The 286,295-nt window shown below is 46.2% G+C and overlaps 1 protein-coding gene across 2 annotated transcripts; it reads left to right on the forward strand.

Moving 5' to 3' along the window:
• Window positions 1-66,544: 66,544 nt before the first annotated feature.
• COL5A1 (collagen type V alpha 1 chain) lies at window positions 66,545-238,091 on the forward strand. 2 transcript variants are annotated; one of them, XM_026062162.1, is made up of 66 exons: window positions 66,545-66,644; window positions 105,377-105,544; window positions 111,912-112,125; window positions 112,753-112,915; window positions 142,079-142,210; window positions 144,409-144,555; window positions 144,694-144,945; window positions 150,027-150,179; window positions 150,496-150,552; window positions 154,701-154,742; window positions 155,037-155,099; window positions 163,827-163,901; window positions 165,429-165,521; window positions 168,352-168,408; window positions 168,836-168,889; window positions 169,788-169,841; window positions 170,706-170,759; window positions 173,484-173,537; window positions 174,531-174,584; window positions 176,397-176,441; window positions 179,328-179,381; window positions 180,793-180,837; window positions 181,525-181,578; window positions 182,209-182,253; window positions 183,557-183,610; window positions 185,951-185,995; window positions 188,351-188,404; window positions 192,115-192,159; window positions 193,367-193,420; window positions 195,661-195,768; window positions 196,373-196,426; window positions 197,917-197,970; window positions 204,044-204,088; window positions 204,546-204,599; window positions 205,599-205,643; window positions 206,737-206,790; window positions 207,381-207,434; window positions 211,230-211,283; window positions 212,907-213,014; window positions 213,300-213,389; window positions 213,491-213,544; window positions 214,208-214,315; window positions 216,164-216,271; window positions 216,886-216,939; window positions 217,837-217,890; window positions 218,064-218,171; window positions 218,256-218,309; window positions 218,396-218,503; window positions 219,529-219,582; window positions 220,018-220,125; window positions 221,202-221,255; window positions 221,633-221,686; window positions 222,156-222,209; window positions 222,628-222,681; window positions 223,234-223,341; window positions 223,802-223,855; window positions 223,987-224,040; window positions 224,772-224,879; window positions 225,368-225,421; window positions 226,174-226,209; window positions 227,000-227,053; window positions 227,425-227,683; window positions 228,043-228,155; window positions 230,324-230,392; window positions 234,381-234,614; window positions 237,857-238,091. In XM_026062162.1, exons 1-66 carry the CDS (start codon window positions 66,545-66,547, stop codon window positions 238,001-238,003), a joined length of 5,517 nt encoding a protein of 1,838 aa, XP_025917947.1. In that variant the 3' UTR covers window positions 238,004-238,091. The 2 variants fall into 2 exon arrangements, with proteins under 2 accessions (XP_025917947.1, XP_025917948.1); XM_026062163.1 differs by lacking the exon at window positions 230,324-230,392 and adding an exon at window positions 230,448-230,516 and having other exon boundaries at window positions 237,857-238,086.
• The last annotated feature ends 48,204 nt before the right edge of the window (window positions 238,092-286,295 follow it).

Here is a 286,295-nt window from a genome sequence, read left to right on the forward strand (position 1 = left end):
CTAGGGCTGTTAAAAGTGATTAGATTCTTCTTCCTCTTCACCAGAAATAGCTATTTAGGGTTTCTCTTTGTTCTAGATTTCTTCTTGTGACTGATCATTAGCCTAAAAGCAGAGCTGGGAGATGAGAGTGGTTATATATTTTTCTGCTTCTGATGGCTAAACTGTACTGTGGACTGGACCAGCCCTTCAGATGATGACCTGCTTCACCACCAGCTTCTGCCTGGGATTTATTTGGCTGTAGCTAGGGATCTGTCTCTTTGATCCATCTCTGCTATCAAACAGCCTTCAGATGAAGCCACCAAACTCATCTCCAGGAAAGGAAGCCTAAATCTTGGAGTTCAACAGCGGCAGAGGGCTGATCTGAAAACTGCATTTCCTAACCAGCTTGAAAAGGAAAGCGGCTTGTCTTATAGCACTACTCTGTGCTTGAGGAATGATTACAGCACCTTAAATGTGCACCTCTTTCATCATAGACCAGCCTGCTGACAGGGCGCCAAATATAACAACCCCCGTCAAAAGCATCGTCCCTATGGGGTATCTTATTGTCATTGTCTCCTTTCCTGAACAAGAGGAGCTGGAACAAAAATAGTCTGGAGCAACATGCACATCCTCATACAGAAGTAACCCCCTAAAAGCAAGCTGAGAAGCCACTGAGGAGTGAACCTAACAGCTACAGACACAAACAGCAGCGGAGAGGATAACTGGCTGGTGAACGCTGGGAAACAAAGCTTTAAAATCCTTCTGAGCCCACTCATCACTGCGGCTTCAGCGATCATCTCCACAATAAAGTCCCTTATCACTCTATTGGAATTTGACATTAATGACCTGCCTGTTATTTCAGAAGGAGATGGACTGTAACTGGTGGGTAATTGGTAGGAAAAATTGCTGGATATAGCAAAGATCCGATACCATCATAGTAGTTACACTGTGAGAGAGGGAGATTAGGGAGCTCTGTTTACCACAAGGGGCTTATTCTTGCTGAATAAATGTGTTCACTGCCCAGAGCCTTGCTTGTATACCTCAATTCCATCTTCACCGGCATCTTAACATCAAAACTAACCCAGGTTTTTCCCAGCGACTCTGGAATGAAAAACAGCAGAGCTGTTGCACAGTAGAAACTGTTGTCAGTGCAGAAATGACTGCAATGGGAATTTGGAGTGAACTTTTTAGTCATTCATTTAGTTCTGAGTTGTCTCCAGAAAGATTGTGACTACAGTAATTTCTTAATCAGCCAGATTACTCAGATTCTGTGAATACCTCTGGTCTGCAACATTTTTCATGAGCAACTTTCCAGACTGGAGCTGTTCTAGGACTTGTTTCTATTTCTCTGCAGGATAGACAGTTAGCTTATTAATATTATTCCTTGCCACCTGCAGGCCAAGTTCCAGTGTGCTGTATATAAATTATAGAGCACATTTTTGCTGTGAAGCCTACAGTCTAAATCAAATGGTACAGCTGACCTCTCTAGAGGATGTCAGTGGAATAGCTAGAACGATAAAAATCTTGTCTCTGTTGCAATGAATGATAGCACTTCTGCGATCTGATGGGCCTATGACTTTCTTGAAGATTTCCTGATCCTACTTTCCAGCAAAACAGAGCCAGTACTGGAGTAAGAATGCCACTCTTTTGTGAGTACTGCTTTTTAAATCGGCTCCCTTAAGTATTCACAAAAGCAAAGCTGAAAGGCATGGGTGCAAGAAGACTGAATTTGCTACAAAAATACTAGCACGTATTCATATAAAACATCTGCACTATTTGCTCAGCTCTGACAGTAACTTCCCATCATGTCCTGTACCTTTCTGGGAAGAAAGAAGTGATGATGGTGATGGAAAATTGCTTCACTTGAGCCAAAGGGCATTTTCCAATTGCTTTCACTGGAGCCAGGGCTGTTTTTAACCCTATGTATTCCCCATGTTTCTGTACCACCCCATGGGCTCCCCACCACAGATGTGTAACCAATGTTTGGAGGAAACAAAATGTGCCTTTTCCATGAGGATACTTGCTGGCAATGCCTGCTGTTGGCAGGGGCTAGTGCCTCAAAGGGAGACCAGCTTTGCCTGCAGAGAGCCTGACAAAATTCATGGTCCAGGCTCTGCTCCTGAGCATGCTCGGGGTTAATACCCCACCAGACACACTGAGTACCGGCAGCCTGCCTGCTTGTGGCTGCTGTTTCAGAGCTAAAATGAGTGCAGAAGCTGGTGACACACCTGACTCCCTTCAGAGATCAGCAGAAGGAGGAGATTTGAATGGTCAAAGTCCATTTTTCCAGCTGGTAGGACAGATGTGGCAATCTGGATGCGAGTGCAGAAGGGTCACCCTATGTCTTCTATGCATGACAGGGAAATGAATTGGCACTGGCATTGCCTGCCCTCAGCACCACTGCAGGGCTGTAGCTGATTTGGGGGAGAAGTACGTTGCAAAGCTGTCCGGAGATAAAGAATAGTCAGCAAAGATTTGAGCTGATCTTTAGGATGGTTTTGTTTGAAACCAGGGTTGGAGCAAAGATGAGAGGTCAGATCCCCCCCCAAAGAAGGAGCTGAGCTTGGAAGGATGAATGGAAATTTTGAGCTTCTCCTTGGTACTGCCTGAGACAAGGGGTTGTAACAGCCCTTAGAGCTGCAATGTGCTGCCCCGGTGCTGAGCCATCCTGCTCCAATTGCTTTAACAGCATTTGGGAGTTAATTCTCATGTCTCCAGCACTGGTAGGAGCAGAAGGTACAGGTAACCAGCTCTTGTGGTGCCTCTGCTAGAGGTGACTAAACTGGAAACCGGGAGGCTGGATTTCTTCCCTGCAGCCACATAAAAAGCTATTAACTGCCACGCCAGGAACCGAGCCTGCAAATCCTGACTCCTAACTTACTACGCTCTATTTTATGGGAGACTCTTTGCGCAAAAAAGCATCAGCAGAATTAAATAAATGCAATTGTAGTGGCTACGTTCCCGCCTGCTCCTTGTACTCTTCCACTTGACTCACCAATGAGAAAGCCAAGATATTTTTTTAGAGGCTGTTTTAGAAACACTTTAATCGATCTAATTCATAGCCAGGGCCTCTCTAGCCCTGCTCGCTGGACTCTCCCCCAGGAACATGTTTAATCAGTGGTTGCACAGAGATGGCTGGGAAGGTGTCCAGTGTCCTCAAGCCTGTTCCTGTCCAGCTGTGGCACTGCCTGGGAATGGGTGTACCCTGCTGGCATTTGAGGCCGCACACAACAACGAAAGCTTTGGCTGCAGCCTGAAACAAGCTTCAGGTTCTTCTTGCCTTGTTGAAAGGCATGTTGTTTGCCAAATAGGAGATGAACACCCTGAAAGAGCCCAGTGAGTTCATAAAATAAATCCCTGAAGAATCACAATACAATATCTCTGCAAGAAAGGTTTTCTTCTCTTGTGGTTTTTCTTTTCTTCTCCTTTCTCTCTCCAGCCCCCACCCGCTTTGGACTAATTGTTACCAGACCAGGAACCTGCAAATAGATTTGTTTGGAGTCTTGGTGGCATCTCGTGGTAGTTGGAAACCTTCTCGATATGAAGAGCCTATGAAGAGTGGAGTGCATTTGGAGGGGGAGGTGAGCTCCAGTGCCAGAGTTGGACCTAATCAGTGTATGTTGCAGGCAAAGCGGGAAGTGGAAAGCTGCCTAAAACATCTCTGGCCCTTTCCCTGCACATCCGTGGCAGAGCCGCTTTCCCTTCAGCTTGCGGAGGCTGAGCGGCCAATGCTGCAAGGGTGAACCTGCAGCCTCTCTTGGTTTGTGCTTTGCATACTTGTGAGGCAGTTTCCAAAATAAGTTCAAACACTGTCAATCTTGTCTCAAACAGCCACCGGCGGTGCTGTGTCAGTCTGCCAAGTGGCTTGTGGTTTCGTGCGTGCTGAAGGATGGATTTAGCTGTTCTGCTCCCCCTTCCGCCTGCCTTGCTTTGTGCCCAGCATCCGTGGTGACGTGCCAGGGCATGAGGTGGCACCAAAATGGAGTATTTTGAGGGGAATCCTTCTGATTTGAGACGGAAATAGGGTGCTGGAGCTGGTGAGGAGACACCAGGAGACATCCTCATCTTGCCACCCCTGGGGGCACCTTCTGCTGACATGCAGCTGGGGCTGTGCATCGGGCTGGGACTGTGTTTGTGGCCTTGCCCCAGGGAGCAAATCCTTGGCTTGCAGAGAAACCCTTTCAGGAGGTGGTGTCTCATGGCCCCCAGGGCTGCCTGAGCACTTTTTGAGGGCAGGAAGGACCTTTCTGCTCAACCTGCAGGGAGAGCATGGGAAACTGAGGATTTAACATCTTTCTCAGGTGGAAATTTCAGCCAATGGTCAAAAAACGATGGATCCCCCCACCCTCCCCAAAAGCATGCGTCTTGCCACAGAAGTTTGCTTTGCAGTGATTTGTAGCGGACTTGCTGACTGGAGGTCTGTGAGTAAGGATGGGAAGCATCTTCATGCTGGATTCCTCAGAAGGAGGATAAGAGGCATAGCGAGAGCAGGGCTGACCTCACTGGAGCATTTCTGGTCCCCTCTGGCCTGGCTTGTCTATTAATTTGCTTTATCCAGTGCTGCTCTAATAAATCTCTGCTGTATGTGCTCTGTGTACTGCGGCTGTCATTGCCTCTACCCAAAGAACCACTTGAACCCCATCCCAAGGGATCTTCCCTAGGCAGAGGTGGGGATGATGCCTGCCCAGGAAATATGTAGGCCATATGAGTTTGTGACCCGTCCTGGTTGTGAACAACACACTAATCAAGATTTGGCTAATGTGTCCATCAGGAGATACATGTACATACATTCTTGTTTGGAATCATTCTCTTCACCTTTTTTATCCCTGAAAACACCCAAGATGCTAACACTCTGAGGAGGATGACGCAGCAAAAATAGACATCTTAGCAAGAAAGAAAGAAAATGAGATTTGCATATGTTTTTCTGGGAAAAACATCAAGTTTTGCTTGTTAGAAAATGAATGTGTTGAAAACCAGCTTGTAAGACTAGAATCTCGACTCAAGGAATGATTTGTCATGTCACCTACGCTTATTGTTAATGAGGTCTCCTCAATTCTCTGTCCAAAAGGAAAGATCGCTGTTAATATTTTATTGACAGATTCATATTTATGGAAGAGCAAATCCCGGTCATGGAAGATATTGGAAAAGCTTTCCTTGAATTCAGTAGTGGGTCAGGAATGCTCAAATACTGAATACTTGTTGCAAAGTGCATTCCCAAAGAGATTAGGAATGCAGTGATAAATGAATTTCAGAAAGCTTAGGGGTTCAGCTTGTCTAAGGGAAAAAATGCTGCTGTATCTCTGAACACAGCAAACCTGATTTTCCGCTTACTTGCCTGATTATAAATCAGGAGTAAATGTACTTATGTTGACATGTCAAGTTTTCCCTTGGATGCCGTTCTATAGGCACACACTTCTTCAACCAGAGGTGATTAGATTTGATGAGGAAACCACAGGGTGAGGTGCTTTGGCTGGTATCAGCGGGAGATCCTATTCGATTAGCTCGGCGTTGCCTTTTGGCTGTAGGCTCTATGACTAATTCTGCTGAGGCAAAAGAGAGATGCCAGCAGGGACTACGACCCAGTAGAGATCCAGCCTGTGGGAACCCTCTGCCTGCAAAGCTCCTCGAGTCTGTAAAAAGGGGTTGGAAATCTCTTAAGAGGTTCTTGATTAATGTAAATTCTGCTTTTTGCAGCAAAGTAAAGCTTTGGTTTATATTTGGGTCCCCTTGAGGCTTATGCAGTCTGAGGTTTCCTTGCTAAGAAGCATGCACAGCTCTTCTTTTTGCTTTCTCTTAGGCAGGACAAAGCATTCTTGTGCCTGTGTTTCAGAAGAGGCCTGAAGACTGCAAGCCAGAGCCACCAAAACGCAAAATAAGGCATAAGAAGAACAAGGCAAGCAACCTCGGTAAGCTTCTGCAAACTGCAAAAAGGGTGCCAATTTAAGATTGGGGCAAAAGTTGAAATGGGATTTAATTTTGTATGAATTGATTCATCTGTCTCTAATTAGTAATAGTTTCCTAATGCATGATGTTAGAACACATAGAGGTTTTTTAGATGAATAGCTCTAAGTTAAAATATAGCCATTCTCAAATAGTCTCAGATAGTTCTTGTAACGCCCCAATGGAGATTTGTGCTCTCAAAGATAAGAAATAGATGATGTCCCACAGTTACAGATATTGAAGACTAGAATCTGTTAGATTATACATACTGTTCGTTCCACAGTAAGCTAGTAAAAAAACAGGGAGTTTTGCATAGTCCCCATTTTAATATCAGTATTTCCTTTTATTGAGGAAGGACCCTATAAGCTCCCTGAACACCACAGTGCATGATGCTGTATGGAGGGATAACTCACAAAAATCAGGCCTTACACCAAAGTGATATCTCTACTAGTTCTGGAAGTCCCAAATCCAGCTGGCAAAAGAATGGTCATGTTTAATGACACTTTAAAACAATAAGTGAATTAACTAGTTAAATTAAATATCCACATTGCCCAGCTTTTCATTGGAACAAGATGGAATTGCTGATTTTTTTTTTTTCTGTTTTCAGAATGAAAATTGTACCTGCCTCACCTTATTTTCTCCTTCTGTCTTTCCCCCATTTCCTCCTTTGCCTTAGACCCAAAGATGTAGGGAGACTGGGAGAAAAGAGACTGTTGGTTAGCTCCCCGGATGGCAAGGGTAGATGAGAGGGGATGAGGGTGGATGAGATTATTTATTTATTTTTATTTGTATTTATTTTTTAACCTAAAAAGCATAAGCAAATGTAGCAGTCATGGGAGGTTACCTATCTGTTCTATTCCTGGATAATGAAGCTGTCCACAGTCCTCCTGTGGGACTGGTCCACAGTCTAATCTATCTCACCTAATAATACACAGTCTTTCCCTCTTCAGTATCATTCCATTGCTCCTAGTCATACCTCCTTGTGCCATCCAACATATTTCATCTCAACCCTCGGTGTTCACACCCTTGAAATATTTCCAGGCTGCTATCGTGTCCTCTTTTCTAACTCACCTCTCTGAGCCAAGCTATACATCCAGGCTCTAATTCTTTCCCATAAATCAATTCCTGTGGGCCCCTGACCATTTTTGTGTTTTTTTTGTTTTGTTTTTTGGTGTTTTTTTTGGTATTTGCATGAACTGTGCAACTCATTGTGGGTTCAGTTCTCCCCTCTGAACATTAATAAAAGTCCAGAGTCTTACACCAGGGCGAGAAGAGAGTCAGGTTTCTGGGTTCATTTTATAACTTCTCGAAAGGCAAAGCTGAGGGATGCTTTACATGGTCTTTGCTGAGCAGTAAAGAACCAGGGCAGGACACATTGAGCAGATGATGATTCTGGACTGCAGATGAGGACTAAATTACTGTGTTCAAATCACATCTTTGATACACTTCCAGCTTTCATCAGATGGTTCCACTCAGTGTTTGGCACAGCTGATGTGAAGGAAAGGCCAGGAAAGCAATCAAACAGTGTAAGCAGTGAGGCAGCGTAGCGCAAGGAGAAGGGTCCTGGTCTCCTGAGCCTGTGCATGATGCCTAGCACAGCTCCCTCTCCATCCCCAGATCCAGGGCATAGTGACCTGGGGGACTTCCCTGACTGCTCCGAATTTTCCAACATCAGCGGAGCTTCATTCTTTGCCCCTACGTGCTATACCCGTACAGCATTTGCATGGTTGTTAGTGTGTTTAAAAAAAACCCTGGCACTGCTCATACTACGCAGCCTCTGCTCCCTGCTGCCACATCACTTCATGTTGCAAACAGCTTGCTTAGGCGATACAACAGTAAGTTAAAATAGCTGGGAGTATTGATGGCATGTGAGCAATTCCCTGGAGTTAAAAGGCTCTGTTCCTTGGGTTTTAGCTTTGGATGACCTTCGTTCTTAATGCACTCTTCACTTAATTCACCCCTGCCAGTGCAAATGCTCTTATTTATGGGGTTGGTAATCGTCTTCTATCAACACGCTCTGAAAATCTGCTCCTTCTGCAAAACTTCCCTTTGAGTAAATCCGTCCCCATGATTGTTCTCAGTAGAAGTCTAGTCCAAGGCCTGCTCAGGGCCTATGAGAAGACTTTCTAAAGGACTCCCGCTGAGTTAAATTGGCTCAGACCCCAAGCAAACGCACATCCACACCCACAAAGCTCAGTTACAAACGGCCCAATGCAAGCTCACAAGAAGGAAACCACACTTTTTCCAAAGCCCTTAGGAGGGTCCATGGTTATGTTGCCATCCCTTTACTGCACACAAACCATGGAGTTTTTCCCCTAAGGAGGTATATCAGGGCAGCACCATAAAGCACATGCAGGAAGGGCTGTGATAATTTAAAATCCTTCCAGGACACTGAGTTTGGTGTCTTTTTTCTTCCTTAGCTTGAAAGCCAGAAGAACATCTTGAAAAGTCTGTACAGGAGAATCAATCACATCACCAAGGAACCTTCTGGGTCCCATGAAAAAGTCCATGTTTTTGGCCTGGGTAGTTTATTCTTCCAGCTTTTGGGAGGCAGCACAGATGCATTTTCCATTTGAAACATCCCAAGGTTCTTGAGACTCATGCTGAGCCCTCAGAAGTAAACAAGCTGTTTTCCCCAGCAGCAAGCCCAGCTGCAATTAAGAGATGCTATTTTTTTCAAGACTAGCTAGCCTGGCACTTGGTTCAAGCAATAGGAAAGCTGCCATTTTAGGCCACAAGGCCAGCACAGGCACAGACTGCATGCCAGAGCAGTACCAGTAAGGGTATAAGTGAACATCTTTAGCTCGGAGTTTTCTGCTCCATATCTCTCAGCTGTTTTACAGGTCAGCTAGAGCTCTTTATCAGTGTCATTTACTCAGCTGTTAACTGGTTTTTTTTTTTCTTCCTCGAGCTCTGTAATGGGGAAATAGAAACCTGCAATGAACTTGCCTCAAATTGAAACAGATATTTAACTAGAATAAACCAGTGGCCGGACTGAATAAACACTGCAGGCACTTTAGAAAGAATGTTAAGTTGATATAAGATCTGTTGGGTGAACTTAAGAAATGGGAGATCTTATGCTGAAGTCATAAATTGTTTGGGTTAAAAAGAGGATACTGCTGAGCTCTGCACCTTGGTGCCAGTCTGGGAGAGACCAATGCAGGATGTGTTTGCTGTCCTTGAGACCACAGAGCTCTTGGCATGGGCAGTTAGGTTTCTTTCCCATGACAGCTTTTCAGAAATGTGGACTCCTATATTGCTCTGTTCTGTAACTACTGAGGCTCCTGTAAGTCTGAGGCAAAGGGTCCTGTCCACTGGCTGCTTGAACACAGGTATGTCATGGGGAGCTAAGTCTGAACTGCTAGACCCCAACATGGGGGTGTCCTGAAGGACAGAAATGCGCAAGAAGCACCTTTGGCGAAGTCCAGGCTCTCTGCGCCAGTAATATTTACTCCAGCTGGGACACCCCCAAATGCTGTCCAGGGCCAAAACTGTGCAGAAAGGCAGTAGATTTTCTAGCTGCTGCACTGTTCGCTGATGCAGCTCTCCCTGTGTTCAGAAACCACTGTGCCCTTGCGTGACCTGACAAGCTCTTGCCTGTCTTGGTCCTCCTTTTCCTCTAAAATGCGAGGATGGGTGAAAGGGTGGATCTGTGCTCAATGGGTCTTGGCTTCTTATCATTTCCAAGCAACCCTATTACAACAAGCAAGTCACAGCCTGTTTCCCAGAGGCTTGCAGATGCCTGTTTTATGCTCTGTTACATGTGGCCCTCACGGCCACGGGAAGCATGAACTGCCTACAGGTTCAGCTCCATACGGAGCACTCAACCCACAACTCTTATGAGAGCAGACTCGAAATGCCAATAGCCCCTGATGAAGTTCGTCCCTGGGCTGAGTAGGACAAAACCTTGCGTACTATTGAAATCCCATTTAATTTCTTCATGATGCAGCCCCTTGCACAGAGGCCAATTTCATTCAAGGTGAGTAGACTTGGAAGAGTCCAGTCTGCTGTAACGCATGTTGCTACTGTCACTTTGCACAACAGCAGCCGGTCACAAAAAACATGTAGGTTGGGAAGAAGCTTTTGGTTTTGTTTTTGAAAAAACCCTGCACTTAATAAAAGAAGATTTTCAAAATCTAGAAGTCACAGAGCACCATGACACTAATTTGCCCACGATGGATTGATTGGACTGGCAGAAGCTACGGCCTTTGGCTATACCGGACGTGACAGCCATATGCCTTGGGAAGGTATGGAGGTGACTACAGTTTTTGTATTCATCTGCAAAGCCCGTGTCTTCAGAAAGTAGATCACGTTTCCTTTCCATGTCCTGCCCTGGATGGCTCCGGAGGGACAGAGCCAGCTAATGCTGCCAGATCACACACAGCTCCTGCTTTTTTGCTGTTTTTCTGCTGCAGTGACACCAGCATTGGTTGTCTGGGGAGTGGGCTGCTCTCAGCAAAATGAATTTCACTTCCCTCCGTGTTTTCTGGATAGTGGACTCAGCAGTGATCCAAGGGGTGAGAGTTCACTCTGGTAAGTCAGCCTTTGCTAAAGATTGGCAGATGTTTAATATTTCTAGTCCTCGCTCTAAGGAGAGGGAGAGAGAAGCTGCAAAGAATATAGTAATATTTTTTTTTCAATACATTCCATATGTTTCCTCCATAAGTAAAGATTGAACAGTGGTGCTGGTCAGAATAGAAATAAGCCTACAGGCTGTTCTGCTTTCTGGAGGAAGAATGAGCCTTAGCACGATTTGCTCTTTAGAGGGGAAAGTCTTCTGACCTGCCTTGAGAATATATTTTCATAGAGGCAAGTGGACTTCTTGTCATTCACATCACCACTGCTCTCAGTGGTACTATTGCCTTTAAAATTCCACCCTTGCTAGAAGGGCTTGTTGGCCACGGCTCCACCTGCCTTGTGGGATACACTGATTTTTGACTCATCAGCTTGGAGGCTCCCGTAATTCTCCTGCTGTTGCACGGGGTGACGTGCTCACACCTGGCTCACACTCAGATCAAAAAAAAAACAAAAAAAAAACCCTTTGGTTCTCCGTGTTGACAGCTGACGGCTCCTGTCCTTTCGGTCAGGGCAAACTGCTTTTGCTGCCTGTGGTTCTGTCCACATGCCCGACTTATTCACAAGTCCATGACATTGGTCCTGCTGCCGCTTGAGTGCTGTCTCCTGAGATACGGGATCTGGCACAGGGAGACACTGGAAAGCACAGTCTGTACGTTGCAGAGCGTGTCTGTCTTGACAGCGCAGCAAGCAACCTTCCTTCTCCCCTGGCTCGTTCCTGCCGCTCAGGCCCACCTCGGTGAGCACCCCAGGGACATACCTGACTTGATTCGGGTCCCCTTTAAGATCCTCCTTTGCTAGAGTATCTGCAAGGAGTGAGGCAGAAATCTCAAATCTCTGCCATCAGCACTCTTGTCCTCAGACTCTTCCCCTGGAGTGTCCTTGCCTACCTAGGGTATCAGACGCCTCCCTGGGGCACCTGCAGAGATGCAGATCTTCCTCCTCCTTGCGGGCCTCCTAGAAAACGTGTAGACAAATCAGAGGCCTGCCCAAACCACCGTGGCCCTCAGCAAGCAGGGACGAGGCATGGCAGCTTCTGTGGCCAGCTGCAGACCAGAATGTGATACGCCCTGTGCGTCCTTTGAGCCCCCCAGCCCAGTGCCCCAAATCCATTTGCAGCCGAGCGTGCAAATGCAAACGCAAACTGCCCACTGGTGCCTCAGCACCCACTGTCAGCTGCCTCGAGCCCTCGGTTATCGCCTCCTCCAGCAATGCACAGGCGGGTTGCAAATTACTTCCCCCCCCTGCACTGTCCCGGTCTTCTCACTCCAGCAGCGGCGTTTTGGATTGTACAGTTGCCGCTCTGGCTGCCGAGCTGCGGACGTTGCAAAAGTCGTCACTGAACATGGCAGACCTGGAGAGAGGAGGAAAACCCAGCTACCGCACGGAGAAGGAATGTGCTCTCTCCTGAAGGGTGCGCTCGGTATAATTATGCCTGACAAACATGTACAGAAGTCCTTAGTAATCGCTATGGTAATCATTTCACATGTGTGGGATTTTTTTAGGCTAAAGCATAATTACAGCTAATTGCTGTTTGATTTTATTCCTGTTTATACAGCCATTAAAGGAATTGTTGAAATGTCTTTGCTATAAAGACTTTCTTCCTTTTTTCTTTTTCTCTTAAATCATTCTAGAAAAGAAAAAAAAGAAAAAGAAAAAAAAAGAGATCATGTTGCAACACTCAGAGCTCGTGAATGGCCGTTAGCTCTCCAATGATCTTACGACAAAGAGCCAGGTTAAGCCTGCAGAAGTCTGCTGTTTTCCCAGTGTTGGGAACTCACAGTGCTTGAATTTGCAGAAATAGCTAGAATTTGAAAAGATCTTGGCTGTTTGTTAATGAAACCCTTCTGGGCAAGAGGCTGAGTCTGAATTCATGTGGGCAGATGGGAGGATCTGAACCATTTGTTGCAAGCACGAGGAAAGGTGCTCTAAAACTATCTCTTTCTGTATTAGAGAAAAGTTATGTTTCTGCTCTTTGCTCCCTGTGAGTAACTGGGCCAGGTGAATGGTATACAACAAATAGCTGTGTCCTGTGTGTGTATTTTCAGAAGGGGCCAGTGTTTTGGAGCGCTTTATTGGCTTAACATTTTGGGAGTTACCATGTTCTAATGGCCTGCAGTGAGGCCAGATAATTTCTTTATCACTTCATCAAAAAAAAAAAAATCTGTCTTTGAGCTGTCCTCCAGGATGGCTTTGCAGCTTTTATTTTTATAATGGAAAATTGGCTTCAAGTTAAGGTGCTGAGCCAGTTTGGAGAAAAATAACGGAAAGGGTCAGTTTTCCCATCCTGGGAGAATCTTGCATTCCAGTGCCCATTCAGAATGAAAAACGGGAACTGTGAAGCTGTGAAGGATGTTGAAAGGCAAAAATATTTTTGATTATGCCCATTGAAATACCTTAGGTTCACTCAGCATTTGTTTAAAAAAAAAAAAAAAAAAAAACCTTTGCTTACTGTGTTCTGTTATTTTTAGCATTTGTTACTAGGTCTAGAAGGTGCTTTTTTTTTTTCCCCCCCAGAAGCTTCTCTCTTACGGACGTCCCCTCACAAACCACAGGTGTGGGATTGGCTGTAGGGGAATTAACCCCCCTGAGATGCATCCTATGGACTTGGCAGGCTGCTACTGAGACTCCCATCTGGGTTGCCCCACCTGGGAGCTGCACGGACTGGTTTTCAGCTGCCCCACCACAGAAATATGGCTGAGGACCTTCTCTTCCACTGTTTGGGGGCTGAGGTCCTCTTTTCTGGCCAGTGCTCAGCTGGCAGCCAGCAACCTCCCTATTTATCCTCCTTGGGGAAACGTCTTTCCTTGCCATCTCCATGTGGATCCGCATGTGGCCATGAGGGACTGCAAAAGACCTGAGGCAGGATGCTGACCATGGGCTGGGGGGCTTAGTAGAAGCCCCCGGATACAAGGTGGGTGATGCTCGGTAGAAAGCCTGGCTAAAGATGGGCTGAAAAGGGACTTTTACGATGCCTTTAAGCACAGGCTGGAAGCTGTGCCATGGGAGTGTCTTCCCCACCCCTCAAACCTCATGGAAATGTGACGTTCCCCTGGAAGGAAGAGAGGCCGTGGCTCACGAAGGCTGTAATGGTCTCATTCCTGAGCATTGTATCCTTCAGAAGGGACCATGACCACATGAAAACATTGTCTTGAATGTGGTTAGCCACAAGCAATCGCTCCAGTCCCTCATCAGCCGCATGCAGGATTCAGAGTAGAGAGTAATCACAGAAAATGCGAGCATTACATTGCTAAGGGACTGGATGGAAAGAGAGAGCTGGTGCCATCACAGCTCTTTACCTTGGAAAATGAGGAACTTGTTTGTTCTATATTTTTGCTTTTTTTGCCCTTTCTGTTTGGCTTCCGACTCTGCTCTGAGAAGCCAAATTAGCTCATGGTCTGAGGCTCCAGAGCTGAACATAAGCAGAAGCGAGCTGACATTGGCTAGAAATAGCGGCAGAAATAGAGCTGTTTACCATCCTGTTTTACTTCGACACTTCTAGGGAGCAGGAAACAACTTCAGGGCATGGGCACTCACACAAACAGACACCACAAACATGTCTGTAAGCCCGATTGTTTCCCATACAACAGATGCTTTATGGTTTCTCCTTATACCCACTCCAAAGTTTCAGGAGCGGGGTGTCCCCCAGAGGTAAGCTGTGACACGTTTTAGTGCAGACTTTAGTGCTCAGAAAACTTTAAAACTCGTCTGATTCTTTGCCCAGACACCGTCAAATCTTCTCCGCTTCCCAGTCCCCCTCCATTTCAGCTGCTGAGCTGGATGCAGAATGACAGTTCCATTTTTTTCGGCAACTTTCGGTGTTCCAAATTTTAGTTTTTGGTCCACAGTGAATAGAACACAAATCCTTGTTGATATATTTTGTGAAAACAGAATGATGGGCATGACTGGGTTTAGACGCCTGAGTACATGTAGTGCAGGAGCCAGGGAATCAGCCCAAGGATACACTGACTGAGGTTCCTTCTCGGCATGCTTTGGGTAGAGTAAGAACTTGGATCCATTTCCAAGCCACTGTCCTGTCTGGGACATTTGGCTACTGCCATATTTTTTGGCTTTTAGGTTTTATTCTTTGTGAAGATGTTCTGCACACAGCACAAGTTTTGGTGCTTCTCAGGCGTTGTTTGTAACACGGATGTGTCTTGATATCACATCTTGAATCACAAGAAGTCAACTTCTGCACTACAGACAAGGAGGCAACTGGTTATAAAACTCAGGTAGTTCTTCTCTCTGTGAAATCTGAAATAACTAATAGAATAGGGGAACTTGAACCCCTGGCACTTCAGCTGTGCCTGAGCTCTGGCTATGCAAGATGCTGCGGGCTAGGAAGTCACCTGCTTCAGCTAGGTTGTCCCACTACATCTAGTGGATGTTAATAAACTGATTTCCATGAAGCTACGTTGATTTTCCTGAACAGAAGATCTGAGCCCAAATCTCAGTTTCTGTCAGTCTCTCTTGCTGATTCACAGTTCATTAAGGAAATACAAAAATGGAGATTGAAAACCACAGCATCACAGCTGATTGCTTATTTCTAATTAAGGACCCTTTGAACTGGTGACTATATCTGAAAGCTTCTGCACCCCTCAGCACAGGAGCCTGCATGGATATGTGATGTATTTTTAACCAGGCTCTTCTGAGGAAGATAATAATATATTGGTGGCCCCTCCCTGCAATTTTGTAAAGTCTCTGTGTTTGGAAGATGATTTCAGCTGTGGTGCTTACACGCTAAGTAGAAGGCAGAGAAAGAATGAGCTGTTGATTAAAATAAGTCTAGACACCCTTTGGTATTTTTAGGTCCTGATTTTGAGGACCTAGGTATGGAGGGATTTACATCTTTTCCAAAATCTGATCTGCTGTTTCTGATGGTTGAAGCACAGTTCCCACAGCCAGCTCTCCATTTTATCAGCAGTCTCAGGATGTTTGGTGTTTCCCTGGTGGCCCCAGCCCTGGACGTATCTGGCTATGGAGGAATATCAGCTTTCTTTGCTGTAAAAATAGGAAGTTCTAATCCTTTATGAGACTCCTAAAGAGTGGGGTGAGGAGGATAGTGAAACAAGACTGATAGCTCCAAATATCCCATTTGATATCTCATGACTTTTGAAGACTTGAGGTTGTTATGGCTATGAAGGCTACTACTCTTGCTTTGTGTAGTTTAAAATACCCAGTCCTGAGTTCAGAACTGCCAACAGCCTGCAGAGTTTTCTTACCCAGTATTCACCAAACCCTTTGAAAGGAAATGCTGTCACGCGGGAATGATCGCCTCAGGGGACAAGATGTGGCAACTGAGTCTTTCCACTGCAAGATCAGCTTGTTCCAATTCAAGCCATGCTGGCAGAAGCCTAAGGTTACAGCAATGCTGCTGCCGGGCCACAAGCTGCTGCCGGCAGGACATGTTTTCTAACAGTGCAAACAGACTCAAACTAAAAGCAATTTACTTTGCCTGTAGAAATGCATCAGGAGCCCAATCAGCCATGCTCGAGGTAGCTGTTAAAAAATCCGCAATACACAAAACCCACCCTGATTAGTGGAGACATTGGATACACATATACTCCACTGCAATTATCGCTGGCACTCAGCTTGATTTGAAAAATCAATAATAGTCCTATTATTTAAACCTGTTGAACAGATCAAAAGTCTGCAGTTTCCACCCACTGGCGCTTGTCTGACAATCGGCTAACGTGTTTTCAGCATTCACAACACAAATGCGTGTTTGGTTACAAAGACTCTCGGCAGAAGGAACTTGCTGTCAGATGCAACTTGATTGAAGGAGTCTACAATTATTGGCCTTTCAAATGCAGACACAAGCAATACCCAGGGTTACTTTTGCAGGTAAAGATGAGCTGGAACTACTCAAATTCCAGGAAGAACAAACAGTGATATTTTGCAGAGATACAGAGAAAACAGGTTCTGGACTATATGGGCTCAAAATTCTGCCAATATCTGTTTCTCCTGCAAAAGAGCCTGATTCTGCAAGGCACTGAGCTGCTGGGGGAAGGACGTGCTCAGTGCTTCACAAAGCAGGTTTCCAAATGACCACTAAGGGCTCTCTGATCCAAGTGAACCAAGGGAAAAAGAAAGGAAAGAAAGCTAAGGAAAAGGAAGGAAGCCACTAACTGAGACATAATTAAGTTTGAATTAATTTCTAAAAGGTCGCAAAGGAGAAAATCAGAGGCGTTTTTTTGTCCTGGTGGAAGAGCTGATTTGCAATTGCTCCCATGGCCAGTAGCATTAAAAGGATGACAGGATAAGAAAAACAAGGACTTCCATGCCTTTTAAAATCCTCTGTTCTGTTATGCTTAAGGGCTCTTTCTTTTTACAAAAGGCTTCATCCTATGAATGTGTAACCAGGAGCAAGAAGAAGATGGTTTTGCACATCTGGAATAATGCTTCATGACAGCTTGTGGAGGTGGTGGGACTTGAAAAAGTTAATGAGAAACACAAGCTTGCAAAAAGTGGGTGGGAAAAAAGGGCTAGAGATACAGCAAAGTGGTTTGCATCCAGAGCGGAACATCTAATGACTCAGTGTGCACTGATCTCTGAGCTAGAGATGTTGTTGACTACTTAATGATTACTCCATCCATGGGCTCATTATGATGGGTTTTAATGTACTGAAGACATGAGTCACTATTCCAACTCCTACAGGGCAGAGGAACCCAAGGGAAAACAATAAATGGGTCCTTATTACGCCCTATGGGTATGACTAACCACAGGAACTCTCTCCAACTGTGTCATCGCAAGGGAATCGTTGAAAACCAGTATGGGAATCCTCCCATTGCTGCACCAGGATGGTGGCTGGGCAACCCAAACCGCAAAGCAAAGTTCATTTTTGGATTTGTGTGCACGGGAGGAGTCTCGCTTTCGAGGGCCGATGTCCCTGCTCCCCATTGCCCCATCAGCATCCCAGCCGCCTTCTAGCTCAGGACCTTCCTGTTTCCTTGGATGAAAGCTCATTTCACAGGCAGATGGGGCTTCCCACAGCTATTGTCCTGTGGCTGTCTGCATATTTCAGGCCTTCACTATCCCTGCTCCCAGCAAACATCTGATCAGAAGCTCTGAATTTCATCTCAAAACATACGAATTAAACTTTTGACTAAATGAAAAGACCTCCCCCCAGCCTTTACTGAAATACTCTTTAAAAACTAATCCTTATATATTTTAAACTCAGAAACATCTGGGTTTCCAAGCCTCAGGAAATTACAACTCCCATTCTGGAAATAAAATACATGTTTGTCCATATATCACATTAATTAAAACCCATAATATGGAAAGAGGCCGGTAAAATGTTTTCCTGATGGCTGGCAGATTTGCATAGCAATTTTTCATATTATCCATTTCAAATATTATTATTATTACTTAAAGGGTCATATTTTCCTTTATATCAGCTGAGTATAGAAAGAAAATGTGTTCTTTGCTGATTAAGAGAGGAAAAGGCCTGTTCTCACAGTGTTTTGTTAATTATTTATATGCATTGTCTTGTATTAGGGGATCCCAAAGCCTTTTAGACATATTCACTTATTGATTTTAGCATGTGATTTTAGCAAGGAAGAACTAAGAAGACAGCAGATCTTTTTTCCAGTCTGCTACTGGAAGGGCTGTGGTTGTATCCCCCACTTCTAGCTCAAAGACAATTTCCCATCTGCCTCCGTTAAGCAGTGAATGGGAAAAGCCCTCAAGAGCTGGAGTCTTCTCAGAGCTAAAATTCATGTGACTTTGTAAGAAAGTCCTGAGCCGTGTTTCTGCAGCTCCTGGCCCTCGAGCAGAGCGGTAGGAAATGCCACATCAGAAACATTCCAGCTACTGGGGAAAACGATTTGGTTGACTGGGAAAACTGCAGACTTTGGTTATTCTTCGTGGGTTCTGCATTTTTTCCTGGTGAGGTACCGTGCACGGAAACCATCGTATACTATGTGGTCAGCATTTTTACCATAAATGGAGCAGTTGCACATTGTTAAATCATTATTAGTTTAGCTACCACTGGGAGGGTTATCTTAGCCCCCTCCAATAGGACTAGAACAAACATCCATTGATTGCACAAGCTCTTAACTAGTAGTGCATTAGTAGGAATGTACGACATCCCTGTAATATGCACCGTCTAACATCTGTCCTTCCAGACACCAGTCCTTTCCCCCCCACAGCTAGAGAAAAAGAGTCAGAGCAGGCATGCCTCATCAGAAGAAATCATCTGCAAAGAGATGGGTTGAACTTGTGGATTCTGATTGGAGTCCAAATTTTCTCAGACTTCAATATACTACTTCATTCACTTGTTGTGTCAGCCCATCCTAAGTTGAAGAACTAACTGCCAAAGAAAATCTGGACCCAAATTTTGTATTCCAAACTCTGAAGCTGGCAAAGTTTGTATCAAGAAATTTGACAAAATTAGGAAAGTTTTGCATGGTCTATTTTTTCTGCTTGGATACTGTTCTTGCCATTCAGTGATGCCAACAGCAATACCAATCCTGTGAAAGATTTTTAAGGTATTTTGCTGTGCCTGTGCCACAGGAAAAAGGTGTTACTTTGTCAACAACAGACTTTGTGTAGAGTCTGTAGAAATAGCACGTAGCAAGCTCCTCATCCTCATCCAAGGGGCATCCACTGAAACAAAGTTTGGATCGCAAGTAGCTCTAAGTCACAGCCTTAACCTGGATGACCATCCTGCTGTTCGGGGAGTAGTATTTCAGCCTCCAAAGCCCCGCTGAGCGGAGACTGCCAAGAAACGTGGCAGTCTGCAATGGTAATCTCTCTGCCATAAATATCGGCTGTATCGACAGATGGTAGCAGTGTGTTCAGTCACTATTAATTGCCACTGGATGGGAATGTTTCCTGTAACCCAGTACTGGTTCACTGAACCCCCAGACCTCCTTAGCTTACGCAACGTTTTCAGTACATCCAGTCCCTCGACAGTCCAAGGAGGTTTCATTCTCGGCAGTTAACAGCTACACTATTGTTAGTCCAGAAACTGTATACTCCGTATGTGAAATGCCTGAGATGTTATGACAGTTACCTTGTCTCGCAAAGCAGGGGATGTTGGGAGAGATAAAACATCCCATTCCCTCTCCTCCCTTGTTAAAATAAATGTCATATACTATGATCAGCCTCTGTGTACATGCACGCAGCCAGCAGGATAAAATCAAACATCAAAAGGGGAAAAAAAAAACACCAACAGGATATTGACATCAATAGGAGTTCTGGGAATAGAGATGAAATATAAAATGGAGTTGCAGTCTGGCTGATAGAAGTTAAAGAAGTTGTTAACCCTTGAACAGTTCTGCTGCTGGTCTCAAAGTGAGCAGAGCTGTTACGGCTCAGGACTGCTTGTTCTTTCAGGCTACCAGGACTGTGCTTTTCACAGGGATCTGGAGGGAATCTGGCACCCAAAATTCCATAGAAAATTAGGCACAAAAGTTTCTGATGGAAAATTCCTAGCAGTTTTAATGTCGCTACCTCTGACCTTTGTGCAACCTCCTACGGACACCCTTACTGGACCCCAGCAGTCCAGGCTGGGCACTGGGTCTGGATCAATCCTCCCTAGCAGAAGCAAGACTCAGGCTGGGAAATCAACCCCCGAATCCAAGCCTGGGGAGTTAAAAATCAAGCTCCATTCACAGTGGCTCAGATCTACATCTGGATCTACCCATCTACAGCCCTAGCCGAGGGCCGTGCCGTAACCAGACATGGCCCCAAACGACTGACTAACTGAAACCTGAAATGCGTGACGAGTATGTTCCTATTTGTCTTTAGAAAACTCAATTTATTTTCTTAGCACCTTTTTATTTGTTTACCTTAAGAAATGATCAGGCATGGAGTTGATGTGAGGGACTGGCTTTTTGTGTACATTTTTATCTGACAGAACAGAGGGATTTATTTCTGCCATGAAAAAACAGCAAAACAACTTGTAAGATCACACTGTAATTCCATCTATTTGAAGTTGCTCCTAGCTCTGAAGCAGATGCAGATAACTTAAGATGTTGTAAGTTCAGAAGGGATTTTTATCTCGCTGCTTGGAAAAGCAACGCCTTGGCTTTAGCGGTGGAATCTCAACATGAGGCTGCTGTTGAAAGAACAGGAGGGGAGAGCAGTGGCCCCAGGTCCAAGTTTGCCCCAGGATTTGGGATGAAAGTCTGACCGTCTGGTGGGGTGGCCAGAGCAGCCAGGACTGTGATCCAGCCCACATGCTTCTGTGCCATGGGGGAATTAGGGATACGCTGATGAGACTGGTTGTTTCATTGGATCTGGAGGTTACTGTGGCTTCAGGGGACCACGAGACAAAGTGTGAAGTGAAGACGTGGTGGAAGAAAGCAGAATAACGCCGTGCTGAAGTTGCCTGGACCATAGCAGGGTGAGCGGTGACACAGACAGACACGTCCTCACCAGGACTCCGCTTTGACTCTCAATCGCCCTGTCTGCTCGTTTGATGCCAGCTGTTAAACAGCACCACTTGTCTGGCCTCAGCTGACCCTGCTCGTACCTGGAAGCAATGAGACAGAAAGGCCACAAAGGCGATGGGAATCGTTATTTAACATCCTCCGACTGCAACCCCATCCTTGGTCCTCAAGGTGCACAGGCCCATTGGGCACATCCCGCAGCTGTGCCCGTGTAATTCCTGGGAGCAGGAATGTGTCCGGGCTGCCCTGGCATGTGGGGAGCCTCGGTGCGGCAGCACGGTGGGAGTGTTCTGCTCCCTGCTCTGCCTGCGCCCGAGACCGCGACTGGCTGGAGCCAAATCTCTGGTGCCCCTCCGCTGCCGGCGCAGGTGCCTTCAGGGTTTGCTTTGTCTTAGCTTTAGGTTTTTAGCTTTCATTTCTTCTCCTGTTTTATAGAAACAGCCTTAATTATTCCCTGCTGGAGCAGGATTAGGGCAAAAGCGATGAGCTGCAGGTTTTCCCTGCACATGAGCTCAGGCAGCAAGCAGTTCCCCTCTGTGCAGCACTGACGACCTGGGCCTTAGCAGATGCTACAGCTGATTTTGCGTTTGAACTTTGCTAGAGACAGACCTTTCCAGTCGAAACAGTGCTGATCCCCAAATGCATGTGCCCCCCCCCCCCCCAGGAAGGCCAGCACTGGCTCGGGCATCCGGCACGTTCCCAGCCTGTGGCTGCTTTTGGACCCAGGATCCTGGCCATGGGGTATATCACGAAGCCGATGACACAGGACATATGGAGCTGTGTGTTTCAACATACATTTTCAAAAAGCTATTTAATACATTCCATCACACCAAGTAATACGTTGGAAATGGTCCAGGCTTGGGGATGTTTCTATAAACACATCATCTCTTTCTATTCCTTTACCTCTTTCTCTGGGAGTTGAAGGATATGGTGTTTCCCTCTCTTGTTGAGGTGCCCTAGGATGTTGCTTAAGAGCTCACCAGTCCATTAAAGCACAACCTTTCACTCTTATTCAACTTTCAAGTCGATATGAGCCACGTCAGAAAACCCTGCAGTCTCTCGCGCTCCGTATAGTCTTTGCCTTGAGGAGATTATTTCCTAGAACACAGCCATCTATTTCCCCAGCTATGAAAACATTCCCCGTACATCCTGTGCATGGAGATGATTATATGCAGCACACACCCCCATTAGATTGTTTTTTCTAGCTTTTTGTTTGTTTGAATTGTTACTAGAGGTAGGTGACATTTTCTCAGCTCTTTCGATTGGAAAACGCGGGTTCAGAGACTTCAGAGTGCTTTGAAAACGTGTGTTGAATCCACCTTCTTTGTCAGTTAGGGAAATATAAACATTAAAGGTTATTTTGAAACGGACAGTTGTTAAAAATAAGTTTTAGATGTATGTTTCTATAGAACCAGCAGGCATATACATACGTACGTTGAAAATATCAAAACTGCTAGGTTAGGAATTTTATTTAAAAAGAAAAGTCTTTTAGAAGCTTGGAATGAACCCTGAATGTTTTGTTCAAACCCAGGCAAATATATTCCAGTTGGGGAGGAGGAGGTATTCAAAACAAAATTTGCTTATTTTCCCACAATTTCTAAATTGCCAAAAAACCAAAATCACCATTGGTTGTTACAGCCTAATATTCAAATTCTTGTTTTGAGCCTGAAACTAAAACAGTTGCTTCTTTTGCACAGAAGGAAAACTCTGAGTTTAAATTTTATAGCGAGAGACGTTACAAAAAGCCTTCCTTTACCACGACGGATAGGACTCAGCCACCTCTGCACACGGTACCCAGCGGCTCTGGGATACCCAGCAAGCCCTGAGGGCTACTGAAAGTAGTGATTCAGCAGTAAAACTGATTGACTGGAAATTTTCTAACATACTGGGAGCACGGACGAGAGCTCCCAGTATGGATCTGTACTGGGTCTAACCCCCCTCAGGGCCTGGGCCGTGGGGTCCCTCTGCTTCGCTGTCTCCTCTTGGAGATATTCAGCTTGGGGCAAAAAGAGATGAATCAGGTAAAGCAGGGACACTGGGCCTTTTTGGTCCCCAGCACGGAGCTGCCGATGATCTGAGCTGAGTCGCCCATTTACTCTTGTGCTCTCTCGCAAAAACGCTGTGAAAGGTCTGGTCCTCGCTGCGGGGCAGATCAAGAGCAAATGTCAGAACTGTGCCTTTTTTTTTGGTCGCAGGCATTTCTTGTTTTCCTGCCAGCCCAGTTCAGCAGTTTTCTTCATGGCAAAGAAATCTTTCTCACAGCCTTTAACTTATATTTTATGTCAAGTTTTTCAGAGTTTGTCCTTAATAATTTGGGCTTTATTTTCCTACCAGTTTCTGGCTTTGATCCAGCTCATCATATCTGGAAAGAGCCTTTACTCAGCAAGTCTCCACTTTTTCTTTTTTGTCGAGATTCTCAGTCTCCAGGATTATTATTTTCAAAGCAAACCATAATATAAAGGTTAATGGGAAGCTATAGTGCAGTGCCCCCCTGGAATGAATATGAAATTATCCAGCGCAAGCAATTCATTCTGATGTTACACCTTTATTTTTCTGCTTATGCAATAGGCTTTGATCTCATCTGCAATCCTGACAACTTTTATCTTCTAGCAATCACACAAAGACTCTCTCATGAGTTACTGAAAAGTGAGTATAAAGGGGGAGGGTGACTCCATTGACCCTAATTAACAATTTCTAATTAACACACAGTGTCTAGAATTAATTTTTCTGTGGTATTCAGCTGGCTCTGCTGCTCCAGCAAAACATGAAGCAGCCCTGAGGCCCAGGCTCTACTGAGGGAGGGATAACGGAGGGCATGGCAAGGAGCGATTCTGGCTTCAGGGACGAGGAGGTGCAGCAATTAATTCCCGAAGTTTAGATCATGGCCTGGCTCTGCCCGGACCTTTGCTTGTGTCCAGACCAGCTTTCGAAAATCTGTGCTGCAAACGAGGGAGGCTGCGTGTCCCATATTCCTGTTCCCTGCTCCTGCTGTAGCTATCTCAAGAGGGCTTGGTGTCCTATTTCTCCTCTCCAGCTAAACATCACTAGCCACTGGAGGGACTGCAGTAATTTTCTAGGTAGTACAATAAGCAGAGGACTGCACAAATCCTGTTCATTTCCCATTAGGATCTGTTTAATTAAAGTCAGAAGGAATGGACAATATGCTAGGGCCATGTTTCTATTTTTTCTAAAATTTCATTAACTTCTTTAATTACATCCAGAGCAGAGACGGGCAGGTCCTGTTGTGTTTTGTTCTCCTGTTACAAGCATAAAACATTGCTTTTAATGGCTCTCCACCTTTTCCCCCAGAAATAAAGACCGAATGTGTGTAATTAAAACAAAAGTCACATGTTTTCATTCAGAGACACATCCCAACAAATGCAATTTGCATTCTGAGCAGCCTGGAGTTAAATGTAGGGACTGGATCAATCTAACTCCAATTTTGTTGTAAGTGCTAATTGGAATCTGAGGCATCTTTGACTGAAGTAACAAGGAAAACACAGCATGCACCATTTCTTCCAATTTCCAGAAAGCAATAGGCCTGAGAACTGGACTCCCAGTTTAATTTATGTTGTGAGAATCCCATACCGCATAATGCCTCTGTTTCTAGATATTATTAACAGAGCTGGAGTGTCCTTCCATGTGTTCTGGTGGAAAGTAACTATAAATCAAGCATGCTTCTGGGATGATTGCAAAACCTCCACGCAACTTGACTCACAGTCTAAAAATGTGCTTGTGGCATGGTTGTGGTTGCATCACGTAGGTGCTGCAGAGCAAACACAAATCCAGGGACCTCCTCTCCCCATCGGCTCTTTCCTCCCTGTAGCACATTGCCTTATCTCCCCTCCCCTCTCCCAGGGGATGCGGGATACTGAAAGAGCATCCCCAGGAGCAAGCAACGCTCCTCCCTGCGTCTACTTCAACTGTTGCTTTTCTTAAAAGTAAAAAATTAACTGAAACTGGAATCAAAGGGGTTCGTTTCAGCTCTTGAGCTCTGTTGAGCTGAGGAGAATAAAATAGCAAGGAAGGGAGAGGAGAAACACATCTGGAGGCTGGTGCATGGCAGTTTGGCCTCCGTTTCCAGGGCACCGTGTTCAGAGAGGAAATTGCCCTGTGGATAGCTGATACGAGTGTTTGCTCAGAGGGGAGCAGTGGGCTTGGGCAGCGAAGGGGAATTCCTAAATGCCAAGTCAAACACAAGAAAAAGAAATGCAGATTCTGGAGGAAAATTTATGCACTGAAGAGAATCATTAAGCGACCAACTGCAGGCAGGAGGTGTGGGAGCCTCCTCGACAGCGGCTGTGTTAGGAGCAAAGAGCTGCTCTGGGGTGTGATGGAAACCCAGCAGGGTGGGACTGTGGTACAGCTTCTGCTCTGCCGTTCCTGCACTGTGATGTATCAAAAGACCAGGACAAGTCCTCCAGTATGGGGTGATTTCTCTCCACATGTCGAGCTTGCTCGCTGTGGAACCAGCAGTGAGGAAAAAAGAAAGGAAAAAGGAGGAAAAAACCCCCAACGACATAACAACACTATTTTCTGTGACCCTGCTCTGGCCTACTCGTACAAAAGATCCTGGCATCCATACTGATCAGGCCTTTGATTGAACGACGTTTTAATTTGGGATATATTAAACCAGCATGTTTTCCATGAGCCATCTCAGCACAGAAAGGGAAGAGGAGGCTCACAAGAACCTCTCCAGCTTCAGAGTCACAAGATGTGCCCCAGATGCCATCACGACTTCTCTGATAGGCAGGCCTGGTGATTTAAAAAGGGGGGTGGGGGGACACTCAGCTAATTGAAACCATTGTGTTATGATAACCAAATGTCCTATATCTTTTGCATCGCCCATAGATGGCAATGCATATTGGGAAAAAAAATAATAATGCTACATCCGTTTTCAGGGAGAGATGAAAGGATCTCTTGGAAAGAGGAGCCCAGTTGTCCCTTGAATGCATCTGGGCTGCAGACAGTCTCGCAGAAAAGACTATATCTCATTCATTCATGAGGCAAAGGAATGTTGTCTGCATGCTTTGAAAAGTGCATGGACTGGTTCAGGGAGGAAAAAGGCTATGTGTAAAGAGAGCGGTAGTACCTTAATATGTTTTTTATGGCTAGCCATTCCCAGCTCATCGAACTGTATTTTGCCTTCCTTCTGCAATGGGGTCCTCTGACCACACTGTGCATTTCAGCAAGACTCTTCTTGGCAAGGTGCTTGGCGTGGCTCCTCAGCCAGTTCGGCTCCTCGTTGTTCACCCTTCGCTCCTGGGGACCAGGACCGCAGCCAGGCAAAGCACCTCACTGCCTTTCTCTGAAGGGTGCATGGATCCAAGAACCGCGAGCCTCAGCAGCACCGAGGTGTGTGCATGGCACTCCTCCCATCCATACATACATCTGGAATTGTGGTATCCATAACGCTGTGGTCTGTAGCTAAGGGTACCTGGTGACTGGCAAAAAGGAGATGCAACATAGCAAACACCAAAGAGATTTGGTGAGGTCTTGAGAGACAAAGGCTTCCCAAAATTCCTGCGGAATCCCAGCTGAACAGAGTTCTCCAGATGAACTGTTGCCTTTGGAGAATTAATCCCTGGAAGCCAATAGACTTCAAACTGCTCCCTGAAAGCATCTTGGCAGAGATTTACTTCTTCATCCAGACCATGGTCTCTGAGATAGCATTGCCCCCACTCTCCTTCAGCTTGAATTTGGCCCAACTTGGTGGATGCAGTGAAGCTTTCGCTACAGCTAAGGGTATCCTGTCTGGGTGAATCAGGATCATTAAAACCCTGCAAAAACACATGTTCCTTTTGGGATTGCCCTGACATGTTCCTTGGCAGAACATCTGCTTGCACATTCCCAGCTGCTGCCTGCTCCCACTGCGGCTCAGGTGGAACCGGCAGTGGCTCACAGTCACCTTTTATGCTCCCTGTGCACTTGCCTGACCTTAACGGCTGGGCATATCCAGTGCAGTAACCACTTATGCAATGGCTTTTGTCTCTTAGCCAGGGAGATACCTCATTTATTTAGAGGTTATAGCTGCTTCTGCAGTAAGTGAAGTCAGTGGCCAAAATCAGACAGCCTCAAGGAATTCACTGGGAATTTACCTGTCCGTGCCGGTAAAGTGGAAGCACCTGATACCTGCTCAAGAAAAGGCGAACAGCCCGTAGCATAACTGGAAACAAAGCTCAGATGACCCGAGTCCATTTTTCTGCAGTAACTATGGGATAAGCCCTTTTCCTCATCATTGGACAAAATAGAAGTAACATTTACCTAATTAGCATAAATTAGAAGCAGAATTGGGAGAGATTTGATACTCTGGTGCAATTCAGCACCACTCTGGATGCCACCAAGGTTGTTTTAGTCCCTTGCTCATGAAGATATTTCTGAGGAAAAAAGGGTGGGTTTTGCTGATTTTGGAAGGCAACTGATTGCACCAGATGGTCAATATGTTTTTTACATTCTCCTGGGAGGATGCCCTGTGAATCACCTAACAGGGCTTTATTGCTTTCTTCTGCATCCTCTGGCAAATTTCTGAGTGCAAAAGCTGTGTTTTGTTTGCATTTATAATGAGGAATTTGGAAACATCTGCCAATAGCTCATCTTACCAACCAGACAGAAAGCCCACTTTCAATTACAGGCATTTTAAATTTCAATTAAAATTCCATACCATATTCTCCTCATACTTCCACAAGAAGTAATGTGGGGTATGGCCTCTAGAAATCCAGAATAACTGAAAGCAGAACTTGCTCCTATGTTTTGCCGAGCAGTATTCTGAATACAAAACATAACAATGAAAAAAACCCTCCACTTTATTAAATGCACAACACTTGAGTGGATAGTTTTGCTAAACATTTATGAGATATTGGAAAATTCAGCTCCAGCCCTCATGTTTCATCAGCTGCAGCTAAATACTTCAGTGCAGATGGACGGAGCCCAGATGGCAACCTAGTCTGTGGAATTTGTCTCTGCTCTGTACCATATGCTGCTAAGAAGTAAAAAGGACGCGGAGTTTGCTTTGAAGCTCGCGACTGTGGTACCCTTTGGGCTGACGGATGCCACATGGAAACTCAGACCTTCTTATATACGTGTGATTGACCTGCAAACTCAGTTCTGGTAATGTGGCGTGGAAATGGTGCTGGCAGTCCCATCTGTGCGTGTTCAGAGATGCATCCTGCTAGGGAGGAAAGGGCATCCCAAAGAGCCAGGGACATTTGTCCTCGCGCTGGGACGGAATCACTGCATCTCACTTGGCGGTGCCATTGACAGGACAGGAATAAGACAAATGGGAGCATCTTCAGGGCAACACATACAGTTATGTATGGATTTAGCAGAGTAACGATGGTTTGGTAACGTGGGCTCAGCACTATCCACATCCTAAGAGCAGGAAGCTTTCCTTCTGGAGTGTGTAAGAGTGGAGCAAGCATCTTCAGCAACAACCTTGATCCGTCTGCGTCTGAAATTGGTCTCCTCTCTGAAGTGCTGCTGCTCTGCATGCAAAAATAAGCCTTCTTTATGCCTTCCACAGCCTCATGGCACAGCCTGTTGGAGGCACCAGGCTTTGGATGAGTGTCACTCCCCAGTTGTGCACGAGTTTTATCAACACCTGGTTAGCCGAGCAGCAGAGTCAGTGTGAGGGGAGGATGGATAAGGCTCCTAGACATATGAGTGAGTGCTAAGACTCAGTTTTCACCCCTCAGTCTGCCGCATCTGGCTTGGCACACAGTGACACTGAAGACATGACCACCTTGGTTCAGCAAAGAGGGGCATTTTTAATGAGCCTCACCATGAGTCCCCAAATCAGAGAGAGGGTTTGGGGCTAACAAGGTGCAAGTGGATGCTTGAAAGAGGCACAAATGGCTGTTGGAGAAACCATAAATGGGGGAATAACCAAATTTAATCAAGCTGTGTTTGCTTAGCAAGGTGTGCTGGTGACTAACACCTCACTTTCATTTACCTTTGCCCCAGGCAAGGGGTGCTGCTCCTGGCACACTCCAAGAGACCTTCTCCACCGGAGTTACCTTCACTGCACTGCTGCACACGCAAAGGGCAGTGCACTGCAGCTGGGTGACCTCCATCCCCCACTGCACAGCAGTTCCCCACTCCCTTCACTGGGCAGGGACCAGACAAGACCTTCAGAGAGTCCTGTGCAATGATTATATTTCAGAGACGTATGTTTTTAAATGTAGCAGATGTTAAAGAAAGACTGTTTGCCAATTCTCTTTGGTTTAACTGCTGCTCTGGGAACTTTCCCCTTATTTATTACCTCTGAAAGCAGGAGCATGATATCAGCCTTCATGGAGATGCAGTTTATTGACCCCCCTTTTCCATCCTCCCCTCATTTTGCATGGCTTCCTCCCCTTCCCGGCCCCATGGCATCATGATGGGGGCTTGGAGCTGGGCCAGGAGTCCTCCCCGCTGCTCTCCCCTGCCTGCTCCCCACTCCCTCCATCTCACGTCTCCGCACCATGCTGGCACGGCTCTGGGTGCAAGCAGACTTCTCCTTCTACAGCCCTGTTGCACCCGCTCTGCTGGTGAGCAGGCTGCATGGAGGAAACCCCGAAACGATGGCTGTGCTGAGGAACCGGGTACCCCAGGGCCGTACAAAAGAGCAGGCAGGATCCTTGGGTTGGACACGCTTTGGATCACGTGCCCTTTGCACAGGCCCTTGAAGGAGTGAAGAGGGGCACTCTCACTGCACTGACAGCTCTGTGGACCTTTTCCTTAACGTTTGTTTTTCCTAGATGTACATATGTTTATCTACAGCCATTTTTACAATCAGAGATGTTAATTTGGCATGATCCATGGAAAGTTTTAGACATCTGATCAGAATCACTACAAGCATCTGGGAGCTGCTTGCCAGCTGAAGGCAAAAGAAAAGGCTGATATTAAAAAGAAGCCTTTCCTTGATAAACATAAGTACTGAAAATATAAACACTTTAAAATGCTATTAACTTTATTTAGAAAATTTTGGTGAATCAATAAATTATGGAGGGGAAAGAGTGAGGCAGAGGCAATGAAATACAAATTTAGTGTTTTCTTCTTGGAGTGCCCTAAGAGAGTTGGGCTTTCCAAAGCTGCCTCTCAATCTGCATGTCTGATTTCATACATGCAATTTATTTTGTTTACTTTGGGCCTGACCCAAAGTCCTTTAAACTCATTGCAGTTGACTGGAGTTGTTCTTCCCCCCACAGCCAGCATTCGTTTCTGCAGACAGCTTCTGTTCAGTGCTGTCCACGCGAGCAGCAGCTTGTGCAGCCTCTTCTTCAGAAGAGGACTCTAAGAAGGACTCAGGCATACAGCATTATTCTACAAAACGCAGGTTGGTACCCGCTATTGGTTGGTACGCTATTGTTCAGCAATTCCTTGCCATGCTAGAAGAGAGTCCAGAACAGAGCAGATCAAAGCCTCTGAGCTGACCCTTCCTTCACACCTTCTTTAGGTTTATCCTGGATCATGCACCTAAAAAGTGGGGCCAGAAGTGGAGTCTCACATCTAATCCCACTCCACCCTCGCTCACACCAAGTTTAGAAGCAGTGGAGGCAGAAATCCTGCATCCAGTCACTACTTGCAGTTAAAACTGATATCCAGCCTCCTCAGCCTGTCCCCAAAACGATGTCACTGTGGGGGGATCCTGATTGCTTTCCCTGGAGCTTGTCACGAGGGAACGAATGTGCGGTTTTGGCTTCACTGCCTATGCGATGTGGCAGACCTCCTGCAGCAGTTTGCCTTCCAAACTTATGGGCTTGATGCCCAGATGGCAGAACTACATTCAAAAAAAAAGGAAAACAAAAAGGGTCAAGGACAGAACTTATTTGTTCTTGCAAACAGCTATGGAGAACATTTTTCTCAGCCACAAACTAAAAATAGTTTTCCCCCTCTACCCTGCCGTCTCCCCCTTCCTTTTTTCTGTGGGCACTGCTCATTTTTCTTCAGGCCTGGAAGAAGCCAACCTGGGATGGGGAAAGTGGAAGCGTGGTGGTATGAGGCTCTCCAGCCAAAATGCCTTTCGTCTTGCCACCCAGCTGCGCATGCCCAGCGCTGGCTGTTGCAACAGGTGGGAGTATGCTTGATCGCAGCACTAACAGGAGGAACGAGGAGAGAGTTTGCTTCTCCTTCGGGTAATTTGCACCATGCACAGGGCCCTTTACCTTCCAGATGCTCCCAAGAAAGTCGGTGGGTCTGACTTCAAAGTGGACCTGTGGCTGGAGAAACGAGGAATACGAGACTCTGGGGACTCCATCCACCCTGTCTTTCCCCCACAAGTCACAGAGCATCTGTGTTGAAGCAGTGGGTGTTGGAAACTGCTTGCTGCTGACACAGTTCGTGCATTGCCTGGGAACAGCTATCTGCCTCCCGTCGATAGAGCATGGGTTTTGTCCCTTTTCTTACCTTTATATGTATGAGATTCCTGTTGGGCTTAATATCTTGGACCTTACCACTTCTGTGAACCCTCTTTAGAAAGAGCAGGAAGGATGGAAGGACTGTGGCAAATCCTGATGCGACGTAAGAACTGCAGACTGGCAAGAAGGCCTTCTTACAGGTCTCCGGTCCGCTGGCAGAGGATTTGTGGGAAAACAGCATATTTTTGTGAAATTTCTGGCTTTAGCCTTTGACAGAACCAAGACAAAAGGCCGACAGGTAGCCCTAGCAACTCACAGCACTTCTTGTGGGTGTGGGAGCAGACTGGAGACAAGGCACAGGTTTGAGCCACCACTGACCTTCAAAGCGGGTCCTGCCTATGGTGAGGCTTTGAAAACCTTAAGGGTCCTTGCAAAATCATAACCCTCCTCATCCCCGCGAGTGATGCAGTTAGTGCTGCTACTGTGCCTTCCTGCAGGTGCTATCAGATGGAAGCTGAGAGGCTGAAGGTAAAAGCCCACCCCTGGGTTTCCAGTGCTCTCCAGTACCTGGGCACCTTGGGTTCTCTCCAGGCTTTGCCATTCTCAGGGTGAACATAAGAGAATTTCAGGCTACTTTCCCATATGGGGAAACAAGGTGCAGATGTGCTCTCTGGCCCCTGTAAGCATGGAGAGAATAAGATAGGACTGTTCATGGTCTCTCCAGCTTTGGGGAAGCTAGAGAGAATCTACAGTGCTTCATAGCAGGCGGAAACATGAGCATTGCCAGGGCTGAGCCAGACCATGTCCTGAGTCATGGTGCCACCACATTTCCCTTCACTCTATCTGTCTCTGGTTTGGACCCATCACTATAATTAGGTTATCCTGATTTAAGTCTGCGTATGCTTTGTTCTCGTTCCTCCTTCCTCTTGCAAGAGGCACATGGGTAGCCAGGCAAGGGTGTTGCAGCTATTTTTTGGGCTGACACTATTATTCATGATGTCGGGATTTGAAGCTCTGCCCACAGAGGGCAGCTGGGCCAGCAGCAGTGGCTGCTGGAGAAATACAGGAGTCAGAGCAATGGCGAGCTGTTTGGGTGGTCTCCATCACTACAGGACATTTTGTTATGTTCTTCATTTCCCAATGGGCAGAAATGGGGAGGTCCAGGCCAGACATAGCTTTAGCTAAGCGCACGTTGCATTTGGACAGATGCTGAATCCAGCTTATTTAGACACCAGACCCTGCAGATGAAAAGAGAGTTTGGTGACTCTGTAGGCTCCTTTTTTTTTTCTTTCCTAAGGCACTCAGGGTTTGGCAGGTCTGGAAGTGCAGGTGCAAAGCTTAGAGGAAGGCTTACCTGCAAAATACCATGATCTTTGCAGATGGGATTTGAGTGTCCTACACGTAGGCAGGAGGAGGACTTTCCTGATCACAGCAGCTGAACGTGCAAAAAGCACAGCACTCTCCAAATCCCTGCTGAATGCTCTGAGGACTGCCAGGGCCTGTCGCATTCCTGCGCTGTCTGCTGCGATCCCGAGCAGCTGGCAGAGCGAAGCTGCTGAACCCCCACCCACACTGGGTTTGCACGGGAGCTGCACGCTCACATCCACCCAGCGTGCAGACCTTCCCTCTGGGACATGTGTCAAGAAGCCGCCTTCGTTTTCCTTACACAATTTTCCTGCTTCCAGGGCTGAATTAATACTGAATGAGACCCTGTTCCACATCAGTCTGTAATTGAACCTCCTCCTTTATTGCAGAACTACTTGCCTGTTGCTTCTTTTACTCTACCTCTATCTCCGATCCCTTCTTTACACCTCTTCCTCCCTCTCTTTGCACCTCCTTGTGCCATTGCCCCTTGGATCAAGCCTCATATTCTGGCTGGTGCTTGAACTTTTCACTTGCCTGCCACTCTGCAACATCTGGATTTAGATGCAAGTCACCGGTTGCAGGCAGCTTGGAGCCAACATGTGCCTTCCCTCCACTACCAATGAGAGACATGAACACAGGGGTCTGGCCAGTTTCTCCAACAACTTCCACTGTTCTTTGAACTGAGGATGGAGCAAATGATTTTCATGAAAAAGGAAGCAATCTGAAATCCCGTAAATGAATAAAAAGGCTATCCAACCTAACAGGACAACCTGGAGGAAGTCATTTGGGGATGGTCAGAAATATCCATTTTCTCTTTTTCCTGTCAAGTTTTTTTCCTTTCTGCACATCTCATGCTCTCCCTAGCTACCGAAGCTTGAAAAATGTCAAGACAGGGTCTTGTGGCCCAAACAGAAGTAGACAAAAGTGAAACACCTCTCAAGAAAATTCATTTGCAAGAGTATGCTTCTATATACCCACATTTATGAGATCTGTGGGAGGACTAGGATTTGTCTTCTCTGCTCTAGCTGCAGCAATACATGTTCCTGGCTCCACTGAGGCACCACTCAAAGACCCGTGCCAAAGAGTGCGCCAGAAACTTGGCCTTCTCATGAACTTTGGGCCTATTTTCTAGTCAGCGCCCAGCTCTTTGCAGGCAGGGCTGTTTGGCCAGTGGATGCTGGCCCTTTTGCATGGAAAATGAGATCTGTCGGACTCCATGGCTGGGTGCCTTGCCAGCTGTGTCCCTAACAGCACTTCACATGCTCCTTGTACGCCTCCTTTGCTTGTTCAACATGTTGCCTTTGCTTATATTCACTTTGCACATGGGACTGCAGCAAGGGGACTCATTCGAGTTGTCCTCAGGGGCCTCAGGCCAGCTGGCCAGCCCCCAGCGTTCCCCACTGCAACAACCAGCAGGCTCCTCTGCAAAAGAGAACTTAATGTACAACCTTTTTTTTTTTTTCCTTCCTGTTCCCAGAACTGCTCTACATTTGCTTTACATCGTGCCCCATTTCCCCAATTTTCAGTGCACAGTACACAGTGAACCCCACCCTTCCCTCGCAGCAGCTCATGCTCACTTCGCTGGCTAATGTCCAGTTTGCCACGAAGCTAAAACCAGCTTGAATCTGTATTATCTATGCCAGGCTAAGGCAGTTTTTGCTGATATTAATAACCAGGAGACAAGTCACAGCATTAAGGATTTGCATTAAGCTCCCCACTGCAGACTGTAATTGAATTTGGTAGCTGCCTTTGATTTGTTCCTGGGTTGTCAGTTTTTGCAGGGGCTCCCAAACCTCATCTGGCAAATCCCACCACCAAGTTCCTTCCTGGTACCCATCCAGTAAGGGACAAGGTTGGGTACTTCTAGACCACTTTTTTTCCTAGAAAAAGACCCTGTTTCTTCTGCAGTTGCGAAATTGAAGAGAGACCTCTGTGGTTAAGCAGTTCTTCCAGTTACCCTATTAATGAGCCTTTTAATTAGTAGGGTTTTTTGCTAAGTAATTGCTACAGCATTAGCTCCACTTGGGTGATGCAAATTAACTGGAAGCAGGGCGTTCCAAGGTAGCGGAGGTGTCGAGCGCCGCTTCCCACTATGAATATTTTCCAGCAGGCTGTGTTGGGAGGAGAAGCGATGGCCCCGGACAGGCAGGTACCTGCAGGGGCTCCGCGTGGGCTCGCTCTGCTGAGCACCTTGGCCAAGCAGCCTGGCGGCCTCCGAAGTGAACACCTTGCTGGCACCGCTCCGGTGTTTGGCCTTGCAAATGGCCACTGTTCAAATCACATTATTGACCTGGAAGGATGTTACACATGATTGGGATCACTTGAGTTGCAACAAAAGATGCATCTGGCCTACATGAGCAGCTCCTGAATATAGACCTTAGAGACGTCACTGGTCTGCATCACACACTTGTAAGGGGAAATATGGGCCAGAAAGTGAGCAGACATGCCCAAGATAGCATGTTAAATCACAGTTGGCATGGGGATCCCATCTCATTCGCCATTTGCCGGCATAACCTGCCTCTTTACAGGTCTGCTGCCACGCAGCTTGCACAGGGCGCTGCCTCTCGCCCTGGCGCCAGGTGACTTCTGCTCACAGCAGTGCTACGAGCAGCACCGCTGCAGGGCTTGGTAGGTCCAAACCACGATTTCTCCCCAGCTTGATGGTTGTCCTGCCTAACAGCAGCATGCTGCTTCCAGGAAATGACTGAGCAAAACTCAGCCAAAGCTGCTTTTTGCCATTGAAAGTAGGGCTTAGGCCAGAAGGGGCTGCTAATAAGCTACTAATTAAATAATAAGCTACTAATTAAAAGTCTCATTAATAGGGTGACTGGAAGAACCACTTAACCAAAGAGATCTCTGCCGGGATCTGGGAGAGGGGGGGATCCCAAGGGAGAGCTGACCTTGCCGGGGAGGAGCACCCTGACAGGCCCCAGCAGGGCACAACGGCCATTCCCAATTTGCAAGGGAAAGCAGAAAGAAGGATCCGGACGCATTTGCACATGACCCCACCAGGGAGCTGGGGCTGGCAGAGTTGCTTCAGATAAAAATCTATCCTTGTAGCTGGGAAATTTCCAGATTAACTGAATTCTGCTGATGCACAATAAATGGAGACCTTTGTGCCAGCGCTCTTCAAAGCTCTCAGATTTAAGGGCACATTTCCCTCCAGCACTGTGGACCAGTGTTTCCTTTGTCAATATGTCGGGTTCCCTGCAAGATCCACGTCTCGCCCCTCTTCTGAGAGGTGACATCTGTGCTGCCGACACCTCAGCTGCCTTTGCTGCCTTTCTGCCTCCCCATCGTCAGAGCTCACAAGTGATACTTTGTACCAGAAGTGAAAAAAAAAAAAAAGTAGTGTGCTGTAACACACTAAAGAAAAAAAGCCTCATCTCACCCCCTGTGTTTTTTCTGGAAATGTCACTGCCCTTAATGCATCAAATAATTAGAATCACTTCTCCCCTTTTGTTTGCCTTGGCCCTTGCAGCTCACATCGGAGAGGCCAACATAAACCTTTGCACGCCGCAGGAATTTTAGGCACAGCCTATTCTGCAACGCTGGGATCCGAAGGGAGAAATGATTCCGGAGAGCCATCGCCCTGGCTGGGCTTCACGTGTCTGAGCAGCGAAGGATGCGCTGGTGCAGCAGGGGAGCTCAGCGCCGGCCGAGGCGAATGTCCTGTGCTACAAGGTGACTTCGTTGCAAGTTGAGTATTTAGTCTCATTTTAGTCTCAAAGTCATAGGCATTAGGGCCTATATGCATTTAAGGTGGGAGACTGTGGCTGGTGTGCACCGGAGAACAGCCAGGTCTGGGAAACCCAGGCTCAAATACCACGCTGGCTCGGAAGCACGGTGAAATAGCGGTGTGATTTCCCCAGCAGCTAGCCTGCAGCAAACGGCGGGTCATGCTCTCCCTCACCCTGCACAAAAGCTGCTGCTTCGTTTATTCTGGCTACCTTCTCCCCTGTGCATGGGCATAACGTGGTCTGGAGCGTGCAGGGAACCTGGCAAGCCCCAGGGACCGCACTCGAGGCAGGCGCTGCCTCTGGGCGGCACGTGGGGGTGCCAGGCCTGGCACTGAATGCCAGCGATGAAAAAGCCCATTTTGGTACTGAAATTCCAGATTTATGTCATCCCTGAATGTAAGTCTGTAGAATATTAAATATATGTATTGAGGATTAGCTGTGCTGTAGGTACAGACCCCTTTCAGATCTGCTACATTTCATCAAGTATGTTTTCAATAATTGGCTAGTATTTTTAAGAAATGAATAAAACCTATGCTACTAAATCTAGTCCTATTATAATAAGACATTTATTGCATGTTCAAAAGCATATGTCTTTAATATCAGAAGCAAAGCAAAGTAATATATAAGGGATCTCTTCTTAAACTTAAATACATGTAGTCATAATCACAATTATTAGCTATCATCAGAGGTACATTAATGAAATAATGAAACCTTATTGTTAGTAACATTGCAATCGGATATGCTTAAGAAATAAAAACAAATAAAGAAGTTTCCTTCTTAACAATTTGAGATTTCAGAAGGTAGAAAAAGGATCAAACATACTGAGGTGTCTCTGCATCTTTAAAGAGATTTATAGATAAAGTAAATGGATAGAAATTCTTAGAGAGCTGCGCAGACAACTTTGGAAGCCAGTTTTGCTACTGATTACTGATTATATTCTCTTGAAAAACTAAAATTGGAAAACTACCTGTCACTGCTGCTGTTGTCATTGCAGAGGTATTTATGAGCGTGCACACTGAGGTGTTTTTGCAGGATTGCATTCACGTGCTGATTCATTCGTGTAGAGGTGCAAACACTGCTTTTCTCCAGTGGGGAAATAGTAGTGCAGGTTCTTGGTGTGAAGAACCACATGGATTTCCAGAGATTTTCGTTTGCAAACAGAATCAGTTAAAGCCAGTTCTGCTCTCAGAGATCTGAGCAGAACTCTTAAATATTACTCAGGGAGCTATTTTCATATAAGAAGGAAGAAATTGGCCCTAGCTGTGTGTATATCCCTAATGATCTTCAAAGCACTTTGTCAGTATTAGCTCTTCCTCCTCATCACGCCACCCTGGAATATACACCAAAAATAAAAGCTGAAAATAGGCCATTTCTTACAGTGAGCGTAATTAAACCTTGGAACAGATTCCTGAGGGATATCGTACATTCACAATCGCTCGGAGAATTTAAATGTGGGTTTGCGAGGTGGCGGCGCTCAGAGCAGGTTGCGCGCCGCAGACGAGTCTCGCAGGACCCCAGCTGGGTGCGCACCCGGGTGGCCGCGGGGACCGCGCAGCTCGAGCAGCGGCTGGTCGCTGCAGCGATCTAGGGACCTTTCCCGCCTCGATCGAGCTCCGGCGACACCAGCCCTTAGCCTTTCCGAGCTGGATGCACTGCTAGCGTAAGCCACAGATTTCAGTATCGCTGTCACCAGCCGAGACTCTGTCCACATCGATTTTGCTTTCTTATTTTGTTTCGAAGCTGGTGCTTGAGCATTTTGGCTCAGAGACAGATTTTTCCTTCCAAGATTTCGGTGTTGGAGGATTCTTTCCCTAATCCCCAATAGTTTAAGATTATCTCTAGCCAACGATTAATCAAAATCAGAATCTAGCACCACTTACTTGTACTGCTTTACTTGAGCACATACAAAATCTGTTTTTTCCTCTGAAGAAACACAGTTGCTTCTTTTCTAATTTGCCTCAGTTTGATTTAGTGCTTGTCCCTCAGACACAGAATAGCCACATTTCTCATCTGGCTTCAGCTTTTAGCAGTCTTCTGCTGGTACTCGATATCATACCAGCGTGACACAGGGGTCAAGGGACAGTTTAAAAATACGAGTAAAACAAGCAAACACTGATTCAGGAAAGGCTTAAAATAAGCTAGAAAACAATAAAGAAACTCTGCTATTCTCTCTTTCCACAGGGTGCTCCTTCAAGTGCAGACGAATGAATTGCCTTATAAAAACCTGGCATATTGATAGGCAATTAGCCCTGGCAGTGACATGGGTTGTAGAGCAGAGGATGGATTTTTACAGCACCGTCCATATGCCGTGCGCGCCAAAGCCTTCGCGGGGGAATGAATTAGCTGCCAGTGACTTTCTAGGGCTGGGAGATGTAATGGCCCCTTCTGCTCCCGCGGCGAGCGGTGCAAAGGAGCGTGCTGCAGCCTCGGCTGGCATACGGCACACGTGGCCTCCTCGAGGCCCCGGGGCACCAGCTACAGGAACCCGCTTATGGGGGAGTCTGGATCCTAGACTGACCCGAGACTAAACTCCAGCTGGGCTACTCGCATGTGCTCTGCCTGGGGTAGGTCATTTTCCTGTTTCCCTTCCCATATTTTGTAGGGAAATGAGTTCTTCACACCAGCATGCGTTCGCAGCCGGCACCTAGGGACTCGGATTAGTATTCGGGGCACCTGTCACTGACCTTCTCTGCGCTTTAGTGGAGGCTCATTGCTTTTCATATCTGTTCCCGTTCTGGCCCCATGTCTTGGCTGCGTAGGAAGCATGTCTGCTGGGGGCAAGGATTGCTTCTTACTGTTTGCACTGCGGGCTTGACACAGGGGTAGTTCCCCGGTTAACGATTTGTTTGCTTGGATGCATGAAATGCAAAGAGGTGAACACCGCGCCTTTGACAAACGCTGCAAACACGAACAGAAGAGCTGAAGGAAACGAGCAGCCTTCCTTCCCAGCCGGCATCCAACCGGCACCTTGTGGCACCGAGCTCTGCAGAAACAGCAAGGCGATCCCCACTTCTGAGTCTTGGCAATCTCAAACCTCAGGCAGGAATTCCCACTGCGGGGGATCTGGAAAGAGCTGCAGCTGGATCCAACCGTTTCATCGCCACCGCAGATCCCGTGACAGGTAATGTTTTCCCTATCGCACAGCCCTCTGACGGAGCTTACGTTAGCTCAAGCTGCTTTTATATTTTAGCATCTAGGCCAAAATGAAATGACACTTCCAGCAACAACACAAATAAAAGTACTTGAGGAGAACTCGTGCTGTTTTGTCATATCTAATTTCAGGCATCTCTTTTCCTCAAGCTGGTCGTGAACAAGTGAAGGATAATGTAACACACAACTTGTTCTGAAAACGATTCTCCCATGCTGAGTCCTGATCTACCGCTGCCTGAAGCACTTTGCTCAATAGATTAGCGCATGATGCCAACTCGGGCTGGCAGACGACGTCAGGAGTTGCAGCCACAAACCTAGATGCGATTTGCATTTGTCCCGCTCACTCCACGAGCTGTCACGAGGGGTGGAGCCGCTGTCGAGCTGGCATTTGATATCTGCTGAGGAATCCCGTGTTATCGCCGCTGTCATCTTCCAAGTTGCGTGTTATGCAGCGAAGGAAACCGGCCAGGTTGCTGTGCAAGCCAGTAGGTATTCTTGGAGACAAAACCCTGAGCCTGGTCCCAAAGCCGTTGTTTGAGCTTCACTTGGTTTTTTATTTCCTTGAGAATTGGACACCTCTCCCTCTGTCAGCTTACAAAACCGCAGCCTGGACAGGGCCAGCTGCATCCTCTGTTTCAAGCCGAGGACCTGATCCAAAGCGCCGTGAAGCCAGAGGACTGGCTCCCATTGTAGCCAGCAATTTCTGGATCAAGCCCGGAGGAAAAGGGGTTTTCAGTTGATTCTGCTTGGAGAAAAAGCCAGTTGCAGACGCGTGGCCTTTGTTTCCGAGCCGGAGCCCCTCCACGCTCGGCAGCACCTGACTTTGGTCTTTTTGCGTCTGCTCGGAGGGACCCGGATCTTGCGTTGCGCGAGCCAGTGGGCAGCCCACTGGCTAGTCCTTATCACAGCCTGAATTTAAAGGCGCGAGAATCCCATAAGGTGCATTTGGCCTTCTAGCAGGTAAATTCTACCTAGATTTTACAAGAAATGCTCCTGCTGAAAGATATGGTCCCATAATAACCACGAAGGAGCAAATCTGAGGAAGCCAGGGTCTATTTCTGTATGAGACAGGGCTCAATTTATAAATACCCTGCCTGCTGTAATAGTGCTGCCTCCTCTATTTACCAGCTAGCAATTATCATCACTTGAGCTCCTTCTTATTTAGCTGCTCTCAAAGTGGAATGAGCAGGAATGGGGTTTGCTTGTTGAAGTATAAAATGAAAATCTCATCGTTGCTGAGGAAAGGCCAGCCAAACCGCAGCTCCGGCTGCAGCCTCTGCTTCCAAGCTGTGATGTGAAATGGGCAAGGGGTTTGGAGAGGTGGGTGTTTATAGGGACAGTGGTTATTTTTTGGTAACACGGAAGACACAAAAATCCTGCTTGCAAACCTCAGTCTCCTAAAGCTGGGTGGCAATTTTGAGCAGAAGAAGTCTGTAAAATTCTCCTGTTACCATGCTTCATTGTGCGGATTTGGGTGTTTAAATGGTGTGATTTTTTTCATGAGCGGGGAACACACACAAGATCGCTCAGCGTCTGTATCTGCTGCGTGCGCAGAAGCAGATAGCTCTTCTCCCCATGCAGTATGTGCCCTGCAATCCTTTAAAGTTCTCCAGCTGTATCTCCTGTTTTGTTGGACTAACCAAGCCAAACTGCTTTAGCAAGTGAAATTCTTCATCTGCAGGTGATTCATCTGTTCATCTTCTTTATTAAGGGAAATTGGAGGATTCCTTGCGGACCCACAGTGCTGCACATGCACAGCCAGAGAGCTGCTGGACCAAATTTGGTGTGAATTAGACAAGCGAGAGAAGGAGTGGTAGAAAGGAAGCATTCACCCATTTATAGCCAACCAGCCCAGGCACAGAGCAATTAAGCAGCTTGACAAGGGTCATGAAAAGAATGTGCTGCAGAGCTGAGAATGAAATCCAGATCTAAGTTTTTAACCACAAGGCTGCTCTCTTACTTATGTGTGCTGCTACGACACAAATAATAATCACTCGAGCTTGGTGCGTAGCGGGATCTCCAGCATCTCCTGCTTCCCACTGAAACTGTAAAGTGAATGAGCGATCGTCATGCTCCAGCCCTGAGACCTTGATAGGCAGGAGAGGACTCATGCACACCCTTGCAACAGCGACCTGCAGGACTGCAGCTTTCACACTGTTGTCCCTCTTCCAGGGCAACTTCTGGGCTTTCTAGGCTGCAGGGCTGAGCTCCAGCTGGAAACAGAGCCAAATGTCTGTCAGATGGGTGCTCTTTGGGGAGATGGAGGGACTGAAGGGCATGTGAAGGCCAACCATCCCAGCACTTGTGGTTGCTGAAGACTGGGATGTCCAGATCCAGATGCCAGTACGCCTCTGAACCCTTCTCTGAGGACATGCTCCACCTTCACATCTCACCTACGTCAGAATTACCTCATGTTCATAACTCCAGGAATTTCCAGCTGGCACAGCCAAGCCTTTGGCTGCTAAATTAAAGTTTCTACCTCTCCCTTGAGAGTTATTTTCTCTCTGTTCTTTTTCTTAATAAATTAATAATACAATATTGTGCTGGAAAGACACAGTGAATTCAGCTCCAAACATCACAGAGTGAAACAAGTATAAACATCAGCCTGTGAAAAGAAGCATATCTATCCACAGGGCTTGGGTACCTGAAAGCAAATTCTTTGTCTAGCATTTGCCAGAATAATGGGAAGGTGTAATGGATGCTTTTGTAGGAAACAAGCACCTTTCCTCCTACCCAGACCAGTGAATAGCTGATGATGCAACTTCGTGTACTGAGCCCTGCTCCGTGATGGGATCAGACCTCTGACACCCTCTCTCTGGGCATGCTCATGGATGTTCCCTTCATCTCTTACAGGCGGAATTTATTCAGTGCAGACCCGCAAAATATTTAAAGCCTGAGGTATCCAGGGCAGCAAGGCTCTTGGGTTCCTCTCCACTCTTAGAGTGATGGTCACTTTGTGACCAAAACCTGCACTGTCCCTCTAAAGTCGAATGTTATGACTCCAAAAGTAAATCCAGTCCACCCTCTCCATGACGGGTGAAACTGTTAAGAATAAAGGTTAGGCTTGGTGTCTGTGTGGCCACCTATTTTCCTAAGGGTGCAATTTCACAAAAAAACTTTCCGGAAACCAAGCTCTCAGCTCTTCCTCTGTACGGAACAGAACATGAACAGTTGCTTCTTACACATGATTTTTTTTGGCTACCAGTGAGCAAATTTTAGTGTTGTTCCTGCAAGATACCTTTAGGTTTTGCCCATTGGAGGGCATAAACAATTGTATTTGTTTACTGCTAGACCGACATATAGTCTCTCTCATCTCATTTATTGCCCCGGAGGGAGCAGCAGGTAGTTGCAATGTGATTGTGGTGGTAGGAAACTTCAGACGGAGCTACTGACCAGAGGGTCATGGCTTTGATCAGCCGATGATTACAGCACCTGACTAATACAAATAGGTTGAAGATTAAGAGACTGAATGAGCACATGGAGCCTGGCCGTAAACTGGAGCCAGCCCAGAAGTGTGATTTGTGCAGCTGGTTCGCGTGCCTGTTTTCCATGCTGTCACATGCAGCGTGTGGGGCATGAGGGTCGTGCTTCCCACATCGAGGGAAGGGGACCGCCTGCCCCAGACAAACTAAACACTGAAGTGCGCACTTTTAGGTAAAAGATTGTATTTCAGGTGGGGAGAAGGCAAAGGGAAGGGAGAGAGAGTGGAGTCTTTGTGCCAAGGCTCATGTTTTCCTTACTTTTATGGCACTCTGTGACAAGGCGTTGCTGCTGGTTTCCTAACATTGACCCAGAAAAATCAGCCTGGAATCAAGGCATGTGCAAGGAAAAAATTTGGCCTAGTCCAGCTAAGGAAAGCTAACTTTCCCCTGTTGAGATCACTGCTGCCAGCCCAGGCTTTGGGCCGTCTCGTTCCAGGAGGACACCTGTCCGGGAGAAAACAGCAATAATAACCCCACACCCTCAAAGAGCAGCTTTGTGCGAAGAGGTGATCGTGTAATGAAGTGAGGTGGGGTCAGGACGGTTAATAAATCCCTGCGTTCATTGGGTCGATGAGCAAAACTTGCTGACTACTCGGTAAATGGGGATGGCCCACAAAAACTGCAGATCTGTGCAGATGTTATCGCATTACATACGGGCAAATGTCCACTAGGGCAGGACATGAATAAATTGTCCCAATCTAACCATATCTCTGGTTTCTGTTCTCAGCTGAGCTCTGATGCCAAGGGACATCATATAGTTGTAAATACAAATGGAAAACCGCAAAGTCTACAATCTGTTGGTTCATTACAGCGTATATATGGTTTTATTCGTTAACCTGGGACTCATTTTGTAATCATCACACAAATCTCCAACTCAGTGTTGATTTATAAGAATGCTTTTCCCCCAGCATTTAGGTGCTTTACGAGAACTACAAGACAACTGCATAAAAGGATTTTTTTGGTTTGTGACTTGCAGCCATCTTTGGGCTGCAATGTATCAGGAGCTTAATGACACAGAGCGAAATGGCTGAACGCTGAAAAATTGCACCTGGGAAGCAAAGTGTACAAAGCAAAAGAACAGACACTTCTTGAGCCTGCAGAGTTGCGACTCAGTAGCAGCCATGGATTTGATGTCCTGATATGTCACGGCATGGTGAATTATACATATGATGTTGGAAAGGAAAAATTATCACCAATATATTGGAAGCAAAAACCAATTCTGCATTCGTTCACGCTGCAGAGGGAATTTACGTCTGCAGAAGGCGTATCCCTCATGCAGAAGTTAGCCGTGACAACAGCAGTGAACACCTCTGCTCTCTCTCCCAGTGCAGCATCTCCCTTGTGGGACCAGTCCCTTCCACATCGCACCCAGGGAACCGCAGCTGCACCGGGGCAATCAGAGCAAAGCCCACCGCACACTGTCCCACCCCAGCAGCAGAGATGAGAGCCTCACACAGAGCCACTGGGCAAATCCTGCTGCAGCCTTGCAGCCAGCAAGGGTTTTAACTCTGTTGAGAAAGAAGGGTTGTAGGGCAGGAAGGAAAGGTTTAGAGGAAATAGCTTGGAATAGCTGAGCTTAGGAGAAAAAGCTGGTTTAGATTGCACATTATTAACAGCTGAGCTGCCAGCTGAGCCAGATTCAGGTTGATTGAGCAAGGCAGGGCTGGGCTTTATTAGGAGCCCATGGGCAGCATTGCTCCCTTTTCACTTCTTGATGTAATGCTGGGACAGTCTGTTAGGACCAAGCTGGAGAACAGAGGCACCAGGTGTTGACTTTCTTTGGGACCTGCTCCTGCAAGGCTGCAGAACTGAAGACCATCAGTCTTTTTCCATGTCTGCTGACCCTGGGAAGCACCTTCAAGAGGCTGTTCCTCTGCAAGTACTGAAGGTGGGAAATGCTCTTCTGGGAAACTTCCCCCAAAAGGTTTTCCTCTGCTTAGTTGGGCCTGGGAAAGCCCTGGGGACTAGCTCCTGGTGGAAAGGCAGCTGCAAGCTACTGGCAGGTCTGGCTTGGAAGGTCTCCACACCCAGAAATGAAGGGAAAAAGAAATATTTTCTTTCTTTTAGAGACTTCATGTATTCTTCATGTGCTCATCTAAGGGCCTGTATGTTTTTGATGTGGGCTAGGTAGAATGTTATGGGTAATGACAGGCTAAAATTCCAAAATAGTGCTAAAGAAACAGCTGGTTGGCTATTATAGCTTGAATCAGGCCCAGTCTGCTGCTGGGTGATCTGGAAATTACAGATGCACCCCTGCATATATCTATATGGAGAATGAGAGAGGGAAGTTAGTGGAAAAAACCTGTTTGCTCTGTGTGTATTCCTCATATGCCACAGAGGCAGTGGTTTCAGTATGCAGTTGGAGCATATTTGTATTACGGTGGTACCTAAGCAATAGGCTGGTATGTTATTACACACAGGATGTGAAAGTATAAAACTAGAAGACTCCAATGACCTTGTAACTCAAAAGGGGCAGAGGATGCTCTGCAGGCCACACTAGCTTTCAGAGAGGTGCATTTCTTAATCTTTCTCGGAGCACGGGCTGTTTTAGCTGGAAGACTTAAAATTCTGCTCAAGTGGGATTCAGTTACAGGGCAAGAAATATTCCTGTGAATGAAAACCAGTCTTATAAATAAATGAATGAACTTTCCACTGATTGGGCTTTTCTCTATCCTTAATGCTGATAGGAAAGAAAGCAAAATATCTTGGTTTGTGGTATTTATTGCTCACAGCTTTTTTGATTTACTTGAACCTGAAATTCAAAGCTACATTAAAGTCAAAGGGTGTGAATCTGGTTAAATTGAAACCAAATGACAGCTGGCTGGAATCCCTGGGAAGGGAAACCACTGAGCTATGCATGGTTCCCTCTGAAGCCAATAGGCAAATGATTATACCTTTGTCAATGGGAAAACTCCCATTGACTGCTAGTGGCAAAATCAGATTTCTAGTTTGCATATAATGTGCAGTGCTTGTGCATGGGCAGGGCCCAAAAAGGATCAAAATTTAAAGCCCAGCCTTCATTTAGCTTCAGGAAAGCCTGTGCAAGCTCCTCATGTCAAGACTGAATTTTTAAGGAGCAGTGGGGTGATATTCATAAGGAGAGGAGGCAATTTTCCAGCCTAGACAATTAAAAAATCATTTGTGACATAACCACAGAACTGCATTCCAGGGACTAGAGGCACCATGCCTTCTTCCTCATTAATTAGAGATAATCTAGAATTACTGTGTCTAATTATTTGCAGAGAAGGATTTAGTAGCTCTAATATGATGCACTGATTGAAGCTGAAAAATTCCTCAAGTCCCAGTAGAATGCATTCCCTTGCAGTGTCACTCAAAACAAATATCTTTATGAACAATTAAGGAGTGTAATTCTGAATTAGTTAGGAGGGCTGGGGTGTCCAAAACCTTGAGATGTTGTGGGGCAGCTATGCTGGTGCTGAGGGCCACTTGAAGGACAGGTTTGCTTTCTTCTTGAATCTCTTGTGTTTCCAGTTATTAATGAATCAGTTCCAGCTATTAGCAATAATTGCTGGCTTCCCCTTGGAGCTGAGCTGAGTTTTGCAGCCTGGAAAGCTGACAGCTGAGTTGCAGGTTTCTCTCTAAAGGCTTGCCAGATATTATGTGCAGGTGAGAAGCCCTCATTAGTTTGTGCCATGTTTGCTTATCAATGCACATCCAGATGCACCAATGCAGTGCTCACATTATGGGCACACAAGTACAAAAATCCTGGGTGTAATCTTCTATGCCTTCTTGCAGCTGTGTTTTAGTGTTGTGCCCAACATATAGGACAAGTTTTTCCTCCTCAGCCAGATGCCAGCAGAAACTAATCTCTCCTACCTGGCTGGTCTCACCTGGCACCCCTTAGCAGACAGCAAGTCAAAGCAGGTTTGGGGGAAGGATGTGGAGAAAGATGGGGTGGAGGGTTTTTGACCTCTCTAGGGTTGTCCAAGTCCCTGAGGTAGTGTGGGGAGGTCACTGGGCACCTGCTGGAGAACCAGAGCTGGGGTTGGCATTGCTGTGTGCCAAGGGTGTCAATCAAAAGAACAGAAGAAGTAGGATGGCATTACTTGTCTTTGACATCATTTGACAAGCAGGCCACTGAGAAAGGTGCTAAAAGCCTGGGGAATTTAATTGAAGTAGGGGAAGAAAATGTGAAGCTGGTGGGAAGTATGCAGTCAAAAGCACTTTATTCAGCCCTCCTAAATAGCTCAGTGAGCTCCTTGATATCAACTACAGCTGTTGCCTGTCAGGAGGCCTCATGGGTGGTGGTGTGGCAGCTGCACCTGGGTGGCAGCCTTTTCCTGCACTCATAGAAGTTGCCTCCACTGAGGTGCTAAAAGGGCCCCTTTCCTTGCTAAAGTGACTGCAGAGCAAGCTTGTCCTGCTGGGGTTTGGCCCCTCCATTAAACTTTCTGAAACTGGACAGTTGCTTGGCTTTTCTGCATGCGGAGTCTGGCTTAGTGCCCAGGCAAGGGTGGCCTGTTGGTGTCCACATAGTGCTGCATGGGGGCAATTTTATCGAAGCTGGGGTAGGGAGGCTTTGAGCATTGGCCTCTGCTGGGTGCTGCTGCAGGAAAGCAGGCTCCTGGGTGAGCTGGTGGGGAGAGCAAGGTGTTTTTCCTTGGCTGGCATCAAGGAGAAGGAGGAAGGGCTGCTCTTGATCCAAAGTCCTCTTCAGGATTCAGTGCTGGTCTTTGCCTCTGAGCTTCTTTGCCCCCAATTCTTTGTAAAATGGGAACACAGATTTTTACTTTCCTCATTGGGCTATCACATTTTTCAGACAAGGACTTTGCTTTCAGGCTGGAACTCATGAAGCCTATCTGAAGTTACAACACACAGCTTGTGTCAGGCACAGCTCCCCTTCCCCAGCCAGGCTTGTCTGCTCTTGTGATGTATTCCCTTCCTTATTAATTTTATAGATTGCCTACAGCCTCGTGGCTCTTGAAGTCAGACTTTCCTATTGAACAGCCTCACAGTCAATCATCATTAGCAGTTACCAATTTTGCATTGCTTCTTACTCTGATTTCATGCTGAAATAATTCTTTAATCTCTTCCAGAATTATGTGAGCTTTCTGTAAGTCACTTGGCATCTCCATGCTATAATTTAAGAAAAAGGAGGAAAAAAGACACAAAAGTTAGTTTTGGAGACTAAGCTGCTCCTTTCAATGCAGCCAGCAGGCTCTTAAATGTACATTTACTGCACAAAAGAAATCAGACCAATGCATTTGTTAAGGAGCCAAGACATTGGGATATTGATTGTGCTGCAAGTTTTGCAGAATTTAATAGAATAAAAATGGCTTAAAGTTCCTGAAATAATTTCCTGCATAGGATGGAAAGCATGTGCCATCACGCAGCTGTAAGGCAGGAGGCACATGTACCTCATGATTTAAAAAAGGGAATAAAATATAAGCATGGCTTTGAACAACCATTTCTAGTTCCCGTCACAGCTTGCATAAGTGTCACCTTGTAGTGTCTAGCCAAAAGAGGCAACAGTGTCTGTAGCTGAGAGCAAAAACTGATGGTGCGGCTCTTGAGCTCATGTCAGTGGCTTGTGTCCCACTATTTTTGACTTCTATAGAGTTGCACCAGTTTGGACTGCTGCGAATATGGACCTGGCCCTTGGGGGACTCAGCACCAGTGCTTTCCATCATGTGTGGGCTTGGGGGGTTCTCTTGCACCCCAGCAGGAGAAACAAGTGAAAACAGCAACAGAAGTTGTTCTTTAGACCCTGCCAGCTAAATGGAAGAACGAATTAATCTGTCCTGCTTTGCTTGTTTAATGTTCCTCTTCTGGAGGGAACTGAGACACTTACACTTTCCAACATGTTGGGATGGTCTTTTGGCCCCAAAATGCTCCAGAATAATGAAAAAGTCTATTTACAGTAGCAAAAGCTCAGTCTGCTCTCTCCTGGGATCAATTTACTACACTGGGATTTCTGAGAAGACTGTTTTCTGTCTCAAAAATAAGAGTGGCTTGGCAGCTCCTTACTAATGCCACTTATTAAGCTTTCTGAAATGTACTGTGTGATTTATTTCTTCAAGGTTTTGGGGACCTTCCCTGAGGGAGGAGGGGGAAAGCCTCTACATTCTCCTGCGATGGCAAGAGCAGTGGTATTGCTCTTGGATTGCTCGGGTTCATTCAGCGAGGGAGCCTGCCCTGCTTCAGGCAGTCCTGCAGACCCTTAGCTGTCAGAGGCAGCACTTGCAGGAGAGATGGGCTGCAGCATGTTGGCCAAATCCTCCTTGCTCGAGGGTCACCTTTATTCCCAGCTTAGTGTTTGAGGTCTTGATCTGCAGCTGCACCTGAGCAGCGTGGTGGCAGGCCAGGGAAATGCAGCCAGACCTGGCCTGGGCCCAGCGTGGCTGCAGCAATCGCTTGCTTTGCTTGGCTCGATGGCTGCAGCGCTTCTGGGGCCAGGTCTGGCCCAGGAGCTGCTGCTTCACTTGGCTTGAATTCTTGCCTCAGCTTAGGGTTCTGGGGGAAGTCTCTTGGTTTTCAGAGCATGAATGCGGCATGGGGGCTGGCTGCTCCTGCAAAATATTGCTTGTGGTCCTGCACATGCAGGTGTGCAGAAATGCTCAGCTGCCACTGCCATGAGAGCTGGTTTAGGAGCTGCAGGACCCAGCAACATGAGCTTGTGCTGTGGGGGAGTGCTGGGAAGGTCCTAGGAAGTGGTGGAGCCATGCTGTGTCCCTGCACCGGTCACCCAGCAGCTTCCCCAGGAGTGCTTGCTGTGAGCGAGTTTCTCAATATGCTGGAGTAACACCCTGCAGGTTCTGGGTTTCTCAGTGGTGGAGTGATCTCAGCATGTGCTAGGAAACAGTTTTCTCAGGAGGCTTAATTAAGTCTTGTGAAGGAGTGGGCTTTCAGTAAGTGTGGGGAAGGGTAGCTTTGCTCTGATCTGCAAGCTGAGTCTGCTGCAGGATTGATGCATGGCCCCGGTGGGTTGCTTATGCTCCTCTGCCTCAGCTTCCCTCCTGGAGTGAGACTAACTACTCTCCCTTGCCTTGGGCATAAATAGCGAGGAGGCCTTTGGATACTGTATAATACCAGACATGTACTGGAGATAACAAGGTTTGCATAATCCTGTATAGTGCTTTGAATAAGTGCAGAGGACAGCACAGCGAGCAAGAGGCCCATCCTATCACCTGGCCCTGGCTGAATCTTTCCCTTTTGGAAGCGGTTGTGCTTATTACAGAGATTTTGTTTTCCTGTTACTTTGCTTTGGAGGAGTACTCGAGGTTCTGGCACTTGATACATACACATGTCCAGAGTAGCACTCAACTGTGACTTTTGCTGCACTGATCTGTAGGATATATTTATTTCTTCTGAAAATTAGTGTCTGGAGCAGTGCAGTAAAGGCAGGCTGTGGTCTGGTGGTGGCAAGGGAGTGGTATCCCATCACACTGCCACACGGCCTTGGAGGGCTGCAGGGGTGTCCTGTGACTCTGGGCATCACAAATAAGAGCTCTCATGCCTATTCCCAGATACGGAATATTGCAGTTCATTTGCCCATGTGAAAAATAAGCAAAACCAGCCACTAAACAGGAGTACAAAAGCAGTTTTTATTCTTGCTTTTCCTGCATTCCTCTAAGCTGAATGGAGACTCTGGCCTTTCCCATCCCTGCTTCTTCCCTCCCTGCTCACGGGTGCCTTCACACATGCAATTTTGCTAGCTGATTTACATTCTTTGAGCTGAAATTTGACTCTGTGCTCCTGCTGCAGCTTCAATTCACAAAATTCCAGTCTAATGTCATTGGAGGACTTGAAGGCAGTTAAGAAAATAAAAGCAAAGGGGGGGGGGAGGGAATGACAAAGCCATCTGTGTTGTAGTAGAAGTGCCTGGGAGTTTGTTATTCCAGGTCACAACTGTGATTTCACTTCTGTATCATGATGCCAATTGCAGTACACTGGTCCCTGGGTTACTGTGTTCTTCCTTGGAGCCTATAGTTTCTACAGCAGGACAGCTGATTTTCCATTACTGAAAGCTTCTGGACCCCAGAGGGTCCCTGAACTTAATTATTCCTAAGGTTGACCAGCTCATAAATTTCATGTTTCATTAAACTGGTTGCTCTCCTTAAACAACAACATCCCAGCTGTTCCTCATGTCCCTCTCAGGTCTAACAAGGGGGGAAAATAAGATTTGTCCAACAGTCTCATGGATTGTAGCTTTTCCATATGATATCTTCTCATGCTTTAAAGGTCTGGTAGGCTCGTTATGATGTCTTCAAGCTGCAAGATCTGTTTGGCAAGAAGAAATCCCTTCTCTTGCGTCAAAAGCAAGCCATGGTATGTATGAGAAATGCAAATAGCTTGGCTAATTTTGGAAGCCTGCAGCTAAGATTATGGCCTGTATCCCACAGAGTGGGATTCAGCCTTGGACATGGTTCTTCATTCAGTGTGTACTGTCAGCTATAACCATACTGTTTTCAGACCTCTGGACATAATAAGTGATTAGCACTGTAAAGCCAAAAGTAATTTAGCTTTTAGGAGGAGGAGGCTTATATACTGTGCTGTTCTTTCTCCTGCAAGACATTTATTTTCAGTTAGCCTTACTAAATATCCTGAAAATTCTCATGTGTTTAACTCTTCCTTGCATGTAAAAAAAAAACCCTTGTATTTGCTCACACCTGCATGCACATTCATGCACACTGTTCACTTGAATGGATGTAATTTGAACTTGCAAATTTGCAAAACTTAGGTATTTTTCTCCAAAGTATAATCATCTGGTACTGTCTACTTCCCACCTTTTGCAAGTGTAGCAGTAGTCTTGTCTTTAACCCCTGAATACCACAATTCTTCTTACTAGTTCCAGTGTATGCTGGTAAATGCACTGGACTGGAAAGAAAAGATTGTAATGTGAGCAGGCAAAAGCCTGACAGAGTGGTAAAAGATCTCATTTATTCCCAGCCCTGTGGCAATGATAGCTGGCACAACTCTTTGTATCACTGGTACCAGACATGTTCCTAAACTGGTGACTGATTGCTGCTCTTCTAAAGTACAAGTTGGAAACAGTTGCTCAGCGGTTTCCTCTTCTAATGCTCCCAAAAAAGCTTTTGCAGTCACCATGGTGGTTGGACCTGGGAAAGAAGGGAGAAAACAGTGATACCTTTTGCTATCTGGAAGAAACAAATGGTGAGTGCCCTAGAGGGATATTCAGTATCTAGAATGAGCTATTTGAAAGCCTCTGAGTAGCATGTTTTGACAAGGATGTTCATAGAATTATCAAAAGCCATAGAAAATGGGAGTTTGTACCCTCTCCATTTTTTAACAAAGCCCATAGATTACCTCCTCTTCATATTACTGTGCATTAAAAGAAATCAGAGCGAGAGTTGCAGATTTTCCTTATCCCCAGGGCTATTGATGCCAGCGCAGCATCCAGGAAACAAGGGAGCCCCTGTTTAAACTAATAATGTTAACTCCATATCATAGCCAGTAAGGGGGATGAATAACCCTGTAGAGTTGATTGCTATTTGATTTAAAGACAGTGATGAAAATGTGCTGTTTTATCATGTGACCTTTACTGTGCATGAAAGAAATGATAGGGATGTTCCTGCTGAGGCCTGGGGTGGTGTTGGCAGCTGAAGCGTTGCAGTGGGAGGGGAGGTCCTTGCTGTGAGGAGACCACAAGGTGAGCACCCTGATGGCTCGAGCGTGCTTCTTTCCAAATGCTGTGGCCAGAGCAAGAGCTCATAAGAAAAAGATGCCTTTGAACAGGAAAGATTGATGCATGTGGGAGTCTGTGCTTCCAACTTGACTGCCTGCAAGGTGATAAATCAATGAGCAAAAGGGATAGGGCTCTTCTGGGTTGCAGCTGTGCTGCATGGATGTAGCTGGCTCCTGGAGGCAATGTTTGTAGGGTGCCCGAGTTACTTGGTGAGTTGCTCTGTGCCTCAGCCAGAGCTTCTCTTAAATGTCAGTGCTGTCATTGCATACTGCTTTTTCAGAGTGGTTGGAGTAAGTGCTGCAGACAGTCTCCTGTGTCCCTGGGTTTTTGTGCAAATGGCCCAAACTTCACCCGAAGTCTTCATTATAGTTGTGGTGCTACTGCTGTTGGGGAAGATGCTGCCTCCACTCTGTTGCATGGCAAAGTTCAGATTTGTGCAGGGATCGCTGTTATCTCTTGTTTTACGAGAAGATCTGCATGGGAATTTACTGTTGCACTGAATTCACCTTTTTACAAGCAAATGTTGATCTCAATCCTGCTATTAAATGATGATACCAGTGCTGCCATGTGCTTAACATCCTTAGTGAACTGAGATGCTCAGTGTCCCTGAAGGTCAGGTTGTGTATTGTAAGATATGATTCCTTCTGTGCTGTAGTGTTCCTGGGACTTCAGTAGAAAAGCCAGAGCAGGATGATAAGAAAGATATATGCATACAGCTTATTGGACTTAGCATATCAGATGCTGCAACATAACACAGAGAAAAAGCTGTGCTTAGCAGTAAATGAAATGGCCACCAGCCAGATTTTTTTGCTCATGTCACAAGGGGTTGGTGTTGCATATGAAAGGATGAACCACAGGAAGCAAATATAACAGCGAATCCCCTTTAGGGTCTGGGGTTTGCTCTTGGATGTTCAGATGGTGCTGCTGGGAGCCTGGCATTTCTACCTTTAAGTGACTGAGAATTTGAACTGTAGCAAGAATGTAAAGCAGCAAGCTGTTCTTGTCTGCCTTTATTTACACCAAGGGGATTTGTGTGGGGAGAATCATTTTACAGTGGCTTCCAGGCTGATATTTTCATGAACGCTTCCAGCTTGTCTGAGGACATTGCTCAATGGTCCATGCTTAAACCATAAGCCTGAGAAATACAGATATTCAGAGATATTTACAGTAATTCATGTGGGGATGCAAAAGTGCAGGCACTGAAGAGGCCAGCATAGTTTTATTAGGAAATGATTCAGCTAGCACATCTGGGATGTTCCTAGCATCAGGACGCAGTTCAGCTGCTATACAGAATGCCAAAAACCCATCCAAGCTTTATATGATGTGACTGAACCATTTTCAGTACCTTACGACATGCACCCCTGACCTACATGCTCCTGTGTCCTGGAATTAATACACAGAAGACAACCAGAGCTCTTCAGATCTGGAAAGAGCCACTTCTGACTTTCTCCCATGTCCTGCCTTGGAGTAAATCAGGTAAAAAGTCACAAAAGTGAAAGATTTACAGGATAATCAGAGCAGATCAGGAAAGGTTTTGATAAGTTTGCTTGCTTTGCAGTTGGCAAGCTCTAATTCTCTAGGACCAAAACTTGTGGAAATTTATCGTTTATCTTCCACAGCTGGGAAGGAGGAGGACAGGTTTAAATCTGTTCCAAATCAGGTAGACAGGACTATGTTGCAAAACAAATATCCAAAATTCAATGTTTCTCAAAAGAATAGCAGTTTTGCAGCCAGCTCAGGGATTGCTGTTGGGCTTGTTTACAGTGACTGATTCACTAGTCAGTGAAGGGGCTGGGAAAGTAACTCTGTTTTCTTCTTTCCCCAGGCCAGTGACTCAAAAGGCTTTCTCCTTTGACTGCTATAGCAAATGACCAGCTCAGGTGGGAGATATGCATGTCTTGCTGCTGGAAGTCTTGAGCCTAGTCCCTGCTAATGTCTCAGCATCTGTTTAAGAAGGCTAGACTGCTTCCTGCTTATGCTAAGACAAATTAGCGCGGTGATGGGGAAGAACTGGTGGGCTGATGCGCTTGCCTCCACTGCAAAGGCTATTTTATGAAGAGCATGCAACTTCTGTGGGGCAGGTGCTGTTCCCACAGGCTCCTCCATTTCCTTCACTTGTCTTCTGCAAACCTGATTTCCTCTGCTCAGGCACATCTGCTTTCCACATTTGCTGCCTCCTTCTCTAGTGAGGGTCTGACTGGGTTGCTGAGTGAGAGATCCCAACTCTGCCATCCACTGGGGTCTGTTCAGGAGAGATTCTCCAGCATTCCCTGTAGGAAAGGGGACCTCCACTGCCTGCTGCTGAACACCTGAAATGTGCAGGAAAGGCTGGTGAAGCCAGCATGCAAGGATGCAATTCTAGCTTTCCAGGAATGACTGTCCTTACCCAAACTTGCAGGCTCCAGCACCTGGGTGCTTTCATATGAAAAACCCTACTGAAGCCAAGGAAGTTCACAGGATTGAGTGGAGGCCAGGCACAGGGTTTTTAAAAGGATGCCCGATTTTTAAATTATTTTTTGAAAGTTTTACTGTGTTGGACTAACTCTTTGCTTTGTAATCAGGTTTTTTCAATTTGATGCTTCCCTGAAGTGTCAGGTTGTACTGACACTGGAGAAAGGAGAGGGAAAGTAGCTTGCAAATTCACTCAGGAACTCTTCTGTGAACCTTGCAATTTCTGGCTGCATGTATCAAAAAAAAAAAAAATCAGCTTAGAAAAACAGCAAGTTTTTTGGGTGCTTAGCTAAGCAGCAAACATCCTGCAAGTAATTTGTTGCTAATTAGAGGCAGGCAAAGCTGTTGCAAAGAAAAGTGAAGTTACTTGGAAATTGGAATGACCCTGCATTTGAATACAACTTTAAAAATGATGTCAGGCCATTTTTTAAAAATTGAGCACCTCTTTCCTAATTACAATCTGCTGTTTATGTGCAAAATTAAGATTATTTGGAGTAAAAGCTGCTTTACTTCCCTGATGCAGCATGGGCATGATGAATGCAAGTATGGGCATAGCTACAAGAGGTTCTCTTAGTTATTGGTATTGGAGTCATTGCTGGGGAAAATGTTTGAGACCTTGCAGCCCCGGGCTCCCATCTTCTGCCATACCTGCTGTTAAAAGCACTGGTAGTTGGCACAACTTGCAGTAGCATGTGTCCATTTATTCCAGGGAACTGGACTTTTTCAAGGCTGCCCCAGAATTGACAGATACAAAGGGTCTTGAAGGCAGGTTAGCATTCATATTTGTGGGCTTTCCAACATTGTAGGGTGATTAAGCTATTATGTTTCCTCCCAATATCTTTGAATGCCAAAAGAAATAACCTCCTTTTGCTGAGTCTGTTCCCTTTTGAGGGATGGTGCAAAAAACAAAAAGGATGAACACTTCCATGACATAATTTCAGTGATGTGACTTGCCAGTCCAAACTTGGCTGGCATGTTGATGCAGTAAGCTGTATCCACTGGGTAAGCAAATGGTGTCACCCTCTTCCCAAATCCAAACAACCTTGTCAATGTGTAGGCAGCAGCCGCTGCTCCTCATGGAACAAACATGTCACATTCCAGCATGAAATATGACACAAGGTCCTTTGATTCCTCCTAATTGCATTTCAGTGTTTGTGGCACAATTGTACAGTTTCTGCAGAAGTTCAGCAGTTCTGGTTGCTGGCTTCCTCTCCTTGCTGACCTACAAATACCAGTTTTCAGGGAAAGATTTATGACTGGTGTGAAATTACCGTCTTGTAAAAGCACAAATCACAGCTATAAATAGGGGGCTGGAATATGTGCACAGAAATCCCAAGGGAGAAGTGACTCTCCTGCTTTGTCTGTGTGAGATGGTCCTGCTAACCCATGTTAAGGAGCAGGAGCCCAGTACTTCGACTCATGTAAACTGGCGTAGGGCCAGCCAGCCTTTCCCTAATCCATATCCTCACAAGGATGGAAATAACATCTGGTCAGACTGACAGTAGTCAGGCTTCATAGTAACTGAGAGCTCTGCAGAGTGAACCTTCTCAAGCCTTGTATCCATTTATCATCTTTTCCAGAACATTAGTAGACAGAGTTTGTTTTCAGTGAGTTATTTAGCAGAAAGAGGGATTAGACCTTGGGCTAGCATTGATTAACCCCTGCATGTTGAGTTGTTTAACAGCCTAATGGATTAGTCATGTTTTCTGGTGACCTTTGTGAATTTAATCCTCCATTTGGAGACTCTTCTATCATCTTCTCTAAATATGTAGATTCCTAAAAGTGGAATCTATGGCAAAATATAGCTAAAGAAGAGAATGGCCTGTTTAGCAAAGCACAGGTCTGGGGACAGTCTGAGGATATTTAATCTTAGGTTTGACATTGTGTGAAGTCAGTCATTCCCCCAACTGGAGGCCCACTTATGCATCTGGATGCTTAGCATTGCCCATAGAACTGGTTAGTAAGTATTTGTGAAGGCCTACATAAGAGCTCTGAGTGAGAAAACTGCTGTCCAAATGGAAAGGCATTTCTGGAAAAAAAAGAATTTTCCTTGAGACTTAGCAAATGTAGTAGAGTGCAAGTTCAATTGGCAGTAAAATTTAATGTCACCTTGGAATTCAAATCATGGTAATTTTGGTGATCAAGTAATTGGTTTAAAGGAAGGTAAGGGTGGCAGAGATGCTGCAAGCATAAATGAGTGAAACTTGCCTTCAGTGGAGCTGGATCAAACTAAATCAGCTGAGCATCTGATGTAGATAAAGTATTTATATGCTTCTGCTGCTGAAGCCAGGGATCTGAGGGGGAGACAAATTGCTCACTGGGGCCAAATATGACACAAAAGCATCTCCCACTGAGAAGGCTCTGGTAGCAGTTTAAGGTCTCTTCTTGTTGCTGGGAAAGGCATAAATGGATCTCAAATAAGGCTTGGACCCAATAGAAAGTGCCTGGGATGCAGCTGTCCCCTCGGCTCTTCCCTGGTCTCAGCAGTGCTGTGAGGAGGTTGTTATACTTGACTCTTCAAGCATAACACCTTTCCACTGCAGCCAGGAGTTTTCTTGGCTCATTTTGCTGTAGTAAAAGCCAGGTCGAGAAGTTTGATTTGCTTAAAAAAAGGTACTCTAGTTCAAACAAGACTTAATTCGGTGAAGCCCTATGGCCTCCGAAATGTGATCACCTCTGGCCTCGTGATTTATGAACACAAAGCCATGGGGAAAGTCTTGCCTGAGGAAAACAAGCTTGTATGGTAGGTAAATAAAAGGCATGGGGCAGGAAAGGGTTAAAGGTGCTCATCAACCTGGAAGCCCCACAGCTGGGAGGTGTAATGAGCTATGGAGTGCTCTGCCCTCCTGGAGAGGCTTTGCTCCTCTGGAGTGGGGAGCTGCTGAGATGGTCTGGAGTAGGCGCCCTTGCTCTAGCAGAGGGTTTGGACTGAGATCTCTTGCAGCCCAGTGCTTTTGATTTCTATCTGCACAAAGCTGAACAGAATTGAAAATAGGAGAATGTATATCAACACTGAGGCTGCTTATGGTGGTCTGAAGTGCAAGGGACTGTACCAGGTGAACAGCAGTGTTGGGTCTTGCGGAAGGGGCAGGACTGAGCCCTGTCTTCCAGACTTCACTCCCAGGCCTTGTCTCTGAAATGTACTGCCAGATTCCTGTCATGATTGCCAGCAGTTTAAAAAAGTTCTTGCTGGGGCCGCATAGATCTCCATGCCAACTTAATTTCCCTCAAATGTTAATTGCGCAGTTATCTATCTTAATGTTTAACAGTTGACTATGTGTTAGATGTCTGGGGATAATTTTGTATACAGGTCTGTAGAACCTCTAAAGAGCTCAGTGCAGCTTCCCAGGGCTATGAGAGGTGGTAAGAGGCTGTGACTGCACTTTGGAGTTTAGGCTTTCAGGCTGTTGTAGCTGAGAGCTGTCTGCTGAAAGGCTGGAGCATTAACCTGGTGTGGTGACCAGCACTAGTGTATGATGGGATGGTCAGAAATGGTGTGCAAGTGTTTAATCTGGACATATGAGCACCATGCCTGTGGCTGTTAGGAATCTGGCATGTTGTTCTGGCTGAGAACTGCACCTGAGGACATGCTGGCTGATTTACCCGAGAGTTCCCCAAACTGGAAAACTCATCACTGGGGGGGAAAGGGAGCAAGTTACCATGGGGATTTGTGGCAAGGTGTTGATGCATCTGAGAAGGTGACTTACTGGAAACACTGAACAGACAGAAGTTAAAATTAGTCATGTCAGAGACCACTAGGTAGTTGGATTGGATTCTTTGAATGATTCATGCACAAAAATGACTACTTTGCCTGACATTTTGTTTCCCCTCTCTATTTAGAAAGTAGCTTAGGCATACCAAGGCTATGTGGCCTGTTGTCTGAATTGCTTTTCTGATGGATGGGTGCTCATAGCATCCTTGTATTATCATAATTTCTAAACCACTACTTCAACAAAGGAAAAGACAACAAAATTGCAGGTTTTATCACTCCAGAAGCATGCAGTGGAATTAACCTGTAATCTTGCAAAAGCAAAGGGGAATCTACAGAATGTGTCATTTTCAGTGTAGCTGTTAATGCAACAGAATTATAAATGGAAATAGCAGCTTGGAAGTTGTGTTACGTGGTGAATTGACAGAAATATTAGAGAAGGGAAAGCATGGATGCAAATTGCTTGGAAAAATGAAATCTGTAGGTTTGAAGCTGATCTATTCCTTTTCTGAAGAAGGTTTAGAGGATGAAAGGCAAATGTCAGCTGGTGCAACTGAGGAGTACCTGGCTGCTTTAATCAGTTACTAGACTTGGGTAGAACAAATGATTATGCTAATTTTGGATGTGCTTGGACAGATGCAGAACATGCACCTGGTGACTTTTTGCCAGTTTGTGGTGTGTGTGGGGAAACCTAGCAAATGATGTTCCTTGTCCTAAAGAGGATATGTGCTCAATGAGCAAAGCAGGTGAAGGCCTGCCAGGATGCCTAGCGCATCCCAGCTGAGACGAGAAGGGTCTAGCCAGCTTGCTGGTGGGAGCAGAGCCAGGAACATCAGGCTTGTCTGTCAGTGCTGTGACCATGCTTTATTGTGAAATTCACCCACATTTTTTCAAGATTACTGAACTGCAGAAACCATCAGTGGAAAAGATCTTTCTGGTCATCTAATACACTCATGTCAGGGCAGGATTGTTCCCAGTGGTCTATAGCTTTGTCCAGACTAATTTGAGATGACTCAAGCAATGGGATTTTTCATCATTTCCTTTGGGAAGTCTAATCTTCCATAGCTGACTAGATTGTAATATAAGGATTTTCCTGATGCTTTAGTCTGAATTTTATGCTGCTGAATTTTCAGTCAGTAATCTTGTTCATGCTCAGACTTGATACTCTACCTGTTTGGTGTTGTACCCTTCACATAGATATCACACACTTGGACCTGACTCGGTCACTTGCTGAGTGCCAGTGGCACGGGCTGCAAGATGTCTTCCCTGCCTGCTTTTGAGAATACAGAGCTATGAAACTGCTGTAATACCAAAAAAAATGCACAAACTCTTCAGAAATTTTTCATAGGAAATCTCTCCAGGGCAGAGGTTAGATTGCACTCCTTTTAAAGCTATGCTTGTGAAAGTTATTCCGCATCCTGTAGATGAATATTTACAGTTTCTGACAGCGTATTCAGTCTGATAACCCAAGATTTCTAGCAATCTGTTCCATGTTTGAGTTTTTTCTGGGTAGGATTATTGCATGTCATCTTTGGAAAAAGCTCTGCCTGGAATCTAATTGTAGCTAATTGTAGAAGGGAAAATGAAATGCTGGCTTTTCCATGATATGACACTGAAGCTTGCTTATCTTTAGAAGCCACTGAAACTGGTCTTTACTAATATCAAATAACTGTGAAGACAATATTTGGCAAAAAAGGCATAGTGAAGACATGAAAGAGGCAGGTAATGAGGGAAGACTGGGCAGAACCACAGCTGACATCTGTCCTGATCATTATTTGAGAAAATCTAAGGCAGCAGGGAGAGAAGAGCCTCAGTTCTCAAAACTGGGCTCCACCAGCAGAAATGCTCATCCACCTTGGAAATAACCATGTGAAAGAAGCTAACAATCACTGAAAAATATGTATTGCAGTCCTGGTAGGTGGTGTTTTAAGTAAACTTGTGATCACTGTTAACATGCACAGTGTAAGCTGTCATCTGTTTGAGTGCTGCCTGTTTGCCTTCATCCCTGGGGAAAATATTAAGTCTTTCTTGTGGCAAGGCTTGAGGATAATAAACACCACTGTCTTCTAGATGAAAATATTCTTACTGGAGGGGCACCCAACCCCTTAACATAAATGTTGCTGGGGGATTTTGGATCTGCACATAAATCTTGCGGTTTGGGCTCACCTTTAATCTTCAGACATGATTATGATGGATAAACTTGAGAACTCTGCAGTCTGTATTCAACAAAACCTTCACTGGGGTCAGTGACAGTTTAGTTCAAGTAACTTGGGAACATCTTCATTTTTGACTCTTGTGAAGATCATAGGGTAAGCCACTTCTTTATGATGTTAATGTGCAGCTTTGTGGTTTAGCGTGACACTTTCTGTAGTGCCAAGAGTTATCTTCCTGAAGTCTAGAGAGATTGCATAGGGTTTAGCCTGGGCCATCTGACCACAGATCACAGGGCATGAAAGGAAATGCAGGGATAGGAGAGGGAATGGCAGCTCTCCTATGGGTCTTCCAGGCTGGTGTTGGGAGTGAAGAGGAATCAGCCTTTTTTGCCTTTTCATTCAAGAAGGTGAACTGAGTTCATGCTTCTCAATAGGTGCCTTGATGCAATTTTTGCTTTTCTCCTGCGTTTGATACATCAGCACAGTCTGAACACATACAAGAGTTGGAGTCATTAGCATTAAACTGAAGAGAAGGCAGTAACACTGGAAAAAGAGGAGGAGTGGAAAGTCTGTTCTCGTTGTAAAGATATTTCCTCTATTAAACAAACCTCTTTCTCTATGAGAAACATTTAAACCTACGGAAAAACAAGCCCCACCTTGTGCTGGCTGCACTATGCTCTCTTTCCCTCTGGTGGGGTTTGTCCTGGTGCCACCCCATGGCAAAAATCAGCCTTAAATTTCCACCAGAGCAGACAAAATCTGGAAGAATTGGCTGTCCAGCTCCTAGACTCTCACAGCACTAACTGTTTTGTAAGGAAATTGGCCTGCAAAGTCAAAACAAGTGTTTAACTACAGAAGTGGGGTGTTATTTTTATTGTTGTTACTTGTTACCCTAGGAGGAGTTTTGTTTCCCACATTTGGGAGCTATATCCATCATGTCACCAGCCAGCTTAAGGTTTAACTAAAACATAGTATTGGCTCTTACGTTTTCTCATGTCATGTCCTTTGTAGTACTGCAATAAGTGTTATTAATGTTATCCCTTATGGTGTTGTATAAAAGCTGGATTGATCTTTGAGAGAATGTTTTCAGAGAGGTTTCAGGTGCTGGGGGATTTGCTGCTACCCTGCAGCTTTTAACCAGGCTGGGAATGGATATGAGCAGTCCTGAGTCAGTACAGCAAGTGCTTTGCCCAGGTTAAAGGACCACACAGAACAGTGCAGCTGAGGTTGGAGACATGGGGTCTGGCTGCCAGGATACCAGATGTGCCAGACCCTTTTGCTCTGCTTTGCCATGCTTGCTCCTCTTGAGTAATAACTATTGCAGTGAGTCATCCTGCTGAAATGAATGGAGGGCTGGCTTTTTTAGGGTGTAAGCATGTGGATCTGGTATAATAATGATAGTCATGATGTCTGTGCTCTGTGGCTGGAAAGTGGGCTATAACAGCTACTTATTGCAAAATTATAAAAAAAAAAATCCATGTGACTTAATATCCATAAATGTCATCAGAGCATAAGGCTTTTCTGAATGATGCCTCCTTTGTGGATAAATGATAGTTTTTGTTTCCAAGCCTCTTAATCCAAAATCAGTAGCGCTGAATTCTCATTTTTTTAAGTCATAAGTTGAATTTATGAGAACAATCATTGCCATGGCAACAAGTGTGAGGTCTGAAGTCAGGATTATGACTTCAGCATAAGACAACTCGTAAAGGCTGAGCTAGGGGTGGGGATGCAACTGTTTGCAAAGAAAGTAAAGGCAGGCAGAAGATTGAAAGGGTCAAACTGTTTTTAGACATTGCTCTTTATAAGGAACATTTTAAGCCATTCCTGACTAGCATAGTTCTGATTACTTATGCAATAGCGCAGGCAGTTTTAAGAAGTCTCATTTTCAATCTGTTCTCATCAGCTGTTTGTAGGGCATAACTGGTCATCAGTAACACCTAGTGTTGTTCCTACTTTGATTATCCCAATAGTTATTTTTGAACCACAGAATAATGCCTTATAGTTTTTGGCTGAATGCTCATGTTGGACTAATTTCATTGTATAAATGTCTGTCAAATTTTCTACCTAGGTATCCTGAGTTTTTCTGAGAGCTTACAATGTGTCCTCTATCTTGTAAACAACAGCTAGCTGAACTCAAGATGCTTTTAGTCATGAAAATACTTTTATAAATAACTGCTGCTCCTTAAAGAGATTTGGCCATCTGCCATGGCTGTAGTCTAGTCTTGGATATTCAGTTGTCACCCCAACTGGCTGCTGGAGGGATTTGGAGCTGGCATGAACCAATCCAGCTAGTGTAAATCTACTTGCAGCTTGCACCATCAGATGATCTGGCCTGCTCTGCTTTGGAAGTTGGCTCTTCAAACTTGGCAGCAGACTGCTGGAATTTTCCAGTTTGCCATTGTAAGCTTATTTCTGTATTTCTGTTGAGGAGGGGCAAACAGGTCTGTGCAAGCTTCTAAATCACCTGGAAAGCAACTAGAAGCTGAACTATTACTGTTGTGCAAAAAGCTTTTTTTCAGCCAGGTTCTCAACTGCTATAAAGCAAAGTTGCTTTGCATCAGATGAAAGTCCAAGTTTGGCTCTTTCTGGCTTGCTTCCTGAGTCAGGCAGTGGGAACCCTTGGAATATGGGTGGTGTGTTAGAATGTTTTACTGCTCTGACCTGCTTTTATTTCCTTGTCTGCAGTGCTTTCACTGCTTTAGCTATTTCCCTCCTTCCTATTGCTGTGTGCTCTTGAAAAGACAGAATTTCAACACTTGAGTTGCAGACAGTGTTCAGGTGTTAGTGGGATTTTCATCTGCAGCTGGAGAAGACAGGGTCTCATTTCACAACAATGAGCTGTTTGTGTGATCAGAAATGCCAGCAACATCTGGGATGGGAAGACTAACCAGACCCCGGCATTTGCTTAACTATGAGACTGAAATCGGACACCACCTCTGTCACTGTTCAGGCTGGTCATGCCTTTCAAAGGTGGTTAGGCCTGTGAGCAAGAGATTAGGCATCCATAGAAATATCATGGATCAAGTTATTGCTTTGTTTCATTATCATAGTAAAAAGGGTTATTGGGAAGGAGGGCTTTTGCAATTGGTTTGCTGGTTCTTTTAACTGTCCTAGTTACATATTGGTATGCCTGGGATACTCTAATTTTCCAGATGAGAAAACATCTGCCTGTCTGTTTGAGCTGTGGGATGGCTGCTCTGTCCCATATCAGAGGTGGCTGTGAACCTATGAGTAATGGGGTATTTTGGAGCAGGGAGTGTTATAGAGATGGAGAGCATTTCCACTGCTGGGTTGCATCTGCTGGGTGCTCTGCAGCGAGGTTTACAGAGGTGCCCAGGTGTTACTTAGGCTGAAAGAACTTGCCTCCAGGCTCCTCCTAGATAAAGAGTATCACTTGATTTGTCTCGCCAGCCTCTAGTCATCTGGTTAGTCATGAAAGGTGTATCAGGGAAGGGGTGATTTGCCTGGGAGTGTCACTGCTGTTGTACCTGTCCAGCACATGGTTCCAGCAGATGCAAGCACTTGGAGTATCTTGTTCTCCCCAGCTCATGACTCAAGGGATTGCAGCCAATATATCTTTTGCCTGTCTTTCTGCATGAAAGACTTAAGTCTCTTGTGTGTCTCATGTTCTAGCCTCCCCAGTTTTATGGGGAGGCTGCTAGCAGGGGAAGGCATCTCAACAGGTTTGCAGGTAAACAGGGAGATATTTGCTATAGCTCTTCTCCACTGAACTGTTAGCCTCTTTATTAGGCTACAAGCTGAACTGATTGGGAACACCTATTCCCCCTTGATCCCTTCTGGAGATATGGTGGGATTCAGGCTCCTGTGCTCATGGGTTTTGACATGCTATTAATATCAATTACCTATACAAGAAACTCTCATTCCAGCGGGTCAAAGAGCTTTATGCTGAGCAAATAGCTGAAGCTTCACATAGCCTCTGTTGTACTGAATATTATTCCTTCAGATAATCCAAAGCAGAAAGGCTGAGTGATGGGTTCATCAATGCATGGTAAGAACTGGGCAGTCCTGCCTCCCAGGCAAATGCCCTAATCCCTAACTCATACACTGCCCTCTGCCTGGTATATTATAAGCAGGAATGGCCAGTGATTGCTGCCCAGGTACCTGCAGCGATGAATGACCAGATATATATATCAGCAAGGTTTCAGTCCAGCAAGGGTACAAGAGCTGAGCTGACAGCAGTGGCTATTTTGCTTGCAGATAACGAAGGCCATGAGGGTGCTGCTCTGTGAGGAAGTGGGAGGGCTGGGATGCTTTGACATGGTGCAGAATGGAGCCCACTGGGTTAGGTTCAGTCCGTAGGTGAAATTACTGCTCCTTGATAATTAGTGACTCCAGATGCTAAATTCAAGAAACTTCTCACCTGTTGCATGCCAGCAATGAGTGACCCCAGATCTTTAATGGTGCTGAAAATATTGATAGTAGCAAATCTTCAAAGTCTTCTAGTTAAATATAGGGAGGGAGAGGGCTGCATTAGGCTGTTGCTCCCTGTCAAGTACCCTGCTCTGATTTGGGGTTTGTCAAGGGGTTTGTAGTGTTGCCTGCCACCTAGTACTGCAGTGCTGAGGGTCCCTCCTCTCCCTTGGGGCCTGCGAGGGGGCAATGCTGGAGGAAAGGATGTGTGGGGAAGTTGAAACTGGCTGTTGCAGTTTCCTTGGTGCTGCACTAATATCAGTGCAAAACAACATGCTATGCAATACCAGAATTGGTAAAATCATTTGGAACTGATGTTTGCTACCATGGTGTGCTGTATTGGCTGTCACCAGTGTGAAGACGAGCAGTGTTGGGTAGCTTAGCGAAAGGAAGAGCGATGGGAGCAGAGGAATGCCTTGGCTAGACAAAGCTTGCAAACTGATGCGCGCAGCCCGAAGGCAGCAGTTTTAATAGTTGACTGTCCTCCTTGGCCGCTCGCCAGGGAAGCGTTTCACCACCACAACTGTTGAGCTAACCTAGCAGGGGATAACTCCTTCCCTTTCCACGCTTTCCGAGCTGCACTTTTACCCTTTGCGTTTGCAACCTCCTTTTGCCAAGTCCTAGCTGGCATCTGCTGCCCTGTCCCCTTCCGAAAGCACCCTGACCCCGGTCTGTCTCCGAAGCCAGAAGGAAGGGGGGCAAAGACCTCCAGGTTTGGGGGTTGTTTATGGGGGGGAGCTAGCGGCGAGCGGGCACGAAGGGGAGCGGGGAGCGGCCGCCCGGCAGCGGCGGTTCAAACTTGCCGGGGGGGCCGGGCCGGGGGCCGGGCTGCGCCGCGCAGGGGGCCGCGCCGCCCGGCCCTGATTTGCTGCGCGGCTCCGAGATTGACAAACTCTTGCCTTGGCTTTAAAAGAAAAAAGGAGAGGGGGAGAGAGAGAGAAAGAAAGTTTTTGCTCCCGCAGCAAGCAGGGGAAGGGCCGAGCGCGGCGGAGCCCCCCGGCAGCCCCATGGCTTTATAAAGCGGCTGCTCTCTGGGGGGGGGGGGCGGGGGGGGGTCTGAGCGGCTTTTCTTCGCTTTTTTTTCCCCTCCTTTTCCCTTTCCTTTTCTCAGTTTTTTTTTTTTTGGTGCTTGCCGAGTTGTCCCGAGCTGGTGCCCCTTTTTTTGTGGACCATGGATACGCACACACGGTGGAAAAGGCGAAGCTGGATACGGAGCTGGCCGGTGCCCGCAGCGCTGCTCCTGCTGGGCGCCGCGTCCCTGGGCGGTGCAGGTAAGCGGCCGCGCAGCCGGCTCGGAACCGCGAGCGACCTCCGCGCACGGAGGAAGCGCGGGGGGAGCTGGAGCCTTTTCGGAAACTCGGCGCAAACAACGAGAAGGAGCTGGCTTTTGTGCTTTGCAAAACATTTGCCTTTCCTTAATGCATTCCGAAAAAGAAGAAGAAAAAACTTTAGTTGCCTGAGTCTCTGAATGCCATTTGTCAGGGGGCCCGTAAAAGGGGAAAAACTTAAAACAATGCTTTTTCCCCTCTTGTCTTAAACAGATCTGCCTGTTGCTGTGCTCGTTTTTCTGGAGCAGAAGTCAGTATATGCATCTAGAGCTTCTAGTTCTTTATATGTGCATATATATGTGTGTATATTTAACTGGAAAACTCTCTTCTTGCATGGTTCCTCCTCCTCCTTGAGGAGAGGAAACTTTTGTCGAGAAGGAACCCGCTCTCTTCTCTCCACTTCAAAGCAGCAGAACTGGGTGCACAAAAGCTTTGCAGACTCTTCTGCTCCGGACCCCAAGGCACATGCTCTGTTCCCTCTGTGCTTCTCTAACCAAGTTTGCAGAGTTTCTCCCTCAAATTACTACTGCTGAGAGTGGCAAGAGGAAGAGCTGTGAAATAATAGATGCAAAACGGTCCTAGATATGCAAAGCAGTAACAAAACCCTGAAATGTCATTTTAAAAATTGTGCAGAAGAAGGACTAAGCACTTTATTTTGCTAGCTGGATGCTTCTGTTATCCTGTGTTTTGGGGAGCTCTGCTTTCCAAATGTCTGTGCTCCCCGTGGTGAATTGTGAAATACCAGAACAGGACAGATGGATACTTGTGCATCTGCTGCAAAAGTTCTGTTTTCAGGGTCTTTTCTGAGGTTGTAGGAGACACTTGGAGGCATCGGTGCTCTGAGATCTTTTTGAATAGTCTTATGAGAGAAAGAATAAGTGGTTCGTTGGCAGAGCTGATTTTGAAATCTGCAAAGTTAGTGGCTTGGGTTTTGCAGGATACTTGAAACTAAGCTAAAAGAACCCTGAATAGCTGATCTGCCTGAGATTCAGTTTTCATGCTCAAGTTCGTGCAGATTTTGGATATTTTCCTGTGTCCTGGAAGCTCAGCCAGTGGTGTCTTCTGGCTTGTTTGTGTGTTACTGGGACAAATGCATGTGGGATTTGTTATATAGTTGTGTGATTGTCAATTATTGTCATTTCTAGGCTCTTAAAATGACTTTAAGGAAGAAGATAAAAGGCAGTAGTATGAGGAATGCTTTCAGCAACAGTTTGCTTGCAAGCTCTGAGCAAGATGGAAAAATAAGTTGTTCTCCAATGAATAAAATGCTTCTAGTACATCATTGCCAGGAAAAAACTAATGGCAGTCAGTTATCATAGAGATTGTATTGTGTTGCAAAAGTATTGGATTATTATTTAGAGCAGTTTTCTCTGACTAAACAATACTGGAGCAATATTAACAACTTAATTTCCCTTTTTATGCAGCCAGTAGCATCAGGTCACTGTTACTTTGTATTAGCTGGAAGCTGAATTACTGGTCTCCACTGTTTCAAAGGAAAGAATACAGATTTTCTTTTTGTTTTCCACCCTCTGTGGTTGTGCTAATAATATTTCAATGGTTTCAGAGCATCCTTAAGCATGCTGCCTGTCAGGGTATATTCTTTGAACAGCTTTAGCATAAGACCTAGCTCTTTTTAAACTTATGGGTAACTTTTCTGTGACTTCTGGATCCTGCTGTGGCTGCAGCGCTGGGAAGCGGCTGTCTGTCTAGCCGGACCCAGTGATATGGTAGGAGGCTGGAGAGCTTCTGCAGGGCCAACTTGCTGCTCTGAGTAGTGACTCTTGCAGTGAAAGGCTTTGAATTATCCTAATGAGCCTCCTAATAGGCTATCAAATAATTTAGATGAGGGAGGAGTCAGATTTGGACAGCTGATGGCATTGACTGATACCCTCTATAGCTCTTTTTAATCCTTCCAAGCTCTTTTTTCCTCAGCTCAGATTGTTTCTGTTTCAGTTTCATTTTATCCAGTCTCTGTATGGAGAAAGGTGAAACGCTTAATCTTCAAAAGTACATCAGTTGGGTTGCTCTGAAAAGAGGGGGAAGAAACCTAGCACAAAGGTTTCCAGAATATCAAAGAGAAATCACCATGTCAGAAGTGACATGAACTGAAATGCTGCTGAACGCTGCCCTTCTAACCCACACTTTTCCCATTTTTTAACAGATGTCCCACTAAAATCTAACCCACAAAGCTGGAGTATCTTTTTTAACAAATCCCTATAAAACTGAATTGTGTTTCTGGGTGAAAATTTTCAGAAGCAGCAGTTTCCTTTAGTGGCAAAGAAAAGTGTAATAAGAATACATGGCATGTCCTTTAAAAGAAATAAAAATACTGGAAGTTATGAAGTATCTTGTTGCCATCTGTTGCTTCTCTCCTTGGCTGTTCCCCATTTAGAATGAGCTTAAAAATTCTTAGTATTCAGCCAGTTAGAACAGTTTTGTTTAATATTTTGCCAGTTGAAAATGTTGATATTGTTTTACAAGAAGAAATATGACTTTATAAGTTTGGAATTGGTGATGGATCTGATTTCCAGTGTGAAACCTGGATTATGCTGTCAGTGTATTGCCTGTTTGGAACAGAACTTTGTAACTTAAACCCAGCTGTTATACATGCCTCATCCAGAGGATGGACTAGAGGCATTCAGCTTAAGTAATATATTATTCTTTGTAAACTAGGGGCATGATGACAAATCTTTTCAAACCATTCCCTTCTAGAGGCAGCTCTCTGAAGGCTGCTCGCTAGTCTCTTCCCTGCAGTCGTGCAGAATTGCTGGGTGCAGGAGTTGCTGTTTCTGGATCATGTTCACAGAGTTGGTTCGGCCAAGTCTTGGGCAGTCTCCCACCAGTGTTAACAGGAACTTTGCCTCTAGTCCAGAGCATTGCTTCACTGCCTAGTTTGGGGACTGGAGACCTGTTGAATAATTACTGATTTTTGTGCAAAGAGGCAGAACAGTATGGCAGAAGCCTCTATCTGCTGGCATTGAATTCTCCCCACTGAGATCTCATGATCTTTTTCCTAGTCTGAAGATTACCTCTTGGATGGGTATCACTATCTTAGATATCCAATACTGGGTCTTCCCAGATAAAACCCCTGTTTAAAACCAAGGGTAATCCAGTAAACAAAACTGCATTGGCCTGCCCTAGAACAAGTAGGAAAGGACTGTAGAGGGGATGTGGATCCTTGTTTTAAGTGGGTACTACCCCCTGCCCATTGCATTTTGTAGTTTAAGGAGATGGACTTTCCTTTACAGGTTTGTTCTTTTTAATGTTGAGCAAATCTCAGTCACTGTTTTGTGACCACTTGAAGTCATGTAGTGTTGCAGGGGATGTGCTAACATCTGTCAGTGAGAAGTCTTTGGGTGACTGGCTCCTGTTTTCCGAGCTCTCCTTCCCCTGTGCTGTGGGAAGTGATCCGGATGTGGAGCTGCAGGTCTGGGAGGGGGAGTGCACATGGGAAAGCCAGGCCTTGCGCAGAACCCAGCTTACAGCATGGGTCTGTGCTACACTGGCTTGGGTGGTTAATCCCCTCTTTATCTGTCATAGAAAAGTTTGGAAGAACTACAGGATACTTTTAAGTTTTAGGTATCTATTATGAGTTATTCCCCATTCTGTCTTCTGCCTGATCATCTCACCTACGCTGCCCTTACTAATGGGGCATAGTCTGAAGGTTGTTTCCAAGATAGCTTGTGTTTTGGGTGTCATTCCTCTGCACCGATGGTATTTGCCAGCATCTGTGCTATGTGAGATACTCAGGATAATGCTTTTAATTTTGAAGTAGTTTTTCTTTTCTCAGGAGTGATGACAGGAAATTCTTGGCCACTATCCCGGGGCCAAGGCCCAGACCCCTAAGGCCTGTAGGTGCCTGACATTCATCACTCAGCAGCATGAGCCTGGCTGGTTTCCTCTAGCACTGAAGATGTAGCTCTGTCCTGATGCTGCCTGTCCCCCTCTGCTTTGGAGCAGAGTACCTGCCTCGAAGCTTCCCCATCTGTCCTGAAGCCTGGCTTCAGTTTGTAGTTTTAAAGAGTATGCTTTTGCACAACTGCTTTGAATTACAGATAGTGTTTAAAAGGAGACACAGCGTGGCAACAGATGTGAAGAGGCAGACGGTGCTGCTGTGGCATGTGTCACTAATGCAGAGGCATTTGTGTGAAGTACCATTTATAGATGTATTTTAGGTAATCTGGGTTTTGTGTCTGGACTTCAGAAATAAATCTGTGGGAGAACTCAAGGAAACGGCTTTTCAGTCTGAGTTTTTTCTGCAGAGGGAGAGCAAATTGGCTATTTATTTTTTTTAACAATTACTTTTTCTACCTTTTTTGTCTTGTGCCCTGATTCTTCCACCTGTTTCCTGCCCCATCCTTCTCCTGATGCTCTTATTTTAATCTGTCTGAACTCCAAATATATTTCTTGGAGCAGAGGTTGAATGTTAGAGAATGGAATATCTGTGTTCATAGGGCCTGATCCAGGTTTCTTTCATGTTGATGGAAAGTTGCCCCCTGGCTTCAGTGGAAATTGGTTCTGGTTATAAAAGATAAGGAATCAGCAAGTGTCTGTAAAGGAGCTGAGTCTGTTTTTAAGACTGAGCTCTGTCCACAACAGAAATAATGCATGCTTAGCAAGGTCCCTAGTTCTAGGTAATTCCTGTGCTCTTGGCTGGAGCTCTCCCTTGCCTGCTGGAGAGCAAGCCAGTAGTGTAGTATGAAAATGCTTTAAGGACACTATGCTCTTGTTTTCCCATTAAATTAAAGATATTATTTTGCGAAAAGCTGTGATATTGTGCTTATTGGCTGGAAGGGGATTGTTTGGTTTGGGTAATGACTGCTAGCAAAGTGCTTGTGGTCTGTGAGCAGGCATGGTGCTGGGGATGCATTGCAGTGCAGGATGCTGTGTGGTCCTTCCCAGAGCAGGTGGAAGATGGCAAACTGCTTTGTGTAAATAAAATCTCAAATCTAGGAAAAACTCACTGAGCAATAGTGCAGTAAACATTTCCATGCAGGCAGGTTGAGGATTAGATGCTTTCTGGCCCAGCAGACCTGCAATCTTGTTATGCAGAGAATTTTTGGAGTGGTGAGAAGAGGGAACAGGCCAGCTGGCTAATGGAGAGGTGATGAACATGGGGTAGGTGAGTGTTCAAATTAGGCATCACTACAGTGATTCATGGTTTTGCTGTTTATATGATGGTGTGATCTCCAGATGTATCCACAGGCAAAGGTGAGGATGAGGGGGGAGTGGAGACCTGAGCCCAGGGTTATGGGATTTCAGTGAGTGGGTTGCAGGTGGAGAGGTACTGTGATGGGACTCCTGCCTGATTGTGCTCAGATGGAGTGTATGTTGCAGCAGGTGATGCTCGGGCTTAAAGACCTTCCCAACAGTTGTGAATTAAGAGCCTCTTGGTTTATTGGACTGCTGGTTGCTACTTGCATTAAAGAGATAAGGGCCTGTCTGCATATAAAGCAATTTGGGGTATAGGCCCCAAGGTCTGGGATCATCTGGCAAGAACAATTGCATTTGGAGTTCGTGCTTTGCCTTGGTGTGAATTAATTTTGAAGCACAGCAGTCCCTGAGATGGGGGAAACCCCTGCTGTGTTACAAGTATGAATTTGGCACTTTCCTGCATATGTACATGCCTGTTCATGTATGCTTTAGCTTAGTTATTTGGTAAGAATCTTCCCAAAGCAGCTATCTTTCTATAAAATGAATTCTTTTATGGAGAAAGACTTAAAACATCACTTGGGTTTTGCTGAAACATGATTGTAACTTTTGAATACCTAGACTTTGGTAAAGGACAATTGCTGTTTTAAAGAAGCATTATGTTTAATCTCTGCTAGTTTCCCTGCCCTATATGTGTATGTGTCTGCCAGCTTTTAGCTTCTTTGTAGTGCTGGAGTGCAACCCTCTGTCCTGGATTTATTTCAAGTCTTGTTTGATCTAAGTGGTAGAATGTGGTACTGAAGTATGCAGATTGAGCTTTATTGATTACACTTGTACTCTCTGCATAAGCACACAGGGCCTTTCGTTAAGCTCTTAAAGCCCCAGTTTAGCCTTCATGAATTTGAGATAAAAAATTTGGAAGTGAGGAGGCTGCTTGGAAATCCTGGATGGGGTTATAAGGTGAATTGCCTCCTCACCATGTGCTTGACAGCTGCCCTGGCAGATCTGTGTTAGGGGTTAGGGTGTTAGGGACCATGACTCATGGCATGTGTCATGCTGGGTTGCTGGCTGTCATGGTTCCCTTGTGGAGTTTTCCTCTTGGCTCCTTGTGATCAGTGGCATGGTGGGGGGAGTCCCCAGGGAGGTCCCATGTGGTAAAGGGCACCACTTCTCACCAGTGTTTCTTTCCAAACTTTGGGTTTGCTGAGATGTGCAGAGGCTTTTCTGTACTCAGTAATGTCCCTCTTGACCAGGGCTGTTCAGTGTCCTTTTTAGCTCTTTTTCATTATTTCAATTTCTCTCTGGTTATGACCCCCTTTGGAGTGCGGCTATGTACAGAGCTGTCAGGAATACCAGTTTGAAGATATTGGTAGATTTTTATTCTTTGCTAATAGGGTGATGTTGTTTTGGGGAGGTTTTAAGAGATTTTTGAAAGACCTTTATATCCTAAATGGGGTTGCTTGCTTCATGAGACCTGCACACACCCAAGGTCAGTGGTGTGCTGGCTGTAGGAAAGCTATAGGCAGATGGATCCTGTGTCCAGGATGAAGTAGACCTGGAGAGAAAGATGCGAGTGGTAGAGGTTTTGGCAAGGTCCAGAGGCAGAAGTTCTTTCCAAGTGGCTTCTGGGTGTAGGGTGTGCAGGACCAGTCTGAAATACTTTTTGCTGTTTTGCTGTTGAGCTGAAGCCTTCTGCACTAGCTGGAGTGTCCTTAAGTCCAGAGGCTTCTTTCAGAGGCAGGTTGTATTGCTAGAGGCCAGCAGTGTCTCCCTGTGGCTGGGCATCAGCAAAGCCCATGGGAATGCTCTTAGCTAGCAGCTTTGCTGGTGGACTGTGGCGTGCATCTTCAACCAAAGTGAGCAGAAGGCAATTGTCAGGCTCTCAAGGCTTTCTTCTGCCTGCTGAATTCCCTCAGTTACCTGCTTTTTGCCTTCAGTGGTTGATTGGTGCAGTGCTAGCCCTTCTGTCTGCCCTCCTGGCTTGCTCGAGAGAGGTTCCTGGGACTGTGTTCTCCAGTTGCAGCCTTGCTTTGCTCTATATCAGAGCTTTTATTCTTACTAACTATAGTGGAGCACGTGATATATGCTGAGTCTGCAAGCTGGCAGCTTTTTTCTTTAAAAAAGAAAAAACCCCTCTGTAAATGGAAACTTTTGTGTGAAACAAAAAAAACCCAATATGTGAAGTGACCAAAACCAAAAAAGGCAAAAGGTATGCGAGAATGGAAAAAATGTTAAAATACAACATTATATGGAAAAAATCACTTAGATTGGTAACCATGGTACAATTAGCCACTGGGTTGCTGTCTAAGTTTTAGAGCCCTTGAAATGAAGCTGAGCACTGAGTGAACTGTCCAAGTGATGCTGTGGTTTCTCTGGAAGTCTGGAACATCTTCAGAACTAAAATAAATGAAGGAGCTACACAAAAGGCATTTTTGAGGTTGGTTGTTCTGAGTCTGGACTTCTTACTCTCCAGAAGCCAAAAGGCGGCTTAGCGTCATCTGGAAGCTTTCACAATGTTGAAAGATGTCTTTTCTTTTTTTTGAAACTAGGAAAATGATATTAACATATATACAATGCTGGAGTTTTCCTTTTAGATTGTGTAATGAGCTGGAAAGAAAAAGGGTAGTTTTGGGATTGAATGCCTGGAATGAGCTGCACCACCATGTTCGTTCTCTAGCACTGCTACGGACTTGGAGGCCTTGGGCAAATCACTGCACTTCTCTGCCCTCAGACTTGCTCCTCTCTGGCTATACGGAACCCCGTGCTTGCCCCTGAGGCATGGCTGCAACATGTGTAATGCTGATGTGCTGACAAGGTGTATTTGTTTTGAAGCAATGAAGTATTTTAAGAGCCTCTTCTCAACCCTATGCCTCAGGCTGTTAGTGGTTGTGTTTTAAGAGACTTCTACTATAAAAATGCTTTTCTTCCATGGGATGGTGTTTTCCTTTCTAACTCCACTAGTGCCTTAAATGTTGCAAACCCAAAAGGTTATTTGGATTTTGTATGTAGCTTTGGACGAACTTGTGTTCCAGTTTAGACGATGGAGCATAACACAGACCACTATGCTGTATTATAAAGTAGTCTCAACACCATAACTTTTGAATCTATAAATTAAATTTGAAGCAAGTAGCCATATGTGCTTCAGTTTATTGGAAAGAAAATTTTTTGGAAGCTGGAGTGTGTGAATGGAAGTGGGTACTGGATACTGAAGCTGAATATCCCTTACTGGGTTTTGCATGTTAGGGCTGTGCTGTAATCCAGGAAAAGAAGGTCAAGTAAGATGATGACAGCATGACTTTCAGCTGGCTTTGGGCTGATGATATCCAGCTATTTTACCAGTATACAAAAGTGCATTTTATATTTGAATGCTTTGCCCTTATACAGGCTTTTTGGGCTAAGTGCATTCATCCCTGTGGATTTGGCATGACTTTTTGAGATGCCCCCCATGCCTGATGCTGTATTGCTAGTAGTGTTCAGCCCTGTTGCACTAGGTTCTCTGGAGAAAGAGGTTTGAAGGCCAAATCTTAGTCCAGCTGTGGTCAGTGATAACTTTCCATTGGTCTGAACAGTCTGTATTTTATCCAAAGGAGCTAGGCACCCTGTCTTCCCATGTGGGATGGGTGCATTTGTGTGTGTGGATCTTCTGCTGTCCTTAGAGGATGCTGCAGCTTACTGGAAATTTGAACTATCTGCCAAGCTAAATGCATCTAAATCTTGCTGTTGGCTTGGGATGACCCTGAATGCTGTCCCTGCCTGGATCAAGCTGTGCATCTGCAGCCAGGGAGATGCTAATTCTTTTGGAGTAAATAAAGTAATAATTTGTTTTTTCCTGGCTCAGCTTTTAAGCAAGCTGTTTAAAGCCCTTTTCTTTCCTCACTTTTCTGCACTTCACTGCTAGAACTTGCAAAGGATGGGGAGGAGGCTGCAACTCCGCTGGAAATGCTGCAAGAAGTTAATGGGGGAAGCTTGGAGAAGAGGTCACCAAGGGGTCTTTTGGAGCTTCTGCTTGAAGGGACTGTCAGGCAGTTTTAGTGGCCAGATTTAGTCTCATTTACATGTCAGCTGGGGTTTCTATTTTTTGTGTGGACATACAGGAAAGAGCTGTGCTTTAGCTGAGCTGCACATGTATTATCATGGAGAGCCTTACTGGTTTCTTTGCCCTTTCTGTTCCTCCCACTCAGCCCTCCACCCCTTTTTGCTGTTTCCAAGACTATTTAAGTAAGAATTCATTGCAGCTGAATTCCTGGAGGTCACACTGCCAGTTTCCTGGGATCTAGTGGGGAGTTTTACACAGTGATTTTGGCAATAGGGTGCAAGTTCGTTCAGCTGCACCCCTCATAGGAAGTGGGAAGTGATGAATTTGGGTGGTTTTGATAGGGCTTGTCCTAGATGTACCCAGTGCTGGAATAGGAAGACAGTCTGAGTGCTGTTGTCTGTTCTAGGTTAGAGATTTGGTCCGAGGACTGTATTTCACCAGCAGAATAATGAATGCATTGTTTGTATGCCCTTATTTCCAGCTTGCACTGTTAAAAGTGAATAGAAAGGTCAAGGAGATGAGTCACTGAATACAAGTGTCATTCTTTGGAGAAAAAATGGAAAAAAGGAGCTTCCAAGCCAGGTGCTTCAGCTGGTGCCAAACAGCTCTGTGTCACTGTGCTTTAAGGGACTTAAAAGAGTAAATCTGAGCTGAGGTCTGCTGAAGTGTTCGAGCACCTAAAAGTTAACAAGGGTCCGGGGCTGGGATTTGGCAGTTGTCGTTGCCAGGGCTCCTAAGCTAGGTGCTGAGGTAGGTTGTGCACTGCTGATCCAGGTAGTGTGCTGCGGTACTGGGTCTCTGCTGGACTACTGCTGTTGTTGCTTTGCGTGACAAACATCCTGAGCTTAAAGGGTTAGTAAGCTCTTGACTTCCTTGCAAGCTTGCTGATGTGCAGGAAAAGAGGTTTCCTCTAAATTAAAGTGAAGGCTCCTAATGCTCAGCCAGGCTGCTTTCCTCCAACACTTGGGTGTTATGTGCCCTGCTATAGGGTAAGCAAGGCTAGTAGTGTCACGAAGATGCTGTACTGGAATAGCAGCATTGTCTGAAATGCTGGCAAGAAAATTTGCCTACCTTAAGCAACAGACCCCAGCAGGGTCCCAGCACCATCCTGGGGCAGCTCTTGGGTGTGAGGGAGGTGTGCCAGAGCAGAGTGGTGGGCAGGTGCTGATGTGCCTGTTGGCAGGGTGCCTGGAGGTATGCAGGGCTCCTTTGCGTGGCCCAGCCTATAGCTTGCTTCCACCCCCGCCCTGGCCCTAGTAAATGCCAGTTATAAATTAAGCTTTTTTAATTTCCTGCCCCAAAGCTTCATTCTACAAGCCCTAGGCAGCTGGTTAACTGCATTGGCAGAGCACTGAAAATAGAAATATGGCTTGTGGGTAGCATGTGTTGAAGGGGGAGCAGTAAGCTGTGGATGGGTTAATGCCAAGTGGGATGGGATGGGGAGTTGGCCAGGATTTTCCTTTCATTGATGCTGCTGGGGCAGTTTCAATAAAACAGTAGTGGTGGCCAGGAGGCCAGAAAATAGAAGCCAGTTCAGAAGTCATTAGTGCTCTTAATTGGCTAGAGTTTCTTTAAATTGTGGGCAGCTCCTGTACCTGTGGGTTTCCTTTTTATGTGGTGGAAACACCCTCCTTTGGGATCATCAGCATTTTGATTGATTGCTTTGCCTTCCCTGGAAAGGAAGCACGTGCAGCCTTCTGCCTCAGTGCATCTGAGTTGATGGGATGCTACGGCAGAGACCCCTGCATGTTATCTAGTACCACTCTGCGTCTTGGTGGCATATGAATTCTGAGAGTAAATAGAACTGTGTACACTTTTGACTTCTAGCCAGTGGATTTTTTGTTCCAAAATACTTTTCCAGTGTAAAACAGATTTTTCCAAAAAACTTGATTTATTCCTCCTATCAAAACCCCACTTTAACAGAAAGTTTTACTTTTTTTTTTGCCCACTTAATGCAGGGTCACTTTCAAAAACATGTCAAATGAATTTGCCAGGACAGCTTTTGTCCAAGGTGGCTGAAAATTCAGCACAAATTCCATCTGACATGAAGTGATGGAACTCCGGACCCTTTGATGCAATGCTGACCTAAAGGCATAGTAAGGCAGGTGTCGGGGGCTTGTAACTCGTGTACGGGGACTGTGCCAGGTTTGCAGGGCTCCCTCCTGAGGGTGAGGCAGTGGTGGAGCTGTGATGGGCTCATGGTCCTGTGCTCCTCAGTCTGCTGTGTGGGAGGGGAACACGCTATGGGCAGGACCTGGCTCCGATGTGCCCATCGGTGTTTCCCTGAAAGATGAGGCTGTCGGTCACCCTGTGTGTGCCCCAGTCCTGGAGCATGGGCTGCTCAGTGTCTGCCTTGGAAAGCTGTCAGCTCCTGGAAGGATAAGGACTGATGGCCTGGAGCAGTGGGTTTGCAGATGCTTTTCCTAATGAGGCCCATGTTATTTTGCTCTTGCTCCCTTTGGGTTTTCTGCTTTCTGTAAAAGGGCAGGTTGCTAAGAATCCCCTCATTGTCTGTGCGATCCAAAAGCAATGTGAAGGGTGGGAGGCGGAAGCGGCTTTGATCCTTGTCACAGGCCAGTGTTCATATAGGAAAACTGCTAGGAATGTTCTCTCGCGAGGGCTTGCAGGGACTGGGAGAGGCATATTATCACGTTGTGTACGTTTTGGGAGAAAGTCTCTCTCTGCCTCTCACATGTTTAAATTAAAACAAGCTCTTTCTGCAACTGTTGGCTGCTTTTCCTCCTGACCTCAGGAGCTGGCACTGGGAGGAGCAGGCAGACCCCAGCGCTTCAAACTGGCTCAGTTTTTTAAACTTCAGTTCTGATTCCCTGCAGGATGCAAAACAAACAGTAAGGGCTGTATCTGCTCTGGAAACATCAATTTTCCTGGTGCTCTGTAATTAAAGAGCTATATCAGGAAGCAGCAAAGTCTTTACATGCTGGAGGCTGTTGTCTTACAAGACCATAGGAAGAAAGAAGCAGACTTCACCCCTCTGCCAGCTTTTGTCCCACCCTCTCTCCTGCTCTTTTCTTTCTGAGAGTCGGATTGGAGGGTGAAGACTTCTGCAGTGTAAGAGGCTCACTATGATCTTTGAGACTTTGGGGCTGCTGCTTGCTGTCTTGTCTTTTCCAACCACAGGTGCTTTCCCACAGCAGGGTCTGATTCTGCAAGGTGCTGGCTGGGCACTTGTGTCCCTGGTTGCATGTCCCTGCTGGTGTCACCCACTCCTGGATGCGTTTTTGAATGACTGCAGTGGCTCCCTGTTTTGGGGGATTCACAGTCCTTGTAGAGGCACAGGTCTTCCCTGCATGTGGGCCAGGGCTTTGGGCCGATCCTAGGGCACATGGGGCTTGGTTTTGGCTCATGGCTGGCTGGAGATGGGATTTTGGTTCTCGGCTGCAGGTCGTGTGCTCGTGGCTCTGCGCGGCTGCAGGACTCTGTCCACATTGAGCCCTGGGGGATCAGCAACTGCGGCATTGACTCCTGTCAGCTTTGGGGTTTTGGGCAGTGAAATAGGCTTTGCATGGTGGGGCCTAAATCACAAGACTGCTCTTCATCTCTTCTCTACCACTGCTCTTGACTTGCTGCCTTCCACTGCCCATAGACTTGCATTTTCAGGCAGTTTATGGAGCATTTTTAATATTGGTTGTGATTCAGCCTAGGAAAATTCGATGTGATTTCTGCTGGCAGTGTGGAGTAGGCTTTGACTAAAACTAGAGAGGACTAAGATCTTATGAAATATGAACCAGAACGAGAACTGGAACAAAAGCTTATTTTGGGCCTGGAAATGTCTGCAAAGACCTTTGGGTTCCTTGTTCGAAGGCACTTAAATTCCACTTAACTTTAGAGGTGTTCTGAAATGTTTAGCTTGTGCTAGAAGTTAAAGGTGTTCTGCAGGCTTAGAGTAACTGACGCCTTGCTAAAGTGTGTGTTGGTGGGGGTATTTTCATGAATGTTTTAATGAATGACATCTCTTGCATCCCCAAAAATACTTGTAAGAACTTCTGGAGGGGTTTTCAATGGGAGTCTTTGAAAAAATTGGAAAACCTGCCTGGAAAAGGATAATAGCTTGACTGGATATAGCTTATCAAATATTATATATCCAGCAGAAAATTGGATTTTTGCACCTGTATTTTAATATACTCTTGCAAAGTGGAGTTTTTCCTGGAAAACTTGGATGCTTTTTTGCTTGACAGAAATGCATATAAAACCAAAAAACTGAAAAAATGCTTCAGTTTTCAGCCAGCATTTTTGAGCAAAATTGAGAAAATCTTGTTAATGACCAGCTCTTACAATCAGAGGTTTCTGTGGTCCTGCAAATAGCTCATCTTGGGTGCCAGTGCAGTGCTGGCCCTGCTGGGGCATGGGGATAAGGTTTTATGGATGAAGCTGAAGCATCTCCTGCTCCTTGGGGTGATGAAATCTGGTTTTGCTCTAGTTTTGGTGGCCTCTAAGGTATGTGGGTGGGATTTGGGGCTGAATACACCTGCCCTTGTTGCTGTGAGTTGGGGTCAACGTAATCATTTTTGAGTGGTGAAATGTGCAGCCCCAGGGTATTTCATAGGAAGTCTTTTAGTTAATGGTAGGACTGAAAATATATGTGGGAGATGAGGGAGAAGCTTTTATAAAATTATAGACCTGGAGAATATCCTCACACTAACAAAATATACCAGCATCCTGAAGTGGGTCTGTTCTGTGATTTACTTAAGCCTCTTCATCCTGTTCTAAAGGGGTCTTTCTCACCCTTAAAGACTTCCACTTAAGTAGTGTGAAACAGGAATTGCTTCATTGTCCTTTGGGACAAAACACTTCAGCTGTACATTGCTAATTTGGGATATGAAGGGTCAGAAAATCTGGCTTGTGCTGATGACTTCTCAGGAAAAGATTACTGGCTTCCTCTGTGGACCATGTCTGTATGTCTCTCCCCCCATGCTTCGGTGCTGGGGAAAAAGTGGAAAGTAGTTTGTTTTCCTTCATTGGGGGACCACCAGGCTTCTGTTCTTGCAGGAGGGCTCCCTGGTTTGTACTTGCAAGCTTCCCCTGCTCCCATGCTGCAGATCTAGGCTGAAGCTTGCAGGTAGATCACCAAGTGAGCTCTAGTGCATAGCTCCTTCAGGGTCATTTGAAAATGCTAGCTTTCCCTGCTCTGCAAAATGAGTCCCTGTGCTGAGGACCCAAAGCTGCAGATGTGCCACAAGTAGTGTACTTGAGGAACAGCCCTGATTTGGCTCTTTCTGTTTTGCTGAGCAATGACTGACAGTAGAGGGGGTGTTAATGCAGCCAGGTATGTCATGTCTGTATAATGTCAGTTGACAGAGGATTAAATCAGGCATGTGGAAAATTCTTCTAGGAAGCAAAGCACAGGGAGAAATAATCACTGGGGAACTTGGACAAAGTAGCCCACTGCAGACGAGCCCCAGTCATCATCTGTGCTGCTGGAAATCTGCCAAATGATGGATCAGCAGTTTCAGAGGGAGCAGCACTGTGCTGGCATGTCTACAAGAGCATCCTGCAATGCTGAGAAGCAAAGCAGCTCTGTTTTACTTGAAAATGTCTTATGTATTAAGTTTCTCAGAGTGGGTGAAGGAAGGGAACTGATATAATCCTGTTGGCTGCTGTTTAAGGTAATACATCAGTTCCTCTCTCCTCAACTCCAAGGAGGCAGTTGCCACTAGAAGGAGGAATGCACCACTAAGGTTTGGGAGGGCTGGGTGTGAGAAGCAAAAGCCCTTTTCTGTTGTACTGAGGGTTGCAGTATGGTTTTTTTATGTTTGCAGAAACAACCACAGTTAGGTTTTTAAGTCAAATGGCAAGAGTGCATGGCAGGAATGAGGAGGACTGACAGTGCATGCTGCAGTTGCATACAGCTTTGGGTTTATGGCTGCTTTGAATTGATAGTGGTGAATTTGACCCATAATATCCTGTGTTTAATACAGGATTATTACCTTGGGCATGTATGTAGCTATAGGCTTGCAACTGGAACTTCTCTGTGAATGCAGATCTCCTGGAAGCTTTTGCCTGCAATGGACAGGAGTCAGGAGGGCTCTGGCAAGGGGCAAAGGAGTCCCAGACTCTCTGGGTTTGAGCCCTGTATGCAGCTGACAGTATGTTTTCTAGGATGCCTGTCTTAATGTTAGTGAATGGCTCCTCCCTTCTTTTTGCTCTGGAAAAGATATCTTAGCATGTTTATAAAGGAATTAGTTGAAGGGAAGAGGAACATACTGCAAGTGACCTCTTTGCACTTTTATAAGGATAAAATTTGTTTTTCGGTAGCTATGGAGAGTGTGTCACTTTGAGTAATAAATGATGGCATGTAAAATGTACCCAGATTGCCTTTAAGCTATTGTATATACTCCAGTGCAAGGTATTATAACTATAGTAATATAGCTTATTTTAGTGATGGAGAGAATATCAAGTGCACACTATGTATAATTCGGTTTTCTCAAAGTATGCTGATAACTCTTCTTGGCATTTGCCTTGTCTACAGCTTTCCAAATTTCTTTTTACTTCATTTGGCTGCTTTTGCTATTCAACAGTCCTTGGCGCTGGGCTGCCATATTTATCTGGATGGATTGATGCCTTGATGTGTCGTTTATTTTTGCACTCTCTGTATATATGTGAAATATGAAACATTGTACACATACATGAATGGATGCACAAATGATTGGAAGTGTCAGCATGCACTTTTCCAGATGGTGGAAGCATGTTCATTCATTTCAAATGTCAAACTCTGAAATTAATTACTACCAGACTTGAACTGAAGTGACTGGGGGTGCTTCTTGTCCGTGTTCCAGCAGTGCAGGGGCTGGAGTAGCCCTGTGTGGAGCTGACACCACTAATATTGCTCTGACATTGCTAATATTGCACTCCATAAGCTGTAGATATACCCTTATCTTTGTTCTTCTGCTTCTCATCTGGAAGATGGTGGTTTTCTTGATTTGCACTGAAATCTTGGCAAGTTCCCGGACTTGAGGGATAGGAATTCTGGAAATACCCACTGGATGTAGGCAAAATTCCAAAAATGGATGCTGGGTTTGGGTGCCCAGGTTAGGTGCAATGAAGGTCTGAATTTCAGCCTAGCAGCTCTGAATGGGGAGGGTTTGAGCTCTCTGCACTGCTGGAAACCAGGCCTGACAAGTCTCAAGTCCCATGGGAATCCAAGCAGTAATCCCAGCAACTGAGGATGCAGTTTTTGGTTGCTATTGTGCATTTCTTTCCCTTGCTCTGTTTGCCTTGTGCTTGTCCTGATTCTGGGAATTGCAGAGAGCTCCAGGGAATTGCTTGATATTTGATGCAGGTGCTGGGTCAGAAGCAGAGCTGACAGGCTTCATGCAGGTCCTTAGGAATGATACTGTGCATGTATTTTCAGTGTTTGGTTTTCACCCTGCCTTTTGACTTCATATAGAAGGAAAGCCTGTTCTTGTAAGGGCTGCTCTTGATAATTTGTTCTAATAATCCTGTGTGCCTCTCAGACCCTTGTTCCTCCTTTCAGATGATGCCCTGCAGCAAGATCTGTAAGTGGATCACAGGAGTTTGCCATTTACTGCAGGGAAATAGCTGTTATCAGAGAATTTCTAACTATGGCTAATTCAGGATTCACCCATTTTTAACCTTGTGGTTTCCAGACCTCTCAGACCTGTTATCTGGACCTGATACTCTGACTTCCTTAGCAGCCAGTTTTTCCAGTCGCTCCCAATGCTATCTGTGCAATGCCTCCCGTGTACCATACCCAGGAAAATAAACAGCCCATCTCCTCCTGCCCTCTGTTGTCACTTCCTTTTGTGTTAAGTACAGTAATGCCTCTGAGCTACCCTATGGTTTATGTTCCCTCTTACAGAGGACCTCTTTTTCTTGCATTCTGGGTGTTGTGGCTCTGCGAATGTGCCACATACTCTGTATGAAAATAGCACCTGCCTTTCTGTAGCTGTCATTTATTTTTGCTCCTTTAATTAGATTTGATCATGCTTGGTATTTTTTCCTTGACTATTCTTTTTACTCCAGCAAGTATATCTTTGAAAAGTTTTTTCTGTTCCCTTTCTACCTCTGTATACACAGCCATGCTGGCTCACACAACTGCATTCTCTCTTTGGATTGAGTTGGGAGGAACTTTAATCACAAGACTGCAAGTTTTCCCAAGTAATTCCTGCTTGTGGGATCCTTCTGGGATGGGACTGTGCTCCCCTCACCTCTGTCTGCTTTTGCCTCAAGCTGGCAGCTATTTGCATGACTCCCTCAAATACTTGCCTCCATGGATATTTTAATACCTCTGTCACTGAATTTGAAATATTCCTATTCAGTGGCATCTTCATTTATCCTGCCTGGCTGCTTTTCAAGGCTCATGTCCAAACAGAGAAGGACCTGATAACTTTTTCTCATGTGCTGATCATCTGCTGAGGCTGTAGCTTTTCCATGTGTGGGAGAGATCTTTCCCTGCAATAAATAAATTGGGCATTTCTGTTTATGTATCAACACTGCTGAAACCCACCACACGAGGATCTGCCCTGTGGCATCCTCAGCTATAGAGATATATATATAAAAAATATATATATACACACTTATATAAAGCTGTTTTCCCACCTCATCAATATCTCATTAATCAAAATCTCTTTTGCTAATGATCAAAGGTCTGGCCTTCACACAGGCACAGCCTTATCTGTGAAAACATTTCCAGCTTGGTTTTCAGTGACCACCCTGGAAGTTGAGCCTGGAGCAGCATTCCTGAAGCACCTGCCTGCCTTTATTGTCCCTGGCTCCTCATCATACTGCTGCTTGTCCTGTCAGACAATATTTACATGGACTCTCTGCAGACCTGGCTTCATTTCTTGCCAAAGCTACTGCCTCTTGCTCCCTTTGGCTTTAAACCTTGAGTAGGCTGTGCTGTGGTTTTGGGTTGTTATCCATGACTGCTGCCACAAAGTGTGGATGCGATTTGGGCTGGTAATATTTCCAAATGCACCTTTGGGAGTCAGCTGGTGTCTTTCATAGCATCCTGGTGCATCCCCTTTGTGAAAGGGCTTTTGGCCAGATGGTCCTTGTATTTGAGTGCAAAGGTATGTATGCTTGGAGAGGCTGGGTGGAGGGATAGGAAAGTCGTATGCTGTTTAATCAAAGTGCTTTATAAGATCAGAATAATCCTCTGGGTGGGACCTGATGTGCAGTTTCTCCAGCAGAAAGAGCCAGCAGTGAGTAGGGAGCTTGCCACAGATGGCTTTCTGCCCTGAGCAGTGATGGGTTAGGGGCTCTTCCCCTATCCTGACTGGAAAGGTGGAAGGGGGAATGAGGGAGGAGATGGCAGTGGATCCATGGGTAGAGAGGTGGCTCAGTTTTGCTCTTAGCTCCTCTGGGATGTGACAAATTCACCGTGGGGAAATAAGAGATGGAGTTGGGAAGAAATGGGAGCAATTGCTATAGAGAAGTGTTCTCCAGTGTATTCTGCTCTGAAAAGCAGAGTGTTTCTTGCCAGATCTTGATTTATGAATTTGCAAGAAGCAAACAACAAATTTCCACACCCAGATCTGCATGTGTGAGACCTGCTGGTGCTGCTTGGGACTGCTCAGCTGGGCTTATTGGGCTGCATGTATTAAGGTGTCCAGCAGCTGCTTTGTGCAGACTGTGTGTACTAGCAGATTCCTGCCTGATGAGATTGTCTGTTTGAAACAGCCTGGGGTTGTCTTAACTGTCAAAGGGCAATAGGGCATGTTAGTCATACTCATCATAGGATGACTGAAATAGGGTCTTGCTGAATGCCTTGAGTTGAAGCAGCTTTTGTGGGGTGGGGGAGGTCATGATGTATTTGGGAGTAGATAGCAGTGGCAGAAAAAATTTCCAGCTTAAGGTTTATAAAGCGCATGCTTAATTAACATCTAATGTCTAACACAGGTAATTAAGGGGAAATGTTGGTTGGTCAAGTCAATATGTTTGAATGTTTAGAGCTGTGGATGAGATGTCTCCATCTGTTGCTGATGGCTCCTGTGACCTTGCTCAGGGTTGCTTGTATTACTGTCCTGGTTATGGAAAGGGAAGAAAATAAGTCTGTTTAAATCAAATAATAGGGACAATGTCAAGGTGAATGTATTACGCTACAGAAAACATAAAATGTAGCTGATATATCAGGGTATTGATCTCAGAGCTACTTTTTACTCATCTGTGTTTTTACCTCCTGCATTTTGCACCCTTTGGAAAGGTTGCAAGATGTGGACTATGCTTAAAGTAACCCTTTAGTTATCCTGGATTGATAATTTGAAGCCTGCTAGGATAGGTTTTCAGGGGCTGCATAGCTTAGTCCAAGAAGCTGGCTGTATATTCACAGCTGGAGCCTGGGGCTGTGACTTTGCTGTAGGTGCTTAAGGTTGCTGTATTGGAGCTTGTTTGGGCATTTCTTTATATGCTATGACTGCACTTCTCAACATCATGCAAATGAATGCTTGTTTTGCTGTGTTCTCTTATACAAATTCACTTTTTGATTACCCATCTCTTAGGGACAGATTCTGCCAGCCTTATTGCCTTAAGTAAATTGCCACTGAACATATCAGGATTGTTTGGAAGCAATGTAATGCTCTACTCAGTGGGAATAAGGGCCTGGAAGAACTGTGGGGAACATATGGCTGTATTAGGCTTCTCCATAAAACTTTAGCTCTGCTAAGGTACTTTATTTACTGAACTGGAGTTTAGTTGTTTCCCTTTAGAGAACTCATTTGTCATCTGATGCAAAATTTGTTCTTCAGTGGTAGCAAAGATCAAAACAAAGCTCAGCTTTTAGTGGCCAATGTATCAAGGTGTTCAGAGTTTCCGCACTTCACCTGGCTTTAAATGCAGTGTCTCTAACTGTCTGCAGTTTTGTCCTGGAAACGTGGAATAATTCTGGAAGTATTTGCTCCTTGATAAAATTCTGAATTCTTGTCCAAATTTGGCAGTTTTAGGCTGGGGAACATCAGAATGGTCCTGCAGTGAAACTAATCCTTTAGCTGTCTGATCTATTTTGTTTTCAGTCTCAAACATGAGGGAAAGTGAGTCTGGGATTAAAATTGCATTTTACTGCTGTTGACAATGAGCCTCAGTTTCTTGGATTTTTTTCTAAAGCAGCACCAAGATATCCTTTTATATTTACTATTATATCAGACCCTTGTTGGTACCTCTGAAATAGCTCAAATCTGGATTAATCATCTATACCCAGAGTCCTTATGCATCTTTCTTCTTTGTTACTTGTTTATACCGCTAATTCCTCCAAATTTATAATTTATGGAATGCATAAACCAAATATGACCTGAAGACCAAGTTCACAGGCAATTTGGGTGGGGGAAACCTGCTTTAATGGGGACACTAGCTTCTTATACTGCCCTCTGTCTGCCCATTGACCATGATTTAAAAGGCAGAGAAAACAAAATTGCTGTTGAATGTGCAAGGGGTGGTCCAAGTTGCTCTGCAGAAGTGTGAAAGAAAGATGTTAATCCCACTGGATTCCTTTGCCAAGCCTGTGCTCGTGCCACCCTTTATGTTGCCCTGTTTGGTGCTTTATTTCTCCTGGGAATGAAAATCTGCCCAGCTGCCTGTTAGGACCAGGCATTGGCAGTTTAAAGGGCTCAGCATCCTGCTGCTGCCAGGACCTGGCTGTCTTTGCCTGTGGTGGTGCTTGCTCTGTTGCAATGCTAAACACCTTGTCCATGTGCCAAGTTTTTTTCAATGTCATCAAACTTGCTAGCAGTGAAGATGCCAGAAGTATCATTTCCTGAAAGTGCTTGGAGAATATATGTATAAGGATAGGAAAAGCATCATGAGAGCAGTCTGCAAATATTACAGGCCTGACCGATCAAAGCTGTGATTGAGCTCTTTAAACCCCCAAGTATGATTAAAGGGTCATGCCATGAACCAGTTCCAGGCAACCAAAAATACACTGGAGACTGGTGTTTACCCCTCCCAGATGCTGAAGCAAAGCACTTCTTGCTGAAAGCTTGAGAAAAGATGTCCTGCAGATACAGCTATTCACATACAAAGCCCTCTTCTTACCTATTGAAAGCCTTTATACAGCACCAGTCACCATGCTAGCTAAATATTGCATAGCAATCTTCAGCTGCTTTTTGTTCATTGGAAAGAAATGAGTAGAGGAAAGTATCTTTTCAGCTGCAAAACTTAATCTGGATTCTTTGTATACTAATGTGAATAAAACTTTATTTACTTCAACTCCTGGAACATAGTCTTTTGACTCTGCTGTTGGTGTGATGGCTAAGTTGTGCTGGCTGCAGGCTTTGACTTTTGGTACCCACTGTGATCAGCGATTCACCTGGAAACTCTCTAGTGAAAGCTCATGCCTATCTTCAGTGATAACCACATATTCTCCTCTTTTGAGCAAATCACTTTAGAGTCTGAGCTTTCAGATGGTTTAATTCATACAAAAGTGTTTGACTCAAAGGTTTTTATTGGTGCCTTGGGACCGGTTCATGGGAAGGTTACTCAGTATTTATTATCTTTTGTTTTAGCAGGAGAGAGCACTAACTGCATTCTTGCTTTGGGGTTAAATGGGCACACAGTGAGCTGAGTTCTTGCAGATGAGAACAGGCTTACCTCTCCACCAGGCTTCCCAAGAAGATCTCATGCAGATTTGCATTTTGCTTCACAAACCATCATGAGCCACGAAGTCTCTGTACTGCCTCTGTGCTGCAAAGGTAGCAGCTTCCAAAAAAAGCGTTTGGCTTTTTGAGGCCTCTCCTCTCTTCACATTTATCCTGGGGGTGGAAAGATCAAGAGGAGGGGTGAGAAATTTCCTTTCTTACTGTTCCAACTTAGCTTCATTTCTGTTCTTTCTCCATAGCCCTCTGGATTGCCTCGCTGTCAGTAGCTTGAATCCCAGCTCTAAAGGCCTCAGGAGCCCAATAAAACTGAGAAGAGAGGAGGAAAAAGATATTCACAAGTGATTATGTAATTCAGCTGTCCATTGCCAGTTTATCAGCCAGTGGCATGATGTGGCAGTGCAGGGGAGTGAGGGAAGAAATCAAATCTTTGAGCTACAAGTGCAAAGAGGGTCCTGCATGCTGCAGGAGCAGCATGTTAATTGTCCCTCCCTGCATGCTGTAAGACCATGATGAGAATACTGTCTTCTCACCTCCTTTCTTGCTTAAAGATTTAGCAAAGTTGGAAAGGCTTTAGGAAAGCACAGCTGGGATGGTAGCAGGGCTTGGAGGCTGGACTGATTGAAGCAAGTCAATAGGAGAAGGTCATTTCCAGAGGCCCAGGGCCATGAAAATTTAGGTGCTTTACCTGGCTATTTGCTCAGGTCAGTGAGTTTGGGGAGAGCTGTATGCCCAAGTGAGTCACACCATAGTGAAAATGGCCTGTGTGGTGAAGTCCTGAGACCTGGGTCAGGGACCTTTCCAGCTACTGAGCTGCAAAGCCCAGCTAAATAAATGCCTGGGAGGATGCTTGACCCAGCTGAGCCCCTGCCCTTGCCACATGTGCTCTGCTGTCACTGATCCCTCTGCCTTGCTTTCCATTGAACATGATCCATGGAGGCAAGGGAGCTCAAGGTGGCATTGCTCTTGCTGCTGTTTCTTTCTGGAAGCAGAAAGAGGTAATCTGAATAACAGCAGAGACTGCATGGAGCCCCAGCATGATCTCCCTCACTGTGATCTGAAGCATGGGCAGAAGTGACTTGAATCTTGGTTGTTTTGTATTGTAGTGCTAGCAATGCTTTTTCCTTATCTTCTGCTTCGTCAGTATACTTGAAACCTTGCCTTAAACTTTTTTTAATAAAAATGTTTTAATAAAATGGGTTATAAGTACATTAACATGCATTTGTCTGCTTTCTCAGCTAAGCAGATCACTTATACTCACAAATATAATATGGCTAAGTTATGGTGGGACTTCAGAATTGAGGTCTATTTTGCTGGGTAGTCTGCATGCATTCAGCAAAACACCAGACCCCACCCCCCCCCAAAAAAAAAAGCTTAGTATGGCAGAGGTGACTTGTTCAGCATTGAAGCATGGTATTGGTGTTAGAACTGAGAAGGAATGATGTTTGTAGGCATTTTTGCCAGGAGACCTTTTATCCTTTGCCAGTCATTCTTCCATTTTTGCAGCACGCAATGAGCCAGATGCAAAAGCCATTGCCTCTCTATCCTGTTGTGTCTGCGGGAAGATAATCCTTTTCTGATAATCCCCTCCTGGTTTTGCCAAGCACATAGGGAGGGCAGACAGCTCTAGTGCTACCAATGACTAAAGTAGCACTCACTTCTGTCAATGCTGCTGGAAAATTTGCAGTGAGTTTTATAACTGTCATTGGCCTCTAATTAGATGGTTGATGCCAAAATAGTAATAATAAAAGGCTCTTTATTTAAAACAAACCCATGTGAATAATTATGTAAATATTTGTCTGGGCCAGTGTTAGTCTGAGTCCTGGGAAAGCTTTTGGATGGGTATCTAGGATATTTCTTGTTAGCTTTTATAGCAGTGTATTTCAATTTAGATGCTATCTTTAGGTTTGAATTCACCTTCATGTATAGTAGAGCTGCAGCAGCATTTCAACTATTAAGTGCAGTAGGTATTTCTAAGAATAGTGCAAGAGTTGTGTTTTAACCCATTTTATAGAAAATATCTAATGGGGGGAAGGAATGAACAGTGGCCCAAGTTTTTTAGATCAGTTTTCTTCTGCTGTGTCTTGGTCACTGCTGACAAGTGCTGTGATGGTAGCTGTGGGTTTTGTGCAGATAAAGCCATGATCTCAGGAATTTTGCTATTGTGAGCAAGAATCTGCCATCTCTTTAAAACTGGCTCCTGAAGCTGAAGTGAGATTTCTGGTCCTGGCTCTTACTTGGCGCTGTCTCCCATCACAGGTAGGACAGTGTGGGGAGGTAGGGGGGAGCTGGTGCTGGGTAATTAGCCTGTGTTTGGGTCATGATAGTTATTTGTAATGGATACACAGCCTCTCTGCTCTAAGTACAAGGGTGGGTTAATCGGTTGGTTTTCTCCCCTAACGACCAAGGGTCAGAGATCGCAAAGGTCAGTCAAGGCTGAATGGGAGTTTCTTGATGTTACCCTAATGCTGCTTGATGTGCTCTGTTAATGATGATAACCCCCCTTCCACCGTTTGCTGGACTGTGGGTCCCAGCCAAGGCTTCTTGCTGTTGGGGAAGAGCCAGTGCTGCTGGTCCTGACTGCAGAGTTTGTGAGTGGGTGTGGAGGAATCCTGCTACTTTCAAAGTATTTTTACTGCAAAACCTGCCCGTGCGCCATTTCTTGATTTGGGCAGTAGGGGAATACACCATGTACTCATGGCTTGTTTATAATGGGGCTGGAAATTGGAAAGGAAGGGGAGCTGGACTGTTGTATTTGGATGAGCCTCTCTTTTTGTGCATGTTTGGACATCAGCAGCTTATGTATTATTCTAACTAGTATATAAAAAAACTGAATTGGCCTAAAGTAAAATAATGTTCACTTGCTATTGGTGGCAACAAAGAAATACATTTAAGCACTTTATCAGGACTAAGATCTGCTGAACAAATATGGATTAGAACCGAGAAAATCATTAAGGAGGAGTAATTGATTTGGTGCACTTTTCTCTTCTTGCTTGAAAACTTCCCCTGAGGGCATCAGTTTTTTAGTTTTAGTGGAGTTTATTGTGTATTGATGAAACTCCTGGCTGCGGCTGGCTAGGTGTGGGTCATTAATTCAGGCCTGCATCTTACTTGCCCTATTCCTTCTCCCCCAAAGCAGCATTTGTGAAGACACGGATTATATAAACTCCCAAAGGAGCTAGTGCCCTGAGAAAATTTTGGAAAAGAAGCCTTAGAAACCTTTTCATGAAGTCAAGCAGATATCAGTTTGAAATTTGCCTTCTGGCTACATTTTTGAAGGAAAATCAAATACAGATATAAAGTAAATGTTGAGAGCTATTGATTTAAACATCTGGAAGGAAGGAGTAGTTTTACACTTCTCTGTTTCAAAATATTTAAATATTCTGTAGTGTTGGAAGTAATTGTGTTGTGTTTTCTAAATATTCAATGAAATGTTTCAAAATTGCTGTGGTTACTTATGCCTGGTCCCGTTAACTTTATGGACAACTAAAAACCCATGGTGCATGAAAATGAGTTTTTTAGCTCCTAAATGACTTTGTCCTGGCAGTGGTTCAGCTGGGCTACCTGTGTGGTGTAGGATAGGGCCCTACAGTCAGCTCCTTGGTGGTTTTGTGGTGTTCCCTTTAAGTGGCTAACAGTGGTGAGCTGAGGATGTAATGCTGATTGCCAGCCCAACTGGAGCTGCAATGTTTACTGTGGTGGAAATGATTCTAATTACATGGGTGCTTGTGTTAATGTGTTTAATTAAGCTCATAGTTGGGCAATCCATTTGCAATACCATAGAAGAAATTAAAGGTCTGGGCATGGTTAGAGGAAGGCTGTAAAGAGGATATTATTCCAGAATGGCTTATGTTTCCCCCAAAGCTTTTCTGTTTTGGCAGCTTTTCCTAGACTGAATTGGTTTAGCTAATAGAAGATGCTGTCTGGCCTATGTAGTTTGTCCCTTATGTCCTTGCAATGTGGCAACTCCAGCTGCGGTTACTTGAAAACCTGCTTCTGTGTTAGCTCTTCAGCGTCTCCCTTCTTCCCTGAGTGTTGGTGGGAAGGTGCTGGGAGGGAACATAATTGTCCTGCGCTTGCCAGGCTGAGGGTGATCCCCATTTCCCTCAGCACTGACTTCTGTTTAAAACCTGGCCTGATCAGCTCACTCCAAGAATACCTCTCCTGTCATTTGTCTAACCCTAAATGCAAATGCTGCCTAAGTGCCAGGTTGTCTGAAAATGCATGGCACTCCTTAGAGCAGAGACAAAGTATTGAACCTTCCTTTCCCCCTTCAAATGCTCCTGTATGGCAGGTTTGCTCTGGAGAGTTGCAGGAGTTTGTTGACCACAGCTAGCTTAGATGCAGGTCAATGAACCTGGGAAAGGTGGTGGATATTCTGCAAGCTTCAAGCCAGAAAATAATGATCGCTTATAAAAGCAGTAAATAATGTTTTGCTTAAAGCTGTCATTTGCCTGAAGTGAAATCTGTAGCTTGGTTGGGTTGCCTTGACCTGACAAGGGTCCCAAGGGTGGCTCGGATTCCTGAACAATGTTGACATACCATCATGGAGGCAGTGGCTCAGAAGTGCCTGCTCCAGTCCCCAAAGCAGTCTGCCCTGCACACAGGGGCTTACACTTGAGCTAAATGCTTTCCTGCATCGGGGTGGCTTGGTGTGGGAGAGATGCTGCCTGTGAACAGCAAGACCCAGCCCAGGGTGCTTGTCTGGTGGGGGGAAATGTGTTCCCACGGTCATGGATGTGCAGAGGTACTGGTTCCTCCTCGCCTTCTGCAGAAAACATGAAGTGCTGTAGGCAGAGAGGGGGCAACTCTCACATCAGATTTTTTTCAACCTGGAAAATGTCAAATGCTATACCTATGGAGCTCTGCTTTCCAAGAGGATGTTGCAAGGTTTTGCTTAGGAAGAACAACAGAACTTGAATGTGATTTTTATCTCTTGTCTGGTACTTCTGTGTGTGCTCCCTCAGGGCTGAGGTGATCCAGAGACCTTGCAAAAATTAAAAAAGTGGGTGTGTTTTCTTGTCCTTTTTCCTTTTGACTGAAGGAACCAGAGATTTCGTGGGGGGAACAGGAGGGTGCCTGTTATTTGCATCTAACTTGCATCCCTTTGACTGGCTTTCAGAAACTGCTCCTGAAGTTGAGCTCTTCAAAACCTTAGTTAATCGCCCCAGAAAGAGACATGCACTGTCACTGTTTTCTTTTGCGGATCTGCTGAGTGCATGAGCTTGTAGTTTTAATGCTGGAAGTTTTAGACCCCATTCACCCTTATGTTTTTTTTAAAGGGCAAGATTCTTGCTAGCAATCAAGCTTCTGTTGGAAAACTTCCTAAAATGTCAGAGTGACCCAGAAATACTTGATCCAAGTGATGAGGGAATTTGAAAGGCTCCCCCCTCAGCCCTGCTCAGTTGGGTAGCAGGGTGAGTTAGCCAGGGTGGCTCCTGGCCGGAGCAGTGTTGGGACGGGCTGTGGGCTGAATGGTATGCGAGGCATCTCCTCTGCTGCTGCGGCATGCGAGCAGAAGCAATGATGGGGATGGCGAAGCTGGTGATTCACCTATATCTTTTGACCCTGCTGTCAGGCCGAGCCTGTAAAAACTCCTTGGACACTGAACAGTTGCACTGAGCACTGATGTGGCCTGGGGAGGGGCAGAGGATTTGGCAGGGCTTGCTGCTGTGCTCTGCCTTAAAAGGCTTTGTGCTTTTCCTATGGGTTGATCCAATGGTTTGCTACAGTTGGTGGGTTTGGAAGGAAGCTGGTCATGGCCCCCTCTTCGGAAGAAATGGCAAAACCCAGTGCAAATGCCATTGATTTGTGCAGGGCTGGGATGAGGCTGCTAATGAGCAGGGGCAGGGATGCTGTGTGCTGTTGGCTTTGCACCCTCTGACATAGCTGTGTGACTGCAGAGCCCTTCCATGGGGACCACCAGTCTCTTGCAGCCTGTTGCTGGGCCAGACAGCCCTTTCCCTGTTGTGTGCTGGATTTGTGTTAATCACCTTTTCCTGAGATTTGTGGGAATGGGGATCCACAGCTCGTTGCAGGGGTCAGAAGTCGCTCCTGGGATCTCCCTTCCTCTGCGTGCTCTTGGCACACACAGAAGCAGGCTGTCCCTAGCTTCCCAGTGACCGATGCGTCACTGCCCGCTTTCTCGCTTCGCTCCCGGCTGGGAACGGAGGCGTTCAAGCTGAGCAGCATGGCGCGGCTCCCACGCTGGCACGCGGCAGGAATCTCCCTGGCCAGAGCCATGCTGATGCCAGAAGAAAGCTCGGCCTTGTCTCTGACCCTCTTAGCACCCCTCTTCCTTCATCGGGCTGTTCCCATGCTTGTGGAGGCAATCTTATAGTGCCTTCCTCCTACTGTGGGAGAATCTGAAATCCTCAGTTCTTTCAAATAAATAGCATATTTGCTCCTAACTTGAACGGGGCTGGGATTTCTCCTGATGTCTTAAATGTTTGCCAGTTTTCTGCATGTTGTGTCTTTAAGTCAGGTTCTGGATGGCATTTGCAGCTAAGACTTTTTGCGTGGTTTAATTGCATTCAGTGGAGGGAAGGCCTGCTCTTTGCTTGATGTTGGCTGCTAACACCACTGCTTTGTTAGGAACCCAAATGATTGATTATTTTCAAAAAATGATTTATACTCAAAGAAACAAAGATTATTTGATCCTTGGAATTTAATTTATTCTTGCAGAGCTGCTTCAGTATATCAGTCCTGGGTTGCTTGCTTTCCCTTTTGGGATTATGCATACAGTCTTTTGAATCTGACTTTGTATAATGGTTTCCTTTGTTCACAGTGGGGACTATTTGGGTCTTAAAAAAAAAAAAAAAGGGGGGGGGATGACATGAGTCATTGGTGAAATATTCAGCTATCTGGACCAATGTGAATTGACACAGCTCTGCAGTTAATGGGACTGAGCTGATGTGCACCAGATGAGTATCTGACCCTTTTGTAGTTGGCCTCTTTTGCTGTATTATGCCCCTTCCTAGGGAACAAACTTTTATAGCTTCAATCCTCCAGTTCACATTCCTTGATTCTTCTTAAAGTGCCTTTCCTCTTTGTCCAAATATATCGCTTTCTTTTATTGGGCTGCTGGGATGCTGAAGAATTCAAGTGGCTGTAATAAGTCTATCCAAAGGATGGTTGAATGATGGCAGCTGGGGCTTTCCATTATTATTTTTTGTCTGTGCTTTGACTTGGCCTCTGCCATCTTGTTTGTTTAGTCAGTAATCCAAGGACTGCAGCAAGGAGTGCAACAGTAGGTGAAAAGTGTTCAGATAAGCAGGAACTGCTGAAATCCCATGAGTGTGAACCAGAGCCTACAGGCTCCATAGAAGTATGTAGCTATCTGAGGCAGCATCCAGTTCTGATCTGCATTTGACTTTGGATCTCTGTGCAGGAGCATTTACCTCTTGATGTTCAAATAATTCCTGCGATGGTCTAAGACAAGCAAACCTAAGAGTAGCTTGCCAGAGAGTGAGGGAAACCCCAGCTCCAGGACAAATGGGCACACTCTGAAGTGCTCCTCCTTGCTGCAGGCTTGAGTTTGGTCCCCTTGCTCTGAATATTGGTAAGGGCGGCCACCTGGCTAAGTCTAGGGAAGAATTTGGTGTTCATTCAGTGCTAAGGGAGTAAATAATGATGGAAAAGTATTTTCTTTTTAAAAAAGAAAAATCAGAAGCTGGTAAAGATGGGAAGGGAAAGGTCTGTTCCTTTGCCACTGTTTGGAGCTGTTTGTTTTCCCTAGTTGGTCTCCATGCAGGGCAGAAAGCATCCAGCGCATTGCCCTGACAGTAGCGTTGTCAGCACTGAGGAATTTCGGCATGAACCCCCACACGCAGCAGGGCAGTTGTCCTGAGCCGGCAGGGAGGATGGAGCGCGGGCGGAGGGGCAGGGAGCATTGCTGCCTGCAGCCGAGCAGGGCTCAGCACCCTTTTAGAGGGATCCAGCCCTTGGCTGGGTTTCCCTGATTGGGATTAGTGTTGTGCTTCTGCTGAGTCACAGCTGCCTGTTCCTGCCTCCTAATTGCTGTGATGCTGCTGTGCAAACACATCCTCGGCTGACCTTTCCCAGCTCAGAGGCTTTTTGTGCTTCTGCTGGAGATCACCTTTTCCTTTAGAAGTAGACAATTACATCTCCTCCATTGCTTCCTGGGAATGTTTTCCCTCTGTGCTTAGGCAGCCTTGCAGAATCCTCCTCTCCTGTTTGGGAGACAATGCAGCGAGACAGGATGGTGCTCTGCTTACTGCTGTTTGTGCAGGATATATTGTATTTTGGTCAATTAATAAGCTTAATAACTTTGCAGGTCCGCAGGTGAAAGATGCAAGTGCCTTACGTAATGCTGCAGGCTGGTGATTTCCTGGCTCAAGGATGACAAAAATGAGAAATGGGAATGCTAAGGACTAGTGGCATAAATGGGTCCTGCTTTATTAAAGCTGTGGAGCTGCTGCTTATGTCCACCAAGTTATCTGGCACTAATTGGCTTGTCCAAGGTCAAGCAGGTGAGCCAGCTGCCTGGCTGGGTACAGGAGCTGTATCTGCTCCTGTTCAGGGCTCTGTTCTAGTCTTGGTGATGGTGACAGAAACCTGCAGCAGCTCTTATGCTCAGAGGTTTGAATTTACCTTGATGTAGCTGAGACTGGGAGATAACCCTTCATTTTCAGATTTAATCTTAATTTTTTTCCTGCATGTCCCTACATGAGGTGGCACATACAGAAAGATAAGTTCCCTGTCCTTCAGCTGTTAAATATGATCTCAGTTATTCACTGTTTTGCAGCAGGTTGGACTAGATGGTCACAGTGATCCACCCCTTTTGGCCCTGAAATATGAGCCTCTCTTTCTAGTTAAGATGGGGTGGAGAGTTGATGAGGCAGGCAGATCAAGGACATCTTTTCTCAGGTGAATGAGTACAAGTGTTTCCATGCACAGCAATGTGCCATATTAGCAAAGGCTTGGAGCAGAAGGTCAGGACTCCTGGGTCCAGTTGCTTGATTGCTGACTCTGAGGAGTCAGGACAGTAGGGTAGGTGAAACAGAGTAGCTTCAAACTAGACAGTTTGGATACAGTTAATCTACATGCAGAAGAAAAGCTAATTTAAGCCAGTTCATTAATCCAGGGCATTTGTGGGCAGGTTAACTGCAGTATATCTGTTTTATGAGAGATACTATATATTTTTCTATAAAATGATTCTTTTCTCCTTTCTGTGGGACTCAAGGTACTTTTTAAGGAGATACTACTTTTGAAATAATCCTTATTCACCTTGTTTACTGTTACTACTTGCTATGGACTAAGATGGAAAGTTTGTTTTATGTTGGCTGGTTCGTTAGTGATGCGACACGTGGATGAAAATACCCAGACTCTGGGTTATGTATTTAAATGATGGGAAAGTTTGCAGAGTGGACCTGGAATGAGTGGGGAACGCTAGTGCTTACTCATTTTTCACCTTATGACCTCAAATCTTTGGCAATAACTGCATGTAAGCTATAGCATGACTAAGTGCTGTGTCATGAAGTCCTGGAGGTCTTTGGATGCCCTTCAGCTGTTATGAAACCAAGTAGAGAAGAATGGTTCTCTGCTATTACATGATGGTGACCTCTAGACCCCCAAATGTTTCCGTTATTAACTACACAAATAGGTCTGGTGCAGAGTAAGTGCATGTTTCAAGATGTTGATAGAGAATATTTTACTGTGAAGGGTATTGTCAGGCAAAGAGCTGGAGGAAGGGGATTTTCTTGACTTTAAATACTAGGAATTAGAATTAGTTACAGAAGTACATTGGATGGCATTGGTTTTCAGGGAGAGGGAAAGGCTTTCTATGACCCCTTAAGGCCAGTTTTGGATATCGCTGTAATGTTGCTGGCTGAGACTGGTAGTACAGCTGTTTTCTTGTCTCATGGATAGCAGTGTATGTTGCACTGGATAGTGCTGGTGGTGCGTGTGCAGTTTTGGTGTGTTAAACCACTCTGCTAAAACCTCAGCTCCTGGTCCACTGAGATCCTAGAGTCTGCTTGACCCTTTTAATGGGGTGAGCAAAAGGCAGTAGGAAGAGCAAGTCTGTTTTCAGCAGTATACCATCTCTTGCTACAAAATTCACTGCGGCTCCACTAGAAAATATGTAGAGGTCTGTAAATGGGAAAAGGTTGATCTTGGTGAAAACTAGTTTGGAGTATTCAAACTGCTCCAGTTACAGCTCTCACTGCAATGAGGACACTGGCCTGTTAGGGAAAGTAGACTTTCCTTGTTGACTGGTAGGTGCATGCTCTTTCCAGGCCAGCAGAGGAAGGAATTAGCTGGGCATGGTGTGGGAGCTTGTCTGCTGCTCTCATTACTGCAAATGTTCTCAAAGAGTTGGCTTTGATCTCCAGGGATGTCAAGCCAGAGCCTTTCACTAGCAATCAAATGAATGCAACAGTGAGTCATTAAGAATTGGGGTAGGTTTTCCAGATGTGCTCTCTGTACTAGAAACAGCATTTCTCCTTGTACCAAACACATGCTGTGTTACTCAGCCTTGGGATACCTGGCATCTCAGGCAGCAGATTGCTTTGAGTCTGGATTGTCCTTGAATCCTAGTCTACCCTTGTGCTAAATATGCACTGTTTTGAGATGCAAAGCAGCACTGCCAATTTACTGGATTTGCATGAGGAGTCCCAGGATAGCTGGTTGTATTTTTTTGCTGCTTTTTTCTGAAAGTCTCTGCTCCTGGAGTCATCTAATTGCTTAGTTTAAAAAAAAAAAAAAAAAAAAAAAAAAAAAACTTCCTGAATGACACCTTGGAAAGCTTGAACATCGCACTCTGAAAAACTGGAAGGTGCAACTTTAATAACATTTAATAAAACCTTATGTATATGATTAGAATAAGAAATACACTTGAACTTTGTAATTTATAAGAATCTTCTTTTGAAAGCCTGGTTTTGTCCTCTGGACAGTGTGTGTTGGGGCTGCTCAGCATGTCCTGATGGGCAGGGCTGGGCCAGGGGAGGGCAAATGCCACCAAATGTCATCACGTGCAGAAGGAGGAAGGTCACTGAAAATGTCTGTCACTAGTACCATGAGGCTGCAATAATTTCAGCCTTCAGTTCAGTGGTAAGCTTAAATATTACAGATTTCCTTGGGGGTAGGGATTTAATTAAATGCCCAGAAAAATGATGGGGGAGAGAATTGTTCAGAGGCTTGTTACTTGCGGCTTAGTAATTTTTCAGACACTGGAAATGCAGATACCTGCCAGTAATGTATAGGCAACTTATGTAGCCTAATGCTTGGCAAAAAAGCTTTGGGGTTTGTTCAAGAGTTTTGCTCCAGGTGTTAAAATTGATGATTGCAGGCACATATGTGGCTCGGATTAATGACCTCTGGCTGGTGCTGTGTATGCTGGGTTTCTCTGTGGCTTCAGAGCTTTGAATCCACCTGGCACTGCGGTTTGGTAGCACTGGTTTCAGTAGGCTCCTGTATTTCTGGTGGTGGAGGAAGGCAATCGCACACCCCAGGTTCCTGATCTGTCCTGCTCCGAAGATGGAGTTACCTCGGGAGCCACCAAGAGCAGCTGGCGGCATGGGGAGGAGGAAAGGGAGCTGCTGGTGCCGGGGGTCCCCAGGAGGATGTGGTCCTCGGGGTGGGGGGAAGCCAAAGGGCAGGATAAAGCGCCTTGGCCTGGCAAGGTACAGGTAGGAGGGTCCGGGTTTGGTCTCGGGGTGGCCGGTGTCCGAGCGGCCCTGCTGGTGAGGGCGGCCATGGCCCAGGCTGGGCCCCGTGGCCGCTGGCAGACGGATGGGCCCGGCCTAGGGACAGGCTCTCCATGAAGTTCGGTCAACGAGACGAAATCGCATCGGACAACTTCAGTCTGCTTGTTAGCCTTTCGAACCGAATCCCCCTTGGGAGGAGTTTCCCCCAGGGAAACTTCCTTCCTCCTCGTTTTCCATGTGCCCTGCTCGGGCCTGGCTGTTGCAGCACGCGAGCGGGAAGCCTCTAGGAAAGGCTTTTTCTCCCCCAGATTTCCAGCAAAGGTATGTATTCCCTTCGGAGTTTCTCAAGGGATTTCTTGTGGCCGGCTGGGTCAGGCGAGGCGGTTGTGCCAGGCCGGAGGGTACCGAGGGGCAGGCGAGGCCGAAGGGCCCTGTCCTGCCTGGAGCCTGTGTCCAGGCCAGCTGGGGGCTGTTTCAGCACATGCTGCTTCATTTGCTTTAATGTCAATGTGTAAGAAAGTGAGGGGGGGGGGGGAAGGTGGTTATTGCCCAGTCTGCAGCCTGGAGTGTGGAGCTATAAAGTTAATACCCCAGGTTTTAGCAGGTAATTAATTAGGAACCTGATTAACACAGGAAGATTGGCCTTGTGGTTAAAGCCCTGGTCAGATGCTGAGGAACTGGGGATTTAATTCCTGCTTTTGCCACTGTGGGGTTCACCAGCAAGTCATTCATCTCCTTTGCCCTGTTAAAACGGGGGAATAATGCTCCCTCTGTCTCGTTCGAGGGCTTAATGCACCTTTTGGGTGCAGGAGCTTTTGGGATGGCATCTGGCACAAAACAGCCCTCGTTCCAGTCGTCTGCTGGATGTAGGGTAAGGTCTGGTGCACTGGGACTTGCTATTTTGTATGAGACTCTTTAACTCTGCATCCTGCTTCCGCAGCTGCCTGGCTCGCGTGCCGGCAGCAGGGACCGTTGCATCCTCGGACTCCAGCCTAGAGCTGCAAGTGCCTCTTCTCCTTTCTGCCCTCTGCTGCAGCTGCTCCTTTGCTGAGGAGGTGAAGCAGAGAGGTCTGCAGCACCAGTTAACACGAACCGAGGTTTTCATCCTCTTTTTTGTGATTTTTTTTTTTTTTAACCCCAAACCTGTGTCAGGTTGCCATTTGCAGTGGAGTTGCTCTTGGCTGTTTGTGCTTGGCCATCTCTTCCGCATGCTGGATGTATTGCTACCTTCCTCTGGTGCATCAGGGCAAAAGCAGAGCTGTTGGTCTCTTTGGGCAGCTGTGTGCATCTTGATCGAAAGAATGACCCGGTGTGTAATGTTGCATAGTAATGTTATTCATGAAGTAGTAAGCCAAAAAAAAAAAAAGCTTTTATAAAGCAACAGCTAATTTAGTTCTAGGATGAAGGCCAAGCCCAGTGCATGTTTGTAAGAAATACCCTGTAGGGCCCATTTTCTAGTCAGTCTGGTCTGTCCTTCTCTGTCCGATTCCATCATAGCCCCTAACGGGGGAGGCTGCTGAGTTTGGATTTGGCTGAAAAATCAAGGGAAAAGAAACTAGTTAGCTGAGCATAAATAAGAGCTCATCCTGTATGAAGCTCATCTTTCCGGAAAGTGCTAGCTGAAGACTTTCATGCTGCTTAAGTCTTACTCAGACCAGTGCTTTTAGTGATTAAGTGCAATACGAGTGATCTGTAGGGCATAAGCTGCCTCTTTACCTCTCCTTTGATTTCCAGGAGTGAGCAGAGGTGAGACAAGCTTGCACACATCTGACTAGCAGTGATTTCCTCTCCTACCATCTACCTGTGTAGTTTGCAGTCTGCTTTGCACTTAGTGCTGTGTCCAGAGTGGTGTTCCACTGTAATATTTTTGTGATGATTTGATCAATTCTGCCCTTGCTGTTAGCGCGGTATAGAGGGCCTTCCTGCAAAATAGAGAGGAATTGCATGTTGTGTTTGGAGCCTCGCAGCACCACGGGGAGGAAGGCAGGTATTTGAGTCATCCTTTACAAATGAGAAAAGTGACGTACAGGGCATTGAAATGAGGCTGCTACCTGCTCACAGGTTTGTCAGTTCTGGAGGAGGTCCAGCTCTGTCAAAAGCCCATCACCTTGCTCCAATTGCTTCAGGGACTTTTGGCAAGCAACTGTCTTATGACTTGAATGTGGTGTAATTCTATTAAACATATAGAGCTGACAAAATCTGCTTATTCTGTTATGTTGAATTTCCTTCCTCTCAATATGTTGTACAACTTGTTAGCTGTCAGATCATTACAATAAGTATTTAACTTGTTCAATGCTGTACATTTCTCTCCTGCAAGATGACTGGCTCTGGTGTGGGCTGGTGCTCCCTTGCTAAAGGAGATGTTTGCATGGTTCTTGTGACAATAGCAGATAGGCTTTCAGATGATTGATTCTCCTGCAGACGTTTCAATCCTGTTCTCTGCAAATCTCTCAGCCTGTTGTGGCGGACTCTCCCCAGGAATGGCTTATGTTCAGTCTTGCAAGTGAGTCTCCAAATTCCCCCTGCAGTCTTTGCTTCAGAAGCAGCAGGCTGATGTCAGGAGTCTGGAATTCAGATCCCCTCCCCCTTCCTCTTTGCCTTTTTCCCTCTCTTTCTTAAATAAATTTTGGAGGCAGCTACGAACAGACTGATATGAATCTCTTGGAGCCCAGGGAGGTGCCTGGAGAGAAGAGATGGTGTTTTATTATAATTTTTATTTGCTTAAAGTCAGCCTGGGCTATATGCATGCAGATATTTTTGCATAAAATAAAACAGTTAAAGGCAGTAGGAAGATCTAAGCTGTAAGGGTAGCTTTGACTAATGTGTGTCATCCATAGGCTGTGTCTAACAAGAATGAGAGAGATGGGGAAACATTACAGCTGCATGCTTCTTGGGCCAAGCTTTCTCAGCTGGTTTATTATCTGCAGTGTTGACTTGGATTTGCCATGTGTTTGTAATCTCTCTTCAAAGGCCCAAATTCTCTAGATTGGAAACTTCTCATACCATTTAACAATATACATGATTTTTCCATGCAAATATTAGGCAGATCTTGGTAACCACAGCCTGCTATATTTAAAAGATCTGTTCATGATGTTTCTTTTTGCTGCTGGGGTGTTTGTGTTCAAGTGCTAATGTGCATGATGTAGCCTTTCCCCATTGATGCTACCCCTTTGTGTTTGGCATGTGCCCTTGGGGACCCTCTCTTGCAAATCCTCTCCCTTTCTTTCCTTTCTGGTGTTTCTTCTAATATGCTTGATCCCAACATGAGGTTGCTTCTTATTTAATTTTTTTTCCTCCCTTGCAAATTTTCTTCCTATATTATCTTCCTGCCTTTTGGAGATCCGTCCTTTTTTGCCATGAAGGAGATACCATGCACCTTTGTGTATGTAGATGGGCTGTTTGTGGTTTTCTATGAGTTGGTAACAGGATTGCACCCTTGGCAAGAAGCTTGAGAATACTGAGAAGCTGAAGGCCTGCCGGCCTGGGGAATTTGTTTCGGATATCATTACAAATGGACTACCTAATATGTGGCTGTCCTTGAGAGTCTGAGTAATATCACTCTTCAGGGAAAATAATGGATTATGTGGCAAAAGAATACAGCTGTGACACATTGTCCAGGCAAGGCTGAGTGAAGCTGTTGTGCAGACATTTGCTTTGGGCACTGCCAGGGTTTTGCTGAGTTGGATGGTTCATCTCTTTGACAGTACTTTGCTCCAAGTATTAGGACAAAACTCAGAATAATTTATTTTAAGTGTTTAAAGTCTGATCTGGTTACTTCTCTTCTGGAGGCACCATCTCTCCTGACATGAGCAAAGCCAGATTAGGAAGCTAATGAGATGCAGCATGTACATTGTATAATTGGTTTTCTAGAGACTTAAACATCTGGAGGTGAACCAGCCCTAAATTAGCTAGTGCAGAGAGCACTGGGCATGAGATAAGTGTTCTTCTATTAGCCAGTTTACAAGGCTCTTGCTCCCCCAAACGTTAATCAATGTATAAGCCTAATGGGATGTGGCTGAGAAGGGCTGCTGAGGAATGGAGCCTTTTCCTTTGCATCATTAGTCAAAATGCTTCTGCAGCTCACTTTGAGGCATCCTCTGCTGAAGGCCTGCAGGCGCCAAACTCCTGCAGTCTGCCCTGAGTTCCTGGCTGAAGTGGCAGGCTGCATTAGGCCACAGGACCAGAAACAAGGTTCTTCCCAAGCCAGGGTGTTACTGGACTTTTCCCCTGTTCCGTGATGCTTGTGTCACGCTGGTAACCCCGGCTGAAAGCTGGCTGGCATGAGTGGTTGGGCAGAAATCCTGGCATGTTGTAAGGGGAATACCTGGTGAAGAGGGCGAGTTGCTCCATGGGACAAATCTAGGCTTGTGAGTTGTGGGAGGCGCTCGGTTGCTGCAGGCCTTGACGAGGGCAGTGGAGTTGTGCTGTGTCCCTGCAGGGATTCGGTGCTGTGCAGCAAACCCTCATGTCCCCCTCCAAGGGGAGGGGGAGAGTGGCCATGGTGTGCCCAGCGGAAGCTCCTGTCTGCTCTGACTTCCAACAGCTATGGGCAGGCACCTGTTTTTGTGGAAGTCTCCTGTTTCCAGCTGGGAATGGCTCTCTGAGCCAGCCTGTGGGTGGTGGGAACAGCCCCCTTTGAACTCATAGCATTGCCCTCTCTGCCATAACTTGTTTCTACCCTGGGGCATGGCTGTGGGCTTATCTGTTTGTCCCAGCTGGTGTGACTTTATGGGCAGTTCTTCTTCTATGGTGTGAGCATGTAATCCTGTAGGGAAACTTATCCAAGTATTTGCCTCAAAACAATTTTTAGGGTCAACCAACTTAAGAAAAAAGAATCGAAATATTTGCATCAGTATAAGGACAATGTCTTGATTTAAAGCCTTTCTCTGAGATCATGAATTTCCTGCCTAATGCTTAATCTTTAGGATGTACTTGAATGATGGAGACTGGGTGAAGACATCCAGAAAATATAACTACTATTACTAATAAGGTAGTATATTCTTCCTTCTCTCCTAGTGCAGACAGCTGATAAACTGTTCCTCTCTGTATTGAATTAGTGTCTTTGACCAGCAGTACAGTGTTCTAGCTTTGAAGCTGGTATTAACATTGTATTTGCAGATGTATTGAAAACACATTTCATCTGTTATTTTTAAAATTGTGATGAATGATTTGTGTGATATGGGCTAGTGATTTGGTTCTTAGCAAATGCCAATACTGTTGACTGCTAATTCTTGTTTTCTCCTTTTCTCTTTACAGCTGAGCCTGCAGATCTCTTGAAGGTATTAGATTTTCATAATTTACCTGATGGTATAACAAAAACAACAGGGTTTTGCACAAGCAGAAGATCTTCAAAAGAAGCAGATGTTGCTTATCGAGTAACAAAAGATGCTCAGCTTAGTGCACCAACAAAGCAGCTGTATCCTGGTGAGTCTACACCATTTTATTTGGTTAGCATATGGAAATACCTGGTCCTTTTCTTGGGTTTTCCAGTCACATATAGGGCACTGTGTACTTCATTTTCTGAGTGTGTGCACGTGCTCCCTTGGCAAAGGAGCAATTCTACTGTTTGGGGGGGGATGTAGACTTTCAAGCATCAAACAGCATTGCAATAGCTGCTCTTTCATTATTACATTTGAACATGGTGGCAGGCTTCACTGAGGAAGATGTAGCTTATGCCTACATCTGTTCCCTCCTATATTAGAAAGTTTTTACTGTCCCGTTATCACATGGTGAAATCCAGCTGGGAAGAGAGACTTGGACGATGCAAAGAAATGTGGACTGTTTTGCTCTGCATTTGTAGAGTGCCAAGCACAGTAGGGTTTTATTCTGTGGTTGTGGTGTCTCATAATACAAATAAACACCATATAAAAATAATAGACTGCCCCACAAGAGCAGATGTCCCAAGAAAAGATGTTGTTTGAAGAAATGCGTATCATTCAAATCAGAGGTTTACTGGAGAATGCCACTAGGATGCAGGAAGTTTACAAAGCCCTTAAAGAGCACGCGGGCCACTGACCGTTTTATTTGCCACTGAGGATATATTGGGGATTTTTAATGGCTCAAGCCAAGGAACAACCACTGCTGTAGAGCAAAATGTGCTTGTTTAAAAAAAAAAAGACAAGGAACATGGGCCAAATTATTCACTGTCTGAAGGCTTCACAATCTTGAACAAATAGTCACCATTGAAAAAATTCCTTCCAGAGATAGTACGGGAGTGCTGCTGTATCCCTGTTTTACACAGGGAAGTTTAGGTATACTGGGAGTAGGTATTGTAGGATTTTCTAGGTTTGTAGAAAGTCCTGTGTCTGGACTCAAAGTTTGCGAGTGTTAGGGATGAATCTGACCTGCTTGTATGAGAGGGTTCCTTGTGTGTCTTTCAGGGCCAGGTGTGTGATGTATGGCAATGTGCTCCTCCTTGCACTGAAAAACATGCCTTTGCTGAACTTTTAACAGCAGGCAGAAGGGCACTGTATAATTCAGTTGCAAAGCAGCAGGTGACTTAAAGCAGGCGGCGTGCACACACTCCTCTGGTGTTTGTAAGAAATTTAATGATACAAAATCCATTAGCTAAATCAGAGGTAATGTGGCATGCTGCTACAAATACTTTCAATTAACATGCTGTATCTATCAGACCCAGTCTGGCAGCAGCCTACATGAGGACTGAGGCTGTACTGTGGATGCACTTCCATCCTCTAGTCCTGTATTTCCTTCACTGAAGACTGTCATTAAGGTTATTTTGACTTATCTTGTTGTGACAGTAAGCAGGTGAATTATATTTAATCCCTGGTGAACATGAGCATAACCTATATCTATCCTTCCTGCATGTCTTGCATAATTGAGAGCTGGACAGTAAGAGGAGAGTGGCTGTGGCAGAGACAGGGGTGTAGCATGCCTTGGCTGGAAGTCCTCCATGGTACAGTCAACCCCTAGGCAAAACAGAACAGCTAAGCTGAAGCTCTGTTTCAAAGTCTGTTGAAGTGCAGAATGGACCCTTTATCCATGTCTTTATTAGGATTCCTGTCCGGGGCAGGATAGTCCTTTCTGATGATGACTATCACATTGCCCAGCTGCACCCGTTCCACCAGTTCATGCCCTCACCTCCCTTTGTACTGCACCAGCGGATATAGGGAATACTCAGTTTCGGCCCAGAAGTGCTTGAAGAAACATCTCCAGTTTGGAATACAGAATCAGACCAGATTTGGGGGAGAGATTTCCAGTAGTCATGTTAACTGCCATGAAATCTTGCCTAGTGGCTTTTGTGGACACCAGGAAACAACAACCAAGACCATAAGATATAGAAGTAATGGAGGGAGTCTTCTGGCCATTTAGTGTGAATGGCTAATGTAGTGAAGAGGCTGATGCTATTTCTGGTAGAGGTTAATGTGACACAGCATGCAGAACTCGATCTTGGTCCCAAGAGAGTTCAGTATTGCAGTAGATCTCTTGGTTTTGTCCCACCTTACTATTTATAGATCTTCAAGTTTTTGTTTTGCATTGACATTTTTCATGGGTGAGAAGATCTTGATGGTGTTTCCTTGGTGTCATCAGGCAACTTCTAAATCATTCTGTAGTCTGGATAACCATGTAGTGGTTGAAACATGTCTGTCCCTGTGCTGAGACTTCCAAACTCATTGATCCTAGTCTGCTGCTTGCTAAGGAAATAAGAAGCAAAGAACAGAGTGAAGAACCCCCTGTGCTTTCCATCAGATCCATAGGTGTTCTCAGTATATCTCCATAACTAGATGTGGCTTCAGCTCATACCACCAAATGAATGAGTGGAGATAAAGATAAAGTAATTGTAGTGCACTGTACCAGGGGAAATGTGGTTTTAGTGATTTCACATTAACGGATGGGTGGGCTGTAACATAACTTTCTCTGCTACAGAGCATCCTAGGCAAATGTACACTGTACGCAATGTTTTGTGCTAATTAGAAGTTGGTGTTTTCCTAAGATGGTAATTTTATGGGCTTTACATTCTGCTTCTGTAGCCACAGCCAGCAAAGCACGATAGAGATATGTATATATATACACATATAAAAGCCTGTTTGTTTTTCAAGCCCACAAAAGTGAGAAAATCTGCTGAGATGCTCTGTCCTTGCTGCCTAAATAAGTTTTGCTTCCCAGCAAAACTGCTCTTCCAGCAGAGGCAAGAAAGGCAAAGTTTTCAGTGGCAGCCAGCAAAATGTCATTTGCATTCTTTTAGCAGACTTCATATTCTCTGTGCTGCTTGTGGGTGTCTGCATGTATATTTAAGAGCTAAAAAATCTTTATTATAGCTTAAACAGTCATCTCTGAGGAAAATGAGCCATTCCAAAACTGAAAGTTTTTTCAGATGAAACAAAGGCCAGAACTTTGAGACCTTTGAACAGCTGTCCTCCTTTGAAAAGTATCTATGGAGGTGACACTGTCTTGCACAATAGATCTGCTTTGTATTTGTATCAGGACCTGGATCAGCTCACTACAGTATCAGAGAATTCACTCTGATTTTTTGCTTTTAAGCTGCTACAGCTTTCCTAGATCAGCAGCAGGCCCCATTTGGTTACACCTGCAAGATCAGTGTTAGGAGTGTCCTTATTCTGAAAACTGAGATTGCCCTGGAGCCTTTGGTTTCTGGTCACAGTGCTTAAGAAAGAAGAAACTTGGCCTGACTCCACTGGTTTGAGCTGAGCTGTTACTGTGAACTGATGGTGAAATTGATGCACATGGAGGGGGACTCCTTTCTCCATCATCCACCCCCTCATTCCTGATGGCAGTGCAGTGAAAGCATGGAAGATGAAGGAAGGCAGCGGTCCAGAGTCTGGACAGACATTCCCAGGGTCACTGTCCCCTTCCAGCAGTCAAGCTACCAGAGTGGTATATGGATTTTTCTTCTTCCCAGACAGCTAAGTGTCAGAGCATGCCAAAGATGTAACATGCTCATGTGAAGGTAATGGCTTCAGCATCGAAAGCTGAGTGTGGCAGAGGGATCTGTATCATGTCTGTGCCCACCCCAACCCTCCTTGGCAATGGTTCATGGAGCAGTCTCCTGTGGCTACAGCTCTGCAGATTTGGGATCTTAACCCTTTGCCTTGCAGGATGTTGCATATAGCAATCCTGAAAGGACTTAGCAATGGGCTAAAGTTATGCTGAGCCAAATTCAGCATTGGTGCAGTTCCCCTCAGTGAAGAGGTGGCTGTGCAACATCTTCCAGTGTGAGCTGATTTGAAGAAGTGGAATTGAATATAAGAGCGTAATCCCAAACCTGTTGTCAGTGGGGGTGTCTCTGTCTTTAAGGGGATTTGGGCTGGTTTCTATGTGCTTCATATATTTATTGTGATGTATTTATCATTATTGCTATCTATGTGGATGGGTTTTCATACATCATTCAATAGCCTGGGTCATTTCTAACTATGACAGTAAAGGCATTGTTATTTTGCCAGGATAGCAGAGCAATAACAGTAATGTCAGCTATAATTCATCCATTATGGTTATTTGGGTTGAGAAACTCGCATCACCATGGAGACATTTTAATAATAATGAAAAAAAAATTAAAAGCAGCTTTTTAATGAGTTGGCAGCTTGTCCAAGTTGAAAGGTACTGTATTGTGGAGTCATAATGAAATTTTGGACATGAACTATTTTACATAAAAGGCCCAAAACTGTAGCCTGTAATTGGAACCAGGAAGGCGTATGGTCTTGATTCAGAGCTACAGGAGAATTGGTTTACAGCAGGAGGGAGATAAAGCTCAGTTCATCTTACGGGGAGGCACAATAATCACGTCTTCCTTTGCCAAATATCTGGGTCTGTGTCCTAGGGGAATCGGCCTATAATCATGGCATTGAATTATTGGCTGCAAGTCCTTCATTCAGAATAATGCTAAATGCTTTTATCCTAGTGTTGTTTAAGTAAGGGATATTGAGTTGGGGTAAATGTGATGTCTTTGTAGGTGTCCTCAGCATGTCCTGCAGTGCCTGAGTGTTTTTCCCTATGTGGGACAGTGTTATTGATATCTGTTTGTAAATGTGCCCTTTCTGACATGGCTTTCAGTTAAAGCTAGCAGCTAAACATGTTCAAAATAAGCACAGTGGTTAATAAAAGCCGCAGCAAACTCCCAGACAGGAATGGAGAGGGTGATTTTGTGGCCTCTTGCTTTGGAACTTCCTAGCTTTGCTGTGGTCGGAAGAATTCCCCACTCATGTTCCCTGTCCCCTCCCCGGGTCAAAATCGCTTATGCAGCCCCAGGATACCATCTAAGAAAAGCCTAAAGGGGAGCAGGAAATCTATTTGAAGCTTCTGGGCACAGAGCTTGACATTTTTGTGGTTTATATGGCTATGAATTTGCAGTTTAAAAATGATCCATTGTGTTGTTCCCTTCCCTACGTGCAGCCAGCTGCCACACACGTAGAGAGTCACACCACACGCACATCGTGCTGCCCAGGACAGGACTGCCCCACTTTACTGTGCTGTGCCTTGGTTTAAGATTTCCCAACTAGATACCCAGTGGTACAATACAACTTTTGTTTTGAAAGCCTGAACCTTAAAGGAAAGATACCCTGCAAGTCTCGCTGCTGAAATGCAGCATGTGAAGAGGTTATGCTGTGTAGGTCCCATCTCCGATAATATTTTGATCAAACAAGCTCCTTTACTAACACTTCTGGTGTTTTTAAGACCACCTGTTTGGGATATGCATGCAGACACTTAAGTTTGGGCTCATCTTTCCAGTCTGTTTTGCTTCTATTAGAATGGTAGAGAAAATACAAACTGAGGAACTCTATCCCATGCAGAGTACATGTGACTTGGTAATGTCCATGTTGACTTGAAACTTCAAATGGGTTGATCTAGACTTGCAGGGAATAGACCCTTCCCCTGTGAAGAGCATTGGCTCTGTACTGACTGTGTACACTCTCTACTGCTTTAATACTTCAGACCTTCCAAAAATACTCATGGAAATCACCTGAGATCAGTTAGGGTTGCTTTCTTTGAAGGAGTAGACAACCCTCAATGTCTCCTAATAGGCTAGGAGAGTTTGCTAGCTGCTTTTAAATATGCAGACAAACTAATGTCGCCTACTGATTGCCACATTTATTTCTGCTTTCAATTTTTTGTTTGAACCAACCCAGTGAGACAGCCACGGAATGCTCTGTTCTGGTCTAAAACGGACAAAACCTGACGCAACTCCCCTGTTCCCTTAAACCCCTTCGATATTGTGCATGTCTAACTGGCATAGGATGCTTAATTCCCTCTGTCCCTCTGACATCTTAAGTCAATTTGGAGACCTCGTGATGCATGAAATAGTTTTTGCTGTCTCCTAAAAACAAGTTCCAGGATGCACCAAGGAAGGGTGTTTGCAAATAAAACAGATGAACCACTTTTTAGGACCTCTTTTTCACTGGAGCTCTTTCATCCCAGAACAGTTAGACCTCCTGCTGTCCTGTAGCTCAAATGTGAGGGACTGTCGGCTCTGTAACAGATTGCAATATGGGCTGCAAAAAAGACTTTGATCATTAAGATGCTGTTAGAGCAGGTAGCCCTCGGGACACACTGCCTTTCATTGACTTTGCCAGTGCAATATGTTTTGGGTTGCATCATGTCACAGGCCTGTATCACAGTAGGACTTGAGGGGGAGGGTGTCAGATCTTCAGATGGCAACCAAAATGCTGCCCAATTCAAATTTAGGGTTGCTGATGTGCACATATCTGTAGGTGTAAATAGTTGCTAGTGGTCTCCCCATAGGAAATTTGACAACAGGACTGTTCAGTAGACAAGCATTTTCAAAAAGAACCTGACTAACCTCTTTGCTTTTCCACTCCAGCTTCCCCATTCCCAGAGGACTTCTCCATTCTAACCACTGTAAAAGCGAAGAAAGGAGGTCAGTCCTTCTTGATCTCAATTTACAATGAGCAAGGGATCCAGCAAATTGGTGTGGAGATGGGTAGATCTCCTGTATTCCTGTATGAAGACCATACAGGAAAGCCAGGCCCAGAAGACTATCCTCTCTTTAGAGGCATTAACCTAGCAGATGGCAAGTAAGTGAAACTTTGTGCACAAAGGAAAAAACAGTACGTTGTTTATATCAATACCAGCATATGTTGAACATTGTGTGTAAAATAGTTATATATTAATGTATATACACACCATTTACTACTGCCAAGTCTCCCATTCTTGAACTTTATACTTTGCCAGATAATACTGCAGATATAAAAAAAGTGAATTTCATACTAGTCAGTGCAGGTTATTTGAAACTTATGGGGGATAGGAACACTGACTTTTGTTACAAAGGGGCTAAATAAATTAGTTTTCCAGGCCATGTCCATATTAAATACTTTGCAGGACATAAGGAAGGTGAAAGAGAAGGATAGTTAGGGAGTAACCTTGAGAGTTTTTTCATGTACCTCTTATTGAAACCAGAGCATACTCCCTACCTGTTTTGGAGGGATAGGAGGTGAATGGCATCATCTGTCAATACAGCTATAGTAATTCCTATTTCAAATAACACATTTAGGGTCTGCCCAAGGATGATTTTCATCCTTTTGCAGATGATGGCTGGTGTGAAGTTTTACAGGAACATCATTTCATGAGTCATTGTTATAAAACTGGCTTGTTCTTGAATGCCCAAAGCTGTTTAAATCATCTGTGGGACTGTGTTCTTTTAGGTGGCACAGAGTAGCCATCAGTGTGCAGAAGAAAAATGTCACTTTAATTTTGGACTGTAAAAAGAAGATAACCAAGTTCTTGGACCGAAGTGACCACCCCATCATTGATGTCAATGGCATCATTGTATTTGGAACAAGGATACTGGATGAGGAAGTCTTTGAGGTAAGCCATGACAATAAGCAGCTAGAGATGTTCCACAGAGGAGACGAGCTGGCTGCTGGTTGATGAGTTGTTAGCTTGTTTTTGAGATTCTTCCTGGATTTTTGTGCAGTAGAACTCTAAAATACAATTAAAATTTTTGTCAGTTTGTGTTTTGACTAGGTAAATGCTTTCTGTAATAGTGATCAAAACAGTGGGCCAGATCATCTGCTGGAATGAGCTCTCCTGATTCTCTTTGGTTTTATGCCTTTGGTGTTCTAGATGAGCTGCTGTGCCAGAATTTTGTACATCTGTAGTTTTCAGACTATTGGCTTGTTTAGTGTGGGAAGGGCTCCACCCTTGGATGTGGCAGGATTTCATTCATCTCTGCATTGTGATTTAGATTGTATTTCAGGGGCAGTAAGCAGAGGCTGAGGGAAAGCAGCTCCCTTGCAAATCGCAGTTCACTGAGGGCTCTATGAATTTGCTCTTTCCCCATGTGTTGGAGTTGATTATTGGTTTCTTGCACTGTAGTGTAAGAGTAGTCTACTTAACAGCTTGTATGGCAGCCTTGTCACCTCCCACACAGTTGCTGCTTTTTAAAAGCAACCCAAAATCTTGATGGGTGGAATGTTCCTGTGAGCTCCTCTTCTAAGCAGAGATATGCAGGATTATTTATAGAGGAGGAAGGAACATAGTAGAAGTTCTTCCTGTAGTATAGCGGCTAGTTTGATGTATAAATTTGACTAGCAGTCTCAATTTCAGTGATCTGCTGCACTTCTGAGGCTTTTGTGTGTGCAAGAATATTGACCCTGATCTTGCCTGAAAGCTAGAATCACTTCACTGAAATCAGAGCCAGTACAAAGGAGTGTAAGCTAAGACCTGTTGACTTCTGTATCTCCTTATGTATTGTTTGCTTGGACAGTAGAGCTGTGTATCTTGTGGGCCTGGCTGACAAATGCAGCAAAGGAATGGGGAACATCTTATAACAGTGGGGGATAATTAGAGCTGTGGTGAAGCCAGCTCTCATCTGCATTGTGCTATCTGTCACTTGGAAAGAAAGTTCCAGTCTGTTTAACATTACCAACATCTGGGAGCTGGCCTGCTGTAAACTGAGCAAGAATGCATTCACTGGATGTTGCTGCCAAAATCCCAGTCAGGGAGTTAGAACTGGATCTCTAAACTGCATTAAATTAATAGACAATTCCTGGGAAGTTTAACAATTAAAATGGAAAGTTAAAGCTGGGTTTAATGGGCAATGGAGTGTCTTTCACATGTATTGGATATTCTGCCAAAAATTTCTGCAATTCTGGATGTGATATTTTAAGTAGAGCTGTTATGTAAAGCGGTCAGCTTTTCTGGGAGGCCACTGGACCTAGAGATCTAGTAGATCCTCTAAAAAGTTGGTGTTGCATCCAAATTGGATAAGGAGGCTGCAATATGGAGACTATTTCATTTTGTTGTGATTTGGAAAGGGAAGGCACAACCCTCTCCAGCTCCTGCATTGTCCCCTGAGAGTGCTCGCAGGCTCAGCTCCATATTGCTTTTCTGTTTTTAGTGAGCCTGTAATGATATCTGCCTTGCTGGAGGGCGCAGGGTGCACAGGGCTATGCAAGTATTCTGATGTAGGTGCAGTAGCTGTAGTTTCCATAACTGCCCCTAAAGCTTGAGATGTTCCCACGCTGGCTTTTAGTGCTCATCTGGATTGAGGACTGCTGGGCCCTCTGCCAGACAGGGCAACACATGCGTTCAGGGATGGCAGTGTGCTCCCAACTCCACTGTTAACCCTTCCTAGGCGGTTGGACACTAGCTCCCATGCTGAAAATGGTCTTATCCCTGATGAGTACAAGCTGACAGGACTTGTGAAATGCAGCTCTTGGGAGATGGTGTAAAACAGCTGCTGTTTCTCTTCGCTGGAGACCTGTGCCCTGTTGTCAGCTCCAAGCACAAGACAGCTACCAGTTTGTTGCAGGTACTTCCAGAGAAACTTGGCATAGTGGACAATTTGTGTGTTTCTCTTGCGTTGTATAATATTAGTACATATGTTAAAGAAACAGCCTCTCCAGTTCTGATCTTTGTCCTTTCCTCTTTTGTCTTCTCTATCAGACAAAAGGTTCTCAGCATACTCGCATGCACAAGCTTTAAACTGAGTGTAATTAATAGGCTTCCTGAAGGTAGCTATAACCTAATCTCTTCCTTCATATCTCAGCAACCTAATTTCATTTGGGTCCTTCTTTCTTTTCTCTGCAATCTGCAAGTCTAAGCAGAAACTATGAAAAAAATCTGAGCCCAGAAAAACAGGAAATGGATGTAAATAGTCTGTGAAGTTATGTATTCCTAGAAAGCTGTTAATTTCTGGACTCTGAATTCCAACCACAATGAGATGAAGCTGCTACTGTCCTGTAGGTAACTGTCCTGAACACCTCAGTCTGCTAAGATGATATTCCCCAGGGTTTCCTGTAGCTGTGGAGTTGCCTGGATRTTATGTTTGTTCCTTTTGCTGGAAACTAAAATAACCAAGTTAACCYGGAGTGGGGTGGAAGGCTTAGGAGGGCTTAGTCTTTTTTTCAACATGGATCAGCAAGAGCACTAAGTTGCAGGGATTCATATTCTGCTTMTCTGAACCAYTGTCAGGGCTGAAACCAAATAAAACCTGAAACTTTTTTGTTTTGAAAGTTCTAATTATTTAAACTCTAGGTCTAGCTGGGGTCACAAGCAAAGCAAAGCTCTGCTGCRTTCAYCAGTCGAGCGCACAGATGGCRACTTCCTTGCTTGTGCTCTGCAGAAAGTCTGGCAGGAAAGGTTAGAGAAGTTTCAAAATATTTCTCTAGCACAACATTCTTCCAGTGGAAAAACAACTTCCTCTCATTAAAATTCAATTAGTTCGGAGGCTGTGTGGATCTCTCTGTATGGCTCTGGGAATGCCGAGCAGGTTTGAAAAGGGGCCAAGCCGAGAGCCTAGGTTATACAAGTTAAGTTTTGTGCTGAGCTGTTGYTCAAAACAGAARTTTACAAATGCGAAAAAGTGTCAGGACAGAYTCTCGCGCTGSGTTTGGGAAGTGGCGGCTGGCTTCAYGCTGTGAATGAGAGGAYGATGTTGTGAGACAGAAAAGAGCCATTCGCACAGAGCGAAAGAGGAAAGAAAATAGCCCATGGTGCAAGATAAACACTTTCTCTCTGTGTCCAGGCTGTAGTGAGCAGTGTTCCTGTGGTTTTAGCAACACTGGAAGGAAGTCAGAAGACATGTGAATGTATCTTGTTATTTTAGACAGATTAACTGTTTCTTTTGCTGTGTTTTATAATGTATCTTAAAAGGTAGTGGCCCTTCTGCTGAAAGTTTTACCTATCAACCATGGTTGTGGGTTGCTTCTATACTTTGTAGGCTTTCAAGTGAGGTTGCTCTTGGAAGATGCTCTTGCACAACTCATCGTTGGGTTCAGTGGATGACAGCAATCTCCCCAGAGCTTGCTCCTTCCCCTCAGGCTGAGGAACTGGGCTGGAATACTGCCCCTGCTGACCAAAGMTTGGCAAAGCTTTGATATGTTTAACCAAACAGTGTGCAGCTTCATCCATCTGACCCATGTGTTGCATGTTCCAGGATCATGCGGATGGCACTCCCAGGGGGTTTGCTTTTCTGATTGGCCATTTACCATAGTGGTGGTCCTTTGGAAAAGCAGTTCAGCCCACTCTGGACTGAAGTCATTCTGGTTTAGCACATGTGGGGTGAAATGAAGTCCAAATCATGACTCAGTAGTAAGGTTGGATGCTGGGTTTCAAACCCAGAAGTGGTGGTGAAAAATCCCCAAACCTGCAGCTGGAGAATCCTTATAAATTGAAAATGCTGTATAACATCTGTGGCAGGTAAATGTCRCTGTGGCCTGGATTAGGTGAAAACCCCCTTTGCAGAGGTGTTTTTGAATGTACAATCCCATAGAAGTTTGGTTCCTGCAATAGCATGTGGTCCAGCCCTCTGTTTTGTTACTCTGTAGGACTCCACRGTGGTGGGCTGATAAATGAAATTTGCCCAGACCTTGCCAAAGTCCCAGATGTTCAATGTCTTTCATATTTCTTCAGGAAATCCTATATTTCCTGCTTTTCTCCTGATCTGTCAGGAAGAGACTGCTGCGTGAGGCTGCAGCACCTATAAAAGCGCTATACAGCACCTGACTGGCAGACAGAACCAGAATGGGCCTTGTTAAAATTGTTTTGTGGACCTTGGTGAAATTATTGAGGAGACCCTGGTAAAAACTGAGTGTGCTTGCTTTTAACTATTTTTGGTTCATCTGTTTAAAATTTTGCATGACTGTCCCACAAGGTAAGTGGTGTTTTGACCRTGTAGAAATATGTTGTTTTGGAGTAGTCTGGTATTTGCCCTGAGATAAATGAAGTTGCTTTTCCCAAGAGTGGGAAAGCCGGTGCATGTATATATTGCTGTTTAAGGTGGTTGCTTTTTCTGGTTGGCTTCCCCRGAAATGGAAGGAGCCTATTTTGTCCAGCTGAATACCTTGACTGCATCTCATTGGACTTAGCTGGTACTGTAACACCAAATGGTTTCTTCAGATTCTGCCAAATAAGGTGCAAAGTAGGAGGGTCTCAGGCCCTTGCATATGCTGTTCTGCTAAAGCAGTAAAACTGAAGGAATGACAAAAGTATTTGTGCATGCCAGACCTCTCTCCTGGGAAGAGACAGGGTGCACTGCTGCATTTTGGATGATGCTGAAAGCAGGATGCTTTTTATTCCTTTCCCACTTTGCGTTTTGGGAGACCACTAGTGAAATCAAGACATCAGAAGTGGAGGGAAGGCAAATTGTGCTGGGTAAGCCAGAAAGTCTGGGCAAGATGCCAGAGGTGCTTTTAGGGCTGTTGAAAGTTTCAAGGTGTGACAAGACAAAGCAGAATAGAAGCTTCAGTGCCCTTAGCTGTAACATAGGTGCTGTTCGGGTGCTGTGTTGCTCTTGGATTGAAATGCCAACTCCCTTTTAATCTTGTGTCTTGTTTACACTTAAACAATTATCGCTGAGGTTGATAATCCTGGATTTCATTTCACTATTGTCATGGTTTTCTCCCTTCCTTCCCATGCTCTTGGTTTTAGCGGTTCCAGTTCTGGGGAGTGCTCTTATTTTTAATGTTTCTGCATGTAATTTTTCCTAGATGCTTCTGAGGTTATGAGATTGGATCAATAGCTTTTGCTTTACCAAAATGTGTACAAATGAAACCAGGGTTCCTGTATGTGGAAGCTTTTTGTAGCATTTTTCATTGTTTGAGGATGGGAGAGATTTAGGGCCCCCCCTTTGTAGGCAGAACTGCTGTTAATGTGTTATGTAGTCCCTATCTAATCTTGCAGGGGGGATAGCCACAGAGGAGTAGTATGCTGGACTGTTGAGAAGGCCGTGTTGATGTTTGCAAAATCTGCAGGCTTTCTCAGTTCATAGGGCAAATGTACCATGGGAGCCTCAGCTATGAGTCTCCCTGATTCACATCTAGATCCAGGCTTTCCGTGGTGGTGGTGGGGTCTTTGGTGTCCCTTTTTGCAGGAGCCTCTTGTGCAAATATTAAAAAAAAAAGCGGTGGCAAGGTGTAGAGCATGCTGGAACACTTATTTGTTTACAGGAGAAGTAACAAGTTCCCCACTCCTCAAACCATATGCATTTTAAGGGCTCAGCTGAGCTCAGTAAGGCTACTCATGAGTGTAAGGCTGAACCTGTCATGTTTGGCAAGACCTGGGCCTAGTCCAGAGCAGGAGAAAGGAAGTGGGCTGAGGTCTTGTACTAAGTTTTTGTCAACCTTCAAAAAGCATTTTTACTTATTAATCAGAGTTGTACTAACCTGAATTTCTCTGTCAAGATGCGCCACAGACACGTGCTCCAGTATATTTTTTCACTACCTCGGCAGACTGCTGAAAGAAGCTTATTTACAGTCCTGGCTGCTTGCTTTCCTGGCCCTGCCAAATCTGATTTCACCTCTTCTGCTGTAGAGCCTTTCAGGGAGCGCAAAGAGTCGATGTTTTACACCACTAGTATACACCATGGTGTGAGATGATGGAAAATAAAACATTGTGAGCCGGCATCAGGGCTCTTTATTGAAGACGTCTGTAGCCTTCCCCAGTCTCCTAATAATTCTCCATTTAGTTGCTGGTTTTCTCGTCATTTCTTCTGCTTTTGTTTTTTCAAAGGGATCCTCTCTAGTGAAATGGTGCACTTGAGATGCATGGATTAAATCACAGAATTGGGCCCTTTCGGAATAGCAATGCTGCCTAGAAAACGTCTACAATTGTTGAAAATTATGCCTCTTGGATGGGTTTGCAATTAATGATTTTTTTGTGCCAAAGTCCAAGCAATGCAGTCAGTCTAATCAAAACCCAAATGTGATATTTGGCTTCAGTTGGTGAGGTCTTGCATACAGGATCATCTTACACAGGTGCCTAGGGACGTCATCTGGTTTTATCAGTGTCTCTGTGAATGCATGACTGTACGGAGGGGGAGGGACAGAACTATATCCAGCCAGTGTGCTGCCAAACAGCTCGCGAAAGTTGTAGTCTGTGCTCCAGGTAACTTGATTTGAATCCTAAGGTGATAGCTTTTCATATGACCTAGAGAAGGAGCCCATATCAGTCAGGTTGCAGTAAGAGAAAGTAAAGATTTAGATAGAAACATGACATTAATTGCTTGCATATGCTTCTCATTTCCAGCTCTTGTTTTCTGTTTAGATTTACTTGGTAATTGACAGTTTAGACAGCTGGACTTCAGGCAGGATTTGTGACTGGGTCAAGGTCATCTGTAATGTGGCATTATTACTATTGATTACAAAATACAAATATTGAATGCTTTAATCTTTATTTTTCAGTAATAAATTCCATTTCGTAAACTGTAGAATGAACTCTGTGCTGGGCATGTGTAGATAATTACTGCAGTATACTGGTATTGAATGCCTTCTGGCCTATGGTCACATATAAAGCAGAGATGTGCTTTATTGTTCAAACAGACCATAAAAATGCTTTTATTGAGATTTAACAGTTATGTAGTGCTTCTAATATGGCCAAGTTGTGCTTTAGGCCTAAGAAGCTGTATGGTTTTATTACTGTTTCTTGCAGTTTGTTTTGAGTCAAGCCCTAGTCTTACAGTAAGATCCACGTGGGCCTCGATAGGATGAGTTTCATCTCGGAATTGGTGCCTTTGATCGTTAGCTTTGAGGCAAGGAATGTCTCTTACTGCTGGGGACTGCTTCTCACTTCTGGTGGTATGTTGTGCTGAACAGGCTCTGCCTTCTGGGAGTCCACATTTCTTTTTCAAGACATAAGCTGGACATCTACATTAGTTGCTGTGAATACCCTCCTCTATCTTTGCCATCAGTATGATGGTGTGCACTGTTATTTAAAAATAACTAAGGTAGAGCAGCCTGCTAAAGCTGTACTGATTTCAGATAAAGAGCTGAGGGGATGCTGTATGTATCCAACCCGCTTTATAGTTCCTTTATTCAGTAGAGGAAATAAATGGAAGAATCCCTCATAGAAGGAGATGGGAGGAAAAGCAGAATCAAACTGATATTTGGGGCTCAGGAAGCTGGTCAGTACATAAGTGTGCTTGGCTGCCTCTCCTGGTCTCAATACCTGTGAACGCTGCCAGTGTGTACAGTCAGTCTGGGAAGGGTTTTAGTCCTTTAGGTGTCATCTTGTGTAAGAAGCTTCTAATTGATGCTTTGCTGTGAAGTTGTATTTGTCTGTACAGGACCTTGCTTGAAGTACCTGTGGACATGCATGCAGCTTAGCTTATTGGTTTTTAATATATAATTGTGTCTTGGACTGGATATCTTGAATGCTGGAGGCATCAAACAGCACTGAGGTACTTGGTGGTGAGATGCAATTTGCAAGCGTGTGCTGCTTGCTGGTCGAGTGCAGAAACAAGATGGTAGTTGCCTGTAAATGGAAAAAGTCCAAACTGGAGCAGTTTCTTGTTGAAGGGTCTGTCCTGATGACTTTGTTAGCAAAGCATAGTGAATGCTGAGAACACAGGGCAATTAGCACAGTCATTAAAATCCAGTGGTAATGTCCTGTGTGAGCTGTTGGTGTAGCTGCCACAGACTGGGGCCAGTCCATGGGACTGCGGACTTTGCCTGCTCCTGGATAGCAGACACCTTAGCTATCTGCCTTGAATTCAGGAGCTGCCAAAGTGGCAAATATCTCAGCTGTTTACTATTAGAGTTCAGATAGGAGATTCAACCTGATGGTTGCCTTACTAGTAATGCCTGTAGATCAGTTTTGACCTTTTGCTATTTTGGATGGTGCCTGTGGGGAGCGGAGATGATCGTCAGCTGGAAGGATGCCAAGGAATATGGAGCAGGGAAGGTGTGGGACTCCCACCACCACCACCCTCGGGATGTCGCATGGCAGCCTCCTTGCCAGGGCAAAAGCCATCCTGGAGAGGGGCAGGCAGGCCCTGCTGCCCAGCTTTGCCTGGCCTGGGGATTCCTCCTGCTGAGGGGGGCTTCCAGGATAACCAGGACAAGCTGCTAATGAGGAAAACTGAGCAGCCTCTGGAAGGCAAACCTCATCCTTCAAAACGACTGCTGGCCACCAAAGGGAATATGAGGTTTGGGGAGCAAATTCTGCATGTTTGCTCCTGACATCTACCTGGCAGAGAGCTTTGTATTTAAATGTTGGCAGACAGCAACATAGGCAGGCTCGTTATATTTGATGGATGCTGTTAGGTGCAGTGTCATTACTCTTCGAGCTTATGGCTTCATTTGTAGGTTTGCTTTTCCCTGTTAGATAATGGGAGGGAGGAAGAGTGGGCTAGGGAGAAGCCTTGGTTTGTTCCATGGAAACTGTGAGGTGAAGACGCTGATTGCTAAGCCCAGACAGAGTGATGTAATGCTGGAAACCTGCTCCTCTCCCATGACATCATGCCAAGGTTTACAGTGGTGTTTTGGACATGAATGTCCACTGGGAGGGGGCATTGGGAACAGAAGAGGCACTGCAAAGGGACCTGGAGTGTGGTAGAAAAATACTGAAGAGGAGAGCAAATGTGGGCATGTTTGGGAAATTTTGAAAAGGTGATTTTCCTCAGTTTGAACAAGGGGTGGAAAAAGCCAAATACTCATGCTATTGGGGAGAAGTTTCCAGCTGGATTTCATTGGCAGCATCACTGTGCAATATGTAAAAGCAATTATTGAGAGCAGTAAGAGTGATAGTGTGTCAGTGGACCCAGGCAGTGTATGTTTCCCTTTTCCTGCTAATTTGGGAAGCTTGATCTATGTGGAAGGTCACACAAATTATTCTTATTTGCATAAAAGCGCCTTTCTGGAGCAGAAGTCTGTGGACAGGAACATGTCCTCTTTCTTCCCTTACATTAAGAAAGCCCCACTTTTTTCATTGTGGCAGCAAATTGTTATAGGAAATACAGACGCGTCTGAGCCAAGCTCCTGGAAGAGAGACACTGGGAAGGGTTGTGGCAGAGTGGTGAGTGATGAACTTGGGCAAGCTGCTCAGACAGGGAGGTGGGCTTGTGTCCTCATTAAGCTGTCAGCGCTCAAACTGACATTTCTGTAAAATTTAGGGAATTCTTGTTATTGTCCTGCCTTTGCAGGACACTGCTTGAAGTCTGTCATGTCTTTAAGCTAGGCTTTTTGTGCACATAGCCTCTTGCTGCAGTAAGGACAGAGTAAACCTCAGGATGTGGCCCAGCATAGAGAAACCTGTCCTATCTAGAAGCCTCTATTAGTTGACTTTGTGTTCAACCCATTCCCTTGTCATTTAGGTATGAACAAATGAAACACATGTTCCTTGCACATGGTGAGGCTTTTTTATTTTTTGAGGCAGTCTGGGCTGCTTGCCAAAGCCCAAAGGAAAATCCTAGCCCACTCCAGACATCCCTAGTGTGCAGGTGTACTACTTACTTTGACAGAGTTGAGCAGGATTGAATGTATATGTTCACAATAAATACATTACCCTGGGGACAGAAGCTGGAAGAGGGTATTCCTAATGAGTTGTGCAGAATATTGGATGGGCTTTGTGTATTTGTGTGTGTGTGTGTATTTTCTATTCCCTCCCAGAACACGGAAAAAAGTCTCTAACCGTGGACTCATTGTTCTGCACACGTAGCCACGTACTGGCCATGGTTCAGGAGGTCAAGTCTATTTGAACAAACAGTGCTCTGGCCACTGAAGCGAAATGTGTGTGCAGATGAGAAAATTGGTGGTGAATATTACATTTGTTCACTGTTCTCTTCTCTGGAATGTCTGCAAACATAGCAAGGTTTTCCTGGGGCTTTGATGCCTAACACAAGTAAATTTATCCGCAAATTATGTTTACCCTCTTACAGCTTTGCTGCTCAGAATATTGAACTGAGCTATGATGCTTAGCTCCTGCTAGCCATGCTGGTCACACTGCATTATTTCCTGTTTCTTAATGAGTTTTGTTCACATAACCACATTTCCAGGGTGAGCTTTGTATCTGCTCTTCAGGCCATAGGGTATGCAAACCCAGGTCCTCTTCTGGAATGAAAAGCTTGGGTAGTCCCCAATTAGTTTTGTTATGGAAGCTAAACAGTATTTTGTGTTTAAGCACAAGACTTGAAAGTCTTGTTGAGTTTAATTGAGATGAGAGCCCTGCACAGAGGTTCTCTTGCAGGAGGAAAAAAAGCCAGCTTACCTGGACATTAGCACCGTTGAAACATAATCACAGAAGTAGTTTGGAGCATGGACATGAGGGGTGCAAACACTGGCAAAAGACGGGCAATCTACTTTCCTAGAGGGAGAAGGGAGTATGAACGAGGGGTGTGTCCATGTGCGCATTAGCTCAGCTATCCATTTTCAGCTTTTTCCTTAGCAGTGCTGCCCAGATTTGCAGAAATGGTGGGAAATAGCAGTAGGAACCTACACAAAAGCATCCTTCTCTGGTGGTCCCAGCAGATGTGTCCTGCTCAGTGCTCCATGGTTTGGTGATTGTTGCCTGCCAAATGCAGGAAAATTCTTTTGCAACCAAAATTTGGTGTTAAGTTAAATTCTGAGTGTGTCAGCAGATATCCCTATGGCTAAGCATGTAATCCTGCTTATATCCTGAGATAACTTTGGCAGCCAGGTCTGTTTTCCCCCATTCTCTTTAATCCATAAAACCTGGATTCTGTATTTACCTCCTGGGGCAAAAAACATTCCAAGTACTGATTAAAAGCCTCTGTGTATACAAAACCCTTGATCCTGAGCCACTTCAGTCTGCAGGGCTGAGAATAAAAACTCAGGGTGGATCTCGGGGTTGTGGCAGTGAGTGGACAGAAAGCCATTTGGCAGGGCTGAGAGACCTGCGGCTCAGCTTCCAGATTAATTCAGGTATGAGACAAAACAGGGGGCAAAGCCAAGAGTGTGCAGCTTAGGCACCTTAATGTGAATATACCTCAAGTTGTCTCAGGTATATTTTCCCTTCTGCTTTCTAACACAGTTCCCAGATGCCGGGGCAGACTGCAGGCTCAGCATGGGCAATGGGAAGAGTATTGTTAGGTGCTTGCTCTGTGATGGAGGCCTCTCCTCCTTCCCTCCTGCACACCATGCATGGGAAGGGACTTTCTGCTTGGTGGCTGAGCTGCCAAGCCTGGGGGGGAACCTGCTCTGCTCAAAAGAGCCCCAGCCATTATGGGATGGGAACAGGGAAGCCGTGGAGCCTAATTTGCCGCTAGAAGCCAAGAGCCACCCTTTGGAGATGGAAGTGAGCCCAGGCTGGGGGAGGCTGAGTCATTCCAAAATGAGCCACTGGCTTCAGAGGTGTCTGAGAGCTTGCCTGGGGTTTCATACTGGGATTTGGGAAGTGTTTAGAGAGCGAGGAGGAGGGAGGATGGGAGATGCACAAAAAAGCAACACTGAACTGCACCTGGTTGCTTTTCCTCCTTTACAGCAGTGGTGTGAATTGTCCAACAGAGCTGCAAAATGCGGTCTGCTGCATTAGCAGTGTGCTTTAACCACCATGGAATGCATGTCTAGATGTTTGCTGGAGAGCTTGGGTAGGTTTCTTTCCTGCCCTTTTCCTTTCTGTACCTTCCTTCCCCATTTCTCAACAAACTATTCTGTGAGAGCTCATGCCTCGCACACATGTGACAGCTCTGGCCATAGTCTCAGTCCCTTGGCTATGTGGTACTGTGAAAATCTCCTTCCACTTCTTCTAGAGGCAGTCAGCAAAGCACAAAAAGACAAACTCCCCTGTTTCTCCCTTATTTGCTAGGACAAGAAAACATTAAAAATAGCTAAAAGTGTCTCCAAGATTGGCTGCTCCTTCAGTGTCTCTTGAGATTTGTTCGCTGCCTTTCTGAGGCCTTCTTTCCTTTTGCTTCTCCCCTTTCCATTGTAGCCAGGTGTGGGAATGAATCCTACAGCTTTCTGGGTCACTGGGATCAACACCTTCCAAGCAGATGCTGTTACCCTCTTTACACAGGGCTGAGTGAAAACTGAATAACGGCCTCCAGTCTGGCTCAGTGCAGCACCAACAGCAAATTTTCAAACATGTAGCTTAGGCCAACAGCTTCACTTTACTACATATTTTCCACTGTGTGAGTCCCGCTTACAATACACTCGCATAGCCAGCTTTGTGTGGGCGATGCAGCTAGCAGAATTTGATCTTGTTCCTAATTTTCCATAGACTAAAGGGAAATAAATCAGTGTGGAACTGGAGCCAGGAAACAGCAATGTTCAGCGTAAAGAAGGAAGACACAAAAGAGCAATGCCATGATGTACTGCACCGCAGCTTGTAATGAGGGAGAATCTGTTTTTAAACTATCCCTTATGGTTCACACATATGTCATCGAAAAGTAACTTCTATAGGAAAAAGGCAGCCCTTTGCTTGGTTATTAGCTGATTATTTGATTTGGATGAAGAAGGGAAACTTGGAGCAGAGTAATCAGCACTTGGTAACCCAGTGACATAAGGAGATTAAGTCGAATAGAGGAAATGCAGCTCTAAATGGAATGGTAAAGAAAATATGAGACTTGAGTACGTGGTCAGGTCTGCATGACCACAAGAAGAAAGCTGAAGGCTGGGCAACCTTTAGCAGCCTTGGTGTCTGTAATTTGGGCTTACACTGAGTTTTCAGAGTCTGCTCTCTTCTCAAGGCTACATCTCCTCTCCAATGAAAACCCCACAATTTCCTCATTTCATAATAGAAGCTTAGCCTGGATTAAAATTGTACTGTCCGGAACTGATTCCCTCAGCAGATTGCTGCAGATGGGGAATGGCAGCTGTAACACAGAGCAGCTCTTGTTGAGGGTCTTGGTCCTTGCTCCCATGGGCCTGACCTCTTGGAAGTGAAGCCTGGGGAGCAGCTGAACCAGTGGTGGAGAGCAGCGAGTTAAGAGCAGGGCTGCTCAAGGCTCTGGGCAGAGCGGTGGGGCATGTGGGGAAATTGAGGGGCTTGAGTTTCTTCCTGGGGTTCCTAATGGAGGTGAAAGTGGGAAATGGGGAGAATTTCTTCTGGGCTATAGCTAATTGGGGCTTCTGATAGTAACGGTTCTGGGAATGAAGGAGACTTGCAAGCACCCAGTTTCTGTTGAAATGGTGCCTTGGAAAAAATCTCCTCAGCAGCCTTTCATTTGTAGGGTTAGTATGCACTACTTCTGCGCAAGCCTGCTTTGAACCTTCATCTGTGGTGCACAGGGTACTGAGACACTGGATAAGAGCAGGGATATAATTTTAAGAATTCCCCTTAGCGTTGGTTGTCTTCCACAGATCCAGAAGTGCAAACTGCTCCCTGCTTATGTGACTGAGCAAGAAGCTGGGGTGGGAAACTGTTGCCTGGCATCTAATCACAGACACCCACATCAGGGATGGGATTAAAGGGATGTGTGGAGGGTCCCAGTGAGTTCACCCTACAGAAATGAAGGAGGGGAACCAACACAGATAGAAGAAACAGTGATAAGCTAGTGATAGAAGAGCAGAAAAAGTAAAACCCAGCCAGGGATGAAATAAATCTGTCCTAGAGTTGTCTTAAGGAGAATCATTGCTTAACATAATTAGTCACAGGAACATGTTGCCAATGGCTGAGATGGATTTGCTGTCATTCAGATGCTTATAGCATCTGATCTTGATAAATATGCAGCAGAGTATGCAAAGGTTCAATCACACATGTGCCTGGACATCATGCAGGGTGAAGTTATGTGACTCATGTTGAGCCAAAGATTGGATTCAGTGGCTCTGATGATCTTTTTGTCTCAGAAGCTGGCTTTATAGGCATATGGAATCAATGTTTTTAGGTCTGAGCATGGGGTAAGAAACCCAGTAGCATATAAAAAAGGTGTGTGCAAGAGATGGTTCCTATCTTGCCAAAGGTACTCTTGAAGCAAAATCCTGTTCCTTTGAGCCTGTGCTGTATGATTCACCAAGGCAGCGGAGTGTTATCTGGAATACACCGGACACAAAAATGAGGGCGTTATTTCAGAATTGCTTGTTGTTTCGTCATCTCCCCTCTCCCTCTTAGCTTTATTAACTGCTAGTTAAAAGACTGGCAGATCACGATAGACAATGACATCCATTCATTTTGTCCCATTCATTTCTCAGAGGCCAGGGCTGGGCTTTTTTCTTTTTTCTTTTTTTTTTCCTTTCCCCAATTTCCATGCTGGACAGTAGAAGGTCAGGCTGAAACTGTCCTCCCTTTATGTAAATGCCTCCCACAATGTGCAGGCTATCAGTTAACGTAGTTCTTAAGCAGGCCTGAATACAAGTTTTGTAGGGATGCTGTTTGCGCTGGTGTTGTCCGGGCAACGCAGCCGGTCCGGTGGGACCCTGCGCTCGGGACACGAACAAAGCGGTTAGCGCTGATCCAGGAGGGCTCGGCAAGGCCAAGCGGTGACAGCGTGGCCGCATGCCCACCTGTGTGCCTGGTTCCTCTCTGCTGCAGCCCCTTCGTTGTTCTTCCCTGCAGCTCGGGAGCTGGAGTCTGGGGCTGGGTGTGCAGAGAAAGGAAAATCTCTTGTTTTTTACCGAGACCGCTGATGTGAGGCTGAGCTTCGTCCGGTGCTGGTAACGTCTCTGCTTCTCCCAATGGTCGGCATTGCTGGAAGGCTGGTCAATGGGATCAGGTGCTTGTATTTGCTGTAAGGGAATGTGTCCGTGCTGCCCGATGTCTCACCTAGGTTCACTGAAATAAAAGCTCCCGGCCTGTCCCTGCTGGAGTTTTGCAGTGAGTTAATACACGTGTGTTTGCTCAGCTTCAGTTCTGTTAAAAAATGAAATGCTAAAAGCTAATTTTGTCTTGTCCCTGTTGGCATCATGGGAAAACTTGTTTTGCCTTCGCACGGAGGTTTCTTTTCTTGCTGGTCCAAAGGGGTCTATGGTTTCGAGAGCCCATTGCCAGGCAGCTCCTGAGTTACTCTGCATAAGGATACCTGTGGAAATGTGCTTTTTGAGCAAGTATTGAGAGAGGTTTTTGGAAGGGTCTGATTTGCTGCTTGCGAGCATTCACGGGAGTAATCAGACTCGGTGCCCCAATTAGGGAACGGGCACACCATGTGAACAGCTTGGAGCCTAATCAGTTCCCATTTGAAAACAATCAGAGGGAACTGCTCGCAAAACTTTGACTGTGCAGAATCATTCACACTCATTATTTTGTAAACTGTTTTGAACAGTTAATAGCTTTAAAAAAAAAAAAAACTTTGAATGCTGTGTGGATACCTGATAGAAAGATATTCTGTATTGTTTGAATAATCTGTTGCTGTAAAGTTGCTCTTAGCTGGTATTATTAACGTTATAAACCCATGGTGGTTAGGTCTATTTAAAAAAAGCCAAAAGAACTATGAACTCAATACACTTTCTGAGTAGTCTTTAAAAGGGTCCTTTAGAAGATATTGTATGTATATTCTTCTTAGCTAAATATTTGTAATCTGAAAAAAGAAATAATTCTGGTGGCCCTAGTAAAAAGTTTATATTAAGACTAAGGGTTCAGACAGTGACAACAGCACATGGTGATTGTGGGGCCTCTATTTTTAGAGATCAACGCTGTAATTTGTCTGTGTGGAATATGATATAAGTGCTGATTTTAAGTTACCAAATGAAGAGTTTGAAGGCAGAAATCACAGAGCAGCAAGCTGCTGTGTAAGAAAAACAACTTCAAGGGTTTGATCTTAGTGTGCTTGTTGGAAAGCCAGTAATAATTAGAAGTCTACCATGCAGATGGATAAATCACTCTTTGAGCAATGGCTCGTTCAAGGTCACCTGGATGGCAATGTCAGTCATGACCGTGGCCAGCGTGTGATGACGGTTCCTTGGCTATGCTGTGTCATGTGATGTTCCTCCGAGAGCTGCCAGAAGAGATCTCTGGATGCTGGCTAGCTGAGGTGCAGAGATGCTTGGTTTTCTCCTCTATCCTTTTTGTGTCTTGAAAATTGAGCAGGAGAGGGTATTTGCTATGTATAGACAGACAGGCAGTAAGAACCACCTATTTTGTGGTGCTTTAGCTCATCTTTTTTCAGTTGTTGGATTTGGGAACCTTAGAGATGCCTTGAGGTTAAAAAGTCTTTCTATGAGTGCTGGAATTAGTCAAGTTTAGATTCCTTCTAATTTGTGTCTCATGGTTGCTTAAAGCCTGTCCTATGGTTGGAACATTAATGAGATGTCATCTTGTTGTGGATGCTTCTCTCTCTGATAAGATGTGAACTCACCCTACAAAGCCTCTCTTCAGACAGTGAACGTGTACAGTGCCTTTCTTTTACCTGGCTGCCTGTTTCCATGACATTTATAGGGATTTAATTATCTTGAGCATTTTTCCTCTGTCAAATTTGATTGAAATCAGCTATCAGATTCAGAAGTTATTGAGACAGACAGACGCACCTGTAGCTGCACAAAGAAATCACACAAGGCTTGCTTTCAGGAGAAACCAGCCAAAAAATGCATTGCTGTCCTAATGGTTCATTAGAGGAGAATACTTCCTCACGTGTTTGGGTTTAAATCTTCATATTAAATAACTCTCAATGTGGTTTCTGGTGTATGTAAATGAGATGAATATTTAGTTGCTAGAAATATATTGGCATGGGTGGCCAGGAGGCTGGATTGTTTCTTCAGCGAAGGTGTTTCCCTCTAGCGTGCCTGCCATGCATACAGCAGATACACTCTAAATATTTTCTCTAGATAGGAGCATTTTAAGGAAAGCCACCTAGCTTCCCTGTAGTTCTTCCTGCTGGCAGAAATACAAGAACTGGTTATGCCTAAGTGGTGGGAGGCAACACTAGTTAAGATCCCACACAAGAAGCATGCAAATATCAGGTCTGTTAAGGACCTACACCAGGTCTGACCTTAACCTCTCACACATTCCCTGCGACTTGGCACGCGTGCCACGTCCTTCTGCCAAGCTGGCCCTATATGCAGAGTCTGAACCTACTTCTCCCTCATTCCAGCTCTTCTCAGAATCAGGTTTCCTACTTTTCAGTCAAAACCGGAGAGGGGAAAAAGAGCCAGGCCCTTTATCATGTTCATGGGAGTTTTAGAGCAGCCAAAGAAAACTCAAAAAGTCACCTTGGAAGAGTTCTCTGCAGCCAGGTGTGTGGGTTTTTTTTGTTGTTTTTTTAACCCTTCTGCTGAAAGAGAATATTTTTGCCCAGCCAGCAACTCAGGAATAAACCAGCAAAGGAGTTGCTTCTTCCAGCCAAACCTGGTTTGTAGCATGGACTAGATAGATCATGTTGCAAGGTTTTCCATCCTATAGCTAGGAGAAACTCTTGGGGCTTCGGTGACTCAACGCCAGGAAGGCAAGGGACTCTCAGGCTACTCTCTTCAGAGAGAACGTCTTACTTGCTGTAAGAGATCTGCAAATGATTTCTCAAGACAAGCATGTCGGCTGATGGTAGTCCATAGGTGGCCAGGAGAGCTACAGCAGGCAGGTACAGATCTTGGGCAGCTTCTCCTCAGGTTCTGGCTGCTTCTCATTGGATACAGGTGCTGTTCTTCACCCTTCAACCTGAAAATTTCCTTGAAGTTGTGATACTGAGGTGTTGGTTTCTTGAACTGCTGGGGCTGAAATTAAAACACCTGCAGGAACCAGAAGCAGGTTTTGCAGCTTGGCTTTGTATCTGCTCCAGGTGATAGAAGTCTCATAAATATTATTAGTGTTTAGCTGGGAGGATGGGGGGGGGTGTGTGTGTGCAGAAATAAATGGCATGCTTGAATCTGGCCTGGGTCAGCACCTTGGGGAAGAGGTTTGAGGCTGGTGGAGAGTGCTGGTATCCCCATAAACAGGCTAGGTGGATCAGGGAGGTCGTCTGCTGAGCAGCCTCATCTGTCTGTCTGTCCTCAGCAAGATCAATGCATCTGGCCAGCCTGAGAGCGCTGCTCTCTGCGGCTCTGCCAGGCTGGGGCTGTCCTCCCACCCTGGCCACCCGCCTGCGGCACACGTGCTGGGGCCGGAGCAGGGGCTGTCCCCCCGGACGCAGGAACGCCTGGTGTCCCAGCGAGAAACGCGTACTCGGCTCCAGAGGAAATACCCAGGTGCTCTGCAAACACCCAGCGATAGCTGTGTTTGAGTCGTAGCTTTTGCAGGAAGAGGCCTGTGATAAGAGTTAAGCCCTTGCTTTGGAAAAGCTGTTAGGAATACATGGGGCTTGAGCAGGGTGCTTGCCCCATGCCTGAATTGGAAGCTAATTAATTAGGAAGTCAGAGCCTTCCAAAAGTACCTAAATCTGGATGTTTTCCTGAAGAATGGGAATTGTTTGTTTGCATATGGATAGGTTTATGCAGGTGGCTGCCTTACGCAACAGCATAACTTGGTGAATTTTCCTTGGAGCCTATGGGTGGGATGTCCTTGGTCAACAGCAATGTTCACTGCGGGAGATGGTCAGTGGTCAGGTCGTTCTTGTGAAGCCCCCAAGAAGCCCTTTTAATTTATTGAAAACTCCTGTCTGTAGAGGAGCTTGTCTAAATTAGCTCTGCTTAACATCTGCGTCTATAGATATCGTGCTTAAATCTATGCGCTGAGATATGAGGCATATACGTGCTTATGCGTGCAAAACACGTATGCACTTACTGTGGCTGCAGAGTGAAGCAGAGAAGCGTGCAGAGGGAGTGCAAAGGGTCTACGGAGAAAAGAGTCACTCGTGAACTGAATGAGGTAGAAATGCTGTAGAAAAGTTTTATGCTGTTGGGTAACAAAAGATCATATGCTAATAAGTATGTACAAAGTGATTGAGTTAGGGTTGCATAAGCAAGCGTAAGTCGGGTATTTCTGAAAGTTTGGAATCTCTGAAGCTTTAGGTTTTTTTCTTAAATTGTCCGTGTGTGTGCATGCACAGGCAGGTCGTTTTTAAAAGAAAAAATTGCAAAATCAGCTTCAGTCACATGGCCTCACCTTGTCATCTATACTAGTTTATCAGGAAGGATAAGACATGCATATATGGGCACCTGCATGCGCCTATACAAAAGTGTACATATATGAGAGCGTCTATTATGAGTAACCTAACATGCAGCTGCTACTTTAGGGAGAAAATATTTACTTCAATGTGATGAAATTTGAACTAGAAGTCATGCAGTTTAATAAAAATGTGTGGTTTGGATTCCACGTTCTTCCCATATGTTTCTAATCTGCTGGGGGGTTTCAGACATCTGCCCAGAACATACAATTTACAAAAAAAAAGTTTAAAAATGCTCATTTTGTAAATATAAAGACTGACTTCACAATAGGAAAATGAAATTTGAGAGTAATATCATCTTTTTATTGGGGGTGGAGAAAAGTAGGACTGTCAGGGTTTTCTTTGTTTCCTTCTTTCTTTGCCTTTAAAAAGACTGAACTATGTGCTATTATTTTTCCCCTCTTTGAAATAGCTGTAGAAACCTCTCATATTAGTTTTGCATGTGTTACCACAGCGCTTGGCCAGGCAGTGGAGGAGCAAATATAAAGCAGGCTTTTGTCAAACCTAGCTGTGCTGCCCGTCTCCCCTTCTTCCAGGCTGGGGCTGCAGAGTTTGAGGAAGCCGTTCGATAGCGGCAATACTTTCCGTGTCCCTAACTGATTGTTTCACATGCAAAAATTCTAGCAAATAGGTTATGGTTTGTTTAAAAGACATAAGTATATAAAAATAGCCAAAAGAACTGAGTATCTGAGCATGATGGCTGTTGATTTAAGAATATCAGTCTCCTTGAGGGCTTCAGCAGCTCTTTGTATTTGCTTTATTATTATTTTTTTTTAGTCATCTTGGCTGCCTTTTCCTTTCCTGCAGTCCCTACCACTTGGCTGATGTTTGCTCTGGGCATACCTTCCCGCTCCATCAAACGAGTTAGGATGTTTGCGCTTGCTCCGAGGGGAGGAATGCAGACGGATCAATAGTAGAGTGCCGGCCCTGCGAAAGGCTGGAGGTTTAAGAGGATCTGGGCTAGCAGAGGAGAGGAGTTTGAAGCTGAAGAGATCTTAAGGAAAAAGAAGCTTGCAAATACTCCGTTGCAAAGGGCTAGAGCGTATGAGGGTGATGCACCAGCTGCTGTGAACGTGGTAGTGAGGCCACTTATTTAGAGCTCTAAGGCAAAGATGAGCAGAAAGCGAGGAGGCATTTCTCATCCCGCGTCTTCCTCTGGGTGGGTCGGACTCCCTTACGCAATTAGCCGTAACAGTCAGCAAAAGCATCTGTCAGCTTTGCACGGCAGGCTGCGGAGCGCGCGGCCGGGGCTGTCTGGTGGCTCGCAGAGGCAGACGTGAGTCAAGGCAAAGCTGGACGCGTCCCCCGGTAAGCGCGTGGGACGGACGCTGTCTCCTGCCCTGCGCTGCCTGACCCGGCACCGTCCCGGGGGAGGAAGGCACAGGCCCTCGCCTCCTCAGCCTGCGGCATACCAACAGGAGGCTTAAACCGCAGATGTCTGCAGGCCAGTTCTTGGTGTGTTGACCACATCTACCTTCAGCTCTTTTTTTCCCTATCTTTCCCCCTCTCCCCATTTTCTTGCCTCTTCTTCCCCTTTTCCCCTTTTTCCACCTCTTTTCTCCTTTTCTTCTCCCTTTGTCCCTTTTTTTTTCCCCCACAGCCTATATTTCCTATTGTTATTTGCTAGAGAAAAGCAAAATCAGTGAGCAGCTCTGGCAAAACGCGCTGCTACGCTAGCGTTGCAATAACTACTTCGTAGGCTTGATGCTTGCTGTAGTTCTGCCAATGCCACCTGTTTTCCAAGCTGCCTATTTCTTAAGGGTTTTTTTCCTCTCTACTCTGTCCCCCTTAAATTCCTGGATCTTAATTAAATGACAGGCTGTTAATCTGCCTTATCTGGGTCCTTCCACCCATTTGGTAAATTTTTGAGCAAAAGCTGTTCTCCCAGGTCTAGGCATCGGCTTTTAGCAGGGAGAGGCGAGTCGCCCGCTGTAGGCAATGCTCACGTACGGCGCGCGGTGGGAGGCCCGGGCTAACGCGCTGCGGGTGATGCGCGCGTAGCGCTCTGTCTAAACGCTGCAGCCCCCTTCGCAGGCGGTTAGGTTTGAGGTTGAATAAGGTTAAATACAATTGCCTCAAAACATAAAACAGCCCCAGAGCTTTTCAGGTTCTTTAAACTGGTGATTAGACGTCTCTTCTGAAAGGATGAAAGTTTCAATTAGGCAGCGTGCCTGGGGATGAATCAGCGTTGGTGTCGGTGGGGAGCGAAGCCGCTCGCATCCGAAAGGGGGGAACCATTACAAGGAAGGTGGAGAATAAGCCTCATGTTTTGAGTGCTCTGAGCAGTCTTGAGGGTTGAGATGGTGTCTTGCTCTCGGGACAGGGCCCAGGAAAACAAAACCGTTGTGTTTAAAGACCAGGCCATGCTTGCTTTAACCACATTGCCTCTGAGGATGCTTTTCCGATGCTTGCAGTCAGGAGAAAAGTAACGCATGGCACGAGATCGGGTAGCAGAGGGCAGGGGCGACTTTGAAGCTGCAGGTAGAGATATCGTGTGGGATTGGGGAGGGAAAAGGGGCTCTGTGCTGCCAGGATTTGATTAGGATTCTATGGAAAGTTGCATGAATTATGCATGTGTAATTAGGAATGATTAACGGATTTGACAAACTCAGCCATTTGGAAAGGGAAGAAAATCCTTCATCCATTACAAATAGGAAATTCTCTGGAATGGCGGATGGGTCTGCCTGCCGCCTGTAAAGCACTGTTGTGTAAATAATCCATACTGCTGATTAATACTTTGTGTATATTGTCTTTGGGAATTAGCTCTGCGCTGTCATTTAGACGAGAACGGACTTTGGCATAAGCTCTGGCTTCGCATTTGTTTCGTCAGCCGAGGAGGGTGCTCGGAGTCGTGCCTGCGGCTCAGCTGCTAGCTGGGGAACGTCCCCCTTAGAGCGGCGTGTTAGCTACGTTGCGCAGGTATGGGATCCAAGGCTGGAGCAGGGGGAAAAGTAGCTGCCCAGAAATTAGTGTCTCCCCCTCTGTTAATGGCTCGAGTCCTTGACGGGTGTTTGGGTATTGGCAGAGCGAAGGCTTCTTCAGGGGAGCTTTCCAAAATTAGAAAAGCCATCTGGCTTTTGTTCTCGTAGAAGAGAATCGCTTGTCTTTTATTCCAGTAAGGAGTCGGTTGCTAAACGGCTTGTAATTTGTATTGCAGTGTTGTGCTGACAGACCTGTCACAGTCAGAGCCATAACACACTCAGGCTGTGCAAACATATAAGAAATAGAGCCCTTGCTCCAAAAAGCCTGTTTTCTGAGAAATATAGCCATGGAGAGGGCTGAACTAATGCGCGCAGCAGTTATGGATGGAGGAGCACAGCATGGCATTGCCTGACCCTCAGGCTAACTAGCACAGAGGGGCCGTTTTTCGGTCCGTCGCACGAAGGATAGGCGTTGAGGACAGCTTTGAGCAGAGGAGCAGCGTTTGAGTTGGGTTAGCTTTGAGATGGGGGTGCAGAATTAGGCGAGACGTGCCGGGAGGGCAGGGTGGCTGAGGGTGCTGCCTCTTGCAAGCGCAGATGCAATAAGAATGAGAAACTATTGTTGGCCCTTGCAAAAGGTTTTTGCTTGAGGCCATATTCGGTTTTAGGGAAACTTCTATCCCCTTTTGGCCTTTCTGAAAAGGGAATCAGAAGAGGTTCCTACCTGAGTGCCAAAATCCAGGAGGGAAGCCTTCTTGTGGTAACTCAAGCTCAAGCAGGGAAATAGCAGAGGTCTCACAGTAAAGCAGCTCCATCCACTTCTGCAGCCCCCCTTTGCTCTGGATGAGAATGCAAACATCCGGATTGTATTTATCCAAACCACCAAGTATTTATAGCTGACTCATGACTGCTCGTGAGTCGAGACCTTTTTTTGGAGCCAGACCTCCAACTATTGGCTTCCAATTTTGTACTGAAAATTATTTGGAAGCCCAGAGGATGTCATTTAGGTCCCAGTCCCTCAGCGTGAGTTCCAGGAGCTGTTGGTGAGCTGGCCTCCCGCAATGGCAGCGAGAACGGTTGGGGAAGCAGGTAAGCAGAGCTCTCGGGAGGCTGTTGGAGGTGGCAAGGGCCACGGACAAGGCTTTGTCTGACACCCATTGCTTGAGTTTGGCTTCTCTTCTGGAACAGCTGGTTTTAAATGAAGGACTCTTGGATAATGCTAATATAATTAAGGATGCGCTGACTGAGAAGGTATCATACCTTTGACTAGATGAGGTGTCTTGCTGCATTGACGAAGCTGTGAGCACAGCAAGCTCTGGACTGCCCCTTGCTTCTCTGCTGTTCTTTGCTGACTTCCCCAATATCACCTTAATTCCCCTGTGCAGACGAGGAGTCGTTCAGAGCCTGGATCAGGCCAGCTGCTATTTCCTTAGCAGAGAGTCTCCATCCACAGGCAAGTGCTAATGACATGTTTTATCAAGTGGAACATCTGAGGGCTGGCAGGCCCTCTCCGAGACAGGGATTATGTGTTTTGGAGACTCTCTGGTGACTGGGATTTCGAAGCTTTCACTTCATCATAGACTCGCGTTGAACTTTTGCCACTCTTTAGCCACCTGACTTGGTTTGCATTTATGGAACCAGAGAGTTTTTATGTCCTAATAAAAGAAAACACAGCAACATCCCAATCGCTTTTGATAATTTTTATGATTTTTTTGTTACAATTGTACGTGTACTGGGTCTGTGGTTATTTGGTTTAAATGTGGGAGTTTAAAAAGGCACATCAAGCAGTATTTATTTTCATTGATGTTAAGAGTCTCTAAGACTTCTGTTGTAATGCACTAAAACAGTCCAGTTAATTATTAGTGCGTTGTGGTGAGAGCCCCAAAGAATTCCAGTATTTATGGAGCTGCTGCCAATGCCAGATGAAGTCACTCCGATTATCCTCGCCAGCTGTTTGTTTTGTTGAACCACAGCAGTTTCTCCAAGTTACTGAAGTTGATGTCATTGGAAGTGATGTGACATTTTTGCACACATATAGAATAAGTGTTAAAAAATGCTCTAGAAAAGCTTTTCCAGTCTTGTCTGGGAGCTGGCTGGGGAGTTGAATTAAACTGGCTTGATGGAACTTAATCCATAAAGCAAATGAGTCATCCGGCATAAATGGCTTTACCATAAATGTCAAACAAATTCTTACTGGTCGTGACAGTTAGCGCTTACATCTGTTTGGTGGAGCAAATAAAAGCCTCACAATTCACAATCATTTTTGTAAATGTGCTGTCCCGCCTCTTCCTCTTCATTGAAATTTCTATGAATAAAGGTCAAAATATGTTTTATTTCACTTTTTTAAAAAACAGGTCTTCTAGTGGATGAAATATAAGTTATTTTCAGACAAAAGTGACTCTTTTTCCACTTCAAATTTTTGTCAAAATGGGAAACTGCAATTGTCTTTTGCATGTTGTGAAGTATTCTGGTTATTGAAACATTGTGTGAAATATTCCAGTTTGGGCTATAGCTTTGTCCCAGGAGAGAAAGAATCCACACCAGGAGGCTGTGGTTCCAGCTGGCACTCAAAGGCAGACTCTTTGGGAGGCCACATGTCTGAAACGAAGGAAGCCCAAGCAGCCGTTTCTGCATTGCTCCCACCAGGCAGGACCGTTAGCTGGCAGCTTCCACTGCCCTACCAGCCACCGCACCGATTTGCTGCCACCGGTTTTTGTGTTTCTTGGGATAATACTCCAGGAAAACATTTATAACCCCGTGGCATTTAGGGCCAGGTTTATACTAGCAGAAGGCTGTCAAAAAATACAGGGGTCTCAGGCTTTACACCAGTGACATATGCTGGGACCCTGCTTAGGTGCCTTGATGCTGCTGCTCACTGCCCTTTGCAGCTTTGGGTGTGACTCACTTTTACAAACCCTGGGAGGCCGTTTAATGGGTATGTGCTCTTGGCAGTGTCCCACCAACTGACCTGCTATCCATACTCCAGGGATGGACTGCAGCAGCCCTGGAAGCACTTTCTTGAGCCTTCTGTGTGCCTAGACACAACCAACTTGTTAACATACCAGAAGATGGACTTGCCACGCAGTCTGCATGGATGGGTGGTGGTGGCGTGTGCCGTGCTACTGATTTCTCTTTCAAAGCCATACCAATGCACTTACTGACTTCCTCCCTGGCTCAAGAACTTTGTTTGAAAATAGGTCTTAAAAACCTAAATTACTTGGCTGGTAAAGTCTTCAAACCACTGTCTTAGTACAATTGTATGTTATGCATCTTAAAGGCTTCGTGGAAAATCTGTAGCTGGGGTGTGCGTAAGGGGGAGTTAACTTAATGGTATCTTTGTTATCAGTGATCTTGTTGAAAAAAGCAGACGCTAAAATAGAAAGGAGAGAGGCTTGGGTGTTCTGCATAACCATAACGGTGAAACACATAGACACTTCAGCATGGAGAGCGCAAAGGGAGTGGAGCTGGCTGCTGCCTTTGTCAGTCTGCTAGGGCTGGGGGGTGGCTATCTCTTGGCAATATTTATTAGCGGCAACACACTTGAGAGGACACAAAAGGCTTGCAAACCTCCCGGCACAGCTTGCTTTATTTAAAGTCAGCTTTTTAAATCAAAGAAATGGGGGATCTTGACAGCAGAGCTTTGTGCATCTTTTGTGAAGTTCAGATAGTGGGGCTTTTTATTACAGGCTAAATTAGCCCATTTTGTTGTTTTGTGCTGAAGGATGAGGTCAGTTGACTAGGAATCTTGCTAACAAGGTTTTACTCCCATCTTCCTTTTTTTAAGTGTTAACACAGGGTATCCACCAATGCCTGGCAGTTGCTGTTAATGAAACAAAGGATGAATGGTCTAGCAGCCCCTCAAGTCTCTCCCCCTTCCCCTGCCATTAAGCTGCTCAACCCATCTCAGCTCGGCGTACACGAGCTCAGATGATTCCTAGGGCTCTCATTCCTCCAAAATCTGGTGTGTTCATTTTCCTTCTGGTTTATGTGCTTACACATTGCTGTTGGAACAACAAGAAAAGGATGAACTTTGGGATAGTGATTGATAGGGTTTGAAAAGGCAATTGGAAAATAGCAGGCATGTTGAGTGACACTCGTGGAGCACAGTGAGCTCCGAAGGAGCCGTTTGATGCAGCTCACGCTTTCTTCTGGCACCCTTAGCGTACTGCTTTTATTCCAATACATGCTGATTTTCTTAGGCTCTGAACCTCGAGCTAACAGGAGACTTCCTTTGTTCTTCCTCCTACCGGTTGGCTTGGTGGTGACGGCAGGGCCACCATGGTCACTGGGTGGTACTGAGCGGTGCTCAGGTTTTCAGCCATGGCCCCAGGCGGTGACTCTTGGGCTTGCAGGCAATGTCCCTCCCCTCCCTCCAGCTGCTGGGACATTCCCTTGCAAGAGGACTCAGCTCCTGTTCTGCTGCATGAAAGCAGCTGAGGGTTGAGCCAGGATTTCTTCCCATATGTAGCTCAGGAGCTGTAGTCAGCTGAGACTAAAAGCAAACTCAGCTTTAAAAAATTCTTTTCTGCTTAACCTTTTGCACTGTGTTTAGCCAACATGCCTTTCTTTGCTTTATCTGTTCCTCAAGGAAACAGAATTTTAGTTCTGGTCACTTATAGGATACAGATTATCAGCTCTCCTTGAGGTGTAAATCCATGCTTATCAGGAAGAAAAAGCTTTCAGCCTTCCTTCCTTGCCTCTTGGAGACAAGTATCAGGTTTGCTTTTGTGGCTGTTTTATTTCAGCTTATCCCAGGACTGCAGGATATTCCACAAAGCTTTATGGAAACTGGGGAGTTATAACCACCAAGCTGAGAGAAGGACATCAATGGCTTAATTCAGCTGGCAATGAAGGGACAGAACTGGTTGTGAGAACCTGTACTGGGAAGTAGGAGCTAAAAAGATATTCACATTGTTAACTTAAGCAAATTATCTTAGCCAGGTAAGCAACCTGGGCAGGCATCCTTTACTGGAGAGACCTCCAACGGCACAACCTGTCTTGGGTACCCTGAATTGCCCTTGGAAGAGCTTGTCCCTCCAGCACACACAGGAAGGATGCTATGTGGTGTGAACCATCCCCCAGCTCCTCCAGATCTCTGTCTGGTGCTGTGCGAGGTCGCTGTGGGCACACCACAACTCTGTTCCCTGTGCACATCTCACTATCAGTCATACTGCGGTAAAAGTTTTGTGAGAAAAATACTTGGTATTTTCTGACCTTTTTCCCAGTGTTGCATCCCTGTTTTTGGTGGTTAGACTGGAAAAAACGTAAAACAAGAATGACAAAACTGATCTCCCCAAAATAAGCCAGAAGAAATGAGAAGGGGGGTGAAAGCCTTTTTTTGATTTAAAACAGAAATTGAAAACCAGTTTGCAGACATTTCTGTTAATTTTGAAAAGGTTAGTCGCAGGAAATTATGACTAATAAGCTTAAACCAATGCTCAATTTTAGAATAACTTGCACAGCGTTTGAGAGCTGCCCAGATATTGCAGGGAACAGATGCAGAGAAATAGATGCAATAACGTGGAGCAGCGCGGGATGGGTCTGGGTCCATGTGGCTCCTTCCTCCTCCTGCTTCCTCCCCTATGGATTTCTGCCAACAAAGTAAACGACTCCTTTTTGGTGAAGTGGGTGGTGGTGGTGTGCGTTCATGTGGCATCACGTGCTGATCACTTGGAGGGCTGAATTCCTCCCTGGGCCTGGCTGCTCCCACAGATGGAGTGGGCGCAGCTTGCATGCACAAAAGCAGATCTGGCCCGTTGTTTCAAAAATATACTTTGGTTTTCCATGGGGCTTTTAGATGTTTTGGCCAGACTCCATTCTGAGTTTCTGGTTCCTATTACATGCCCAAGTCATCCTCCCAGTTTTGCTGTAATGCTCCTTTTTTCCCTGATGCCTTAGCAATATTTTTCTATTATTAAATGAGACTTTTTCCCTAATTAAAGCATCAGCTCTAATAATCTAAGTAGTAAAGTCTTTTCTTATGTAACTGTCTACTGGATAAACTGTTTTTTGGCATAAAGGTTGAGCAGTGCTGTGATTCTTTAGAAAACTAAATAACAATTTTGATCTGACCTTTGGGCTTCGGCTACGCTGTGCTTTGTTATATATCAAGTGCTCCTTAAGCAGTCGCAGTGCCTAATAAACTTGCTGTGCACCTGGTTTTCAATAAGCCACTTCCAATTCCTCCCTCTTTTTCTGCTTATCAGGCATATTTCTAATTTGTTTCTATGTTTGGCATGCTGCCGCGGGTGGAAAATTGAGGCGAGGCAAGATTTGTAAAGAAGAGGTGATTTTTTTTTTATGAGACTAGCTGACACGGGTGGGAAAAGCAGACGAGCCTTTAGGCCAGCGAGCGCCGTTTCAGACGGGGCGCTGCTGTCGCAGCAGCTCCAGAGCCAGGCAAAGTTGCACGGGCGATTTGTGATCAGGCAGAATTGCTGGAAAAGTAGTTGTTCCATGTAAGCAGGTTGCGCTCGTCTTGAAGCCCGTAGAGCCCTTTTCCCTTGCTGTCGTCGTCCCCACGTTGTCCAGGGCTGTCAGCGCTGCCAAATCGGCAGGGGCAGGACTGAGCCCGTCCAGCGGGTGGACGGATGGGTGGCGACCTCTCTCCAGATAAGATTATCTCCTCGGGACGGTGCATCTGGGATGAAGCCGCGAGTGCGGCCGCTTCACACCTCGCGGAGCGGCCGGAGCTAAGTGGCTGCTTGACACGGCCCCAAGACGAAGGGCTCTTGCAGCTGGCTTGTCTCAGGCGAAGTTCTTGAACAGCTCTGCTGCGTGGGGAGGGGGGCAGCCCAGCGATGGCGTTTGCTTTTAATTTCTCGGTGGTGTTTTATCCCCTCGACCTCAGGCTCGTGGCCCTACGTTTGCTGTCTCCCTTACGCTGGTGCTTTCCTTCCCTTGCAGGGCGACATCCAGCAGCTCCTGATTGTGGCGGACCCCAGAGCAGCCCACGATTACTGCGAGCACTACAGCCCCGACTGCGACACCGCCATCCCAGACTCCCCCCAGTCCCAGGACCCCAACCAGGACGAATACGTAAGTAGAAAGGACACATCATCTGCGTGTGCCGGGGAGGAACCTGCCGAGGAAGCAGAGGGGTGGGGATGAAGGCTGCTCTCGGCGTCAGCCTACCTGTCAGCAAGCAGCAGGCCGGGCTCTGTGCCACGATTGCAGACTTGCTCCTGTTCAGCTTTCCTGCGACTCATCCATAAGTCATCTGCCCGTCTCGGTTTTCATTTCCCCCCTGTGGTTACGGCATCATTTGGATAATGAAATCGATGGGAGCGCTCAAGTTGAAAACTTGCCTTTTTTTTTTTTTTCCTCTCTTCTGGTCTACTGACCTCAATATTTTTTTCTTCCTCTGCGTGACGGAGGCCGCGTAGCCAGCGTGGGCGCCCCGGAGCCGCCTCTGCCCCGGGGAGCAGAGCCGATGCAGAGCTTGTTTTTAGGACTCGCAGGTTCTGATCTCTGCTGCTGCTGCCTTGGTTTTTGACCTTGGGAGTTTTGCTTCATTTCTGCGCTCCTTCTGTTCCCAGTGACTGAAACGGATATTTGCTTGGAGCTCAAAAACCGTCAGGAGAGACAGCCTGAGCTGCAGCTGCAATACTGACTTTCCCTGACTGGTGAAATCACGTACAAAACTAGCGCTTCTTTCTAAATTTTGATTTTTACTGTTACACATTTAAAAGGTTAAGAAATTCTTTTTTTATTACTATTTGAAAAAACAGGTATGGCAGGGGGAATCCCATTTGCCTACGTGTTTGCCATTTAAATTTTATTTTGACAGAAACGTTCCAAGCTGATATGTTCTCCTATGTAAATTGTCGTGCTGTACTGCTGCACTGTATTAGATTTTAGCCAAAGATCCTTTTTTATTTCTTTTTATTTTTTTTGTTAAAACAGATGCAGAGTACCTTTTTATTTCTGCTGCTATTAGAAATGTCTGAATGGGGCTGATTTCCAGAAGACTCCTTGCATCCATCATCTGAAATTTACACTTTTTTTAAGGGGTCTTAAGCTCACTCTCAGAAACTAAACTGTCTGGCATCCTCAGGCGCTTCTGGAAATCTTGGCTGCTCTCACTGTCTGATTTGCAGGCACGCAGGCGCGTGCTCTCTCTTACTTTTGGCTGGCCTCGTATCTGTGGCCTTCTGCCGAATCCCCGTGAAGCAGTGATGCAGTCAACCTGGTCCTGCTTAGAAAGGTTTGGGTCTGAATTAAAAACCCGCCTGCAACTTAAAGGGCTTTTGGGTTCACCTTTGCGAGGCCTGGCAGCTCGCGACATCTGGCCCGTGGTCGCATCCAGCAACCAGGTCACTTTGCAACAGTGCGGAGCGAGGCATGACCCGACCTCTGAGCAACAGGGAAATACCCTGACTGCTCCGCCAGCACGCTTCTGGAGAAACAATAAATAAATAAAATAAAATAGACTCCGGTATGGTCAAAATACAGGGTAGCAGGAAAATAAAACTCTTCTTTTGGAGCCAGCAGTTCAACAAGGGCTGGCTTGTCTCTGCAGGGCCGTGTGTCTCCATGGAGCTCTGCGTCAGAATAACTATTCCGCGTGCTGGCGTCTCCTGCCAGTGAAACCAACGGACTGGCTAAGAAATTTGCCATGCCCAACTCTAACCAAATGTTTTGTTTGTTTTTCATTTTGAAGAATGACTGACGCCTTGTGGAAAACTCTGAAAATATCTTGGTTTTGAAGCCATTTGGACTGCAGGCCACGGGTGGATAGGAAGTCACGCATATGCCTATTATTACAGTCATATGAATGAAAATAGCAGCACTGCTTCTTGGAGTGGCTGCATGATTCAAGTTTTTTCATCCCCTCTCTGAATACCTGAGATGTGACCCAGAAGGTCTCAACAATTTGTGGTTTAAAAAAAAAAAAATCACAGTTTTTCTTTTTTATTGTGTTATCATGGGTGACTAAATTCCTTCAGGGTGGGTTCGTTCCCTCTCTATTAAGGGAGAACCTGCCGCAGGACTATGAGACATTACTGGTAATCTCAAATCACAGTAATTCTCAAAGCAGCCAAAAGGCCTGGCCAGGCTGCGGGTGAAGATGTTACAAAAGCTGATGAATGAGAGGAAGGGAAATATATTGGCGTATGGATCTGCGCCACAGCATAGCCCAGCTGACATGAAATCGATGTTGTCTAGAAAGAAGGGGTGAGGAACGCGCTGGGGTGCTGCCTGTTTATCTCCTGCTTCTTGTGGTCTCTTTGCAGTACACTGACGGGGAGGGAGAAAGTGATACTTATTACTATGAATACCCCTACTACGAAGATGTGGATGAAGCTGTAAAGCCGGAAGCACCCACCACCAAACCTGGCACTACTGAAGCAGCTACTGGAGAGGGACCTGAAACCAAGCAGGTACCGATGTGGAGTCCTTGCAAAAATGTGGTTAATACGTTGCACCTTTATAGAGCAATAAGTGGGGGAGGAGGGAGAAGATGCAGATATCCATTTAGTTTCTCTGATTCTGGCATTTTAATTTTATTTCTGCAATAGGACTACCCTGCCCCCACACAGTCACCTGATGCAGTGGACCCTGGCAAGGAGACGAAGGAGGATCATGCTGTGGATGACCCCCTCGTGGATGAGTACAACTATGAAACCATCAACGAAGAGTATTTTACACCTCTGCCTTATGAGGATATCAACTACAATGAAGAATTAGATCCCCAGGGTGGTGGACTAACGGAAAATGCTGTTGAAGCTGAAGTCCCCACTAGTACAGTCATCACCTACAATGAGACCGATGTAATTTTTAATGAATGCTTTTTTGTTCGCTTTGATTTTTGTCTGTTCTGATATTTCATAGCCATCAGAGAAAGGAGGTGTAATAGTCCATATGGTAAAGCTTTAAGAGATTTGGGCAGCTGTTGGAATAGGGAGTTTCTTCTAAAATATTATTGCTCCAGCTATTTCAGTGTGTGGAATACAGATATGTAAAATTTGGTTGAGGATTATCCTCCTGGAAAAATCTGTTCTTATTGACATTAGCTTTTCCTGTGAGGAGTGCTGCTTTGATAAAAAGAAAAATGAGGGTTAGTGTAAAAATCTTAAGACAATTTTATTTCAGAGCTATTGATATAAATCCTTAAAATATTGTTTTGATAGAGAACATCAGTATTTTTCATTTTGCTGCTCTCACTGCATAGCGTTTTGACATTTTTTTGGATTGTAACTTTCAAAAATTTTTTGCCATTCAAAAAAACCCCCCTTGATTTCAAACTATTAAAATTTCCCATAGACAGATATTCCCTTTTGTGTGCAGATCTGCTAAAAGATGGTATCATTCCAGTTCCCACAGTTGACATTCTGTGGAGCAATTACATTTTTAGTTACCCACAGTTAATATGCTTCAACTGAATCATGTTGTACTTGTGAATATTCTACCCTTTAGACTAGCCCAGTTTTTGCTTTTTAGTATTGGTGCTCAGATATACGAGCATTGGTCACATCCTCAGATCAGACTGAAATAAGTTTCCATGCACCTGTGCATTTGTGGATCTCACCATGCAAGGAAATAACTTTATGCTAGACAAGGCATGTTTTTCGTTGCCCCAGATCATCAGCAAGTGGAGTCAGTAGTGGGATAATGTTTCCCGAGAGGTTTGTTTGGGCTTGGCAATTTTGTGGTTCCTACTTGAATAATAATAATAATAATTTAGTTATGGGACTGTCAAAAATCAAACCTTTCTGGGAGGTGATGAAGGGTAGCAGAGGAGACAGCAAAAGCTGGCCAGAACAACTGAAGTTGGACCTCAAAGCTTGAATTAAGTGGAAAGTGGACACATGGAAATTATCCAACCAAAGTGCTGAACAGCTGGAGCAAGACAGGAGTGGAGCCAGCCCCAGCTGAGGGCTGATGGCAAGGCAGAGATGAGTCCACTCAACTGGGGATTAAAAACTGCAGTGGAGGAGGAGGTTGGACTGTCCAAAACGGTACACAGAGAGAAAAAGAAAACACTCCAGTGTATCGAGGAAGCGAGCGCCAACCTGAGAGAACCAATGGATGAGAAACTTTCCTGCTTCCTGAAAAAGAGCCAGAAATCTTTGGCCAAGCTAGAACTTTCTAATAGAGAGGAATTAAAGATTGGATATGGTGACCTTAAAAAAAATTTGGAAGAGGGAATAAGAGGTTCAAAGGCCACTTTAGTTGTTAGGACAAGAAAATTGAAGAGGAAGAAAGTTCAGGTAAGGAAATACACTGCAAAGCTTTGCTATGTGAAAACTCAACCTGCTTGCAGCAAATCATCTCAAAGGTGAGAGAGCGAGTGAGCAAATTGTCTGCCTCAAGCAGATCAGAAAGAGCCAGCACTGAAACGGGGAAGGCTGTCGGACTGCTCCTGGGATGGCTGGTTGTTCCAGTTGATCAAGTGAATCATTTAGCAGATGAGCAGAGAAATGGACACAGTTGGTTTTGCCAAGGGGACCTTCCCGTGCACCAAGGTGAAGGCTAATGCAGTGTGATGTAGCGAAGACTCCTGGATAGTGACAGCCTGCAGTAGGACTGCCCAAGAGGATAATGGATTTCAAGATTTACACCTGGGAGTGGAAGCTAAAGGCACTGCTTGCAGCACTGAACTCCTAGAGGAATTGAATCCTTTAATCCCACAGCAGACCAAGCAGCTTATGAGCGTTGTGGCAGTGAGGATCTGGAGTCTCGTGCCTGTAATTGCCTGCCTAATACCTGTTAATAGAAGTAGGATTTTGGTAGGAGATATGGACTGCTGAAGTGCTTCAGCTGGTTAAAAAGGAATTATCATTTCAGAAGTTCTTCATCTAGTTTAGGCAAGGGAACTGTGCTCATTGCCCTGTGTGAGCACAGCATAATTTGGAGTAGTCCCAGGTTTCTGCTTGCAGCCAAGGAGAGGCAGACCGAGCCCTTAAACAGCAGAGCCCATGCCGGGCAGCCGTTAGCGTGAAGGTGCAAATGTGCAGTATGGGAGAGGTGAGGCCAAGAGCTGCCATATCCCTGTACCTGCCAGGCAGTGTCATTCCCTGAGGTCATAGGAGGAGACAGATTATGGGATCAAACAGGATAATTCCAGTCTGGTGCAAACAGTGATTCTTAGCATCCATTCACAGACCTGTGGTGAGATCAGGACGTGTCTGCTGCTGTTGAAGGTGACCTGTCTGTATTCTCGGGAAGACTGTAGTTCCTGCAGCGGGAATTATAAGGGAATTTAGTCTGACAAAAATGAAACTTTCTGGAGCCTGTGTGTTAGGTTCTGGAGGTTGGTTTAGTCAACGAACTCTCCCTGGACTTGGATTTCACTGTGGCTAATAACTGCATGATAAATGCCAGTGAAGCAATTCTGAGATTCAGCATGCAGCTATGCTCCCGTGAACACCAGCAACTAGGGACAGATATATTTTGTTCATTGCCTGCTACTCATCAAGCAGTTTGCTTTCCTTGTCCAGATGCATTTACCAGGACTTCATATCTGCCTCGGTTTCTCAAAAGGGAAGATTGAAAGCTGATTTAAATCAAGACTATTAACAACAAAGGAGAATTGCAGTATTTTGCATGATCTTTTTTTGACCTCTTGTTTTCCTTCTGGGCTATTTTCTGATCCAGGTTTCCTAACAGCATTTTTGAGAGATTGTTCTTAGGGGTTTCTCCCCACCACCACCAAGTGCCACAAATCTTAGCGTGCAGAACCTCTCCTCTGTCCAGTTATACTGTATCTTTACATGCAAATTGATTTAGAGATAATAAGCAAAATATCAAAACAGACATTTTGAAGTTAATGTTAAATGCTATTTGAAAGCTTGCTATGTTATCTCCAAAAGTTTTATAACAAGATTTATAACACACACAGATTTTAAGGCTTCAAAATGCAAACCTAGGTAACAGATTTTGAACAGAATAAAAGTAGTGCAGTGCAGCAAAATCCATTTATATGGAACAAAGGAAAAATAATGCTAAATTTTCTAAGTTTTTTTTAGTTGAGAGTTGCTGCCAAGTTGTTGTTTGGAAAAAAAATATGTCCATAAATATAAGCTGCAAACTTCTGCTATGTCACAAAATTGATCTGGAAGCAGCTTTAGTCTGTTCAATGATATGCTATCTACTACCACTTTCAAAAAGGTTTGGAGTCCACTTATGAAATGTGTCAGAAACTGATAAAAGAACCCGTAACCAACTTTTGGCCTCATCTAGAATAATAGCTAGAGATTTTTATGTGAATTACTGGCAAAGAAACTTTCTTTTAAGGCTTCTTACTCTTTACTATGAATGGACAATTCACCATATGCTGTAAATCGGTCAAAATCATTTTCCAAATGGCTTTGAGAAGTTGGCAATAGTATAGCAACTGGAAGAAGGGGGGAGAGCACTGCAGGGTGTTGAGAAAGGACTATTCTGTCGCAGGGCCAAGGCTATGAAATTTTGTGTTGCCCTTTTGGATTATACCTCTGTCTCCAGTTTTTCTATTCTCTGATCCAGAAAAATATGAGACGGTGATTTGTCATGAATTGTTCCCCATTAATCAAATGATCAAGTGGGCAGGGATAGGAAGTGATACAGGAGTGGCTAAATCTCTGAATGTTTGCAGCCAGAGGGAGTTTTCTAGGACTCTCTCCCCTATTACTGAAAGATTTTCTGGTATAGCAGCATGTGGATATTTAAAGTAAGAAAAGATACCCTTATGGCAATTGCCAAACTCTAATTTCTGCTAAGAACACTTGGTGTTTGCAGAGGTAAAAAAGGCGAGGTGGTGGTGGGGTGACTGCCTTAGCGTTTGGTTTATTCCTATTTTAGAATATCTTGCATATTAGGTACAGATGCTCACGCTTATGGATTCTGAGCAGTTCTGGCACAGAAACAAGGTCTGGAAGTGATGGTGGCATTTAACAGTAATTTTGAATTCTTAGTAGTGAGGAGATGATTTTTCTTGGAAACACTGAAAATAATTCAATTTGTGGATCATTTTGATCATTACCTGGACGGGAAAGAAGGAAAACAAAATGATTATCAGCACGTATTCTTCTTTATAATGCTCTTCAGACTGAAGGATGCCAAGGGACAGTTGGCTTATGAGGCTGCAAAAAGTGCAGGGGTGTGATTATCACACGCAGACCTGGACAGAAGCAAGGAGATTCCGGTATTTATCTTGATGTCCTTGTCTGTGAACAATAACATCTGTTGCTTTGAAGATTCAGAAAGGACTTGGAGATTATTGCATCAGATTTGCAATAATTTCTATTCTTGCTCTTAGGACAAACACAATTGCAACCTGGATCCCAGACTAAACAAACAGGAGTTCTTCATATAAGCAAACTTGGATTTTTCCAAAGTTCCTTCTGTAACCTGATACTCATAGTGATGACACATTGCATTTTGATGTGGATTTAAAATATGGGACTGGATGTGTGACTTCTTATGCTTAATAATCTAGTGACTCTGGTTTTCAGGCTGTGAGAGATGAGTTGGGCCTGGAGTCTGAAACTGCAATTTCATGTTTCTTTAGATGTATCTAGTGCTTGTGGGCTGCTCCTGTCATGAGTTATTGCTTTGTGCTGGGTTTCGTTTTCCTCAGAGTATGACACTTGCAGTGTATTTTATGGATGGAGAATTCCTGGGGAACGTCAGGGTGTACACTTAGACTTGAACATCTTCCCATCCTCCTTTCCTGACACTGGAAAAGTCCCTTACAGGTCACTGGAGACCTTTAAACTCCAGACTTTAACTTTTATTGTGCTTTTTATTTTCAACCATTATTCTAAAGCTTTTCTGCTTGGCAAAAAAAGCATAATCTTCCCCTTAGATTTTCAGCATGCACAGCCTTAAGGAGGTTTGTAACTTGACATGTTGTTATTCCTGCTTTCAGGCTGGTCCAGGAGGAGAGGACCTGGATAAAGATTTCACCGAGGAAACAATAAAAGAATATGATGGGAATTACTATGATAGCTATTATGACCGGACAGTCTCCCCTGATATTGGGCCAGGAATGCCTGCCAACCAGGACACCATCTACGAAGGGGTAAGACAGCGCTGGTTCAGTCTTCCAGCCTCCAAACAGCATCAAACCTAAACCTGGTTCAAAATGTTTGTCTTCCCACAGTTATAGCATAGGAATTAACAATGGATTCATCCACCTGAAGTGGATGCGTTTGCGCAAGAGAGAAGTCCATGCCCAAACTAGGAAGAGATGCTCTATTTCTTTTCTATTCAAATATTGACAGTCCTCTGGTTGCATAATTCTGCCTAAGCTTTATGGTTCCTGCTCAGACTCCAGCTGATGGGCAGGCGATGCCCTCTTTGACTGTTTTGCTTTCTTTTTTTGTTGTGTCCTATAGATTGGTGGCCCACGGGGCGAGAAAGGACAGAAAGGGGAGCCTGCAATTATTGAACCGGTAAGGACAACCTTCTTTTTCCAAGGGAAAAAGGTACAAGGGGTGTGTGCTCTGCATGATTTGATACTCTCAGTGGAACAGCTGTATGAAAAATTTCCCATGGAACAATTACTTGGTTATTTAAAAATCTTTTAATATAAAATACTCTAATTATTTTTTAAACTTCAAGAAGCAAACTAAATTAGGAAGGAAGTGCAAAATTTCCCATGAAATCTCTCATTTGCCAAAGCAAAACCTAGGCTATTTAAATTTGAAGCAATAAATGAGAATTTCTCAGCTCTAAAGTGACTTTGATGTGCACACGGGCTTGCTGTGAACCCACTCCCCCGAGCACCCACAGCTGGTGGCCGGGTCATATCCTAACCTCAACTTGCAGCTTAGGTCTGGCATTAAATGTGCAACTAATGGGTTCATCTCTGTGCAAATATAAGGGTTCTCCCTGCACACAGCTGTGGGAGCAGAGAGAGGAGGCTTGTTTTTTTGCCTGCTCCTGTTCCCCATCAGGCTTTCATTTTTGGAGAAACCCCATGTTGTCCCGGGAGCCAGAACCAGCGCTCTCTCTCTCTTTACTATTCTGCCTGCACCAGTTACCCCTGCCTGGTTTTGAAGCTGTTTTTCTTCCTAAAGGATAATTATAACACTGCTTGTGGCTTTCATAGTCTGCAAAAACACAGGTACCCAACTGAGCAAACCCTTAGGTGAGGACCAAGCTGGATGATTTTTTGCCTGGCCCCTGTCATGCTGAGCAAAGATGCTTGGCCTGATATTTCAGAGAGTTTCTTAGGGAAAAGCTGTTGTTGCTTGTCGCCTCTGAGCAGCTGCAACCAGAGCCCAGCCAGCGGTTTTGGCTGGTGAGGAGCGAAGCAGCCTCAGATGAAGCTCTTGCCACCACTGCTGAGCTGCCCTCCTGGACTTAACAGCGGTGGATATTTGCTCAGAAGGTGTCCACCGAGCAGGACAAGGCACAGCAAGAGGCTGATGTTTCTCAGCTGCTTTTCCTGTCTGTCGCTGCACTTTAGGATGCCAAGTTACTTCTGTGTCCTCTGCCTTCCCGGGCTGGAAATTGGGACATTTGGGTCCTTCCAATTACCACCATTCAGCCATGTCCCCTGGGTCCCTGAAGGCCAAGCGCACACTCGCTGCACACCAGCAACTCAGTTAACCTAATTTTGATTGGCAGAGTGCCAGCGCAGCACCCAGAGAGATGACAGCACTTCCCATCATTTGGAGCCCATTATTTTTCTTTTAATTCCTTCTCCCTTTCCTTCTTGCCCAATACTTTTGCCAGTGGCTGGGGGGAGGGAGGAGAGGAGATGCAGCAGCAGCATTTTAAAAGCCTGAACCAGTGCCTTATAAAAGCATTTCCGACCCTTCCTTCCTTCGCTTCCTTTCTGGGTCTCGCTGTCATTCTGCAAACAAAGAGAGACATGAGCAATTTGTTTAACCGAGGTGTGGAAAGGTCTGTGCGGGAAGGGCGGGGGGCGAAGAGAAAGACATGAACAAAACTGCTTAAACTCAGCCTGCCCTTGTCCGGAACCGATTTGAAAAGTTACAAAGCGAACAAAATAGTTAAGTTTAATCATCCAGAAAGAATTTGGCTGCCGTCGCTATTTCAAAACACTGGAGCATATATAGCTTTTGCCAGAAAGTAAACAAGACCAAATGCCGCCTTTTCCCTCTCTGTTCGGTTCCCGTTCTGCTGGGAGAAATTCAGCTTTGCTGCACTCTTTATCTTTTTTGATCAGAGCTGCAGCAGAGAGGGGGGAATACAAACCAAAGGCAGCAGTCGGGTTCTGCTGGATTCTCCCTCCTTTCGCTCAAACCATCCGTCTTTCAATCCTTACTCTGTGCTGACGCTCGCTGGAGGCAGCAGGGCAGCACAGGCTGGAGCGTGCCGGAGGCTGCCCGCTCGGAAACGGCAGGGCGATGGCTGAGCCGCGCGGTCCCAGCTCGTGGCAAAAGGCCTGGGCACCGGGCTGCCTCTGCCCCGTCAAAGCCTTCGCTCTTGCATGGATGGTGCTGGTGCTTGTGGCTGCCTTAATTCAGGGAGGGGTTTGGGGTGAGGCTTGTTCCTTCAAAAGGAAATCAGTCCCCCAGGCTGTCTTGCCCGTGGCTAGGGCCTGGGTGGAAATGGCATCCCTTCTCCCCCTTGGATAGCCCCGAATCGCAGTTTGCTCACCACATCTGAGCCGCTCCTCCTCCACGGCCTCCCCCCTGGTCCTGGTGCCTCCCGCTTTTCCCATCGCTTGTGTTGATGAGCAGTAATGTAAACAGCTGAGATTTCTTGCTGAGGAGAATCTCCAGATGTCCCTAAAGCTGGAGCTCAACATAAACCAACAGATAAATATGGGAAGATGCCAAGGCTGTTTGCATCCTGAATTGGCTAATTAGGCCAAACTCTTCCCCCGTGCAGAGCAGCGTCCCTTGCCTTGGCAGCTGGCTGCGGGAAGCAGAGCCGCAGGGCTGTGCCTGCTCTGGCGGTGGTGAACTTGGGCTGAGTCCATAAAAGCCTTGGGCAGCGCATACAGGCCGTGGTTCTCTGCAGCAGCCTCGAGATGCTTTTTAGCCCAGTGGAGGTGAAGGGTTGGCATTGGTTTCCATTTCTGAGCCTGCCACACCAAAGCGTTGCCATCATTGGTCTCGGCAAGAATGGCCCCTGGGGTGTCTGTATGGGGAAAAGGTTTCCCCTGCTCCTGGGGACTCTGTAATGTCCTCTTCACTCCTCCAGAAAGGAGCCAGGGCTTGGGGGATGTCATGCCTGGGGAAACCTCCTCCTTCAGCAGAGCTCACCTCCTCTGGGCAGCCTTCAGCAGCAAATATCTTCCTTTAGGGAGTGAGGCTTTAGTGCAGGATAAGGGAATGCTGTGTAAGGTTTATGCTAAATTTACACCCAGGAGAGAGCAGAGTAGTTCCATAGCAGTGTGTGAAATTGCTGTCAAAATGGATATGGGGTGAAGGCCATGAGCTAAATTCTTTACCGGTGAAAAAACACCACACATGACAGCATGTTTTGCCCTATTTTTGCTTTTCTTGGGTTACAGGCTGTGGGCTTTGGGGGCAGGAATCCCTGGATTCCTCTAGATACTTCAGATTCGTTCAGCTCAGCCCCGTCAGCTGTGGCAGCTGCCATGGCCTCAGCTGACACTTTTGGTGGCTTAGAGCCACAGCCTGAGCCCAGGAGACCAGCCAAAGGTGGCCCATGATCACGTCTCTGGGCTTGCTTCCTCCAGGCTTCCCCTAAGTGAGCTGCCTGGGTCTTTGCTGTCTTGTATAGGCTGATTTCATCCCAAAGGAGAAATGTCCCTGTTTGCTATAGATTAGCTGGCAAGCTGAACCTGCTTTGGCTTGAACTAGGTGCCCTGCTGGGTGCGTGGTCACAAGTCCAGAGAGAAAAGGGCAACACTCACTGTGGGATTCTTCCTAATAGATCATCCTGATTCCTTCCTTGAAGGCATTTGCCAGGTTTATTGGAATGCTTATTTCCTCTCTCTTACATATGCAAAAGTTCAATTCTACCAAGTACGTGATATACCTGATTTAAAGTTATGACAAAACATTTAGATTAAAAAGAATGAAACATTATTCTACCATTTTGCCCACACAGTGATTTCCTAGGTACACAGAGTAAATCACAGCATGCAGCCTGCTAGGAAAGTCATTTCAAAAGCACCTTGCAATTTGATTATTAACTTTTTTTCCTTAAGCTGCTTGGGTCTAGAGACAGCTTGTTCTGAAAGAGGAGCTCTTCTCCCAGTCTGGCATGATTAAGGTTTGCCAGTGCCCCAGTGTTTTCCATTTGCCTGCCCTTGAGCTGAGGGAGAAAGGTCAGAACTGGAAAGATAAGCCTGCGCTGGGGCAAGGGTAGACTTGGTGCTGGGAGAAGGGGCTGTTTTGCCATGCCCTGCATGATTCAAGGATATGGTATTTGGCTTTTCAGTGGGCAGTGCCTTTTGCCCCTCTGGCTATGGGGGCACAGCAGATGTTGTCAAGAGAAAGCAGAAGCTATTCATCTCTGGGATGCCCTGGCATCTATTAGGAGCAAGATCTGGGATTTTTAAGAACAAATGAGTCACTGGCTTTTGAGCTCTATAGTTGAGGTGACTGAGGATGCAGCTTGCTAATCACTGGTCTTTCTACTTCTATTTTAGGGTATGCTTGTTGAAGGCCCACCTGGTCCCGAAGGCCCAGCAGTAAGTTGCACTTTATTTACACCTTGCTCTGAAGGATGCGCACACCTCTGCGGTGTTGGGCGTGCACACGTATATGATATACCCCTGCATGCATGTGGATACTCAGCACACAGCTGTTCTTGGGGCTCTATTGCTTCCATGTGACATGCGTGTGTATTAAAGCTCTTTGGGGTCAATTTTCTGGAGCAAAAATAGACAGCTCCAATTCTTTTCTTGATCTTTATACAAATAAGTTACAAATGATAACGTATTTTTCTTTAGTAGCTAATTTTTTTTCTGTCTTTTCTATGCTAGGGCCTGCCAGGACCTCCAGGACCAACTGGACCTGTGGGCGTAATGGGTGACCCTGGGGAGAGAGTGAGTATCCATGTATTTCTCCTCTTTGGCTGAAGTCTTGTGTTATTCTATGTGTGCAAAGTGGGACTGTGGTATATCATCAGAGTCCTAAAGTACTGTGGGTCTCACAAGCGATCCCCTGAGTCCTTAGTCTTATTCCCTCAAAATTAGGCAAAGAGGATGTCACTCCTAGAGGAGCTTGGGCTAGGGTTAAGGGCTTTGTATCTGGGGACAAATGGTTCAACAACAGCCACGCAAGGCAAATGTGCTAAGCAGTTTTCTCCTGGTTAGAAACAAGAATAATGCTGACAAATACTCTGCACTCTGTGTTGGCCTGGGGCTAGTCGTTACAGTGTGGGATCTGGGCTGTGGCGCTGGGGAAACATTATGACCAAGCACACGCAATATCCATTAGGATAGCAAAGTGAAGTTCAACCTTGATTTTGAATCTTTGTTTCATCTGCGTCGTGAGTCCTGCAGCAGATGGTCTGGTTGTGGTAGCATCCAGCACGGCCTCCAGGGAGGCAGAAGCACACCGCCATCGCAGTTTTCTATCTTCCTTTATACCCTTTTTCTCTCTTAGATTGCTCCCATCGGGAAGGTTGCTCTTGTGCAGTATCTCACCTTTTTAGTACATGGATTATTGGTCTGTACCAGCAGTTGCTAGAGACTGATTTATGTTCTTTAGCAGTGCAGTAACTTAGGTTTTGTGTATCTGATTTTGATGTTACTTTAGATCAATTTTATCCCTGGTAGCTAATGCTTTGCACACTGATGTCTATGTTGAAGGTAGCTGTTCCCAAGCACTTGTGGACTGTGACCTCAAATCCCATAGTTTGGCACAGCACCTCTGTCAGAGTCGCATATTGATTTGTTATTGCTGAGACCTCGCTTGGGATCATGAATGACCCCTGTTTTGGGAACTGTTGAACTAGAACCTCGATTCAGTAAGTGGTGAACAAGCAGCATTTGAGCTGCAATCCATATGCATGGCAATACTGAAAATTAAAAAACAAAAACAAAAAAACCCCGCTTCCCCCCGCCCCCAGACCTGAGTCTCTGAAATGACCATTTGCTTTTGTATCCGAACCACTCACCCACATTCAAAGTCTATTTCTCCTCCCAGTGGAAGGCAGTCAAGCAGTGAAAAGGTTACCCATGTACAATTGGCTTTGCGGAAGCAAACCTGACTCCCCCGGGCTGTGCGCTGTTCCCGGCCATGTGCAGAGTGGTAATTTTGGCCTGACATCTAGTGGAAGATTCACCATACCACAAATGGGCTCTGGTTTTACATAAAGGCTAAAATGGGATCAGCCTTGGCTGTTAGAGCAACTCAGTTTAAGTCTAAAGCTGGAGGAATCTAAGTAGTCCCTTTGAAAGAATCTGGTTTCAGATGACAGAGCACATAAATCACTGCTTTGCTGTAAGAAAAAGTTTCAGGGAGCGAGGGTGAGAAGAGTGTCTTGTTAGGAAATGTTTCTCTTGCTTTTTCCATTAATGAACTATGAGTGATGGTCTAATTTTAGGCTTAAATCAGGACTTTCCCTGAGTGGAGGAGGACAACAGTAGTTCCCCCTCCCTGTGCAGTAAGTCGAGGTGTTTCTCCAGGGTGGGCTGCCTGAGTGCCAGCACGTTGTGCCAGTTGGGGTGCGCCCAGCAGGGCAGAGCGCCAGCCCTCCCCACGGAGACCCAGCTCCCTCCGGGCTGTGCCGCGCGGGGCCTGCGCTACCTCCTCTTCTCTGCACGTGGTGGCGGGGAACGTGTCCCAGAAATGTTTGTCTCGCACAAATAAATTCATTGATTTCAGCAGGTTTGCGTGAATAAAACAAGGGGAGATTGACCCTGTTTCAGTACCTTACGCATCATTGTATTCAGCACAGTCAAATGAACTTCAAAGTAGCTTCTAGTGTGTTGCTGTTTTGTCCAGGCATTGGGGTACCCAGAAGCTCCATGTCCAGGTTAATGTCTGGAAGAGCTTTTCACTGGGAAGTTCACCTCCTTCCAGGGGAAGGCTTATTTCAGCTGAGGTCAAGACAAGACTCCCAGAGCAAGGAGATAAAAAGAGACAGTAAGGCACATAGGCACACCCTGGGTTATCATCACATCGAGAAAACTGCTCTGATGTGGCTATGGGAGAAGGCTGAAGACTTGGCCCATTGAGACCTTTTGGCTTGTCTGCAAGGTAAACCTGGCACAAGTTATTGCTACATTAATTTCCATGCCTTATCGCTTGGTGGTGGCACGCAAAGGGCTGCATTACCTCCGGGGAGCTGAAAGGTCCAAACATGGGTGTATCTCTCTTGCAGCTGAAGCGCCCATGGGGGTGGACAGTGGGGAGATGCGGCCAAGGTGGGATCACCCTCAAGGGGCATCGCTCCAGCGCCAACCGCAGGCTTGCGGGCAGGTCAGGCAGGATCAGATCAGTAGCTCCTGCCAGGGAGAGCAGCCAGGACGGCGGCTGGCTCGGAGGAATGCTGTTGTGAGCAGTTTCAGTGGGCACTAAAAGTCTGCCTAAAAATAAAACCAGCCCTAACTACAGCCTCTGCCTGCGGCTCATTGTTATGGTCTGAGGCATCCCAACAGTCCCATTAGCAAAAAGGGCTAAGAGCATGCCTACAAACAGGGTGTTCTGAAGGTAGGCTAGTTGAAGGTCTATTTTTTTCAGAGTTTCTTCTGTAAAACCCATAAGCAAGGTGAGCAGCACTGACGCTAGATCACAGATCTGCCTGAACTGTACATGCCCGTTCCTGTCAGTGCTGTTATCCAGTGAATGCAAAATGCATTCATGAGGATGGGCGCGTTTATCAGAAAACATTTCCCTAATCTGATTGTTAAGGTCCTGAACACGTCTTTCTGCCTGATGATGCAGCCTGATACTTGCAGCAGGCGCCAGTGCGGAACAGCATCTTCTTCTGGTTTAATAGACCTGCAGGGTTGGTTTCCAGATGGGGGAATTGTGTCCCATTTTCCTCCTGGGTGCATTGTGCCATGGCTTCCAGGCAGAGAAGGAAGGGGAGACCTGGGCCCTCAGCATTTCTTCTGGCAGAAAGTTTTCTGCTTTTCTTCAGTTCTGTCTGGAATGATCAGGTTTGAATGAGGTCTAAACAGATGAGGGTGAGAGGGGGAGAGTTTTGTTGTGCTATTCTGATATGTTTCTTAGTACAGCTAATTGCTTGACTCCTAATAAGGATTCATGTTGTGGCCTTGTTGTTTCTCTTTTTTTTTAAGTTTTCTTTTCTGTTTTAATTGCATAACCTAAGACTCAATAAATTTAAGGGAGAATTCACTGCTTTGCAGAGAATCTGCACAAGATCTCAGCACTACAAAAAAGTCTCACCTTAGCCTTGTTTTGAATGCCTAAGCAATGGGAGAGGTTTGCAGTGGCTTCTTCTGTAGTTGCCATCAGACGTGCATCAAATCCCCTGGTTTTTATTTCTTCTTACTGCTGGCCTGGCTGCTGGCACCAGAACACCAGCTGAGCCACCTCTGGAAATGACTAAGCACATTCATACATTAGGACACATTAAAAGATATACCAAAATATGAAAACACTGAATAGACAGACTGACCAAATATTTTTCCCTGGCTAAGGTCTTCTCAGCTTGCTCTCGTGCGTGAATATTAAGTGAAGGCTGAGCTACTGTTGCGTTGCCCTGTACACCGTGTCCTCACTTGCAGAGGCCTTTTCTTAAGCTACTCTCTTCTCCCGTCAGCTTTTAAATGCAACTATTGCTTTTCTGTTGCTGCAAATGCTTGGAACCAGTCAGAAAAAACACCCTTGGGTGCCTCTTTTCTGTCACGTGTACCACCGAGCTGTTGTTTCCCCGAGGGCTGAACTTTTGCCTTTGTTCCTTACCCACCCATGGAGATGCTTCTCCACCCCAGCTTCTCGTAAGTTAAAAGCGAGAGCTGTGAAACGGCCACTGTGCAGCGTGGTGCCTTTTGAAAGCAGCACCCTGGTGGGCTAGGGTTTGGGAATCCAGCCCGGGGGCTTGGCTGCCTTCCCTGGAGGCAGCCCCTGAGCATGGAGCCAGGGGCAGGATGGAGGCTGCAATCTCAGCTTTCCTCTTAGCCAGAGGATGGAGTAACCAGCTGGCTCCAAACCTTGGTTATTACCTCCCTGCTTGATGACATGCACATTGCAAAATGTAATTAGAGAAACATAACTATTGATAGCTTGCACTAGAAAGTATCTATTGTAGCTTTAAGGTGTGCTTAAGGAGATTACCTGGGTGTTGGAGTATTCTTGTGGCAATGACCCTAATTTGGGCGCTTATTTCTTTAATTAAGTTTCTTTGTTGTTCTGTTGGTTCTTGGAGGACTTGGATGGAGTTCCCTGGCCACCGCACTCCTGTAACCCTTCTGAAGCATTTCTGTAAAGGCCCCCACCTCATTTGTGCTCCTAGTGTATTTATTGTTTTTTGATGGAACAGTAATAACATTTCTTGTGGTTGTGACATGATTGAGAACTAGAGGCCCTGACTGTGCTCCATCGATCAGTGCCTTAGAAGGCTGAGAAAGTCGATACGCAACCACAGGCTCAGCCTTGCTTGCTGGAGCCGGGGATGGAGCCCAGGTTGATTAACCCTTTGAGACACCGTGATGCTGATTCCTCTTGCATCGGTCTGGCAGAAAGACTGAGAGAAGGCTTTGCATCTGTGGGTGCTGGACTTCACAGGGGACCTTTTGCTGGGACCTAGCCCAGCTGAACTACAGTCTTTTGCATTCACAGATCTGGCATTAGGATTAGTCAAAGTGGCTGGCTGACTTTATCGCGTGCTGTGTGGGCCTTCGTGTTCAGACAGTCCTGCAAGGGGCTTGCGTGTTGCCTAGCTTTCTCTTTTACTCCCCTTGATGCAGTAGAACTTCCTCTGCTGCTAATAATTCTTTTGTAGGGCAGGATGGAGGCTGACCCTGATGGCTGGGGAGTTCATACTTCTGCCATTTGTCCATGCAAATGCAGACATTTGCACACCAGGCTCCTTTTGAATGGCCGTGCAAAGCCAGTCGGCAGCAGGCACGCTGTCCCTGATGTTTTTGCTGCACACCCTGAAATGAAAGGCATAATTTGCATTCTAGTGCAGACAGCACATTCTGCTTTTCTAAATGTTCTGTCCAGAACAGAATGTAATACAACAGAATGCAACATACTGCACATAGAAAAGTGATGAACTTGCGGAGCCAGGAACTGCGACTGTATTAAAATACTCCTTTCCAATTAAAGCAGCTCCTCTTTAATTTGTTTATTATTATTATTAAGCTGCACATAGCTCATGAATTTGCATGACACTTATATGTGTACAGTGAGGAGCATCTCATATGCCTGCATTTGATGGAAAGACTTTTTATTTGCAATCAGGCAGGTGCACTGAGTTAATGTACCAACAATATTCAGCTATGTTAATATCGGCCAACACTTGTTTAGCTCTGTTCTATTCATCATGTCAGTTTGTTCATTTATCCCAGTTATTTTACAATGCTAAAAAGCGCTTGCGTCACCAGCAAAGCTGCATAGCAGCCTGTTTGTGGGAGGTTTCAGAGAAATGATATGAGGGGAGGGCAGTTTGGGATAGCTTAGGCAGGTTTCTTTGAGTAGTGGGAAGTAGGAAATATGGCACTTAGGAGAATAGAGAGCTATTTCATGGGAACACCAGACTGGAATGAAGGAAGTGGGAAAATATGCTCTTTTGTACAAGATGATCTGCAGTAGTAGAACAAACTAGAGCTCTTTAACTAACCCCATTCTGTGTTGGGAAATCTTTGGTGTTTTGCTGCTGCTGAGCTGTCTGATGAGTCTGCCTCAGGCTCTGAGCGAGGGCCTTTCTCAAAGCAGCAGTTATATTTTCCAAGACTATTGCAGACATCGCTTCCCAATGGACTTATTCCCACTGAGGCCAGTTTTGCATTTCAGGAATGTAATAGGTGGCTCTAAAATCTTTCTGTGGTTCTGAAATACTTAAAGTTTTCAGGGTGCCCTTTTTTCCATCAGGCTGCCAGTGGTGCCTTACCTAGAAGACCCCAAAGTACTGCGAGAAAGATGTTTTCTCACATTGGCCAGGCCTGAAAATGGCAAAAGTATAATCCTTGAGAGAGAGACTTCAAACAAATCTGGAGGCTCAAAAATGTGGGCTATTAAGTGGATCGGTGTCCCTATTGCTGGGTACCATGCTGAACACTCAACTGTCTTGAGTCTGTCTGTCACTGTCTCCCTTTTCAGCAGCCAGAGCACTAACACACTGAGATTTCCACTGAAACCTTTCTTTGCAGTATTACATTAATGTTTGCACTCAGCATGGCATTTTGAAGCACTGCACGAAATAAAAATCAAAGTCCCCCATCCTTGGCTGCTATATATCAGCAAATCTCTATTTACATAATTAGAGTGACGCTCGTTTACACCAACTGAGAGTCTGCTGTGTTACGGTTCTTAAAGACATTCAAAGGCTTCAGAAAACCAGCCTGAATTTAAATTGAAGGAATGCTTTATGGTTTTGTTTTTCCTCCTTTCCATTGCCTCCTCTGCTCCCTGCACCCTCCAAAATAAGACCTCACATGCTCAAACTGAAACAAAACTAGGCATTTATGTGTAAAAAACCTTTCGTCAACATTTGTCAGGCAGAACACACAACCAGAGATAAACAAGCTCCTTCCTGATCCATCATATGTGGGACTGGAGTTACAGGAGAGGAGAGAGAGGAAGGAAAGTTTATTATATAAGATGAGTCTGGCCTAAATTATTTATTGTGCTTCTGATCCAACAGATGGGACTGCCCTCTGTACCGATCTGCTGCTCATCCGCAGAGGCAGGGACCCGATGTCGGAGAGACTAAGTAAACAGCATGAACGTAGCATCATGAGCCTGTCTTGAAAAATGGATAGGCTGGTCTGTTTTGCAGGCTCCCTCCTGCACGGAGGGAACTGCTGGGTTTTTGCTGATAAATCACTGGCTGCAGTGCTGCTTGCTGCAGCTTTGGAAGCAGTGGTGTTATTCTGGGCTGGGTGCAGTGCACTGCAGACCGTGGCTCGCTGTCTGCAGTGCTCTTCAGCCCTGTAATTATGGTGCAGGTCACAGACATAGCCTAGCGGGCGTGATGTTTGTCTAGGGCAGGGTGGAGTAACGTCTCCCAGTCCTATCTGCTCCCCTCCCTGGATCTGAACTCCAATCTGGTGCCTGAAACTTTGGCTTTTATGTTTTGGGTTCCTTTTTAAGAAGGAGGCAAAGACAGAAACATTAAGTAGTCTGTGATGTAGGGGGAATGGAAGAAGAGGAAGAAAAGAAGTGCGAGTTCAAGTCAAGTCCTGCTCTCATTTAAAGAGATAGGGAGCAGGATGGTTGAGATGAGATGTGGGGGAAGAAAATCTGCTTTCAGTTCCCACATGACCTGAGAGCCTCAGCCCAAAGCAAGGCAGGTCTCAAGAAAGGATTTTAGGCACCCCATTTCCAAAAATAGAGCCAGTGAGCACCTGAATCTGACTGGAAAACAGTGGGGTTAAGATAACGCTTCAACTGTTTTTTTTTTTTTTTAAATGTTTTGATTTAGGGACTTTGTACCCTTTCCTCTTTCCCTGCTCCCTCTCCTGCCTTTACCACCTCCCTTTGCCTCGTCTGGTGAGCGTGTTACTTCCCTGGGTCGAGGACTGTCTCTTCTGTCGCATGTGCATGTGGGTCTTTGATTTGTGGCAGTTTTTTGTTTGGTGTATGGGCTTGAGGGCTTTAGGCAGGTTGAAGGGAATGAGAACTAATGCAGATATTTGTTGCTTGCCCTTTCAAGAGCTTTGGATCTCCAAAAATGAATGTATTATTGGTATTTACTAAGTACAGGAGCGTTGAAGTCCTCAGCCTAGAGCTGTCTGCCAGGTACTTCTGGTTACCTCACCATGAAATGAGCACCAGGGCTCCTCTTGGCCTCCCTGGGATGAGATCAAGTCTGTCATGCCTTTAGCTCTCTAAGCTGGTGTTATAATTGCAATTATGCATGCACATTGAGTAGTTGGATGTCATCCTCATGTGCATGTAGTATTGTTGGATGGATGTGCAAATTTGGGTTAATTTAAACTTTTCACCAAGTACACAATTGGGAGTGCAAATGATCTATGGGCTGTCTTAGGAAAATTGGCTATATTTGATTATTTATAGGTTCATCAATAGATCTTTTACTGCATACTTGTTTCTTTAGTGCAAGTTAAAGATACTCAGCTGATGTTAATCAGCATAGCTCCATTGAAATCCTCAGAGCTTTGCTGATTTACTGCTGCTGACAGGAGCACTCCATCGTAGATAAAAGTAGCCTCATAGGACCAAAAAGACAGAAGAGAGAAAAATGGAATGACCCAGATGAGTGAAAATGCACAGAAATGTATTTATCTTTCCACATTTCTGTTTCTCTGACCTGAGTTATGAAGTTTCATATACTTTTTTTTAATAGGTTTTAACAGACCCAACTAAACATCAATTCTATTGGCCTGGAGCATTGCAGAGGCTTTTATTGTTCATTGTGTATAGCAGACCTTGAAACTGTGGGGGCCAGAATGTAAGAAGAGGGAATTACTAAGGAAAACCATGTGCATTTACAAATGTGCTTTCACAAATTTTGCCTCAGCATCAGGATGCCAATGGACTTGATATGTATCTGTCAAGACAGGGAGCCCTTTGTAATGTGACACATGCCTTTACAACCATAACTACTTATGTATGGACATGACTCAGATGACATTATGCAAGTTTATTTTTATTTGTCTTTCTTATAGGGACCACCGGGCCGCCCAGGTCTTCCAGGAGCAGATGGTTTACCCGGACCACCAGGGACAATGCTTATGTTGCCTGTAAGTACAAGTGTAGCCAAAAAAAGCGTTTAAATGACTCGAGCTCCTGCACTTTGCTACTGCTTCGTGCCAATTCTTGCGGAAGTCCTCTCATCTCCTCATGACATGTTTTCCTTGGTGTAAAAGATCCAGGTGATTCTCCTTGTAAATTTACCTTTTGCAAAGCACTGGAACATCTGCATCGGTCAAAAGCACAGGGCAGGTAGTCTAAAACTGAGCAATAAATAAGTTTAAGTACTTCAGTTTGGGCATGGTGTTGAGGGATGAAAGTCGTGAGGAAATAACTGAAGACACCTCCGAGGGCCCAATTTATAGGCAGAACCCTCCCTCTTATGGCGAGGAACTTCTAAAAGCTCTTCAAAACAGGTGCCAAAATAGTAAGCACCTGAATTAACTGATCTTTTTTGATGATCAGTGGTTAATTTGCATTGTCTTTTTCCTCTGTATGAAGTTAGCAAGTACTGAGTCAGCCTTCTTGGTTCTGGAACACTAAAGGAATGATTATATTTGTCTCTGCTTTGATGCGAGAAAACCCTAAGGAAACCAGCTGCTGAAAATAACTGGTTAGGTACTAAAGAGAAGGAGTCTTTAATGCAAAACCGCAGCACACTTGTCCAGGCTCCAAATGGTAGGGCGATATGTGTAGGTTACTGGCAGAGTGCCCAGGACAGCCTGGGCCAAGTGCTCAACATGGAGCTTAGCTGGCCATTACAATACATTTGTTGGCCCTTACAGTAACCAACCGTAGGCCTATAAATTGTGTCTCTTTGAATCTGTTTGCCAAGTTTGTGTGGTCATGTACCTAGCGCCAACCAAGCAAAATGCAGAGGTGAAACTGAGGTGAAAGAGCCTTCTAAGAAGGTCCTACAGTCCAGAGAGTCCCTCTTGCAAAACCCCAAAGATGCATGCAGTTAAGGCAGGAGAAAGGTGTGTGTCTCAGAAAGTAGGCTTCTAGCTCTTGGGAGTGGAAGAGGTATAAGAAAACATTAAACTCCTTCCCTTTCAAGTTCAGAGAAATAAAAAGTTTATGCTTGCTTTTTTAAAATTCTTGATGTGTCAAAGGATCCTGGTGTGAACAATAGGCCAAATTCTGTTCTTTGAAGCATACTGCCACACTTGAGAAATGCAGCCCTTGTCCCATAGCAAACAGGCGACTACAGCCAAATAACTTGATACCACCTTGTCTGCAAGGGGTCTCCTGGCCCATAGCATCTGGAAGTGGAATATCAGGTCTTGGTGTTAAAGTTTTGAACTGTGGTGCATGAGCTCTTTGCAGTTCAAAGCCTACAAGCTGTCTATACTGCATGATTTTGAATGTGCAGAATTTCCTCTGGAGGTACTTCCTGGAAAACAGTGTGTGCATGCGAGCTAGGTGATCTGAGAGCACGTGAGGGTTAATAAGAGTCTGGAAGAACAGTGATGGGGTTGGGTCTGTCACGCTGACAAGAGATATTGAGGAGTCAGGCTAGTGTGAGGGGGAAGAGGTAGCAGCCTGATAACCTGCCTTGTCCATCTTGTTCCTACCAGTTCCGCTTTAGTGGAGGAGGAGATGCTGGCTCTAAAGGACCTCTTGTTTCGGCGCAGGAGGCCCAAGCCCAAGCCATCCTGCAGCAGGCGAGGGTAAGTGAGGGTGTCTCCGGCCACAGGTGCCCTTGGAGGAGGAGTAGAATAAATGCATTGGAGGAGGTGTCTCTGCACTTGCACTGTCCCCCGTGCAGTGGTATGGTACTTGCAGTCATAACAGCCTCTCAGCCTTGGCTGGAGGTGAATTGCTGTCGTGGTTTAAGATGATAACATTTGTATGACTTGGTCTTTTACTAATGGCCAGCGACAGGCCAGGCCCTGAACCACGGCTTCGGATGGCCTGCAGCCTGTGGATCAGGTCTTTTGCTGATGCAAGTGGACGTTGACCTGTTGACTTCAACAGTCTGCTGGCTTACGCTGACAGAAGGAGCCACCCTCGGTTCTGAGAAAGCTTATGGTCTATGCCGTAGGGGGCTTGGTTTCTTTCATTTGTTCAGTAAATCTTACTCAATAATTGAATGTATGTCACAGAAGTTAGCTGTTCTCAGTTCCATGATTCTCTGCAGGCAGCCTGCAATTTCCTTTAATGTATTTATTTGGAAATACATGATAAATATCCTTGCAATCTTTTTTTTCCTCAGAAGACCACATTGATTGATGATAAAATATTCCCTGGTGGTGTTTATTATTTAGGCCTCACTGGTGAAACGAGGTCGGCCATGCACACTGCTAATACAATTCCTGTTCCCTGGCCTGATGCGTATGTTGTTGTTGCAAGGCTGCGTACTCATCTGTTCAGAAGAAAACTTAGTTTCTAGCCAGTACAACTTTGAAACTTCCTTTCCATGAGCGCTTGTGTGGGGCCACGTTTGATCTTCGAGATGTTAAAAGCTAAAATGCAACAGGCACAATTTCAGCAAAAGGAGATGCCTAGGGACCCCACAAGTGCATTTCTGCTGTATTTGCCTCAATCTTACCCAGGAGGGACCAAATTATAGCTCTGAGCAAGCCTTGCAGAGAAGGTGAAAATATAAGATCTGCAGGTGTGGAATGGTTTCAGGAGGCACTACGCAGAAGGACACAGTCCTTCACGATCACCACCCAACCGGATGGCACGTGCCCCCTTTTAGGTTTATGATGAGGATTTTGGCTTAGCTGGGTTATTCTGGTTTCCATCCAACTCCCTTTTCATACAGGAGTTCAATTTTAAACATTTTCAGGCCGAGTGCAGGGCTCTGATGCCACCAGCCGCTGTGTTTTCCTGGCCATTAACCTTCCTCTGAGAAGAATATTGGTGGATTATGATTCTGGCATTACCTCGTCAGTCTTAATTTTAAGACTGCCTACAATTTTCCATCAGTATTTATTTTGCTGGGAAATTGGATTTTTGACTGAATGAAAATTTCATGAGAAGCATCTGCTTTCTCAGACTCTCTGTTCTTGTTCTTTTTTTCTGACCATTGAAAATTGTGATCATTTTGAAAAACAAAGCAAAAAACCCTTCCCTCACTCAAAGTAAATTCCTTTTTCTCTAGTTTTTCAATTTTTTAGTTAAATGTTGGAAAAAATATCCTGGGTGACTCGGGCGATGGAAGAAAAGTTGAATATTTCCAACAAGGAAAAGATCCATTTCTGGACTAGCTTCAACCCATCATCAGACAATTTCAGCTGAAATCCCTAACAAAGCTGAAAGGGAGATAAAATAAAGTTTTCTATGGGGAATTTTTTAGATGTGGTGGGAAAAGAAAAGGAGTGCTGCAGAGGGGCAATATGTCGTCTTGTGGGGGGGGGGTTGTGTTGTTATTAGGTTAATTTATTCCCTTAAAATCTGGTTTTCCGTTGACACTGAACATTGTCCCAGTGGGCGATATTTCAGAGCAACTCCTCTTTAATGGAGAGCTGTAAAAAGATGCCACGTAACTTAGCATTTGTGCAGTATTTATGCCATTCCAAGTGCAGCCATGGGTAGATTTTAATTACTGGAGTACACAGATAATTACAAGTCTTTTAAAATATTGAATTGTCACAATGGAACAAATTGTCCAAGTGATGTTATAAAATGTGGACAACTCCATTACCCACCATGAAAATTATTGACTTGATGCTGGCTACATGACTTAATTATTGAGCTACCCATCCCCCCGTAAGTGGAATTACTGTTATGTTTGTAGGAATATTAAATAGTTGCCAAAAAAAAAAAAAAAACCCTCCTAAATTGAACTCCCAGGAAGTGTGGGGAGAAATTCTTCTATGGGAAGAAACTCCCATAGCCTATCCCTGCAGAGTTTTGTCATTTACCTTCAATAATTTATTGCTAAATGCGTCCTTTTTATTTTGTTTATACATAATGATGGAGGAAGCAATCTGACTGACAGAGCCAGATTCCCGCCTGGTTTAAATGCATGTAATTCCATGGCCTACCATCTGCCGAGGATCTGGGCCATCGTGTGTTCGTACGCATCTACCGATAGAGAGGTTTTGCTGTTCGAGTGAATGCACAGCACAGAGTGGCTGCGTGGGGTGAGGATGCAGACAGGCACGCGGTGCACAGATCCATACGTCTTTCCAACAGACGCACACACCAGCCAGGGGCTTGGCGCGTTTGTGAAAGCAGGAAGATGTTGATAGCGTAGTATGATGCTCGTACTTGGGTGCATTCCTTGAGGTTATGGAAATTGCTCCAAGGATTGCTGGCTCCCGGGGCATGGAGAGAAGGCATGGCTCATCCGGTGCCAAGGCCACCGTTTTGCTGGGTATGCCCGGGGCCTGCCGAAGGGGACTTGGCTCTGCCTGGAGCAGGGAGAGATTTTGTGGCTACGGTGGTGGAGTTCCTGCTGGGGACTCGGTGACATGCGTGACCAGGTAGCTTCGTTTTATTGCACTAGCGAAGCACAGAGACTAAGCGATGTTTCTCTTTCTGTTGCAGCTGGCGCTAAGAGGACCAGCAGGCCCGATGGGTCTGACAGGACGGCCAGGCCCTGTGGTAAGTAAATGAGCAAGGAAGGATGGAGCAGACGAAGCAGGAACCTGGCCAGCACCTGTGCTTTGGGGCCCCAGTTTCTTCTTTCAGCCTGCCTTTCTGTGGCACTTGGCTCTGTGCAGAGACACCAACCCATGTCTATGGAGAGTGGTGTGCAATTTATCTCATAGCACAGGCACGCTGGTTATGTTTCCCTGTGTCCTCCCACTCATTTATCTCTTTGAATTAAAGTTCCTGGCAGACATAAGCAGTGCACAAACCTGCTATGGTGCTAGAAAGAAACAATTAACCAGAGCATCTGTTGCATAGGAGGCTGTGATTGCTCAACAAACTCTGTTGGTTACCTATGTGAATGCCTCTTCCTTAATGCTGAGTCTTTCCTCTGTCTTCACTGTGGCGTAGCCTGATAAATCCTACTCTCTTTCCAAAGGGACCCCCAGGCAGCGGAGGACTAAAAGGTGAAGCAGGAGATATGGGACCACAGGTGTGTATGGGCAAATCAGGGGACTGGGGAGGTTCGGGGGAAACGAAGGTGCTGAGCAGTACAGTCCTCTCCGAGAGGCTGTTGTGAAGGAGCGATTCAGAATCTCTAAATGCCAGTCAAAATTAGGAAGGTGTGGGAACATCTGTTTTGCATATAAATGTCCCTTCAAGTATCCAAATGCAGATTGGAGACATAATTTTAAGCAAACAGTGTAAAATTCTACTGCAGGTGGTATTCCTTTCCAGTGAAGACATCCACAGAGGAGCCCTGGAAACCCTTAATTACCTCCCTTTATATGAGCCCAGGTGGCACAGGGGAAGGTGAATCCTTGGCTATGCTTTGCTCCAGCTGCACAGGGCAGAGCAGGGCAAACCAAAGCAGTGGCCTTGTCTTGACCTGCACAAGCCTCTTGGTTTATCGGCATTGCTGGTAGCTCCTCTGAAACAAGTGTGTCCAGGAAAGAGGTCAGGTGTGGGTGGCCCTGGAAATATATTCTGGGGTAGAACTTGGGGAATTAGTACTCAGGGAATTGCACCCCCGAGCTGTAAAGCCTGCATTTAGGTAAAATTCCCATTTTCAAATGGCAAGGCAAGGGATTTGTCTCCATCACATTGAGTCTATGACAAGTACAGAACTGCTCACAGAGTGAAGGTTTGCTTTTGGATAAAAGCATGCAATTCCTGTTCATAGATGTTCAGTGTTGGGCCTTTCCTGTGTATTTTGAACCATGGGCTCTGTTCAAGGGATTTTGTCGCATTTTGTAGCCATAGTGACCCCCACAACTCCAGCACTGCCTGAACTGAGACAGTCACGGCCTCTCCTCTGGCCAGGAGGGATTTAGTACATCTGTTGTGCTTTTGGATGATGGGATTTCTTTTTCATCCTTAATTCATTGCAGGGTCCGCGAGGCATCCAAGGCCCTCCAGGCCCGACAGGAAAACCAGGCCGCAGGGTGAGTGTCCCGGGAGTCGCACTGATGACTGCATTAGCTTGATACTGCTGCCAAACAATTTTTGAGGGAGAAAGCGAGTGCTGAGAGCATTGCACAAGAGCAGGCCTTTGGCCATCTGGTAGTTTATCCAGGAACTGGCTGTCCATCTGGGCAGACAAGCAGTGAGGAAATTTAGAGGCCAGAAGGTGTGGAGACAAGGCAAGATGGGCAGAATTGCAAGTCCACACTTTCTGGTCTTTCTTCCTCATTTTCTTCTCTGCAACATTCAGGTTAGAGCGGCACATATGCTCAGGGGTCATTTGGACAGTCCCCAAATCTCAATAGTACATGAGGAGGATCCAGTCCCTTGGGAATTTTCTGGAGTTGGTATAAATTGTGTTCACTCACTCTGTCGACATCTCCGTTGCACACATGCTGATTTTTTTTTTTTGTAGCTCTCTGGCTTTTCATGATTCTGCTTGCCAGAGGAAGAAACTAGAAAGTATTTTATCTGACCCACTTCTGGGTTTATTAGTAAACTTGTATCTTATTTCAGTTTGTGATCATCATCATTAATGTATCTTAAAATGTGCTGGAAGATATTTTATTCATGTTTTTCTCTATCAAAATCCATGACCATGTCCCAGCATCCCATGTTCTGAACCAGCTTCTCTACCATTTGTTTTTACACCCCTCATTAGCATGCCAGGCCGAGTTAGGGATGCTGATTCAAAAACAAACCATCATTTTTTCGCTTGCTAAGGGAAACTACTCCCCAGCTAGTGAGCTCCAACTTAAAACTTCACTCAGTCACAGGCCAACGAGCAGATGTCTCTGTGGTCTTGTTTTACCCTTTGTATTTGACTTTGCTTTTGTCCTTTGCAGGGTCGAGCAGGCAGCGATGGTGCCCGGGGAATGCCAGGCCAGACAGGACCAAAGGTAGTGTCGCATATTTATGTGCTCTTGGAATTTGCATCCACTTATTAGCAAAGATGAACTGAAGGACCCTTGGCAGACGGAGCCCACCTCAATTGGAGGAGGTTGCTGGAAAGGTCCAGCAACTCCTGTTAAATCACGGGCTTGATATTTGAGAGGAGGAAATGAGACACACGCCTAGAAGGCAGAATAGCAATCTTTTTTTTTCTTTTCCTTTTTTTTTTTTGGTGCAAGTTTTTTAAATTGCTTGATCCTCTTAAGTATAAATATGCTCCCTTGGCTGCAGTTGTAGAACAAATACTTTGGAATCTCAATTAAGAAAAACAAACATGAATGAGCAGTTGAACATGCCCTAAAATATAACTACCAAAAAAACACCTATTAACTGGGTGAGGAAATGTAGAAGGTGTGCTGGGGAATTGTAATGCCCTGTATTTATATTTGAGACCAAATCCCTTCATTCAGCTGCGATCTGCTGGTATTATCAAACAAGACAGGAGCTGTTCGACTGAATTGAATGCAGAGAAAGTTTGCTCAGGGAATCATGTATTAGAAGGTTTAAGTACTTTATTATGTAGATAGTTAAAGCTGGAATAGATGGGAGGTTTTGATACAGAGACAGGAGACTGCAAATCACTTACCCAGCAAAGTGCTTTAATGAGCGTCGACTGCCCTCGGAGGAGTGGATGCCAGGGAAGAAGGGAAAACAGAATAACGAACAGCGCTGGCAATGAGGACTTAAATTCACTGTGAGAAGAGAAGGAGCAATTCTCTGCAACTTGACCAAAATGAAAGAGCTGTCAATTACTACGTGTAATCTTGGTCAGCCAGCGAAATGCTTTGCACTTTTGCTAGATGGATTTATCCTTCAGACTGACTTTCTTTTCCTCGTTAATAGATAAAGGATTTGTGGACGGTAGGGTTAATTATGCGCTGGCACTCTTTGCACTTACCAGTAGTGTTATGGTATGGCTTTTGACAAGGGACTCACCCTCTTCTACAGAGGAGACAGGACTTTTTTATTTACTGGATGGTGCCCGCTGCCTTCTGCGCTGGCTGTTATGAGACAGCATCACCCAAAATTGGCAAACTCCCCTGCTGTCAAGTTTTGTGAGAAAGCGCCGTCAGGCAGAGGCAGGCTAATCCAGCTTCCCATGTTTCACCCTAAATTCACTTCATACCAGGGACTGCACGTGGGCTCATGGCCTCTAGAGAGAAACTGTGAGGAAGCCAGGCTTTTGCAGTTTTCCTGCTCTCAGGACTACCTGAGTTTTTGCTTTTTCTTCTTCATGCTTGAATTTGAAATGAGTTGTCCAAGCTCACAGAGGTGGTTGGTGACAGAGCCGCCTTCTGACACACAGCCACGCTCTCTAATTGCTAGTTTCTTGGGCAAAAAGGGTCCAGACCAAGACTTGATTTAGCCTGTTGGAAGGGTCCTGGTATTACATGATGGAGCAGGGTCTGTGCTGAATCGATCTGCGGAAACCTGCTGTTTGCAGCTCAGCGATGCCAAACCTGCTCTTAGTCCTGCACATGGATTTTTCTCCTCCATCACAATATCCAGTAGTAAGCGGTGCTGTCAGGCCTCCCCACGGCTCTGTTCAGGATGAACCCCATCAGCCCGGAGCTGAGCCTTTGGGAGCATCGTGGATCTGAGTGGGGCCGTGGGCCCCGCGTTTGCTCCCAACCAGAGATCGGTGCCCTTTGGGGACGTTTACACGGCCGTTTGCATGTAGATACTGGCAAGTGTTGCCTGCGCTCTGCCAGCATGAAGCTACATGATTTTCTTAATGCAGTACCAAGCACAAAATAACATGCCCAGCCTTTTAGCAGAACTTGTTATTTTGGGCTTGGTGTCGGGCTCCATGTACAAATGGCCACCAGTCTGTTTGGCCCAGGATGGTGTTTACGGCAGCAGGCAGTAGCAGAAGCTACTGGTGATGTGTGAGAAAATAGGTATGCATAGAGCCTTGGTCTGCCTTCGTAGTATCAGTGGTTTAGGCCTATATATCCCCTATATGTCCCCTGTCTCGCAGCTGGCTTGTGCCTGCTCAGGTTGGGGTCAGGCAGAGCACGTGGCTCTTTGCAGAATAATGTGTAAATGCTCCTTTTGCTGTGCTCTCTAGCATCCATGTTAAGTCACCAAAGTTACCAGTTGATGCCATTCCCTTTTAGGTCAAAACAGATCTGTCTTCAGACCTTGATTTCATTAAGATGCTTTCCAGAATCCGTTTGTTTCCATGGAGTATCCAGGAGGGTTAAAAGCAACGTCTTGGCCATAGAGGTGGGATGGCTTGTAGTAAAGCTCAGGTCTGGAGACCTGTCAGCAGGCAAGGAAATACTGATGTTCAATTTGCTACTAGTGGATCATGATTTGTAGTTTCATGGAATTAAAAAAAAAAAAAAACAAAGAAGTTGACTAGAAGAAACTGTCCAAAAGGGAGATGTGTTATACCATGGAAAAATCACTCAGGGAAGCTCTGAAATACACATAGAAAAAAACATTAAAAAATGTAGGTGCTGGGGGGAGAGGGAAGAGGCAAAATGACTTTATTTGAGCTTTTTCTTTTTTTAATCTATAGCTTTGAAATCATTACTGGTCTGATGAGGGGTGAAGCCTGAACGTCTGAGGGAGAAAATCGATCCCTCCTTGATACAGCGAGGAAGCAAATTGGAAAGATATTCAACAGCAAGTGGAAACGTGAACTAAACTGGTTTTTCTTTCAGGGTGACCGAGGGTTTGATGGCTTGGCTGGTTTGCCTGGTGAGAAGGGAAATAGGGTAAGTTACCTTTCAATTGTCTTCTGGCTGCAGTCTGCAATGAAACCTTGGCAGTAGGATGTGACTGGGGAACGCTGGGAGGAGGGCAGCTATTGCTGAGGAAGAGCCAGAACGTGGCAATTATGAGAGTGGCCTGTACCAGCATGCAGGGTGTCACAGAAACACTCCCAATCCCAGCATTCACATCCAGGGAAGCTGCAAAATCCTTCTAGGATTGCATGGAACTGGAGAGGAAAAAGACAATTACTTTAATAAAATGCAAGCCAAAAGATAAAGCGAGAGACAAAACTTGCTTTTAGAGAGTGCAGTTATTGATGGAAACTGCCAAATTTTTATCGGGTTCTTCTCTTTGCTTTATAATTAAACAATGGAAAAAATGCAAGAAGCCAGCTATTTTGGCAGACTCTTCCTGCCTCCTCTCCCTGAAGATTGCAACCATTACTTTATAAAGCAGGGGAGTGTTTGAACAGCAGAGATTGCATAGTGATTACAAGCTACACAGGAAAGGGAAGATAGTGCCTAAGAGAGATGCTTAATCAGCCAGAAATGGAATAGCATGCTTTGGGTAAAAGTAATAACCGTGTGCAGAGCTGGAGTCCCTCTCCTGAAGGAGGTACAGCATCTGCCAGGTTTCCAGACCCCTAAAGAGGCATCACAAGCAAATCTCATGCTTGTCTCGTGCCCCGATGGAATGGTCTCTGGGGGGAAGCTCTAGCCCCGATGAAGGTGAACCATGCAAGACGTTACCCCGTGCACGAGGGCCATGCACAGCCCTCAGCTGGTGTTGCAGGCTCCACAGCCAGAGAGAGGGCTTGCTGCTTCAGAGGGTATTACGGGGAAACATGACTATATGAGTATCTCCAGTACATGGTGCAGACAGAAAAGTCAAGTCTATCGCTAGGTTTCTCAATGTTATCTGATGTTTTGCGTCGCTGTGTGCGGGAGGAGAGCGAGTTTGGCTTCTCTGAGACTTATTCTGGCTTTCTGTTATAGGGTGAGCCTGGCCCCCATGGACCCCCGGGAGCACCCGGAGAGGATGGCGAGAGGGTAAGTTTGTCTCTGGATTCGGCAGTCCTTTGAATTCATAACTAAATCCTGTAAACAAGAAGCAGATGCAATATCAGCCAGACACGTGGTGTAAAAGGAAGCAAGCAAGCACTGGCACATCATCTAACACAAAATGCAGATAATCCAAAACGGCCGCACCTCATCTGTGCGTCCTGAGGATGCGGCGAGTGGCCACATTGCATGTGGCTGCGGCTCTGTGGTGTTCGAGTAGCTCTGGTAGTGTTTTCTATTTGCATGGGCTAAATCGAGCAAATTTTACCTTGAGCTGAAGGTTGGCCTGGGACAGGGCTCGTTGCATTGATAAAATGGAGAGCTACTGAAGTTTTTGACTCAAAACTTCTTTTTTTTTTCTCCACACGCAAAGATTTTTTAAATTGAAAAGTGGGGGTTTTCCATAATGTTCCATTTTTAACTAGACAAAACTCCAAAACATTTGGGTTTAGTTTTTCCCTTTTTATTACCCTCTTATTTTTTCTTTCTTCTGCAATGGTAAAAGGTAAGTAACAAGGGGGAAAGAGACCAGGGAGATGGGAAGAAAAGTTACAACTGGAACGTGTTCTTTAAAGATTTTTTGGTCATAAAACTGTTTTTGTTAAACAAGTGAGAAAAATGTTTATCATCTAGTTTTGCAGACTATCACTCCTTGTTTTCTAAGATACAGCAAAGTGTAGTAAGACTCAGGGAATAGAAATTCCAGACAGACATGGGAATCAAAGATTAAATTGCTCAATTCTCCTTTAACACTGTTTAGTCAATAATTGGAAGGCCTTTAGCAAAGCACAAACTAAGTGATTACAGGGCTAGAAGGGCTGGTTTAAGAGGAAAGATTGAAAATGCTGAATACATAGCTCCGAGAAATGTGTGGTTTAATCGGAGGACTGAGTATGGATTTCCCAGGCTTTCATCCCCCTCCGCAATGTTCTTTTTCCACCTCTGGCTATTTGTTTCCTCTGTAAAGCACAGATAATAACACCTTCCTCACGACAAAATTGTGAGGACTAATTAGTTGTGGATGTAAAATGCTTTGAAGATGAAAAGCCCCAAGACATATCTTTCAATGGTACAATGAGTTTGCGGAGAAATTTAATCCTTAGGAGAAAGAAACCGTTTAAGGGGTGTGGAGAGAGAAACTCAGAGGGCATGATGGGGAATAAGAGAATGAATTTTATCAGCAGAAGAGGAGGATTTACGAGGGCTGACTGCTAGGACTGATTTCCTAAGAGGGAGCATCCCAGGCTGTGATGCGATGTCCCTGGGGCAGCCTCATGTTTTAGATGGTTTAAAAGTGACTTGGAAGAAGCACCGTCTAATACTCCCTGGGGCCCAGTGATGCATCAGCAGGTGATGGGAGTGGAGGGGCTAAGAATTACCCTCTGATGCCTCTAGTTGATCGGAGGAGCCAGTAGGTTAATTTGGCTAAACCAGATTCCCAGGATGGTGTTACTGTGCTGGCTTCCCATTCAGTTAGTATTAAATTTGGAGATTAGTGACTCGTGCGCATTGAATTGTTCCTACAATATCTTGCCTATTAGCAAAATCCATCTTTATAAGCATCAACATAAATTATGAAGTATCCTTACAGCATTTCTAATCCTCAGTAAATTCTGCACGCGCAGTATTAGTCTCAAGGCTTACGTTGTCTTCCTTATGCATGGCTACCCTTTTATTACTCCAGGGAAGCTGGTTTTCTGTGTGATTATTATTTAACAAGAATGAAACACCTGTGATGTGACTGAAATATAATGGGTTTACTCTTTTGCTGCTTCTCTCTCCACTTTTGCTACCATACAGGGAGATGATGGAGAAGTTGGACCTAGAGGACTGCCTGGAGAACCTGTAAGTATCTCCTACCTTGGCTTGATGTATAGCAACACTGCTTTAGTCAAGGTCTTGATAAGCTACTGGTGTTTAAGAGGTCCCATGGAGCAGCTCTTCTGATGCTAAATAAGCCCCCTGAGCTCCTACAGGGACTGAGCTTTTGTTGCTTGAAGATTCAAGTGAATAGTTTAGAGAACATCTTTTCCTTAACAACGGTTTTGCCTGGTTTTTGCTAAGATGGCTGCCAATGAGGCAATACGCTTTCTGATATTTTTTTTAATGAGCAAAATTGTCATCAATATTGTTTGCTCAGTGGCTAGTGTTTGAAATTTAAACCCCATAACTTTACACGTAAAACTTAGATTGGTCTCACACTTGTCTTCCTGCATGTATCCTTCTTCCTAACATGTTTTTCAGGATTCAGGTAAGTGGGATGGTGTAGAAAGTGTGCATGTTGAGCATATATGAAGTATGGTTTCCGTGAGTGTTCACAGCAAACTCCAGTGAGGAGTGGTTTTGCTGCTGAAGTGCATTGCACTGGTAATGTCAGCAATTAGCTGTGAATCTCACTTACCCACGCACTTAAGCTTTGTGCAGTGTGGATGGTCCTATTTAAATCTCAGGATGAAATCCTAGCAGGATTGAATTCAAGGGGACTTTTGCCATGACTTCAGTGGGGTCAATATTCTATTCACAGTGCATAAAACTTCATAATTCTGCAAATTTATTGATATTTTGGCCTACAACTATATGTATTGCAAACACTGGAGCAGCTAAACGAAGGTTAGCAATGAATCAAATTCCTATGATCAATAAGGCTAAAAGGAGGTGCTGATGTCATTGAACAGAAATCTCTTGAAAAATCCAAGGAAATGTTTTCAGGGAGTAAATGACTGCAAAGAAACAGTTGGGTTGTCAATTTGACTCTGAAAGCTCTTTTTGCACCGAATACCAAGTCTTTTTGACTTTATTGGGAATAATAAACTTTGTTTCTAACAGTCCATAGATTTCTGTGAGTAATACAGTTATAGCTTTGCTAAAATTAACCGCTTGTTGTGTCCAAAATACATTTACTTTGTAATAAAAAGAACGTTAACTATATATCATTACCATCAGCTTTGCTTTTAAAATGTCTTATTTTGTTGTTTTAAGTCCCAGCATGGTGGCCTGAGAGTAATTGATGAGAAATGTTGGACACGCTTTGTATAAGAAAGGGAAGGGTTGGCATTTACAGACTCATTGGAACTGAATTATAGATGAGATGTCTGATTAACTTCTGGAAAAGATTAATCAACCCAGCTATCTCCTTAGCACATGTCTAAGTAATAACTTCTGGGTTATTAACTTCTTAAAAGCATTTATGTGCTCAGGTAATATAGTCACAAAAGAGGAACTTAAATGATGATAATAGATGCAGGAAAGTTTATTTTTATATCAGCAGCACAAGAAAAAATGTCTATGATGCCCAGAGGAAAGGTTTAAATCGCATTACAGGAAACTTTTGGTTATAAATATACATCCCCAAATCTTCATGTTTGCCTTTTTTTTCCGCCCTGGGCCAAAAGTGGGCCTTATCAAATTTAATGGCAACTGAAACTAGTGGTGGGACTTCAGAATTTGTTCCTCTGCACCTTGCTTCATTTTCTGCCAATTCCCATAGCCAGTTTATATAAGAATCAGCCAGAGGAGGTGCTCTGCCGGGGCTCGGCGTGCAAGGCTTTCACCCTCGAAGGATGCGGGTGGCTGGGACAGGCCACCCTGGGATGTATCTGGTTTGTGCTGCAAACATCCTCATTCTTACACTTTTGCGGGATCAGGAACTTTGACTGTTCTATATTTTATCTTACAACATTTCATTTTAATTCCTCTATTTTCTGTGAATCGTAAAAGGAATCTATAATATTTGGGCAAGCAGATAAAACTGCCCATTAATCAAGAATGGTTTTCCTCCATGACAGTGAACGAGCATCATCCCTGTAAATATCTGGAGTGCTACTTCAGTCCCTAATATTGTAATAAAGGGCCTGCCTTTAAAAGCGGAGCTTTCAGATCTGCATCCGAGTGCTCTGACGGGCACGTAAGAATCCTCTCCCTTGCCTTTTCCTACAAACCTATCTGAAGGCTCAAAGGAGAGGAGCTGCCGGGATGTGATTTGCAAAGCTTCCTCAGTAAATCGAAGCATGAGCTGTAGCACTTTCTTGAATTAACGCAATTCTCCTGCCACATCTCTGCTTATTGAATATAATACTCCAATCTTCTCATTTGCCCTGAAGATGATGCTATGTTCAACCTGGGGAGAAAACTAGAAATGGAAAGACAACACCGTGACAGCAGGAGTCTTGGCTAGCTATGGTTTAAGAACCAGATGCCTTTCAAAATATACTTTTTGCTGCAGGCTGCAAACCTTTCCAGCCTTGCCAAGTTGTATAGATTGTCAATGATAAAAAATCTGGAAGGATTTTGAAATGCTAACCCTAATGATCCATTAGTGGTATCGGTTCATTCCTCATAATACTATCTAGCTAGAATGACTTGGCTGCAAAGTACTTTGCATCATTGTGTGCATTATAGGGTAATTCAGGATTATGACTAAATTAGTAAACAAATTTGGTTTAAGTGGGCCTTCCTCCAATCCAAAGAATAAATGTCTGTGTCTATATTATTTATCTTTATAAAAGGCATTTCAAGGATGCGCACACACAGAATTTCTCTTACCAGGTTCTGAAATAAGGAAGCAGCTGTTAGCGCAAACCCAACGCGGTGGTCAGCCCTCCCTGCCTTCATAGGCAGTGAGTGGCGCACAGCGACCGCCGGAGGGACAGGTCCCCATCCCCGTGCACTGCTGTGAGGAGGAACGCGTCCGTAAGCACTGGAAACACTCACCCCCTTTGCTTCCTCCAACAGGGACCCCGAGGACTGCTGGGACCAAAAGGACCACCGGGTCCTCCAGGGCCACCGGTAGGTGTCCGAGCCCCCTCCCTGGGCCTGCTGCCCTCCTCGGCTCTCCTCAGACAGCTAAGCTGAGTTTTCCAGGGAAAACTACCCTGTCCCAGTGAGTTATTCAAAGAGTTAATACAACTGGATAATTTTATATGTTCTATGAAAAGAAGCAGTGTTCAAAAAAAAAAAAATTATAGCTCAAAAGCTGTATTCTCCCCTGTTTTCAGTGGCATCACGTTCATTTGCTGCAGCTCGAGATCTGTCCCACCCGAGTAAAAATTAAAGTCTAGCTGAAAGGGAAGAATGGGAGTTATTAACACAGGGGCTTTGCTATTAGCTTTTGCCTGAGGGCTGTTGAACCTTCAGAGCAGTTTGCTCAGATTTCAGGCGAAAGCCAAGGAAGGAACGTGTAGTTTTTTATTCAGGAACTGTGAAGAGACTGTCACCTTGTCTGCTGTACGCTGCTCGCTGGGGGAAGTGCTGGTGTAAGGGCTCTCTCTGTAGATCATTACAGCTGATGGAGACCCCAGAACTTAAAACCCGAAGCCCAGGCTGCTGCTAGAGCTGAGGGGGGGTCAGCTTTCCAGCGGTGAGGCCCCTCTCCCCTCGCAGGCCAGCTCGTGGGACCTCCTCGCTCCCAGGTCCTCGTCCTGCTGAAACTTAGTGAGGGCTAAGGATCTGCTCCAAACTTGTCTAGTTTGCGCGAGCATGCCATGAAGCCCATATAACTTACCCTGTCCCCAGAGTAAACCAGTAAATGCAGAAGCCTCAACAAGAGATTTCCAGCTGACCTGGGTATGGTGTTATATCCTTAACGAAGATGCTCAGGGAGTGTATGAACCTGACTGTTTTTCTTGGTCCCCAGGTACAAGCTGCATTTTGTTTGCAGACGGAAGGGGGAGTATTTTGGGGGGACACAGTATGTTTTCTTTTTGAGGAAACCTCAGCCAGCCATGGGGACTCTGCTTCATCTGTAATGCCATTAAAAACAACCTGGGTCAGATCCTTGTTTTGGCATCAGTCAGTGCAGCCCCATTGGCTTCACCCCCTGTCTCACTGAACAAAATGTTTAATTTCTGAGCGAGATCTTTTGTCCAGTTGTTCCTTTTCATTTGCTACGACAAGCCTGTTCACTGTCGGAAGCAATCAGACTGCAGTACTTAGCCAGGATTTGCATGTTCTGGCGCTGATTCTTCTTTGCGGGCAGGTTAAACTAGTGGGGAGAACTCCAAAATGACTTTTTAAAGTATAAACCTGCATTGGATTCTTTGAGTTGGCTGCTTTACCAAGCACCTTGAGAAAATTGTTCCATTTCCATTCCATCCAAAGCGTCTCCTGATGTTTTGTTATTTTTATTGCAATTTCCCTGCTTTTGTGGTGCAAAATAGTCACATATTTTCATAATGCTACTTTTTAAACCCTTTTTCAGGGTGTGGCTGGTATGGATGGACAAACTGGTCCCAAGGGGAATGTGGTAAGTTTTCACTGCTAATTTTACAGAGAGTCCAGATATATAGAGAGCGTATGTAAAATGTAAAATGTACTCTTCTAAATTAGATTTGCTAATTGCTTTTAAGTCTAGATTCATATCAGAGCCTGTGAAAACCATGGAGAGTGTCTTCCTACTGTAAATGGATGTTAATTTATTATAATTTCTGATGGAAGTGCACATTATTTCCCCATGAAGATCAAACATTTTCATCAAGATGTGTGTTGTTTTAATGAATATCAAAATATAGTAATTTAAAGAAAAAAAAAAAAATCTTTATATGCCTCATACTTTGTGCTAATAGGATGAAATGGACTCCCTGCAGAAGAGCCAGTGCAAAGCCAGGTAGCGTTAAAGCCCTGCTCAGCTCTTCTGGGCTGCATGTCCATGTGTAGAAGTGAGTGTGAGCTGAAATAACTTCACCCCTCTATATAACACTGCGTAGAGAAGTTAGAAAGCTGTTTCCCCTTCCCAGGAGCACTCAGCGACACTGCCCGTGGGCAGTGCATTAGAGAGGGCTTCGTGATGCTGCGAGAGGTCTTGTGGAGAGGGAAGGGCTCCTTTCGGAGCCGGTGTCCTGGCCGTTAGCGCGTGCTGATGCCCGAGGAGGTTGTTAGCACCATCTCTGCTCTAGACTTTCCTGCTTTCAGCTCTTTTCTTGTTTTCTGACAGGGTCCTCAAGGTGAGCCAGGTCCCCCAGGACAACAGGGTAATCCAGGTGCTCAGGTAAGATGAAGATTCCTCTATGATTGATGGGAAAAAGGGATTCGATACTAATTTTGAACAAGCTTTGCTCCCCCGTGGAGAAGGGAGCAGCAGTAAGGAGATTTGCCAGGAACTGGCTTGATTATGTGCAACAGGCTCGAAATCTCACATGCTTTACACATGAAATCAATCCCAGTTTTAGATCCCCCTTGGTTCTCACCTGGCTCTTGCTGCCATAATCCAATGCAAAATCCCAGTCCAAGCACTGAGCCCCATCTTGTGGCTCATGTCTAATTTTTAGCATCCCACGATCCAGTTGCTTTGGAGCCAGATGGGTAATACAGATGTCCGTGTGTCATTGTCAGCCTTCTGCAGGACTCTGAGCAAGTCTTGTTCTTCAGGCTGTCTCCATTCCCCATCTTGGAGATGAACATGGCTGCCCACTGCTAAGAAGTGCAGCTCTCCAGATGAGGCATTGCCATACAAAAATGAAATTTTATTGTCTCTCTCAAGACATTTTGAGAATGAATGGAGCTGGGGAAATCCCAAGCCATTGCAAGCACTAGAACGATGCTTAGCTGAGGCATTGCCAAAATGCATTTGGAATGAATAACTTGTTCCTTAATGACTCTAGCTTTTTTCTATTCACAGGGTCTTCCAGGTCCACAAGGCCCAATCGGTCCCCCAGGAGAGAAAGTACGTTAAAACGCTGCAGCTCTGACTTAAAACAACTGTTGTCATTAGTATGCATTTGCTACTTCAGCTGCTCCTTTGCCCCATATGTAACATCTGTTTGCAGCCGTGTCTATGAAAGTCTAATGTGTCTCATTCCAGACAGACGAGAGTCAAGGAAACACAGTTTACCTCTAATTCATAATATTTGCATTCATTTCCCATTTTAAGAGAAACATTTTGAAGGCAGCCCATGGTAAAACACTAGGAGAGGACTGAAAATTGTCTCGTTCTGTGGGCTAAATGCCTGTAAGTCTGAATGGGATGGTAATGGGAAGAGCCTGTGGATTTGGATCACTTAACTGAGACCTCCTCCCTCTGCATCCTCCCAGCTCCCAACCTGTGCCAGCTTTCACTGATTTTCCATTGCTGTTTACACGGGATAACTGCTGTCCTCGGTTCCACCCAGGCAGCAGTGTGACCATCAGGGTTTAAACAAGGGCAATGTTTTTGCCTACTGAGCTGACAGAGCGGTAATTCGCCGAGTGTGTTTGTACAGCTCCCATTGACTAGGGATATATCATGTGTACCAACATGCGTACAGGGAGAATTCCCCTGCTTGTGTTGGCAGCGTGCAGTATAATGACATTATCGATCAGCAGCTATCCAAGAGAAGAGCAAACAGAATGCATTAGCAATTCTAACGGATAAAGGGCTCTCGGATTTCAATGCTGAGTCACACACTTGCAGCGGTAGTGGCACTCCTTGACAGTGTGAGAAATCAGGGATTTGCTTAATTAAAAGGGTAATCACTTAACAGCGTTAAAGCAGCAAGACACAGTCAATGGGGGCAGCTCCACTCTGCTAGTTTTGCTTCCTTTGCCAGTTAATCTTTCTGCCATTTGTCACTAAAGAATAGGCATTTTTTGGTCCAGTGAGCCCCATGCTTTGGTATCTTCCAGCTTGAACTTATGCAAATGCACAGCGCAGTGCCCTGTTCAGCAGGGCAGCAGCTTGCTCCCAGCCTTGGGATCCATTTGCTTTTGCAGCCTCATGCCCAGGCTTTTCTTGTTGAGCTCTCGTGGCTATTTTGTGTCTGTCTCAGTGAGGTCCCAGCACTAACCCTTGCAGCCTCCCAGGCTGCTAGAACGACACTGTTCACAGAAATAATCAGGTTCCCTGCAAGTCACTGCAACTTTTCCAAAAGACCCACCTCTCTGCAGCATCATGACTAGGAAAAGCCAGAACTGTGTCTGAAGTGTCCCCTTCCTCTGACGCTCTGGGGGGCTCTCACTATTGCTGCTGTTGATTTTCTGTTTGTTTCTAGGGGCCGCTGGGCAAACCTGGTCTTCCTGGCATGCCGGGTGCAGATGGTCCTCCGGTAAGTAGTCTGCTCCTGGGTCTCTGCTTGGCGCAGCTGCTGCAGGCTTGATCCTGCATGGCTGCTGCGCCCATCAGCAAGGTCAGGCCGGCAGAGTCTGCCCACATTTCGGCTATGTTGAAGGGTTTGAATTTGAGAAGCCTTGGCCCTATTCAGAGCTTTGCTATGCATGACATTAGGTACTTCTCATCATCTCTTTGGGCCTCTCTTTCCCCTCCCCCTGTTTCTCTCTCTGTTTTACGTAGGTCGGAAGCTCACCGAGGTAAGGATGGTCTCTTCTGTCTGTGTGTATGCTTGTGCGCATACCGCAGCTCTAACACAGTGGGGTCCTGATCTCACTAAGGGCCTCTGGGCACTGCTGCAGAACGGTGATAAGAACAGGTTGAAATTGCATGCTAATGTATTCTTGCCGCTTCCTCCTAATCCTACTTTAAACATCATTTACTCCTTGCCCTAGAAGTTGGTCTCAAATTTCTGGCCTTTAAAATTGATCTTATTTTTACACACCTCAGAGACACCTGATTATAAGAGCAACAAATGTAAAATAGTTACATTCCCCTAATGTAAGTGCAAAGCATGGCAAAAAAATTACGTTTTCCACCCAGGGATTATCATTCCTATAGAGGACATTTAGAACATTCATAAAATTATTAGCTGAGTCAACAGAGCAGCTAAAGCAAAGCCCAGAACATCTTCAAGGCTGTAGCTTTCAATGTGAAGTTCTTTACGGCAGCCTCCAGGGAACTTCAGTTGCAGAAGATGCCAGATCCGTTTTTATGCAGACTGAAGGTTGGTTGTGTATGACCTGCAAGCTGAGCACAGATAGGCGTGCACAGTCACAGGTCCTTTGTCACTGGTAGCCACATAGTTTGCGGACAGTAGCTTGTCGGTTTGTAAGTATATGGGTTGCTCTTTCTAAGGGCAAAACCCTGCCCATGGTCTCTTTATAGAAATTAGCCTTGGAAGATATCGGAAAATCCCTGAAGGCCAAGCCAACCGAGTCACTCATCAATTTTTGATCTCAGTAACGGTAATGGAGATGGGCATTTTGAAAAGGGTGATGATATAGTGTGCAGTGGATAAGTGTTTTTGAAATGTTGTTGTACTTGCATTTTACCTCCCCTGGAGTGCAGACGGGTATCAGGAGCTGAAGGCAGACACAATTATACGGCCTGTTTTGTGCACTAATGCTGTTGGTGCCATTTAAATTCACAGGTACTGTAGGATGAATTCAGATTGCATTTTCTCCTATGTTTTGAAGGTGTATAAATGACAGGTGTCATTTTCCTTCTTTTAAACTAGAAACTTTTCCTGCTTTATGAAATCTTGCTTGTCTGACCTTCCCTTTATAAAGACTAATCATGGAAAATAGTCTATGATTTTGCTTGTTTAGTTGTTAGAAAGTCATTTGCGTATTGAGGAGAGCTCATATGTAAAGAAACTCTTGAGCACAGAAGTTCTCAGTAGCTGTAGAGTACCTGGATGTGCTCTCATCTCCTTTAAAAAAGGAGGACTGTGAGTGTGCAGGGAGTGCCTTAGCTGAGGGTTTAATGCCTTCATACAAACATTACCAACCAAAAAGTCATATTTTATCCTAGCACCATTTGACTGCTATAGCAGGAAAATCAACACTGAAGACCGCTTCCATGGATTTCCAGTTTCTCACTAATCCTCCCAGCTACATCTGAAGCAATTCACACCTTCATTTTCTATGGTTCGAAATCCCAACAAAAAGCTTCTAAAGGCTGTGGATAAGAATGTGTTGGAAACTCTTGGATGTTGGGTTATTCAGCATCAAATCCCAGGAAGAATGCTGGCAGGCACCCAGCCAGCGTGTAACACAGATGTGGGTTAAGGGAGCTTTTGTCATGAAATTTTGCAACTGACTCTAGGAATTAGCAAATTAATGAGTGGCTCTGACCAATCTGGGCAGCTTGTGACCTTCACAAGTTTGCTAACACAAGGTGTTAATTTTATCTTGGATTCCCATCTGCAAAATTTATATGCTGCTCACTGCTGAACTCGCTGAGGTGTTCTAATTCGTGAATTAATATTTGCAAAATGGTTTCTGCTTCTCTGTTGAGAGGTGGTGAAGAATAAGAAAGTGTGGAATAACAAAGTAGAATAGCACCAAGGACCAAAGTACGGTCCTCTTTCTTTGGGTGAAAGCTTACTCATGCAAGCTGGCTTCAGTGGGGCTACTTGTATCAGTAAGTGCTTCCTGGAGAGTAACTGTTCTCTTGCAAATAAATCATAGCTGGCTGATTGAGCTTGCTGGTTTCTGAAGCATTAGGCACACAATAAACCCATTTCCCTCTTCTGTTTGTCTCTTATTAATAGGGTCATCCTGGCAAAGAAGGTCCTCCTGGAGAGAAGGGGAGTCAGGTAGGTGTCAACAAGCTCCTTATTACTGTTAAGTATCACAAAATAGGAATTAAGAATTTAACATTAGCCTTGAAATTGAAGATACATTCATTGCCACAGAGGCATGAAAGTGCTGCAGTCAGTCCTGAAGAGGAGAGAGAATGTGTCTATTAAGGGAGTTTGCTATTAGCAGCTGGAGCTAATAGTGAAAGAGAGATTTTTCTGTTAAGGCTTATAGTTCTTCCCAAAATAAAATAAATAATACTGTCAAAAAGATGTTTGCCAGCACGAGGACTTCTGCTGGCAGAACTGTGTCGAGTAGTTTCACATTCCTAGCTGACACAGGAATGCTACAAATGCTAAGGCTGGGTGAGAGCACAGACACGCGCTGAGAAGGTTAAGTTAACTGGATGGAGACAAATCTTCCTGGAGCCCAGGGGTGGCTGAGCAGTCAGAAGATAGGTGGCAAGAAGCAAACCCCACTGCAACGATTCTGAAAGCTGAGCCCCAGGTCATCTGTTTGTGTCTCTCTTTTGGTGGTTTTGCTATTCTTTCCTCAATTAGTTCTGCGAGGTGGGGGAAAGAAATATGCAGAAATAGTATGATGTTCTTTCAGTGTTTGTGAGAACCCAGAAAATGCCACCTGGAAGGGTGGCTATTGTAAGACTGGCAGCTTATTTAGCCATCAGATCTTTGTTAACAGTTTCATTCTGAGATGTTTCTAGTGATTCTGCCAGAGGGTTTTCTCTGTGGTGCTTTGGTTACAGGAGGAGTGAGGGGGCAGTTACGATTTTTCCAATGATGCTGCAGTTGCCCCAGAAATCTAGCAAAACATCATTACTTTTCCCTGCTTTCCTGGCAAGCAGCACTGAATAGCTCAACTGACATGAGAACCGAGACTGTGAAGGAAAGCGTTCTCTTAATCAGACACAAATAAATATCCTTCATGGCCCAGGGGACTGCAGAAAATTACTTTTTTTGTATTTGTGGTCTTTTTTCTTCTCCCCCACCCCAGTCGAAGTCCCTCTTTAACAATATATTTGAGAATATTGCTTGAGGCTAGAGTCCTTGAATTATACGGTCGTCAGTCTGTCTGGGAGATTTACCATCTGCATTCCCGCTGTGTCCCATTCAGTTGAAAAACATTACATTTGTCAAAAGTCTTTTATTAGAGCACAGTCCGGTTTGATTGAAGTTCACTCTTGCCTTGCTTGGGTACTGTATAATGCAGGAAATGATGGCTGCAGCCTTGATTGGGGCCATTTGTCCGGCTGGCATCATGCAAGGCCAGGAATTCAAATGTTCACGTCTGTAGAATATTAAAAGCCAATAAGCAGTTGTGCAGGCGCTCCCTGCGTTGGGAGACATTTAGCAAACGTCAGGGAGTCGGCAGGTGTCAGGGTAAAAGTCCAGATCCAGACCATAACTTTCTCCATGAGTTATTACTTGAGCAATTATGATCTCAGAGCAGTGTTTATGCTGCTAGATTTGTTCCAATTGACACTAGCATGAGGTCTGAGACTCCAGCGGACCACAAGAAGTATAGATCCGTCAGCTCCGTCTGGCTGTCAGACTGGAAAAAATTGTCCAGCTCAGTCTGAAAGAAATGGAAGAGTATTTACTTAGTTCGCTAACTGAGCAAAATAAAACCCAACCAAATTCAATGAAGAAGGTGATTTATCTGCAGAGTCATAAGACAGCATGACAGCAAGGGGACTGGGTAGTTACAGAGACTTTGCAGGGCAGGTATCTGGCACTAAGTCCAGCACTGCTAGTGGTGCCAGTGATGATTCATAGCTTTTGGTTGCCAGAAAGGAGCTTTATGAGTGTCTCCTCTCCTCCCCCCCCCATAACTGAGGCCAGAGGACATCACCCAGAGGCTTGTGCCTCAAGCTGTGGCTCCTGTTTGTGATCATCGTCATAAGCCCTTGTATTGCACCCGAACAGGGCTGCTGTGTTACTGTCAAACCCAGAACTGTTTGGGAAGGGTGGGGAAAGCAGATGAACATGTTCTTCCTTTCTCAGAGAACTTGTGTTGGTTTTTTTTGTTTTTTTTTTTAATACAAAACACAAGTCATAGGTCTTATTTATAAATCCCCTTTCTAACAAGTTGTTGCTCTGTTGTTTGGCTGTCTTGTCTCTTCCTGCTTTCCTGTTGTATAGATCTTTGCGTTTTGCTCAGACGACTGCGCCTCGTCTAAGCAACACTCCTGTAGCTCTCTGTATGTTTTGACCCATTTTCAGACGGCCGCTTCCATTTCTGCCTGGTTTGAAGCAGACATTGCTGGGATATTGGTTCCCTGCACATTCTCCTTATTGCTGCACCTTCATATTGATTTAATGTGTTTTTCTTTTTGATGTTTTTTTTAATCCCAGGGTCCATCAGGTCCTCAGGGCCCCATTGGTTACCCAGGACCACGTGGAGTCAAGGTAAGAAGGAAGTAAAGACACTGTCCCCCTCATTGCTTGTTTGACTCGAGTTCTCCAGGTTGTGCTGGAGAGGAATGGGATCTGTTAGGTCTTTTCAAACAAACCTAAAGAAGGGGACCCCACCTTCGTGCCCTGGCGAAAAGTGTGTTGCGTGCTCTGGTTCTGTGGCTGTAGAAATGATGAGAGGGTGACAGGAGAGTGCGGTTTGAGGGGATAATCCAGAGTCCCCATCGCTGAGTGCATTACCTGCCACTTAGAAGTGGGTCGTGGGGAAACCTGTGGAGATGCCAGTCATGTCTGAAGGAAACAGCAACGGTTGTGGTAAATCTAGATGTTTTTACCTGAAAAAAGAAGTATTACTAGTAGGAATATAAATGCCCTACAGGAGTGCTTACAGCCACCTCCGTGACTTTACTCCATGATCTTTACTGCTTGATCAAGTCTCAGTCTCACGTCTTCTCACAGGCCATGAAGATTATAAGTCCCCTGCTCTCCAATAACACCTTGTAGCCTCATTCAGCACTTTGGAGAGATTTCTCTTTAATTCTTTGTGAGTATGGCTCAGTCCCATTCCAATCATTTTCAGTTTACAGTCAAAGTAAATCTCAGCCAGAATGTGAAGACTTTAACAAGCCCGTTAATGAAACAAAATAGCCTATTACTAAAACAAAGCAAGCTTTTCATGCTCCTGATCCAAAATCTTGTTATACGAAGCTTGTGCGTCTCAGCAATGTGTTTTCTCACTAGATTGAATTTCTCTTCTCTGGCTTGCTGCTGCTGTCTGCAGTACTTACACGCTGATAAGAAGGCGGGGGTATTTTTTCCCCACTCTGTTATGGCTATTACGTTCCGTCAGGGTATATTAGTTCAGCTGCGCTTGCATCCTGCATCCCAAAGGTCCAGTGAATCTGCAGGGACCTGTGCTAGTGGATACAAACACAGACTGAGGACTACGGGTGAAATTAAGCCCTCCTAAATCCCTTGTATATTTTTTCAATAGCAAAAACCCATTTGCTGTTCTGCTTCAGAATTTAAGCTAGATGTATTTAACCAAAGCAAGCTTTCATCTCATTTCTTGCAACATTGCAGATCGAGATGCAGTGGTCCATTGGGGAATGGTTTGCTGTTGTGTTTACTGCTAAAGTAGAACTGTTCCACATTATAGTGATCTACAGAAAGTGTGTCATGCACCAAATCCATAGCTTTTACAAAAAAGGTTTTGTTTCCTACAAGCAGTATTCTAGTAAGTGAATGAATCTCCAGTTCTGAGAAAAATGTGTCTCTTTGGACTTGCAGCTATAAATAATTTTTAGATCTTGCCTCGCTTATCAGAATCCTGTCCTGCTGCAAAAATTTTTGATGTACTTTTAATTATACTTTTTCTCTATTTGCCAAAGGGAGGAAAAAAAAAAAGTTAAAATATCTGGAGCAAAATATTACTCCTTTAAAAAACAACAACAAAAAAAACCAACTTATTGCAAGAGTTGCTTTGCCTCCAGAAGTGATTCTGCCCTGAGGTTGGTGGCTAGCTTCAGTGACGTTCAGCGTGGTCCTTTGTGTATAGCCCCTGCCATCTGTAGGGCAATTCATGCACCTAAGGCAGAACTTGACTGTTCAGCATTTTCCTAATTCCCAGCAGCATTTGGAGCCCACAGCCCCCACAAGCAGCAGCAGGCAACCAGGTCTTAGATCTCACGGTGCATTAGTGCTGACTCTGTTGCATACTGACAGTCTGCAGCCTCCTGAGAGTGGCCAAGCTAGCCTCTTGATGTAGCCTCTTGATGTGCCAAGCAAGACTCACTTCACTGACTCTGGTTCTGTTAGGCCTGGCCTGTGCGAGACCCCTTGTTTTGGTCAGACTTCACATTTGTACAAACACCTCCAGGATCTTTTCAGATGGTGGCCTTGCTCCAGGCACATTTATCTGGTGGATGAATTTTTTAAACTCATCTTCTCTCTTTTCAGTTTTATTCAGCATCTCCTTGTTTAGTTTATAACCAGGTAAAATTCAGCAGGGGGTAGAAATCCTGGTGTGGCACATGGTTTGTAAGCTGTGGTAGCTCAGGAGACAGGTCTCCCCCAGGCAGGTGGTTCATTAAGCAGTGACTGCAGCTTCTCCACCAGCAGCCCTGGGGAAGCCCTGGTCCTTCTCTCAGAGAGAAATGCTGGCCCAGATGGAGCCCAGTTTGATCCTGTTTGGCAGCTTCCTCTCTTCCAGTTCTTCTAGGCAGTCTTTCTGTGTTGCTTCCCTGCTTTCTCCTCTGCATTGGAAGTGTGAAATTCCTCTTTGTTCCCCCACTGGAGAACCAGTAGTTCAGGAAATGGGGAGTGACCTGCATTAATGCAATTAGTTATCGTTGTGCTGCATAAATAAGCGACAGTTTTGCTCTTGTGCACAGCTTCCCAGTCCAGCTTCTGCCTTAGGTTGACTGCAGTTTTCTCCTCCTGTCTGTCCCCCTGGCTCCCCTCTCGCCCTGAGTCTGCACCAGGGTGCCAGGGTTTTTGGTGTCAGCAGCTTTTCTATTGAACGTAATGGCTTGGGTGCTGAGTGCAGCATAATAACAAACAAGGCGACAAGAAAACTCTGGGGAGGAGGTTAGTGCTAGATAATACTTGACTGCATCTCTCAAATCTTGAGAGTAGCAATATCTTCTGGAGAATTACATCCTCTTTACCTTGTCCATTTACAACTAACCATCTCAGCCACTGGGAGCTGATTAAGCAGCAGTGTGCTTTGTAGTATCGCCATGTCGTGTCGCTCCGGACAGAGGTAACCGCAGGTTACAGGTAATGCTGCCTTGGATTCCAGTTTTCTGAAGACTTGCTCTGGTTTTGAGCCCGCAGGGTTGAGCTGAGTTTTGGCTGAAGAGGGTCATTAACAGGCTTTTGCCATGAGAGGGCTCTGGGCAGGCTGCTGCTGCTGTGAGGACTTCTTCTGCAGGCAGGTGTCTGTGGCAGCTGGGCGAGTGGGCCAGGATCTGCATGGGGCTGCCCGGCCTTGCAAGGCAGGGGAAAGCTGAATGGGTGCTTCAAAAGCAGCCTTAAATGTATTTACTTGCACTGCAGGTGGTCCAGCTCCATCCCATCAGGCAGGAGAAAAGAAATCCAGGTCTTGTCGTTGACCTGAGGAGCTCCCAGATTTCCCCAGACAGCAGAACTCATAAAAATAAAACAACAACAAAAAAACAGTGCATGTACAGAGGCGAGAACTGTGGTAAAAGGAGCCAAGCTTAACCTTTGTGGGTGTTACAGCAGCGCTGCTGACCGCTGCAGACTGGCACGGAAACCTCTGGATATGTGCTCCATGTTTTTAAAATGAATTCACTTCCCAAGTGTCTGTGTACAACTTTTGCACTGGTTTTCTGTTAATACTCAAGTGAGCTCAACATGCGGGCAAGGCATTTGTGGAAATGTTTTTGGAAAGTACATGCAGAAAACACACTTTTCATCATGAGTTTTATGCCTGGAAATTTGATTCCACAAATTATGCTGGGAATGGGCAGAGACCACCAACCCCACCTGCCCAATCAAGTCAGCAGAAGTTTTTGAGTATCGGACACTCGCTGACAAACCAAAAGCCCCCATTCAGCAGCTGATGTTTGATTAGCAATACCTTTAGGAACGTAACTTGTACAGATGTCATTGTCAACATAGCAGGAAGCAAAAAGCTTACATGTACCCTTGTAATATCTCTTTTTATCTCCTGCAAGGGAGCAGATGGTGTTCGTGGACTGAAAGGTACCAAAGGTGAAAAGGTGAGTTAACACTATATGTTTGACTTGGCTTTCTACAGGCTCTGAGCATTTTTGCAGGCTAGTCCTGCAGGATGGCCGCTTGAGAAATTTTCTCATGCGTGGGGTGTGCTCTCTTAGATGAGCACTTGGGCTGAGAGTCCTGGGGACTGGTCACCTCTATTTATTTTTGGAGCAGGCACAGGATGGATACCTGCCATGATGTTCTGCTAGCACATCTCGGCTCTGACCTGGGAGTAATTGAGTCTCAGTGGCCTGCTCAGGTTTTGGTCGGTTTGCTGAGACCAGCCGTTGCTAATAGCTCAGAGTCCAGCTTCGTGGCAATTTCCTCCTGACAGAATTTGCAGCTTTAGTGTTCTGGGCATGCTTCCACAGAGATGAAGGGTTTGTGTGGTGTGTTACAGCTGGATAAGAGCAAGCGGATTTGGACCTGTGAAGTACAGCATATGGAATATGCTACCCAGCCCAGTCAATAGAGCAGCTTGTGAAATCTAAGTCAGTAAGAAAGTTGACACAGTCTATATGTGCATATATCAAAGATGGGGTTGTTTTTTCCTAGAGGAAGAGTGGGAGATGGAGAAAATTCTTGCCCTTTTCCAGTCCTAAAGAAATCCATATTCTTTCATTCTTACCCCATAACAACTTGGCAGCAAAGCTGGCGGTTTTAGCTAGGGAATCCTGGCAGTGACCTTCCAGACTCCAAAGGTGTTTCTGGGAACTATGTCTTCATTGTCTATGAGGGATTTGCTGTAGGATGAAATACATTATTGATTTAAGCTCTGCAATTAAGCCTTCTTGGCTGAAAGAAATATTGCCACTGTCTTAGAGGTTGCCTAGAAGTATGGTGTAAAACATTCTGATGAAAATAAAGCCAGTTGTACTTCAGAAATAATTGGTCCCCAATCCTGGCAAGGTGTTGTTATTCACATCGAGCCAGATTTGTGATGTTGACTTGCAGCCAGCGAGGGATGTGAGGGAATACATACTTGTGATCCCTCTGGGGCCTCGGCTGTTGCAGCCTGGCTGTGCAGCATGAGGATGTTATTCTCACGTTTGAGTATTTGCACGCTTTTTCATGCCTGCTCGTGTATGCCAAAGACCTCCCCATGTAGGGACCATACAGTGAGGCCAGAGAAGCCCCCTTTTTTTTTTTTTTTTTTTCTCCCTTTAATCTATACAACTTGTCTGTTTTTCTCTCTCTGTTATTTAGGGTGAAGATGGTTTCCCTGGCTTCAAAGGTGATATGGGCATCAAGGGAGACCGGGTAAGAGTCTGATGACTGATGCGATCTTGTACTGATTATAACCGTAGCAGTCAGGAGAAAGGTGAGGACAACAGTCCAGCAGAAGTGCGGTTGCTCCCAGCTGTATTTGAGGGCTGCAGGTGTGGCAAAAGTGGGGCTGAGAGGCAGGAGCAGGCTCCCACCTGGAGATGTTTGGGAACCACTGTAGAAAGGTGTGCGTGGCCAGAGAGAGGCAGGGCAGCTGCGGCTGGACCCCGGGGCTGGCTGAACTGTGCTGCGGCCGGGGTGGTGCTTGGGGAAGAGCAGGGAAAGAGAAGAGCCTGCAGCAACCCAGCAGGAGGCTGACCCTAGCAGGGAGAGAAAAGCATTTGCAAGGCTTTCACCGGCTGAGCCACGAGGCATAGATTCCTCATGATGCAGTGCAGCTCCTAGTAAGGATGTGAAAATACTCGAGAGGCATATGCTGGTTTCTCCAACCCATAGACCCATCCAAATGGTTTTTCTTCCCCCAGTCCTGGGAGTGAATAGAAGCAAAATCCTGCAGCTGCACGGTCCTTGCTTTGCCTTTCAAACTCTTGCATTTCCTTGGGAATAACGCCTAGGGAGAATAGCAAGTTAGATTCTTCTCTGAGTCCTGGTACATCCAATCTCTAGGAGCAGGAGTTTCATGTTCACATGAAGCAAAAGAGTTGTTCCCTAAATTTTCTAGTCCTTCTTTGAAGGTAAAATAAATCTGAGTAATAATAGAGGGCCCTGTTTTGCTGCTTTGACTGCTGAGAATCCTACAAGATCCAGCTGTATCATTTATTTCCAGTATCTCTTTTCTTCATAATATTGCATCTAGGGTCTGGTAGGTCTCTTTATTTGCAGAGCCTAATGTGCTTCTGTACCATCAATGCCAAGTATAAAGTTACCAGAAACACACTTTAATAGAAACCCGAGTAATGCTAAGAAAACTGCCAGGAGTGCAGTTTTATTGTAGACTCATATCTTTATCAGCAGGGCACTCTGCCTGGTCTCGAAAGCTTTTAAAGTCATTGGAACAAAGAGACCACCAGAAAACTGAAATAATGCTTCGATGCGGGCACGTGACTTCGCAGCATGTCTGTTCATCCCGAGCGCCCAGCCTGTTCTCGTCCCCTCTCTCTGAATGATTGTGTTGCTTGCGGCTTGGTGTCTCACCCCTGAGTATTCAGTCTGGAGCCCAACCCATCATTCCCACTGATCAAGAGAGCCCGACAGTCATTCATTCCGGTGTTTAAAGCAAAAATGAATGCCTTGTGTGAAGGCTTGTGAAGTATAAATCAAATTCTCCATTTCTCATGGTATTTAAATGTATAATTGAACAGTTCCCTTGTTCATACTCTATATGCCACCTTGGAGCTGTCCTAGGCTGACCCCGGAAAGCTTCCCCAATCCCCCGCTCCTTTTCAAGGAAGAAATCGGGCTGCGGTGACCAAGGGCAGCATCTCAGGGAGGCAGCTTTTGTCCTTGCTAAATGCAGAAAGGCATAAGCTGTTTCAAACAAAGCTCATAATTCCTGCTTCCCACCAACAAGCTCTTTGTATTTTATGATGATATATATACTGAGCTATGAAAGGACAAGGGGTACTTGAGAGCCTTGCAGATAAATCTGAGGCCATCCAGCACCCTGTGAGTGAGAAGAGGGCTGCCTGTGTTCGCAGCGTAGAAACATCTCTCCTTACCCTGCATGACAAAACGACAACTGTTGTTTTGTGTTCTGGAGCCTGCAGTGTCGTAACAATTCATGTTAATAGCTCAATTCTATCCGCTCTCAGATTTCTTAATGATTTTTCAGCACAAAAGCCTGAGCCCTATCTTTAGTCTCAAGCTGCCCAGTTCAGCCCTCAATTAAACACTTCTCAGGGTTTGCTTGCACATAAAACTGATTTGGGAAGCAGGAAGTGGGTAAAGGGGTGCAGTGCAATCAGAGCTAATGAAGGCTGTTTTGGTGGAGATGGGATAATTGGGGCATAGGAAAAGACGGCTGTTCTTGGAGATAACAGCCAGGCTGTGAGAATGAAAGCTTAGTGCTGTAATAACAGTCTGCAATTTATTCAATGCCAATCTCATCTGAGCCACTTGATAAAGACCTACTTTCTCTAAGAGTTGTATTAGCAACTCCAGGGATTATCTGAATAGAGCCAAGCATGCACTGCTGTCTCTGGCTCTTTTGCACGATGGTAGATGCAAGGTCCCAGATAGGCCTTCTTCATCCGTGACTATCTTGTGATTAACAGGGTGAAATTGGTCCTCCTGGCCCAAGAGGTGAGGATGGTCCTGAAGGCCCCAAAGGTCGCTCTGGTCCCAATGGAGATCCCGGTCCTCTTGGTCCTGCTGGAGAAAAGGTGAGTCTTTAGGATGGAGTAGCCCAGTTCTGTTTTACAGCAAAACCTGTTTCTCCTTGGACAGTCTCGGGTGTGTGGCCAGGGCAGTGTCCAGTGTGCAGAAGCCAGGGATCAGTTTTAGGGCAGAAGGCTGAAGGGGAGCTGGGGGTGCTCTGTGTGAAGGCTGGTGTGAACTGTTCAGATGAAAAGACCGGAGGAGATGGTCATGTTGCAGTGGAGTGACCCGAGTGTATTCAGACGTTGGTCTCTTCAAGGTTTTCTGCTTGCGTGTACTGTCTTGAAAGAAAAAGACCAAGGGAAAAGAAATGGAAAAATTACAAGTATCAGGGACTAGTCTAATTTCTACATGCATTGAGTTGAGAAAAACCTGATGGCAAAAAACTACCATGCTCCCCAGCAATGCTCGTTCTGGGCCAAGCCCGCAGAGCTTCCAGGGAGAGAAAAGAATGACCGCGATGCCCCCGTCAGCTTTATTTCACCCATGTAATATCTGGCCTGCTCTCAGCTTCTCTGCACCTGGCCTCTTCCCTTTTTCCCGGTGCAAATTTGAAGCTGCTCACAAGGCACCTTTCCCTCTGCTAACGTGCTTTTGTTTGTGTTACAGGGAAAGCTCGGCGTTCCAGGATTACCAGGTTACCCTGGAAGACAAGGCCCAAAGGTAAGTCTAGCACGCACACCCCCAGAGAGGTGTGGTGTGTGCAGACGAGACCATCGGATGCTGTCTGAGCCCTGCTTGTAGTGTTGTGCAGAGGGCTCAGTCCTCAGCTAATGGGGATAACGTGGAACGGCGACTGCTTTCAGGCCAGGGCGCCCCCAAGGTTTATTCAAGCCTAAATCGGGAGGGACATTTTGCAGGAGGAGAATGAGCAGGACCTTGACTCTTCTGCTCCTCCGTGGCGATCTCTACCATCACCATGTCATGGGCACGAATGGCTGTATAAAATCCAAGGCAATGGAAAATAAAGCCTTCACCCTCCTCCCTTTTGGAGCTGTTGCGTGTGTGGCATTCTCAGCATTTCGTGCAGCGCTGTCCCTCCTCTCCCCATAAATGGGTAAAAATAGCTCCCAGCCCTTAGCTGGTGGGAATGGGCCACATTGCTTCAGTGAGTGGTTCTGAACCACACCAGTCTCCTGTAATGTGCTGGGAAGAGAAGCCCTGGGGCTGGAGATGGGAAAAGGCGAGGTGTGCAGAGCTGCTCCCAGAAGGGCTCTGCAGGACAGCCCGATAACGCGTGTAAACAGGCTCCGTGTGAGCTTTCGTGCTGCTAATAGTGATACTTCTCCCTGTATTATGCTTTGTATCTTCAAAGCTCTGAGCTATTGTTAACTAGTTAATTAAGGAGAATGGCTAATGAATCAGGGTCTCCCTGAAATAAAAATAAAACTGCCATTTTCAGATTTGCAAGCATGCTTTGTGTCATACCTACACACCCACCTTCATTTGGGCTATTTTCAAATGTTCTTTTTAAATTAAAACCGAGAATTCCACTATGTAGCTGCAGCCTGGCTTTTACATACCCTGGAGGCTTTGGGAACTTATGTTTTTGTTAACATTTTTTTTTAAGACTCATATTTCATTATTCATGTTCATTGCTTGAAAAAACAAGCTTGTTTAACACTGGAGACATAATTAACTGCGAAAGATTGTTTCCTGGTTGTGGTGTTGATGTTTTATTTTCTAATTTGCATTTTATATCTGTTTTTTTTTTTCTTCTCCATTGCTTTAGCTAATTCAAATTTTAAAAGAAGCAGCAGCTAATCTCTAGGCACTTAAATCAGAAAGGAAAAGCCAGGAGTTAAATTTTCACAAGCAACAAAGTGACTTAGGAGCTAAAAACAAAAGCTTTCCTGTTCTTCAGGCATCTAATACAATTGCAAGCTTGGGCCTTTGCAGTGGCCTCTAATGAGGCATGGATCCTTTTTTGTTGTTGTTATTTTTGGATGAAAATTAGATTCTGAGGTCATTTCAGGACTGTCTTTGGTTTTGTTTTGTTTTTTTTAACATTCCTCTATTAAAATGTTCAGAGTTGTAGACGTCAGCAGGCTTTTGATCAGGGTTATTCAAGGCCAATAAATGCCTGACATGGAGGGACAGAGTTGGCCATTCCCGTGTGTTGAGCTGTTCTCTCTCTTTTCTGTTTCCCCAAGGGTTCAATCGGGTTCCCAGGATTTCCAGGAGCCAACGGCGAGAAGGGTGCACGGGTAAGAGCCACTTGGTCTAGCCGTTTTGCTGAGTTTCGTCTAAAGAGCAAGGTGGTTGCTTCCGTGGAGGCTGCCGGTCTCTTCCCGTGCGCTGGGACTCCCGGAGCCCTCCCTGGCATGCGCTGGTCCGGCTTCTCCACGCAGGGCTGGAGCATCCTTTGGCAGGTCTCCACCCTGGGCAAGACCCATCTCATCTGACCCGTTACCAATAGCTAGCAGCAAATCCGAGTGCTTCATCTCATCAACGCTTGGGCTGTTCCTGTGGTTGGTTTTTGCGTGAAGGGGATCCCTGGCTCCCCGGGGCGCGTTTGTCGAGGGCGGCGTGCCTCCGCGTAGCATGGAGAGCCGCGGGCGCGCCAGCCCGGGCGCTGTCCCGCGTGGTCACGGAGGCCTCTCCTCTGAAATAGCTCTCGCAGCTGGAGCAGCCGGGACGGTCCTCTCTCCCATTTGCAGTCTGAGATGAGGTCCCTTGAGCAGATATTGAACCTGACTCTGGGAACAGCAAGAGCCTAAAGTAGTCAGAGGCTCCTGACTTCAGCTGTTGAGAGAGGTGGATGCCAGTAATAGCACAGTCAGCTCCGCAGCCAGCAACTTTCCAATTAAGCACTGGATATTTTTCCCTTAAGATATTTTAAGAGATTTCTCTGAACCTGAATTCTTCCCTTGCTGTCAGACATTGCTTAGGGCATGAAGAGCTTTTTAATTAACAGTAATTATTAGAGGTAGGCAAATTTGTTCAGAAGCGGCAAGGAACCGTCTTTAACCTAACTTGAGATTCATAATGCATAGATGAAAATGCTTCTCTCGCATGCTCTCTGTGCATATATGCACTCGCACAGCTCTGCACACGTACGTGTCCTCCTTGTGTGGGCAGGTGCGTATGTTTGCGTGCACGTGTTCCTCTGAAGCAGTCCCGCGCGTGCTGCTCCCTGTATCGATGCTTTTGGCACTGCTCTCGGTGACACGTGGCGGTGCGGGTCATGGCCGGGGCTGCAGGGAGACACTGGAGGAGGCTGGTTGTGCCTCGGGGAGCTTGCAGCACCATGTGCCAATGGCCCCAACCCCTTTTTCCCAGGCCCAGTGCTCCCAGGGTCGATCTCAGGTTGTGCTGTGACCCATCGGCGTTGGTGTAATCCCAGGGGAAAGATGCTTTCTCCCCAAAAGAGGTGGGAAGCGCTGGGGAATTAATACAAAAACCCGCTCTGGAAATGAGGCAAATAGTAGCAGTGTGGAGAGCATGGACAGTTTCTAAGGCTGCACCTTGGTCTGTTAGACTGCTGGAAATCCTGAGCTGCTCTTATACGTTCCTCCTTTTAATAAGTGGAGCTATTCTAAATCTTGATCTCTGTTGAACGCCCTTAAAGTGTGGGGGCTTCACCTTCCAGGCTCGTCTCTACCTCTCTCCTTCACCCACTCAGTCAGTGTTCGCTCCCAAGTAGCAATGAAGATGTCAAGGGATTGTCTAAATATGCTGCTGGTTTTTATTTTGTGGAAGGAAAGCTCGAATTAGATGATTCAGGGTACAAATGTGAAGTCATTCTTTGCACCAGTCATGTCACAGGAAAAAAAAAGGTTGTTTGTGTGAGGAGAGTGGGTAGAATTAGTTTCCTTTTTATTCTCATTTAAATACAAATGACTTTTAACAGACATGTTTGATAGGAGCACAGAAAACATAAATCACTTTGCACTGCATTAATATTGTGCTACTGAAATTTGGTTTATATCTTTGAGGTTCCCCACGCGCCTTTTCTTCCACTGACTAATTTCATCTCCTCGTGAACTGCAAATCCAGCAGCTTTCTTCCCGCTCCCGCGCTCTCCGTCTCCGCCGGAGCCGCTCGGCTGCGGCAGGAGGGAGGGGAGGCCACGAGCGAGGCAGTCGTGACACCTGGAATTTGCCAGAGCCCTGTAATTACCGTGTGGCTTATCAAATACGCAGCAAGGAAATCCTTGAGCTGGATTTGGGGGTGGCGTGAAGCGGGGCATTGGCACCGCGGCGGGGGCCAGACGCGCTGCTTTGCGGCAGCTGGGGATCTGCCTCCTTTGGGCTTTACCTGCCGGTTTTATTCCTGGTGGGAGCCGCAGCCGGGCGGCGCGGGTGACCCCGCTCTCGGCGAGCGGAGCGGGTCCCTGCCGGTGCCCCCAGCGCGCCGAGGGCTCGCCGTGTCGCTGGAGACGGCGCTGGCGGCGGCTTTGCCCTTTCGAGGGGAAGGGGGACCGGCTTCGAGCCGGATGTGCCCCGTGCAAAGCCAGCCAAAACGTTGCCTGTTTATAAGACTGCAAGTCCTAAAGGTTGGTTGAACCTTGACAAAGCCCAGCCTGAAGGGGCTGAGGAGGGAGCCCGTGTGATGGGAAGGGGCACAACTTTGCTGAGACATCGCCACTGAAAAGAACCAAAGCAGCGATAAAACGAAACAAAACGCATCCGTCTGCTTTTTTTTTTTTTTTTTTTCCTCTAAATGAGGTTTGTGCCCCTCGAAGGAGGCGTTGAGACTTGGTCGCGCTCCCTGGCAGGCCCCAGGAAACATCTTCGGTTTTCACGTTGGTTTGTTGTGTTTTGGACCCAGCCGCCAAGGGGTCGGTGAAGCTCGTGGCAGTGACACGAGGGTTTAGGGAGCCCGAAAACCCTCGCGGGAGCAAGCGGAGAGGAGCCTGAGCGCGGCGAGGGAGACACCACGTGTGCGGGGAGCAGGGGAAGGGAGCGCAACCCCCGCCGGCCTCCGAAACGGCAGCGTAGCCCGGCCGGCCACCGCGCAGCCCTGTCGGATGGAAAAACGTTGGTTTATTTTGCTGTCGTTTTATTTTGCTGTCGTTTTAAATTTTGTCTCAAATGTTTGGACCGTTTATGCTGTTTTACATGCGGTCGCGCAGCCTGTGCTAACTTTGCTGGTGCGTTGGTCTGCCCGCGCGTGCGTGAGAGAGGCAGAGCGCTTTCATTGACAAATCCGCCCTTTATTAGCGGGAGCCCAGCTTGAAAAAGCTTTAAGAGTAGCAAAAATACAAATTTTTGTTTGCTCTTCTGGTGTCCTTTTTTTTTTTTTTCCTCTCCCAGGTATCTGATTTGAAATAAGTGAAGAGCCACTGTATACAGAGTGAGAGACCGAGCTAGGAGCACACCACACCAAATGAAACGGAGGCCCTCAGCTTAAATTTAACGTTAGCCCTCGTTGAGTTAGACTTGACAAATTATACTCTGCTTCTCCTGAGAGCAGTAATTTTGCTATTTTATGAGCATGTCTACATGTAGTCAAGAAAGAGGGTTTGTAAGATTTGCTTTTCCAGTGCAATGTGGGGTAACCCAATCTGCAGCTAAAACATCCAAAAATCATTTCTGCTTGTCTTTTTATTTACAAGATATTACTATTACAATGTCCAACGCGGTTATTTATGGGTTCAAAATCATATAAATCACAGGTTTCTCTTATGATTGTCATCATCTAGGAATTGAAATAAGCTTTCCAGCTCATTCTTTCAGCAACACAAAAAGGCTTCCCGAGTCCTTTTTTAAAAAAAAAAGGTGAAAAACAAAGGCAGCAAGAGCAGAGTCGGCAGCTCTCGAGGCTCGGTCCGGGCGGCTGGATGCCAGTGCTGCCAGAGCCCTGCCAAGCTCAGGACTGCCAGACCTGACCATGCAGCTTCCGACTGCTCATCCCTGCAAAGGGGGCAGTAAAGTTAAGAAGGGAGCAAAAAAGACCTTTGGGGTCTTCAGCGAAGCCTGTGGCTTGTTGAAATACCGCGATGGTTTTGACGAGCGGTTTACTGGCTACAGGGCTCATTTTCACCTATTTTCTGCAGCTCCCCTCTGGGGGTGGGAGGCAGTTCCCGGGAGCTGTAGAGAGGAGCAGCATTTCCGAGCGGTCCGGGTTGAACGCGCTGAAAAACGATGTGTGGCCGCTGTGCTAAGCGGCCCCGCAAACAGGACGTAAGCCTATCTCTATTGAGGAAGACGTTGAGCTTCCTCCGCTGAAGAAGCGGGAAGCCTCTTCATCGTTCAGGAAGAAAATCTTGCTTTTTAAGGAGGGTGACGGCACGCCACCACGTAGAGTTGAAGTGCTAAGGGGGGGCCCTCTCTGCGTGGGTTATCCCAACCGGGACCTGAAATGTAGAAATGGAGGCGTGCTCAGAGCTGGGTTCATCCCGCGCTATGTGAGCCCGCGGCCGGCATGCCGTGTGCCGTGGGGCTGCTGCTCTCCGCTATCCCTAGGGATTCACCTCTGGCCGCCGGGGCCGGCACAGCTTCCAGAAGTGCATCTGGCCACTCTTTCTTGAATGGCTGTGGGTGAGCTCTCCTGGACATTTTTAAAACCTGATCAGAAAATCAATACTTGAGACGTGAATAAGTGGTTTTATTTTTAGAGCTAATAAGCCTCTCCCATTAGCACAGAATAATAGATCTTCCTGCCCTTCTTGTCTGACAGTGCCTGGAGGGTGCATGGAGCTACTGAAATCCAGGCCATTTATTTGGGTGCCTAGAAAATAATCTGAATTTAGATGCCTTTCCTTCCGTATCCCTGTTTGAAAAATATAGGCCTGTGTGCGTTTATAGTGCCATATAAATTCTTAGCAACAGTACACAGTGCTGTATGCATGATTAATGATAGCAATAAGCAGAGCAAAATTTTGCTTAAAAATAGAATTGAAAAAGCAGGAAAGGATTGTATGGGGCTACCTGCAGGCAGGCTGCACTCCACTACACCTGATCTGTATTTAGCCTCCCATAGTTTAAGGAAAACCAGATGGAGTACTTCATTATGATTTTTGTAATTAATTTAAAAAAGTATGCCAGCAATGTTTATTAAATGGAGATGCAGCACATGGAGGATTCAGCAGGGCTAATTTTAGTAGCTTGAAAAAAAAGTTGATTCTAAAGTTTTCCAGCTCCTGTTTTATGTTTGCCTGGTTAATGAGTGCCAGATATGAGAAGGCAAGATTTTGAGATGATGGATTTGGGGCAGAAAATGGCAAGTGATATTTTAAGCATCCTTGTTCCTTGCATAGAAGGAAAGTGATTCTATTCCTTTCTTTAACAGGGGATTGGTAAAAATAGTGGGCTGTTGATCCAAAGGAAGAAAGCGAAACCCGCTGACTTTTTTTTTTTTTTTTTTGATAACTTGACACTAGCCAAAGTAGTGTTTTCAGGGAGTGAGATCTGGGCCGTTACTTCTCTTCTAGGTACATGCTAATGGAGCTTAATATAATGCTAGATCTGGGACCCAGCCGTCTTTGTCGTCTTTCTGTCAGAATTAATCACAGCCGGCCGTTACAGGAAGCTGAGTGCATCTGTCAGATCTCATAAGCCTGCTGTTTTGTCGCTGCTGCACAACAATGTCTTAAATTACTTATTTAGCACAAAGTTCACAAAGATGGTGAAAGATCCGTAAATATGTGGGGCAGCTTAATTGGCTTGTGTTGTGTAAAATAATTGCTCAGGTTAGGGGTCCAGCCCTGCTGCTGGCACTCCTTAAATATTTAGTAGCGCGGGTCTTGTAACGTGTGCTTGTATCCGCTTGGGGTGTGCGCGCCTGTGATCCAGCCTGCTCCTGCGCGGGGATGTGCCGGCTTTCTGCACGTCAGCCGCTCGAGAAGGGAAAAAAGATGATCATCAGGAAAAGGGAGAGTGGATTTTGGGGTGGCAGTGTGGAAGAGCTTTTCTCTGGCTTTGGTGTGTTTGCTGGCTTTTTAAAATTTTGCGTATGTGCTGTTTCACCGACGAGACTGCGTGGTCCACGTTGGTGGCCTCGTCTTTGAATTTCTTTGTGATACTATAAAGGACTCAGGTAAAGGATGCTGTTAAGAGACTCCTTCCCTTAGATGTTGAATTTCATCTAGGCATTGGGATCTCAGTCCAGACCCATCCAAACATTGTAAATGAAAATAAATACAAGAATCAGGAGCCAAGAGCAAAACGAGTGTCCTCTCATTGCAAACGAGAATGGAAGAAGTTTTGGGGGCCAGCGTGCGTGCGATAGGCTCGGTTGCGAGCTCACCCGCTGCAAGTCCAGCCCATGGAGAAGCTCCAGTGAGGCTGCGGTGCTGCTAGCTCCAAACTCACCCATGTTTCTTTCTGATTCCAGGGGACACCTGGCAAACCAGGTCCAAGGGGGCAGCGCGGTCCAACGGTAACGATACTTTTTTTTTTCCTCCTTTCTCATGCATTTTGTTTTGCTTTGTTTTCTTCCTTCCCAGTGCATTTTGAAAGCTTGTTAAGGCCATTACTTGGGTGAAGAACAAGCGATCTGATTCCTACCCTGACTGGATAAGGTCTGACCCTTTATCTGGTCTTCAGCAGTTGAAGCTGAACAGAGGGGACACACCAATTTGGGGCTGGGGCTCAACGAAGCAACAAATGTTGCTTAAGTCGTAACAAAATCCAAGCTGGCTGGCTGGGCTCCCCGGCGGCTCTGGGCCGGCAGAGTGCCGAAGGCTCGGGTCATCCTGCTCCTTCCAGCAGGATGAGTCCTGCACCAAACGCCTGTCAGGCACCTAAATGTTTTGATTAATCGGTGTCTTAAAACAGCAACGGGATACTGTGGGTAGCAAAGAGGGCTGAAATGTTGTCTTTTGTGTCTTTTTAAGGGTCCACGTGGGGAAAGAGGCCCTAGGGGAAGCACTGGGAAACCTGGCCCAAAGGTAAGGTTTTAGAGCCATTGGCAGTAGTTAGAAGAAGAATCGTGTCCTAAAAAGTGGTGATATCAGAGACCATCTGGTTCATTGCCCTCTATTTCCCTTCTCCTCTGGAGAAAAACGTTACATTTTGAAAGCTGAGTGCTCCTAATCTTCATTACCCAGCCAAATGCCTCAAAAAATACACGCGTGGCTCCTAAGAACGCGTTGGCCCCTGTTCCGGTAGGAGATCCAGCGCCTGCCCGAGCTCGGGCCCGCTGCGGGGCACAGGGGAGGGCGCACCCCACGGCGGGGAGCAGCTCGAGCCGCCGGGGCGCCCGGGCTTGCAGCGCTCCGGTGGCGCCGGAGCTTCCCCGGATGCCCTGTAGGGACCCATCTGCGGAGGAGCCCGGTTCACCGCGGGGCCTCGCTCCTCGCCCATCCGTAGCCAGACCCGCTTTCCATGCAAACCGGCGGCCGAGGATTGGCCGGAGACCACAATAGGTGTTGTTCTCTGAGCTGACCAGGAGCGCGTGGGTCAATCATGGCATGGCGAAGCTCTCCGCTGTGCCAGAACCCACTAGGTAAACCGATTAAGCGAACATCAATCGCTTGGCATAATGGAAGCGAAGCTTTTATAATGAAACATTGTCACAGCGGCGCTGCCTGCTTTAAAAATAAATGTCTCGGCTTTGTGTCGGCATGAATTTTTGATAAATACCTTGGCTTTGCTGCGGCATTTATCTCACAGAAGGAGACCGTTATCTAGTAGAAATATCCTGAGCTCGCTGATGTTATCTTCCCTGTATTTTTATTAAGCGGTGTTGAGGGGAATGAGCAGCTGCTCGTTTGTCACTGGATATTGCTCTTGATACAGAATTATTAATAGAGAGGGGCAGGGGGAATCGGTGGGGTGTGTTGTCGCCATGTGGTTGGTGGCATTTAAAGTCTTTGTGCAAAGCAGCTGAATTGGTGATATATATTTTTAATGGTTTTTTTTCTTTTTTTTTTCCCAATTCTTAAAAGGGCAACTCTGGTGGTGACGGCCCCCCTGGTCCTCCTGGCGAAAGGGTAAGACAATCCGGTGGGGCTACAGCAGAAATTAATAAAAGTCCATTAGTTGAACATGGTGCAAGAAGCTGGTTTACGATGCAGAGACAGAGATGAGGTGTTTTGCGGCGAGCGTCCTACCGAATACCTCCATGAAACAGCGAGGGGTGGGCATACATCAGCAGCAAAAAGTAAAAACCTGTTTAGAAACCCAAGCGAAATTTGCTTTTGTGGACAGAGGTATCACAAGCCACCAGCAATCCTCGGGCCCCTTCATAGGAAGGGTCAAACGGGGCTTTGATGGAGGATGCCCCATGCAAACCTCATGGCACAGGGGAAGAGCCACCCGTGTGCTCTGGCCATTCAGCCAGAGCCCTGGTTTCCTGGGGCAGGTGGTCCTCCAGGACCCCTTACTCCTTTCTCCAGGCTACAGATGCTAGGACATAGCTGGGACTTTCATGATTTTAGCCTCAATTTCTGCAGGGTTTTTTTTTTTTGCTTGTAAATTTTCTACAAAATTGCCCAAGCAGGAAATGTATGAGATCGACCTCCTGCTTTACGCTCTGCTGGTTGTGACGATAGGGGAGGGGGGAGCTGCTGCCGATGGTGCTCTCGGGAAGCAGCCATCCGAGAGGCGTAAGCACGCCAGGGAGCTGGAGCGTAGAGAGCGACTTCGCGCCCCTGCTCAAACTGCCGTCGGGAGCAGCAGTCCCGAAATCACAAGGTGCTCTCCTTTTATTTCTGCTCGAGACACAGGGGCTGGTAGCTCCCAGGTGCTCTTGCTTGAGCTGTGATGGGCAAAGACCTATTTTTCATAGCGTTGGGAGGGAAAGGTACAAAGAGGTCAAAAACCTGCTTAACGTTTGTAGTGCTTTTTCCAACTGGACGGGCCATTCAGGTAAACGTACCCAGTGGTTCTTATTTCTCCAGGCGTTTTTTTCAAGGGATGGCCCTGTGCAGCTGGGGGCTTGCACTTTAGTGACATTTCTTTGGGGCAGAGAGGAAAGTGGCTTTCTGTATCTCTGTGCTCATCTGCTGTTCAAACAGTGGTGATATTTCATAGTAATGTGTGTAGGCTTTTTAACCATGTTTTCTGGCTTGTTTTGCATCCCAGGGACCACCAGGGCCTCAAGGACCAACTGGTTTTCCTGGACCAAAAGGCCCCCCTGTAAGTAACTCTCTTTCCAGAACATGCAAAGAAATACATTAAGTATTTTCCATCCAGCTGTGATTGCCTGTGCCAACTCAGTCTTAGCTGCTTCTCTGACAAGAGGCGATGTACCCAATAAAAGGCAATACTGAGACATCATGATAACGCAACGATTTAAGATTTTAAATAGCCAAGTAAATTGTGGCTGATTATAAATGTTCATTTCCTAATGACTCAATATCACCAGGATCTTTCATGGTTGCTCTGTTCTTTGTTTTTCCCTCTGTGTACTGGGAGGACAGCACACCAGAGTAACACTTCTATCTCTGCAATTATTATACACTGATGGGGGACCTCAGAAACCTTTTTGGAGTGATTTCTTTCCCTGTGGTGGACAGCTCTCTCCATCTCTGGATCTGTAAGATAAATCTTCCTTTGAGAGATTTGTGGGAAAGGGCTATATCTTTTAGGGTTTTGAGCACCCCCATTTCACTGTAAAATGAATGGGAATTAATGCAAGGATGCAAGCAGATTTCATTCAGTCCTCATTACAGTTTAACTGCCAAGCTAATGGTCATGGTTCTTCTCACTCTGTTTTTCTTCTCTAGGGTCCTCCTGGAAAGGATGGATTGCCTGGTCACCCCGGACAGAGAGGAGAAACTGTAAGTAGCCAAAAATCTTGTGTAGATCATTAGTCCTGAGTCTCGTCTTGCTGGTTGGTTTTTCTAAACCTTTCTGTGCAGCTGAGGAGATGTTGCCATGTGTTGTTTTTCTCCAAAGGTCTGTGTCTCTTCAGCTGTATGGGATGGTCTATGGGAAGCAACCCTCTTTTGGGCAGGACGAGTCGGTCTAATGATGGTTTATGTGAAGGCCATGAACCAACTTCTCTCTCTCTGTCCCCTTAATGGACTGTAGAGGTCACAGTGTGTGTCACAGTGCGTCGTGCACAGAGAAAATGCGAGCAGAGATGTAGTGAGACTCATGACTGGCATCAAAGGCAGTTGGGTTTCTGCTGTGCCGGGTGCTGCAGAGTCAGCCAGCTCCACTGCGGTCCTTGCTAAGTGGGAGGATGTTGGCTGGGGTTGAGACTGTGTCAACACACCAGCACAAGCCAGCAGTTAGTGTGGCAGGTGCTTTTAGGAAGTGGAGAAGCAGCTGGGTTGACTCCCACACAGCCCTCTGGTCGGTCTCTGCAACCTCAAGGACTCCCTGAAGCGCTCTCCCCTTAGTCCTATAAAGCGGGGCAAAGCTGGGCCTCTGAACCGCTCTTTAGTGTGATACAGCTAAATCTGCACTTTTTCTCCCTCCTTCCCTTGGAAATGTGTGGATTTTACATCTCTGTTCCAGTGACATGACTCTAGGTCTGTGACAGCAGAGATTTTTCCTTTGAGAAGGGCTCCCTCCTTCACAGCTGAAGCTCTCAGCTTTCAGCCACAGCTGCTTAGGTCAGGGGCAGCTTCCTTCTCCAATTTTACTTTCTGTGGAACCTGTGATGGGAAGAAATAAATGCTTTTCCCTGTTCCTGACGCTTCATGTGGCCGACATCAAGAACTGTTGCACAGCAGAAGAGGCTTAGAGCCCAGTTTTAACAGCACCTGTTTCAAAAAGAAAGCAATTCCTGGCCAAGAGCAATGATGCAATGGTTTTGCTCTAGCTTTTCTGTCCATACTGGTTACTGCTTGAGTATCAGCCACTGCTTTAGCACACCGGTAAGAAGAGCATCCCTGCTGCTACTGCCTTTTAGCTAAAGCTCCTCGTGTGGCCTCACAAAGTTTGGCCTAAGCCCTGCTCCAGCAATAATCACTTGCCGAACGTGGCTCCAGTGCAAGGAGCGGCTCCTGGCTGTTTTAGGTACCTTACTGTATCGTGCGCATACTGCTTTGTCAATTTTAAAAGATTTTGTTGCACAGATGTAATCATTGTTTCTCACCAAAGGAGAATGATGAGGCATGTGGAAGGTATGATAATACGGCTGTTGTACGTCTCTGGTGATCTGTTTTCTGCACCTTTTTTGCTTAAAAGATACCCTAAGCAAAAATGATCGTTGTGCCATGTATTCTTGTGCATGCAGTGATTAGTATCTTTCTGTTTTGTGTTTTTGGGGATTTTTATTCTTTTTCCTCAACTGATTATAATCCAGCTCATTTGCTGCTGTTGGTATTTTGCTCTCCCCAACACTGCATGCTGCATGTTAGCAGATAGACTCTTCTTTGTTCTGTGTTTATTTTACAGGAAAAAAACCAACTTCTTCTACTCAGCTTTGCATTTTTCTCCACTGCCTTTCCTAGCAAATGAACATTAAAAAGGCTTTGCACATTATGCATTTTTTTCCCCTCAACTTATCACACAAAAATTTAATTAACTTGCCTGGCATTTGCTAAGCGAGGCAATGCAAATACTGCTCAATGCAACACCGGATATTTATTAACGCTCCGTAAGACTGACTATGGCGACGCTTGTGGTATTTTCAAGCACACAATCCTCAGGTCAGGATTAGCTTAAAGGTGAAGAGAAGAGCGTTCGCCTGCCAAAGTCTGATTGTGACATTTAGTCTTCTTTCATTGAGTTATCTGTAGCATTAGGGACACCTAAATGGAAATCAGAAAAAGCAGTGAAGTCTTTACTTGCTTCTGCTGCTTTTGAGACTGGAGTAGAGCATCCAACTCCAAGTGAGTGTGTATATGAACTTGGCTTTCAATTGTTTTGGGTCTGAAAGTATTCCCTGATGGCTTTCTTTAGTCACTCTGGTAATAACTTTTACCTATTTGAACAAATACTTCCAGAAAACAAACTTCTGTTCATCTTTGGCTGGAAGAAGCTTGCAAAGAGCACTTCCCTTCTGGGGCGCACAAGGACATGCGCAGAGATGCAGGCAGCAGCCGAGACCCCCATGTTTGCGGCCGGGTGCCTGTGTGCCGGCCCTTTTCATAGCTCCAACTTTTGGCTGTTGGAAATCATTCGGTTTAGTCTGTCTATGAGACTACCAACTTTAATGCCCAGGATGACTTTTAAAGCAAATGGCCAGTGCTGTATCACTTAAGATAATTTCCTGTTTCTTTCCCTCTTTTTTGTCCCCTTTCCTTACGCCATGCCGAAAGGGGAGGAGATGAGCACAAAAACAAGTTAAATATTATTTCCACCTCGGTAACCTTGTTAGTGCGCTCTGTACCTTCATGCACGAAAACCCAGACTTGAAATCTGCATCTCGTGTGGTTCCCTTTATTTTGCCTATGAGTTAGCAAATATAGGGCATGTTGAAGAATGCCTAAATATTTGGCCATATTAGACTTTATTAGACTTGGGGTGTTTAAAAAAAAAGGGGGGGGGAAGGAAAATTCAGACAGGATAAGGAAAAAAAAAGAAAAAAAAAGGAGTTTTCTAAATCCAGCATAGAAGTAGTTGAAATGTTTTTCTAAAAATAGGGTTTAAATTGTACTTTTGTTTTACACAGATTTTTTTGCCATTTCCCCATCAACTGTGGGATATTTTCTGTGATCTGCAGACAGCTATAACAGTGTTGGGTAGTTTTTTAGCATGACGCAGTACCATTGGCTTGGGACTTACCTGATCATCTTTCCTGGCAATGAGAAAATTAGTCTTTAAGCCCTAAATGACATTTCTCCAACATGTCAACATGCTATAGCGAGAATGATAATTATGTGCTTTTTAGAGAGTGGTTCAGGAGAACTAAACAATTGCTGTGGTGATAGTTCATTACTGTCACCCTTTAAAGGTCATTATAAGAAGCTGCCATGGGTCTCAGATTTACATTATTCATCATCATTTGGTGATCCAAAGAGAAACACATTTGTGATTTTTTTTTCAACAGATGTTGATGAAGGAAATAAAACTTCACTCAAAACCCCAAGCTGACATGGTTGCCTGCTTCAGCAGAACTAGGGATTTGTGCTGCCTACGCGAAAAATGAAAGATGGTCACCCAGCCTTAGAGCTCCTGAGGAGTGAAGCATAAAATAGCAATTATACCAGAACTGGGAGTAGGAGAAGGGAAGTTGTTATTAAGAATTGCTCGGCATTAAGAAACTCGCACATTCTGACTTTTTAATGGCCATTTCCTCTGTAGGTTTCAGGAGTGTAGCAAATTTTTTATATGTATACGGCCAGTCCTTCAGGCAAACCACAGTAGCTCCATCAAAATAGCTGAGCTGAGGATCTGGTCCCCACCGGAAAGACCTGCTCCTCTGGGGAGTGCTGCCCCCAGAGTCCTTGCTGGAGCTGGGAGACTTTGATCATCTCTTTTCCCCTCCACCCCCCTGTAAATATACAGATAGAGATTTTCCATCTTGTGTTTGATTTCTTCTTTCTTTTGCCTTTGGGTGTCCATCCTTTCATAGTCAATAGTCTCCTCCGAGGAGGAGCAGTCCAGGAGCAGTCTGTGACCCTCGTTTGACTGCTTGTGAGAAGTGTCATCTGTTGTCTTTTCCCTTTTTCCAACAGGGTTTCCAAGGCAAGACAGGCCCTCCAGGCCCTCCTGGTGTCGTAGGCCCTCAGGTAAGAAATGGCTGCTCCATGGCTGAGCCTTGCCAGTGCGGCACCCCAGGCTGGAGACCCCAGGGATGCACTGGCTTAGCTGGGAGCTGGTGGGATGGCAGATTGCCCAGTGCAGAGACTCCTGCTCCGGGGGAGGTGAAGTTGCATCAAAGTGAGCGTGCTGTTTTGGAAATTCCTGGCTGCAGGGTTGTGCGATGGATCAGGGTTTGCCCCGCTGTCTTTGTGCAGAGGCCCAGCTTGTTTAGGCCTTAGGATGGTGCTTGGACAAAGTGCCTGAAGGCCTCCAGCCCCATCCTGCTTGGCATGTTGCAATGTGAGGGGTGAGCAGTGGTGCAGCACCGGATCTCACCAGTGCTGCTGTAAATAAGGTGGTGCCTGTGAAGTTAACAGAACTACCTTGGTGTAAAATTGGTGTGGGATGAGAGACAGAGACCATCTCTGGTCCTTTGCCATCCTCCCTAATGTTGGAGAAGATACTGCACAGACCCTAACTAAATGACCATAAGGAACCAAAGAGTTCAATGCAATCTTGAATGCCCCAGCAGGTTGTATAGCCCTTCAGGGCAGCATAAGCGTGATGCACCAGTGCCCTTACACTTCATTATGAGGAAATGTAGTGATTTTCTGCTCTGTCAGAGCTATTTTTTTTTCTTTAAGTCTCAACAAACTGTGCAATCTGGAAATAGTATCTGCACAACTGGTATCTGTACCCCTGAATACAGGCTTGCAGGCCTCGTGCATCAGTATTATAGGCAATTTTAGACTGAATAGGACTGGGTTTTGGTAGTCGTCTTTTCTGAACTGCTGGGGGGGTACACTCTTTAATTAAAAAGCAATTAACTTGTCCTCTTAAATTCTTTAATGGTAGTGTCAATTCTACAGTTTATAAATTCCCTGATTAGGGGCAATTCCCTGATTCTGTCCGTCTTCTCAAGTGCAAATTAGGTTTTGTGGCAACTTTATTTGGCTCTGTTGTGCATAGTTAGTGTGATGTGTGGTTGCTGAGTGATCACAACGTTATCATTCTGCTTGCACTAAGTGGCACCCTGCAGTGTGACATGAATTACAACCATGGTCCCAGCGGACACCAATGTGCAGGGATGTTATGGTCTTGTGCATATGGCTTTTGTCCTCCTCCGAAATGGGCCGCTTGGGAACCTTCTGCCTAGAGCCTTATGTTACACTCGTCACCATTAGTGCCCATGTACGGCACAGAGGCAGTCAATAATTGCCATGTACTACAAGCCTCATCCATTATTTATGGCCAATATGAGGAAGAAATAGCATGATTGTAGAATACTTAGGAAGCTTTCAATATAAAAAGCCCTAAGCATAATAACTGTGATAGTAGTAACTGTCACTTATGTGAACACTTGAATTCCAGAGGTTCCCAATGCCACTAGATTGTTAAGTGCCATTTTACCCACCTCCAAAACAATGTCCCTTTATATGTTAAAGAAAATATCCCTACCGGGCTTCCCAGTGGCACCGTGCATGACAGCTAAGGGAAGAAGCATCTTCTGTCCCATTGCAGCTTAAAGGATGAAACTGATAAACTTTACCAGTTTCTTCATTGCTTTCTTTGCTGATCTCCAACACCTTCTCCTTAATCTGTTTCTTTAGGGTCCGACTGGTGAGACTGGCCCAATGGGTGAGCGGGGACATCCAGGCCCTCCAGGTCCCCCTGGTGAACAAGGTCTTCCTGGCCTCACTGGAAAGGAAGGGACCAAGGTAGGCTGTTTGCCCATCTACTGTGACTGCTATTGCAGTCCAATCTGCAGCATATGACAGAGATGAAGATGAATCCAAGTTCACTTTGTGGGATGGGGAGCCAGCAGGCTATTGAATTTACCTTCCTTGCAAGTCTGGATGCCCACCTCTCTCCCAAAGGTGAAGAGGGAAGATTCGGGAAAGAAATCATGTTTCACAATGTCTCATTGAGAGCTGAGTCCAGAGAGAGGAGCTGGGTCCTTATGGAGTCTGCAGATCCTTAGGTATTTATCATTGTAATTGCAGGGTGACCCTGGTCCTGCCGGTCTCCCAGGAAAGGATGGTCCCCCGGGCTTGCGAGGCTTCCCTGGAGAGAGAGGCCTCCCTGGCCCAATTGTAAGTAGAGGCTCCTCCGGTCTTTCCAGTGGGAAGGATGCACAGGCAGTGCAACACACAGCTCCAGAAATGACTTTGTTTTCCTGTCTTCCTCCTTCCAGGGTGCTACGGGACTGAAAGGCAACGAAGGTCCCCCAGGCCCCCCAGGTCCAGCAGTAAGTATCCTTGTCCTTACAGGCACCACCTAATGCATTTACAAGCTTGGCAAGCCAAAACTGAGGTTTAGTCACAGCTCAGTACTTTATCCGTTATTCCCTTTGCACTGTCTTACTACTTGCTGGATACTACGTTATTTTACAAGACACACGTGTAATAGCTCAATCATTTTGTGGTGTCAGGCATGAACATATGTGACAAGCTGAGGGAACTGGATGATTCAGGACATCAAGAATGAGGAAGCTGAGCATTTTGCTTCTAAGTCACCAGCTTTCCTTCTGAAAGTTGTTCCCACTTGAGATTCTTGCACAGTGCAGCCCTCCTGGAAGAAAATATTCATCATCGAACCCTCCCTGCTGCATTAGCTGTGAAATGGCTCATGCTCTTTTTCCAGACTCTGATAATATGCCCCCCAGGAACTGAGCTCCCTGCACCATCCCAAGAAGAACTCGGCTATTCCAGGCATTTTAATTAAAAAGAATCTGCAGGACCTCTTGGGCTGATGGTACCAAGTCATTACATGGCAGTCACCCCATCAAACATGCTCTCATACTGACATCCGCACTTGATGCACTTGCAGCGTCCTGCTGCTGGGTTACTTTCTTTCCGTAGCTGTATAAAGCCTTATATGCCGATTAATGTTTCCTTCCTTCTCTAAACAGGGTTCTCCTGGCGAGCGAGGTCCTGCTGGTTCAGCTGGCCCAATAGGCCTGCCAGGGCGACCCGGCCCACAAGGACCTCCGGGACCTGCAGGTGAAAAGGGAGCCCCAGTAAGTACTGGTATAAGATTAACAGCTGTGAGTCAAATAGGTATTTGTATGCTGGGGAGCCGAGTGTGGAGACAGTCCCTGGGGTAGGTATGTAAAGGGAAAAAAAAAAAAAAAAATTAAGAATCCGATTAAGGAAGAATTGTCTAATCTTGGGTGCATCAAGACAGGTAACATTATCTGCTAAACCGCCCTGTTTGGGACATCCATGCTATCAAAAATGGATGTGATCTTAGGGACCAAAATGACTTCAGGCAGTAGGAAGGTATATGGATTCTGAAGAGGTGAAATGAGAGGCTGTGTGACCTTGTTGTGACAAATAGCCACAGGACAGGCCTCTGGGCAGTGAAGTGAACCTCGTCAGCACTTATGAGAATGGGAGTGAAGCACCAGCTGCAGTCGTTTCCATTGGGCCCAAATCTGAGCAGTACTTTTGAAGGGAGAATGGATGCGATGGAATAAGCCACTCGAGACTGTAGCTAAGCAACAGAAGTAACAGCCACTCTGAAAAAAGTGATGAGGAATAAAATTCTTATCCCTGCTCTATCCCTGACCAAGAGCCCGCATGAGGTGGCATGGGCGTTTGTGTTTCTAGTTGGGGATGCTGTGTGCTCCTACAGCACACGCGTGCCAAGTTCTCCCACCAGCACCCATAGGAAGGGCTGCTTTAAGCAGGACTCAGGCAGGTAGCTGCTGAGTCCTGCCATATGGTCCTTCTCCTGCATGTTCACCAGCCTGCGCAGGCTGTCAAGTCTTTCGCTCCTGAGGCGTGCACATGAAGCATCACGTGAAGGCAGGAGAGACTATTTTTGTGATTGAAGAGCACAGCATCGTGGCAGTCCCAAGGAGGAAGGCTGTGCATCTCTTTCACACCCAAATGGTTTTGTAGAGGAATATCACTGACTTTTGGTTTGCCTGATTCAAACTCAGGCTCAGCTTTAGATCCAGCAAAATGGGCAAATGCTGGCATCAGTGATTTCAGACTACACCAGGACACTTAGGTTGATTGATTGCTGTTATTAAAGGTGTTTATCAACTACTGTATTCTGTATTTGCAGGCTTATTAGAAACACTAGTAGCTAGTCCAGAGGCAAGAATTTCCTGGTGAATCAGCTCTATGAACATCTGTACTGCCAAGTGTCTATATGATGTGTTATTGGATAGATGAATAGGCAATTTATGTGGCATCTGATTATTCAGAGGAGAGCACCCAGGATTTAGATGCAATTAAATTATGTACTAGGAAGCTGAAAAATATCCACTGTTCAGTTCCTATAAACAAACAAATTTGAAGGCTCCAATAGGAGGAATACAAGTAGATTGTTTGAGCAGGAGGTAGCAGAGATTGTTTTATCCACTTAATGTGTTTTCCTTTGTCCAGAAGGCTCAGGAGGGAGGTCAGGGTCTCCTGAGAAATCTCCATCTGCTGTGCAGTAGCCAGGAAGGAGGCATTGTAAGCGTTCGTGTAGTCAGACTGGCATCAGTAAGAATTGGCTTGTGGGAATAAAAAATAGTTGGAGTCTTGTTCCCTATTGTGAGAGAGATATGAGAGAGATGACAGAGGGCTCAGACTGAACATGCTTATATTGTTATAGCAGCAAAATTACAGCCATGATGTAGGTATTCACCATTTAGATTTATCTGTGTTTTATTTGTCTCCTGAGATAGAAATTTTGTCTTGCTTGAGACAGGGAACACAGAGAGACCTATGAAATATCTGCTGAAAACTAGTTTTGTCATACATGATTATATCATCGGGGTCATTAGCTGATGAATGTTAACAGGTTTTAATGGGTAGATTGGAAGGTGAAGGAGAGTGCTATGTAACCTGTCTGCTCATTACATTTCTAGGGTGAGAAAGGTCCTCAAGGACCAGCTGGTCGGGATGGCATCCAGGGCCCAGTTGGACTCCCAGGGCCAGCAGGTCCTGTTGGGCCACCTGGAGAAGATGGAGACAAGGTGAGAAAAGTCTCTCTGCTGTGCAGGGTTACTCTTGGAAGAAACTGTGCAACGTTACCCTTCTGCGCCATGCTGACCTGCTGCTTGCGTTTTATCGTGTCAGATGTGCTGCATATCGTAACATAAGGATGTTTCACAGTGCTTCCAATCCCATTAGATCTGCAGTCAGATTTGAGAGAGAATCAGTGTGCTGCATGTGCATTGTCAACTAAACTGTTGAATTCCAGTTAGTCTCCCTATAAGCTTATACCAGGTGGCCTGGCCTCAGATTCCTGTCCTTTTCCAATTAATTACATTTCCCCATTCTTTCACTCCCTCTGGACAGGAGGATTCCTAGAAAACATTAGCTGGGACATGTCACTCATCACTGCTAACAAGGTTAGCAAAATGATACTTCCTGCATCTAGCAGCAGCTCAGAAAAGTTTTAGGATGCAAAAGGATTTGGTTACACCTGGAGTGGCCGAATCTCTGGCCTTTTTCAAAACTTATTGGGCGAAGGTTTATGGGAATTGGCGTCTTTGGAACAGGGCCCAGATGTGCAAGACTTGATTGTCGAGATATGTAAGTGGTCACCAAGGTGTGTGAACTAACTGTGCACCTTTACACCTGACAGGGCGAGATTGGGGAACCCGGCCAGAAGGGCAGCAAGGGCGACAAAGGGGAACAGGTAAGTGGGGCACGTCTTTGGTAGCTGCTTTCTTGTAGGAACATGTGGTTACATTGTGTTATTTGCTGGAAACAGAACTATATATTTTTAATTTCTTCCTGTTATTTCACCCCTCACCTTTTCTTCATCAAATACCAACACAATGTAAAAAAGAATGAGTGCACTAAGGTGCATTTCTTCTCCAGGTCACTGGGACACACTGAGAAGTTTCCATGTCACCTTTCTACTATGTAAATATCTGTGAAACATTAGCAGCCCTTGCAATTAAAGTTGCATATTGAGCCGTAGTCCCTTCTCTAGTTGCTTATAACTTGTTAAAGCACTCTTTTTATACTCAGGTGCTGAGGAATGGAAAAGATATTACACATAAGTATCTAGCATCTAGAGAGAGCTGAGTGGTATGATATTGCTTGACTGCAGCAAAGATATGTGACTGATGACTAAAATCAAATTCTCTTGTAAATATACTGAAGGAAGAGGTCAGACTGCATGGGTTTTGGCTTTCTTGGTCCTTCAGGTATTTAGCCTGACCTCCCAGGAGGTGATATTGGAGGTAACAGTGACATGTCAAACTTGTTATGTTACTCAGAAACACACAGAAGGTTTCTTCCTTTCCAGAAATATTTCTGACTTCCATTTCCCCAGAAAGTGTTTGGCAAAACAAGTTTTGGAGTGAGACTCTTTAGACATGTCCTTCAGTGCAGTGCTATCGTGCTGTTGGCACCAGTCCTGCTGGAGACTGGTGTGTCCAGGGAGACTTGACCCAATCTTCCCACTGGCACTTGAGAGTTTGTGTCAGTCTAATGGAGACTGTGCTGGAAGGGCTTCTCATTTTATAGGTGAATTTTTTTTACTCTGTGCTCCCAAATGTGATGCTGCATTTCTGTTTCTTGACAGGGTCCACCAGGTCCCACAGGACCACAGGGTCCAATTGGTCAGCCAGGCCCAGCTGTGAGTATTGTCCCCTGTTAGTAGTAATCCTATTTCTTACCAAAAACTGTCCTTGGGAAATGCTGTAAAGAATTGCTATTTGTGACTGCCACTGACTGCTAAAAGTGGTTGGGGATGGGGCTTTGCACATAGCACGTGCCTGTGCTAAGCCTTGTTAGACCCTTTCCTTGTAGGGTGCTGATGGAGAGCCAGGTCCCAGAGGACAGCAAGGCCTCTTTGGTCAGAAAGGTGATGAAGGACCCAGAGGTTTCCCTGGTCCCCCTGGCCCAGTGGGCTTGCAGGTAATTTCCAGCATCAAGGGAGTGCTTAGGGTAATGAGAGCCAGCCAGCTGAGCTAAGAATTATTTCTTCCAACATCTCTACAGGGCTTGCCTGGACCGCCTGGTGAGAAGGGAGAAACAGGGGATGTTGGGCAAATGGTAAGATGTTTTACTCCTTTCATTTTCATCAATGATATAAATATTGCTTCAAAAAACATCTTAAATTTGTCTCCCCTTTCTTTCAGGGCCCACCAGGCCCACCTGGACCCAGAGGTCCCTCTGGACCACCAGGAGCAGATGGTCCACAGGGTCCTCCTGGGGGAATAGGAAATCCTGGCGCAGTAGGAGAGAAGGTAAAGCATCTGGGCAAACCTGATTTAAGCCAGCAGGAAGTTTGCTACCAAAGTCATTCAGGGGTTTTGTTAATGAGAAGCTGTTCTTTGTTAGATATCAGTGTATCAGTGATCATTTGAAATGGCGAAAGGAAACAGAAAAGCCTGTCCAGGAAGATAAGCCAGGTCTGCTTGTCAGTGTAGCTCTGGCTCACGATGTGAGCATTGCCTTCCTTTCTCCCCACTGCCCGCATGTGAAATGAATCACAGAGGGCTCAGGTGGACAAGTGTCTACCAACTGCCATTGCACACTGTGCTAATCACCGCAATTGCTGGTGGTCTCATGGGAGAACCCTGGGAGGATTTGTCTGGGAGCCTGAACTAATTTTTTGGGTGACAAGGTGAGAGGGCAGGAGAGTGGGGCAGTGATGGGATAATTCATGGCTGTGGTCATCTGATTCACTTGGTGTATAAATAGGTGTATTTACAGAAGGCAGCTTCTCCCAGCTTGAAGCACATTTAATTCTGTTCCTGAGATACTTGTAATAGTGTTTTCTTCTCAGTTAAGTAAACAGATTTATTTAAGAATGTATATGTTGCAGTGTTTTTGTTATTATGAGCCAACAAGATGGAAATGCACCCACATGGAAAAGAAAATAATAATGCAGTGTCTGCTGAAGAGCACGAAGAAGGAAATCTCCTGGAGAAGCGGTGTCAGCCTGGTGTGCTGCTGAGACTCACAACTCCCACTGAGCTCAGGGGGAACAGATGATGTTCAGCATATTAGCAGAAACTCAGCACCCTTCAGAAACTGGCCTGCGGGTCAGTCAGTGCTAGGCCATGAGTGACAGTGCTGTAGCTGGAATTGCTTAGAATATTTTAGCCCTTAATCCACAAGTAATGGTTTAGGATTTTTTGTTTGTTTTCTCATGAGCTTTTGCTTCCACTCTCCTGCTGAGGACTGACTGGGAGCACTCTCCACTGTGACCATGGAGTACTATAGCAATAGCAGCATAACTGTATTCATCTGCTTTTCCCATCTGTAGGGTGAACCTGGGGAATCTGGTGAGCCTGGTCTTCCTGGGGAGGTTGGCCTCCCGGTAAGTATGCTACAGGTTAACTCTTGCTCTTTTAGTAGACTTTAAATACTCTGTCTTCTGGTACAGAAGAGCTTTTCTTCAGTGGTTTTCCCTAAGGTTAAAGGGATTTCAGAAGGGCATGGATGTGGATGGGACTGCAGGGACTGAACCAGCTGTCTCCCGGTTCTGGGGTCAGGCAGAGACATTGTCGGTGGCCCTAAGGGGCTGGCGCTGCCATGTTACAGGATATTTATAGTATAACATATAGTCGCTGAATATGGGCTACACATGATTTAACAACATGAGTGCCATTAAATATTTGTGGGAAGGGATTGCTAAAACATGTACTCATGTTTTAAGATATGAATGGAGGTTCTTTTTCAGAATTGATTAAAAGATAATTAGAGATTGTGAAATTATTTCCCTGGGTAATGGAAACACCCTTTTTCTTTACAGGGTCCTAAAGGTGAAAGAGGTGAAAAAGGTGAAGCAGGTCCTTCAGGTGCTGCTGGTCCACCTGGCCCCAAAGGTCCACCAGGTGATGATGGTCCCAAGGGCAGCCCTGTAAGTACATCATCCTGCCAGAACTGTGCTTCCTTGTCTTGCCCAGCAGAGATTTCCTTGTGCAAAGATGTTTTGCGAAGATGTTTGTGGAAATTTGAAATAGTTTAGCAGACAGAATTATGCCCCCTAATGATATGTGGTATTAATCTGTTCCTTTACAGCACTAATGAGGAAAAGACCTAACTGTACAATATATTCCAACAATACTTGAGTTGTTAGGTTTTTTTGCATGCTGTCTTGAAACTCATCTCTGTGGGCCCACAGCAGGTTTACTTTGCACTTGAGCTTATGCATTGGCAAGGTCCTCTGCATCAGTGAAGCTTCTGAAATAGCATAGAGGAAATTTCTGTGAATTTGGGATTTTTCCCTTTAGGGTCAGATCCCTGATGATGCAAATTGGCATAGCTCTACTGAAGCCAGTAGAGCTATACTGATTTATACCAGATGACAATGGTACAGTATTTGTCTTTCCTGCTCCTTTGATGCTTGCAGGTTGAAGAAATTTATTATGTGATAAGCAAAGATGGCACGAAATAGCAGAGGAGGCAGGGGAGTTAGTCATCTCTCTTAACAGATGGGTTTTTGGAGATATTGCATTATTGGTTGGAACCTATTGTCTGAACGCTGTTCTCAGAATCAATTGAAGTGCACAATAGACACTGTACTGAGAAGAGTCGTGAAGTGTTTTAGTCATTAAATGCATTGAGAGGATCTTTATGTGAAAAATTTCACACATCATGTAGCAAGCAAATGCAAAACTTTCTAATCTGCACTAAACTGTGAGGATTTCACTGTCACTTGTGCAATGTATTTATGAAAAACTAGATGAAATTCACAGTGTTAAAAGCAGAGATTTCCATAGTCCAGATCTGGAGCTGAACTGATAACTGTGATCAGATGAAATACACTGAGGATGCAAAGCTGGGAAGTGAACTGGGACTGTTTGAGGTTGAAGGCTTAGGATTTTGATCTGTAGGGTGACGACTCATGTTACTGGGGTAGCAGGTACCTGGTGCTCTGCAGTTCCCCAAAGGCACTCTCTCTGATTTGTGGATCTCTTTATTATCTCTTTTCAGGGTCCAGTTGGTTTCCCTGGTGACCCTGGTCCTCCCGGAGAACCTGGTCCAGCTGTAAGTGTTTGTCTCACAGAAGTGCACTTAGGTTTTTCCTCTAGATTTTGTGAAATACAACTATTCCTTGATCATTCAGTAGCAGCTCCTCTGGCATTTACTCTTCCTTTTCTTGGGAAAGAGTAGAAAGTCCTGCCATAAGATTGTTCTTCTGACCATGCTAAAATCATTGGGACAGTAGCAATATAAATGTGTCTTGTTATCCACAGTATTTGACACGTGAGTCAGGAAGTTTGCCATTGCTGGCCTTCCCGATGGGAAGGCATGGTGCCTGGTGACGTGAAAACAAGCGGAACCACTCCTGCTACTGCTGCACTCCATTCAACTCCATTCATACCCTAAATAAGCCTGCTTGTTTCTTTCTTCTCCCCTTTTAGGGACAAGATGGTCCCCCTGGTGACAAAGGTGATGACGGCGAACCTGGGCAGACTGTGAGTAAAATGACGGACAGGATCTGTGTTGTTCAGTCCCAGCAGTTTCTGTGCTGAAGTCCAAGGACTTAAACATAGAAGGACATACAGCATCTAATTCCCACCAGCTTCTACTGCGCTGACTTCACCCAGTGTCTGCAAAACCCTCTCCTTCCCTCCTCTCTGCCTAAGCCTGGTTGCAGCCATCTATCTTGGCTGCTTGGTAATACATTCTGAAAGGAAAAATTAGCTTTAAAAAACAAAATTTAGCCTTTAATTTTAAGTTTTCTGTGCCTTATGGCATTACATTGTGGGAAGGGATAAAACAAGATACCACCTGCACCTCCAAGGAGGTGTCAGAAGTTGTACTGACCGCCTACACCTCGGCTTAGCACCAACTCTAGATCTCAGATCGTGTTTTACATGCTTGTTCTTCCCTTCCACATCTCATGGTACATTCATGGCTTGTTCTCCTCCACTCTCCATCTAGGGTTCCCCTGGTCCCACAGGAGAGCCAGGCCCCTCCGGACCGCCGGGAAAAAGGGTAAGCTGATTATTTAGGAATATTTTTCTGTATATAGTTGTATTGATTTTTTGAAAGTAATGTTATTTTTAGGTTTAAAGAAAATGCAAAGCAGTAGTTGTGTAAAAAAAAAAATGTAATGTGCCATTCACAGCCATTGGAAATTGATGGGAAGTTATTGACTAAATTCCATGATTTTTTTATAGCTTTTAACACCCGAATGAAAACATAAATATTAAGTGCGCCTGCTCTTCCTCCCTTGCTGGCAGAGCCCAGGGATTCATTTATCAAGAAGCTAATTTATAAAGCTTTTCAGAGATATTTGTCTCCATGTTGTCTTCTTCCCTAGGGCTGTAGCATCATTTTGGTAATTCCACTAGACCGTTTCAGATCAGTGGTGATCAAACCGTGTTTTGTATCTGTTTTGTGCTTTCTCTAGGGTCCTCCTGGTCCAGCTGGTCCCGAAGGAAGACAAGGAGAGAAAGGAGCCAAGGTAAGGGCTGAATGGGTTTTGACTTCTACCATATGCTTCGCATGCCAAAACGCCGATAACATTGTGTTTTGAAAGAAAGTGATTCGATTTTGCTGTATGTTGTAACAAATTAGCCTGAATTTGGGGCCGTCGGCTTCAAAACTAAGTGTACGTTTTGTCTTTTAACAGACTCCTTGGATATAATTAGGGCTTGGTAAGGTTATGGGAATGTTTTTCTTTTTCTGAAATGACTGAGTGCCATAATTGGCGATTTAATGTGTTGCAAATAGCATGGCATGCTCCAGCAGGAGCAAACAAAGGAAAGTCTCCTGCTCCAGAGAGCTTGCAGCCGAAGTACTGTTCCTGCTGTAAATCGGCAGAAACAAGCAGGGCTGAAAAGTGAGGCCGTTTAGAGGCTTATTCTCACTATGTAAGGGATAGGAAGCAGGAGGAGATTCAACAATAGAAAGTTTTAAATGTTATGCAGGGGACTGCATTCATTCTGTGAAGTCCTGCCAGCGCAGGATCGTTTGCCCCACCGCAAATTAAACCCATACTGTCTCTTGCATCTAGGGTGAAGCTGGTTTGGAAGGACCTCCTGGGAAGACGGGCCCAATTGGTCCCCAGGGTGCTCCAGGGAAACCCGGCCCCGATGGCCTTCGAGGAATTCCTGGTCCAGTTGTGAGTATTCCCAATCTGAGGAAAGTCTGAGAAAGCTACTGAACAGGATGGCTTTCCGTGCTTTACCATAATCTATCTGCCTTGGAAGATGCCTTTCTCCCAGTGTAATATTCTGTTTGCAAGCGAGCTAATAGTTTCTATGTCTGAATGCCTGACAGCAGGTAAGCCATGTTAGTGGAGATAACGATGGAAATCACCTCCCAGCATGATTTATCTGAGTCTTGGGTCTTCTCATCTACTCTCTGGGTAACATTTCCATGAGATCCCAAGTCCTTTTCTGGTAGAGACTTGAGCATGAAAGGAACATAAGTCCTTTTGCCTTTACCTTCCATGAGAAATGAGGGCAAACATTTTCCAGCCACAGTGACCGGATAAAGATGGCTGAATAATCAAAATAATCACAGCCGGGGAGCACTTCTATTGTGGATGATTTGTATGAGCAGATTGCATTGTTTTACAGGGTGAACAAGGTCTCCCAGGTTCCCCTGGCCCAGATGGTCCTCCAGGCCCAATGGTATGTCCACACTGGTCAAATTCTATGAGTTTTTACAATAAATGCAAATGTACAAATTTTACATAGATTCATATTCTCTTTCTCTCTTTCTCCCTTTATTTATTTATTTTACCCGCTTCTGTCTCCCAAAGGGCCCACCGGGTTTGCCTGGTCTTAAAGGAGACTCTGGTCCCAAAGGTGAAAAGGTGAGAACGCTGCACACACTATCGCTGCACAGCCTGGTGCCTGTGCCTGGCTGTGGGGAAGCTATATGTCGTTGCAAAGGGGCCCTGCAGCTTGCAGCCCGAGGCTGAGGAGAGTCGTAGGCCACGTGTGCCCTCTCAAAGACTGTGGAAGCATTGGGCGTCTCTTTAGAGGAGAGATGGAATGAGCTGGCTATGAGTCTGCCCCAAGGGATAAACTGAACCGTGCTCTAGGTGAGCATGTATTGCTGCCTGTCTGGATCCAAGGCTGCGTCTCTGCCCCATCCCTGTCGTCGCCTGGCACTGATGACAGTGACACAGCATAGCAGAGCTGAATCACTCCATTCCCATACGTCGGCTCTTGCAGTCCCAGGCAGCTGTAATCATCTTGGTTGCCTGAACACAGACCCTCTAACAGAGGGCATAGGAAAGTGCAAACACCTGGCTTGCTTGAGGGCATGATTCTCAACCTTGTAGAAATTTCTTTAATATATGTTAGCATATGAAATGAGCAGATGCTCTAGTGCAGCAGTTCTGGCTCTGTTTTTGTAGCATTTTCTGTCGCAAAAACCTGGTGTTCTTCACTGCTCTGGGACTTCCAGGTGTCAGGGATAGCTATAATTACCTTGCTTAGTTTTTTGCTTTTGTATCCAGAAATGTCTTTCATGGGAGGCTTAGGCTTTTTGGTCATCTCCAGAGCGAGATCATAATTAACATCTGCTATTTTCCCTTAGGGTCATCCAGGTTTAATTGGTCTTATTGGACCGCCAGGTGAGCAGGGAGAAAAGGGTGACAGAGGTCTCCCAGGACCCCAGGGCTCAGCAGGCCCCAAAGGAGAGCAGGTAAATGTTCTGTACGACCTTCATTACATGTGCCTTTGAACAGTGGGGTTCGTTGCCTTTGAGCAGGTGTATAATAGCAGAGATGGTCTGTCACTGTCTCAGCAGGACAGTCTTGCTAATTTTTGAGAAATACCTCCTGCCTTACTGTGCTTTATTTTCTATATGTGAAAGGTAGAGATGAGTCACTCTGGACCTCATTTTGGTGGAAAAGTAGATGCCCAAGCGTCATGTGAAAAGAGCTGAATAAATTTGGAGGGATGCTAACATTAAATATACATCTAGGGGGATGATTTATATAACTGGGTGCCTATACAAGATTCCCCAGTCACGCTTTTGTCTGGACCATGTGCACATCTGAAAACCAGTTGAAACTCCAAATTTGAATGGAGACCTGCAAATCAAATAGTTGTGATGAGCGGTGGTTAGCGGTGTAGTTTAGGCCAGCATCGCTTCATTCAAATAAATGTTTTTCTGCTTTTATTTTTCAGGGTATCACAGGTCCTTCTGGACCAATCGGACCCCCAGGGCCACCAGGATTACCGGTATGTGACAAGTAATTCTCTCTGAATTCTTTGGGAGCTACACAGCCTTTCTGGAGGCACTGTGGTGTTCCCAGCTAGCCAGCACAGTCCTCCTGGCATTCCCTCGCATGAGGAAGTGCTTGTGAACAGGCATGGGGATTGCTTTGCTGAGCCCAGTAAAATTGTTTGAATGAGTTATAAGAGCATCTGGTGGGTGGTAGTGGGGGAAGAGCTGCATGGCTCAGCAGGCAGCGAGCTGCAAGGGGAGCGCTGCAGATAGAGGGGCACGGCATGGTCGACGCATCTTGGCAGTCGCTGGGGCGGTAAAATTAGCTTGCCCTGTTTCTCTCCCCCTTTCTTTTGAATTATCTGCAATCACAAGGAGTTTTCTTGTGCGTGCTGGTGTCTGTATTTTTTCTTCACTGGACGTCCGATGGCTGCACCCTGCACGCGTGGCAACCAATGTTCGCTCTTGCTGGCTATCTTTACTGTGGAGCCAGGAGCAGCCCTGGCTTATGGCAATCACGCAACAGGTTTTCCAGTCCCTAGTCAGGGAGACTGGTTGGACATACATCCTTTTGCTATGTTTGCAAATAAAAGCAACATCCAACTCAAATGGATGTGAAACATTGAAACAGAAAGGAAGTTAATTTTTAAAAAATTGCAAATGCTTGTAACGTTATTCTGTCTCTCTCTTTAAGGAGAGAGACAGATTGACGACTTCTCTGATATAATAAAGATGCTAACTCCCTTTTGTATTTTTCTCTATATAGGGTCCACCTGGTCCCAAAGGTGCTAAAGGATCATCAGTAAGTATAGACATATTGTTAAATGAAGAGGCTGAGGATCTCTTATTAAGTGCATAACCTGCTGCTACTCCTCCACATCGGTGGCATTAAGGCAATTAGCTAAAGATGACTGTAGCAAATGCAGCCTTTTCAGGCTGTCTAAATCCAGAAGTTATAATTGGGAAAGGTTTCTGTTACATACATTGTACTCTATTCAACATCAGTATATCAAAGATCATAAGGAGGAATCCAGTGCATACTCCTTAGGAGAAAACCTACTACTGTAAAGCAGAGGATAGTAAAAATAGACTGTGAAGCGGGAGGTGGCAAGCTAAAAAGCAAAGAACTCAGTGAGAAATGCCACACTAAAGCAAGCTTCATGTTACAGCTCTCCTATACATGCAGCTAAAAATTTCTCTTGGGCAACTTTCTAAAGTCTTTTGCCCATGCAGAATCCAGTGTTTTATTCATTTTAGGTTTTTTATTTGATTTATAAAATGCTGAATTGATTTGGAGGGTTAACATTTTCATGCGTTGAAAGATCCTTCCTTTTCCATAGGAAGCCTAGGCAAAAGTTTACTATTTAGCCCCAATATATGACTGACTGTTTTCTTACCCAAGCATCAGAGAATAACCCCAAAAATATTTTCTTGGAGGAGGGGAAAAGAATCCTCTTGTGTTCCTAAAGGGACAGGAAGAAAATCTTTGCCACAAGAGATTGTTAAAAGGAATAGCGTTCAGGGTGTGATATAAACGACAAATGTTTTTTTTCCTGAGTGACTCATGTTTATCTCTCCGTTTTGTCATCTAGGGTCCAACAGGTCCAAAGGGTGAATCGGGTCTTCCTGGGCCCCCAGGACCTCCTGTAAGTAGAACCCGTGACCTAAGTATCAAATGAGATTCAGATTTAATGGGTGTTGTAATGTTAGGAAACGCAAGATTTCTAGACAAAGATGCAGCAGATAGTGAGTCCTAGCAATGGAGCAGCATCTCTTAGAAATGCTGGGGAGGAAGGCAGGATGTGAAGGGAGAAGTTGGTAATGGGGAGATGAAAGAAGATGGAGCCAGCCTTCACGCTTGGCTGAGGTTTTCATCAGTACCATCATGGATGTTCTGCATGTCTAGCATGTATCTTGTCATGCTGTTTCTCAGCACTGTTGGCTGATGGCCTCTTTGGCTGTCTCTTCCCGACTTCCAGTGTGATAAGAAGTTGTATCTTTTTTCCCCACAACTCAGGGTCCTCCTGGAGAAGTCATCCAGCCCCTGCCCATCCAGGCATCCAAGAGGACCAGGCGAAACATCGATGCCAGCCAGCTGGTGGATGATGGAAATGCCGACAACTACATGGACTATGCAGATGGCATGGAGGAAATTTTCGGCTCCCTGAATTCCTTGAAACTGGAAATTGAGCAAATGAAGCATCCATTGGGCACTCAACATAACCCAGCTCGTACCTGCAAGGACCTGCAGCTCTGTCACCCTGATTTCCCAGACGGTGCGTCCTGGGGTGGACAGTGTGTGGGAAAACAGTGGCTTTCACAGTGGCTCCATACAGTGAATACAAGCTAGTGCAGTAAGAGAAATAATTTGGGCATGCCCCAGTACCCCAAGAGAAATGTGACTGACCAAAGAAGCAATAAGTAGAGGAGAATGGGGGCATATGATGCAAAATAGCTGCTCTTTTGAGGTGCCGCATTATTATCTGGAAACAGAACATAACCATTTTTCCAAGGTCACATATAGTATTAGCCAATCACTGGGACGAAATGTCCCTGGTAAGATGGTTGTTCCCATCGTTCTACCTTCATAGTGCTGATTCTTTCTTCCATTCTCTTCCCTCTTTCACCAATCCAGGTGAATACTGGGTTGATCCTAACCAAGGATGTTCCAGGGACTCTTTCAAAGTTTACTGTAATTTCACAGCTGGTGGAGAGACTTGCATCTTCCCTGACAAGAAATCTGAAGGAGTAAGTCCACACAGTCTTTTTCCCCTGATATCATGATGATAATAGATTGTTTCCTAATATGAATATTTACAGACAGTCAATTTCAGATGAAATGAACAATTCAAAGTAAAGATTAAAGAACCAGAATATTTCTTTGTTATACAAAATTAGCTCCTAAAATAATAAGCAATATGTATACAAAGAGCATTTCTTTGAGTAAGTCGGTTTTAAACAGTGTTTCAGAACAAGTCTTTGATGATTTCCCAGGCACGATAAATGCTAAAACCTTAATGTTTTATGTTGCTTTACAAAGGCAGAAGTTTGTGTTGGCACCAGAACTGTGGGTCCACCGGAGGTTCATTTAACTCATCCTTTGTTATCCCTCCTGTAGCCAGGCTGCCGCTCTGCTGTTTGCATGCATCAGCACTACTGACTCCTCTACCTTTACTTTGTCTTTGGGCAGAGCGGATAATGTTTACCTCCTGTAATTTTTCCTGGTGTTTCTTGTGGATATTTGGTTTCCTAAACAATTGGTACTAGCCTCAGCTCTGTCCTGCCGCTGATGCACAAGGTTGATGAAGTTCACATGTACTGATATGTTCAGCTCATCCATACTCAGATTTTTTTTGTCCTATATCCATCTGCTCTATGTTGTGGAGCTGGTCTCCACGATGCCTGGGGACCAGGTCTTGTACTGGCCAAGTGGAAACCCTTACAAAGGGGCCTTTTGGAGCTGTCTTGGTTTCATAGTTGTGCTGCAGCTGGGTTAAGGTGCAAACAAAGTTGTTCACTCCAGTAGAAGACATTTGGCTGCTGAGAGAATTTCATTCACCAGAAATATGTGCCAACACAGGACAAATAACATGCAACATAAATCTTCCTTGAGTTTTTGTTAGGGCTGTTTAAATAGGAGACAGATTTCTTCTCCTTTGCATTTAATTGCCATCGTTCTCCTCAAAACGTTGACTACTAAGAAAGCAAAATCTGCCTATAAATTTACAGTTGCTCAAATTCCTGTCACACTGACTCTGTAAGAGGCTGTTTAGCCCTGTCCTGTCTACTGTGGAGTCAGTCCTCTGGCCGCAGGCTGTGATGCTCCTCAAATGCAAATGGTGTTGCACTTTTGCAATGCTGTCATAAATGAGAAAAAGGTTCAGCCCACTATTTTTCCACATAGAGGAATGAGAACAGCTACCACGCTAGCATTAAGTGTTGGCTGAGTGGTTTTATTATAAGCCACAGTAGAGTTTAAGACATATCCCATTTTAGCCCATCCTTAGCACTGCAGAAACACACTGACTCACTTTATGGTTCACATCATGGAAAGGAAAGGACAGTCCCCAGACACCTATATTATATTCGGCCGTTGTTTTTGGAGAGATTTACAACAGAAGTGAGGGATCTTGTGGAAGAGCAAAGGAGCGGACTGTAAACACACTCCTTCCTTGTGTTTTGACTGGAAAAAAATGATTCAGCTGCTTAGATGGGTCTGCCAAAAAGGATGCTCTGACAGCTTGTTTCTTGTCAAGGTCACCCCCAGAGTCGCTCCAGGTAGCTGGAGCTCCAGCACGTACGATGGTTCATCGCCTGCGGAGGAGGCTGTGCTCCCTGGGCTGCACCTTACTACTGCGCAAATGCAGAAGGCAGATAGAGGCTTTCTCTTAATCCCAATCTCTTCACCTTTTCCAGGCCCACAACATCTGGATTTGACTTAGAGTGACAGCAGCCTTCTCTGTTATCAGCATTGCTTTTCCAACCCAGCCCTCCCAAGAAGATCATGGATCATTTACTATTAATATCTTCTTTTTTCTTCTTTCTTTCCTTCTTTCCTGCCAAGAGACTACGCTGACAGTTTTACATCTGAAGTATCTAGGGTTACAGATCATTAGCCCTTAGCAAAGGAGGGTGGTTTCAAAGCCGTCCACGTTGCTGTGCAGCAGTGGAACACCCCGATGCAGTGCCACGCCATTCGTGTTCTCATTTAGATGCTGCCGGGACCTTAGGGCTCAGCAGACTGGTTTTATTACTGGTGTTATAAAGGCTAAGAAAACATGTTTCTTTAGAAAGTTGGACAAATTTCAATAAGACGTGCAGACTCTGCTTGCAGAACTGAATGTAACTTTTTTTAATTCTTTTTTTTTTTCTTTCTTTTTCTCTCTTTCCTTCCCAACTTGCCGTCCACAAACTAGGCTAGAATTACTTCTTGGCCAAAGGAAAACCCAGGCTCCTGGTTCAGTGAATTCAAGCGCGGTAAACTGGTAAGATGCATCTCACTGCTTTCTGTTTTTCTTTAACCCATGTCATATTTTACAGAGTAAAATGGCTCGTTGGCCCAAAGAACAGCCTTCCACATGGTATAGTCAATACAAGCGGGGGTCTTTGGTAAGTGGCTAACCTTGGCCCTCTAGTCTGAATCAGAGCACGTCACCTGCTTTGGTATGGCCAGACCTGTCGCACTCTGCATGCTGGACTAATAACCATCACAAGACGCAGTTAAAACATTTAAGGTGGAACACTGAAAACAAAACAAAAACCAATGCAGACACTTTCTCAGCCCAGCACTCTACCTGACTTAAAGGAGCAGCAGATGAGCCTTCCCCTGCATTTAAGGCCTGACACATGCTCATGTGCATTGCAGATCTGGAGCCTTTGCAGATATGCCCCAGCAGGGCTCTTGCAGTGGGGCAAACCGGGCCAGGTGCAGCCCTGTGCTCCTGCAATAGGGCTGTTGATGCTTCCCAAGCAGGTCCAGGTACTGCAAGGGCATACAGGGTGTCTCCATGCTGCTGCCCCCCAAGCAGCGTAGCCTTATCCAGAGGGGAGCCAGGAGACTTCTTGCGTGACTCTTCCGGCTGGAATGGGACGCTGCGGAGTCACAGCCCATATTCATTATTTGCCTTGGTCAGCACATCCCGGAGTCACCGCTGAGTTTGTCAATCTTTCCCTCTCCAGTATGGGTTAGGTTGTCCTAGCGGCAGAACCGCATACCCCCTGCCACCCCCTTAGCTTGGGAGAGGTGAAGTCACTGATTTAAAGGAAGATTTCAAACCAGGCATGTTTTCCATACCTGGCGGCCTTGAACTTGACTTAGTCACAATTTTGGATTTTTGAAGGGAGAAAGCCTGTCTTGGGGTCAAACAAGACATGATATCAGCAAGACATTCAGACACTTAAAAAAGAAAGAAATCTCTAGTATTTGGTCCTATAACAGGATGGTCATGCTGTGGATAGATTGCTGTCCCACAGAGGCCAAGCTTTGGTCAGGAATCTCAGAGTAGCTAATGACTAACGTGAGTTGAGTCTCCTTAAGCAACAAAAATGTCCTGCTTGTATATCAGTTCCTGTAGGATTAGTGGGATGCAGCTAATGAGCTCAGTCAAATCAGGAGGATTTAGAAGAAGGGAATATGCAGAGGGCAAAACCAACAGTTCCATGAAAGACGTTGGAGATGCTCTGACGTATCCCTGCTGAGAGCTGGCCCAGGTGGTGATCCTTTATCCCACCACCAGCACAGAGGTTTCTTGCCGTACACAGAAACTTCCACCTTAAAAGGCAAATAATAAGGAAGTACAGCTTGTTGTTTTTCTAAGCCGTGTTTCTTTGCCGCTAAACACACATGCTCTGATTCTGCCCACAAGAAGGCAATGGCTTCTGTAGCTGTTTCTGCATTGTTGAACAAGGCCATAAAGCCAAGGCTTCAGCCTCTTAGCAACTTGGAGGGCAATTGCTCATAGCTTAATTATGGAGCACTTCATCAATTAATATTATGAGTACCTCCTCTTCTCCATCTTCTCTGCTTTTTTCAGTCTGTTTGTCAGCTACTTTAGAGGCTGAATTGCCAACCTAGATTTTAGGTCTGTTTTTTAAACAGGAATTTCAGTGCTACTTGGAGCCCTTTTTTCCGTCTTTCTGTGTTGCCATTTTCTTGCTTTTTACCTGTCCTGCATTTACTGTTTGAAAAAGAAAAAAAGCCACCAGCACATAGAAGACCTTTTTAAGTAAAACACAATATTGTTAAACACACGAGCCATAAAAACAAAGCTTGGTTTGTAAAAGTGCCTCTCATTTTGCTCCAGTCAGTGGTTTGGAGTTACAGGATTGGTAAATTGGAGAGAAATGTGCCTGGATAAGCGAGTTTGTTGAGTTTTCTGTTGGGTCCAGTCTTGCTGCGCTTGTTCCACGGGGAAGGTCCCTGATGCCTTTCCCCGCAGCCCAGGCCCGGTTCTCTTTGGGGTGCTGATGCAAAGGCTGTCTCAAGTTGATGGGGAGATTTCCGTGGGGCTGTGTGTGGGTGGGAGCAGCCAGTGCTCAGCACTGCCGAGGACGCAGGCTGCGTTTGTAGGTGGCTGTACATGAATCTCAGTGCTTAACACAAGGTGTGCTGTGCAGGCAATGCTTGCCTTTCTTCTAGGGTCATCTAAAGCAGAAAGGACATAGTAAATTTGAAATACAGAGAAACCATCCTGTTTTGATGTTTCGCATTATTGTTGATCAATATCTGAGGAATACAGAGTACTCGCAGTTAATTTCCTACTATTTGTCATGATGCAGCCAAACTGCATTTAGAGGGATAAAAGGGTTACAGATGCTTTCTTGAGGACTCTGCTTTCTTCCCGTGTGTTACACGTGTGCACACATAACTCCCATTAGCCCTAACAAGGTCTTCCAGCTATCCAACCCTAATATCATTTATTGCTGTATGGCATCTGTCAAATGCAAATACTATCACACAGAAAAAAAGAAAAGATTGATTTTTGCAAAACCATGTTCCCGTGAGCATGCCTTGTGCACATGACTGGTTCCCAGTGGCTGGAGTTTCAAAGGGAAAGGACCTCATGCAATCTGTGGAAGAAAGAGCCGCAACTGCCCTTAAGAAGCAGTCAGCCTCCCAAACCAAACGCTGATTTGAAATAATACCTGGAGAATTGGGTCCTGCTGACCAGCAGGGCCGTGTGTCACTGAGCGTGTGCTAAGTAGTCAGCATTTCGTGTTCCCCTTCTTCTACGTCCTGGTGGTTCTCTGGTATCTCTCTACGTCTGGCATGTATGGCTTTCTTATGGTCAGTCACATTTAGCTCTCAGGAGGACATTGCAACGGTATCCTGACAACCGGTTGGTATATTTATTTCTACTACCTTTTTTACTCATGATTGTATCATCTGGTTATGAATCTCTTCTACTGTTTGCAGCTCGCGCCACAACTTGATGTTTTTATGGTACCTCGAAGAACACTACGCTGTTTGCGTGCCTGAATTTTTCTCCTGGTCATTTCAAAAGAAATCGACTGTCTAGAGATCACAGTTGTGAACAGCAGCTCTTGTAGCTTGGCCATGGCTGGAGATGCCACCTCATGTACAATTAGTTTACACATGCAATCTAGCTGGCCCGTTGCGCATTTGCTTCCTTGGTGGTGTACAAGATAAAGTCCCATCTTCCTCAGCCTTATCACGAGGCCTGAATCCTAAGGTGCTGCAGGGGATTTCAATAAATTGTGTTTTGCAGAAATGTATTTCTAGAAACCACTCTCCTCCAAGGGGGAGAAGGGAGTCTGGTGTGCAGAACAGCGCAAATCCCTGCGCGAGGGTGGCTGTGTGGCTGGATGTTTCTTGATGTGCTCCGAGGATAGCAAACATCCCTTCCCTTTTGCTGTGCGCAGCCTTTCCCAGCCGCAGCAGCGCAGAGTCCTTATCAGCAGGAACAGGATTTCTGCAGATTAGGTGCAAGGTTTGCTTAAAAGACAGTGCCTTGGCGCCCAGGAGAGATGAATGGGAAAATACCCCAGCGTGTGCAGAACAAGATACCCACAGAGCTCAGACAGTCATGTCAAACAAGGCAGAGGAACAAAGCTCAACTGTTACATGAATCTGCCTTCTCCTCTGTTCAGAAGCTGGAGAAGTATGCTCAGTATCTGCTTTAGTAAAGTCAAGACATACATCCCCAGCTCAGCACTGCACCCTTTTGCAACCCCCCCCCCCGTTTCACCAGGATTGAAATCCCCCCTCCTTTGCCTGCCTGCCCTGTTTTAGCCTTGTTTTTTAACTCACAGACAGACTACGACCAGCAGAGGAAGGAAAGTGCCCCTCGATAGCCATGCCCTGGCAGCACAACGGTTGAAACAGCCTTGTGCAATGTGGTACGGTGGGAGCACCTGCCCGGGGCGATGAAGATGGGTGAGCTGCTGCGGGCCCTTGAGCTCCCCAAACGTGCTGCGTCTCCCCTCACTGCCTAGCGTTTCCCCTTTCTGTAGCTCTCCTACGTGGACTCGGACGGGAACCCCATCGGCGTAGTGCAGATGACTTTCCTGAGGCTCCTGAGCGCGTCGGCCCACCAGAACATCACCTACAACTGCTACCAGTCTGTAGCCTGGCACGACGCCACCACCGACAACTACGACAAGGCCATCCGCTTCCTGGGCTCCAACGACGAGGAGATGTCCTACGACAACAACCCCTACATCCGAGCCGCTGTCGACGGCTGCGCGGTGAGTGTCCCCGGAGCCAAGGGCCACCGGGGGAGTTGTCCTGGGCCAGGCATGGCCAGAGGGGCCAAGCCGGAGGGGTCCGGTGCCCTGCCCTGGCCGCACAGCGCCGGGAGCCTCCGCGAGCACCCCGCTGCCAAAATTTCTGCACCCGCCCATTTTGGTGGCCTTGAGGAGTGCCCCCACCAGGAGAGCTTTAGAGCTGGCTTTATACTGTGCTGGGGATATACGACTTCGCTTGGGTTTTTGCTGGCTCTGCGTGAAGGAAGGGACCCTGCCTAAAATCAGTGGCTGCTTTTGATTGTTCCACCTTATCCTTTCTCTTACTCCGTTCACTCACGTGGGAAGAGGTGAGCGGTGACTCCCAGCTTTATGGGAGGTTTGCAGGCTTTGACCATGATTTTGTAAGCGCTCTCAGGAAATGCCGGAGGCGAAGCGTTAAGGGTTGGGCTTTTGGCTGGTTATTATCTTCCGCGGCGTGCTGCTGCGCCAGCCCCCAGGAGGGCACCTGCTGGGACTGTGCTGGCTTTGCCGGGTCACAGCGCGCAGCCCTGCGCGGCTTCGCTCTCAAAATCGGCGAAGGAGCCGGCACGCGACGCTCCGGGCTGCTCTGAGCTTGCGAGCGCAGGCTCCGCGCGGTCTCCGCCGCTCCCCTCGGTGAAAGGCAAACCAAAGCGGGGCCGAACTCTGTGAACAGATGAGCAGCTGCAGCCGTGGCCTGCCCTGCTTCGGCGTTCACATGCGACTTTTAGCGTGTTTCTCTATACCTCTGTTCCCTGTTACTTTTTTTCCCTGGGTTCAGAACCAGATTTTAAGCTCCAGCCCATGTCTCCCCATGCACATGTAGGCCAGGCTGCTGCTTGCTTTCGCTTTGGCCCCTAAATGGTGGCCAGAGCTTTCAATGTCCAGCCTCGGCTTCCGCTTCCTTCTGTCGGGCACCTGAATTGGGACTGAGCTCTGAAAAAAATCTGCCCTCAGGAGCTGAACGTTTGGCAAGGCAAGTGCCGGCAGCATTTATTTTGAGACCTAGTTTGCTGGTGCTACAAAACATGCATAATTCTCACCCTCTGCAACTGCAGTGACTGAAGCCCACGGGACTGAAAAAGAGAGATGTTTGACAGGAAAAAAAAATACTCCACATAATCCGAAATTAAAGTGATTCTGTTCTGGCAGACGCAAGTTTTTACTGTGGGAGCAATGAGGAAAATCAAATTAGAATCACTTATTCTTTTAATGGTATTGCAGAGAGGGAAAGGGCATTCATTTCTCTACTGCAGCCACTCAGAAACCCCATGGGGAAGTTTATCCTCGAGTACTTCATATCTCCTGATAATGCAATGTGTCCTCACAACAAAAAAAGAAAAAAAGCCTTCCCCTCCCTTTTCCTTGTTAAGTCTCCGGGATGCTGCAAGATCACACGTCACAAACTTTAAGGCTGAGGTGTCTGATGAAAACACTTTCAGTTTAAGTGATTCTGCTCAGGTGCCCTACATTGCTCTTCCCTCGTTCCCTCTAATGAGGGATATTTGCATGGAAACAGGACTGCAGCTCCGTTGGGTTTATCTGCCGCGGTTGCTTCTTATGTGAAGCCATAACGGAGCCTGTTGTTAACCAGTCTCAATGTCACAAATAAAAGATAGCAAGAAGATAAGCAGCAGGGGACTGTGGTGGAAACTGCCGGTGGTGTGGGAGCGCTGGAGGAGCCTGAACGAGCTCGGGGCCCCGGTGTGCCGCTTCGGTGCCGGGCTGGCGCTCCCGGCTAGGAGCGCTCAGCATCGTTTCCAAACCAGGCATGCCTCCGTCCTTTTCCCCTGGGGAAGTGCAAGAGGTATCTGGGCAGGCTGCAAAAAGGAGGCAAAATATTGCAGGGGGTGAAGGGGCTGGGAGCCCTGGTCCTTTGGGGATGGACCCGGCCCCTCCGCCTGCCGCCCCGTCCCCGCGAGCCCGGCGCCCGTAGAAAGCGGAGGCAGTGCTCCCGCTCCTTCGGCAGGTCCTCCTTCCTGAACCGCAGGATATTTAAGATTGGGCCTTACCATTTGATAAATTGAGCCCGGCTGAGCGACACAGCGGTGCTGCAGAGGTCCTGGTCTGACCCGCGCTCCTGCCGTAATTGAGGCTGTCGCAGCGATCGCCGGAGGAATTTCAGGACTAATGTTGGGGCCATTATTTGGATGTGTTTTTCCTGATCTTACAGCCCTTTCTCTGTAGCTGTGATATAGCCTATTCTTCTGAGACGCACAAATCAGAGTAAGGTAGAGCCAAAAGCTGCTCCATAAATTCACTTGTTTGTGCAGTTTTGTATGCCCTTGGGTGCACTTCTGCTCCTCTAATAATTATTTATATTTTGGGAGTAACTGTATGGCTACCAGGCGTGATAAAAAGACACCATCACCTTGTGAATTCCATCAAACTTTAAATGTGGTCTTTTTCAGTAGCGCTCGGATAATAGTCAAACTAATATATTCAAATTAAATCGCTCACATTTGCTCAACAACCCATGCGTGTCCTCGGGGAGGCAAAACAACTATACCACAGCCACAATTTTACCGGTCTCCTGTTCCAGCTCTGAGATGTGCTGAAAAGACGCTTAGTGTCTTTAGATCTGTATGGCAACAGCTTTTTCTGCTCCGAAGCCCGTGCTGAGGCCATAATCTCTCTCCGGTTTTGCTCAGGGGTCACAAGCTGTCCCTCCGCAGTTGTGGGTGCTGGGGACCGGCCATACTCCACAGAGGTCATTAGTTGTGACTGTAGTTGCCGATGAATCGCTTGACGCTTTGTCCTTCTGGACCGCGTTTTATTTGACTTGTCCTTGTTTCTCCAAATCAGGTTCCTTATTTTACGTGTTCCCTCAATGTAAGTTCACCCACAGAGTGCTGCCAACCCAGCTGAGCCTGCCCGTCTTTACACTGTCCTCAGTTTTTCATAGCTATGACTGGTGTGAGAGTGCAGGGACTCCAACCTTGCCGCGTGTGTCTGTGGGGCACGTAAAACCCAAATAATCCAGCCAGCCCCCTTGCCTTTGTTTCATAGGTGTGGTGCAGCCATATGGTGCACCCTTGAGAGCAAATCTGCAGGGCGAATATATTGTCTTTGGGTGCTGGGTCCCTGTGGATCAGCTCAGAAGGTGCCTAGGCGAGATCACCTCTATATTCCCAGTTGACCAGCAGATGCTCATTAGCAGTAATTGCTGTCTCTGTGTCAAAGGCATCATCAGAGATCCTCTTTCTCCCTCTTCTCCCCATCAGGCAAGGAAAGGCTATCAGAAGACTATCCTGGAAATCAACACGCCCAAAGTAGAGCAAGTACCTATAGTTGACATCATGTTCAATGACTTCGGAGAAGCGTCACAGAAATTTGGATTCGAGGTGGGACCAGCTTGCTTCTTGGGCTAAGAGCCACCTGAAAACTAGTCTCCAAATGAGCAACCTCGTAACCTCATTGCGCCATTTAATGAATTAAAAAAAAAAGAAAGAAAGAAAATCCTTGTCACATGCACGTTCTGAAACTGGACAGTGATGGGTTATTTTTTTTTGTTTCGTTTTGTTCCTCGTTTTGCCCGAGTTCTCCTGCGCCACTGCACCCACATGTACCGAATCGCCGACCGAGAGAAGCGTTCCCGCGACGGACGCAGAATCGCATGACCTGAGCGCCGCACGCGTGGCAGAGCGGCCTGGCCCCGCGCCCCGCTCCCGGGCGCCCCCGGCCCCCTGCCTCCCGCGGCTTCCCGCTCGCAGCCGCCGAACGGACTCCACCGCCTCCACTTGGGTATCCGGAAACGGAAACAGAGCAAAGACTTTTTCTTGCCGTGAAATGGCACCAAGCGCTTGTTTATAGGTTATTTTTTTTGTTCGTTCGTTTCTAAGGAAAACGGAAAAACTTGAAACTCCTGCGTTCAACTTGACGTTGAAATCACGACAGCCCGGGCTCTAATCCAAACCCTGCTGAAGTTCATCAGAGTCATTTTGTTGACTTCCATGAGATTTGGATCGGGTCTAGCAAGAAGAAGTAATGGCCATTTCCAGAGTTTTCAATGCCTCCATTTAATTGCCTAATGGTATTTTTTCCAAAAATTAACCTGATTAATTTGGTAGCAAAAAGTCACTCTGGGCATCTCCTTCCCGTGTATTAAAGGTGCTTATATTTTTGTATGTTTGTAAGTAAATATTTGTATTGTATATTATTTTAAATGTTTAAATGTTTCTGGCTTCAAAACATGCATGTGACCCCATCTGTGTTAAAACGACGACTCCTGCTCGCATCCCAGCCACGCGTCCGCCTAGAAATGCAGACCGTTGCGCTCGCTGCCGCCGCGCAGCTTTGGGCCCGGCCCCAGCTCCGGCCGCCGCTTGCCCCTTCGTAACCCACCGCCTGCAGCGCAAGGGGCTGCTCGTGTGCCGCGCTTAAAGCTAAGCCGAGGCACGAGCCTCTGCGGGACGAGGGCCAGAGGACTGGCAAGCCCACGCCAGAGCCACGGGTGTCTCTTGGAATGATTCGCTCCAAAGCAATAATAGTAAAGCCACTTTTTAAACAAGATTTCTACCAAACCCAGATTCAAAAACAGGATCTAGTTTGAGTCTCTGCCTTTTTACGCACTTGCTTGCCTTTTAACATACGTGGTTTAAATTAATTTTTCCTGCCTATTTTTTTTTTTTCCTCAAACGTTCTTCTAAAATAAAAAAAACAAATGCATTCCCGGTGGCAGATTGGACTGGCAGGGGGAAATCCATTTGTCCTCTCTTTATATAAAGAGTAAAAAAGAAAAAAAAAAAAAGGTGCTCTTTGTTTTTACATTTCTCTTTGTGGTGCTATCTATTTGAATACCTTTAATACAACACTGGTGATACCCTGCCATTGACCAGTCTCCCAGCATCCTTCGCGTTAGCCGCTTTCCACGCAGCCTGCATGCCTCCGCTCCAGCCTTTGATTATAAATGCATGCCACCTTCATATTTGTTATGTAGAAGACCTGCTTTTCTTGATTGTATTACGGTAGCTTATACAGCCCGTGTAGGAAGTATTAAATGTGCTGCTTGGTTTTTTTTTTTTCCTTTTTTTTTTTTTTTGGAAAGAATATTCATGCATTTTATACGGTGGTAACCATACCAGATTGTACTCAGTCGCTGAATGTTTGTGGTGCTAATTTATGTATTTGTTCCGTGTACTGACGTGAGGATGAACCTGCCCGGTTGCGCGGCTCGCTTGTGCACCTCCGGAGCAGCTCCCGCAGCCCGGCTGCCCGGAGCATGCAATTTTCCTTGTCTTCCCACAACGGCTGCCAGGACGGCTTTTTTTCATGCGGCATTTTTGGATTGCAGCCTGCTGACACCAGCTTCCCTTCCCCCCCCCCCATCCTCCCCCCGGCCATTTCTTTGTTTAGATCTCTCGGCTGGAAAATAAGATATTGCAGGGTTTTTATTCGGCCTGGAGTATTAGAGGGCGCTTGAGCCCGGGGAGGGTGGTCTGTCACCGTAATGGAAACGACATCACATTTACTGTGAATAAAAGCCTATATATGATGTCTTTTCCCCCGCTCCTTCCCAAGCAGGGAGCGGCAGGGAGGCGCCGCCGCTCCGGGCCCTCGGCCAGGCGCGCTCGAGGAACGCGGCAGAAGCTGCGAGGCCGCGCGGTGCTTTCGCCTCCTTGAGAGCCAGGTGCATCTGTCTCCCTCGTGTCGTGTTCTGGGGCTTTTTTGTTGTTTTTTTTTTTTCCCCCTGCTGAGGGGGGGGAAAAAAAGGTGCTACCCTAAAAACTGCAGACTCCAGCAGCAAAGCAGTGAAAACGAGTGTATAATATATATCAGGATTCAGCTTCTGGTTCACCTTGGCAAGAGCCTCATACAGGAACAGTGGGAAGGGCGGAAAAGGTTGCACATTCCTCTCTGCCCCGGAAAAGCCATATCTCCATGTCTGTACACACGTGCGAGTCTGTCTAGGTCATGTGATTCTGTTACGTGAATTTTCATCAAGGGAGCTTTTTTCTTTTTTTTTTTTTCCTCCTTTTATTTCTGTGCTTTAAGAAAAAAAAAATCCTCTGTTGACTTCCACAGTGTTGTAATTGTACTGAAGTTCAAAACTGTTCCAATTTCCCCAGACCACTTAGCTACGGTATATTGCAATAAAATTACTACTTGTATTTGCAGACATTCTTTTTGTGTAATTTTATTTCCCTCCTCCCTTAATATATATGACTTGAACAAATGTTGATAAGAAAAATAAACCTATGGAAAAAAATTTTAGTACATTAAGGCCCTTTTTAAAATATACTGTCAAATGACATATTGTACATTTCTTCAAAGTCCAATAAACATGTCATAAAATTTAAGTGTAATGCCCATAAGAGCTATTTTTAAATATTTTAAACCTGTGTAATAAAGGAATAAATGTAATAGATTTTTTTTCAATAAATCAAGTTTACTGTTTCCACCTAAACCAACATGATGTGAATGTCTTCTTGAAGTTGATTGCAGCGTGATTTCCCCACGACCCCTCTGCTCAGCGGAGCACGAAGAGTTCATCAGGAGTGGCAAAAGCACTCAAAGGTAATATGTACAGAAAAATAGTAGGACAAACCCATCGGAGGGAGAACTCCATGTTCCGGGCCTGGGATGTTGCTTCCTCCATGAGGAACGCGGATCAACTCAACGGCACGGAAACGGGAGATGGGTGTCGCCGTCGCCAGGATGTAGACGAGGAGATGGGGCGGCCGCCAGCTCTCCGTCCTCGTCCGTCGCGGCGCCCAGGAGCGTTTGCCTGCCGCCGCAGCCGCTGCCCGAGCTGACGTCCTCGCCCGGCTGCGGATTCGGGAAAAGGAGCAAAACAGTTTCTTCTGCTTCTTGGGGAGCTCCTCACCCCCCAGGTTCAGGTCTCGGCCCCTGAACGATGCTGTGCCTGGGGGAGCGAAGCGGCTGGTGCCTTGCCTGCCCTCTCCTCCCGACCCCGTCGTGTTTCGCTCCCGGGCTGCGGGAGAAGGTGGCGGCTCCTCTGGAAACTGCTGTAACAAACGACGCGCCTCTGTGTGCCAAACACCAGCTGCTGCGATTGCATCGCTATGGATCTCGTGGGCTTCTTAAAAAGGTCATTTGGTCGGTGCTGTTGGTTTGCAGGTTCGAAAAAGAAAGATGCCTGCCCGTTAAAACTGTGTCCTTATTTGCAAGGCAGCAGGTACATACGCTATCACCTCGCACGTGTGTGCTCACACACCATCTTAGCACACACAGCTACTGGCCAGCTTTGCAGCCACCAAGGCACGCTGGCTTCTCATCAGCCACCGCTTTTCCTTCTTGACCGCCAGCGGTGGCAGAGCTCAGACTAAGGGAGATCTTCAGGTAAGTAGCCAAAGTCCTTTATTCAATGTATACAATTAGCTTATGGGAGTAGTTTTGGAAATCTTGGGGTATTATGGCCAAAGCTTCCTCCAGATGGACCACAGAAATGCAGAGGTACCACAGTTAGGGGAAGAAATTGGGGGGGGGGGAAGGGGAACAGATTGAATTATTTAGACCTGGGCAAAAAGATTTACTGTCGATCCTGAAGATGCTTCGAGGCGAGGCTCACCTCTTCCATGCTCACTTGTCCGTTGTGATTTGCAGTAGAGCATTGCCATTTGCAGCAAATGCTTCTCACAAATGCCTCATGGTCTCACCACCGAGATGAGCAGAAAGGGGCTTCGATGCCATTAGGAAAAAGTTCTTCAGGTTCTGCTAGCTGAGATCTGCGTGAGGTTTTGAACGTACCTGGAGCTGCTGAACATGGAAGGCATGGCGTATTTTTCACCTCTTCATATAAAAAAACAGTCCATGGTTTAGTGCTGGAATGACAATGTAGTGATTTTGTCTGCCAAGGGAAATACGGAGGATCGTTACCGGAAGATCCACAACAGAAAACAGATCATCAAAACCCAGTGTGAGCACCCCAGACATCTCAGATTTGTGCCGCAGTCCGAGGTTTTCCTTGCCCCCCTCCCTTTCATCAGCGTCAGTGCTGCTACAGGACAGTGGGAGAGGGCAGCCACTTCGACGGGGCGCTGCGCCGGACGCCTGGCCCTGGCCAGCCCAGAGCAGAGCTTGAGGTGAAGATCAACCTGGAGCAGCTTCGGGTTTCTCCAGGTATGAAGCTCCCGCAGCCTCTCTGGATGTTGGATGAAGAATAGTCTTGAGAAGCCCTCTGAGTTTGCTGCATTTGCCTTCTGAGATCCTAGGAGGGGCTTGAGGCTCATAGCAAAGACTAAAAAGCTTCCAAGTCAAACAGAAAGGAGGGTGGCTGCACTGCTGCTCCTAAATGCCCGACTTCAAGTCCTGTGGCTTAAAAAAAACAAAAAACCCTATTAACAGCTTTGAGATCCTGCTTCACCTTTCTTCTTTGCCTGAGCTTTCCCTGAGTTGCTCCTCTGTCTGCTCCCAAGACACCAGCTGGCAGCTGAGCTGCACGTGGGCAAAGGTGGCATCCCCTGCTGCTGGGGGTCACGATGCCCCCAGCTGCTGCTGCAGGGCCAGCGTGTACATATTCCAAAAGTGTCCCAGAGCAGGGAGGCAGAAATGCACTCAAATAAATAAAGGTGATGCATGGGCCAAGGATAGAAACTGGTGGGGGGAAAGATGGGCCAGATCCAACAAAATGCAAGCCCTGTGCAGCTGAAGGGAGTAACAAGGGGGCCAGAGCAGAGCCAAGCTGGGACAGACATGGGAATCACCTGTGGAGGTTTCCAGCCTGAACCTGCAAGACCATCACCAACCATCACCCCCCAGAGCTGTGGCCCTGGCGTACCAGCTACGTACAAGGTACTGGGGACAAGAAATGCGCTTTTGGATCAGACTGAGCCAGGCTGGTCCCTGTGCAGCTAGATTTGTAGGGTAATTTGTTTGAGAGGAAAGTAAAACTTGTGTTTCTTGGAGACCTTTAAAAAATCCACTCCTCCCTTATTATGCATGTCATTGACTTCATCTTCTCGCTTTCTTTTTCATCCTTGGGAAGAGGGTGGGGATTATCTTGCCGCAAAATCCTTAAAATTGCAGTAGAAGTTGCCGGAGACCCCGTGGCCCTTTTTCAGCCGGCTGCGTTGGTGGGAGCTCCTCTTGCTGCTGTTCTTCACCCGCATGGATGCGGCAGTCAGCTCGCGGCCGCTTTCTGCCGTGGGCAGGGGGTTTAAACGCAGGCGTAGCCGGGGTTCGAGCGTGGCCCTTCGTGCCCCACGTGTTGGGTAGGGCTGGCAGCATATCCCCGGCTGGGGCGGTTGAGCTTGTTGCGGCTCTGCTGGCTGCCTAAGCAGGGCAAAGCTCTTATTAGGGGGAACCGCTGGGAACGAGACCAGGAAGGAGAGGGAAAGTCTTTTGCCGGCGGGGCAGGAGCAAGGCGGCGCGCGGGACGGGGGCAGCGCCGGGGTGCCTGGTTTCACAGCCGACCCGTGGGCGACAGCCGTGAGGAGGCTGCGGCTGGGCTGAGGACGCGCAGGTTTGCTTCCAGGCTGCTTTCCGGGGTAAAACATTAGTTTGCTCTGTGACCTGCTTGCTGCCTGTAAAACGGGAATTATCCCTTCTTTGGCAGGTTATTTTTAGGTCTGTTTCGCCGGTGCTCGCGCTACGTGCTGGTGTGTCAGCTCCCTGCCCCGTCGGACACCGCGGAACCTCCCGGCTGGCGTCAGCGAGCCGAGCGGGAGCAGCCGCTGAAACAACCCCTTCCCGCACGGCTCGTACGAGCAGGCGGCGGGCAGAGGAAAGAGCCCGCGGCGTTTGCCCTCGCGCCATGCCCGCCTCGAGGGGCGACGCGCTCCGCTCTCGTGCGCGCGCGCTGCCCGCTCGCCTGCCATCCCCGGCTCCTGCCGGGAGCCAGCTAGGAAGCGGGGACGGCGGCGGCTGCCACGGGGCCATATGGTGCAACGGGGCAGGGAGGAGAAAGAGCCGCAGCTCCGGCACGTCCCGCTGACAGCGCAATCTGTGCCGCGCGCGGGGGACGCGGCGGGCGCGCGCTGCTTGCTCGTTGCAAGACGAGACAGCTTTGGCTGAAACGCGCCGCGCTCTATTATTATCCCCGCAGCCCGAAGCGCCTCCCGAGCGCCTTACGTGCTGTGTTTACATGAGACTGGCACGCTGGGCAAAAATAAAAGCGGCTAAAAAAGAAGTGTTCCCTGCGATTAAATTTAGAGTCCGGATCTTGGGGGTTTATTCCCAATGGTCTAGGTGAGTTTGGGCAAAAAACCCAGAAGGAAAAACCGTGAATGGGTTTTTTTATCCTAAGCCTTGGGCTTCCTTAGTGCTGCTAAAGCTCTGCTAGAAAGAGAAAAACAGCAAGGCGAAGTGGGAGGCTATAACTGGAAGGGGAGAGGAGTGTGTTTAGCGTGAAGAGAATATGTAAAGCATTGGGTAGCGTGTGGTTTTCACGCGTAAAAGGCAGGAGAGAGTTATTTTCAATATTCAGCTGCTTTCTCGTTAACTAGGGCTAGTTTGATCCCGGGGGGGGTTGTTTTTCTGGGTTTTTTTTTGTTTTTTTTTGTTTTTTATTAATGTCTCAGTCAAATTAATTGAAATTATATGACCCAGAGTCCCTGGGGAAAAGAAACCTCCATGACTTGCCATGAGAAAGAGCAAGTGAGCCAGAGATGCCTCCTGGCAGTTCACCGCCACCTGTAAATTAAGCTGCAGAGTCTCTAGCAAAAAATAATACAGTGCAAGACAACTTCACCTTTCTCTTCTAACACCTCACGCAAGAACCAAGCCACTGCAATTCACTGCTCTGCTCTTCCTGCCAGCAAGCAACTCCACCAGACATGCAATGTCCAGACTATTTTTTAGCATGGCTGATCTGAGTAGAACAGACTTGCTCAGAGGTTTGGGATGCCTCGAAAGTCCTTCAGACTGTTTTTTTGCAACCATTGGAATAAGCAAATAGTTATTCCCTCTTGGAATAAGCAAATAGGTATTGATCACCCTTAGAGTACTGCTCTGTGTTTGCGGTACCACGTCCTTTTTCTGCAAGGTGCCAAAAGGCACGTGGTACAGGACTGCAGATACTTGCATGTACATAGAGAGGTTTTCCACACCAGTGCTTGAGAATATGGACTACAAGGCTCATATGAAGCTAAGTCAAATGTTCTTGCAACCTGTTGAAGAGACGCTCTTCTTGCTCAGAAAGTCCAGGAGGAACCTGCTTTGGAGAACATATCCATTAGACCAGAGATGGACAGAGCAGTCTGCTGTCCAGGCACAGCGCCTGCTTTCACGGGTGCTGCAGGGCCGAGGGAGACAACACATGTGCAAGCACAGAAGGCCTCTGCTGAAATACAGTGTGTTGCAGCCACGAGTCACGCCAGGTTGATTCTCGTCCCCCTTTTGCTTTGCCCTGGGCAGCATGTCACATTCTCCGTCTCAGAGCAGTTGAAGGCCACAGTCGTTACATGGGAAAAGCAAGCACACAACCTGCAGCAGTGAGGTTGATACCCTTGACCTTCATCCGCAGCTTTGATGGGAACACTCAGCACCTTTGTAGCTTGGGCAGCAACAGGAGATACTGGCACCCTGGCCACCAGCTTCGCCAGGTCACCACCCCTCGCCACCCCCGGCTCTTGCCAGGGCTGGGCTTTCCGGAGAAAAGCTGTGTTTTGCACAGCCATCGTCACCCATCTCCTGTGGCCCCGGGCTGCGTTTGGGTGCTTTGGGAGCAGGGTAAGACAGAGCTGACACCGACCCACCCACCACCTGCTGCCGTCTCCTGCTCCGCTATCCCGTTTTGCTGCTTTTTTTCCTCTGCTCTGCCATGCTGCCTAGCTCAAAAGCAGCAGGTGGGAAGCAATATATTATCATATAGTTACCCATAAATCATTGTGTCTCCGCAAGGAGACCTTTTTTTCCTTCCTTTCTTTTTTCTTTACATTTTCTTTTTGTCTTTCCTTCAGGTGAGAGTGAATTGCCTACTTGGCTTGGCAAAATCACTTTCAAAACCAGCCGGGGCTGATGGTCTCCACATCTGCCCATAGCTGTTTAACTAGTGCTGCTTTCCTTGCATTATGCAATGGCACGTGAAATCGCAGCACCTTAGAGCTTTCCAAGGCACCTGATTTAATCCAAGGTCTTAGTTCAACCAGGAGGCACCGTTGACATTACAGTCTACAAGTGCAGCTTCATTACTTGAGCAGCGGCAGAAAAAAAGCTTGAATAACTGCCTGGAATTCACTGCTTAGCGCCAGGTATCAGGACATGAACTGGAGCTGTGCTGCTTCCATCTGGGCTGATTTCCATCGCGCTTTTCCGAGCAGCAGGACGTTACGCCGCAGTTAGCAGCTAACTGGTGTTGCTGCTGCAAGGTCACCGGCACTTAGCCCCAGTCCAACAAGGTTGTCCTACAAAGTCACCATGGAGCGATCCTTTGGATCATTAAAGCCTTGGGAGTAATTTATCCTCTACCCATCCCTGCCTCACTCAGGGCTTCCAGCTGAGGGGATCCTGGTGCCCCTGCAGGAGGGCTGCCCCAAGATGCCTCGGCCATCAAGGAGACCTTCGGCAGCAGCAACTTCTTAGGGTGTGTGATCGACCTGCTGGATTCTGGGCTCTCGCTTGTTTTTTCCCAAGTTACAACATTGAAAACCAGTTTTGCTTGTGATCTGCAAAGCAGGAGGGGGGAAATGTTAATTTGCTGTAATTTTATTTATGGTACCCATAGCCATTTCATTTATTCCTTGCAACTTCTGGCTGCGGATTTTACCATCCTCAGGCATCACGGCAGCAAAATGGTTTTCTCCAGAGGTACCAGCTCAATAGTTCAAACAGGCCCTGTGTGTTTCTACCTTCACGGCAAAGGAAACTTAGCAATTCATGCTTGTTTCTAATGGGTTTTCTCAAATAGCCCAGAGCAAAAGTAAACACCCCAAAGAAATCAAAAACGTGAAAACTCTAAAGAAGAAGCAGCTTTTCTTATTCAGAGAGAAGCCATCATGCTTGTTTTTTAAGAGATGCATAACTAAGAGAGCTCTGAAGCGCTAAAATTACATCTTGTAGAACGCCGGCTGTCACGCTCAGAGGCGCCCCTGGCATCGCTGCTCGACACAGCTGAATGCAGAGAGCAAATGTGCCGTCGTCGCGCCCTGTGTTGGGACTTAACGTTCTCATTCTGCCTAATTATTAATATGTTAATTTGACAATGAGATGTTCCTCATTGCAGAAATTTTCCGCACCACGCTTGGCTTTTTTCAGCCGCTCTGTAGCTCTGCAAATTTCCCATTCCTCTCTGTTTCTCCAGTGCAGGGAGGGGTAGAGGTAGTAGATGGGTTGCATCCCTGAGGGACCTTTCCCAGAGCCCTCTGATGCAGGCACTGACTGCCAGTGTGACCTTGGGCATGTCCTTTAGCCTCTCCCAGCCCTGCAAAAGGAGAATGGAAGGGCTGTTCTTCCTTGGAGAGGCCACAGGATAGCAAAACTATTAATACTTATGAGGTGCACATGGTCACTGCAGATGCCTTCCAGGTGGAGCTGAGACTTTTCAGCTGTGCGTCCCAGTGTTTTATCACTGAGAAGGGACACCTGGGCTTTTTGAGGCCAAGTTCCCTTCCCCTTACCCCTGGGGGCCGTGAATGTCTAAGCTGCTTCTGGCCAGCTCTGCTGCAGGTCCCACGCTCGGTCCCATGGAACCCAGCTGAGCCAAGGAGCACCCTGGCCAAGATGCAACAAGAAATTCAGGCCATGCCTGGATTTCAGGAGAAAACAGGGGCAGCAACCAGAAAAAAATCTGCCTTTTTGAGATTTTCCTTTCACGCAGACTGATCAGAGACCCTGTTGAAACAGAAATCAAAAAGCTGCCAAACTTGAAGCATTAATTAAGATACACAACGGGGAGAAGGAAGGAGGGGAGCGCCTATTCATGAATTATCTGCTCTGAGAGGAAGTGTTTGTGAATTCAAAGTGCGTGTATCATTTTGGTGGCGAATGAAAGAAATTAAATCAAACTACACAGGAAGTTTATACACCACTGTGGATTTAATTTTCAAACTTGCACCGGGCAAAGATTAACCTTGCTGAAGGGTATTAGCTGAGCAGGCAAAATGTGTAAAATTAATCCCTGCTATAAGTTTCTTCAGGAGGAGTCTTAAATATTTATTGTATATAAATATTTTCTTTTTCTGCCATTTTCTGGTCTGCATTTCAGTTGCTTCTCCTGCAAAGGCCTATCTGCCCAGTGAAGCAGAACGGCTGGCTCATGACGTAGCCCAGAAAGTGCCTTTGCTGCACAAGGCAGCTGCTAATCAGTCCATCATCACCGGAGAATATGAATGTTATTTTGTGTAGGACCTGCTTTTTTTGAGCATGATCTGATGCAGTGGTCCCCTGGCGGTGTCCGAGCACTGGTGGCCAAGGCCAGGTGGCCCAGACGCCAGGAGAAACGTGGTTTTAATGTGGATGGGAGCAAAATCCTCCATAGCCTCTTCCAGCCTGTGTGCTCTGGTGCTGCTGTAGGGTTTTCTCCCTCAGGACTGTGCCTTGAACCTCCCGGCAGCCTTGCAGTACTGTCTTCCCTAGGGTCCAAGGGGGATGAAAACACACAACTTAGCCTGTAGCCTCAGCACCCTCTGGAAAAAAGGATGGATGCTGAGATATGCCTTTGGAAAAGCAGTTCAGTACCAAATGGCCACTCTCATCTCTGGTCCTTATGGGTTTTATACTCCAAGTTAATCGGTTTCCTATCAGTATTTCTGCTGTTACATTCATTTCATGCAGCAGGGCCCGTTCATCTCCGTATTGCACCAGGAAGCCCATCGTAACGGTGGGGGCCTCGTATCAGCCAGGAGATGCTCCTGCGGATGCTCCCTATAACTGCCCTTAAAGATGCTGCTCAGAAACACTTGTGTATAATTTATGGCATGTTTTAGCCTGAACAGCTCTAGCTGCTGGAAAATGTGCCCATCATTTTTTATTAGGGAGAATACCTTTGGGTGCCTCTGTCCTTTGCTGCTTGCCCAGTTGATGTTAAATTGCTACTGATGGACGCTGGTCTGCCTGGAAAAGTGGGGCTCAAATATAGATCCTGAAGTATGGTCAGGCAAGGGAACAGAGTAACAAGCAGTCATGAGATCTGCGCTAGGGAGGAGGGGATACCACTACATCCCATGTTAGCATTAACTTTCCCTTCTTCACTGCACTGTTCATGTATTTTTTAGTATGTCTGAGGGGGGCGGACGACACACTTCTCTGTATTTCACTCCCTATATTCTCCCTCTGATTTTCTCCTTTCATGTCTGGCAAATCACAGGCATTTCTATTGCTGAGTGTTGTGTAGCCTACTTAAATAAATGTTTCTGAAAGGGTTTGAGACCCTTGGATGAAAGCCAGCTATTTACGACCAAGTATTCTTAATAAGGTCAATGATGCTCCAGGCCCAAAATATTTGTGTTAAATAATGCTTTGCAAGCTAAAAGACAGCAGTTTGTTTTTACAGGGCTGCAAACTGAGCCCGTTGTCACTGGAGATCAGGGCTACCTGAACTTGAGCTGTGGGTTTGATTTCCGCTATTCTGCTATTACTTATGTCTGTCCAGGCTGAAGCTTTGGGCTATACCATCCCTCTTGCAGTTGCATGTACCACAGTGCAAGGTTTTCCTTTTCTCCCAGATAAGGAGAAAGGTATGAAGAATAATGTGTCTGCCCCCTTGATATTTTTGTCACTGCTCTATGAAGATTGATACCATTTTACTGAAAGGGAAAGGGGAGAAAACCAGGTTGTGTTGATCTACGACGAGACACTACTTATTCCCGTAAAGCCTCATCTGCAATTTGTTCAGCATCTCTGGAATTAAAATCCCTGTGCAATCTCCCCAGCTAGTTGGAAATATGCCATTATCTCCCTCCTCCTTCTTCTCAAATGTTATATCCTTCCCATCAGGACATAATGGTACAAATACTGTGGATTGTGTTTTACGTTCAGGTTGTTGTGGAAGTTCTGGACCGTAAACAATGTTCTCGTGCAGCTCAGGCAGGATTACACGGCTTTTTTTTTCTTTTTCTTCTTTCTTGTCTTTCTCTCTCTCTCTTTCTTTCTCCAGATCTTGGAATGGGTGATAAATTAATCGCTTCTTCCCCCATAGCAACCGCCAACGTACAATATGGAGCTGATTACTTCACACCTGTGATTTAGACTTAGCTGTGACCCCGCAAATGGCAGAAAAGAGTCCACCGTTGGGATGCTGGGATGCCTGGAGGGACTAAAACAACCAGGCTGAGGAATGCAGCTCGGCACCTCGGTGCCTAGAAAGCAGCTTACGTTCCTGGTCTCCCTCCCTGCGCCCCACAGACCTGCCAGCTGAATCTGCCAGCACCCGTGCCCGAATGTGTTTCCTGGAGCAGATGCAGGCTGGTTTCTGCTTTTTGCAGGGCTTCATGTGGTTTGCGCGGGTATTTGCTGTTTAGTGGGATGGTGGGACTGAGGCTGGAGTCTGTGTGTCCCACCTTGTCGCGCCCCAGCCACCACGAGCAGATGAGACGTGGCAGAAATCCACCTGAGACGTCTGTCCCGTGGAATCATGATCCACTTCAAATGCTTCTCTGGGGCTGATCCAACCGCCCTTCTCATGGCTGCATTTCTATTCATTTTTTTAAACGCAAAAGATTTTGTTCTGTTTGTAATTTTCTAGAGAGCTAATCGGATTGGCAAGGAGAAAGGAGCTTTCAAGAGAAGCAGCAGCTGAACAGCAGATAGTGCATAAAGCAGGGTGTGTAATCCAAGCTTTACCCACACCCTTATTAAGATTTAGATCTTTTTTATTGCAGACATATATCTGTCTGGATTTCATAATAGGTCTCTGTGATTTCTCCCTTCTCCCTCTCCTTCATGGCAGATATTTTTCTCCATATAACTTGCTGCCTTTTGCTGGAGGAAAGAATCTTGTTTAACGGGTACACGTGTTGCGCTGAGGAACATCCTCAATTTAAATGGAAATTGTATCAATAACAAGCACACACTATCTCTCCCCACCTGGGAAAGGGCTTGGAAAACATCATTCAGAAGTTTAAAAAAAACCCTCAAACCCATCTCTACAAGTACAGACACAACGCTTTCACAGAGGCCAACTGCAGATAATAAACTGCCCGCTGGTTTGCGACCAAGGTAGCGTAAGTTATCTGGATGAAAGATGAGTTCAGTAATCAAGCCTGAAAATAAAACTAAGCTGGGGGGAGGTGGGAAGCTCATTGTAGAGTTACTATTATCGTTTATTGCAGCAGGTCTAAAAGACTTTGGCTCAAATAGGGGTCCCTGCGTGGACAAGGAGGCACCGACCGAGGCCACGAGGCAGGGAATGAAGCTGCACCAGGCACGAGTAAAGTCTGACCTCCTCTCGTGGCAGACGGGCAGGGGAAGGTTTAAACAACCTGGCTGAGGGCACAGGGGGTTTGGAGCAGATAAAGGGACTAAAGGCAGGTCTCGGGTCCCGGCCTGTTCCTTCTCTGTGCTGGCTTCTCACAGTTTGTCCATTATATTTGGAAACGTGTCTGTACACTCCTTAAGCCAGAGATTTTTCTGCATCATATAATGCTATGGAGGCCCCGTAACGGGTCCCCTGCCTGGTAGAAGCCTTAACATAATTCATGATGTAAAATGAAACAGGCTTAAAAATATTTACCCTGGGTTTTTTTGTGGAGAAGAGGGAGAACCTCTAAGATAGAATAATCAAGCTTCATTTCATCATTCAGAATTCCAGAAATCTTCAGAAACTGTTCTTTTCTGGATGAGGAACTTTTGAAAAGGAGAAACTTCACCAGATGTCTGCATTGTTAAAAAGCCATTTTCTGCTAAAAGGGCTGCTTTGATGAAAATTCTTCAGCCAGCTGTAAAAATAAATCATTGAATATTGCTTCCTTTGACAGGTAATATTTATAGGTGCTGTACAGATGATTTACAGAGAGGCTCACATAAAGACGCTTTCTCAACTTTACTCAATACAACTGAAGTCTTTGACCTGTCTTCAGCTGGTGCAAAGCGCTGATGCTCTGTCGACCGTGTCCCATGGCACCAAGCACAAATCAAACCCGTTTGCTTCGTCGCTACATGTGCAAACAGCTCTGTCCTCCCCATGGCTCCGGATACTCTCTCATTCCCTTCCCCAACCGGCAGAACTGCGGCTGCCTGCAGCCCAGCAGCTGATGCTGAGGAGATTGGCCAAGGGTGGGCAGATGGGGAGACCTCCAGGACATCCCTCAGGATGTCCAGCCCTCGGGGGGGGGGGGGTGCCATGAAGGATTAACATCTCTTTCAATTTATATTGGGTTTGCTCATTAATTTATTTCCTGCTGTCCAAAATTGCGGGTCCCAATGGTCCCCGACCTCCTTTGGCTGTGACAGCAGTGGGAGAAGCCCATCTCACGTGTTTGATGAGCTCTGCACCAAGCCCACCTGCCTCAAGGCCAATTTCTCCTGCCACCCGGCACATAGAGATCAGAATACTTCCCTCTCCCACAAGAATGGGAAAAAGTTCCAGGGCACTGTCCAGATTGGGGGATTTAGCTGGTTTTCTAAATTTGTAGAGGTTCATTTATCACTGCGATGGATCCTCTGCCCATATGTCTAAATACCAAAGAAACACAGCCTTGCAAATTTCTGCTCAGCTGGGATGAATAATTCTGGTTGACAGGCAATCAAAATAACATTAGTATTTTTGTTGTCACCAACAACTCTAAAATACTTGGTGAGTAGTTTCCACGCGCCTTCTTTTTGCAAAGCTACACGGTGTCTCATAATTTTTTTGCTGGTGGTGATGGTGTTGTTTTGTTTTTCCCTTTCATCTCAGCCCCAAAGCGCAAAGCTATTCGCAAGCCCCAGCGCCTTCCTCAAGAATAACACGGGCAGGGCTTTTCACCTTGTGTCATAAATCATCGCAGGAAAAATGAAATTATGGGCACCTACAAGGCCCACCAGGCCCGGGCCGGAGCTGAATTCATCAGTCCCATGTCATGTCCACTGCTTAGGTTTCGGCTGAGCCTTTTATGAATAGTTTAGCAGGCAGCTGACATTTCTGAGCTTGTGGTAACAGTAGTAATGAGGAAAAATAATATGCAATCATCTATATTGTCTGTCTGTACTGACTATACTTCAGAAAAGGCTGCAGGAGCCACCTGTGTGAAATAAAAGGCTTTAAGGAGCAAAAGAATCAATTTTATCCAAAGATGTTTTCTCAGAGACTGAAAAGAGACTTTTTTTGCTTTAATATACGTCTTTGGTTGGTAACTGGTATATTCTATGTGAAAAACAGTATGGAAAAACTACAGCCTCATTCAACAGAGAGAGTTTAGGAGGGAGGGAAAGAAATGCACTTCCTGAGGAGCAGAAGAGGCAGTAAAAGCTGTTTAACACCTTCAGTGTGTGTGTGGCGTCTGCTGATATTTTCTTTTTGGCATCTATAAGGCATCTATTATCCCTGCCGAATTTTCATCCGGTCATGTTTGCTTATGGAAAAATAACCCCCCCCAACCAATAAATAAATACTAGAAATACATTAAAATAAATAGAAAAGCACATCTCCCCTAAGAAGAGAGCTGTCCTTGGAGCTGCGGAGGATTTAAGCGTCTGGCAGATAGGTTTGGGGTGCTGGTGCCCTCAGTAAGTGAAAGCGTTTTTGAGCCTAACCTGTTTCTCATGCTAGAAGGAACAATTATATCGGCTGCAAGAACTGCACAGCCCCAAGGCAGCCCTTTTAACTGAACCAAAGAAGTGGCGTAATTTTCCAGGGTGGAGGAATGGAGGAAAGGTTAACGTATTATTAAAAACTTCATTAATACGCTAACGATCAAGAAACCTATGCTAAAAATCATTTCTGATTGCCCGCCCTTTCCCCCTCCTTTCCGCCCATGGGCGCCTACCCCAGCGAGGCACTAAATGACGCTTTTAACATTTCCCAAGGTTTCTGGGACAATTTCCTTCAGGTTAAAGCTTCAGGGCCAGACCCAGCGGGGGCTGTTTTGCGTCGCTGCCGGGCTGGCCCAAGTCAGAGCAGCCCCAGGGAGCCTCTCGCCGAGGGCGCGCGGGGACCCTCCGCCCGCGAGGCTCCTGGCTGTCCCGCTGCGACGCGGGACGTTGTCCACCCGTCCCCGCTGGGGAGCTCCTCCCGTGTCTGCCGGCCCCCGCGAGGACCAGCGCCGCTTCCTTCCCTTTGTGAAAACCAGGTGAAATTTTCCTTAGGAGAACGACCGCCGGCACGGGGCTAATATCCTCGAGCTTAGCTACGGCACGCAGTTCCCGCAGCCCTTTGCTTCAAGGAGTTATCTCATTACTGAACTCAGATGCCGCTGACTCACTTATTCCGTTGCTTTTAGAACAGCTATATATATTTCTGCAATGGGCGCACGTTGTGTTGCAGGAGAGGTGGGGGAAAGGGGAAAGCAGCAGAAAGACAGAGCGTTAAAGGCTCAGCTTCATGGCCAGCTGCACCAGCACTTGAGGTTCGCCATAAAGGCTCGGAAATTAATTGCTGTCTCATAAATACCAATGTTTTTGAAGGTTTCTCGCATGCATAACTTGTCATTGCTTCAGTCCGTGGGAAGCGCACGTTTCCAGAGGGTGTATTTCGGGGGGACGGGACGCCCGGCCAGTGCAGTGCACGGGAGCCGAGAGGCACAACGGAGGGAAGCAGGAATTCGGGGCTCTTTGTTCTCGCGTTGCTCCAATGCTCCTGGTTTCTCCTCCACACCAGCTCACCTCTGGCTGAGTCAGCCTTCCCCATTGTGCGGCTTCATCAGCTCCCCATTGCTTTTCCATCCTTCCCTGGAAACCTTTCTCAGCTCACACGCCTTGTTCAGTAAATTAGTCTGGTCCTCTGCAGTTATTTAACAGAATGCCCATACTAGTTAACTCCCAGATGTGTTCACCTATACAGCAGGAGCATAGAAACTTTGCGGAAATAATTTAAAAGGGAATTATCCCCTTTCTGGCACAGGCTTCAGGTTTTGGAGTTTCCTTGCTGCTTTTTGCTGTCATCTCCGAAGACAGGTGGGATAAATTGCTTTCAGAAGCTGCTTGTTTTCTCTGCTGAACAGAGAGAGTCCAGTTTAAGAGCACACCTGAAACTAGTTGCTTTTGCCTTCAGCTTTAGGCTGAAGACAGAAAGGCTGAATCACACTTTTAGATTGGAATTCGAAAAGGGATTTGGGCACCCAAATGCTTCTGTAAGCTCAGGCCCTGCAGTGCCCTTGGTGGGGTGCCCTTGCTCTTGCGTCTCAGGTTGGGTTAGTGTTTGCAGCCACAGTGACTTCACTTGGTTTTGACTGAAATAGCCAAAATAAAGACCTGGTCTTGATGGCTTTAGTGCAGCTAGTCATGACAACAAGATCAAACCTGTCATTAGGCATTTGCAGGTCCCTCCCTCTAGCTGTGGTTTGAAAAAGTAAATAAACATGCCCCAAACTGTATGTTAGGGGGCTGTTACGTGACCTAGCCCCCAAGGGTGCCCGTTAACAGAGTTGCCGCCCTGATAGACTGCAGCTCTGAGCGTTTGGAAAAGGCCAGGCGGGTGTCCAGAATCCACAGGGTCCCAAATGTTTTTCTTTCTGGAGTCAGACCGTGGCTGGGGCTGTGTGAATCGCCGTGTGCAGAGCCTCTGTCGGACACTGCAAACCCCTAAGCTCTCCCTTTTAATTGCGTCTTTAATAACTAAAGTGCAAACTCAGAGGGTGACAGACTAAAACCCTGGGCAAACTCGCATTCGTCTGAGCGTTTCTGGAGTGTTTCGGCGCTCTGCAAGTGGGAGCCTGACTTTAACACGGAAAGTCAAATTTTGCCGGGGCGCCTCCGGACTTTCCGCGGCCGCAGCGGTGCAAACACAGAGCAAAACATGATGCTGGGCTAACGGATTGCTTCGGAAAGAGCCCAGAAGTTTTGCCACTGGGAAATTCTCATCATGCGCTACATAAAACAAAGGAAACTCGGTTTTTTTCTTTCTTTCTTTCATGGGGCCTCCTTCCAAATTAAAATGAATGAGATGATCATAAGGATATAAGAAAAGGATATTGAAAGAACAGTCCAAATTGTTTTAGAAATGGATCTCGGGGGGAAACAGAGTTATAAAAATTAAGCCAATTAGATTGAACATGGGTTGTTTTTCCCTATCATGAAGAAGCACACAGAGGTGGATAATTAAGGCCAGTGCAGATGTAAGGATTAGTATTCCTAACTGCGAAGCCCGAGGATTTAATTAGTCACTGGGTCCTTCTGCAGGGCCATGTTAAATAGACAAAGGTGTGGTGACCTTTTCTTTTCTTTTCTTTTTCTTTTTTTTCTTTTTAATCAGGTTCATTACAGCCCCGCTTATTGCCAGCAAGCGTTAGGGCTTTGTGCTTGCAGCTGCTTTAAAGGTGAGATGAAAGCTGTAACCGTGGGTCACCCCAAAGGCACATCAAGCACATCATCCCAAACTAAAAAGTCCTCGCTTTCTGTCTTCACATGTGCATTTGTTTCGGTGCATTTGCAGCTCCTTGGAGCAAAGGAGTGGGAAACACAGTAGCTAAAGGTGGAGAGTCTCCAAAGAGCCCACGGGACCGAGGTACTGATGCCCACTGGGGTGTATGGATCATATTTTCAAAGGCATCTACCTCACTTTATATGAAAGTCACTGGGATACAAGCTTTTAATATGGGTAGTTGCTTGTCAAAATGTTACTCTATATTTCTAACTTCGTAGTGTTCTGCCTACAGGCAAACATGGTTTTCTCCTTTTCCCTTTTCTATACGTGCTACCTCTACCCTGTTATCTGCACCTCCTTTTAAGAAAATCACCGTGAGATTTCTTAAAGAAATCTTAAGAAAACAGAGGCATCTTTAAAGTACTGATAAGTTCAGCACCTCATCTCTAGCTTCCAGGCTGCGTTGCATGAGCAAATTCCCCTGAAGCTCTTTGAAATACAATAAGTGATTTTGGCACAAGTGTTTCAGTCGCTGCCTGATGCCCTCCCTGTTCTCGCTTCCCCCTTTCCATTGACCATGCCTTGTGGCTGTGATTTTTCCACTATCACAACCATCATCCTCAGTATATATATGTTAAACCCCGACCACATGCATGAGGGAATGTACATTTATTGCGCGTGGGGCACTATTAGAGGAATGAGGGGAATAGAAGTGGGACAGAGATTTCGGTTTCCTTTCACCTCTCTGTGTACTGAAGCTTTTCATATGTAAAGTAAATAAGAAGCGGGAGATGCTGAAGATGCTTTCCTGAAGGTTGATTTTAAAAGGATAGGTCTGGCTGACAGTGGAGCATAAGATCTAGTAAAGCTCTTTGTGACCGACAAAATAACAGCAGAGAAACTCAGTCCCAGCCTTATTGACATTACTCCTCTAGTCACAAGCAAATGCTCAGCCAAATTCCCCATAAAAGAAGAAAGCCTGTTTTTCTCAAGTGGTTTAGGTTTGAAGACGGAGTGCAGCTGAGGGCTTGGAGATTCCCACTTCAGGATTTCTCTGCTGTTTATTTGGGAATGAAGCTTAGAGAAGTGGTATTTGAAAGCACAGTATGCACAGTGAGATGCAGCTCTGTGCAGAGCACAGAAAACATCCTGGAGGCGTATTCATGGAGAAAGTTTTCCTATCACTAGGATCAAACTCTGTTTTAAAAGTTGCATATAGATAAATATATGTCTGTGTGCATGTAATATAAAGTGGCTGTTTAGCAAACCATTGATCTATTAAGGTTTATTGATGCAGAGAGATAATTTGCAAGTCTTTGAAATGAAAGAAATTGTCTCATCCCTTTTGTAACAATTTCAATGTTTATACTGTGCTGGAGTAAATCAGCTGGATTGAGTTTGCTAGGGCTCTGCCATTATACCAGCATAAAACCCACGTAAATGAGATCAGAATCAAGTCCAAAACCTGGCAATAAATGAGCCGCATCAGCAGAAACAAGTTTAATGGATATGTGCAGCCCCTGTTTTACTGCTGGGTTTTAGGAGAATAGCAACCATTTAATTGACTTTGATAGAAGAAGGTCTCTCTAATGCTGCAGACTAGGGCAAAACTGATGAGGAATATAATCAAGGCATTTACTTCCAAAATATACCTGTTCCTTTTTGCTGTAACTCCTGCCATGCAAACTTTGCAGGCGATGGATGCTTTCAATGCTTTCCTTCCATGTTTTCTTTAAGGAGAGTCGGAGGGTACTGGGCAGCTGCTGTTGGCTTTTGGAAGCAAATCAAGGGCTAAATCCCCACCTGCAATCCCTGGGTTGACCACCCTCCGCCTTGGAGACTGGATTTGCCTTGCAAGCTGCATTGTTTCACTGAGCAGCGTGTGTGAGTGGGCTGGGGCTGGGGATGCCCTGCGCTGCTTTGGCACTTTTCCCTGAGCAGACAGCACCATCATGGTGGCAACAAACCTTTCTCTGATGGCTTCTGCCATTTAACATGGGCACCTTCCTTTCTGCTCTGGACACAGAAACTGTTGTGCTGTGGCTGGTTAAAACTATGCTGCTATTCCCTTCTGGGTGAGGTTCTCTCATTGGAATCCTTCCACAACAAAAATAAAGTAAAAAATGTGGAGTAGAAATGTAACACAATTATCACTCAATTAATTCCAGTCTTGTCCCTGTAACACTCTCTTTGACCTTATTCATAGTTACTTGATCTTCATCTCTTTAATATTTCAGGCGACCTTTTGGGCTGGAAAGAGGCTGCTGCTTCTCACTAGCATCCGTTGAGTCAACCTGCGCATGAAGGCGCAGCGGTATGCCGAACCTCATTTATCATCCCATTTCAGATGCCAGCACAGTCATTACTCAAATGGCTGGCCACACATGTAATCAATCTTTAATGAAACAATAATTGCACCTTCCACTCTGTGAGACCTCTGCCTTTCTTAAAGGTATCTCGTATAATAATTACGGGAAACAATTGTGTTTTACCAGCAACAAGTTGTGTTTCATCAATTGCTGTCTTACAAGAGAATTTTAATTGGGAAATTTATGACCCTCGAACAGCATTTTCTATTCCTCTTTCTCCCACCACAGCATTTCTCTTGATTCCAGTAGGTTTTTGCACCTTGCCAGAAACAGTGAAGGACAAGCTCGTGGGCTGCCTGGCAATGAAGAGGTCACACCTGTACATGCCACCCCAAGGTGACGTTGGCTGAATGTCCCGGTGCAAAGTACCTCTGTTCTCCCGGTGCTTATGGCAAATGGAAAGCTTCAGAAAAGGTTTCCAGGTGGGAGACTTTACAGCTGCCTATGTCTCGTTTCCTTTTGAGAAGTATTGAGACTTGCATTATTTACTAATATTTGAAAAGTTTAATTCTGAGACACACAATAAATTAAGGTTTTCACCAGGTGAAGGTCCTTTTTGCTTTGGGCCCATAAAAAGCCAACAGCTGTTTGCTTCTTGTGCCTTGCAAACTGCGAAGGGCAAGAAGCTCATCCTATGTATACTTCTCCTTTGAGTTCAAGTGGGGACAAGCCAAAAGGTTTAGGTGCTGGAAGTATTTGGAAACTGAAAAAAACCCTGAAGATTCAGGGGGGTTTATTAAAAAAAATAGATGTTTTCAAATGAACGTGGAAATGTATGTGAATTTATTGGCCCCAAAATAGTGTCCTTCTGAAGGAGACCGGTGACAAACATTCAACGAGGTGTAATGCTGGTTGGTTTGGAGGTAAATTGCTTAGTGACAGAGCAGCGTTTCGAAAAGTTAAAGCAGTGGATCTGGGGTAAGTGCTGTTGTTGTTCGCGGTCTAACCTCTGTGGATTACAGAAACGGCAGCAGGGCACCAGCCCTACTATAGCAACAAGGAAGCTAATACTAAGAAAGTTGCACTATTAGTCGTCTTATTTTCTCAGGATTGCATTTTTCTGCCTGTGTGTTTCCTTCAGCCTGTTCGCAACCTTTCAGCGGTTATTCCAGCTGAGTTTTTTGTTTCGTCTTTCTTTCTTCTTGAAATTACTCGTGGTCTCATTGGAAAAGGATTTTATAATGGCCTGGTACCCTGAGCTATTTGCTCTGATATCCCGGTGGAGAAGGTGAGCTGGCTGGGAGAGGGAAATGAACAGCCCTGTTTATGCAGCGAGCACGATGATTGTGGAACAAGGTAAATATGCTAACAAAGAGCCTTCTGTTTGCCTCGGTTGCAACAAAGCTGTATCTTGGGTAACGATCTTCCTCGCTGCCGAGTTTCTCTCCAGTTCTTATTGACTGTCTCTGCGCTGCGTTAAAACAGCCCTTGCAAGATGCAACAAAATTGTGATGGATTAGGCAGCCAATCGAGCAGGTAAAGCTTCATGAACAGCGCTGTATAAATATTTTTTTCTCCCAAATGCTGGCCCTGTGACTCCATCCTTTTCTGCTCTCAGCTCAGGGTTGGATGTTTCTTGCCCGCAGCTGCCTGGGGTTAATGCTCGGTGCACCTGGGAACCCAGCGCTGGAGATGGCACCGCAGCAGAGCTGTCCTTGCAAAGGAAGGTGGTGTCACCTCCCCAGTGACGGCTCAGCACAACCTGCCCTTGCCTCCTCTATGCCCCGCGGTCACTCTCGTCTCACTGCTGGCCCCTGCTCCATCTGCGGCCGCCAGCTCCCAGCCGCCCCTCCTTCTGGTGGATCTCATCCATGGTGAGCCAGCTTGGGGTGTTTCTGTTCCTTCTGTGCGTTCCTGCTCGACAGTTCCCATCTCCTGCGGGACTGGGCAGGACTCGGAGCTCGGTCCAGCGGGAGTGTTTTTCGCTTTGGGAAATCATGTGAAACAGCAGGCAAGTTCCCGCTCCATGACCAGGGACCGCTGCAAGGGCAGGAGCTGCCACCACGCTTCTGCTGAGCCAAAGCTGAGCAGGTTTCGGGGCCATTCCTAGCCGCGGTTGCCAATGGGATGCACAAGCGCCGTCTCTGTCAGACAGCAGCAGGGACGAGAGGCTCGTCCACCTTGTCCCAGCTCCTTGCAGCTCCCCCAGTGCAAACCCCTCTGGAGGAAGGTGGCATGGGTGACACCTTTACCTGCGTATCCTCGGGGCCGACTGGCTGAACCTCTCACTGGGGACCAGCCCTGGGGCTGAGATTTCGGAAAAGGCTTTGGCAAGCTGAGGCCACCGAAATAGCGGGGAGCAATTTCAGGGCAAAGCCCCAGGGTCCTGCAGAGGGAAGTTAAAAAAAAACATTAAACCATTCTGCCGGCACAGGATTAGGTAGAGGTAGGTTAAATCCCGCTCCTTTAAAAGGATGGATTATAGGGTGATAAATGACATGACTTCCAGTATTATTTGATAATTAATTGTTTGAATCCCATTGTGTTAAGGGGGAGGAAAAAAAGGAAAGATAAAAGAAGAGGAATGCCCTGTTCCTTCCCATGTGCACTGAACTTCATTCATTGGGAAAGGATTTATAGTTTTCATCATAATTTGATTCTAAAACATATCACTTAATTAAAGGGATTTATTAAAATCCTCTGGCAGTGCCTTTTTACGATTAGCCCAGGACTCAGCCTTTGAATGTCATGAAGAAAATTCATCAATTGATTTGTTTAGCTGCACAGGTCTCCCCCCTCCCTGCTCTGGCTGACTCTGGGTGGAAGGAAGAAATCTATAGTCAAAGCTTCAAAATCTAGAAGACAGATTGGTTTGCTGCTTTCACCCCTTTTTCCCCCTCCCCTCCCCCTACCTCTGGGACTCGTTTTACCCGCCTTTGTTAACGAGCTGATTAATATTGATGATAGAGCACTAAGCTGTCAGTTTGTCCGCCAAAGAGGACCAGCATGCCAGACCTCAGGGTCCAAGGAGCTGGTCCCTGCACGGTGCCCTGCCAGGGCTGCCGCTGGTGCCAAGGGTGGCAGACATATGCTGGTCACCAGTGTTTGAAGAAGAAATACGAGACGGCTCTACATGGGACGCATATTGCACCAGCCCTTCTGTCGGCAGGACCTCAAACCCCGCTACCGTATCGGTCTGAATTGAACCCTCATCTTGCAAAGGCGTCTCGACGTTGATGGCTTCATGCTCTGGGGGACCCTGCTGAAATCAGGGAGCTTCTGGGAGCACCAGGGATTCTGCTCCCACCCGGGGAAAAAGCTGCTCCTTCTCAGCTGGGTGGCTGAAGGAGAAAGCTTGAAAATGCTTCTAGCTACATCCTTAAGGCTCAAAATACTGGAAGCAAAGAAGAAGAACCCAAAATGCTCTGTGGAAGAGCCTCCTGCGCCTCCAGCCTGTCTCCAGCTTCCAGGGCTTTGCTCAGGCCCTAACGGGGACTCATGAACAGGAACACATCCAGCTACGGGAGTCAGTGTCCCTGCCGGTCCCTGGCCACCTCCATTTGTCTCCATAGAGCTGTTCTCTTTCAATTTGGGCTTCTGATAAAATGTCTTGAGAACAGCCCTTCTCTAAACCCATAAATCTTACCATAACCCCAAAGGAGAGCTTGGGACTCCTACTAAAAAACTCGTGAATGAGTTCAAACTTTCTCTGATGACATTGTGCCTTTAGCCTTTTAAGTCTTCCGCTGTGAAATCAGGAATTTCAGCTCCGAGTTTGGCATCGTTCCCCTAGCTAACGTCTCGTGCTGAATACAAATCAGCGCTTAAGGGCTGCATCTCTGAATCCTCATGTCAGGCTTAAATGCAGTAAATCTTTGGATGTAGCTGTCTATTAGCCCTGTTTATTAGATCTGGAAGGACTAAGGGAGAAAGAAAAAAAGCCCACAGAGGGAATGTTCTGTTCTCTTCCTGTGCTATATGGTAATGGGGATTGAAGATGAAATGATAGTTTGGGAGACACCTTTGCAATATTACTATGCTAATGTTTTAATTGGCCCCTGCATGTTTGTAGTAGATGGTTCCAGTATTACAGTGGCTGATCCCTTTCTTCTGGCCTTTACTATCTCAGCTACAGGAAGCAGTCCTATTCTTCAGGTCAACCCCAGATATCTGTGTAGGCTCAGTATTTTGGGTGGGATTTATAAAGGGACTGAAAATATCTTGGAAGACATTTCCCATCATTTTCTTAGGATTTGTGCTCCTTTGTGACTATCTCCTACTTGGAGGAAATAATATACTGTCCCTTCCTTTTCGCAGATCCATGATCCCCATGCAGAGAACTACTCTGATGTTACCTGGTGCACCTTGGTGTCAAGGACCAACAAGCGTTCAACCATGGGAACCTGGTTTCTCTTAGACCCACCCAACAGGCAGAGTTTAATCTTCTGATGTGAGCATGAAAAGCTTGTTTCCCTGGTGCTTCCTCCCCATCTTTGCCCGGTTTCAGACCGTGGGAGCCCTTTCTCCCAGGGTGCCTGAGTCTCCTCCTGGATTCACAGCTGTTGAAGCCTTGCACGTTTGCCTTTGGTCCCCAGGCAATTCGTTTGCTACAGCACCTTTTTTAAAAAAAGGCTAATTCCATTTGGCCCCTCAGAGTTTGGTGGTTTTTTTTTTTTTCTCCAAAAGCTTTCAACTCTCCCATCTTTTCTGTTGAGGGGGTGAAGGCTGCTGTGTAGCAGTTCGTTTGCATTACAAATTGTGAGTAAGACATTGTCCTCAGGCTTATGAAGTGCTGTCAGAGGACTGGATTAAAATACAATGCCCCAAGTCCCTCTCAGTTTGTATTTAATTAAGGCCTTTCGTTCATCATTTATTTCTGCATCCCATCATCTTTGATGGTTTATCAAGAAAGAGAAAAGAGGTTTTCTTCTGACAAAGACGCTGATAAGTGTTTTCTGAAGGCAACAGCCTCCTCTGCCATCTATATCTCTATTGCCTTTTTTTTTTTTTTAATGACACAGGCACTTTTTATATTTATTTTACATTTATTTTTCACTAAAGGGAGCCCTGCCAAGTCTACAAGCAACAAAGGACTATCCTTTTTCCCCTCTCATAGTGCTGGTTAACAGAAATGGGAACTCCAGTAGTTACATGCCTAACTCTCCCTGCCGCTCCTGACATTGGTGCCCAGTGCTTTTGAGGGACAGAGAACGGGATGATGGTGCATTTGGAGAAAACTGAAGAACAGTGAGGAAAATACAACTTTAGGGTCTGTCTACTGATTTTTTTCTTGCGGCTATCCTATGAGTCAGAAACTTCCATTTCCCCTTAGCAAATGCCTCCATGGCAGAGTGTTCTTTCAAAGTTTGGGTGTAAAAATGATGGTTTATACAAACCTTGGCTTGGTTTCTGTAAAAATTCATTATGAAAAGAAGGGATTTATATTTATCCTCCCATCTTTCCTCCAGTTACTCAAACACGCTCTCTCAGCACAGATAATTAAAAATGCACACATAACCCTAAAGCAGGACTATTTTGGTGCAGCTCAGGTGCATTTGGACATGCCCGTTTCTGTATTTTACCCTTTCTGCACTTCACAAGACTCAAATAGAATCATTTTCAGACAGTGATGAAGAGTTTATATTCCCATTTGTTTGCTTAGAGTCTTCCTTTGAAGACAATTTTTCCTGGCTGTGAAAGTGTGGGGGAGATGTTTCAATCCTCCCGAGGTGTGAAGAGCAAACTTGCTCCCGTCTCGGCGCAGAGACATTGCAGTGTAGGGGGGTCGCATCCATCCCGGGCTGCCGGAGCACACTTCAGTCTGTGCCTGCAGCCCCCAGTGTCGGCCCAGCCCTGGGCAGGTATTCAGCTTTGTCAAAACACTTCATCCCAGCTTGGCTACATCCCATCCTTTCTTTTCAAAACCCATCCTGATCTGCTATCCTGCTTGTCTCGCCAGCTCTGCCTTCCCCAGCGCGAAGGCTGGCGCTCCTATCACCCCGTGGGGGAAAATTGGGGGATATTTATCACTGTCAGCAAGGAGGAAGAGGGGGGTTCAGATGAACCCACTACGTACCCCATTGCACATGATCTGGGTTTTACATAGGCTTAATCAGGATCTACGTTCCGCCCCGTCCTCTGAAGACCCGTATCCCAGCTATGACATTTCAGAGCTACTTTCAGTATATCAGTACAAACAGACTTGGCAGAGCACTTTGCCAGCTCTCATCCCGTTGAACAGTACATTATTTAAGAAAATTAAATCTGAAGTGAGCACGTGACCAACCTCCTGATTCACAGGCCACGCACCAGGGGCTTTGCTGGGACAGAGAAAGGCCTCTCCTTGCAAGGTTTCTTAGTATGGTTGCTGTGAATCAAATCATTTCTGACAGTGCTTATCAATTATTTGGGTCCGTGCTGCCGAGGCAAGGCTCCTCGCAATGACACCAGTTAGTGCTGGTGAAGAGCCCAGAGGCCGACAGCCAAAATCACAGGTCCCCAGTGCTGGTCCCTCCTGATGGTGCCTCCTTTGCTCCTGGCCAAGTAGGAAATTTCTCCCCTCCTTTGCTACGTGTGCGTGAGCAAGAGAAAGGATTTCTTCTCTGGCCCGGTCCAGGGCTTCTCCTCCTGCATGGTTATCACAGCAGTGTTGCATTGCTTATACCCAAATACCGCGGGAGAGGGGAGGAGAAGTCTCTCCCCTGGGCACAGGGAGCACAGGATGCTCTTCCCTCTCCGTGTTTAGCCGATCCAGGTCTGCTCTCCCCCAGCTCCCATCGCGCACGTGAGAAACGCAGCTGGGGGAAGCGAGAACAGGGAGAGCTCAGGGAGCGACTAGAACGCTTGTGCCAAAATCGCTTATTTATTTAAAATTTTGGAAGGTGTGAGCTCTGTGGTGTGTCCAGATACACAAGGGCTGATGAGAGCCAGAGAGAGGAATAAGCGGTGTATCTTCTTGCTTGATTTTAACCCTTCCCCGCCTTCATTTAGGAACTCTGTTAAAACAGTGAAATGGGAATGTTTTGGACCCAGCGTGTGACAAATCACACAACGGTCCAGGAAAGAAGTTCAGAAATACAAACTTCAGGTTTTGCAGCAATGCTTCAAAGCCAGACCCCACCTGCAGAGGATTAGTTAAAACCCATGACTGTTGGTGGCCCCCCGGAGCCCAGCTGATCTGTATCTGCAGGTTTGCCCCTCAAAATCTCTGCTGCAACCCCAGTTTGGTACCTTGGATGACAGCCTCACGAGAGAATCAGTGAAAAAGGACCATTATTGTTATTTACTATATGCTGTACAGATTTGGTGGCAAGCCTGGAAGACTAAATGTCCCCTTTATCTTTGCATGTTGTCCTCCAGGGCTGGGCTGGGAAAAGCAGAGAGCTTTTACTGCTGCTCGCCTGAATGTACCTGTTCAGAAGATGAATAAAGGCCACTTTTCTCCAGTGCTGTCAATGCGATTCCTTTTACTGGTGAGTTTTTCCCTATTTTGGTGTGACGCTTAATAAGAGCTTTAGAAAGCAGAAGCCTTGTACTGTATTTTCTGAAATAGGCCCCAGTTCAGTCAAGTTCTGTTATTAAGAAGGCACTTATCTAAGGCAGATGTTTACATGAATTTTGGAGCAGAAGCGGTGAAGTGCTTAGAGAACACATCTCTAAGCTTTGTTCCACCGAAATTTTCCACTTTGGAGCCGCGGTTATATTTCATCCTGTAATTCAGGGGTTTCAGATACAGCCTGCCTCCGCTGATGTTTTAAAATGTTCACCTTGCCGTTAATCTAACAGCCTGAACGGCGCCGTTCTGGGGATGAAACTGCATTTCCTTATCACTTTTTTTCCCCCCCCCCATTGACTTTTTTTTCTTGTTCTTAAAACATCCTTTGACTTAGCAGCCTGTATTGGTCCCCGAGAGCTGCATCCTGAAGCCAGGAGAACGAAGCCAGCGCCGAGCGCGTGGGCACAAGGTGCCGGCAGTTGTATGCCGCCGCGGTGCCGGGGGCTGCCCGCGTCCCTCGGACCGGAGCGCAGAACAGGGCTAACTGAATTTAATTGCATTAACACAGTGAATGATTTTTTTTTTTTAAGCTCATTACTCCGCAAGTCATTTTAATTAACACCATCTAATACGGGTTGAGATGTATTTTGCAAATGTCAGCACTCTTAATTTCTTTTTTTTTTTTCCCCTGCAGCCCAAATGTGGAAAGTTACAAGAGGACAGCGCTAAATGATCTCCGTTGATTTAGCAGTGGCAAAGCAAGTCGTTAGCAAAGTGCTTTATGAAGCCATAAACGTCCTTTCCAGGCCCTTTATGGGATTCTTGGGGAAAATCTGTTTGTCACAGAAGATTACGTGCTGTGCCGCTGCTCTCCACCTGATGAGCAGGTGGGTGAGAGTAAACAGCACGGGGCGCTCGCATCTCCTGCTCGCAGTGTCCTTCCTCCTGAAAGCAAATTTCATCGTTCAAAGGGGTAAATGAAAAGTAAAAAAAACCTGGGAATCTCTATTAGGAAGTTGATATAGTTGGAAATGGGGATAGATACTTCTGTGCTGTAATGTAAGCTGAAGATAAAAACATTTTGAGAGCAGGGAACATGATGGAGGTGGTGACCACAGGCTGGGTTGTTCCCCGGGGTTTTATTTATTTTATTTTCGCAGGCAATGTGCTAAGTGATTTGCTGCTTCCAAATCACTCTCCGAGCTGCCAGCTCCAGCCTGATAAATAGCAGTCAAGTTTAGTGTATAAACTGCACAATCCTAAACTAGTGGCTTTGTGTAAAGTATCCTCCTCCTCCTTACACTGGTTCAACAGACTGTGCAAAACCATTGAAGAATTTGGTACAACCCATATCGTGTTTAACAACGTGCAGAGCGGTGTTTTCCAATGCGTTTCTCTTAGATACCTAGTATGCCAGGCCGAAACATAAAACACGCCAGGTGATATATTCGGCATCGTTCTCTCTCGTCACACACAAGTGCAAAATGATCGTTAATGTTTAGAATCTCTTCGGCGAACAAGATTTAATGCAGATTTAAAGCACAAGGCCTGCTTCTTCCCTCCCTTGCATTTGTACAACTTCACTGGCTTTGGCTCAAGCTTCGTTAGGAGCAGACTATTACGAACAACAAACGAGGATGTATGGCCCATAATGAGCGGCGGGGGTTTGGAGGCTGCCTCCTACTCCGCGCCAGCGAGCCAAGGCCATAAAGCTGATACTACATCATCATTTTTTGTTCATTGCATGGAAGTATTCCCAGGGGCTGGGATGGCCGGAGCGGTACCCGCAGCGAGCCGGAGCGCGGCCACGGCTGCAACAGCTTTTGCTGCACCGGACAAGTCCAGGCTGCCCGTGCACAGCTGGGGACTCGGCCCCTCGGTGTTTCTCGTTAAAATCCCCTGTCTTTGCCACCCGTCTGGCCTGTGCCACAGCGTCCCAATCCCTGCCCGGCCCTTTAGCACCGGGTGTTTTGCAACGCTCTCCCCAAGGGCCCCGTTTGCGTGGCCTAACGAAAGCAGCGCGCGCATCAGTCGCCTCGGTGGCAGCGTGCGGACGAAGCAGCAAGGAGCCCGCCACGGCTTCTGGTTGGAAGGAAGGCGTGCGAGGAACCGAGTGCCTTAAACCTCTCGAGAGAAATTTTTTGCAAGGCCTTCAAAGAAAGCGCAGCTGAGCAGGAGGGGAGAGGCGCAGGCCAGGGCTGCAAGGAGCAAGGCACCAAGCCTTTTCCCAGGGGCACGTGTAAAAAGTAGTTGCTCTGACAAAACACATCCCTTTGGATGCTTTTCGTCCAGTTCTGCCGTCCCAGGAAAGTGCTTCCTATTCAGACGCTTCTGGCTGCGCTTGGACCAGATGTTTTCATGGAAATAACCGCAGTGGGCTCAAGAGCCCTTTCCCAGCTGGCTCCAGCTAATTTAGAGCTCATCAATTTGTGGCCGAAGAGTTTCTGTCCATAAACCATATTTCAGTTTGGAAGTGGAGCAGTAATAACATTAGGGATTAGGATAAAAATCCCAGAAACGTGTTCGCGTTACCTCCTGGCATGCCTCACCGCCAAGGGTCGTAATCCCGTGTAATTCTCGCAGTTACGAGCGCAGAGAGCTGCCCCCAGCCTGTCTCTTGTCTCACCCTCCAAACTCCCCCCAGCAGGAGGTCGAGGGCTGGTTTTCCAGGCGCCAGTCCCGCGCGGACGTCGGCAGCTGTCACTCACAGCACGTGCTACGTGTTCGGTGGGTGTCTCGGCAGCTCGCCGAAGCACGTCGGAGCGAAGCCCACGCGGGAGATGTGCTTGACCTAAACAGCGGCGTCTCGGCTTTAAACTTCGATTGCTTCTGTACACGCGTGCTCACACCTGCAGGTTTCTTACAACGGCAAACTAGAGAGCTGTATCGCCCCGGAGAGTTTCTCTAGTATGTGTGATAAAAACTTGTGATTTACGTTTCTTCCCATTCTTTAGCATTTTTTTCCACCTTTCCTGTTGCAGGCATACCCAGCAGGTGTGCTGAGTTTAGCATGAGAGAAGGGGGAAAAAAAGGGTGTCAAATGTACCTTACGAGACTAAAAATTATACAGCCTGTACTTGGGGGGGGGGGGTAAAAAGGCTGCTTGAGAGATATAAATGGATCTTTCCTGGTTTACTCCATGGCAATTACCTCCACGTGGCCAGAAGAAATAGGCAGATCAGTTAATACTTTAGGTTTCCAGTCGGCTTCGGTTTATAGCTCTCGTGTCTTAGCACCAGGCACCAGGATGAGAGCTGCACACCCAGCCAGCGCAGGAAGGTTTCCCCGCTGGCCTTCGCAACGCAAAACTGACTCCTTTGCAATAAAAGACACCGAGCCCAGAGTCTCTGCAGAGCTTGTTTTCTCAGCAGCTGATGTGGGGTCAGACTCGCTGCTAATGTGGAAGACATGAAGATACTGAAGTATCCAGAAGCGAGGCTCCTTTCTGCTCCGAGACCACTGCAGGCTACAGCGTTACGGGGACCGATGCCCCGGCGCTGGTTTACCCAGGACTGCTGATTCCTGCCACGTCCTTGTCAAGAACGCTCCAACTTGGCTGTGTTTTACCAGCACTCAATCCACCCCACCGCCAGGAACGTGCGAGCCCTTGGCTCGAACAGGGTGGGCATTGCACGGCAAGGGGAGAGCCTCCCCGGGGCATCTGGACAAGCACGGCGAGCCCTGGGTGGCCGAAAGAGTTGGTGGCAGCAGCAGCAGGTCCGGGGTGCACGATGTGGCACCGAGCAGCGCGGGGAAAGGGAGATGGTGCGCACGGGTCCCTGTGCTCATCTACCGGCTTCGCTTCATCCCCGTCCTCTCCGTGCAGCATCATCCTGTTGCCGTTCAAGAGAGTTCAGGCAAGGGGGGTTGGAAAAGCGCCTGCAAGGTCAGGCAAAGAGAGGAGACGAAAATCAGAGGAACTTTCTCCCAGCAGCAGCACTTCTTTGAGGGCTGTGGGTGAGATGTGCAAATGAGATTGATTCGGCTTTCTGCAGGGACTCCGACGCATCTGATTTATTCCTAGGCATTTCCGCAGCAAACGCTGCGCCGGTGCGCACGACGCCTCCCCTCGCCCTTAACCTCCGGAGGGAAGGTGGGCTCGCGCTGCAAGCCCCCGCGCGGCCAGGCAGGGAAGGCGGTGGGGCTGCGGCGGCCCCCTCCCGCAGCGGCCGCGTGCCTGGGGACGAGCACACGGCCGGTTTTGCAGGCTCCTGATTCAGCTTCTCTGGCTTGCAACGCTTCATTCATAAGCACGCGTGGACACGAGTACCGCGCTCCCGCTGTGAGCTCCCAGGATAGATCTCCATGCTTGGAGATATTGGGGGAAAGGAGGAGGGACTTCTCTGCAGGTGCGTTATTCCATGGACTCTGCCTCAGCAACGTTTTTCCTTTGAATTTCTGGGGCTGGCTGCTCTTGGAAATAGGGTAGCAGGGAAGAGCTCTGATCTGGTGCGTCCTGGGCTTTGTGGGCTCCTGTGGCTTGAGGGAGGCTGGACGTGATGCCCCAAAATGGCGCAGGCAGAAAACATGGCTCGCAATAAAAAACATTTGCGTCCACCAGATCCAAGGTCTGATGGTCCAGATATGTCAGCAAGACATGGGCTAGGGCCTGGGTGACACCCCCGGCCTTCCCAGCATCCGGAAACAGCTCGCTGCTAATGTGCAGCGCCCGGGAAAATGAAGAGGCATTTGTCAAGAGCCGAGGTGAAACCAGGGAGCTCCTCAGAGACCCTGGAGAGGGACAGGGCTAAACCACTTTCCACTCCAGAAAGCCTCTGCAGCCTTGTAATGGCAAAGCTCAAGTGTTCAGGTGTGTTGAATGCCTTTAATGACTATTAATTAAGTAGCAGGGCATCACCAGGAGGTTATATAAGTCTGAGTGACGGGAAACAGAAAGTTTGAGGCTCTTGTGCATCTCTGGATTAGGGTAAGTCATCTGGTCCTTTCTTTTGGCAGTGAAGGTTGTCACCAGAATATTTTTCTTTCTATGCTTGGTTTTTAGAGGCTGGTGCTGTTTCTTTGAAGTCTCAGTATCGAGGCTTCATCCTGCCCCTTGGTGCATGGGGTGCTACTAGGTAGGGCTCAGGGTGAGCTCCATGTCTAGGGACCGATGTGTGCTGTCACGGGGAGATGGACCAGCCTTTCCTGGAGGTGGCAAAAGCGGAGGGAGGGAAACCTGAGCAGCTCAGGGACGCTGGGCAGCTGCCTCTGACCGGCAACTGCCCTCCTCCTTGTGCTGAGGGACCCGTCCTTGTTAGGGACATGGAACAGAAACAGGAATCCTGCTTCCATCTGCGCATCCCTCTGCTTTCAGAGCCTGTGCTTAACCAGAACGGCATTCCTCCAGCGTGGAGCCAGCAAAAGGCTGCTGCAGGTCGAGGGCTCTCTGCGCAGGGCTCGCAGCAGCTTTGCAGTCGCCGTTCAAGTACCGTGCTCTCCATCATCTCAGTGACTTGTTGACTAGATTTTTTTTTTTTTTTCCTTCTTTTCCTCCCGGTAAGAACAGCTTTCCCTAGTGCAAAATCACAGCCTTGACTCATTCTGCAATACTTCCTCCTGTTTCTCCCATCTGCTTGTGCTCAGCGAGTTGGAGCTGGCAGCAGTGTCTCTCCCGCTCCCCCCTTGTGGGCTCGTTTCCCTCCCCATCCTCCTGCCCGCACCTTTAGCCCGCAGGCAGGGCGCTTGGTGTTTGTTTAGCGCTGTTTTATTACTTTAATTGCACCCCGCCAGCCGAATATTCCTCCCCTGGTTTCTGCAGGGCTCCTTCGGGGCTCCCCGCACAGGAGAGGGCTGGAGCTGCCTGCCGCCACCGGAGCCACGGCTGCATCCTTCGGGATCTGCCGGGACGGGGTGCTGGCTGGGGCCGCGCGTCTCCAGCACCCACTGAGAGCTAAATTCGGGTTATGGCAATGGTGAAACTGTGCCTGGGCAGCCCGGTAATTTGGGGTGCTGCTGACCATCAGAAACGGGAGCACTGCTGCTCAGAAACACTCCGGCTTGGGCACAGGGAAAACTCACAGCTGCGTGTGAAGATCAGCTTCAACAAAACTTCCCTGGGTGCTTTTCTCTCTGCCTCTTTTTTTTTGTTTCTGAGCCTGTAGCTGATGCTTGGGTTGTGGTTTTCCGCCGTTGCTCTGACACCGTAAAGGCTAAAAACGAAGGCTTTTTTTCAAAGCCAAATATGCGATTTCCAGGTAACTAACGAGCCCCAGGGCAGCTGCGGGTTTAAGAAAATTGCTGAATACCTTATAGCTCATGATTAAAACACTGACAACGATCAAAGCAGCTCTGGGCAAATTATTTAGCCTCCTAGGAAGGAAGATCCGGGTTGGGCATTAGGGAAAACTGCAGTTATAGGGATGCTGGTGGAGGCTGCCAAGGGCAGCCGGGACGTTCCCTGCAGGATGCTGGGGTCTGGCTGCCAGCAGGGAGACCCTGCTCCGTCCTCCCAGCTCTGTGTCCTCTGTAGGCTATAAGGTCCTTTTCAGATGTTCAGATCCTGTTGTTTTTTGCCATAAAAACCCAAACAAAAAGTAAAGGAGGGGCCCAGTCCCCAAGGCCTGAGCCTGCTTTAATACTGACGGCTGCGAACATCCAGACTGTGGCTGGGACCGACTTTAATTAAAATGACAAAATAGGAGAGCTGTGGGTATGAATTACTGAAGGAAAATGTTATATTTACCTACTGCTAGTTTAATTAAAAAAAGCAATACGTCAGGCGTGAAGGGCCTCCTTCCCTTTGCCAAGGCGGTAAGGCCAGGGCTGGCATGGGCACGGATGACGATGGCATCCCAGTAGGACCACGTCACCCGAACTGTTTGCCTGTGTTATTAAAGCCAAGTCCCCAGAAGCCTCTCAAGTGCTTCCGCTTGGCTGGCCTCACTGCAGGTTCTTCCCTCATTCTCCTTGCTATTTGTTTTAATTAACATACCCTGATGCTCAAACAGCTAAAGCTGCTGCATTTGGCTGCAAAGGGAGAGGTCCCTTCAGGCGTGCTGTCCTTGCAGGGGCTGTGCAGACATCCCTCGTCCCCGGGAGGGAACCTCTGCACAGTCCAGCCCTTCCAGTAGCTGTGACCTTGCTGCCCGATTTTTAAGACCTGAAGGACAGTGGCAAGTCTCTAATTTTGGAAGGGAGCTGATGTGAGGTCCCAAGGCTCAGTGAGGAGGAGGAGAGGGTTGCTGATGACCCGCATTTGGTCCCTCTGCGTCCCCATGCACGCGCTTAGCTATCGCTGCCAACTGCTGGGAAGTAACAAGGTGTCCAGAGGCAGCTGGTGGGGGAGAACTGCTTTAACCAGATCTAGCAGGAAAAAAATAAAAGGAGCTGCTTTGAGTATCCCTTGTGCCCTTGAGGATGGGAACGCCTGTGGGGAGGGCACCAGCCCCACTCATGCGGGGACACCCATGATTGCACCTTCCCTGTCTGCTGAGCTTTGCCGTAACCAAAGCCACCAGCAGTGGTGAGTCAGTGCAGATGCTGGAGACACCACGGGAGCTTCTTGCCCTGCCCTTCCCCTCTGAAGTACCAACACGTGCCTGAACTGGCGGTAAAAATAACCAAGCATAAGGGCATATAAAATGCTGTAAAATCAGTTATCTTTGTCCGGTTAGATATTTACTTCTCATCTATATCATCTACAAGCTGTGCAGTTGTTCTCCCTACACAAGAAAGTGCATTTTCCAGCCCCAGAGTCACTGGGATTGGTTAAAGCCTTTGTTTTCCCTATTTTATGAAGGAGCTCCATCCATTCTTTCCACAGTTATTTTTGGATTCTATTTTAGGATAAAGCAATGTCTCTGGATAAATAATTCTTGACCTGCGGTTTAACACGTGCATTCAACTATACTCCAATGCTTTCTAGCTCTCTAGAGATGCCTGCTCTCCTTTCCTTATTAAAAGTAGCACTCTCATATCTAGCATTTGCTTTTTGCCCACCTCTGAACTCCCAGCTCCATCTGGGCCGGCATTAAACAAGACCCTGCAAGTAGAGCTCCTGTGATCTTCCTGGGTTCGGCAACCACGGCAGGTGCTGACCAGTCCTGCTGCTGAGAGGTTTCTCGGACCCCTTTCACTGAGCCTTAATGCGCTTCGACGTTCATTGATTGTTAATTCCCATCTGCGGCAGTAGCCAAAGAGCTTGGTCGGGTGCTTGATTTAAAGACAGCTTTGATGCGAATCCGTCGGCACGTTGGCCAGCACGGGGCTTCTCGTGGCTTCTTTTTGTACCGCACCGAAGAATTAAATCATCCTCTGAGTCAATACGTGCTCGTCTGTGCGGATAACCATGCCTGCAGATAACTGCAACCATGGTTACAGCCTTCCAGGCGTCAGGATATTTGGGGTAGAGGCTGTAATTTGGGCTCGGTGGCTGTACAACAGGGCTCCGAGTGGGCCGGCAGCGGGAAGCATTCCCGCAGTATTAATTGTGAGGGTGCCCGGCCTGTCAGCACCCTGATTTGGGGCAGGGCTTCAGAAAACGAGCAAGAATCTGCTAGAAAAAGGTCCTGTCCCTCAGGTTCTTTGGAAGCTGGAAGGAGCTGGGCTTTTCCAGCTGCTTGCTGCTGTCGGAGGTTAGTCCTGAGCCTGCAGCCAAAGGCAAGAGCCCTTCGCGGGACTGCCAGGGAGCTCCCGTGACCGGCAAATCCACTCACACTGCGGCACAAGAGGCAGCCAAAACCATCACAGAGGTGACGATGGCATTTGCCATTCACAGGGATGTGCACTGGCACGCTTCTGCTTCAGCAGAATATGCATTTTTTATTTATTATCCTTAAAAAAAAAAAAAAAAAAAAAAATCCCACAAGAGAGAGGACTTCTACTGTCAGCCATCAACTGCGGTGAAGAACGACCCCTCAGCGAGCCGCTCAGGTCCTAACGGACCATTCCCTGCTCCTCAGCACCAGATGGTTTCATTGCAATTAATGACCCAAATGAATGACCCAAAACGGCAGGCGAGCCGATGGGGCAGGTTTTGCACAGAGGGTAAAGCAAAGTGCTGCGGAGCTGCCAAGTCCAGGCCACCAGTTGATTTACCACCGAAACGGCGATGCTGAGCCACACCGATAGATAAAGAAGGCAGACTCCAAAATAGAATTAAATAATTATTCTCACTTCCCTTGACTTTGGGAAGACCCTATTAAAGAAAAGAGCTTGGATTACTGGCTGGCTGACATTTTCCTTTGAGCCTGTCTCCAGATTGGATTTTAGCTCTTTTATCTCCTAATCCCCAGAGCTTTTTAATGTAGTAAGTAATGGCATCCAAAGGCAAACTTAATTTTGACAAGTAATCTGACTTCCTTTCATTTTCAGGAGTCAGGTTTTAATCCTGTTTGCTGACTGAAGCTGCATGATGTCTGTGTATTTAAAATCTTAACCACTCTAAGGTCTTCCAAAAAGTGAAGAAAAAATAGGGGAAAATTTGCCAGCCTGGAAGCAAGGACTCATTTCTTATCAAACATTTCAAAACGTCTCCTGGTTATTGCTGCTGGTTTTATTAACTGTTACACTACTCTTCAAATCTCCAGAAGCAGAGAGCTTGCCAGGCACAGACATTATCCTCAGTAAGAACGAATCTGGCGTCCGATTCCGCTCCCGCTGACGAGCGGGGCCGAGCTGCCCCGTGCCGAGGGTAGCAGAGTAGCTGCCCTTCAGCAAGCTATTTCCACGCAACTGGGGGTTTGGGGCAAGTTTCCTTCCGTCGCTCTGCTGCAGAGTGTTGGAATCGCTCAGAAATGGGAATTTCGGGCCTCCTCCAGCCCCGCTGTTCGTGCCAGCGGCTGCGCGCAGGGAGTGGCGATGCCCTCCTGGTGCCGTGCGTCTGCCCCGGCGCGCTCCGGGGCAGCGGGTGCTGCCTGCCGGGCCTTTGGCTTCCTATTAGGCATCAAAAGCTGCAAAAAAGCGAAAACCAAATCACAGAGAAGGGGCTGACTAATGGAGCTCCAAAGCCACTAATCTCAGCGGGCGGGTGCAGAGAAAATAGGAATTCACATTTTTATTACTTTTCTCCAACTCCCGGTCCCAAAGACCCACGTCTAGATAAGGATCGAGTGTGCTGATCGTGGGCTATTTCCGGCACAGCAACATCTCACCCTGTGCCATTTCCCTGATTTGTACTGGCTCAGAGCTCAATGTTTCCCTGAAAATATCAATTGCAAATAGGGTCTTCTCCTCCTGGGAAAATCTGTACTCACCGACTGGGGACTGTTTTCACAAACGGTGGTAAAATGCAGCATGTCCCTGTCACTCTGCAGCAACCCAGCTGATGGTTCATTATTCCAGCACATAAATACCTGACTCCTGCAGAAGCAAAACGGGCAGCTTGAGGCATTGACAGCACCTCGCTATTTAAAAAAAAAATAAAAGAAAGTACAACATCTTTCTCATTCTAGCTTGGCTGAAAAAAACCACATCAGCAAAAGAAGGAATCATGTATAAATACATATATTTGCTAATGTCAGCCTCGCAATAGGAAGAAAAACTTGCAGCAGTGCTGAAGTCCTCGAAGGGATGGAAACGGATGGGTTTCGCTTAGCGAGGTGATCAGAGGGGAGCAAAGCGGAGCAAATAGGGGCTTTGCTGCAGGGACGATCTCAATGAGCCCAGTTAGGGTAACCTGTCTTGCACCCCTGCTGCAACAGGTTATATTAGGCTCCAGGCCAGGGGTTGCTTGCTCGCTGCAGAAAACTAGTATACGAGCAGCATTAGTAGCCAGTCAAGGGGCTAAAGAGTGAAACTCCTTCTCTTGCAGCTCCTGTGGGGTTTTTCCCTCCCTCCTAAGGCACCAGCTCATTGCACCCAGGGGCTGTCGCGGTGAAAGGATGAGGATTTAGAGAACTGCCAGTGCCCCGCTCCCCGCTGAGCCCCGACCGTCGTGGCATTTCTCCTCGGTCCCTTTGGGACCCGGGAGCAGGGACGTTTGGCCACGTCCTCCCCACGAGCCCGAGGAGAGCTCGGGTCCCCCAGCCGGCTCCGCTATTCGAGCAGGGCGGACTGAGCCCAGCCGGGCTGCTGCCGTGCGTGCGGGTCTCAGCATCCGTGTTAATAATTACGAAACACGTCCCCGCAGGAAATAAAGATCAGATCAGCCTAAGCACCGTGTGAGCTTCATTGCTTTCACACGGCAGGTTACTTGGGCGTGAGATTTGTCACTCCTCACCCTGTGGATGGCTGATTCCAGATGCGACCCGGTGCAAGACAGTATAAATAAATGCATCTGCTCCACGGCTGCAATAAAGGGTCTAAATGATCTAATGCTGCGAATAAGGAGAGATGGGAAAATACTGTCCCGGTATTGCTGGATATGCCTAGCATATTTCTCTCCCTCTTTTTAGCAGGAAGAATTTTTATTTTCAGATCAGGATGGCTAAGGACACATAGATTAATGCACAGATGACTCTTCCTTAGTGGGTGTTACTGACTCGTTCGCTTTTGTGCATTGAGATGATTCACCGCGACTCCCGAGTCTCTTTTATCGGCGGCGGGCCCAGCCCCAAACTTTTAGACACCATTTCTCCAATGCTTTTCAAGCACTTCTCCATTCAGCAAACCCAGATCGGGAACCAAACTGACTCCCTGCTTGCAGTGTTCATATCTGTTCCTTAGGATATATCCACTTTTCTGCCCATAGAAAAGCATGGATGTTGGATTCTGCACGAGTGGCACCGCTGGTGGTGTGTAGCAGCATTTTGCTAGTAATCTGCATAATTGCAAAAAAGCAATTTGTCTTTTTTTTTCTTTCCTGGTTGACAATGTTTTAAACCTGAAATACTTAAAGCTAATTTTAGAAATAACCCATTTGCTTTTTTTATGTATATATAGATGATCATCATTATGAACTATTTATTTTTTATCTCACCCATTTTGTCACCTGATGTCAAAATACAAAGCTCGAATACCAAAATACCATTGCCAGGAACCCAATCCAAGCTGCACGCAGGAGCATCACGATGAATTCAGTGAAGAGAACCTAGTAAAATAGTAACTGCAGTAGCAGCTCTTATGCCATCCCAACCTGCAATCTCAGGAAAGGGAGCACTGGGAGGAAAGGATTTTAGCTAAGGATTTTAGGCTTTTAACTAAGATTTGTGGGGAACGATGAAAGGGAGGCAGCCAGAAAAAAATATGATTCCAGCCTTTTCTGGCTGATTCCGGACAGTCTTTTTTTCCCCGTTCCCCCCTGTTTTTCCTTAATGTTAGAGCAATATCAGTACAGTGATGTGGAGCTGAGAGACCCCTCTCAAGACTGGGCTTTTTCCAGGTGCAGGCTGAAGGGTGACTGGCACACAGCGAAACACCGCTGTTCATTTCGGAGTCAGTTCCCAGCCAAAGAGTCTGATCCCAGCACTGCAGGGAAAGCGAAAAGGAGAAGGAAAGCAACCTGTCCCTCTCTGCCTTTTTTTTTTTTAATAGCTAAAATATTTACATTCGCATTAGGCTTCTGTAAATCCCTTTGAACAGCACACTGAAGCTGGACTTCACAAATTTCTGCAGAATCTCTGGGGAACAGCAAGAGCCTCTGAAGAAGCAATATTTGGATGGCAAACTTATGTCCTCCAAGCTGGCATGTTGCAACACTGACACAGATTTCCTCGTAGCAGCAAAGATCTCCATGCAAAGGGCATAAAGTCCCTTCTGCCTTCCCTCCTCCTCTCCTCCCCATACTTTAACAACTGGCTGTGATTTACATGGTTCATTAATGCAGTGGTAAGACTGACACGCACATGCCCAAACAAACCAGGAGGTTTATTTGACCCGGGCCCTCTGCTTGCTGCAGATGTCCCAGAGGATTTGAAGAACAGTGATTCGAAGTGATTGCCTGGGATAAGAATGTTACATGATGCAAGTACAACTGGATGCAACCATTTAATTTTTAAAAAAACCCTGCTCTCGGAGAGCCTTTGAGCCAGTGAAAGCAGCAGTTCAGCTTTCTTCATGATCTTGATCCTTGCTTCTCCCTGAGGAGCAGGAGCAGATTCCCCCAGAGGAGGTTTTGGCAGGGGGCCTGGCCAGGGTCGCTCCAGCTTGGCCCCTGCCGCTTTGGGGCTCCCGCTGCGGCTCGCCTGCTCCCAGCTTTCCAACGGCAAGGACAGCAGGGACAAACTGTAAAGGCAGATATTTGTCCCCCTCGGGTTGGATTTTTATTGCTCTGTTTTGGGTATTGAGGAGCAAGGGGGTGGGGGGGGAAGGAGCAGGTGGGAACTGGTGATTGCAGAGTTAAGTGGCAGCATTGCTGCTAATGCGCCCAGTGCCTGCAGCTGCCTGTCAACCCCCCCCCCCGCGGGGTCTGCGAGACCCTCTGCATGACCTTCCCCTTCCCGCAGACCCTGTCTGTGCTGCAGCATGGGCTGAGGCTGCTGCTCACGTTCCCGGGACACCCCAGCTCTGGGCTGCTTCCCAGGTAGGCACCAAAACCCAGGAGCTGGCGCAGGGAAAGCACGAGCGTGGGAGTAGGAGAGGAGGGAAGGCTCAGCTCCCTGGGGGCGGCTGCGATTCTCCAAGGTATCGTCCAGTGATGGGGGCTGTCGGGCTCAGAGAGGGATTCCGTGAAAGGGAACCTGTAAAAGCAACTGAAACGTGAGACGAGATTGCTGAACGCATGAGGGAACAAAGCAGCGAGACTGTTCCCAAGCTCTCGTGGGCCAAAGATCCCCGAGGGAGCCCCCTTGGATGTCTCCAAGAAAACATTTCCCTCTGTAAAGTTTGTTAAAGAAGAGGCTCCCAAAAGGAATGGGGGGGGGGGCTGATCCTTTACTGATGTAAATAGGTTTGATAGCACCAGTTCAGACTTTATCCTTGCCTTTTTCACCCCAGGTAGAGAGTTGGACCCAAACAACAGCCTTAACCCCACAAAAGCCAGCACATGTTTATGTCCTAATTATCACTGATATCACTAATTAATTTACTTCCACTATCTGTGGCCTTCCATGATCCCAAGGACTCTCCCATCTGAACGCCTCCCAGCTATTTGCAAATGTAAGTACTTATTCCGCTCTTTCTTTCTGGCTCCCCAGGCTGCAGGAGGAAGCGGTAGCGAATTTGGCTGGCGGGTGCGTTTCCTGGGGAAGGGTTCAGCCCAGGAGCCCTGGCGCCATCCGAGCTGGAGACGAGGAGAGGCTGCGAGGACGTTCCCTTGGGGTGGCCCATCAGCGCCAATAACCGCTGCCGAGTTATGCACCACGGAAGCTGCAGAGAGAGATGTCCCGGCTTCCCATAGCAACTCTGCAAGCATCACTTGCCACCGCTCCCGGGAGAGGGAGTAATGAGAGGAGAAAGGTGGGCCCTGGCGGCTGTCCATGGGGAGCGAGCACGGGATGTGCAGGATAACCTCTGGCAGCACCAAGGGCATTTCAAGGCGCTACATTGAAGTGCACAGTTCTCTGTGCTAAACCCCTCTGGACCCGTCCATACAGCACTGGATCTTCTGCCTCTTCCAGCAAGTTGCCAGCTGATAGGCATGCAGGCAGCTGGGCCGTGGTTTTGTTCGTTTTCCTGCTAATGTAGCAGCAGGAACAATTCCAGCTGACAAACCTGGGAATATCAGGAAAACGATGCCCAGTTCCCATGGAATATTTGTGGCCTACACCTGGCAGACAGTTGCTAGCAGCAGCACAGCTCACGCAGCAACCTGGCAGGGGGACGGGGACGCCTGGCAGCGATGAGCACCAGGCATGGAAAGCCAGGCATCGGAGAAGCAATAAAAGCACATTTGCCCTGTTGATTATCACCGGCCGCAGGCTAGAAGGGGAAATGGTGCTTGGAAGCAAGGCGACGCGGACGCCAGCTCGGCTCCTGGCGGTGACTCCCCCCGTAGCACTGCGGGAGGCATCGGAGCTCACCCGGCACCGTGCCACAAATGAGCACTCGTTACCAGCCCCATTAAGCCTTAAATGGCACTTTGGCCTTGCTCAGCTGAGCCAGGTTTTGGTTATTTAACACAGGGGCCCTGATTCAGGGGCTGGGCAGGTTCAGATTTGCAGCCTGGGAACACAGTGCCAGGGATGAGTCTCAGGCCAGCACGTGCAGGGCCCATGGGTTGGGATGTGGGACTGCCCAACGCCCCAAGCGGTGCTCAGGGCTGCCAAGCACCATCCTGCCAGGGCACGAGCAACCCTGGGCTCGCCTGCCTGTCAGGGACTGCAGATCCGTCTTTCTCTGCTGTTTGCTTTGGAAGATATGGGAGGTTCCCCTGGGAGAGGGAGGGCAACAAGCAAGAAAAAGAAAAGGGCAAGAGAAGGCAGAGAAGAAACAAACAAACAAAAAAAAGGATAAAAAATTAATAGTTTTCGCCTTTCCTGGTAACTTGAATGAGACTTTGCCAGGTGCCACCTTCCTGCATCCTCCAGGAACATCAGGTTCTGCAGGTCACGGCAGAAAATCTGCCCTTTCATCTTCTTGCCTTTCTCTTATTTTTAAATATGCAAATATATCGGAGGAGCATTTCAAATCCCTGACCGCAAGCAGATCTGAAGGGCCTCTGAGCTCTTGAAAGGCACCTGCCTTACGCTGCGGCCTCGGCTTTCTCCAAGTATTCCCTCTGCTGCGCCGAACCCCGCGCGAAGCCTCGCCGCAGCTCACGCTTGTGTCTGCTCAGCTCGAGTATCCTCTGCCCAGCCCCGAGACGCGTCCGCCCGGAGATGCAATTCCCTGGGGGTGCAGGACGGCGTTTCCCTTGCTGGGGAAAACGCAGCGGGCTCCCCGGCACGGCCCCTGCTACCTGCTCTTCCCACGCACTCTTCTTGCGTGCGCTCGGGGCCCGGGGCAGCGGCTCCGGCAGCCTGGAGGCGCCTGCAGAGATAACGGAGCTCCTCAGTCTGAAAACACGGGGCGTGAGTCACGCTTCCCAAGAAACAGAACAACAACAGCAACAAAAAGACGCCAGCTGGGAAGCACGGTGTTTTTGAAAGTCCCTGATGGGCTCTGATTGAAGCATTTAACTGCAGACGAGGACCTGTTTCGGCTGGGCGCACCCAGCCTTGTGCTGCTGGGGGTTTAGCCCCGCGGCGGGACAGATCCGAGAAAGCGGAGCTGAGCGAAGGAGACCTTCCAAAAACGTAAGAGATCCTGGGAGCAGCCAGTACTGCATTTTTTTTCTCTGCGTTTTAACACCTCGACAGACTTTTGTCACAGTTCGCCCCGACGCTATTGTTATCTCCGCTGTTGGAAAAAGAAGGCACGTGGAGAATTTGGGCTGCGCGCCCGGTCCCCCGGGGTGACGGCAGAGAGCTCCGGCGCCCGTGTGTCGCCTCCCCGGCCCCCTCTTGCTTTGCCCCCCGCGTGTCCCCACCCCAGATGGCAGGTGTCTCAGCTGCTGTCCTTCGGGCTCTACTTGAAGTTGCTATTTATTGCGCTCTCCTTATTTACTGCTAGGAACTTTAAAAATGCTAAATATTTAGCAGGAGATTTCAGTTCTGATTTGATCCCCGGGCTGACCTGTGGTATATAGTTTAATAAGCTGGTTTAATTATGCCAGACCCTAAATCTGAAGGGCAGGGGTTTGGTGGCCATAAATATTCAATTCGCACAGACTGGGCCTTTTAAACTTTCTTTTAATTATTTATGACGAAGCTTCCACGGCTGCAGGAGAATGCTGTAATAGTATCTAAAAAAAAAAAAAAAAAAAAAACCTTTCTGTATCTAAAAGCTCAGCATGAGCCATTTTCATATATTATGCATCACTAAGTGCTGTTTATGGCCATTCTTGGCAGAGTCTATACTGTAACGAGGCAGAGTTTGTGCATTCAGAGCAGCAAGGGGACCAGGGCATTTGCTGCACCGCGCATCAGTGCTGCCCACGCCGGCTGCAGCGAACGGGGACGGGCAAGGCGTGAGGCCAGCCGCCACGGGAATGGGCCCCACGTGTCCTCCAGCCTCACTTCCTGACCTGAATTTAAAATGTCCCCAGCTGGGTTGTTAACGATGGGAAAGCCAGAGCTTCCCTCCATTGCCTGGATTTCAGCTGCCGACTTGCTGAAGCGCTGCAGGCACTGGCATGCCGTAACGTTCGCACCAGTCCCCTGAGCGTGTGCGTCGGTGGGGGAGCACCGATGGACTGCCCTGCATCTGTCCTGCGTGCGCACGGAGCTGCAGGTCCCGTGTTTGGCTCTTAACGAAGGACTGAGCACTCGTCTGTGCCAGCCGGATAGAGGTCACTGGGGTGTTTTTATTCTGCTGGCCAAGCATCTGATGATGTTTCATTGAGAAGAGCCCGAGAAGTGCAAGGTATGATCAATATTAGCTGCATAAAAATGTTTCCTGGCTGTCCCAATGTGATACGTCTCAGCCACAACCGTGCCCTGCTGCTGCTTCACAGATCGCAGCAAACCCGATGAAATGCCTGGAAATGAAGGAGGATGTGTTGGATGCAGTCAGCAGGAGGGAGGGCAGCGCTGCGGCCAAACGTTGTCCCACGTGGCGTCGGACATCAGGATTGCCCCGACCAGGTGCAACTAGCTGCTGAAAGAGGAATCCTGTCTGTGCTGATCAAACTTGGGGCCATGGGGTGAGCTAGCAGGGAGGTCGTCGAAGCTGAAATCACTCGAACAGCTGAAACGGCCCCCGATGAACACCGAGACGGGCTTTGTCTCCGTGCAGAGCAGCGTGACGCAGCCAGCTCTTTCCAGATGCTGTGGGAGAATGGCTTTATTATCCTTATCTTTTCAATATTTTAGAAGTGCTTGTGGTTTAGGGGAAATGTGCTGTGTCAGCTTGGTTTGCCAGACCTCCTCAGCCCTGCGTCTGCAAAAATCCTGCAGCCCCTGCTCCCCAGGCACCGCTCGTCCGGTGCGGGGGATGCACGTCAGAGGAGCAAATACGCTGGGAGCTAAAACCCCAGGAAAGGCTCTGAGACATTGCAAAGCCCGGGAAGGCTGGATTACACTGAACTTGGAAAAATGCACTGTCCTTTGCGTCATGGAGCTAATGAGTCTTGGTCTCCTACAGGTTTGTATCATGAACCTGATCTTCTACATGAAGTCCCTGTGCAGTGTGAGGGAAACCTAACCGGGCTTCCAGACTGCATTCAGACTGGCCTGCAAACTAAAACGAAAAGGGACAATGATGGGCAAACAAATGGATGTATGGCATGCACACGCATGCATACAGTGTGCAGTCGCATAGGCTTCATTTCCTGAGGAAATCAGGTTTAAAATTAAGGCTAATCGGAGTTAAAAAAACACTGCAGTTACCCTAAACCAAATGATACTATAATGTACTCAGTATATTACATTCTCAATAGCAAAGCAGCATCTGCTACATAAAATGAAATGTGTGTGTCACCATATGTAGGCAGCATAATGTGGACTCAAATTAAATAAAAACATTTCAGGGTATATGGTCCAATATGCAATCTGGGCCCTGGGAAATGCTGAGATTTACTCTATAGTTCTTAGCAGTTGGCTAAAACGCTGAACCCAAAACAGTGCAAACTTGTTTTTTTAGCAACATAAGCTGTTGTCTGCACTTCCCTCCCTATGAGCCAATGTTACTTCTGGAAATTCGGGAATTCATTGTTTTTATTTGTTTCTATTTTTCCCATTTCATTTTGTACGAGGCTTTTTGCATGTTTCCATTAGCTGCAAAATATCTGAGAGAGCAGAACCTCAAATGGTAGCTAACACTGCTTTCCATCTAATAGGCTGCACTTCAGAAATGTCATGCAAACTCTTCAAGAGCACGCAATTTAAAAGCCCCATAAATCAGTCAGTCTGTTATCGGCATGCCACAAATAAACTGAAAGAGGCAAACTTTGCAAAAGGACTCAGCTCTCACCTTTTCCATATTTTTTTCTACCCTCTGAAATCTCTCCTGGAGCAAGGGGCTCAGGAAAGCATGCAGAATGTAATGTTATTTTTTTAAGAGATCAGGCTGCTAATGCGTACAAGGCAATCTTCCCTGTGTGAATCTAGCTCGCAGAGTCTCTAATGTTAGCTATTATCCTCCCTGACCTCATTTGTTTGCTGCGAAAATGTGGCAGAAAGCGCTGACTCCTTCCAGGTGTCAGAAACCCTAGGAATATACTGGAAGTTTTTGCCTGGCTTGAATACCAGAAGAGTTTATTATCGTGAAACATTGATCCTTGTGTGAGTTCAAGGCTGTTGGGAAGCTTGCAAGCACCTTAAAATGTGCTAATGTGGATTTTGTTTTCTTTCAAAGAGGACTCATCAGGTGCAAAAGAAGAAAACACAAAGCCACTTCACAGTGCCAGGAAGGAAAGCGATGCTTTGCACAGTGCTTACAACAGGGTGGTTCGAGTGGTTGTGTCCTTCCAAGCCAGGTTCACCTGACTGTGGCTTTATCTTTCTTGCTCAAGTCCTTGAATTAGCTGGATAATGAGGAGGCCAGGAAAGGCACTGTTCCGCTCTTACAAAAGAGGTGATATAAAATTTCCAACTGTGAGGCTTGGACTGAAGTGTTTGATGATGAAAAAATACAACCATACCAGAAAGCAAAGGAAAACACAATGCTGGCTAATGGCACTAGCTGTGCATCCATCTGGAAATTCTGGATACACCTGTAAAGACCCT

Source organism: Apteryx rowi, unplaced genomic scaffold, assembly GCF_003343035.1.
Source record: "Apteryx rowi isolate R43461 unplaced genomic scaffold, aptRow1 scaffold_19, whole genome shotgun sequence".
Classification (NCBI taxonomy): Eukaryota; Metazoa; Chordata; class Aves; order Apterygiformes; family Apterygidae; genus Apteryx; species Apteryx rowi.

Coding starts and splice junctions, on each gene's coding strand:
- COL5A1 (XM_026062162.1), top strand. CDS start 66,545: ATGGATACGCACACACGGTGGAAAAGGCGAAGCTGGATACGGAGCTGG. Junction 163,902..165,428: donor GGACAATGCTTATGTTGCCT/GTAAGTACAAGT, acceptor TGTTCCTACCAG/TTCCGCTTTAGTGGAGGAGG. Junction 206,791..207,380: donor CTGGACCAAAAGGCCCCCCT/GTAAGTAACTCT, acceptor TTTCTTCTCTAG/GGTCCTCCTGGAAAGGATGG.